This window comes from Xyrauchen texanus, chromosome 19 (assembly GCF_025860055.1).
Source record: "Xyrauchen texanus isolate HMW12.3.18 chromosome 19, RBS_HiC_50CHRs, whole genome shotgun sequence".
NCBI classification, from domain to species: domain Eukaryota; kingdom Metazoa; phylum Chordata; class Actinopteri; order Cypriniformes; family Catostomidae; genus Xyrauchen; species Xyrauchen texanus.
Genome location: NC_068294.1, coordinates 14,933,489 through 15,152,164, shown reverse-complemented (window position 1 = coordinate 15,152,164; position 218,676 = coordinate 14,933,489). Strand labels below are relative to the sequence as shown.

The 218,676-nt window shown below is 39.1% G+C and overlaps 17 protein-coding genes and 1 long non-coding RNA gene across 24 annotated transcripts in view; 9 read left to right on the top strand and 9 right to left on the bottom strand.

Moving 5' to 3' along the window:
- Positions 1 to 2,233: 2,233 nt before the first annotated feature.
- slu7 (SLU7 homolog, splicing factor) lies at positions 2,234 to 13,566 on the top strand. Of its 2 annotated transcripts, none has more exons than XM_052149916.1 (16): positions 2,234 to 2,321; positions 2,655 to 2,814; positions 3,542 to 3,695; positions 4,650 to 4,730; positions 6,153 to 6,317; positions 8,686 to 8,754; positions 8,907 to 8,939; positions 9,078 to 9,203; positions 10,399 to 10,496; positions 10,939 to 11,006; positions 11,154 to 11,293; positions 11,392 to 11,553; positions 11,649 to 11,753; positions 12,712 to 12,786; positions 12,879 to 12,998; positions 13,086 to 13,566. In XM_052149916.1, the coding sequence occupies exons 2-16, from the start codon at positions 2,666 to 2,668 to the stop codon at positions 13,263 to 13,265; spliced, it is 1,725 nt and encodes a 574-aa protein (XP_052005876.1). In that variant the 5' UTR covers positions 2,234 to 2,321; positions 2,655 to 2,665; the 3' UTR covers positions 13,266 to 13,566. The 2 variants fall into 2 exon arrangements, with proteins under 2 accessions (XP_052005876.1, XP_052005877.1); XM_052149917.1 differs by having other exon boundaries at positions 2,255 to 2,380.
- Positions 13,567 to 13,983: 417 nt separating this feature from the next.
- On the top strand, positions 13,984 to 17,665 carry c1qtnf2 (C1q and TNF related 2). Its single transcript, XM_052149635.1, has 3 exons — positions 13,984 to 14,100; positions 14,385 to 14,647; positions 15,755 to 17,665. Exons 1-3 carry the CDS (start codon positions 14,081 to 14,083, stop codon positions 16,387 to 16,389), a joined length of 918 nt encoding a protein of 305 aa, XP_052005595.1. The 5' UTR covers positions 13,984 to 14,080; the 3' UTR covers positions 16,390 to 17,665.
- Positions 17,666 to 17,896: 231 nt separating this feature from the next.
- nocta (nocturnin a) lies at positions 17,897 to 30,112 on the top strand. Of its 2 annotated transcripts, none has more exons than XM_052149634.1 (3): positions 17,897 to 18,606; positions 23,422 to 23,679; positions 28,817 to 30,112. In XM_052149634.1, the coding sequence occupies exons 1-3, from the start codon at positions 18,402 to 18,404 to the stop codon at positions 29,707 to 29,709; spliced, it is 1,356 nt and encodes a 451-aa protein (XP_052005594.1). In that variant the 5' UTR covers positions 17,897 to 18,401; the 3' UTR covers positions 29,710 to 30,112. The 2 variants fall into 2 exon arrangements, with proteins under 2 accessions (XP_052005594.1, XP_052005593.1); XM_052149633.1 differs by lacking the exon at positions 17,897 to 18,606 and adding an exon at positions 18,613 to 21,245.
- A 180-nt stretch (positions 30,113 to 30,292) lies between these two features.
- elf2a (E74-like factor 2a (ets domain transcription factor)) lies at positions 30,293 to 44,785 on the bottom strand. The gene is made up of 9 exons (XM_052149636.1): positions 44,495 to 44,785; positions 41,973 to 42,106; positions 41,582 to 41,777; positions 38,477 to 38,569; positions 35,533 to 35,643; positions 35,155 to 35,238; positions 34,883 to 35,075; positions 34,466 to 34,753; positions 30,293 to 32,765 (listed from the first exon to the last, which is right to left on the bottom strand). The coding sequence occupies exons 2-9, from the start codon at positions 42,045 to 42,047 to the stop codon at positions 32,273 to 32,275; spliced, it is 1,533 nt and encodes a 510-aa protein (XP_052005596.1). The 5' UTR covers positions 42,048 to 42,106; positions 44,495 to 44,785; the 3' UTR covers positions 30,293 to 32,272.
- Positions 44,786 to 45,028: 243 nt separating this feature from the next.
- On the bottom strand, positions 45,029 to 60,550 carry mgarpa (mitochondria localized glutamic acid rich protein a). 2 transcript variants are annotated; one of them, XM_052149639.1, is made up of 8 exons: positions 60,351 to 60,550; positions 57,920 to 58,020; positions 57,688 to 57,793; positions 56,926 to 56,943; positions 51,126 to 51,476; positions 47,000 to 48,258; positions 46,575 to 46,630; positions 45,029 to 46,436 (listed from the first exon to the last, which is right to left on the bottom strand). In XM_052149639.1, the coding sequence occupies exons 1-7, from the start codon at positions 60,430 to 60,432 to the stop codon at positions 46,595 to 46,597; spliced, it is 1,953 nt and encodes a 650-aa protein (XP_052005599.1). In that variant the 5' UTR covers positions 60,433 to 60,550; the 3' UTR covers positions 45,029 to 46,436; positions 46,575 to 46,594. The 2 variants fall into 2 exon arrangements, with proteins under 2 accessions (XP_052005599.1, XP_052005598.1); XM_052149638.1 differs by having other exon boundaries at positions 51,126 to 51,479; positions 60,351 to 60,548.
- Positions 60,551 to 66,086: 5,536 nt separating this feature from the next.
- Positions 66,087 to 69,227, top strand: LOC127660024 (piggyBac transposable element-derived protein 4-like). Its single transcript, XM_052150075.1, has 3 exons — positions 66,087 to 66,131; positions 66,222 to 67,708; positions 68,316 to 69,227. The coding sequence occupies exons 2-3, from the start codon at positions 66,286 to 66,288 to the stop codon at positions 68,633 to 68,635; spliced, it is 1,743 nt and encodes a 580-aa protein (XP_052006035.1). The 5' UTR covers positions 66,087 to 66,131; positions 66,222 to 66,285; the 3' UTR covers positions 68,636 to 69,227.
- Positions 69,228 to 69,334: 107 nt separating this feature from the next.
- Positions 69,335 to 70,614, bottom strand: LOC127660025 (uncharacterized). 2 transcript variants are annotated; one of them, XR_007972595.1, is made up of 4 exons: positions 70,503 to 70,614; positions 70,162 to 70,262; positions 69,969 to 70,041; positions 69,335 to 69,598 (listed from the first exon to the last, which is right to left on the bottom strand). It is a non-coding gene; the product is annotated as an uncharacterized LOC127660025 (long non-coding RNA). The 2 variants fall into 2 exon arrangements; XR_007972594.1 differs by having other exon boundaries at positions 70,376 to 70,596.
- A 471-nt stretch (positions 70,615 to 71,085) lies between these two features.
- On the top strand, positions 71,086 to 87,671 carry naa15a (N-alpha-acetyltransferase 15, NatA auxiliary subunit a). The gene is made up of 20 exons (XM_052150088.1): positions 71,086 to 71,312; positions 73,526 to 73,610; positions 74,552 to 74,656; positions 74,874 to 75,031; positions 75,109 to 75,243; positions 75,540 to 75,693; positions 78,017 to 78,136; positions 78,220 to 78,315; positions 78,402 to 78,508; positions 78,619 to 78,691; positions 81,129 to 81,298; positions 81,426 to 81,578; positions 81,779 to 81,907; positions 82,144 to 82,357; positions 82,502 to 82,695; positions 82,826 to 82,934; positions 83,361 to 83,459; positions 83,563 to 83,706; positions 86,313 to 86,410; positions 86,505 to 87,671. Exons 1-20 carry the CDS (start codon positions 71,259 to 71,261, stop codon positions 86,709 to 86,711), a joined length of 2,604 nt encoding a protein of 867 aa, XP_052006048.1. The 5' UTR covers positions 71,086 to 71,258; the 3' UTR covers positions 86,712 to 87,671.
- A 193-nt stretch (positions 87,672 to 87,864) lies between these two features.
- Positions 87,865 to 100,214, bottom strand: ugl (ureidoglycolate lyase). Its single transcript, XM_052150089.1, has 15 exons — positions 100,004 to 100,214; positions 99,635 to 99,763; positions 99,162 to 99,380; positions 97,829 to 97,919; positions 97,611 to 97,687; positions 97,379 to 97,489; positions 92,891 to 92,950; positions 92,627 to 92,783; positions 92,347 to 92,545; positions 90,180 to 90,258; positions 89,930 to 90,022; positions 89,375 to 89,447; positions 89,218 to 89,285; positions 89,002 to 89,132; positions 87,865 to 88,182 (listed from the first exon to the last, which is right to left on the bottom strand). The coding sequence occupies exons 1-15, from the start codon at positions 100,007 to 100,009 to the stop codon at positions 88,014 to 88,016; spliced, it is 1,662 nt and encodes a 553-aa protein (XP_052006049.1). The 5' UTR covers positions 100,010 to 100,214; the 3' UTR covers positions 87,865 to 88,013.
- A 679-nt stretch (positions 100,215 to 100,893) lies between these two features.
- rab33ba (RAB33B, member RAS oncogene family a) lies at positions 100,894 to 113,487 on the top strand. Its single transcript, XM_052149827.1, has 2 exons — positions 100,894 to 101,354; positions 110,160 to 113,487. The coding sequence occupies exons 1-2, from the start codon at positions 101,127 to 101,129 to the stop codon at positions 110,649 to 110,651; spliced, it is 720 nt and encodes a 239-aa protein (XP_052005787.1). The 5' UTR covers positions 100,894 to 101,126; the 3' UTR covers positions 110,652 to 113,487.
- A 1,029-nt stretch (positions 113,488 to 114,516) lies between these two features.
- zgc:113425 (uncharacterized protein LOC541425 homolog) lies at positions 114,517 to 119,700 on the bottom strand. Its single transcript, XM_052149826.1, has 7 exons — positions 119,562 to 119,700; positions 119,059 to 119,236; positions 118,623 to 118,682; positions 115,549 to 115,680; positions 115,276 to 115,422; positions 114,991 to 115,051; positions 114,517 to 114,841 (listed from the first exon to the last, which is right to left on the bottom strand). Exons 1-7 carry the CDS (start codon positions 119,675 to 119,677, stop codon positions 114,735 to 114,737), a joined length of 801 nt encoding a protein of 266 aa, XP_052005786.1. The 5' UTR covers positions 119,678 to 119,700; the 3' UTR covers positions 114,517 to 114,734.
- A 195-nt stretch (positions 119,701 to 119,895) lies between these two features.
- On the bottom strand, positions 119,896 to 132,547 carry setd7 (SET domain containing 7, histone lysine methyltransferase). 2 transcript variants are annotated; one of them, XM_052149825.1, is made up of 8 exons: positions 132,399 to 132,547; positions 127,772 to 127,901; positions 127,135 to 127,336; positions 126,797 to 126,986; positions 122,140 to 122,221; positions 121,833 to 121,950; positions 121,593 to 121,750; positions 119,896 to 121,506 (listed from the first exon to the last, which is right to left on the bottom strand). In XM_052149825.1, the coding sequence occupies exons 1-8, from the start codon at positions 132,436 to 132,438 to the stop codon at positions 121,305 to 121,307; spliced, it is 1,122 nt and encodes a 373-aa protein (XP_052005785.1). In that variant the 5' UTR covers positions 132,439 to 132,547; the 3' UTR covers positions 119,896 to 121,304. The 2 variants fall into 2 exon arrangements, 1 of the variants encoding a protein (XP_052005785.1); XR_007972575.1 differs by lacking the exon at positions 119,896 to 121,506 and having other exon boundaries at positions 121,609 to 121,750; positions 122,115 to 122,221.
- A 481-nt stretch (positions 132,548 to 133,028) lies between these two features.
- mgst2 (microsomal glutathione S-transferase 2) lies at positions 133,029 to 141,056 on the top strand. The gene is made up of 5 exons (XM_052149828.1): positions 133,029 to 133,159; positions 140,147 to 140,246; positions 140,439 to 140,509; positions 140,638 to 140,719; positions 140,824 to 141,056. The coding sequence occupies exons 1-5, from the start codon at positions 133,099 to 133,101 to the stop codon at positions 140,942 to 140,944; spliced, it is 435 nt and encodes a 144-aa protein (XP_052005788.1). The 5' UTR covers positions 133,029 to 133,098; the 3' UTR covers positions 140,945 to 141,056.
- Positions 141,057 to 155,297: 14,241 nt separating this feature from the next.
- On the bottom strand, positions 155,298 to 160,672 carry LOC127660028 (uncharacterized). 2 transcript variants are annotated; one of them, XM_052150079.1, is made up of 4 exons: positions 160,513 to 160,672; positions 159,401 to 159,483; positions 157,600 to 157,764; positions 155,298 to 157,513 (listed from the first exon to the last, which is right to left on the bottom strand). In XM_052150079.1, exons 2-4 carry the CDS (start codon positions 159,425 to 159,427, stop codon positions 157,091 to 157,093), a joined length of 615 nt encoding a protein of 204 aa, XP_052006039.1. In that variant the 5' UTR covers positions 159,428 to 159,483; positions 160,513 to 160,672; the 3' UTR covers positions 155,298 to 157,090. The 2 variants fall into 2 exon arrangements, with proteins under 2 accessions (XP_052006039.1, XP_052006038.1); XM_052150078.1 differs by lacking the exon at positions 160,513 to 160,672 and adding an exon at positions 159,715 to 159,807.
- An 18,208-nt stretch (positions 160,673 to 178,880) lies between these two features.
- cabp2b (calcium binding protein 2b) lies at positions 178,881 to 196,964 on the top strand. Its single transcript, XM_052150149.1, has 6 exons — positions 178,881 to 179,104; positions 195,162 to 195,192; positions 195,273 to 195,404; positions 196,196 to 196,305; positions 196,395 to 196,542; positions 196,652 to 196,964. Exons 1-6 carry the CDS (start codon positions 178,919 to 178,921, stop codon positions 196,675 to 196,677), a joined length of 633 nt encoding a protein of 210 aa, XP_052006109.1. The 5' UTR covers positions 178,881 to 178,918; the 3' UTR covers positions 196,678 to 196,964.
- Positions 196,965 to 201,555: 4,591 nt separating this feature from the next.
- LOC127660036 (zinc finger protein mnm-2-like) lies at positions 201,556 to 207,105 on the bottom strand. Its single transcript, XM_052150090.1, has 2 exons — positions 206,887 to 207,105; positions 201,556 to 203,084 (listed from the first exon to the last, which is right to left on the bottom strand). Exons 1-2 carry the CDS (start codon positions 206,910 to 206,912, stop codon positions 201,779 to 201,781), a joined length of 1,332 nt encoding a protein of 443 aa, XP_052006050.1. The 5' UTR covers positions 206,913 to 207,105; the 3' UTR covers positions 201,556 to 201,778.
- Positions 207,106 to 207,712: 607 nt separating this feature from the next.
- crybb1l1 (crystallin, beta B1, like 1) lies at positions 207,713 to 209,996 on the bottom strand. The gene is given in 7 exon segments (XM_052149984.1): positions 207,713 to 208,306; positions 208,308 to 208,365; positions 208,829 to 208,971; positions 209,064 to 209,196; positions 209,292 to 209,410; positions 209,507 to 209,604; positions 209,929 to 209,996. Coding segments are annotated over 6 exon segments (660 nt in total). The 5' UTR covers positions 209,600 to 209,604; positions 209,929 to 209,996; the 3' UTR covers positions 207,713 to 208,192.
- A 5,864-nt stretch (positions 209,997 to 215,860) lies between these two features.
- Positions 215,861 to 218,676, top strand: part of cryba1l1 (crystallin, beta A1, like 1) — a 4,829-nt gene continuing 2,013 nt past the window's right edge. The window contains exons 1-4 of the mRNA XM_052150045.1: positions 215,861 to 215,940; positions 216,386 to 216,468; positions 218,049 to 218,167; positions 218,272 to 218,413. Of these exons, the coding sequence (XP_052006005.1) occupies positions 216,394 to 216,468; positions 218,049 to 218,167; positions 218,272 to 218,413 (336 nt within the window). The 5' untranslated portion in view covers positions 215,861 to 215,940; positions 216,386 to 216,393. The remainder of the gene's footprint in view (positions 215,941 to 216,385; positions 216,469 to 218,048; positions 218,168 to 218,271; positions 218,414 to 218,676) is intronic.

Here is a 218,676-nt window from a genome sequence, read left to right as displayed (position 1 = left end):
CTTTTGGATGTAATGCCACAAGATTTTCACTGGTGGACTCAGACTTGTGCATCCCAATGTAATTTTGGGAATCCCAACAGATCAATGAAACATATTGTGTAATACACTGGTTTCATTTCATATAGTTCAAATCATCTGTGCTCAACACCTGTCTCTCTATTCAAGGTGGTGATTGAATTCTGTCATAAAAATGTCATTGCACTTGTCATCATAAATATGTCTGCCATATAATTTGAGTAACAGTTCAGGAAACCACTGCTTATCATTGGCTGACCATGTCTAATGGCCAGCAGTCTCCAAAACACAATTTCTTATTTCTGTCCAACAGCATTTCTGTTACTGTAACTAGAGCATAATCTGCCAGTGTCATTTTCATATGCATGATGGGTGGGACAGCTTTGTATTGACTCACTGAGTTAACAAAGTGTCATCTCTGCAGTGTTGTCTGTTTGTCTAGTTTTACCAAGTTTTCTAAAGACTATCTCTACCAATTTCATTTCAATATTTTGTGCCAATATTGAGTTCCACAGGCTTGCTGGTTGTCCAATAGTCCACTCAAGACAAGTGATAAAGCTGTACACAAAATGTCCTCTACCAGCCATTACAATTTCACAAGAAAGAAAGAAAGAAAGAAAGAAAGAAAGAAAGAAAGAAAAGCTCAATATTCTACTGAAAATATGTGAATGTTTCAAATGACCGCATTTCTACTTTATTTATTTCTTACATTTTTTTGTAGATGAGGTTGTTTTCAAGATAAGGGCTTTTGTTTATCAGTATGTACAGCCAAGTTTTGATGGAAGTGTATTTCAATTAACCATTCAATTAAAATTACATATCATCATGTTTTATATATCACCCTAATACTGCCTTTTCATATAATGTCAAAAAAAGACTTGAAGCAGAAATAGCATGTGAAAATGTTTAACTTCCTCAAACAAAGGTTTCTAAAACAACTACTTCTAGTTCTGTGAGGGTCTACTAAGCCTGAAATTGACTTTTGTTTTTCCAGAGAGTATTTAGCAGAGATGGGCCACTTCTATTAAAACAAATGGGAGAAATTGGAACGCCCAACAGTCAACAGATGTAGAAAGGAAGTCTCACCTTACAGGTAAAAGAGCCAATCACCTTTTAGATACAGACATTGCCTGTCAATAAACTCAAGAATGTGCATTAGCTAGACAAGATGGGAACATTTTCAAAGATGGCCGCTGAGTGGACTGACTTGCTAAAAAGACTTTTGTTTTGCCAAATTTGACCAAAATCCCATTCAAGCAAGTCAGTACATTCGGCAGCCATCTTTGGATCGCTCTCGAGCAGACTGGGCAGCTATTTTTCTTTGTTAACAAGAGGCATACAAGTGCAGCACCTATGTACCTAAATAGGAAAATTAACTTAAAATCTCAAAAAACATTCTTAAAATCAGCAGTAAAACCTGTCAACAATGGCAAACTAAACTGTGCTTCTTTAAGATCAAGCTAAAAAATTAAAAATATAAACAAATTCAGTCTGGTTCAGCTAATGTGCATGCGAATATCTCAGTGCTGTACATAAGTCCATACAATGCAAGTGAATGGTGATTAGGGCTTCGAAGCTCCAAAAAGCAGATAATGTCAGCATAAGCATAATCCACAAGACTCCAGTGGATTAATCAAATTCATCTGAAGCTCTCCAGTTGGCTTTGGATGAGAACAGACCAAAATATAACTCCTTTTTCACTGTACACCTTGACAGCCGTCTCATTAGCGATCATGATTTCAAGCTCGATTACACTTCCTATAGCCCCATCAAGAGCTCAGCAGATGCATCAAGCACTAGGAAGTGTAATCAAGCTTGAAATCATGATCGTGATTAGAGACTGCAATGGCAAGATATACAGTTGAAAAGGGGTAATATTTTGGTCTGTTCTCGTCCAAAACCAAATGGATCCGTACATACGACATGCATTAATATACTGGAGTTTTATTGATTACTTTTATGCTGCTTTATGTGCTTTTTGGAGCTTCAAAGATCTGGCCACCATTCACTTCTATTTTATGGACCTACAGAGCTGAGATATTCTTCTAAAAATCTTCATAAGTGTTCTGCAGTAGAAAGAATGTCGTACACATCCGGGATGGCATGAGGGTGAGTAAATGATGAGAGAACATTCATTTTAATACCAGTTGTTTGTCGCTGATAAACTGTCTCCAGTCAAGCTGGGGGCGATACCCTGTCAGACGCACTAAACAGATGCAGAACGTCAGAGTGAGGAAGACAGATGTCATCCGGAAGTGCGTGTATCACGCTTATAAACAACTAGCCAGCACTCTACCGATCACGCAGTAACACATTTTACATTGTTTATCCTTTTAGTTGATTTTACAGGACTGCAGATAAAACGGTGATAATATAAAAACTTCATAACTTGACGCATAACCAACACTGTTGTTGAATTTAAAGCGATATTTTGACCGTATGCTGCCTGAAGTAGCATATAGCTAAATTCACTAAAATGAATGCTGTTATGTTTGTGGAATATTCTGTTTACAACATTTGATTCAAATATGTATCTTGTAACTGACCGTGTTAGTGCCTGACAGCACAAAGAGATCTGTAGTTGACATTAGACATGTTCATCTTGGTTTATTACTATATATATTAATACACATTTGCAGGGAAAGAGATCATGTCGACAGAGGAGAGTAAAGGAACGGAGGGGCTCGTTGACCTCGAAGAGCCGAAGAAAATGACTCGAGAGGACTGGAGGAAGAAGAAAGAGCTGGAAGAACAGAGAAAATTGGGAAACGCTCCAGCTGAGGTCGACGAGGAGGGAAAGTATGTTGATCTGAATTGAATATTGAACTACCAGTCAAAAGCATTTTTTTTCTTCACATTTTAGAATAATAGTATAGTTATCAAAACTATGGAATAACATAAATTGAATTATGTTGTGACTAAACATAATCCAAAATAAATCAGAATCATAATGAGCTTTATTGCCAAGTATTATTGCTTGGTGACAGGAGCTTCCAGTGCACAACAATACAAAACAGCAACAAGACTTCATAATAAATAAATAAAAAACTGTTATATTTTAGCATCTTCAAAGAAGTCACCCTTTGTCTAGAATTGTACTCTTGACATTTTCTCAACCAACGTCTTGAGGAATCACCCTGGGATGCTTTTTAAACGGTATTGATGGAGTTCACTTATTGGCTGCTTTTCTTTATTATTTGGCCAAGTCATCAATTTCAAAAACTTTTTTTATTTTTTATTAAATTATATATTTATATTTAAATAAATGGCATAATTATATTATTGTCTACAAAACTAATTTCAAACATTTAAGCATACGCCTTCAGATGAAAAGATTTTTAAGATCATGAGAAACATTTCAGTCAAGTGTTTCAAAGATTTTTGACCGGAAGTGTATGATCATGATGCGTTGAACTACAAATGTAAATTATAGTTCGAAAATGTATGAATGTGTTAAGATGGTATAGATGACTCTCAACCTTTGTTAGTTATAACTTTAATTCTGTTCATAATATTTTGTTACCAGGGATATCAACCCTCATATTCCCCAGTACATCTCATCTGTCCCATGGTACATCGACCCCTCGAAGAGACCCACCCTCAAGCATCAGAGGCCTCAGGAAGAGAACCAGAAACAGTTTACAGCCATTGGAGAATGGTACAAAAGAGGTGTACAAGAAGTAAGCAACCCCCTTCTCACAAAAGTACATATATTGTAAACTGACTAAAAACGGTTCAAAAAACCAAACTTACTAATTTCCAGAACGATACCAAAAACTGAAGAAGGAAAAAAAAAAAGATTTTCAATTGTTCTGGAGTGAAAATTTTATTTTTAACTTCTGGGAACCGGTTCTAACCTTTTTAATTTTGTTAAATTATTTTTCCTGAATCCAAAAGCCAAAGGGTTTATCACAGTATTTTTTGTATTAAACCACTTCATGTTGCCCGTAAAAAGAAACGTGCTTTGATCCTGAAACTAAAACCGCTGCAACACACATTTATTTGCCTAATTGCCCATCTGAAAATGAAGACCTTTTTTAACAATTATGTATAATACTGTACATGCACGGCTAATCCAGATGCAAGGAAAACATTATTAGAGGTAAAAAAGTAAATTTCTCATTTGTTTCTAAGTCATCTCTGAATTATTGTTAGATATGATGCATTTATACAGATTTAATGATGCTGGGTTTTGACTGCGAAGCAGATCTGTAAATAAAAGTATATTTAACTGTTAATTAACTGCTTGTTATGATTTATATGCTGATGAATCCACAACACAGGAAAAAAATTAATTGCTTATTTTCATGTATTTTGGTGAGGCAAGTGGCTTATTTTGAGCTTGTTTTTCCAGATGTTGCTTATTTCTCTTGCGAGATCTGGCAACACTGCCATTGGTATTTCACCAACCCCTTAACCCCATCCCTGAGTACTGTCATTTTAAAAAGAACCATTCTTTTATTTTGTTCTAACCGGTTACCATTTGGAAAGGAGGCTGCTGAACCTCTGAACCAGAATGGAAAAATACAGTTCTTGCTCAGAACGAACCGAAATGGAAAAACTTTAAATTTTTAGTCCCTGCTTGTAAGTGTGATTAAGTTTCTGAAAGAGTGATTTGTCTTCCTCTCAACTAGAAATCAGTCAGCACGAAATTCAGAAAAGGTTCATGTGAAAACTGTGGTGCCATGACACATAAAAAGAAGGACTGCATGGAGGTAAATTTCAACACAAAATCCTTGTTTTTATCGTGTTATTTATTTGTTAAATGATATGTAGGTAATGTTCTTATGCAACATTATAATCTGGACTAAATCTAGATTATAATGTGCCTTATTTGTTCATCATGCTTTCAGCAGTGGGTCAGTGAATATGCAGAATATACACTCACCTAAAGGATTATTAGGAACACCTGTTCAATTTCTCATTAATGCAATTATCTAATCAACCAATCACATGGCAGTTGCTTCAATGCATTTAGGGGTGTGGTCCTGGTCAAGACAATCTCCTGAACTCCAAACTGAATGTCAGAATGGGAAAGAAAGGTGATTTAAGCCATTTTGAGCGTGGCATGGTTGTTGGTGCCAGATGGGCCGGTCTGAATATTTCACAATCTGCTCAGTTACTGGGATTTTCACGGACAACCATTTCTAGGGTTTACAAAGAATGGTGTGAAAAGGGAAAAACATCCAGGATGCGGCAGTCCTGTGGGCGAAAATGCCTTGTTGATGCTAGAGGTCAGAGGAGAATGGGCCGACTGATTCAAGCTGATAGAAGAGCAACTTTGCCTGAAATAACCACTCGTTACAACCGAGGTATGCAGCAAAGCATTTGTGAAGCCACAACACGCACAACCTTGAGGCGGATGGGCTACAACAGCAGAAGACCCCACCGGGTACCACTCATCTCCACTACAAATAGGAAAAAGAGGCTACAATTTGCAAGAGCTCACCAAAATTGGACAGTTGAAGACTGGAAAAATGTTGCCTGGTCTGATGAGTCTCGATTTCTGTTGAGACATTCAGATGGTAGAGTCAGAATTTGGCGTAAACAGAATGAGAACATGGATCCATCATGCCTTGTTACCACTGTGCATGCTGGTGGTGGTGGTGGTGTAATGGTGTGAAGGATGTTTTATTGGCACACTTTAGGCCCCTTAGTGCCAACTGGGCATCGTTTAAATGCCACGGCCTACCTGAGCATTGTTTCTGACCATGTCCATCCCTTTATGGCCACCATGTACCCATCCTCTGATGGCTACTTCCAGCAGGATAATGCACCATGTCACAAAGCTCAAATCATTTCAAATTGGTTTCTTGAACATGACAATGAGTTCACTGTACTAAAATGGCCCCCACAGTCACCAGATCTCAACCCAATAGAGCATCTTTGGGATGTGGTGGAACGGGAGCTTCGTGCCCTGGATGTGCATCCCACAAATCTCCATCAACTGCAAGATGCTATCCTATCAATATGGGCCAACATTTCTAAAGAATGCTTTCAGCACCTTGTTGAATCAATGCCACATAGAATGAAGGCAGTTCTGAAGGTGAAAGGGGGTCAAACACAGTATTAGTATGGTGTTCCTAATAGTCCTTTAGGTGAGTGTAGGACAGTGATATAATGTTTGCCATCCACAGAGACCCAGAAAGGTTGGTGCAAAGTTTTCGGGCACAGCCTTTGCCCCAGATGAACACCAACAGATTCAGCTCTCAATGGATTATGATGGAAAGAGAGACCGCTGGAATGGGTATGACCCTGATGATCACATGCGCATTGTAGAGGAGTATTCAAAAGTTGATCTGGTAAGTTATATTGTTGTAGTTTGTTTTTTTTGTGTGCGTGTGCATATTGTATTTTTTCTTTGGCATGCTCATTAACAGAGCACCTGTTGTCACTTCAAAACTATGCTGGAAGATTGGACAGAAAGTGGGAAAAAGAAAACGTAAAAAACATTGTTGTAGAAGTGCCGTTCAAGTGAGGCTATGAAGACGCTGTTCCAGATTTCCCCTGCCATTAATAGCACTTTCTAATGTACGATCACTATAATAATAATATGGAAAATTATCAGCAAGATTAAAGTTTGATGAAGATTTTAAAAGTAACTGTGGAGCGGAGGGGGCGGGCCGGTCGGAATATCGCGCGCCCGGCCCCGCCCTCGCTCCACACTCCTCCCGGCGTTATCTCAGGCCGGGGTGCCACCGGCATGACGTACACCCCCCCCCTATCCCTGGGGCGGGGTGTATCTTGCGTCCCGCGTGGTCATCCCCGCCTTCCTCGCCCTGGGAGGAGATAGGAGGGGAAGACAACAACAACAACAACAACAAAAAAAAAAAAAAAAATAGGCGAGGGAAAAGGCCAACACGGTGCGACAGGGAGAGAGAGAGGAGAGAGAGAAAAAGCTCACTCACCGGTTCTCTGATGTACCGTCGCGTGGTCCTCGAACACTCCTCCACACTCAGGCGGACGACAGCCGCTCCACCTCCGGGCGAACCGGAGTGAAACCGCCGACCCCCAGCGGGCAGAACGCGCCTCCGCTTTTCTGGCGGCAAATGGGGACACTCCTCCGCCCCTGGCAGCGGCTCTACCGCTCCGGGCGGTCGGAGAGTTTCTTCCCTCCTCCCCCCTCGCGGACGGCGGTCTTCCCTCGACCCCTCCGCGTCTCTGGGGACGGCAGGGCACTCCTCCGCCTCCGCCCCCCGGCAGCGGCTCCCTCGCTCCAGGCGGTCGGGGTATCCAGTCCCCACTTGCCCCGCGGACGACGGCCGTACCCCGCATCCGGGCGGTCGGGCTACTCCGTCCCCCGGCAGATGGCAGCGGCGCTCCCCTGGGTGGACGGCAGTGTCGAGGACTCTGCGACGGGCATCCCTCCTCCTTCCCGGGTTTCGGCACCAATGTAACACAGTTGAAGGATGGGCAAGGAGGAGGCGAGAACCGGCTTGTCAACATAAATTATATTTTAATGAGAAACTCAAAAACACATAAACAAACACACATGACGGACATGTCCGTAATTCTCTCTCTCTCGAACAATCGTCACCGGCCGCCTTTATCCCTCGCGCGCCTCATCAGGCTGATTGGGGACCGGGCGCGCGATATTCCGACCGGCCCCGCCCCCCTCCGCTCCACAGTAACGTAATATGCTTTACAGAGACATGGCTCAAAGATGAGTCTGATGTCACGCTTCCTGGATTTGCTACAATTAGCGCAGACCCCGACAAAAGCAAATCATGCACCCCCAACTACGAACTACTTTTGATCTCCTTCAGACCATTTTATTTGCCAAGAGAATTTGGTCCGATTACAATTATTCTGACATGTGTACCAAGACCGAATTACTAGGAGACAGCGGGCAAGATAAGTGAGAGTTTCAACAACATACTCTCACGCTCTATTGACCAACCTGTGTTCGTCCTAGCGGACTTAATTGGGCAGTCCAAATAGGGGACAAAATAAATTTTATTCTGTCTTCTATTATTATATTGAACAAATAATTTGTGTATCGTGAATCATTTTAGTTTTTATTTATTTACATTTTAGTTGGAATTTTATTAGTTTGTTGTTTATGCTATTGATTTGTTACCTATTTTAAGTTCAATGTATTGATTTATTACGGGTTACTGAATCTTGTTTTACTGTTGTTTGGGGTACATGGCAGAGTATTGAGTGGGAATGTTTGGATATCCTGATATTTTATATATTATTCTAGTGAGTGGTAGGGATGGGCATTTCAAGTAGTTTTGTAAATTGATTACCCTAATTCGGAAAAACGAGTAAACCAATTAATTGAAATTTAGAATTTAATTTCAGCCTTCAACTTTTCAATCTAGAAAAAAAAACAAGCGTTTGCACTCACACAAAGAAACGTACTTTACAAGTCTTCTGAAGCAATACAATAACTTTAAATATTGGCAGATTTTCCTTTTTGGGAGAACTAATGGCAAAATTTGAGTGACAGAAGCGGCTTCAATGTTGCCCACGGCATGCAAAGGCACAAAGGAAAATCAAATTGCAATATTCAAGTAGTGTTTTTACCAGTCAAATATTTAAAGCTGAATGAGTACTCGATTAATCAATTACTTGTGCACATCCCTAATGAGTGGACAGCAAAGATTCAACTAAATAGTTATATGATTTACATATCTCATTTGGTATGATTTTTTTTTCTCCCAGGCAAAGCGTACCCTCAAAGCTCAGAAGCTGCAGGAGGAGTTGGCATCTGGAAAACTAATGGATCAGGCGGTAAGTACTCATTCAAATACATTTCTCTTTCAAGGAGAATGTTCCCACAGTCCTCTGATAATTGTATTAAGTGATTGTTATTACGAATGACCGTGTATCTGACTTTGTATTTGACAGAGTAACAAATTAAGTACTATTTGTCTTGCTTTTAGAACTCAAGGAAGCATATTGATGATGACGCACAGGTAAAGAAAATGTATATGGTCTGAGCATGCATTTACACCATAATAAAACTGTTCTAAGAATACAAAGGACAGCTTCACTCAGATTTAAGCTGATCCCACTTTTCTCATTTAAACTCTGATTAATTTTGCCCTGTTTAGGAGCACAGCAGTGAAGATGAGGACGAGGACAAATATGTTGATGACTTTGACATGCCCGGACAAAACTTTGACTCCAAGAGACGTATTACAGTTAGAAACCTGAGAATCCGAGAGGACATTGCTAAGGTAAAAATGTTAGCTCTAACTATAACTAGACAGTTGGCAAACAGATGTATGTTATTCCTTAAAGCTCTGATGTTGTTTTTAAAGATTTCCTGTTTCAGTGGTTACCCAAAATTAAAGCCCTGTAACTAAAAAAAAGTGTTTGTAAAGAGAACTTTTCAAATTTTTTAATGATCTAGATTATGATAAATTCTGAGACTCTTAGCATAAGAAACTGCTGGGGGGGGTAACTTTAGCCAAAAATCTACTACTTTTTGTCTTATTTTTATGATTTGACATTTATCTGTGTGTTAATGAGGTAGATCTGATAAAATGCTTTTGTTTGGTTCCCAATCATGTTAACTACAATTTTGTGTTGATACAGCAAAACAATCAAAATGTATAGCATTACATACATAATTTATCATAGGGTACAAAAACGACTCCATGTGTCCAGAAGCCAAAACAAATAAAATAGAATAATTGTACTAAAGAACTAATTACACATGCAAACATAATAACTAAAGGTTTGCATAGCAGGCAGACATTATTTTAATAATAAGATTTCACAGAATGAGAGCCATTTGACTCATTCAGTCTGCATTGAGTCCCCTGTGTCATTTACTTGGCACCATCTCCTGGTGGCCATATGTAAGTCACCAATCACATGTCTCTGCCCAAATATGGATGAGTTTTGCACCGATCTGATCCCAATCCGATTGGTTTAGCGTTTCATGATGCTCCATCATTTCTGATGACGGCATATGAGCAACACCTTACTGCGTTTTTGTCTGGGAGTAAAACAAATGAACTGGTTGTATTTTACTCTTTGAGAGTTTTCCAACGACATATGACACATGGTTATTGATTGTTTTACCAATTACAATAATATGTATACATTTTCAAAATGGATCACTTCTGATTTGTCTGCAGATTTCAAAGCACTTGTTTAGTTTTGGTCATAATGCCTACATCCGTGGTAAAGTACAGATTCTAAGCTTTAAAAAGATACCTGTTTTGTGTTGGTCAAGACTGTATTTATACATTTTTGGATGGCCCATCTGAGCTTAACTATAATTAAGTTTTATCCCTTAAATGTGATTAAGAAAGTGAATGGAAGTCCTTATCATGGTCCCATTAGAATGATTAGTAGTAGTAGTACGACATGAGTGTTATTTCAAAAAGTCATGTTTTTCCAAATGCGGTCTTTATTCTACAGTACCTACGAAATTTGGATCCAAATTCGGCCTACTACGACCCCAAGACTCGAGCCATGAGGGAAAACCCATATTCTAACGCTGGCAAGAATCCAGAAGAGTAAGATATTTCTCAAGAGATTGCTTCATTTCCTGTGCATGCATTCAAGGGAAATGCTTCAAATTGTTAATTGCTGTTTGTCTATTTGAATCTGAATTAAATGTCTTAATAATGGGCAAGAACATAAATGTTATGTTAGGTATGTGGGCTGAATCTGTGAAAGCTTGCATATTCAGTCCTAAGTAACTGCCCCTGCTATATCACTATTGTACAAACTTTGAGGGTAATTTAGCAATGCACGAAACCACATTTAAATTTGCTCCTGTGGGGCTGTCATAACAAGAAAAGTAATGTAATGGAAGACATGTATCAAATTCTTTGAAATGCATCTTTTTATAAACGCATGTCCTAATTCCATCCAATCTTTGCACATTTTAAATTGGTCTGTTCCCAGTAGTTGTTTCTCTGTCTATCTTCAAACTGATGTGTTTGATTTTGTTAGGGTGGGCTACGCTGGAGACAACTTTGTGCGCTATTCTGGAGACACCATCACCATGGCCCAGACACAGCGTGAGTATCACGTTTTGTGCCCCGATACATAAATTCTTCTTTGCTTGATGTGACGTATAGGCTCCATTGCTTTAAGAACACATTTAATGCAAGCAGACAATCTCAGTGCCTCTTCTTCCAACATTGTTTTGTGTGTCTCCTCCACAGTCTTTGCCTGGGAAGCATATGAGAAGGGATCTGAAGTTCACCTCCAGGCAGACCCAACCAAACTGGAGCTGCTGCATCAGTCCTACAGAGTCAAAAAGGATGAATTCAAAGAGAAACAGAAAGAGAGCATCTTGGAAAGGGTATAGTCCTTAAACTCCATTGTTTAACCGTATTTAACCAATAGCCATATTTCCCCCTGCTTCGTGCATTAATGCTGAAATGTCACTCCTTGTTGCAGTATGGTGGGCAGGAACACTTGGATGCCCCTCCACGAGAACTTCTGCTGGCTCAGACAGAGGAGTATGTTGAGTATTCGCGTCATGGTGCTGTGTTGAAGGGACAGGAGAAAGCTGTGGCCTGCTCGAAGTATGAGGAGGATGTGCTCATTAATAACCACATGGTAGGTCTGGTTATCTGGCACTATTGAAAATGCTCAGTGTTCATAATTTTGTTATATGAAAGATTAAGATATTTTTCCTTTTTGGCTTTTTGCAGTGTATCTGGGGATCATACTGGAGAGATGGCTATTGGGGTTACAAATGCTGCCACTCGATGGTGAAGCAAAGTTACTGTACAGGGGAAGCTGGAAAGAAAGTATCAGTGAGTATTAAATGCAGTTTCTGGAATTAGAAACGTCCGCTGTGGTTTTGGAAAGTCTTGCACTGGATCAGCATTTAACCCTCCTATTCTGATCAACTAGGGCTGTTTGCTGTCATTTTTGACCGGACACTGTACAGGTGTTGCTTTATTTCTTTAAGAAATTATGTTTCTTCTTCCCTGAAGTCAAAACAATAGAATTATACACTTCTTTTGGGATTTTGTCTTATTTATATATACATTTCTTGATTGCACAATTCATTTTCATATGCAAAATGGCAATTTATGTATCTTCACTACAGTAAAATCCTAGTTGAAACATGAAGAAAATATGAGAAGGTGTCCTGTTTTGAGTGAAAAAGAAAAATGACATTACTTGAAAATCATGTTAATACAATAATAGCCTGTAGATGGCGGCAGTGTTCTATGCAGCCACCTAATGTGTAGTAATTGTAAGTTATGCATTTAAATTTATTTCTACATTATCAAGCTATTATTTATCAAAGTTTATCATTTGTTTTTTTTTGTTTTGTTTTTAACTGCTTGAAGTATCAGTTTTTGCAATAATGTTACATTATGCTTAGTCAAACCTGACCTGGTGTTACCAAGCGAAGACATTGACAAATAATTTGTTACCAATCATTTATTTTAAACATCAAAATGTAAAACTTAAAGTAAATTAATTATAAGGTCAAGAAAATTAACAGAAATTGACTGAAGATTCAATTAGTATATAAAACTGAAGACTTGTTTTCTGTGTCTGTGTGCGTGCATGCGTGTGTGTCAATATTTTTTTGTGTGTTCGGATTTCTAGTGGAGAAAGTCTTGTACCGCTCAGATAAACAAAACCGTATTATTACATTTGAAAAATAGATTTGTCAAAAATGACCAAACAGAAGGTTTTGAACAGGACTTCCTCAAGCAAAAGACCATAATAAAATGTTTGTTTCTGTTTTATCAGAATAATTCATGTATTCCATTTGAAGAGTATGTAGAGGAGGCTGAAAATAATGAAGAGCCAAAGACCCTTCTACAGGTACATTTAAAGGCCTTCCTCTCTTTTTGACATAATTTTCAGGTAAAAAATATAGTTTGAATTGCTTGTTTAACTGGAATTTGTTGTCACAGATGCACCAGGAAAAGATGAAAGACAAGAAAAAGAAGAAAAAGAGCAGGAAGCATAGCAGCAAAGATACTGACAGCAGTGACGAGGAGGATGAAGCAAAGAAGAAAGAGAAGCTGAAGAAGGTGGGTTGTATCTTCATTGCAGACACATGTTCTATGTTTGCTCTACAAAGCCCATTGTAAAGGAAAAGAATGTGTATTTGTGTGCAGGCATTGAGTGCGGAGGAGCAGAGGCTGAAGCAGGTGGCTGAACTGATGCAGGTGGACGAAAGGAAGCGGCCATACCACAGCCTCAAGGAAGTCCGTGAACCTACAGAGGAGGAGATGGAAGCTTTCCGCATGAAACGTTACCGTGCCGACGACCCCATGGCTCCTTTCCTGGGGAAGTAAAGTATTATGTATTAGTCTATAGACTCAAATGTTTTTTGTCACAAACCACGGAAACATCATAGTCTCAGTTAGAGATCCGTCATTGTCATTTTCAAACTAAATCTAAAACATGTCCCATATGTGTTTTAGACCAGCTTTGTATGAAGTAAAAAATCTGTTTTGTGATTTGGTTATAGTAATTAATCAGATGCTTACTTTCTGAATATTTTAAGAATCCTATATGTGTGGTTTTTCTTTTGACAGTACATGATCAAGCATCGTTTTATTGGTTTTGTAAATATGAAGTGCCCAATAAATTACAAATGGGTTACACTTGTTGAGTCATCTGTCTTTATTTAATAAATATTTTCCATCCTCCTATTCCTAGGTATTTAAATGGAATCTGACCAAGAAAATAAGTGGTTTAAACACTCATATAAATCTGAACATGGCTATGTTTGGTTTGGTTTAATTTGGTTTGCTTTTGGCTCAAGACGATCAATGTAAAATTCCAAATCCTTTGCAAGTACTAGTGTAGATAGTATTTGATGCAAACAAGCACATTTGTATACATATTGCTTTGCAGTAGCTTTTAGATGACTTTGCGCAACTCACAAATCAATAAAACAATTTACAAACTATGGTATAACAGTATGACAAGTTAAGTTCAATCCCCTCCCCCCAGTGTTTTCAATTACATCATGTGTGAGCTATCTGGCAGATTGCGTCAGTACTAAAACTGGGTGGATGCTTACAAAGTTGTGAGGAGGACATGTAGGATCCAAATCCATTTTGTCTTTGTGAAAAAGGCTGCTGGATCTTTACTTTGCATTGCAATGCAAGTATCATTCCTCTGGTGAGGGCTTTTGCCAATGCATGATTTTATTAGTTTAGCTATTCCTTCAGAACAATTTAGATATGTACTGTCGATGCAGATGCTCTAATTTAATTGTGTTTTTTGGTTACTTCATTTACATTTACTAGCTAAAAATACTTTTAAAGGTTCATTAACAGGTCAAGTTACAACCTGCACTACAATGCATGTGACTATATTTAAGGTGTATTGCATTCTGTATTTGAAATCCATGGAAATTCCCCACAACAAAAATTTGGCCTCACCCTCATCTGCTCTGTTTGCAGGCACAGCTGCATCATGTATCAGTTAGCGTTGGCTGTTTGCTTGCTGTCTCTCTTCTCTGTGCTGACTGTAGACTCCTCAAACAAGAAGGGACGCAACTTCACCATCCATTCATCTCAGCTCAGTTGCAGCTTGCCAGGCCCTCAGGGCCCTCCAGGGATTCCAGGTGCTTCAGGTCCCTGTGGCAAGGTAGGCAAGATGGGCATGCCAGGTATCGATGGTGAGGATGGCAAGGATGGTGATGGCGGAGAGAAGGGAGAGAAAGGTAACATATTTGCATATCAGTTGTAATAAAAGTATAAAAACGTATTTACACTGATGAGCCAAAACATTATGGCCATCTTCCTAATATGTTGTTGGTCCTTCACGTGCTGCCAAAACAGTGCTAACCCACTGGGGAATGGATTCTATAAGACAACTTAAGGTGTTCTGTATCTGGCACCAAGACATTAGCAGCAGATCCTTCAAGTTCTGTAAGTTGGATCGGACTTGTTGGTCCAGCATGTCCCACAGATGCTCAATCGGATTGAGATCTGGGGAATTTGGAGGCCAGCACAACACCTTGAACGCTTCATGTTACTAAAAACCATTCTTGAACAATGTGTGCAGTGTGGCAGGGCGCATTATCCTGCTGAAAGAGGAGAGTCTGCAATGATGTTTAGGTAGGTGGCACATGTCAAATTGACATCCACATGATTGGCCGGACCCAGGTGGTGGACAGGCTCTGACCGGTCTGTAGGTACGCAGCCCCATACGGAGCAGGGTGCAATGCACTGTGTTGTGACACATTCCCCCTGTAATTATCATTAACATTTTCTGTGACTTGTGCCACAGTAGACCTTCTGTCGGTTCGGACCAGACTACATAGCCGTCGTTGCCCTTGCACATCAATGAGACTTGGGCGCCCAACACCCTGTTGCCGGTTGGCATTTTGTCCCTCCTTGGACCACTGTTGGTAGGAACTCGAACTGCTGACCGGGAACACCCCCACAAGCCTTTCTGTTTCGGAGATGCTCTGACCCAGTTGTCTGGCTATAACAATTTGGACCTTGTCAAAGTAGCTCAGGTCTTTACTCCTGTACATTTCTCCTGCATTCAACACATTGAATATGAGAATTGATTGTTCCCTTACCATCTAATCTACCCAGACCTTGACATGTGGCCTTGTTAGGAGATGATAAACGTTATTTGCTTCACCTGTGATTGGTCATAATGTTTTGGCTCAGTGGTGTATATAATGCTTTACCCAATGTCAAGGTCACTTTACTTTATTAAATTTAAAATCACAAAGACTAAATGATGATAATAATATATGTAAATACAAGATCAAGTTTATTTTCACCTCTAACACATTTTTATTCTCAAATGTCAGGTGAACAGGGTCGTCTTGGGAATCCTGGTAAACATGGACTACAAGGGCGCCCAGGGCTTGTTGGGAAGGCAGGGCCAAGGGGCCTGAAGGGGGTGCGAGGGGCACCTGGTGTGTCTGGAGCTAATGGGATAAAAGGGGAAATGGGAGATGTGGGGGAGACCGGTGCCCCTGGAGGCTGTGATTGTGGAAAAGAGGCACGATCGGCTTTCTCAGTAGCAGTAACCAAGAGCTATCCCAAGGAGCACATGCCCATCCGCTTTAAACGCATTTTAATGAATGAAGGTGAGCACTACAATGCCACTACTGGCAAGTTTAACTGTGCAATCCCTGGTGTTTATTACTTCACATACGACATCACATTGGCTAACAAGCATCTGGCAATCGGGCTTGTCCACAATGGCCAGTATAAGATCAGAACATTTGATGCCAACACAGGGAACCATGACGTGGCCTCGGGTTCAACAGTACTTCGACTAGAGAAAGGAGATCAGGTCTGGCTTCAGATCTTCTATTCTGAACAAAATGGACTATTCTTTGATCCATTCTGGACTGACAGTCTTTTCACAGGATTTCTCATTTATGCTGATCAGGTTGCCCCAAATGCGATGGATGTGACCAATTCTGGATCTTCCTGATCAGTTTATTTGTTTCACACATTTCTTTTTTTTCTTTTTTTTTTAAGATATGAGCATTTAAATTTTCATAACGATGTTCCATCAAATTGAATTGTGTAATGTTTACCTAAATTAATTAAATGAATAAATCTTAAAATATTTATTTTTTTATTGTACTTTATTAAAGATTTCTTAATTCAATTTGATGGAATTTTGTTATGCGTAAATCATTAAAAAAAGTTTTGGGAATGCTATGAAACTGTAGCTTCCCAAGCTACACTGCAAACCCTAATAAGGTAGCAGAACTCAAACGATTTGAGAATAATGTAGTAAGGTACATTACAGGCTATTAAGAAAAAGTAGCTATAACCACACTGAAACTATTTAAATAATTAATATTTTTGATATCTAGCAATGGAGAATAGTTCTGATTGCAGAATTCAATAATATCATCTTATAATGATGATATGAATATATTAAGTGATTTATCTATAATAATATAGTGATGTCAACCTGCAAGTTGCTATTTTTATTTTTACATTTGAATGACCTAGAGCCATGTCAGCATCTACATAGATTTTGCTTTATTATAGTTTAATCTTAGAAAAAGACTATGAACCATTAAGTCACTCCATTAATAACCAAAAGGAATTTAAGGGCAATTTGTGTTTTAGACTGGTTATTTACTAGCCCCTTGCATAAGACTGCCGTTCTTTGGCATATTTGAAGATGGAATTGTGATCGGATCAGTTGAAGTGTTTCAGAGGACAATAGTACAATAGTTCAGTCAAATCAGACAATACTAACCTCAACTGTGTAGTTCAGTTGTTTATAATACAGCAGTTGATCCCTGTCAGCAACTGTGTAGAGTGAATACTTAAGTCAATTTCAACATTACTTTTAACATTATAATCTCACACATTTGAAGTTAGATGCACATAGTCATTGTTTTTCTATTTCTTTTGTTTATGTAGGCTATACACATCTAATCTTGCGTTCAATTCAGTTCAAAGGTTATGACCTTGTCTCCTTGGAATATGCTTGATTTCGGAGATTTGTCAGACTCTCCTTTCTTAACATATTTTTGACAAAAACACTGCAGTCAAGCATTCTGATTTCAACATTTCAGTCAATAGATGACTGAAACTACTGTTCAAATAAATAGAAGATTTCTGTCTCTTCTTGAAGCATTTAAGGTGACACAGGTGATCAGCAGTTATGTAAAGACATTAGGTCTATTGGTCAGCATACATGTGTAATACAGCAATCTGTCTCTCATGTTCCTCTCTTTTAAGACAATCTTTCAATGGACACAAAAGTGTGTATCAATTCTGCAAAAACTTTTTTTTTTTTTTTAACAAATGTACGATAGGCGTTCCCTTTGCAATCCACTAAAGGATTTAAATGCATCTTTAAAGGTAGGTTATGTTCATTTATTCCATGTACTCCTTGCTATGACAAGCTGAACAGTTTATCTTTAACAAATATGGAATGTGCGCTGGTTTCAGCTATGAAACCTTTACTATGTACGTCAATGATGATGAAAAATGCGTGTCTTCCATACGTCTTAGCACCTTCTCCGCTGATTGGCTGTATCAGCTCCAAGCCCCTCCCATTGTACCGCTGTACTTCATAGACAAAAAGCACAGGTTATCCCCCTGACAGTCGGACTAAGCCATTCACTGCCCTGTAGGGGTACATCGCGCTACAACTTTAGCTATTTCGAATTATTCTCGACGAAGTTTTGATCTGTTAAAAACATGTGTAAATTTCAATAGAAATCGTAACATTACATACATAAAAATACCTTAGTATGTTTCGTAATTGTAATACTATTAGAAAAGTTAATTTGCTCGATTCCCCTACTCAGTGGTTGAGCATGCGTCACTCTTGAAAACGATGAAACATTTACCGGCTTTTTTTCCATACAGAGAATAAACACGAAACGTGGCCATATGGCTGTTTTAGCCATAGTTTAGCTTAATTTAGTCGATTTAAACTACGGTTCATGGGACAGTCAGCCGAAGAGTAACATGTATCCGGCCCGGCGCTGTTCTTCGCTGCTTCACCGGGACTTGACCGCTCTCTATCTGTCATCACGGGGGACACATCCGAACAAATCCGGTCCACTAAAGAAAAGCAGCCTTCAGACTTCACGACACTGCCACTCCAACCGTGTTCACCATCCTCCTCCACCGAGTTCAAACTCCTCACCTTTTTTGCTCGGTTCTTTACAAGGTAACTTTTGATTCATAAAGATCACCTAGGGGCTGTTCACAACGAACTCGTTATTGGAACTGTCTCAAAACCCCTATTGAGCTGTCTTCTTGACAGCATTTGTGGGCAACTGATCACCTACTGTTCCCCAAAATACGGTCTAGTTAGGCATACAGTGGGTGAGATAATTGAGTTGTGAATATATAACTTTCTTACTCTGGCCTCATGCTGATAATGTTCAGATGACTCATGTACAGTAGAGGTTGGAAAGTGACATCCTGTGAGGTGTGGAAACACTGGAATTTCCTGTAACAGATTCGTCATACAAATGAGGAACATGACAAGCAATTTTTCTTACAAAAGACAATATTATCTGCAGGATTGCACTGCCAAATTCCCATAGTAGCTAAAGAAGCTTGCGGAGTAGTCCCCATATTGAACAGGCATTGTCTCAGTCTTAACATACAATATATCTTGAGATAAATATGTTATTGAATTGAATTAGTGTTCAAATCTATTCAAATGTGATGTATGGAGCTTGCAGCATCACATTTTAAGGACACATGTGAATGGAAGTGCCTGTAATCATCTACCAGCACATCTATTAACCAAATAAAAAAAAAATTAAACCATAAAACAGAAATTAATGGAGATACTCCCCTGCAGAAAATCCCCTTGCAGGAATGCCATTGTGTAGGGGTCTTTACCTGGATCTCATAGGACAAGGGCAGGAAACTGTGATGTTATATACTATTGACTATATAAGCAAATAAGAGCTTAGCAGTCATTAACAGTGCATGAATGGACTAATACGTTGATGACATTATAGGTGTAGTTCACCCAAAAATGAAAATTCTCTCGTAATTTTCTCGCCCTCATGCCATTCCAGATGTGTATGAGTTTCTTTCATCTGCTGAACACAAACAAAGATTTTTAGATGAATACCTCATCTCTGTTGGTCCATACAATGCAAGTGAATGGTGACAAGAACTTTGAGCTCCAAAAGCACATAAAGGCAGCATAAAAGTAATCCATATTCAAGTGGTTAAATCCATAGGTATCGATTCTATGGATATGTTGATGCAGATGCCATATTGGATAGGTCAAGAGCCGTCGGTCAACATATGAATGTAAATGGACAGATACGGTGTGCAAAAGTCAGTTGTTTTTTCCAGCCAACATTCAGATTATACGCTTTTCCATAAACATTGGGAAATGTATTAGATGATAGAAAAATTCCTGACTTCACTTCATAAACATGTTATTTTCTATGTCTCTGCACATGCATCAAGCACTAGGAAGTATAATCGAGCTTGAAATCATGATCGTGCCTGGAGACTGCAATACCAAGATGTACATTGAAAAAGGAGATATATTTTGGTCTGTTCTTACCCAAAACAAACTGAGTTGCTTCAGAAGACTGTGATTAATACACTAGAGACTTATGGATTACTTTTATGCTGACTTTATCTGCTTTTTGGAGCTTCAAAGATCTAGTCATCATTCACTTGTAGAGATATTCTTCTAAAAATCTTCATTTGTTTTCAGCAGAAGAAATAAATTAATACACATCTTAGATGGCATAAGGGTGAGTAAATGAGAGAACTTGCATTCTTTTTGGGTGAACTATCCCTTTAAATTTCAAAAGAAAGTTCAGAATAATTTTTCCAGAGGCACTATACATGAAAAATCTATACTATGGTCCTACGTAATTATATAAACAAATATTCTGGGGGCAAAAGTCAAACTTTAAGAATCTTAAGAAACCCATATTGATCCATCTCCAGTCTGAATATTGAAGAGGTCACGACTTCTTTTTTGGTTGTAGGATCCCACTAAATGTCATTTAGGGATTTTTTTTCAGGTTATAGATGGGGTGCTTCATTTTCACAGCTAATAGCATTGTAAGAGGATTACATTTGTATTAATAAAGGGAGAATGCTCTTTTATTTGGTCACTAATTGCCAATTGCTATAGATTTAACAAGCCTAATGTGTTACATCACATCAGCAACGGTTTACTCGTAAAGAACCATTGTCATATACATGCAGGTCACTATGCTTGACATGCAAATATGAACTCTACGATTACATAACAGGTCAAATGTGATGTTAAATGAGCTTGGACAGAGAGCTCAGCATTGTGTAATACAAGTCCAGTGAGTGTCTAATGAGCCATTATCCTCTCCTCTCTTGTTTATAACTGTTACTAAATTATCTTTAAATAAATGTTTTATTGAAGCGGTTTGAAATATTAGTTACAAATGAGCATATTGAATTCCAGTGTAATGAAGCACACTTTAGGGCTCAACTGTTCTCTTCACCCACGTGCATGTATGTGTGCACATGTATGCGCATACCCTTTTCAAATGAGTCATTGTTCAGAAACACTGATTCATTCAGGAACCCCTTTATGTACGAACACGCACACAGACACACACTGTCACATCCGCAGCCCCCCAGAATCTTCGCACATGTCATCTGAATGGGTGGATGCTAGCGTTCTCTGTAAACCTATGCTGTGCACTAACCCTCTGACTGAACATTGGATCACCACTGGATTAGTCCTGGACTCCTTTAAAGTCATAGAGAAAAGGATTGTGTCTTACGCATTCCACCTGCATCGGACAAACAAAGAAAAGGAAAAGGATATATTAAGAGGTATTGTTAAAGAAATGTGTTAAAGTGAAATATGTCATTTTTACAAAATAACGGCTCCAACGTGAGTCTTGCATCATCCTGAAGGGGTTTATTTTGCATAAGGTTTGTTCTGGTCAAATAAACCCCTCTCCGTTTCGTGTTTGGGTCATTATTTTGCTATAATGAGCAGCTGACTGGACATTATCCTGCTTTTTACATTAATTAGTAAATAAATGGACATGAAATTTAAGGGACCGCAGAGTGATATGAGAAACATGTAGGAGATTAGTTGCTAGGCACAATAGTCAAATATATAGTTTAGCGGTCATTGTGCAAAAATATTTGACCACAGTGTGCAGCGACTGACCAATCAGAATCAAGTATTCTACAGTGCAGAGAAATGAAATAATTGAACAAAAGAGAATATCTAAATGTTTAAGAAAGGGACTGCATGGGCCATAGACCCTGAATAGTCATTGTTTTACATTCTTCTACAGTGTATGTGTCTAGAGATAGTCACTGAAAAACAGAAAACAAGGTTAGAAATGTTAAATGTGTAATGAACATACTCTCGCTGAGCCCTTTATTAGGAACACCTATTACATCTACTGATTCATGTGATTATCTAATCAGCCAATAATTTGGCAGCAGTGCAATGCATAAAATCATTCAGATATGGGTCAGGAGCTTCAGTTAATGTTCACATCCACCATAAGAATGGGGAAAAAATTTGATCTCAGGGATTTGGACCGTGGCATGATTGTTGGTGCCAGAAGGGCTGGTTTGAGTATTTCTGTAACTGCTGATCTCCTGGGATTTTTACACACAACAGTCTCTTGAGTTTACTCCGAATGGTGCCAAAAACAAAAAACATCCAGTGAGCGGCAGTTCTGCAGATGGAAACGTCTTGTTGATGAGAGAGGTCAACAGAAAATGGCCAGACTGATTCGAACTAACAGAAAGTCTACGGTAACTCAGATAACCACTCTGAAAATCATCTCAGAACGCACAACACCTCGAACCTTGAGTCGAATGGGCTACAACAGAAGAAGACCACATCTGGCACTTTATTAGGACCATAGTGTTTCTATTAAAGTGCTCATTGAGTGTATTTTTAAATACATTGCTTGTTCTTAACGTGACAGTGTGTCTTTGCATGACTGAAACAAGACACATGTTTCCATAGCAGTAGTTAAACCATTGTACATTAACATGAATCATTTTGAGATTTAAATAGCATCCTAATCTTATGTTTTGGGGGTTTTCAGACTATGTTAATTATATACTGTCTTAAAATTATTCAAGGCAACAAACACACACATACAGTCATGTTCATAGGTGATTCATATCTGGTTCATGGTCTTTTACAGACTGAGAACAAGCACAGACAGATTCTGAGGTATATGAGGTCATCAGATATTTCTCTGTTAAACACAATCTAGTGAGCATATCACCAGCCTATAGGAAGAAATACTAGTGATATTACACTGCAGGGAAAGGACTATTGAGCGCCTCTCATTTAAACACCAAGAATGAGCAATTGTTTTTCATGTTCTCATTGTCATACGGTGTATTAACTGCACGTATTTTGTTGTGGTAGGAAACGTTGAAAGAAACTTTACACACAGGCATCAGCAAAACATATTATGAACTAGAATAGAGATTTATCTGCTCTTTAAAGACTTACTGTGTACTGTCATACTACTATATATATTTTCATACACAGTGTCATACTATGTCCATGTGCTGCTGTATGTTTGGATGAACTAGTGTCGTGTAATCTTTCACATATTTTCTATTCTGGGTAGTTGACATCAAAGATCCTGAAGTGTAACGCAAGTACATACAGTAATTTTTTTTTTCTAATTCTTGTTGTAATTACATATTTTTATGACCTCATGTTCATTTAGAGACTCATATAATATTTGTAATTGTAAAAATTCCTTTGGCACACTGCAGGACTATTTTTGTGAACAGCTAAAAATTTTAAAGTGGTGAAAAACGGTCCACGGACACGTTATGGATCAACTACCCATTTCCTGCCTTCACTGGACAGAGAACTGCTATAATTTCAGTACATTAGAGTCATATGTCAATAAAATATCTTGAGTCATTCTGAATCATTTGTGTGTTCTGATAAATGCTCTAGAACTATGAAAGTGTGTTAGTTTAATCTGTGTGTATATTGTTTCTGCAGTTTGTCAAATGGGCAGTGGCAGCAGTAGACTCTTCAGTACTCTGACGCATTCTCTGAGCAGCTCTGCGCTGGCAGACCCAGTTGTTAATCCTGAAGATTATGAATATGAGCAGGCCGACTCGGAGGCACTCTTGTTTCAATGCAAGGAGGTTTTGAGAAATCGCCCGCCTCGATTGCACCGAGACTTTTTCAGGACCAGAACCAGCTCGTTACAGAACTCACCCATCCGCATCATGCAGTGGAACATCTTAGCACAAGGTACATAGTCCATCTTCTTATGTAACCAGTTTTGGAGAACAATGTTGTAGCCTGTTCTTTTTACAGTATTTTACCAATTTAAAGGTGAAGTGTGTGATTTCTGCACCACTAGAGGCACCAGAAGGAATTGCAACAGTAACTAGATAGGTACATTTCCTGAAGAAAATGTGAGTGGTGCTTGCCGTGGCAAAACTCGTGAAATAGCATGCTTGAAAAGAACAAAAATTATGGTCATAAATAAATCAACCCAGAAGTCTCTACGTTTTTCTGATGCAGAGATATGTGATTTGTTACTCGGTTGCTAGGGTAAACCCATCTGGTTGCTAGGCAGTTACCATAGTGATAGTAATGAAGTCTCCTTGCCATCCTTATTGAAATAAGTCAACCCGGAAGTCTGTACTATTTTCTGGTGCAGAGATATGTGATTTGTTACTCGGTTGCTAGGGTAACCCCATGTGGTTGCTAGGCAGTTACCATAGTGATACTTATCAAGTCTCCTTGCTATCAGAGTAAAATCAGTCAACCAGGAAGTCTCTACGATGTTCTGATCCAGAGATATGTGATTTGTTATTTGGTTGCTAGGGTAACCCCTCCTTGTTGCTAGGAAGTTACCATAGTGATACTTATGAAGTGTCCTTGCCATCCTGAGTGAAATAAACCAACCCAGAAGTCTCTACGTTTTTCTGATGCAGAGATATGTGATTTGTTAATTGGTTGCTAGGGTAACCCCATCTGGTTGCTAGGCAGTTACCATATTGATACTAATGAAGTGTCCTTGCCATCCTGGTTGAAATAAATCAACCCGGAAGTCTGTACTCTTTTCTGGTGCCGAGATCTGTGATTTGTTTCTCGGTTGCTAGGGTAACCCCATCTGGTTGCTAGGCAGTTACCATAGTGATAGTAATCAAGTGTCCTTGCCATCCTGATTGAAATAAGTCAACCCAGAAGTATGTACGTTTTTCTGATGCAGAGATATGTGATTTGTTACTTCGGTTGCTAGGGTAACCCCATGTGGTTGCTAGGCAGTTACCATATTGATACTAATGAAGTGTCCTTGCCATCCTGGTTGAAATAAATCAACCTGGAAGTCTGTACTCTTTTCTGGTGCCGAGATATGTGATGTGTTTCTCGGTTGCTAGGAGTAACCCCATCTGGTTGCTAGGCAGTTACCATAGTGATAGTAATCAAGTGTCCTTGCCATCCTGAGTGAAATAAATCAACCCGGAAGTCAGTACTATTTTGTGGTGCAGAGATATGTGATTTGTTACTCGGTTGCTAGGGTAACCCCATCTGGTTGCTAGGCAGTAATCATAGTGATAGTAATCAAGTGTCCTTGCCATCCTGATTGAAATAAGTCAACCCGGAAGTCTCTACGTTTTTCTGATGCAGAGATATGTGATTTGTTATTTGGTTGCTAGGGTAACCCCATCTGGTTGCTAGGCAGTTACCATAGTGATAGTAATCAAGTGTCCTTGCCATCCTGATTGAAATAAGTCAACCCAGAAGTATCTACGTTTTCTGATGCAGAGATATGTGATTTGTTACTCGGTTGCTAGGGTAACCCCATGTGGTTGCTAGGCAGTTACCATATTGATACTAATGAAGTGTCCTTGCCATCCTGGTTGAAATAAATCAACCTGGAAGTCTGTACTCTTTTCTGGTGCGAGATATGTGATGTGTTTCTCGGTTGCTAGGAGTAACCCCATCTGGTTGCTAGGCAGTTACCATAGTGATAGTAATCAAGTGTCCTTGCCATCCTGAGTGAAATAAATCAACCCGGAAGTCAGTACTATTTTCTGGTGCAGAGATATGTGATTTGTTACTTTCGGTTGCTAGGGTAACCCCATGTGGTTGCTAGGCAGTAATCATAGTGATAGTAATCAAGTGTCCTTGCCATCCTGATTGAAATAAGTCAACCCGGAAGTCTCTACGTTTTTCTGATGCAGAGATATGTGATTTGTTACTTCGGTTGCTAGGGTAACCCCATCTGGTTGCTAGGCAGTTACCATAGTGATAGTAATGAAGTGTCCTTGCCATCCTGAGTGAAATAAATCAACCCGGAAGTCAGTACTATTTTCTGGTGCAGAGATATGTGATTTGTTACTCGGTTGCTAGGGTAACCCCATCTGGTTGCTAGGCAGTAATCATAGTGATAGTAATCAAGTGTCCTTGCCATCCTGATTGAAATAAGTCAACCCGGAAGTATCTACGTTTTCTGATGCAGAGATATGTGATTTGTTACTCGGTTGCTAGGGTAACCCCATCTGGTTGCTAGGCAGTTACCTTAGTGATACTAATGAAGTGTCCTTGCCATCCTGATTGAAATAAATCAACCCAGAAGTTTCTCTGATTTTCTGGTGCAGAGATATAGTTACTGCTAAAGGGTTGCTAGGGTACTCTGTTTAGTTGCTAGGGAGTGGCTTGGCAGCTGCCAATCATTAATCTCCAACGGCTGCTTGTCAGTATGAATGATATAAACCAACTCCCATGCCTCTGTGACATTCAGAATGGAAGATATCCTCTATGGATTTTGGTTGCTAAGGTGCTCGACAATGGTTGCTAGGGAGGGGCTAGGAAGTGTTGAGGTGATTCATGATTGGCTGTTTGCTGCCCCGAGTGAAGCAGAGACCACCCTTGTGTTTCTATGAAACTTCTATCCGGAGATATCCCTTTGATGTCTTTCATTAGAAGTGTATGGGACTTGTTGCTAAGGTGCTCTAAATTGTTGCTAGGGCGTGGCTTGATAGATTCAAAATGATCCTGAGATACTGATTGGTCGTCTGAGTAAAATGAGCCCGCCCCATTGTCTCTATGACACTGTGATCCAGAGCTATGTTGAATACAAATCCCAATGCCATTTCATTTCATGGGCCGTCCTACACCATTGTAAGTCAATTGGGGCATTTTGGGCAGCTCCTGCCCCCAGAGGTGCAACTTTTACCCCATATTGAGGTATGCTCTTACAGAGCCTGCCAGCCTCTTCAAATGTGGCAAATCACACGTTTCTGCGAAATCCTCGCTCGGAGCTGTGACGCGTCAAAGTTTGTCGCAATGTTAAGTCTATGGGATTTTTAGGCGCTTTTTTGCCCCTGGGGCAATTACCGTACCCGATAAACATAAAAGTCATAGCACACGTGTCCTCAATAGGCGTTCGATTTGACACCTCATTCGTGGGTCTCACTAAGCGGTGCTTGGGACGAGTTAGGTGCGAAGTTTTGTACTGGAGATAGAATAATAAAAAGTATAAAAATAAAAATAAGTATGTGAGATTACAATAGTGATGCTTTGCAAGCACCACTAATAAGTATGTGAGATTACAATAGTGATGCTTTGCAAGCACCACTAATAAATGTTTCTAAAAAGGCCATAGAGCACAACAATCTGGTTTCAAATGTAAAAATCCCTTTATTTTTCTTCATAGATGGATACATTTTTAACATTAACTTCTAAAACTTTAAAGACAGACCTACCACTGATTTTGTTGATCGATGAAATATGCTTCTATTGAAGTCATCAGTCTGTGTTATTTCAACGTAATTTAAGAAAAGATTGTGTTTAATAGCAGACTTCCTTGTGAAAATCTACACCACCCATAAATTCGCAAGAGAATGATCCACCAATCAGAGTCGCGATGAACAAACCTCAGCAAAAGAGCCCAGCAGTGATTGCACACTTCCATGAGGCACTCTTAAACTACATTTAGATTTGTATATATCTAAATATTTTACAAAAATGTAATCTCAATCAACAGCATTTGTGGCAAAAATATTTATTTGGACTCCTTTAAAAAAAGCAAAAAATGTAGGTTACTTACAATGGAAGTGAATGGGCCAATTTTTGGAGGGTTTAAAAGCAGAAATTGGAAGCATGTAATTTAAAAGCAGTTGGATAAATTTTTCTGTTAAAACGTATTTAAGTTTTAAATTTTTTTAAATAATTGTTTTTGCATCGTTTTCATGGCAACGAAGTTGTAAAATTGTATATACTGTAACTTTACACAGAAAAGCTTAGTAAGTGATTTTATCAAACTAAAATCATGTTACATTTACATTTTATGCATTTGGCAGACACTTTTATCCAAAGCGACTTACAGTGCACTTATAACAGGGACAATCCCCCCGTAGCAACCTGGAGTTAAGTGCCTTGCTCAAGGACACAATGGTGGTGGCTGTGGGGATCGAACCAGCGACCTTCTACTTAACAGTTATGTGCTTTAGTCCACTACGCCACCACCACACACATTGATTACGTCTTGTGGCTAAAAATTCTATTCTATTGAAAATGCCTCACTGGAACACAGATTTTGTTTTTTGTTAAAGGGTCGAAATGAATTTTTGGTAATTCAAATTTTGCCACAAATGCTGTCTATTGACATGTTCAACTGCTCAATCAAACTGAGCTACCACGACGGCACATTAAATTGGGATAGGAGAAAGTATTTTAAAATACACACTTCTCCTTTAAAGGTGCTATATGTAACATTTTTACTGTACTAAATCATAAAATTACCAGAATTTGTCATTAGAGAATTAGGAAACATGCTAAGTTGAAATACTGGCTTCTTCGATAACATTGCTACAGCAAGTACTTTGAAGTTTCCATTTCGGGACGGAATTTCTGTTTATGTTTTGGCCTGTGTGGTCCCGCTCATTGCCCACTCACCAATAGTATTTCGACACCGCCGGGTTGCCATATTTGAACAAGTTTGCAGATAAACAACACTGCTTGCTACAGCCATGGAAGTCAGCAAATAAACTGGATCTGAGATAACAGATTCCACCTGACCTAAAAAGCCTCGTCATTCAGCTAAAAACCACCATGACCAGAGGCGTAGTAAAACCAGGATAAATATTGGAGATGCCTTTTGGAAGATGGAGACAGCTTAAAGCCCAGAAATCCTTTAAAACATTTGCCGAGTTGGTTAATTTGCGTGTCAACATTCTGGCAACCCATATGAGCGGGGCAGACAGCTCTCCAATATTTTGAATTTGGACTGTGGTACCCATTTCAAACTCTTGTTGTCAATCTTAAATATGTCACTTTTAAGTAATCTTAGAAGATACTTCAATGCTTCTGCAATACTACCACATGCTGCTTAAAGTGTGACTTGATCTTCATTTTGCTTGTATCTCTGCAGCTCTGGGTGAGGGTAAGGACTGTTTTGTGCGTTGTCCAATGGAAGCATTAAACTGGTCGGAAAGGAAATATCTCATATTGGAAGAGATCCTTACCTACAGGCCAGATGTGCTGTGCCTGCAGGAGGTGGATCACTACTTTGACACCTTCCAGCCAGTGTTGGCCAGCCTGGGATACCAGAGCAGCTTCTGCCCTAAGCCTTGCTCCCCCTGCCTGGATGTTCACAACAACAATGGCCCCGATGGCTGCGCTCTGTTCTTCCGCCACCGTCGCTTCCAGCTGCTTCACACCACCCACCTCAGACTCTCCGCCATGATGCTCAAGACCAACCAGGTGGCCGTTGTGGTGACTCTTCGCTGCAGGCGTACAGGCCAAGTCTTCTGCGTGGCAGTGACACACCTGAAGGCCCGGAGTGGCTGGGAGGCATTTCGTAGCGCACAGGGATCTCATCTCCTCCAGCAACTCCGCAACATCACCTCTCAGTCTTACCCAGAGATGGGACAGGAGGAGGAGAGTCAGACTGGGGTTGGGGAAACTGAAGAGGGTATTCCATTGGTGGTATGTGGGGACTTTAACGCAGAGCCAAGCGAGGAAGTCTATAGGCGCTTTATGACGTCTCCTCTGGGTCTGGACAGTGCTTACAAGTGTCTGAGTGAGGATGGGACCACAGAGCCGCCTTACACCAGTTGGAAGATCCGCCCCAGTGGAGAGAGCTGCGCCACATTGGACTACATTTGGTACTCAGAAAGAGCGTTCCGTGTGGACACTGTGCTTGGGATACCCAGTGAAGAGCAGATTGGGCCGGACCGGCTTCCTTCTTACCATTACCCCTCTGACCATCTTTCCCTGGTGTGTGACCTCAGCTTTAATCAGCAGCCTCATAGGCTCATGTAGCTGTCAATCATGAGTGCTCAACAATAGGGTTCCAGAGCGGCTTTGGTCATTCCTAAAACGGTTGTGTAGGATATGTCTGAATGTGAGAATGCATTACATTTGTATTATTGCTTGGAATGTAACTTCACATAAACCTTATTTTTACCTACTCATTCAGGTCTTAATGCACCTCTGATAGACTGATGATTATTATTTTCCTTGATGGAGATTATTTATGTGCTTATTGTTTGTTATACAGTGGATGTGCAATATTCTGTAATTTATTAAGTGCTTAAAATGACAACTCAGGAAGACGCACATTCTTGATTAAATGGATCCAGAAGTGGAAAGATGTTTATATTTATATTGACTGTACTTTTTTTTTTCTTCAAAAATGTAATCATCAGAATGTTTGCCAATGACCAATAATATAAAAACGGCTGAATATTTTGAAAGGGTGTGGCCTCTTTCTTCAATGAAATGTAAAAGGGTGATAGTCACGAAACCTTTCCAAAAATGTCCACAAAAAAAAAAAGAATATAGATATATTTTGCTTATAGATTTTTTTTTACATTTTGAATTGACAATAACACACATTTTATCCCAATTCCCACCACATTAAGAAAAGATTGGTATTATGATATTCTCATTACCACAGTGTGAAAAAATATATTTAAATTTTGAAGTATTTATACATCACAGTAATACTCTTTTGGTACTGCCTTTTATTCTTGCTGATATTAATTTAGAAAAATCCTTGTACAATGGCATCTTTTTTTAATATGGTAAAAAAAAAATTGCTGTTGCATTAATGAGAATCATCACTGAAAAAAATTGTGATTTCATTTTTGTGAGTGTCATTTTTCTTTCTATTAATTTGGGGTTAAATATGGACATTTTCTTTAGTTTCGTAAGATATCACACAAATGTTGACTGGTTTGGAAATAGTTTATGATCAATTCTGACTTTAAAAATGTTCAGTCTTGTTTTTATCTCTAAGAGGGTGTGCTGATCCTACAAATCCAATCTATTCTGTCTCAGTCCTCGCGAGCCAATTAGACTGCGGAAATATGAAGCGAGGATTTGATTTTCAAAGTTATCATACTTTCTAACAGAGCTCTCCGGCAATCCTTGTATATATGCGTCACCGATTCTAAGGTCTCTTAGTAGTACATCCAACATTAGACTATATTACTTTGGGCAGTTAATGTTCAGAGATGTACTAACTTTTGGTGCAAATTAGTTTCAAACTCGGAACTGATATATCACTATTACCAAAGGTCAAACTAAACGTAACTATGGACACACTGATACCAGTCCTTACTTTGGTCTTCTAGAATTAATGATAATTCTTTGATCATTTGCTCACCCTCACATCATCTCAAACTCCTATGCCTTTCTTCCATGGAACACAAAAATATTTTATTGGAAATATGTGACTATAATTGGCTTGAAATTACGATTGCCAAAAAGATTGCAAATGGCTAAATTTATAGTGAAGTTAAATTTTGTCCATTTCTCACCCAAAACCGATTGGATCACTTCAGAAGATGGATTAAACCACTGAAGTCACATGGAATATCTTCATTTGCTTTTTGGAGCTTGGAAGTGTTGGACCCCATTGAATTGAATCATCTGGACATATTCACATATCTTTATTCAAATATCTAAAGTCAACTGATTCAGAGATGGCATAAGGGTGAGTAAATGAGAGAATTATAATTTTTGGGCAAACTATTACTTTAACATTTAAGAAGAGTCATTTAAGAGGACCAATTAACAAGCACATACAAATATAAAACAAAAGCAAAAGCTCATTAAAAGCATTTGTTAACATAATTCTTGTCAAATTTAAATCTACTTGGATACATTTTAGGGTGAAAATAAAACAAAATATCTTTCATATATTGAATATTCAATATACCGTTTTTCAGACATTCCTTCCCTTTTTGTACACATGGAAGAAAAAGTAATCAGCAAAGTACAAAGCAGTAGATGTGTGATACAGAAAACATGGTGGTAAATGCACAAAAAGACGATTATTTAAAACTTAAATGACAAGAAAGAGAAAATGTCTTTTGGAAAACAGTTTCCATTGAAATGTAGAAAAAAAACTTCCTGGTGTGTGTGCGTATATATATATATACACACAAAAAATAATACATTTCTTTACATAATGAGCAAAAAGATGACCTAAGGCTGCTTGTTTTATTTTATTGACTACCAAAATGGTATGTCTATGCAGATTCTTTAAACCTCCAGATGAGCAGGGGAAAAGAGCATCCCAGCTAAATCACTTTGTGACTTTCTCTCATCTTTAGCACCAAGTGAAGTTCCATAATGCAGTATCACAGCACTGATGGTCTGCTATAACAAAGCTAGATTTGAATAGATTAATAGAACAAAAGCAAAAAAAGAAAAGGTCTTCCCATGTCTAATCCAGGCTAGAGGATATGCATGATGTTTATAGTGTTGGGTTGTGAACAAGTGTCTATGGTTTCATCCATCTCACATAAGATACTCTATTCCCATCACAAGCGCATATGTTGGTTCCTGTATGTATTTTTGTGAATTTGATGTTCACTTAGCTCTGTGTTGTTGTGGGGTTCATCTGTGTGCTTTCTGTAATCTCGGCAGAACTGTCAACTGTCTGAGACACAGAAACTTCAGGAGATTCCACCTTTATAATATTCACGTCCCGTAAAGACGTCGCTGGCTGTACGTTTGGCACCACAGTCACTTGTGTTGTGGTCGCGGGTGCTGTGAAGTTGGACGGGACAGTGAGCTTTAGAATTTGTGTGTTGCTGGTTGGCACAGTGACCGGAGAGAGCGTGCTCAGAGTGATGGGCGTGCCGGCTTTGCCAGGCACAGTAGGAAGGGTGATAAGCTGCAGGGTGAATCTCTCACCACTTTGCCCCTGAGCTGGCACAAGCGTTGGCACAGCCTGGAGCAGCACTTTGCCAGTACTGTTACCCCCAGTGATTGAGTTGTTGGGTGAGTTGACAGTTACTGTGGAGATTTTCTGACCCTGTGGTGTTGTCATGAGAAAGGGGACCTGCATAGCCAGCCTCACAGTCCTAGAAAAGAAATTATGAAAAAGGCAGTGAGTGTTTTTTCTATTTTGATTGGAGTAAGAAAGCAGAATGGCTGACATTTAAAGACATCAATCACAGTTTGTTTTGACATGTCATTTAGGGGTAGGGTTTTCTGAGATATACAGTACTTTGGAAAAAGGCACATGAGATGTTACACAACAACATTTGTCTTAAAGAATTAGTTCACCCAAAAATGAGATATCCCATATGTGTATGTCTTTCCTTCATATGCAGAATCAAAGTGAAGGTTTTTAGAAGCACATTTCAGCTATTTTTGTCCATACAATGCAAGGAAACAGGTACCATTAACCTGCAGTCTGTTTGATGTCCAAAGTCATATTTAGGCAGTATAAAATAATCCACACAACTCCAGTCGATCAATGAATGTCTTCTGAAGCAAAACGATCTGCTACCAGTCGGCCCATCACGAAACTGTTGCATGATGTAATCACAATGACACGTTCACGTGAGAAGTCAGAAGCGCATGCTTTGTTTACAACAGGGGAATGAATGTCACGCAAGAATAAGGTAATTTCAAACAGCAATGATTTGAAGTTAAAAACGTAATTACCGTTACACAAACCTATCGATTTGTTCAGAAGACATTCATTGATCGACTGCAGTTGTGTACATTAATTTTATGCTCTCTAAATATGACTTTTGAACCGTCAAACAGCCAGCAGCGTCATGGCACCCATTCAAATTCATTGTATGGACAAACAGGGATGAAATGTGCTAATAAAATAAATCTTCATTTCAGTTCTGCTGAAGGAAAGACACACATCGTGGTTTAAGGGTGAGTAAATCATAAGAAAATACATTTTTTGGTGATCAATTCCTTTAAGATGGTTATTTATGTATTCAGCTTTAGTGTGTCAATAGGAAATTTAAATGTTAGACTCCCAAACATTCCTTTTGCAAACAGAATAAAATAGAAGAACAGGGAGCCCTGAAACAGATTTCATGACCCCACAGAGCATCATGTCAGTCTGAGATTACATGAAGAGACAGAAGCAGTTGAGACAGCTGAAATAGATAGAAGAACTGTGGAGAATTCTCCAAGACACTTGAAACATCTTATCTACCAACAACCAAGAAAAACTGTATCCAGGTGTCCCTTGGAGAATTGGGGCTGTTTTAAAGGAAAAGGTGGTCACACCAAATATTGATTTAGCTTTATTTATGTTTACTGGACTTTGTATGTTGTTAATTAATAAATAAAAACAGTTTATGGCATTATTTTTTAAGAAATCCTCACTATGCAACATTTTTCACAATTGCCTAAAACTTTTGCACAATACTGTATCTAGTTTACTAATAATTAAAAAATAAGAACTGTAAAGAAAACACAGAAATATAGGAGAAAATATATAGAGTCTAAGTACGGTAAGTAACATAAGTACAGACTATTTTAAAGACATAAGAAGTAAAGTCAGAATGAACAGTTCTGCTTATGAATATTTAGTTCTTCATACAAACAAACCTCAATCAACTATGCCAATAACCTGGCAAATCTTAGCAAATCTCATGAGCTGAAGATTTCAGTCTAATTTAGCTTTAAAACGCAGTTTTCTTTTACATGGAGTTAACTAAATCATTTAGCAGGTTTCTGCATCTATGCATCTCAGTAAAAACAAAAATTACAGAGTATACCTTTAACAATAGACATCATTATATCATACCCAGGGGCTGTCGTTATATTTGCTGGTGACTGTTGCATGGTCATGAAGGCATCTTGTCCTGAGGTTAGATTGATGATTTTAGGTAAAGCAGTAGAGGAAGAGACCACCACCCCTTTCCCTTTTGGACTGCTGCGATTGGTTGCAGCTTGGGTTTCTCTCTTTCCCTCATCAATGCTGTCATCAATATCATCATCATCTATGAAAACAATGTCTTTGGGCATCTCCTTAAACTGGTACACAAGTCTTTGGCCTTCCACTTTTGCCAAAATGCCCCGCTGGTAGTAATACCTACACAAATCATTATATCAATTGCATGTTTTCCAGAGAAAATGGAAATCTCAGATGTCATTGTTATTATGCTTCACAGAAAAGATTTTGACTAAATATATCTGAAACAACAGACAGTCAAAACATTACCTGAGTGCTCTCCCCATTGTCTCATAGTTCATGTCAGGTTTATTCTTATGTCTTCCCCATAATTTAGACACTGCTTTAGAGTCCACAAGCTTGAATATACCCTTCTCCTTCTGAGTCCACTTAATGTACTTTGGACAGGTTTCCTTATCCTGTAGGAGATCCAAAAGGAACTCCCATAGGTAGGTTGTTGAGCCTGAAAGACATGTTTTGAATTTAAAATTTATGGCAGCATAAAAGGAACTGGACATACCAATAATAAACAGAAAATGTACCCTTGCTCTCTTTTGATTTCCTCCTATAGACCAGATCCAGTGAACCATCAGAGCAATTTTGTGGAGTTCTGGGTTTTCGTCCTGCTGGGAAACATCACACAAAGCAAATTACTCTTTTCTAACTGATTACACATGGTTCCCAAGTATGATGACCCTTCCACTTAAAATGCACAGTGGATTGGACAGTACAACAAATATTTTATTTTTAATTGTCCCTGGAGATTCAAGCATATTTGAACCACATTTAACATGAGAAAATAAATCAATGTTGAAATTGCATTTTAAACACATGATCAATTTAAAACATTAATTGTAAAGAGAAAACGGTCCAAACTTTTAGTAGTTCAATGTCTTAAAGGGATAATAGAAAAGTGTGGCACACCTCTCTTTTTTTCAGTAATTCTGTCTCCTGCAGGACAACAATGTCCTTGTCAACAGGCCCCATGTCCTCAGATCTCACTTCCACCTCCATCTCAGATAAAAGCTCCTCTGTTGAGAGATAGCTACCTATTGTTATTTTTACTTTTTGTAAGATTTGTGAACTCTGTAAAAGTATTGTTTACTATTTGCACAAATGTCACTAGCTAATAGCAGCTATAAAAGAGAGAGAGAGAGAGAGAGAGAGAGAGAGAGAGAGAGAGAGAGAGAGAGAGTGTGTGTGTGTGTAAGATCTTTGATAGTATTATAATGCCTATTGCTCTGTACGGATGTGAGGTTTGGGGTCCACTCTGTCTGGCAGATTACTCGAGATGGGACAAACACCCCATAGAATCCCTGCAGGCAGAATTCTATAGAAACATTCTATGAGTTCAGAGAAGAACACCTACTAATGCATGCCGGGCCGAACTAGGCAGATACCCCATTATAGGGTTGGGCGATGTCCCCTAAATTGGCAGTTGACGATGTTGACAGTAAAACATGTCAACATCAGGGATTATATAATTTCCAAAAATTATATGAAAAATTCTAATTTCGTTATTTTACTAACCCAACTACTGACTTGACGGCGCTTTATCAGTAGGTTGCACGACACGTGAATCATTTTTTTTTTTTTAGCTTTCACTTAAGAAGAGTTGTGCACTTTTTAATTTAATATATCTCTTTACATAAATACTATTTTCCACTTAAAAACTATAATTTCGTTATTTTACTCACTGATGAGCAAAAGGTCGAGGCAGAAATGACCATGTACCTGCAGGAAATGGCCATTGATGGGGAAGAGGACCCGCTGACTTGGTGGAAAACGAACGACAAAAGGTTTCCGTTCATGGCAAGATTAGCACGGAAATATCTGTGCATATGTGCTACCAGTACTCCATCAGAGCTGGTCTTCAGCACAGCGGGTAGTGTAGTTACTCCAATCCGCAGCTTATTAAAACCAGATAAAGTGAATATGTTGGTATTTCTGGCCAGAAACATCGAAATTTAAACATGGTCTATGGTGAAAGATATTAGAATTCTTTACGCATTTTTCAGCCATCCGCTATGGAGCTATTCGATTTTGCATATTATTTTTTAAACGTTCATTTGTGTAGTTCATATGACCACTTTACAATATTTCAATAACATAATTTATTTTGTAGCCTGTGCAGAATTTATTGTGCTGCTAATTATAAGTGAAATGTTAATGCGAGTTTCGGTCTGAGTGTTGTTCTTTATTTGTAGTTCTTCTATGTTTTAATAAATGTGTGTTATTCATATTCACCTTGTTTCTTTCATTTGATTTGACATTATGGATTTATGGCCAAGGAAATTTTTCTTTAAAAGTATTAACCAGACAAAAGTTATTTGATGTTCGCTGGTCTGGGTTTATCTTAAACTGCCGCTTCAGTGTACAAGAGCTATGTGACAATGAGCAAGATTTTCTGAGACACTACAACTACTAATAATTAATTAATAAAGGCTATTTTCTTGTAGCCCACAACATAAAATATTTTAATCTAAATGTACAGTGTAAGACATGTAAAAAAAAGACAAGAAGCTAACAATGTCAAGATCAATATTTGTGTAGCCTGCCTGACACGGTATTTTCACAGACTAACACGTCACGTCTCTGGCATATACTACAGTATTTAAAATTGCATATATGCATTAGTTATATTCTCAATTTAATTTACAGAGCAATCCCTGCAAAGTTTTTAGGTTAACTATAGAAGAGACTAGGATTAGTGAGTCACACTAGCAAGACTCGCAAAAGGGGGCGTGGCATCACGATGGTGGCTCTACATCGTGATGTTGGTCAGTCATCACGATGGACGATGATATCATCCATCGGCACAACCCTACCCCCTTATTATACATATTGAAAAATTATCCCTCAAATTTTGGACACCTAAATTCAAGTTCCCCTAACACTGCAACATAAAGCCCTTAAAACCCAAGAGCTGAAGCCTAAAGCCAGTCCCCTTTGTCAGCTCTGAAACTCACAAACCCACTAACTACTAACAAACACAAGTTTCAGACCAGCACTGCTGAACAAAACCAAATCAGAATAAACCAAATCAGAAAAGAAAGCAAAAATTCATATTTGAACCAAATAAAATACCAAAGCAAATTGGAATGCCCTAAACAGAACATATAATCTGGCAGAATATCTGCACACCGTAAGAGATCAAAAACAGAGACAGATCCTCACCAAATACAGACTCAGTCATCACAGTCTGGCCATAAAGGCAGACGCAGACAAACATGGCTTCCAAAGGAAGAACGAGTCTGTGCTCACTGTGACACGGGTGAGGTCGAGACAGAGACACACTTTCTCCTTCACTGTGAGAAATGTACAGAGTTGAGAGAGAGATACCTCCACAGACTCTCAAACCTCATGCCACAGTTTTCCAGTTTGGCAGAAACTGATCAGATGCTGGTGTTACTGGGGGAGGACCATCATGCATCAGTTGCAGCAAAATTCATTTTTGAGCTGCACCTCCTCAGAAACCAAAAACTTCCTTAATGTACTTCAATCACAGTACTTTTATTTTCTTATGTTCATAATGTCCTGTTAAATGCATATTTTATTTTATATTGTATAGTGTATATTGTTATTATAGTTTTTATTGTATTTGACTCATTACATGGCACCTTATTTTAATTCTATCTTATCATTATTATTTGTCTTTTCATTATCTGTTTTGTGTATTAATGCTTTGGCAATATTGTATGTAAACACAATCATGCCAATAAAGTACTTTTTAAATTGAAATTGAAATTGAGAAGACAATACTGACCTAGCATAATTATAGGTTAAGACTGTATATAGTGTACTTTGCAAAGTGAGTAGATTTGTAAAAGCATGCACAATGTTTGTATGTGTGTAACCACACACCTGTACTGCGATCCTCCTGCAGGCTGGCTGGTGAATCCATATGCAGCAGAGCTTCTGCTGCTTCAATCGTTTTATCATTTACAGAGACCTCCACTAATAAAGAGAAAATCAGGAATGTAATTTTTTTTCCATATCAATTCTGATAAAAACACATTACACAAACTTCTGAACAAGGAATGCACACCATCCTTTTAACAATATTGAAATACAACATCTTTTTACAATTTGTTTTTTTTTTTAATTATTATTTTATCATTCAGGTTTGTAAAGTCAAAACAGATGTTATGAACTATGGGTTGAAACTTTAAAAAAAATATTAAAATTGAGCTACCTTTTGATTAAAATGTAAAAAGTAGTCTTTATTTGCATTCAATGGTATATAAATGTTTTTTTTCCTGAGTTTGCCATGTACATTAATCAAATTGGCGGTAAAGGGAAAAAAATATTTGCATGTCGGTGTGTTCATTGGCTACACTGTAATTTTCGAAACGACGGTGATCGACGATTGGTCAGTTACCCTGTCACTCAACGACCTACAACGCCTATAACTACACTTCCGCACCAAACTTCGAAGCCGCACGAACAATAAACAATACATTTTATGTATTGCTCCCATCGAATTATGCTTTTATTCAACACTTCCCGGCAACATTGGAAATTAACTGAAATGTTCGTTTAGTTGGAATTTAGTTGGTACCTAACATAACGCGTTCAATGAAAGTCTCAAGTAGTCTCACACAAACAAAGCAGCATTTTCAGATTTGTAGTTCTAGCAAACTGTTTTTAATACCAACAGTTATCTATTTAAAAATAACCCACACACGTTGATCCATAATAACATCAATAAAGAACAGAACCGTTAGCTTATTTGAACGGGCAATCAGATCGCACAGACATTAAACTGCTGTTATTAAAACATAAACTCGCAATACTCCACCACAAAACTCAATAAAACTGCAAATCATGTTATAAACAATACATCAGACAGCTAAAATGCAAAAAAGAAAACAAACACACTTCCTGGTTCCCGTCTGTCACTAGCATCAATCGATCCGACATAATTAATTATAACATGAACATAATGAAATATGAACAACTCCAATGGCATACAATTACTCTACAAACACAAAATAACCCAATCGCTAAAATAAAATTACAAGAAATTAATGAATGTTACTTAAACTTGGCGTAACTGCTTCACGACAGGCACTTACTTCCTGATTGTCAACCAAGCGCTTTTGGATCCTTCAATCACATCTCATGAATAAAGCGCTTATTACCCAAAATCACGTGGTACGCTTATGTGATGTATAACGGTTTTTCTTTATTGTTTACCAGCTTTGAAGAGAAAATCTTAATGGTGTTCGGTTGCCTCGTCCAACTGAGTCTCAAACCAGCTTGTATAAAATCACAAATAATCTTCGCCACATATATATAACTCCGTCTCCGGTTATAAACGATCTATAAACGCTCCTTCTGCGTTTCCCAGCAAAATGTCTAAATCAGAAAAGGTCAACACTACTTTGTGTAGTTAATTTTGCATTTCGTATTTTTCGAGAACAAATAATAATCGAAAAATGTATGTATATACATACATATTGTACATTTACAAGTGTATAAAGTCGTCTTTTCTGTTTGCTCAAGATTGTTTTTTTTTAATCTCAATCCTAATTCTAATTCAAACAACACCTACTCTGTGAAGCAAATTGTCTACGTTATTCTCACTTCAGTGTTTTATAAATATAACAAAAAAGCCACAAGATGTCTCTCTTTAGCTATTCATGCTGGTGAAGAAAAATGGAAAAGATAATAATCTTGACAAAAACAATAGGCTACCATCACTTGTCACAGCACATTTGTTCTTGGCTTGAGTTTTTCCAAAGTTAATCATGAGTTCAACACCTAAAAGCACTTTTTTTTGCTAGTGTTTGGAGGACATTCATCTAAAAGTACCATCATATGACTGGAACTCAACAATGTTTTTTTATGGTTTTTCAGACACATCAGATCAGTCATATAATTCAACAAGATACAACACCATTGCAGCTGGAGTTGTCATGATTATGAAATTTGGCTGACAATGCAATGTCATACACATAACTGCTATTAATGATGATTAACTGCCATACAGAGCTGATCAGCCGTTATGTAAATTCACAGGCGAAACTGGAAGAGAATTCACCATGGGTTCCCTCAGGATTTTCCTGTGGGTTTTTATAATGGGGTTTTGAAATTACTAGTTACTTGAACTTACTGTCACATTCAGTCATTAACACTGCATGTATGATCCCGCATTGACCAAGACATTTTGCCATTACATGACCGTTAAATTAAAGTGAAATCAGAGCTCTTTGAGTTAAGTATTAAAATCCTAGCTTTTATTTTTGTGGGAGTTTTGCGTGAACCTCCGCAAACAGTGAGTGGATAACAGTGCTTCAAAGCGGTTCATCTTCACGTGACTTTTTAGAAGCTGCTCTGAGTGCTGCCGGTAATCATATTTGCTTACAATTCCCTTGTTTGGACAGTCAAATAAGATTGGAATTTGAAGTACACAATAATCGCAGTTAGATCAAATAATCTCAATCAAGCATTTTTAGTATGTGTAAATTATGTTTTGCAGCTATAGTAAGCATCGAGGTACTTATGTCATAACAAAATGCAAAGCGGACTGGTACGTCTTTGCTTTCATATTGCACAAATCAATTGAAACACAAAAGGACCCAAAAACTAACCGTACTCAGTTCGGTTGTTTGTCCTTTTAGGGGGTCTGAGATCATTTGGATTGTTTACATATACAGGTTATATTGCTCTGAGATACCTTGAAGTGCTCAAATGAACTAGGTGTGAAAACACCCCCAACAGAAATGAAGAGTTCTTTTGAAAAACTTTTAAAATGAAAAAAAAAAATTCCAGTCATATCAGGAGACTAGTAAAAGCAGTTTTACATGGAGCAGAGAGGCTGACATGTTCAGATTAGAGGACTATTCTGATTGGTCTTCCATAACTAAAGTTTTATTGCACTGATACATGTAGTTATGAAGACAGTTCAATAGTCTGTCTTTTGTAGAGGGTACTCTCTTTTCTCTATGTGGAATTATTGCTCACCTGCTGCCATGTCTTGCAACTCGGTCTCGACAACTTGTTCCTCGGCCACATCCTGTACCAGGTAGGTATTCTGATCATCGTAGACTAACACCTGAGCAGCGTAGCACTGCTCCAATTCTGCACTATTCACCTGCTCCACTATCACTGCAGGACACTCCTTCTCTCCAACAGGCTCCTCCCCATCAAGACACACCTCCTGGCAATGAAACCAAAAAAAGGCTTTCTTTAAGACGCAGGGTTTCTTCATGAAATTACGGATCTCTCTTGTGTTGATGTAGGTTTGTGCAAAATAATGCCAATTAATGCTGATTTTAGTTTATCCTTGAGTTACAATTATTAAAGGAGTTAAATTCTACCATCATTGAGTGTTTGTGTCAAGTGCGGATATCACCTGCTGCATTTCATCATCTCCAGTGACGTACTCCAATATATTCCCTCCACCATCTACGATCACCACAGAGGTCATGACTCATTCCTCTGTGTCAAACACTCACTTATTTACTGTGTTCCTGCTGATGTCACCGACTGAGAAGAGAAAGCAAGCATTTGTAAATGCATTATTCAGAAACAAACATCCATAAAAAAATGTATAACTAATAAACATACCCTCAACATCCCAAACTTTTAAAGAGGACGTAAATAAACTTAAAAACAACATAAAATCAGCACATATAACATAATGTTTGTTAGTTAACTTAATGGAATGTTACTACATGACTAAGCATCTGAATTTATTAAATAATTAAATATATTTTTAAAACAATATTTTAGCTTGGTGTCAATTCTGCAATCTGAAGAGAGGGTGGCCAATGACCAAAATAATGCCAATACATATAAGAGAACACAGCCAAATCTTGGCAAGGCTGTTGTTAAACAATGGAACTGAACTGACACTAGTCAGAATGACTACTTCTGTAAATCAGCCAATGATTTTCTAACACTTTTAGAATTTTTCCATGCCAACTGTAATGTGACCTTCAAGCAAACAAAATCGCAAACACACAAAGCAAGAAAACGGAAGAGGCCTGTATCCTGTAGGCAAAACTGTTCTCAGCCACTGAAAATGTCAGCACTAGTGCAAGTTTTTCAAACAAAAACCCCAAGGGTTGTGCCATGGCCCATGTTGACTTTGTATTTTTTTTTGTCCCAGGAACATTCACACTTTATTTAATTAAACAACTCGAAGAAACAAAAAAGGTAATTTATAACTATAATGGCCTAGGTAATTTCAGCAAACCCTCATTTTACACAAAGACAAAATATCAACTTTAAGGTTTCCTGACTATGCACATGGCTGCTTAATGGGACAGTTCACCCAAAATTTTTAATTCTCTCATAATTTACTTACCCTCATGCCATCCCAGATGTGTATGACATACTTTCTTCAACTGAACACAAAGATTTTTAGAAGCAATTGAATGGAGGCCAGTATTTTGATCCAAAAAGCACATAAATGCAGCATAAAATCAATCCATATGACTTCATTGATAAAAACCATGTCTACAGTATCTATATAATAGGTGAGGGTGAGAAACTGATACATTTTTAAAGGAATGTTCCAGGTTCAATACAAGTTAAGCTCAATCGACAGCATTTGTGACATAATGTTGATTACCACAGAAAATAATTGACTCGTTCCTCCTTTTCTTGAAAAGAAAAAAATTCCAGTGAGACACTTACAATGGAAACGATTGGGGCCAATCCGTAAACATTAAAATACTCACTTTTCAAAAGTTTAGCCACAAGACATAAAGGATATGTGTGTAAACAAGATTTTAGTGTGATAAAATCACTTACAAACCTTTTCTGTGTAAAGTTACAGCCAATTTTACAATTTTGTTACCATGACGATATAATGTCAACAAACCATAAAATGACTATAAAAATTTATGTAAGTGCATTTATAAAATTATAAGCTTCACATTTCTGCCTTTAAACCCTCCATAAATTGCCCTCATTCACTTCCATTGTAAGTGCCTCACTTGTAACTATGATTTGGGCTTTTTTTAAAGAAAAGGAGGGATGAGCCAAAATGTCTCTTTGTGGTAATCATCATTATGCCATAAATGCTGTTGATTAACTTGTACTCAACCCAGAATATTCCTTTACGTCCTTATTTTTTTACTATAAATCTTCACTTTCAGATGTGTAAGTGAAACTAAACAGGCATCAAATGTGACTTTCAGAAAGTGAAAGTGGAGATTTATAGTAAAGGACATAAATATTGATCTGTTTCTCACCTATCATATTGGTTTTGAAGACATAGATTAAAACACTAAAGCGTATGGGTTACTTTTATGCTGCCTTTATGTGCTTTTTGAAGCAATCAGATTTCTGGTCACCATTCACTTGCATTGTATGGACCTACAGAGCTGAGACATTCTTTTAAAAATCTTTGTTCGTGTTCTGCAGAAGAAAGAAAGTCATACACATCTGGGATGACATGAGGATGAGTAAATTATGAGATAATTTTTATTTATATCCCTTTAAATATCCAGTCACTATGGATCATCTGGCAAACAAAGAGAACCGCATATGTACTGCAGATAGCAATACGAAGTTAAACTGTAAAAGAGGCCAGACAAGACTAAGAGGAAACGTCTTCATTTAATTTCCTGCACAGTCTACGGCTTGTTTTTACTCTTCTGGCTCCCCTTTATCAACACGGACACTAAACTGACACGAAAAAGTAATATGTGATCTGTTATTATTGACATACAAACAGAACCGTGCAGAGGGGAAAAAAAACCAAATGATGAACTTTTTATATGACATGCTAACGCGAAGTATTAGATCGCGTCAAACTGAATTAACAGCTATACTAAAAACAAACTACCTACCTTCTAATGAAGTGTAAATGAATTAACTTCCATCTAAAATTTTGGACAGATGGGAAAATGTGAAATTTCTCACCGTTTGTCGTGATTTCCTGTCGTTTAGAGAGCCGCAGGTCAATCTAGTGCACTCTGTCACTGGGTTACATGCTAACCATGCTAATGATAGATTGATTGGCTGACGCTAAAGATACTCAAATTGCGCGAGATGCTCGCTAAAAAAAAGTGCACGCATGCAAGCGTAAGGCACACGTCTATTTAGTAAATGCAAATCAACCAAAATTATATTAGCTTTCAGCAGGCTGCGTTGATTTAGTAGGTCATGTTTTTCGTAGTTGCTTTCGGGCCTCCTGTTAGCAGGATCTGACTGACAAACTGCGCAGCAACGGCTCGTGACGTCACCAACGCCCGTCAAGTTGCTCGCGCGCGCTGTAATTTCAGAAAGCCCCATTGAAAAAATAAATAAATAAATAAATAAATAAATAAATAAATATATATATATATAAAACACACACATATATATGTGTGCGTGTATATTGAACGATATGTGAGTGTGTGTGTATGTGAAATATAATCACAACTTTAACTCAGACACAATAACACAAATTTGTTGTAATTGTTTATTGTATCCCTGATATACATTCACAGTTAAAATACCCATGTTTAGGGCCTACAATGAAATAAACAAAGCTAAAAACAGCATAAAACATGTAACACATCCCTCAAGCCTCAAAACATCAAAAAGTACTTCTGAACACCCTTTTTGATACTGAAACCCTCTTCACATTGCTCCAGGAAAGTCCCTTTTTCTAAAATGTATTAAAGAAATTAAAGACAATATAGCTTTTTTTATATTCATTAACTAACAATAATTTGCCCTGGTGGATCCATGCAGTCTATCAGTCTAGAATCTGAAAGAAATTAACTTGCTAACTAACTGCTAATTAACTTGTCATTAATTGTCAAATCAGCAATCCATGCTTCAAAGAACACATTGCCTGTGCTGCAAGCATCTAAAATGAGATCGATTTTGCTACAAATGATACTGATGGAATCAACGCAAATGTAACTTTGGCATGATAGGCTAAAAAAAACCTTGCTTTATGCTAAAACAAGGAAAGTGACTTATATGCTTTTGTTAAGTAACATGTTTTTTAACCAAAGAGAGTTCACTAGCTTGATTATGACTGACTGTTAATGACACAACAGACCCATCTGAGAATGTAAAACAAAGGCAGAGAACGCAGTCTCCATTTTTAATGTTTGCCTTGAATACAAAAAATGAATGAAATGAAAACAACACAATGTAATTTTAACATGACGATACTCTTTAAATATGTATAATATTGGTAATTTGTTTGTCAATTGTTGTGTTTTTGACCCAGTCATATTCTAAACTAAATGCTAGCTTAATACTTGTGTAAAAAGAAAAAAATACTGTTTTTGCATTTGGAAATGAATGAGAAAAATCTACGGGATTCAAGCTGAGGTAGGAAGGTACAAAAATAGTGATAATTCAGATACAATATACAGCTGATTTGTAAGCTTACAGTAAAGAAAGAGGAGAACCTGAATTCTAACCAGAGAATACTGGTGATTAGCATGCAGGTATGGCAGCGTTTTGTGGCAAATTTGTGAAATGAAACTCAGAAAAATGTCCTACTATTGTGAGGATTGAGGTAGGGTTTACTGTAGTATAGTAGGCTCCATAGTGCAGTTGACTGGAAAACACAGAAGGTTGAGTTCCCTTTAAAAGGCTAAAATATATATATCAAGATCGGTCACAGCTTTTCACGCACAAGTAACTGAATTCTTATGAAAAGAGAGGCGTATTCAGAGCAGAGTAAGATGGTAGCACCATTCTGGGGCTAGTGTTATAGGCAAATGCTGAGATAAATTCCAGGGAGTCAAATTGAAGGTGAGCTCAAAGTGAAAGTAGAAAATGGGGACGAGGGAAGGCACATCACTAATTTGTCATCAGGGAATGGATTTACTATCCCAGGAGATCTAACCACTCACAACTGAAAGAGAGACAGACAGAAAAGAATTTAGTACATAATAAACGTATTGAGAGCTATATGTTTTAAATGAATTTCCAAACATTACATTTGATAAAACCCCCAAATAAAGGCAAACAAATATAAAAAGAATGATTTTACCTTAAGTTTCTTATCTGGTGCTAATGCATCTGTACCTTAAGCAAACGGCGCTTGCCCTATGAATGATATTAAAAAGCACCATTAGGTAACAGTGCAAATAATCAAGAAAATATATTCATTATAAATTAATATTAAATGTTTCATGAATTAAAACAATCTAAAAACATATCTAGGGAGCATAAATAAATACAAAATGACTTGATCCAGAAATTAGATACACATTCGCTTGGGCTTATTCCTCTCATAAATCAATTTTCTGACCAAGACATTTTCATTTACTCATTTATTACATATTAATTCTCCATTCTCTTTTTAGCCAATTTCAGGGGAGTATTTTTGTTAAACCAGCTTTCCGATTATCACCATCTTTACTGAAACAGTGAAGTAAGCTTTTGCACCGCATTGTTAAAGCATTAATCCATTACCTGACCCGATGACTCCTCATCATCCTCAGGGGCTGGGATGATCCTGCCATTCATGGGGGACACACCCAGAACCTTGGGCTTCTTTTCTATTTTGGGAGCTCCCTCCAAAACAACAACTATGAAGTCTCGTTTGGATTCAGAGACAGGGTCTTCCAAAGCATCAGGTACACTTGATGTTTCAACTGTGGTAACTGCCTCTGCCACTACTGCACTCACTGCATCTGGTTCAACCACAATTTCTGTAACTTCCACAACTGCACTTTCTGCAGTCATCTCTGAACATGCTGCTGCCTTCATTTCCTCAACTGCTGGTGCCTCCTCAACTATGGAAATGGCTGGAGCCTCTTCTGTTACTGGGGCTACAGGTGTTTCCTCAGGTGCAGGGGAAGGAACTGCCTCTTCGTTTGCTACAACAGGTTGAGTTTCTTCAGCCACAGCAACAGGAGGTTCTTCTGTTACCAAAGAAACTGGTGCCACATCTGCTTCTAGGGAAACAGGAGTCTCTTCTGTCATCGGGGCAACAGATACCTCCTCTGCTTTTGGGGATACCACCTCTTCTATTACAGGGGATACTGGTGCCTCCTCCACAACTAGTGCTTCATCTGCTCCTGGGGAAACTGGTGCCTCTTCCACTATTGGTGCTTTTTCTGCTAAAGGGGCAACTGGAGCCTCTTCTACCACAGGTGCAAACAGTGTCTCCTCTGTAACTGGTGCTTCTTCTGCCACTTGGGCAACAGATACCCCCTCTGCAACTGAGGAATCTGGTGCTTCTATTACTGGGGCATCTTCAATCAAAGGGGCAAATGGTGCCTCTTCTGCAACTGGGGGAAAAGATACCTCCTCTACAATTAGGGAAACTGGTGCTTCTTCCATCACTGGGGCAGCAGATACCTCCTCTGCAACTGAGGAAACTTGAGCCTCTTCTGTTACAGAGGCAATAGGTAACTCTTCTGGGGAAACGGGTGAATCAACTGGTGCCTCCTCTTCTACTGATGCTTCTTCTGCTACTAGAAAAACTGGTGATTCCTCCATCACTGGGGCAATGAGTGCCACCTCTGCAGTCAGTTCACTTTCTAACTCATCTGCTGCAGGCACCTCAGTGGGCTTCTTCGGTACCGCTTCTATGGTCACTACATCCTCTGGTCCAGCAATCACTTGTTGCACTGCTACAGGTTCCACAGGAACAACATCGATCACAGAGGCAGCAGCCAGCTCAAATGTTTCCATATTTACTGGGCTGACCAAGTGTGATAGGGCCTCTGCAAAACACAACCAAGCAGCCCAATATTCATAAACTCAACCAAATCACAAATACCTAATTAAGTGGTTTTCTAACCCTATGTTTCATATCAATAATAAAGGAAGCTCTCCTCTGAAAGGAAGACTGTTAAGAATGGGCGGATAGTAATATGCTAAAAGTGATAGGTGCATTTAAATGGATCTGTTCATCTTCCTAAACACCTTCTATTGAGATCTTAAAAGAACAGTTAAAGGGTTAATTCACCCAAAAATGAAATTCTCTCATCATTTACTTACACTCATGCCATCCCAGATGTGTATGACTTTCTTCAGCAGAAAACAAATTAAGATTTTAAGAAGAATATCTATGCTCTGTTGGTCCATACAATTCAAGTGGATGATGATCAGCACTTTAAAGCTCCAAAAAGCACAGACAATCATAGTAAAAGTAATCCATATGACTATATAAATGAATGTCTCCTAAAGTGAAAATTCTGCTTTTAGGGGAGAAACTGATCAATTTTCCAGTCCTTTTCATTACGATTGAGTCCAGTCGCTATCTAAAGCACACCGAAGGGACTCGGTTCTCACCGCCTCTTGCATGACATAATCGTGTTTCATGCTAACACAAGATATGACGCAATTCAACCTGAAGTGCAGTTCGATTAGTTTACAAGAGAATGCCGTTCACAAGCTTAATTGGTTTAGCTTTCATTTGAAAATGGCAGCATGCTTACGTCTCGCAAGAGGCAGCGAGTCCCCTCGTGGACGCGCATTGGAGAGTGACCGGAAGTAAACTATTATAATGTAAAGGACTTCAAAATGTATGTTTCACACCCAATCCAATCATTTTGCTTTAGAAAGACATTCATTTAACCACTCGAGTCATACGGATTACACTGATTATGATTGTCTGAGCTTTTTGGAGCTTAAAAGCCCTGATCACCATCCACTTGCATTGTATGGACCTACAGAGTTGAGATATTCTTCTAAAAATCATCATTTGTGTTTTGCTGAAGAAAGAAAGTCACTTCTGGGATGGCATGAGGGTGAGTAAATAAGAGCGTTTACATTTTTGGGTGAACTATCCCTTTCACCCTTGTTTATAAATGACTTCTCAAAACTTCCTCCAATATTACATTGAAAAAGTAAGCAAGACAAAGTATATATTGCGTAGAGGCATGCAAATGCATAGATGGCAAGACTTACAACAGAAAAGATAGAATTAAGACCAAATTAAGAAGTCATACAGTAGTCCATCCTCTCTACAGTACAGAGAGTAAAGTGCTTTAGTAGTCAGTGCATTCACCGGTGTGTGTCTTTATAATGGGAGTGTCAGGAAATGTGAGAGAGAGTTTCTGTATGTCTAAATTTACACAGCATGCATTTGTCAGTTTCTTTATTAAGAGGCTTTACTGCCAAATATCACCAAGAAAATGGACACACCGAGTATTTTAAAATGGCAGCTTAAAAAAAAAAAAGAGGATGAACTTGTCATTTTTTACATATAATATTTCAGTTTGTAAGAGCAGAATGTTATAAGAAATGAGTAAACACAGAATATCTTTTTGATACTTATCAATAATTTTATTAAATGGCTTCAAATCCCTTCTTTTTTTATTACCATTACAATTTCCCAGGTAAACGAGCAAATTCATTAATCACACACATCCTTGAGTTCCTTGTCAGTTACTGAGTTCTCTGTCTGTTCAGCTGTACAGAGGAATATAAAGGACAAGCTAATACAGAAACACAGCTGGCCTAGTTTCTAGGGATTTAGGGCAGCAAAAGACTCAGAATAAGGGTATGAAATTTCACAATAACAATTGGCGTGTACAAACGAAGTGATATCTGGCAGAGAAGCACAGGTCAAAATGGCTTTACACATCTCTCATTTTGACAATTCCAAAAAAAATTATGTTACTGTTATTACAGAGGAATAACAACACAAATCTTAACAGAGCAGTTCATATGCAGCTTTTCTGTGTATTTGCATGCAGTTGAGACTCAGAGAGGAGGTAAGGCAGGCCAGAAGTTAAAAGTTACAGGAGGCTGGCTCAGATTTGTAAACACTGAGGTTGAGAAGATTATGAGAAACTGAGTGCAGGAAAAGAGGAGAACAGGAGCAGATAGTCTGAAGAATAGGCAGGTGTGTCTGGTGGAATGTTTGTTCACATTTCACAAAAAAGCAGCAACTTTGGATTCACAGTGGTTTCTACTGTTATCAATACTTGAAAGGTAATTCATAAAACTTGATAACTTTTAACGGCAGCTTGTCCCTCACTGATGACGTCACATCTAAATAATTGCCCTGAGCCGCTGGATAAGAATTAAATATGGAAATACCTATCCAGCCATTTAAAATAAGAGTTCTTTTTCAAAAATGTCCAGTAGACCCCAGGAATATATATGCATCAATAATATACACAAGACACTGTGTGCAAATACAGTGAGATGACATTGCTACAGCATAAAAGATCAAACCCTGCTCTAATACTCACCTATGTAACCAGAGATAGTATGATACAAAGTGTAATATACAAATCACATACACATTAGTTGAGCCAATTTTGCTTTCAGTTCCTGAAGAATCTACATGGTGGGGGAGACCTGGAGGTTTTAAACAATAAAACTAAGTAAATGATTTCTTAAAACTGTTCTAAAATATATATTAGTGTGTTATGTGTTAATCCTTGACATGAGAGTGCAACTTCAATAAAGTGAGTGACGGTGACCATTCTGCTAGGACATTTGCCGTTTAGGGGTGTTCTGTCATGTATTTTGTGTGTGTGTATATATATATGAGTGTTTGTGTACCCATGGGCCAATCAGGCTACTGTTTCAGAAGCTTCTGTTACTGCCTCCTCTTGGGGGGCTGGTGGCATACCATTGCTCTCTGGGGCAGGCCCTTCAGTTTGGATGACCGGAGATACAACAGCCTCTGCTGCGGCCTCTACTTCCTCTGCTACCTTCTTCACTTCCTCTGCCACTGCCGCCACCTCTTCTGCTGCTTCTGCAACAACCCCTGCCACCTCAGCGACCACTTCTGCAGTCTCTACAATTGTCTCAGCAACTGTTTCCACAACATTCTCCAGAGTTCCCACAGACTCGACCACTCCCAGAACGACCTCTGCTGCTGCCTCGGATTCAACAGCTACATCTTCCACCTTGGCTGCGCTCTCAGCAACTTCTACAACCTCTTCCTCCACTGCCCCACCTGCTGCCTCTTCTCCACCTTCTTCTAAACAGATCAAAAGAAAGAAAAATGTGAGTAGCAAGTTATGTTTTCAGGTTTTTGTTTGCACACACTCTTCCACCCATCGACAGGAAATCAAAGAGATATGAGGGATCTGTTACAAGTAGTGGTTGACCGATTTGTCTTTGGGTTAACTGGCAATTCCGATATCTAGAGAGCAGGGTGGCTGATGCCTGACGATGCTGATACAGATATAGCTAATTATCGAAAAATATCATATTAGATGTACACAAAATTACTGAAATAAAATTTACTGAAATTACACATTTATTTTACGTAAAATGTACTCAATTCAATTCATTGACTAACACTGTCTGTAGATTTAGGAATAGTTAAAAAATGTAATTGACAAACGGTTAATAAGAGATCAATAGGATAATAAGAGGTTATTGGTAGATGCCGATAATCTAAAAGCAGCTTAAATATTGTCCAATTAATGATCCTGGCCAATATATAGTCTTTCACTAGCTGTGAGCATTTTAATTGTCAAAATCTATTCATAATATTAATCCTATATATTTTAAAGGGATCATGACATGAGAACTAAAATTGTCCTTGATCTTCTGACATATAAGAGGTCATTGTACTATAAAAACATACAGCAAGTTTAAGAACTCAAATCTTTTTCCTCACTGTAAAAGGAGCATTTGATAAAACCAAGCTGCCAAAATGACTCGCTTTCTACTTCCTCCACATTGTGATGTCATATTTTGATATTTGGATCTGACCACCTCCACAACAACACATCCACAGCTACTTTAACTTATCAATTCTGTAGCCCATCCAGTAGTGGTGAGCAATAAGATGGTAAGTAGAGAGAGCAAGTCAGTCAAGTGCAGCGAGCCAATCAAAACGGTGGGAGTTTACTGTTAATTCTTAAAGGAGAAGCAGCGCTTAAACCGAATGTTTCTGACAGAGGGTCAGAATGAGGGTGGAAAATGATCATGTTTTACAGTATATGACTCTTTTGTCAAAAAAACTTCACTAATATTATAAGTGAATCTCAAGTAACATTAAAATAATAAAAAACATTTAAGAAATTAAAAACCTGGCTTTAAAACTGCACTAATTACCAACTAATAGTAATTATATATAATCTACATTGCCACCAGGACGGTTTCAAAAGTTTTCACACATACACAAACAACACCAGTCTTACCGTTCTTGCAGGAAAGACCCCATCAAAGGGGTGTAAAAGCAAGAAAGAAAATCTAGCTTGTTCAATATCAATCAAAAACCAATCACTGCATTCAGCATGCAAGAAATGAGGAGGAAGGGTGGATATAACAAAAAATAAACAAAAACAAAAACAACAGGGGAAACAGGTTAAAAGGACAGGTGAGGAGGTGAAGGAATACAAAGATGGTTGAGCCTTACCATCTATTTAAAGTTAACAGTACCAGCAACTCTGTACATTCCAGCAACACACAATAACAACCAATGGGGCTTTGTTGTGCATGTTTAATTGCTTGACCCAAAGAGGGATGCTTTATTTTACATGTCTTTTAACAATTTCAATTTGATTATGGCAAAAAATAAGTTACATTTTAAATAAATATTTCAATTGTGAGAAATATCAGTACAATAAATTAAAAGCAGGACTCAGAGTGTCATTAGTTCAGTAGTTCAGGAGAGAGTGATCCAAAAAGTCCTGACTGATGACTATAGGTGCCCAGCCCCGACTGTCCAAATTAGTTAACACTCTGGAAAGAGTCAGAACAAAAAGAAGATTAGAAAAGGTAGGAAAGAGATGCCTCAGATTTTTGCAATATTTTGCTTACTAAAATCTATTTTGGTGAGAGACCACTGTGTTGAATGTAACTGTAGGCACTCAGTAATTTGTTACCGATGCCATTGTAGAAAGTCAATTCACTGTTCACTGTCAGCCATGATTAAATTAATCTATGAGTGAAAGTGTCCAAGTTGCAGCTAGTTTTATGCTCCTAACATGGCTGCTCCCACGGGGGACCCTCTCCATGTAGGATAACACAGCTTTTATAAGGTCACTGATATGACTATTCTTCATCTCATGTGGGTGCTTATTATTTAATATAAACTCAGCAAAAAAAGAAATGTCCCTTTTTCAGGACACTGTATTTTAAAGATAATTTTGTACAAATCCAAATAACTTTACAGATCTTTATTGTAAAGGTTTAAACAATGAACCATTCGGTTCAATGAACCATTAACAATTAATGAACATGCACCTGTGGAACGGTTGTTAAGAAAAAAACAGCTTACAGACGGTAGGCAATTAAGGTCACAGTTATAAAAACTTAGGACACTAAAGAGACCTTTCTACTGACTCTGAAAAACACCAAAACAGTTCATCTGCGTGAACATGTCTTAGGCATGCTTCATGGAGGCATGAGGACTGCAGATGGGCCAGGGCAATAAATAGCAATTTCTGTACTGTGAGACGCCTAATGGTGTGTTCACATACAATGCAAAGAAAATTTGCACATATTTTCAGAATTTACCAGGTAGTCCAACTTCCTCACTCACTTTCCTCCATGTATGAAATTGTGTCCGCTACAACACATTTTTCATAGATTTTTCCAGATTCCTTCTGCTAATATATCAGTACGTCAGTGACATCTGGACAATCTCAATGCTGATAGGCTTTCGCGACAATGCGTCATGCGGATGTTTCGCTCGAGTTGAAAAATGTCAACTTGCGCGAAATACGCAAATGAATAGATTTTGCATGTTCAATTCATGCCATTCACGTCTATTCGCATCTTTGCATTGACTTTGTATTACGTTTATGTAATCGCGCCGTGCGAAATGCTCGCTTCGTGTTGTATGTGAACGCACCATAAGACAGCACTATAGGGAAACAGGAAGGACAGCTGATCGTTCTTGCAGTGGCAGACCATGTGTAACAACACCTGCACAGGAACGGTACATCCGAATATCAGACCTGGGGACAGGTACAGGATGGCAACAACAACTGCCCGAGTTACACCATGAAAGCACAGTCCCTCCATCAGTGCTCAGACTGTCCACAATAGGCTGAATGAGGCTGGACTGAAGGCTTGTATGCCTGCTGTAAGGCAGGTCCTTACCAGACGTCACCGGCAACAACATAGCCTATGGGTACAAACCCACCTAAGCTGGACCAGACAGGACTGACAAAAAGTGCTCTTCACTGATGAGTCATGGTTTTGGCTCACCTGGGGTGATGGTCGGACTCACGTTTATCATTGTAGGAATAAGCATTACACCAATGCCTGTACTCTGGAGCGGGATCGATTTGGAGGTGGAGGGTCTGTCATGGTCTGGGGCAGTGTGTCACAGCGTCATCGGACTGAGCTTGTTGTCATTGCAGGCAATCTCAACGCTGTGTGTGCATTACAGGAACTTGCAAGTGCCTTGGTGGAAGAGTGGAGTAACATCTCACAGCAAGAACTGGCAAATCTGCTGCAGTCCATGAGGGGAGATGCACTGCAGTACTTAATGCAGCTGGTGGCCACACCAGATACTGACTGTTACTTTTAATTTTGACCCCCTTTGTTCAGGGACACATTTTTCCATTTCTGTTAGTCACATGTCTGTGAAACTTGTTCAGTTTATGTCTTTTATATGTTCATACAAATATTAAGTTTGCCGAAAATAAAAGCAGTTGAAAGTGAGAGGATGTTTATTTTTTTGCTGAGTTTATATGTTTTAAAATTACTATTAATTTAGGAGTAAAACTTTTTAAATTAGGAAAACTTACTGATTGCACCTTTAACTGCATCAATATGCAATTTGTTTTTACAATGGTTATATTGTTAGTGAACATTTTAGCAGGCAAGTCTTTCTGGACTGTATAGAGTTAAAACAGGACAACAGTTGAAGTCAGGAAAAAGAGGGATTTGAGAGAAAATGAGTGTGCTCTTGGGTGTAGACAGATATAATAGGTGGTTAATTTAAAAGGAGTGTGATATGTGTCAAAGTACGTGGCACCCAGTTCTAATTAACAGGCTTTCTGACAAATAGGATTAGAGGATCAGGTGGGTTAGAAGGGCAATATCAATAACATGAATAAACAAATGCATCAATTCATATAAATACTTAATCCATAAATGAGCTTCAAGCGTATTTAGCACAGAGAGGAATCTTCACAAAACCAATGTTACCAATGTTCTAAGGCTCTATGTAAACAAGCCTTTGGGATTTCACATTGAGGTTTTCCTACATTGTAGCTGTAACATATTCTACCAACACCTGCCCATGATAGATCTTTCAAAGAACCTCAATAAAACTTCAGGATTAAACTGACACTACTTGATATTTATAAAGTAAATATTAATTAGATCAGACATAAACATTGTGCTGAGAATGTAATTTTTGCAGTGATCAGCCAGTAAGGTTACATGTGAGGAGACATTGTGGAATGAAAGATAGGGGAAAGGCCTGTGTAACAATATATCTGGGTCTCGATGTCCATTCCATTCTTAAATCCCAAGATCAATCTTTTACTATATGTGGCAATCCTTTATAATGCAATTAAGCCACTCGCATGTGGAACCAAATCTCACGCTATGCGACAAAAATGTCTATGATTAGCCACTTGCTACAAAATGTTCAGATTTCACTCCCCAGCTAGTGTAGAATTAGAACAGAGTTCCTTTCACTGCGTGTTGACAGTAAACATGGATCCATGTCCATGTCATTTTTTATGGTCAGTTGTTGATTTAAAAAAAGAAAAGAAAAAAAGAAACATTTAATTCTAATCTCACATGGATGCGGTAAAGAAAATATTATTCTCTCGTTATATGCGCTTACTGGCTGATGCTGCTAGTCCAAAGAGACGGTACCGTTTAAGCACACGTTCTATATATCAATGTAAATACTTGTAAATAGCACAAATTATGCAAGTAAACAATAAAAAATGTATATATTATGCAACATATGCAATTTGAAGACATTAATAAAAAAATAAAAAAAAGCCAAAATGCAACCAATTTGATAACTTATGATATATTAGTTTAATTAATATTTTCTAATTGTACCTAGAAGGGTTGCCTAGAAAGGTTCCTTTCAAATGAAAAGCATTAGCTGAGGAAATTTCCTTTATGTGTAAGCAAAATGGACATCGTAACCGAAACATACCCATATCTATATCAATACACAGCCCTAGTAGAGGGTGTGATCATGTAGTTAATCCAACACCGTGGATGTTCAGAAATTGAGGGAATAGTATATTTCACAAAAATACTCATTTTAAACCATGCAAGTTCAAGCACAGAATTCAGTAAATAAATACCACTATAATTGGGCCAAAATTAAAACATTTCACATGACAGACAGAAATTTGACTCATTACGGAGCCCATATATGCCAATTATCTTGAAGTTTATATTAATTTGCCCAATTGAAGTCAAGATAAAGATTTTTAGTAAGCAGTCATTATGACCAAAAATGTAATCACACATGAACTTACCATCACCTTCATCCCCACCTAAAAACAACACAAAAAATTCATAAAGATTAAAACGGTGTGTCATTATCATTTGAAATCAGTCAGTGAACCCTGACGCTGCTGTATGAAGCTATTTTGCCTCTGAATAATCACTGACCCATATCAGTGGTCATAACACTTGTAACATTGCCTATTTATAGTACAAGAATGGGAAAGCACTTTATACAGGTGTCATTTAGATAAGACTGCAATTTGGCTTACATGCAGTGTTAGAGGAAGTAGTATATGACACCAATTATTTAATGTGTTTGAAGTGGATTTGGCAGGACTGTGGCAGTGTACTAAAAGGGGAACTTTCAGCTGTCTGACACTAATGCACTGACTACAATAGGAACGTGAGTGTGTGTATCCTCAGAGGTCTGGCCAAATGTCCTCTGCATACCGTCACACACCAGCGTGTCTTTTGTTGTGGTTGTAACTATGCTGGAAGGCCAGCAATTAATATTTCTGTGGCATTATTAGAACAACATACACTCACCTTCCTGACACCACTGATGCCTTAGATTTTCTAGATGCCTGTATCTTCACCTTTAAATTACATTAAACCTGACTAGCATGAGTACTCTTTCTGTAACAAGGTAAATGATGTCCCCTCACGCAAACAAGAAATGTTGAACAGGTCATCCAAAAATGCTGTCTGAATCCTAAGAGTGATTAAGTTACAATACTGAAAGCAAAATCTGTATAGATGCTCAGTGGAATGGGACAACAGATCAGACTTACTCTTGGGAGGCCATGGTTTGGGCTTCCACTCCGACTTGGGGCGAGCATGAATTTCAGAAATACGGTCAGAAAAACGGTCATGGTCTGTTGCCACTGTCCTGTAAACCTGTCATAGAAGTTGATCAAAATATTCATTAATTCAAGTAAATGGTCTGAAATCACAATACAATCAACATCAACACAAAGCATCCATGTGAAATTTAATAAGACTTTGGGATTTGATGGGACTTACATATGCTATGGAACCTGCAAAAGCCCCACCACAGAGGATGGCATAAAGCAAATTATCGCCAGAGCCACCAGGAACTGATGACATAAGCCTCCGGGGAACAACTACCAAGAGAATAGAATTATTAGAAAAAAAATTGCTTTTGATTTACTGCACATTTAGGTTATGTGTATCACTAAACATTATTGTTTTAAAGGGGTCATGACATGAGAAACCAAATTTGCCTTGATCTTTTGGTATATAAGAGGTCTTTGTATCATTAAAACGTCCTGCAAGTTTAATATTTTAAGACGTCCTCCCCATTCTAAACGAATCATTTATTTAATCAAGCTCAAAATACAGCTCGTTCTGGATTCATGGTTAGAAGTGACGTGTCGGTTAGAAGTGACGTACCAGCGTTTGCATATGACTGCCTCCAGCACAAGATAACTACGATTTAAGCGCAAGACAACTACGCTCATTTCAGTATCGCCGTGCGCCTCACAAGTGTTCAGTCGATGGACAGCGAGCTCTGACAGAGACTACTTGTGCACAGGAAAATTACGATGCCACACAGATGTGCTGTTCCTGGCTGTGGTCAAACAAAACCTCTGAATAAGCTGCCGAAAGATCCAGACGTCAGGGAAAAATGGATGCAGTTTATTTTTTGCGGACGTTCCAGTCACGGCAGTGTTAACTTAAGCGTTTGTTCTGTACATTTTAAGGATGACTGTTTTGAGAACAAATCTCAATATGATGCTGGCTTTGCCAGAAAACTGTTGCTCAAAGATAAGTCCGTGCCGACTATTCTGGGAACAACGACGACGCAAACTGTAAGTAATCTATTTTAAACTTTAAACTACTTTTTAAAGCGCAATTTCATTCATTATGAATAATCACAGTGTTTTTACTTAGTTTACTTGCATACTGTTCTGGCTGGGGGCGTCAATAATTGATACATAGGCACTGACGTTAGCCAATCATAACAGTGGGCGTTAACACTGAAGTCTTAAATGGAAAACGCCCCCAAAACAGACTGTTTGAATCAGAGGATGAGAAACAGGGTGGGAAAAGGTCATAAATCACTAGATTTTAAAAGTTTTTCTTAAAAAAAAATATATTAATACTATAATTGCACCTAAGGGAACATAATAATACAATAAAAAAAAACATGTCATGACCCCTTTAAAATGATAACAGGATTTCTTTCTCTTTTTGACTTTGTTGTTACAAATGGTTTTTGTCCCCCTGGAACCTTTAAAGTGACATAAAGATTGATACCAAAGTCAACCAGGGGAGGTCCTGAGCTGCTTTCAGCCCAGTAAATCATTACCTGATTGGATTCTGGACAATGGTTTTAGGTAACTATAAATATGCTCATATGCATCATTCACCTAGATACTTACCCACATAATTCCTGCCTTTCCATGACTCAGGATTATGGTGGAGACTAAGTGAATAGCATTTTTACATGTCACTGGTTGTGAAATCCGATATTTCAACATATCTAATATTTTCAGCATTATATCCTCATAACTTGCATTAAAAACGACAGCACTTATATTCGCATATGCATTTATTCTATATAATCAAGAACGAGTGCATTGAGTTCCACGTTCTCGTGTTTGCGTCTATACATTTCGACCACTGCCACACGTTCACAACCACGTGATCGAGTTGAATGTGGACGCATACTCGTATGACGCCTCACAACACTGAAGGTCACAAATCAAGTTCACTACGAATACTGTTACACCATAATGTCAATGATCACATTTCGATTCTCTATTACGCAAATTCGCGTTTCATAATCCATTTAGTGACGTAGGAATCATTCGCTGGTAGAAACATTAATAAAATTATTATATGGGGGATTGAGTCGACCTAACTCTGCACATTGTTTTAAATGCACATGCTGCAAATGTTTTCGGTAATAAACGTATGTATTAAAATATTAGTACAAGATTGCATTGCCCAACATGACTACATTCTTGTGGTTGGTGAGAGGCTCAGGTTTGTCAGATCTGTACATTGTGTTCCCTGCGAATAACACCACGAACATGTGTCGATATAGCCTAGTTGGCATGTAATCTCTGACTGGCACTTTGACTAGCCTGGTGATTACTTTAGGCCATTTTAACGTGTGAAGCACGAATGGCTCCAACATTGAAACTGACCTTCATGTCACCTTAACCCTAAACTATACTCTCCGTCTTCCTTAAAAAAATTAAAAAATAAATAAGTGACAGTGTACATTTTTTGTTAACATTACAGTACATGTCCAGCTCAAGCACATTTTAGCACATTTAGATTAGTGAATTATCAATAGATTATCAAACAGATCGCGCGACACAACAACACAACAGATGCACCATTGCAATAATATGATAAGCCAGGTATGACTTTACGAAAAGGAATCCTGTATCAGTTATTCTACAGATAAGAAGTCCCTCACCATCTCTGTAGAGGGGTGCCCGGTTCAGAGACTGTCGTACCAAAGGCCCACACCTCTGCCAGGCCGCTTTGCACGCAAACATTGTCCAAACGACCACGGGAGAAAGCTGCGTGCTACTGCAAGTGAGACTCAATTAATGTATGTGGAGATAGTTGAGGTGGGAGGAGTGCTGCAGGAGAGAAGAGGAGGAGAAAACGCTCAACTCACAAAGAATTAATAATTGTTCTATCCTCCTCCCCCTAAGAGTCCCGGACACGCCCCCCTCATGCAGCGTAGTGACTGAATTTTCTATTCTATCGTATTTGGGTCAACAACCTCGAGTGCCTTATTACTTTTAAAAAACGGTCATCATATACGTCATCATACGTCTTGTGTACTGTTTACATCATATAGTAAACAGTACACAAGAATAACTGTCAGCTATGGGTGCTGTGGAGTGACACAAATATAACTTCCCTGAAGAGATCAGGGGCATGTTATCGACATTTGCTCTATGAACAACACTTTTTAAATAAAAGACAATGTTTTCAAAACCCATGGTCTGTTTGGAATACAATCCCTTGAAATATTTTTTGGGTGAATTCTATTAATGTGCAATTATAAGATTGAAAAACTTCCAATTAAACTCTACATTTTATCAACAAGCACTTGCTGCTTGGAGTCTCATACACAAACACAACTTTTCTCCCCAAAGATTGTTTTTCTGGAATAACGGCAATATTGTGTATAGGAATACATCTTTATTTTTTCAAAATTGTTTTGAGAATGGATTGTTATTAGTGAGTCAGTTCTTCAATAATGAAGGGACTTTATTAGAGTTTGCAGACTTTATCTCAAAATACAAAATAGCTACCTATTAAATTAGAAGAATTCAGTGTGGTTAAACAGGCTACACCTGCTGGGGTGGGTATGCTTTTTAGAAATGGTGTCTATATGTCTGCTCTCTCTGTCTGTCCTCCCAGACCTGAAAATATGCCAGCTGGTTTGATTTGCTTTTCCATGTTAAAATCTAACAATTATAAAATTAGATCCTCATTTCTGAAAGAAAATATCTCTACTACTCCTGTTATATTCTATTGGAACAATCTCTTTAATAATGTAAACTGGACACAAGATTGGTCCTTGCCCCAAACATTCCTCCTTACAAATATGGTTAAGGATATCTCATATTCACAGAGTCTATCCTACCAAGCAATTTTTACAAAAATGTAAAAGTGATATTGAAATAAATTTCTCTTTCTGCGAAAGTTCCACTGAAACTATTTTTCATATGTTTTGGTCCTGCCAAAATACACAGTGTTTCTGGAATGATGTTGAGAGATTCATTGCTGATAATATCTTTAAAAAATGATCTTATCCTATAAGTATGTGATTTTAGGTTATTATATTAAGGACCATTACTCAAAGGATGCTGGTTTCTTTATAAATGTTATTTTATTTTTATGTAAATTTCATATCCATAAATGTAAATTCACAAATGGCAAACCCAACTTTACAGTGCTGAAGAAGGAGATCAAAACGTGCATAGATATAATGTCAAAATCTACAAATAGTAAAGCAATTAAAATAACTGCAATATATTCTTTATTGAACATTTTTATACAGAAAGTATTTATGTATGCTTATTCAACAATATATAGATATGTACATTCTCTGATTGTATTTTTCTTTCTTTTACTCTATTATTTCTATTGTATTGTGAAGCATGTGATATGTTCCTTTGTTGTAATATGGTAATTACTCTTCTATATGCTATTTGTTGATAATAAAGCATAATATATATATATATATATATATATATATATATATATATATATATATATATATATATATATATAGATAGATATATAGATATATAGATATATATATATATAAAAAACTCTCCAATATTTTGAAATTGGACTGCAGTACCCATTTCAATCTCTTGTTGTCAATCTTACATATAGCACCTTTAAATAGCACAATGAGTGTGTTCAGACGAGACAACACACTCTACAACAAAGAAACGATGTGTTGGACTTATGATAGTGGAATTTGGGCAAATGTGTTTTGTACCATCAATATACATTTTTAATTGCAGCATATTTTTTCATTTAAGGAATACATTAAAACTTTGTTGTGAATTAAGCATTTGAAAAATGTGATGGGCTACATACCTAAATTTTTAGAGGGCTGCAACCAGGGACGGATTATGATTTGCAAAAGCCCTGGGGCTAATTATCTCTAAGGGCCCCCCTACAATTGTTGTTTCGGGGTTTCATGGTTCATGCCAAAAAGTTCATGCTAAAGTTGTTGGGAGGGTTGTCATGCCAAAAAGGGTTTATGCGCAGGGGCATCTCCAAGACAAGGGGCCCAATGGGCAGTCAAGGGCCCCTGGGCACTGGCCCCATTGGCCCGGTCGGTAATCCATCCCTGGCTGCAACAACTAATTATTAAAATCTAAAATCACTTAAATTATAAAAATCAATGATTAAAATAATATAAAATTATTTGAACTACGATTGAATATCTACTAGCACTACAATCTCTGTCAGTGACACCACTTTACAGTAGTGAAAACATGTTTCTATGGGGGGGGCTCATAGTTTTGTGTGGGGTGTCAGGTGCTTTGACAGATTCCTTCTGCAGTTCAATGTGCTTGAACTGCAGAAGGCTCAAAACTTACATTTGACTGATATATTTTTATTTGCAAATATTATAAACTTAAAGACATAAAACAGCAAGTGAGTCATTATTACTTTAAATGGGCCAAAAAATACAATAAAATACAAAAATACAAATAAAAACAGGCTTACCAACGCCACTCAACCAAATGGAGTGCTGCAATAAAATATTGTTGATATGTTGAATGTCAAATTTACCACTAAACTAAACCATTCTTAACTGAAAAATGTCTTTTAATTACCATTTCATTTCATGATTTAAATAGTTCTTGTGGAGAAATGTTGTTTTGATAACTTGAAAAGCATATGCAATTTATATTGCAAGATTTAGCATTTAGATTTTTTGTAGCCTTCAATTTGCACATTGTTTGAGGACAACATTCAGCAAGATGTGGAATAATGTTTTTAAATATCGGAAATACAATTTGGCTTTCTCATTTTATTAATCAAAGAATTAATCAACAGGAAAAACTATTACCAAAATATTGTTTTATAAGGTGTTGTATTAAATCACGAGTGATTTAATGATGTCATAGCTCGGACATATATTACCCTTGCAGGTTGACTATTGGCTGATTCAGTGTTTGATGGCGGACATTTTGGGTCGACATCACTGTTTTCATAATTGCACAACACTTAAGTGTCACCTCAGTCAGCACCTAAGAATCAGCCTTAGACTTTACTGAAAGTTGCTATTAAGATCACACTCATACACAAGACTTACTCTTTGACACTTAAGTCAAAGCTTAAGACTATTCTTGAGAATAGAGAGAAGTTTAATACATACGCCCCTGTATGTACGAGCTGTTTGTTATCATGAATAAAGCATGGCTGTTGACCAATCAGCATCCTGCAGCTACAACACTTCCTTGACATTTACAGTTATTTATGAGTTTATTTTTTACTAATTTTGTTTTCATAGGTCAAGCATTAGGGCAACCAAAACAAAATAAGTAATTCATTATTTAAATAATTACAAAATAATGTTTGACCATTGATTTTATGTTGTTGGTGATATCAATGTGAAGAACTTCCAAGGTCAAAGTTATCAAAATACATATTAACTATCATTTTTTTCCACATGGTTTATTTAAATATGTAATTAGTGTTACATTGTTTAATGTTTATTTGAAAGATTTGTATTAAAAATGTAAAATTATTTCATGGTATGATTAATTCATTTTAGTCTGAATTAATCTTTTATGTGAATTTGTCACTGGTGTTATCGTCAATGGTTTTATAACCTTTGCTTCATTCATGAAACAAAATAAAACATTAAAATAATGAAGAAGTCTGGTTGTCCTTTATGAATACAAATAATGTCAAGATGTTAGAAAAGGTTTACCCTCTACATTTGACGAAAACTGAACTAAACTGAACTGAAACTTTTTTTTTTTTAAAGAGCCATTTATAAGTTTAATGTTCTATTATATTTGGGCATTTTGAGTCAGTTACCACAAAATAAATTGCTTGCTTTATTACAAACATAATTTACTGTTTCATGCTAATTTTACATTCATTAATGGAAGTTTTTGAAAACTAAGCCTACTATGTATCCTTTCTATGTATTCTTAAAAGAGATTAAACATTATTTGAATACTATAGCACTCTTTTAATTAAATTTGTATTTAGTTAACTTAATTTATGTATAACTTTATTTATGTTTTGTATTTTTACCCTTTTAACATGTTCTGCCTTATTCTTTGTTCCATTTAATATTACCTAAGTTAACTTTTCAACCAATTGTATGGTGATATTTTCTCTGTACTATGTTGCAGGAACAAAAAATATTCACTGTTCTTGAGAGCAAAACACTTATATTTAGAGTGGCTCGCTCTTGTTTATTTTATGTTACAGACATTCAGAGAATTACAGAAGTACTTGGATAAAAGTTCCACAAGTCGATGTTCCCTTTACAAACTACCCAAATACTATTTAAACAGTAAAACTACAATCATTGAAAATTAACGGGATCTCCTTCAAACCCTGGATTGTTAACTTTTATGTTATTACAGGGGTCACCAAAACTTTATTTATCTTCATATATCCATTTATTTTGGATATACTTTTGGGATTTTACTAACGTACATTTCTTTTTGTTTTCTCCTTGTTGTTTATGGATATACTTCTTGTTTTTAAAAGTAGTAGCACAACAGGAGAGAATTCTATTAAATACACTTTTATTGCTATTTACCTAATTTCACAATCACAGAAGTAAATTTAGCAATCAAAAGCCCTTAATTATTGTTTTTGAAAAGGAAATCAAGCAATACATCCAGACTGTGAACCATTAAGACTGTGAAACTGTGCTTCCTTTTTAAAGTATTTCTGTAAATGATGATAGGCTACATTATAATTTTAGCCTTTTATATCTGTAACTTTTATCTTTTTTTTTTTTCATTCCTTATGTACATTATTTAACGTATGTGTATACATTTACTGTTAAACTATGCAGTTTGTAAGGAATTTGTTATTTTCATGTCCCAAAATCATAAAACTAAATAATCAAAAATATATAATATTCATATGTAACAGACGATAGATAGTGACACCAGATATCTTTTATATTTAGATAATAATCTCCGCCGCTCTATCATAGAAGAGAGCGTAACGACAGTACGTCACCGTTTGTTGATACCACACAAATGAGAGAGTATGAGAGAGCCGTAAACTGATATCTACCTGTCGCAAATTTGTCAGTGTGTCTTCACTTACAGACAAGTGACGGTTATTTTATCGTAGACACCACGCTTAGTTCGTTACAAAACGACTGTTTAGAGTAAAATATTTAGCGGACAGGTGGTCAATTCTTTAAGTGATGAGCTGTTTCCTAACAACAGCAGTTTATTCAACACACTGAAGCATCTCCTCCATAGACATCAATAAAAATAAATAAATAAATATATTTAAAAAAACGGCCTCTTGTCTCCTCGCCAGTGTCCTGCCCATATGTCTATGGTCCTGCCCATAGAATTGTGTTGCTTGCTAACCTTGCCATTGGTAGAAGGGCTCTGCTCTGGTGACACCCCCATCTAAACGTAAACAAGCATGGCTGGTATGGGATGATAGCACAGAATAACTGACGTCACCCTTACACATCTCATAATGTAACGTACAGGTATTGGAAACACAAATGTTTAAATACGTACCTCCGGTATATCGAACATACAGTAAAATGCATTTAAATATGTTTCTTTTTCCTGTGAAGTGTGACGTCACATTCAGGTACGTCTCGCGTGCGGCTTTTACACTCGACATGATCTTTAGCAAAAATGTCCCGCAAAACGCCTAAAAAGGAGCAACTGACAGATGAAGAGATAATTGAATTGTTTAATAATTCGGAAGAAATTATCAGTGACTCGAGCAGCAGTGATGGCGAGGAGCTTCCCTCCAACATCGTGCTTCTCGAGAGTCCTGAGGATGAAGCGGCTGACTTCAACGATGGAGGGAAAGAGACAAAGATTTCAGATGAAGCAGAGGAGGTGAGCTATTCCAGCTGGAGAACTACCTGTAATTTCACTCCTCCTGGACCTGGGGTTGTTTTTGATAACACTAATTCTGGGGTGCAAAACCCTCCGGCAGCTCCAAATGAGGTCCAGTGTTTTAAAATGTTCATAACGGAGGAGCTTGTGGAGGAACTGGTGCAAGAAACAAACCGACATGCGTTGCAGCTTCAGGATGAGACATGTACTGCTTCAAAGGGAAAGCTGGCAAAATGGATGTCAACTGATATAAAGGAGATGTACACATTCCTGGTGACAGTTCTATTGATGGGAATCGTCAAAAAATCGTCCCTACGTGACTACTGGAGTACAGACGCCATGATTCAGACCCCTTTTTTCGGGACTTTGTTCTCTCAGGACCGCTTCCTCTCGCTCCTTCGCTGCCTAAACTTTGCCAACAGTGTGAAGGCTGATGTAGATGACCCCCTGTTTGAAATAAGAAGAGTATTTACTGAAATCACTTCCTCCTTTCGTAGTGTTTTTGTGCCATACAGGGATCTCTGTGTGGACCAATCTATTATGAATTGGAAGGGAAGACTGGCATTGCGTCAACCCTTTCCAGCAAAAAACAATAGGTTTGGGGTGAAGTTTTTTGTTCTCCGTGATGTGCTCACTGGTTATGTGCTGGATATGATTATATATACAAGATCCACCACTGACATCCACCACCATGCCAGTCTTGGGATCTCTGGGTCTGTTGTCATGACCTTACTGGCCCCTTATCTGTCAAAGGGACATATTCTTTATGTGGACAGTTGGCACAGCAGTCCCACACTGTTTCAACTCCTCCATTCTCATGGCACAGGGGCCTGTGGAACTGTGCAGGCTAACAGGAGGGGGATGCCAGCTTTCACCAACAACAACATGACCAAGGGCCAAGTGGAATACCAAGAGAATGGAACACAGTTGGCAGTAAAATGGTGCAACAAAAGAGATGTTCACGTCCTGACCACTGTCCATGCATCTGTCATGGCAGTTTCACAGAAGGTTGATTACACCACTGGGCAGAAAAAGATTAAGCCACTCTGCATCCTAGAATATGATAAAAAGATGGGGGCTGTGGACAAAGCAGACATGATGAAAAGTTTTATAGAGTGTGCCAGGAAGACCACAAAGTGGTATAAGAAAATGTTCTTCTACATGCTTGAAACGGCCATATTCAACAGTTTCATTGTCCACCGCCAACTTTCTGGTGAGAAATTTGCACTCAAACCTAAAATATTATTTTTGAAGCACTTTTTATATTGTTTATAGGAATGGTTCACCCAAAAATGATCATTCTCTCATCGTTTACTCACCCTTAAGCCATCTCAAACTCGTATGAACTTATTGCTTACGCGGAACACAAAGATATTTCAGTGGAGATATAATGAGAATAAAGGACCAAATTATGGATTTAACTGCTAGAGTTAAAGACTATGGGTTACTTTTATACTGCATTTATGTGCTTTTTCTCCATTCACTTGTATTGTGTGGACCTACAAAGCTACATTGTAATCTCCTTAGCGCAATCACGATTTGATGCTCGATTACACTTCATCCACTTCCATTGTCCTCTTTGCAGCTTGGAAGTTTTGAACCCCATGAACTTGCATTGTTAGGATATATCATCATAAATCTTTGAAAATATCATAGTTTGTGTTCTGCAGAAGAAAGTAAAATAAGTTTGAAACAGCATAAAGGTGAGTAGATGATGAGAGTATTGTCATTTTTGTGTGGAATATTCCTTTAATGCAATTTCCAGTTATGTACTATATCACACTCCTCTTCACTCTAATCATGTACTCTGCTATCAATAGGCAAAGTCATGACTCCTCTAGAGTTCCGAATGAACCTGATGAGAGCACTGCTGGAGGAGAACAGTACACCTCGGATTCCGCCCAGGGGGGGACGTCCTGCCTTGGACAGTCCCTTGCGTCTGACAGCCAGGCACTTCCTTTCTGAAATCCCTCAGACTGAATTACAGGGCAGGAGAACCAGACGTGCCTGCAAGGTCTGCATTTCCAGCAAGCGCAGGACAAAGAAGAGGCGTAGCACTAGATATATGTGTGTGGCATGCAACATTGCCTTGTGTGCTACTCCTTGTTTTGAAGAGTACCACACACTGAAAAATTACTGAGAACACCTGTCAAATAAAATGATGCATTCTTTGATATCACAAGCAGCAACACCTCACACCAGGGCGATCGTTCATGAAATCATCTTTGAGCACTTAAGGTGTTTTGAAGGGCTCTCTAATAACAACTCACTAATGTTAAACAGCTGTAAAGATCACAACACGGTTTATACATTTATGGATTGCTTCTCTCTGATTCTTGAAAACAACAAATGTGAAGTTTCAAAATTCACAAAAAATAATTTATATGCTACCTTACATTTAACACACATTAGCAGTATTATGTCTGCCTTCATGTTTTGTTATGGCAACTAACTGCATTAGAATGTTTTATTAAGTTATTCTTTTTACAAGTATACATGTTTATACAGTATGCTATTCTGTTGAAAGGCTACAATTAGTAATAAGACAGGCCACATCTCTGGACACTCTCCTATTAATTAGTGAAGTATAGTAAGCAGAGCAGCTTTGCAGGGAGATTTACCATTGTGTATACTGACTAAGATACATGTTTTGTGTCCATGCAAGTTTTCCACTGTACAATGGACAAAGACAATTGTATGATTACAATTAAAATGAAAAAAAAAAAAAAAAACTCTAAATTGAAAGTTGATGTGACTATGGATTCTGAATGTTGTCATCACATGTGCTTTTATTTGGAGATTGACAGTCGACAAGCATTTACTGAAATAAAATGTTAATGTTCAAGAATGCATCTATTATTGATTTGTGTAAAAATCACATGACCAAGCTGAATTTATTGAGGGAGGAAAAGTGAATTGCACACTTATTTTTAAATTTCCTTTGTGCCCAAACAAATATTGTCCTATAAGTTATTATTTTTTTTTAACTCATGATTGCTGGAAACAGTATAGAGACTAAAAGCAAGTAATACATACACATCTTTGTTAAACATTACTTTACATTTTTAATGGCAGATCCACAAAGAACATAGCAGTCAGTGCCCTACAAAGAAAACAAAAAACAAAACAATGACTATTCTCACTGGCAAATCGATACTTTATTATCATGGCATAGTCATGCTATTACAGGCCAATTACAAAAAAGTACTTCATAGGATCATGACTTTATTCAGTACTATACGCAAGTACTTTAGTACATTACTTCACATAACGTGTCAGCGAAATGCCTTAAATGTAAAAGCATAAATCTGCAGTCATACATTTTCTGTCTTTGCAAACATCGGGTTCAAATCTTGCACCCCAACCTAAAGGTACAATTTTGAAATTGAGTTGTGCACTTTGTCTGTACCCCTTTACTCTGTAAAACCAATCTGAATGACAATGAATAAGGAGATTGTAATGGTTTAACTTACGCATCCCTAGGAATTACTCTAAACCATTCCTTATTTTGTACTCCTGCACATCAGTGCTGTGTTGCTTGAAGAGCTATTGGGAAACAGAGAAAGTGCATCAACAAAAGTAGGTTTTAAAATTAAGGCAACTCAAAAAACAGGTATAACTTTGTGCAAGTTAAATATTAAAACTATTTTAAATTAAAATAGTTACCAGTGCCCACAAGAAAATGGTGCTTCCAAACGCCAGCCCTACTCTTATGTTTGGCTAGGAAGGATCACGTTTGGAGGCAGTGAAGGCATTTCTGCTAACCACTGAAAGACCAAGAAACAAATCAATACTTAAACCATGTTTTAACGAATTTATTCGCTAAATTAACATTATTTAAAAAAAATATTCTCTCTTTTAAAATAAGTGTTTTATTTACATATTTTTTAACATCAAGACTGCTGTATTGCTAAACTAAGAAAGGCCAGACCACACCGCTTCGCTAACAACGTATAGGACGAATACTGTTATAATAATTTACGCATAATATAGTTGGATTGTAGTACCAACTCTTATTAACAGCTGATGTCCGCAACAATAACCGACCGAGAAGCATTTTAACAGCGTTTCTATCCCCACACACTAACTTGTTCGATTCAATCCTTGCTCGATTATCTTTCCTGTCAACTGGATTGACCGATCTAGTAGCACAGAGTAATCGACCATGGACCACAAATTCTCACATTTCTACGATTATATAAATGCATTTATTGAAACGCACTTAACGATGATCTTTTAAAATGTTAATGGTCAGGACAGTTATATTCAAAGACTCCGTTGCCTAGAGAATGTTAATTTCATATATATTAATTTTAACACTGAAAACGTACATTCGTGTGACGAATAATAGTGCCATCTAGCGACTACAGTGTGTACTTCATAATCAATATATATATATATATATATATATAATATATTTTTGATCGTGTAATTTATTGTACTGTCAGTATGATAATATATACATAGGAGGTATGTGTATACCCATGCACCTATATTCCCTTAAAGCACGTTATTTCGACCGTGCCATCTTCGCCTCGGAAATGCTGCACACTCGGCGCATGCGCGGTTCACCGTTTGACCCGGAGAGAAGCAGCGTCGCCATTTTGGTTCTGAAGGGGGGCCTGCTGTCACCACGTGAAGGCGAGGAGCCCCAGACAGCGAAGTTCGGGGGGTTTTAGGATACTGCAGACAACCCGGCCAGAGGATCGCGTATTCCGATTCATGATTAGCAAAGTCACGGTGATCTCCACTCAAGAAGCATCATGCCCTCGATCACTCTGCCGCCGAAGGAGAACGCTCTCTTTAAGAGAATATTGGTAAGTTGGGGAAATCTGCAAACGATCGCTACTAGCTTGTTAATAATAGAAAGCAAGCGTGTGTCAGTCGCTTTCCTATTTTAGCCAGGATCCATCTCCGCTGACTTCACGCTAAACCCACTAAAACCTTTTGCGACCTCTTGAAGTATTTGGGGCGCATTTGTTTCTAATACTCGTGACATGACTATCAGCTCGTGCACATTCACGCACTTTGAGAGCATAACTTGCACCATACAGAACTGCTAACTGCCTTAGCACGTTTATCCCAAAGTGTGTGATTTGAAAACCATATCGCCGAAATGAACATTAAACACTGCTTAAAACCTCAGCTTATAGTTTCACCAACAATAACATGTACACTTAAAAGAGTTTTAGATGAGAATGTATGTTATAAAAACAACGGTTAATCTGTTAGCCGACCACTCGCCATACAAGTTATTAGAATGTTGCGGTGCGTTAAGCAACATAAAGGTGGCATAATAAACACGAAATCAGGAAGTCTACAGTTATGTTAGTCTTAAGACTAATTCAGCACACTGTATTGGGAAAAACATAGCATCAAATGCACAGTCTTAGTACAGTGTGTAATTTGAACAGTGGCATTTTTACCTGTACAAGGCCACGCCTCAAAGCTGCTGTCAGATCCAACTGCATGAATCTTGCAAATGGTTTTCCGTTTAAAAAGTGTCCTGCCTTGTTTTGTGGTTCGTTAATTATTCTAATGAGCTGTCTACCTAGGCAGCATTGTTGGTCATTATTTTGTGCTCATTCGAAGTTATCTCAGCTGTCTAGGTATGTAGCTTACTTGGTTTTGAGCTGAATAGAAAATACTTTGAAATTGATTTATTCCCTAGTGACTTATATTAGTTTCAGGTGTTCCAATGGTGCTCTTTTGTGTTTATGACGTTCTTAGGGTATAATGGCTCAACATTAGTTTGCACAGTCATTGATCTCATTTAGCATGTAATACTAGTACAAATGGTTAATTTTGTGTTGTCCTGGTGCAAATTAAGTTAGACATAGCCTACATCTGACTTGTTTATTTTTTGCTGTCAAACATCTGCTCCTTCAAACAGTCTAATTTTTCAGGCTCACTGCTCACTCATAGAAGTCATCGAAACGATGCAAACAGCAGTGCTAAAGGGGTTTGTTAATCATGCTTGAGCCAGAGGGGCATTCCTTCACAATTTTGTTATGTTGATATTTGGCTGAATGCACATTTGTACATCTGAACTGTTGTGGTGACCAGTGTTTGTAATCTCATAGCCTTCTTCCTGGGCCTGCCGTGGGCATTTTTAGAAGCACGGTGAACTACATTAAAAAAGAGTAACATGAAATTAATAAATAAGTCCTTAAAGGAATATTTTCACCCAAAAATGGAAATGCTCTCATCATTTACTCACCCCCATGCCATCCTGGATGTGTATGACTTTTTTTCTTCTGGTGAACCCAAAGAAAGATTTTTAGAAGAATATTTCAGCTCTGTAGTTTCTCACAATGCAAGTGAATGGTGACCAGAACTTTGAAGCTCCAAATAACACAAAGGCAGCATAAAATACATTTTCACAGTTATGTGATAGGTGTGGGTGTGAAACAGATATATTTTTAAGTCCACATCTATCATATCATTTCACAAAACATTGATTAAACCACTGAAGTTTTATGGATTACTTTTATGTAGCCTTTGTGGTTTTGTGAGTATGTGAGTTCTGGTCACCATTCACTTGCATTGTGAGAAACTACAGAGCTGAGAAATTCTTCTAAAAATCTTTGTTTGTGTTCAGCAGAAGAAAGTAAGTCATACACGTCTGGGATGGCATGAGGGTGAGTAAATAATGAGAACATTTTCATTTTTGGTTGAACTATTCTTTTAAGGTAACTGATACAAAAGGTTCGGCTCACTTTTCGAATCCTTTTACTGGCAAAGATCCAGTGCATGTCTTTGCAAGAGTTCACTTCAGCCTTTGTGTACTTTCATCTCTTCTACAGGGTGCCAAGGTGATTCACACATGTATCATACTCTGAGTCTCCTGATTTTGAAATTTCAGTACTGATCGTGTTACACACTTTCTTTGTGGTTTTGTTTGATGTTTCTGGTTTGAAAGGTTAACAAGATGTAGATTGCTTACAAAACCTTTACCGATATTAATTTAGGCTAAGATGCAGTGAAAGTGTTTTTAAAGAGCATGTTATTCCTGTTATATGTCTTGTAGAGATGCTACGAACACAAGCAGTACAGAAATGGTCTCAAGTTTTGCAAGCAGATCCTGTCCAACCCAAAGTTTGCCGAACACGGAGGTAAGACCACCCTCATTCAGTTTAAATTTAGTAGGTGTGTCAAGCATTTATCTCATAATTTTCTCTTAAAGGAATAGTTCGCTTAAGTGAAAGTTCACCTTCATGTCATTTCAAACCCATATGACTTCCTTACCTATGCGGAACACAAAAGGAGATATTTTAATGAGTATGTTCATCTGTCTTAAAGGAATAGTTCACCCAAAAATTATTAAAATTTACTCTTTATTTCATGCCCAGATGCATTTGACTTTTTCTTCTGCTGAACACAAATTAAGATTTTTAGAAGAATATCTCAGCTCTGTAGGTTCATACAATGCAAGTGAATGGTGATCAGAACTTTGAAGCTCCAAAAAGTACATTAAGGCAGCATAAAAGTAATTCATATGACTTCAGTGGTTTAATCAACGTCTTCTGAAGTTTTGTGTGAGAACAGACCAGAATATAACACATTTTTCACTTTACAACTTGACAACAGTCTCCTTTGTGATCATGATTTCAAGTTTGATTCTTCCTAGCGCCATCTAGCACTCTGTGCATGCGTCAAGCATTAATAAGTGTAATCGAGCTTGAAATCATGATTGTGCCTAGAGACTGCAATGGCTAAATGTACAGTGAAAAGTAGTTATATTTTGGTCTGTTCTCTCCCAATACCAACTGGATTGCTTTAGAAGACATTAACTAAACCACTGGAGTCTTATTGATTGCTTTTATGCTGCCTTTATGTGCTTTTTGGTGCTTCAAAGTTCTGATAAGCATTCACTTGCATTGTCTTCGTTTGTGTTCAGCAGAAGAAAGAAATCATACGCATGTGTGATGGCATGAAATTGAGTAAATTATTTTTCATTTTTGGGTGAACTATCCCTTTAATTCTGACAAATTACATTTGTTGCAGAGCACACAATCGACACACTTTCTGTCCATGTCTGACTTTTTTCCTTCAGAAACCCTAGCAATGAAGGGACTGACTCTGAACTGCTTGGGCCGAAAGGAGGAGGCATATGATTTAGTGCGAAGAGGTTTACGAAATGACCTGAAGAGTCATGTGTGTATCCTTAAAACTTTCCCACTGTCAGCAAAATTGTGAAAAGCACTGTCAAAGTACCTCTCAGCTGTGCCCTGTCCTGACATAGCCCAATGACAGTATGAGGCACTTTTGTGACCCTTAATTCCAGTTGTCTGGCACCGTATGTCAGGGATTACCCTTTAGCATAATTTAAGAGATATTCGCAGTGCTGTTTCCTGCCCTTAACTCCTCCTCCTCAGGTTGGCACGTTTACGGTTTGCTTCAGCGCTCAGATAAGAAGTATGACGAGGCCATCAAGTGCTACAGGAATGCTCTGAAATGGGACAAAGACAATCTGCAAATCCTCAGAGATCTCTCACTGCTGCAGATCCAAATGAGAGACCTCGAAGGTTATAGGGTAAATTATTTTGAATGTGAGCCTTTGTGTCAGGAACAATGATGTTCTGTGGAAACTATATCTCATTTTTCTCACAGGAGACCAGGTACCAGTTACTGCAGTTGCGGCCAGCTCAGAGAGCGTCCTGGATTGGCTATGCCATTGCATATCACCTTCTGGAAGATTATGAGATGGCGGCAAAGATTGTGGAAGAATTTCGCAAAACACAACAGGTCTCTTTCACCTTTCCCTGTCAATCGCATCATCCACACAAAGTAGGACAGTTCACTTTTGCACATTTCTAAGGCAAGATGGCTTAGTAAGTGATATACGAGGTAATTGTGTTTGTTTGTTTTTAGCTTGGTATACTGAAGATAACAAATGAGAGGATCATTTTAGCCTCAACGTACTGTAAATTATTTAAAACATTTCAGTTCAAGAGTGGCACGTGCAGTACATTGTGTTTGATTCTCTTGACTGTTGCTTTAAGAAGATTCCAATGTGTTGTGTGTTTTTGTGTGCTTTTCAGACATCTCCGGATAAGGTGGATTACGAGTACAGTGAGTTGTTGCTGTATCAGAATCAGCTGTTGAGGGAGGCTGGACTTTTCAAAGAAGCTCTCGATCACTTGACCAACTTTGAAAAACAAGTTTGTGACAAACTGGCTGTGGAGGAGACGCGAGGTATGTTTGTTTGTTTGTTTGAGGGAACTTAGTAGGGCTTCAGATAATACAAATGATCAGGGAGCCAATGGCTCTTAAAGGAATATTCCAGGTTCAATACAAGTTAAGCTCAATCGACAGCATTTGTGGCATAATGTTGATTACACAACAAAACAAAAAAAAATATTATTAGAAAAAGTGAGGCACTTACAGTGGAAGTGAATGGGGGCCTATCTGTAAATGTTAAAATACCCACTGTTTCAAAAGTATAGCCACAAGACTTAAATGATATGCGTGTTAACATGATTGTAGTGTGAAAAATTGTTTAAGTACAGTTATATCCAATTTTACAACTTAACCGTTTACCACTTTTGCCATAATGACACAAAAACATAAACCTTGCCATCCTGTAAAAACAATTAAAACAACTTTACAGCTCAAATAATACATTTTTTGAATCCCCTTTTCTCCCCAATTTGGAATACACAATTCCCACTACTTGGTAGGTTCTCGTGGTGGTGCCATTACTCCCCTCAATCCGGGTGGCGGAGGACAAGTCTCAGTTGCCTCTAGGGCTGCAACTAACGATTATTTTAATAATCGACTATTCTAACGATTATTAGAATGATTATTGGACTATTCGGTTGATTATTGCAACAATTAATCATTAGCTCTTAACAGATTATTGTGCTTGTGCCTCAACTTAGAAGGTTGCATTAAATGTGCTTATTAACAATAAAGAGCACAAAATCATCTTTTAAAAATATCTCTAAATTACATTTACTGAATTCCAAGAGAAAAAAACTTTTTTTATTAAGTTTAACTCAGTCAAAATTCTCTGCAAAAAAACTATTGTAATCAATCGTTTTTGTCTTGTTTTCCACATATTCTCTAAAAGCAATTCTAAATATCTTATGTTGCTTCTCAGGTAAATGTATCTTGTTTTAAGTAGGCTGTTTTTAGATATTTTAAAATAGTTAAATATTAAATATTAAATATTGTATTCAACATTCTCCAATAACTATTTTTTTCTTCTGCAGTATATCTGCTAATGTAAATGTACGTTGATTTAAAGGAGTTTTAGGTATATGATTTTTGGAAAACAAGCCAAAGAAGACTGATCAAAATCTTTGTTGCTGTGTATAATGGGCTAAGACCACTCTCTCTCTCTCTCTCTCTCTCTGTCTCTCTCTCTCTCTCTCTCTCTCTCTCTCTCTCCCTTTATTTTCACTTCGATCCATCTTTAACTCACAGAAACAAACTCTATCTTCTTAACAGAGCTGCGTATCGCCTATTTACTTCACAATAAGATACACAGGTGACACATAGGCTACAGTATATTATGTTTCAATACGTCGCAATCCATCACGTTATTGATCTAACTACAGCAAACGTGCATGAGGGACGGGTGTCCCCACACCAGAGGGTGCCTCAGTCAGGTGCAGTTTCAATCTCTCCCCCTTCACGCAACTCATAGACGTGACCGCACAGAGAAATGAAATTTTTGTCGTTTGTTTATGATGCACTTTCTTATTATTTGAACTTTAATAAAGGATGCATTAAATATATAATGCCAGGTTGTTTGCTTTTTAGATGCTCTGACATGCAGGTTTTGCTTAAGTGCAATGCTAGATCCGGCTTTGCTTTATTTCACGATGACAGTGCTTCTGTATTTCCTTATTTTGCATTTTTCCATAAAATTCAGTTATATTTTGTGATGTACATCACCTGAAGCTGTTTGGAAAGTTTAGAGTGCATCGGACGTGTGTTTTCTTTGTCAGGCGCGAGCTGCTGTGTTCCTCTCTCGTGTCGTTAGAGTTTTGTATGATCTCATGTTATGTTAAATGAGATCAAATGACTATTCAACAATGAAAATGTTTGTTGTCGATAATGTCGACTAATCGTTTCAACCCTAGTTGCCTCTGCTACCGTCAATCCGTGCATCTTATCACGTGGCTCATTGTGCATGACACTGCGGAGGCTCAAAGCATGTGGAGGCTCATGCTACTCTCCGTGATCTATGCAAAACTTACTATGTGCCCTATTTAGAGCGAGAACCCTTAATCGTGACCACGAGGAGGTTACCCCATGTGACTAGTCTCCCTAGCAACCAGGCCAATTTGGTTGCTTAGGAGACCTGGAGTGGGAATTATAATTTTGTGGTAAGCAACATTATGAAACAAATGCTGTTGACTGAGTTTAACTTGTATTGAAAATTCTGTAATTATTTACTTACTCTAATGTCACTCCAAAAATGTATGGCTGTTTTTCCGAGAGCATGACGTCATGGACATTTTGTGCTGTCACAGTTTTACTGGAGCAATGTGTTTGGCTATGTCTGTAGGAGAGCTTCTTCTGAAATTGGATCGGGCTGGTGAAGCTACAGAGGTCTATCAGCGACTGCTGGAGAGAAACCCTGAGAACTGGAGCTACTATCAAGGGCTAGAGAAAGCACTCAAACCAAGTACACATATTTGTTCAGATTCTTATTGACAGTAAACACAGCAAAGCCTGGCAATTTTCTTATTATGTGTTATGTTTTTTCAGAGAGTGCAGAGGAGAGACAGAAAATCTATGAAGATGCTTGGGTTAAGTATCCTAAAGGCTTGGTGCCAAGAAGACTTCCTCTCAGCTTCCTCACAGGTCTGTGCCAATCTTGTAAAAAAAAAAAAATTGGGCTGTTCTGCTCATATAATGTCTGTGTACATGACTGCTTTTGGGTCTTGTAGGCGAGAAGTTTAGAGAGTGTCTGGATCGGTACCTGCGGATGAACTTCAGCAAAGGATGCCCGCCTGTCTTTACCACACTCAAATCAATCTACCCTCATAAAGACAAGGTGAGATAGGGGCCATATCTCAGTAGAAATCTGTACTGGACCTCAGTACTCCACAAATTAGAGAAGACATCACTTGGAGTAACATCATATCATCTTCTCACCTTCTTCAGGCGGCAATAATTGAGGAGTTAGTTGTGGGCTTTGAAAAAAGTTTGAGAACCTGTAGAATGTTCAACCAAAATGGTGAGTAAATGCTCAGCATGTAAACATGAAAGCTTTTATGTGAACTGTGTGCCGATGAATTGATGCCAATTCAGTAATATTAGGGCCTATTTACACTTGGGCACTTCATGCGTTTTTACTGATCGCATTGCTATCCGATTGAAAAAGCTCATTCCATTTTCAGTTGGCCACATCATTGTGTCTCCGCCAAATGAATATAAATCCGATCTTCAATTCTCGTGCTACATGCAAATAAAACTGAGTTTACTTCTGTGATTATGCTAATTCCAGGCAGTGAATTTAAAAGATGTGCTTTATTTGATTCCAAGTGAATTTGCCCAGCGTGCACATGTCTGTATTTGGGCTGTTTTTTTACTCTTGGGGCTTGTCGTATATAAGACGCATCATGCGCTTCAGCTGCGCTCATGTCAGTGTTTAGTTTCAGTTTCATCAGCGATCTGCATCAAATAAATATTTGAGGCATTCTCCTCGGCGTCTCTTACAAGGATCACATCACAAATTGTGAAAAAAAGTGAGGAACAGAATCAGGCAATCCATCAGGCCATACGAAGATCTGTCTATCGCGAAAAGACGAAAGTTGAGGTGGTTTGGACACGTCATACATTCCAATGGTCTTGCGAAGACAATCCTGCAGGGGACTGTGCCAGGAGAAAGAGGAAGAGGTGGGCAAAGGAAGAGATGGGAGTTCAACATCCGTGAATGGACAGGTTTGCGACTATATGACTCAATGAGAAAGGGCGAGGACAGAGAGGCGTGGCGAGAGATAACCGCTGCAAGTTCATGTGGTTCCCCAATAGTCTAAAGACTAAGGGACTGATGATGATGATGATCAAATAAATGAGGAAAAAAGTTCTGTCTCTCCTACAACATGCATTCATCTCTTTCTTTGTTGTTATTTACTGCACGATGCAAGCCCAATCTAAATATTCTGTGACAGCTGTTAAGTTTTGCATTTTTCCTATGCTGACATAGTGTTGTTTGGGCAGGGTAAAGTTTACATGTGACTTCAACAGCCAGATGCATTTACACTTGACCAGTTTCACCTGGAATGTGTCACAAACCACCTCCAGAAGTGGTCTGAGCGATCGGATTGCAATCCGTCTCAAATGCGTTTCTGAGGGCATTTACACCTTGTCTTTTCATGATCGGATAGCTAAGTGGCCAGGTGTAAACAGGCCCTTAGATGTGGGCAAACTTAAAAGAGTAGTTTAACATTAAAGGAAAATTCTGATATTTATTCACCCGTATGTTGTTCCAAACCCATATGACTTCTTTTTTTTCCCCATTGAACACAAGAGGAGAAATGCTTAAAAATGTACTGACCACACTTTCCATTTAAGGAGGGCTCAATGGTGAGGATTTTTTCTGCTGGCCCGGTTTAGTTTTAGAAATTTATTTTTATATGTATATAGTATATGCATGTAATTAGATTGATATTTTTCATTGAATGTTAAGTTTAACATTATAACAAAATATTCTTACTGCAAAAAACAACGGAGCCCAAGTCAACAGTATAGTCCAGAGTATTATATTGATCAGTAGTAGTGTGATTCACCAGAAAAAACATAATGAGTGCAAGTGTAAAAATAAAATCCTCAAACAAGAGGTCCTGCTGAAGCCATAAAACAAACCGCTACAACCTGCAACTCTCACGGATAAACGGCACGACAACAAATGACAAGCGCAAGCACGCGGCGGTCTCTGCTGGCAGAGAGCTAACGAGTCGCAACTTTCCGGTCACAATCCAGCGTGCAAAATTAGTTTGGATTAGATCCAAGAATGTCAATAATATAGGGATGTGTGTATAACATGGGAGAAAACACAGATTTAAAGTACAAAACCAGAAGATAAACAAACATCTTCGGTGTGAAGCGGCAGCACTTGGTAAACAAACTCCCAGTATCCAGTTCAATGGGTGTCAGTTTAGAATCCAAATCCACAATTACTGCTGGGACCGACGGCATGAGTAAGAGCCAGCTAAAATCTTACTGAGTGCACCTTTAAGATTGTAATGCATAAAAACACATTTACATGATCTACCGATGTAACATTTAGTGACAACACAGCACTTGGTCTAATGGGGACATGTTTGAATTGAACACTAAATTGGATGGCAAGACTTTCAGGAAATATCTGTCTTTTCCTCATTTAATGCTACTATATGGCTTAAGAAGGCTTGGAATAGATTGTTACTTTTAAGGTGTCTTTTTGTTGTTGTAATTTTTGTAACTTGACAGCCCAAGGTCCCTCACTTTCCTTATAAGCAAAAGAGTGGCAAGTACAATCTTTAGCATTTCTGCTTGTTTTCTCAGAAGATTGTAAGTCATATGGCTCTATTCTTTAATTATAAATGGCAGTTGTAAAGCAGTAATGGTAGATAGTACCAAATGTTTTAGTGTTTTGAATGTTGACAGCACATTTTAAATGTGATTTTTAGATGATGGGAAAACAGAGCCTCCCACCTCTCTACTGTGGGTTCAGTATTTCCTGGCCCAGCATTTCAACCATATCGGCAATCAGACACTTGCCCTAGAATACATCAACGCAGCCATTGAGAGCACCCCCACCCTCATAGAGCTCTTCCTTGTCAAAGCGAAGATATACAAGGTAAAACACTAATTAAAAGTAGTTTGTAGAGTGTTTCACAATGTTCTTTCCCAAGACAGAAGATATTAAAAAGAACAGCTGAGTGACCGTTTTCCTCGTCTCACTCTTGCTTGTGTTCTCTTGAAAGCATGCGGGTAACATCCGTGAAGCTGCTCGCTGGATGGACGAGGCCCAGGCTCTTGACACTGCTGACCGCTTCATCAACTCCAAGTGCGCCAAGTATCTGCTCAAGGCTGGACTTATCAAGGAGGCAGAGGAGATGTGTTCCAAGTTCACACGGGTAAGTCACATGCACAATTGTTGTATAATAACACCATTTAGTGTCCCTTTTAAGGCAGTTCATTTGATGTCCATCTTGGCAATACCGTGGCTATTTACAACTCCCCCTGTTTTCCATTGGTTGTGCAAACAGATAAATTGAGTGTTTTCTATCTCTGATAATTTATTGTGATTTGTATAAAATTTTTGTCTTTCCTGCAGGAAGGTACATCTGCGGTAGAGAATCTGAATGAGATGCAGTGTATGTGGTTCCAGACGGAATGCGCTCTGGCCTACAAATCCTTGAACAAATACGGAGAGGCGCTGAAGAAGTGCCATGAAATTGAGAGAGTGAGTCCTTTGTACCATCCTTAATTAGGGCCACAGCATCAGATACTCTCTGAGGTTTAGTTCACCTTAAAATATTGAGTTTGAGAACTAGTGGGCCAATAGTGAGCACCCTTGTCTGTGCTAAATCTGTTGGTTTAAGCACAAAGATAATTCCTAAGTTCCAAGCAGCATTGGTTCATCTTCAATGTTGAGATCTTTTAAGTTATTACTTTTACTTCATGTGGTGTCATTTACAGCATTTTGTGGAGATAACAGATGACCAGTTTGACTTCCACACATACTGCACGCGGAAGATGACGCTGTGCTCGTATGTGGATTTGCTCAAACTGGAGGATGTGCTGCGCATGCATCCTTTCTACTTCAAGGCAGCACGCACGGCCATCGAGATCTACCTCAGCCTTCACGATAACCCACTCTCTGATGACAACAAGGAGTCACAAGCTGATAACGGTACCTTCATTGATTCAAAACACATTTAAACCTCAGAGGGACCAGCCTTGCTTTTTGGACAAACTTCACAATCAGTTTCAAAATACACAAAAACAGGTTATAATGAAGTGTTTTGTTTTCTAAACTATTGTGGTTCTCCTGTAGACAACTTGACAGACAAAGAGCTGAAGAAGTTGCGTAATAAACAGAGACGTGCTCAAAAGAAAGCTCAGTTAGAGGAGGAAAAGAAGAATGCTGAAAAAGAGAAACAGCTAAAAAACCAAAAGAAGAAAAAGGAAGAGGACGAAGAGGAGATAGGAGGACCTAAAGAGGAGCTCATACCAGAAAAACTGGCAAAGGTGTGTATGTTGAAATTTCTTGATCTTTAGTGGAAGTCTATATATAAGAATATTGGAAAGTATTCTGATTGTGTTCATCTGAAATGTTTGTCCTTCAGCTGAGAATCATGATGGTATGTATTTTCTTTAGGTTGAGAATCCTTTAGAAGAAGCAGTTAAGTTTCTGACTCCCCTGAAGAATTTAGTAAAGGATAAAATAGAGACGCACCTGCTGGCCTTTGAGATCTACCTCAGGAAAGGTGAGCACACTGACTGACTCCTCAAAGTGATTCATAACATATAGAAGGTTCCCCAAGGTCATGGAAAACCTGAAAATATCAGGCAATTTAAAATTTGTGATTTCCAGTCCTCACAACGTCATAGTAATGAATAAAATCTTAAAATGGAAAATAAAATTATATTGTGAACATAACTATTTCATTGGCTAGAAATTGCTCTTTGTGTTTGTAATCAATTAAAGAATATATCCAGTAATTACAAATGACTAGAGAAATAATGACCACGTTTACATGCACTTAAGAAAACTGTTTATTTCAGGTTTTTCACAGTAAGTGGCTTTTGAATGCCACTTTCAAACAATACGCCGCTTTTGGTGTCCATGTAAAGGTTTGGGAACCCTGTTTATGTCTTTAGTGATTCAATACTCATGATGTGTGTGTTTGTAGAAAAGTATCTTTTGATGCTGCAGTCGATCAAGAGGGCTTACTCATTGGACCCTGATCACCCCTGGCTCCATCAGTGTTTAGTGCGATTCTTCAAAGGAGGTACAGAAATGTGCCAGTGACATACAGCCTTGTCGATATAAAGAATATTTTAACACTCAAAAGCATAAAAGCAAGCAAACTGAGATTGGTGTCTTGTTTTTAGTGTCTGACAGTAAGGGCATGACAGAGGCAGTGCAGACGGTTCTGAAGCAGGAGATCACAAAACTGTTTGGAGAGAGTGACCCCAAGACTTTCAACCAGAACTTCCTGAGCAAGCATGCCAATTCAATACCACACAGAGTTGCAGGTACCCATAACTGTTGTTCATGCTTTCGGAAACTGCCACAAAGTTAGGTAGACTCTTTTTATTGTGCACGATAAATCCATGCATGTTATTTCAAAGATGAAATGTTTGCTTCTGTAATCTTTTATGAAAATGTTATAGCTTGTTCTGCCTAGAAAACCTACTTACTTGTGCAGCCTTGGTGACGTTAGACGAGCTATTGGTTAACATTAACATTTTTAATCAGATTTTGAAAGTGAGAAAATTTGACACATACAGCTCTGGAAAAAATTTAGACCATTTATCTGCAGAAAATGACAACTGGTGAAAATAATGAAAAAGATGCAGTGTTTTCAGATCTTGAATAATGCAAAGAAAACAAGCTCATATTCACACATTGATTGACCTGTCTGTGTGGCATGGAACATTGTCCTGCTGGAAAAACCAACCCTCAGAGTTGAGGATCATTGTCAGAACAGAAGGAAGCAAGTTTTCATCCTTCACAAAGACAAATCTGCCCAATTCCAGCCTTGCTGAAGCACCCCCAGATCATCACTGATCAAATTTGGTGGAGGAGCGGTGATGATCTGGGGGTGCTTCAGCAAGGCTGGAATCGGGCAGATTCGTCTTTGTGAAGGATGCATGAATCAGGATGCTGAAAACCTCTTAAGAAAGAAAACATAACAAAATTTAAGCATTTTATGAATATCTTCCAAACAGAGCCTTCCACAGACTAAAGATAGAAATATACTAAAATAGCACCAATTAACATTAAAAGTTTTCCAAAGTGGGAGTTTGACAATTTTCTCCATTAACCAACATCTTAGTTTTGTGTTCCTTGCCACAGTTACCTTCGGCTTGCTCACTGGGTTTTTAAATACAATTATTATTTAATTACTTATTTTTAAACACAATTCACAATAGTTTTTTAGGAAACTACACAATGATGACTCTAAGACATTATAGATTTTACGGTTTCATTTTCTGTTAATGCATGATATTCTGTAAAGCTGCTTTGAAATGATGTGTGCTGTGAAAAGTGCTATACAAATAAAAATGACTTGACTAATTGAAAGAACTAGTCCCCACATATGGCACGTTTCCACTGCACGTTGCGGTTTGACTCGCCTCAACTCTACTCGCTTAACTTTTCTGAGCTTGCATTTCCATTGCAGTTTAGTGCCGCATCAATGTGGGTGGGATTATAGGCTGATCATCATAGTTGCGCCGCCTCTGCTGCCGTGACATCATTTTAAACATGACACAAACTGACTAAAACAATAACATGACCGCTAGCTGTTAGCTACTAACTCATTGTACTGCAGTTTGATGCATGGTGATTTTACACAAGTGTAACAGTTAAATTGGCCTGGTTGTTTTAGAAGCAAGCTTCCAGTTGCTGGTCAACTAAATAAAGTGAAGCATTCAAGCAGAGTATAGAGTTAACGTAACAAAACATACCATCCTCCATCGTGGATCAACGCCAGTCCCGGCCACTCTCCCTCCCATTGCTCACCGGATCAGATAGTGTCCATTTGGTCGAAACACTTCCACTATTTCTTGATAGGTCTGTAGTCACTTGCAAATTTTTTCAAAACACTGTTGGTAGGTCCGGTGGTAGCCGTGTGCGGCCAACAGCTGATACACTTCTTGAGAGACTTTATCGTTTCGCTCATCGCTAATGAGTGGACCGCCTGTACCTTGTTTATTGACCACGATGTGGTTTTGCACACAACCATTTCTTTTTTCACAATTTGAATGTCACTTGAACAATTGATACTGTTATCGCTGTTACTAACTTTAAAACTAGCGTGTTGATGTCACGTGTCGGAAATCCAGTGACGCTGGTAGTCATGATTATCCCTGACCAATCAGTTATCAAAAGGATTTTGACGTCACATTTAGTATCGGCTCGACCGAGGTGGTACCAAAAAAAGTATTAGGTACCAGGTACTATCCACATTGGAAAACCCCAAAAAAGCAAACAGAGTTGAGTTGTACCATGCAGTGGAAAAGCCCCAATAGGTTGCATATTTATTGCATTGGGCAGTAAATCTCTTAAACTCTCATCCTTCCGCAATGTTAATCTACCAGTATACTGTGGCTATCTACTTTGCTACAACAGTCATAAAACCACGTTCATGATTCGCATCAACACCAGCGTCTAGCACCGCTTTGAATTCCACATGTGCTGAAGAAAAACATTTTGTGATAGTTAAGACTTGAAGTGCTTCTGTTGTAATTAAGTTGCACATAACATAGGCTGTAAAGTACTTTTATTTCTGTCACAATCCCATCTGGGCTTGTTTGGAATCTCGCGAGGGTGAACTTCATGTCTTGACATCAGAAATCCTACATAAAAGTGGATGCTGCTAGTTTTTAGAGATGGTCCTTTATTATAAATTGCAAAATGCAAACACGCAGTCAGATCTACCTTCATTAATGAATAATCAATTTCAGCTCTCAATCATTTTATCTGTTTTGCTAGGAAAAACACATTCCAGATTAAAATGCATTACAAATGCTGTTTCACGGACTTTAAAGCCCCAAGCCAAGAATGAGTTGAAATGTTCTGAGCTGTTTATGGGGAATTGTGTTGTTAAAAACAAGTGTCCCCTTTATGTATGCAGCTGCTAAGATGATGGTCTGTCTTGACCCCTCCTCTGAGGGCATGGCTGCTGAGCTGGCTACCTCTTTGAATGAGTCTCTGACAGGCAGAACAATTCAGGTATTGTTTCTATAAAGAGAACAGTATCAAATTGATGTCACTTCAAATGAAAAGCATTAGCTACATCTCTTATATTTTTATGATTGAATATTAGACGTGCACAGGTGTACTCCAGGCTTTGAGGGATGGCAGTCTGGGCTCGCAGCAGGAGAAAGTTGTCGATTCATACCGTGCATCATGCCACAGTCTCTGCCCCTACGCCCTGGCCTTCATGCCCCCTGGATACCAGGACAACTCTGCAGTGACTACCAATGGAGACCTGTCACCCTGCGACCACGAGGACATGCCCAATGAGATGTGAGCTTTTTAGGAAGGAGCAGGGAGGCCATTTAGTGGCCGTCCGCATTTTGAGACCATACGCCCCACGGAGGTTCAGACTCTACTGCACTAATGAGACCACAGTTACCTTCTGCCTTCGCTTCCACTCATTGGACCGAGCAAGCAATAGGGGAAAATACCTGTTTTACTCCTTATTTTTTCTTTCTTCCTATGTTGTTTTTTTTTTTATATATATATATATGGCCAATGGCGTTTTTTGAGCTAGAACAGAATAAATGGTATTACAGAGAAAATGTTTGAGGAAGATGGTCACAATGAACTCATTTGGCCTAATTCATGTTTATCAGACAAATGCATCTGCTTCTCATGTTTTTAAGTGTAATTTATATAAAAGAATATTAAAGAGAATGGAATAATATCAAGAGGAGCAATATTTTTGGTCCTGGTTTGACTAACGTGGTCTTGTGCCAAACCTGTGGGGCGGACCTTTAGATGCAGATAACGGCACCTGTTGCGAGGGTACTGGGGGAGAGGGGAGGTCAGGGGGAGTGTGTTGCTGGGCATAAAGCAGTTCCAGGATCAGCCATCAGGGGGAACCAGCAGTCGAAGCTCAACATGGCTGTCTAGAGGAGACTATGATGTTCAGCCAATAAGCTGATAGTAGATTCAATTGAAAGGCCACCTGGAGTGCAGAGGAGAGGCAGGCGTGCATCTCGTTATTTTTCTCTTACATCCTCTGCTGCATTTCGGTTATTCAGTGAATGTCTTCGAGGTGGCAGTGGCTTTTACTGTGACTATTTCTTTTGGGTTTGTTTGGCTTATTTTATTTCTCTCCCACTCATTGTTGGGTTCTCTCATGCTGGTTTTAACCTTTCGGTTTCATTTTTTTCCATACTACAAGACTCCAAGCATACCACTGTCTGAATTCTGAGAACATGTTCTGTCATTTGACACTCACACAGTTACAAATAAAACAAAATAACAATACTGTGATATACTTCTCTTTGTTTTTAATTCAGTTGGTTGAACAATGTAGAATGTAACAGTTTAATCTAAAAATAATTTTCAGGGTCTGCTAAAGTTCATCCAAATGTGTAGTATTTGTTTGTTAAATGAGATGGAATTTTCACTCCACCTGCCTGTGTTGCCATATTTTAACTGTACTCTTTATACCTTGTAATATTTTAGAGCTAATGGTAATGTCTCCATATGGGATTTCGCAAATGTTTTCATGATAACTGGATCTCAGATTTGTATTAATGGTGCTATTATTATGTCACAAATAATACTCATTTTAGACTTTAATATGATGTTGTATGTTGTGTTAGAGCCTGGCTTTGGGTGGCCCGTCCATCTGTCCCTTGTCATGTAGGCTCTGAGAGCTAAGGAATGTGTGGTCCAGGTTAAGGTAGGTAGTGAGGAACTCAGGGAAATCATTCTTTTGCACTATTTCTAGAAACATGGACACAGCAGTCATCAACCTCTGTTCATCTCTAGAGAGAGTGGAAAGAGAAAATGTTTCTGTATTGATAACTTAAATTCCACTAAGACTGCTGAGACCCAGATTTTACATTTGACATCAAAGCGGTGACCCAAAAAAAGTTTCAAAATGATATATTGGTCAAAAGTATGAATGTCCTTAAAGGAATATTTCACCCAAAAATGAAAACGCTCTCATCATTTACTCACCCTCATTCTATCCCATATGTGCATGGTTTTCTTTTTTTCTGCTGAACACAAAGATTTTTAGAAGAATATTTCTGCTCTGTAGGTCCATACAATGCAAGTCAAAGGTGACTAAAACTTAGAAGCTCCGACTGGATCGCTTCAGAAGACATTGATTAATCCACTGGAGTCGTATGGGTTACTTTTATGCTGCCTTAATGTGCTTTTTGGAGCTTCAAATGCCTGGTCACCATTCACTTGCATTGTATGGACCAAAAGAGCTGAGATATTCTTCTAAAAGTCTTTGTGGTTTTTTAGAAGAAAGTCAATACACATCTGGGATTGCTTGAGTGTGAGTAAAAGATGAGAGAGAATTTTCATTTTTAGGTGAACTATTCCTTTAAAATCAAACATTGAAATATATAAATCTAAATTTCTCATTTTTGTTGATAAGCCTACTTAGGATGTTACCATAACTATACTTATTTATATTTAGCATAGTTTTTTTTTCATGAAATTAATGCGTTTTCAGGGGAACTTTTTTTTTTTTTGTGGCCGTGGCCTTAGATTCACTGTTTAATTTGATGTTACTGTCTAACATTAATTTGTACATCCAGCAAATGAGGCATTTGTACAGTATTCTCTACCTGCTTGTTTGGGAAACTATGGCTGTCTTCATTTCCCCCATCAGATCTTCTGCCAAACTGCTGACTAGAGCTCTTGTCACTAGTATCCCATTATCCTCCAGTCTCACCTGGTGCCGGATCCACTGCCAGACCTGATAAAAAAAAAAAAAAAAGAGTATTTGAGTCGGGGATAGTGTTATGGTGTAGCACATAAATTGAAAGTATTTATGAACCGACCTGAGACCTGGAAATCTCTGCTGTAGCTGAATCTTCCACCTTCCCCAGATAGAAGAAATGCCCTCTGCCTGTAACACAGTAAATATCAATACAAATTCCATTCCTGAGGATAGGGCATGAAAGTGACATTTAAGGCCATAGGTGAAAAGTGTTCCACCTGAAAGCCAGGCTTCTATGAAGAGGACTCCTACTGCAATGTTATACCTCAGTCCATACAATGTTACTCCACCCTACAGAGAAATAAAGTACTTAATTGATACATTTTAACACAAGCGCATTTGTAGAGCAATAGTACTTACACCAAAAAAAAGAACTTGACACAACCCAAGTCACCACATACAGTATTTATTTGGGTAGTAGACGCATAGCATGTCCATGAGCTTTGTTTTTAAATTAACATCAGGATTTTAGGTTTATATGATTGTATAAAGGAACGTGCCTAAGTCAGTTTTTAAACATTTATTTTTTAAACATTTATTTTACCATTTTTACGAAACTGTTTTTTTTGTTGCCTTTAGTTACTGTAATTTTAAACCGTCCTGTTGTGTGACAAATTAACTTTGCTTTCTACAAATATTGCATTTACATAGTCTCTTAATTATTCTGGGGTTATAACAACTGCATGCATAATAATTAGAAATGAACTGGCTAGTATTAAAAGGCATATGGCATGCCAGTATGACATGGTTTGCACTGAGAGATTTGAACTGACCGCAGGCATGGTGAGCAAGTCCTCAGGGGTCACTGTGATGTCATCACGCAGCTGCAGGAGTTGGTTCTGACCGTGAGAGTGAAGCTGAAACAGCTGTGAGACAAAGAGGCTTTGTTTTCTGAGTATAAATAGTGCTTTTATAAGAAGAAGCTTGTCTGAGCCAGTGTTTGAAACAAGTGATGAACAGACAGTAATGAACATGTACTGTGGCATCATGTGTGATGTTGAGACCTAGTTAAGTGACACTTACTTTTTGCATGGGATCAATTAGATCCATGTCGTAGACCATGAACCCATCAACTCCTGCTTGGATTTCCAGTAACTTAAGTCTGAAACAAAACAAAAAAATATTAATACAGTTTAGAAGCTGGTTGTGCGTATTTATATTTTTTCTTTATTTAGCTGCAGTCTAGGATAAATTTGGATACTTCACAAGCACTTTGATTAAAATAACTAGGATGACTGTGCCAAGAAAAACGTATCAAGCAAGTACAGGCAACACAATCATACAAATAAAAGCATTATAACTATATTTTTACATTTTCTGAAGAAATTACAAGAGATGCTTGCCTGTGCAAATGTCACCATAATGATAAGATGTTGTGAATGGTTGCCATGGAGTTGCTAATGTGTTTCAAGTGTTTTTCAGAGCATTGCTATGTGGTTGATAGGGCTTTGTTAGGGTTTCTGGGCAGTTGCTTACAAGTAAAAAGAGCCCACCCGCAAGTATCTATGATATTCTGGTTCCTAGATATGAATCAGGTCCAAGCGTGGTTCATCTTTAAAGGCAGGTGGGACAGAGCCCCACCTAAATATTCATCCACTTGAAAACATAGATCCATACTATAAACTGCCAATTATGTAATTTGTTTACATAATGTAATTGTGTTCAAAATGCTGACACGTGTATTTAAAAGGGCGTTTATCCTATTTTTAAGTCATAAATCCAAGCGTATCTATCTGCATACTGCAAGACCACAAGGGACACGCCCACTACACATAACACACCCCTTGGATCATCAAGCGATTCTATTGGCTACAAGAACTTTTGAAATCCTATACAATCGCTGTATGTTTTATTATCTCTTGACTCTTTAAAAATTACAAATACTTTAAAATTATATTTCACATATAATTTTATTAAATGGAAGATATAAATGGTAGCCTAAACTGAACTTGTTATGTTAAATTTTGTGGAAGTGCTCTTTATTCCTGAAGGTGTTTGTACAATTTCTTCTTGTTCGATAATAAAAATATATAAATGTAAGATAAACATTTATCTGTTCTGTTTTCTCCAGTTAGCTTACAAGCTAATTGGTTAGCCTATTAGCTTAGCATACCACAAGCTTCTTCTTCTCTTCATTTACATGAAATGTCTCCTCACTGTCGCCACCTAGTGATACAGCAGTATGGTTGAATTCAGAAGAACTGTTAATTTGCATTATATTTAATGTTTTTACACACTTTTGATTTTTTTTTAAATCTTTATGGTTATGGTTAGGTTTTCAGTTATGGATAGGTGTAGGTGTTTATGGCTGTGGGACTCCAAATTAACACAACAAACAGTGTTTGAATGTGGCAGTCAACAGTTCCAAGACTTCAGGATTTGGCTGGTTATTTGGAGTGGGTGTGTCTTGCAGTAGTCTTGTGGTTATACTACCAATGGAAATATGTGGTCAAATATGTTACTGCAACGAGCCCTCATTGAGACCCACTGGGGCAGAAATGAATCTGCCCATAAACGTAATGCCACTGCCAAATCAAAGGTAATTTTTGTATTAGTCCGCACCAGCAGTGTAACAGATTGCAAACATGGCGAGCACTATTGATGAACGTGTGTAACAGCATGTCATTTCTATTGCAAATTCAAGACAAATTGGGTCTTGACAAGCCAGACAGAAAATAGTTTGGAAATCAAAAGATAAGGGTAGGTAATAAGACATTGTATGTTTTGTATGATGACAAATTGTATGTCAAAAAGCCTTGGATCTTGAAACTTTCTGTTTTAAATTTACTGTGATTTAAAACTGTATTATTATAATAAAACATTTAGTTTATTAGTACTGTGGAAATGTGAAAATTGCATGTAGATATTTCTGTTTCTCTCCCTCTCTTCCCTGTTTTTTTTTTTTTTTTAAGTCTGATCAATTACCAATTTAAAGCACAACTCTCTTCAACAAGCTTGGATGCTTTGAGGTATCGCTCTTGTCCATAGCACACAAATGGTGCGGGCGAGTTTAAAACTAAGGGTCTGGGGTTTGTTCAAATCCCTAAACCTATGTATGAGCAATAATAATGAAAATATATGATGTCCAGGCTAATTTGATTAGGCAAAAGAAGAAATTGTTTATATTTGATGCAATATTAGGATTTTCAAGTATTCAGGACTGGACTTTGATTTAATGAATGCATCTTGCCTGGTGACAGTACGGAGTACTGTCTTGTAAAGGACACAGTCTTTGTCTCTTGGCAACATCAACGCTGCCATGCCACCTGTTGCTAGAGCACCCCTGCGGTGACAAGTCTGCACAAGCAGATCCATGTAGCTGTGCAGGAAACGCTTCTCCATATCCACATACTTACTGCGGTCAGGGAGGAGGAAATCGGTCCGATGACCTGGAAAACAATGACATCATCGCTAACTGTGGATGTGTTTGAGTTTAAATCATCAGACTCGCAGAATACTTATCAACTCACCAAATTTGTTAACAAAGGAAGCCGAGTAATCCCAAATGCCACAGTTTAAACCAGCAGAGTGCTCCTTGAGTTCATACAAAATCTCCTCCATCTCAAATGATGCTAGGACACACTCGATCAACACAGTTGCCTTTATAGAGCCTTCTGGCAGGCCAAGCTGCAAGATTAGAACACAACCAATATAATATACGGTCTGGTTGCATTACAAATATGAAATTATAGTTAAAAACTACAATGGAACAGCGCTCTTGTCAACTCCTGTACCTTTTTTTCAGTCCAGAAAAAAATCTGACTCCACAGTCTGGCCTCCATGTAGCTCTCAACCTGCAGAGCAGAAAAAATTAAATAAGGCACCCAAATGAATAAACTGATTTCCTGAGATAATATGGCAAGCTGATTTAGCTTTAAATGCTCCCAGCATTACTGCATTTTTACTAGTAAAACTTAAATTCTAGAGCTCTCTATTTGGAATTCTTGCTAGTGAAAATTCAACCGTAGAGCTCTATGTCTAAAAATGAATGGGAGTCAAAGAAAACATATGACAAGTAAATATTAAATTAGAGAGCTCTACAATTGCATTTTAGCAGTAAAAATTTTTTACTTGAATTTAATATTTACTTTTCTTATGATTCCTTTAACTCTCATTCATTTTTAATTAAAGAGCTCTACAGTTGAATTTTTACAAGTAAGCAGGGCTGGACTGGTAATCTGGCATAATGAGCATTTTCCCGGTGGGCTGACTCACTTTGGGGCCGATCAGGGACGGACTGGCCATCGGGAGAACCAAGCGGGCCGGTGGGTCGGCTGCAAAATGGGCCCGAATGGGCAGTGATAAGCTAAAATGAGCCGCACGTTATGCAGAACGGACCACAAAACGGTGCCGTGATATGCAGAAAAGGACAGTGAACCTGACCAGTTGCTATGTAAAATCCCGGGCCGATTTCTCTTCCCAGTCCAGCCCTGCTAGTAAGGATTCCAATTGCAGAGCCCTCTTACAATTTACAATTATAGAGCTCTACAACTGCATTTTACTAGTAAAAAAGAGCTCTACAATTGAATATTTACCCAACTATTGAATCAAACTGTCATTCCTTGAAGCTCAAAATTTTAACACCATTTTCTGCTAGTTATCTGGCCACTATGGAATCTCTGGAAATGAGCAAGCAGATAGTATTGCCAAAGAAGCTTTATCTACAGGACTCAAAATGTGCTCAATAACTTCCACAGATCTGAAACCAATCATAAATTAATCTGTCAAAAACAAGTGGCAATCAGAATGGGATCACTGCTTAGCAAACAAATTACATGAAATAAATCCTGCTGTTGGGACCAGAAGTTTCTTCTCTTTTAATAACCAGTGGGACCAAGTCGCTTATACACAATGTCAGATAGGCCACTCAAGACTCACACACAAATATTTACTATTAAGAGAAAATCCCACTGAGAGCCCACTGTCTATCAAACTTATTTTATTGGATTGTAATATTTGTACTCCTGTGAGAAAACTTTTTTAACAAAATTAAGTCCAAATTTAGATATAGAGTTTTTGGAAAAAAATAATATTAAACATATTTAGTTTTACTTTTATTATTTTAACCTGGTTTTCACCATGAAAATAGCCATCGAAGCTGGCATGGCGTTAAGAAAGAAAGAACGAAAGAAACAAACAATTGAATATTTCCTTTCATACGTTTCCGTTGAGACTCATTAATTTTTAATTAAAGAACTCTATGATTAAATTATTACTAGTAAGAATTCCAATTCCAATTATTTTATTGAATATTTTACTTCCATAGGTATGGAAAGCCAAACTATCTTTTAATGTTCCCAGCGTTACTCGTCATAATTTAATTTTAACTACGGTAGTAAGAATTCCAGTTAGAGAGCTCTCCATCTGAATGTTTACGTCTCATAAGATTCATTGACTCCCATTCATTTTTAATTACAGAGCTCTGAAAATGAATTATTACTAGTATGAATGCTAAATAGAGAGCACTATAATGCACATTCATATTCATCTGGTTTGTATAAATTGGCAGATGGGAAGATGTATATGTATGGGGGCACAAAATGTATTATGAATATACAGTATATGATTATATATTCGTTCATTAGGCACAACCTGTGAATGTAGGATAAACAATGCCAGGGTAAATAAAAAAATAATACACAGACATTTTCAAAAGAAGAAAAAAATGACTATCCTTTTTGATTCATTAAAAAAATAAAACTACTTGTCTTTCTGCTGTTTTGCATATACACCTCCGTACTCTGCAAACTTTCACACAATCTACACATTTACATTCTAAACATTTTGAAGAAAAACAAACAAAAAAAAGTTTTTTTTATAATTTTCGGGACAAACTCCACAAGTGTCTGACTGGTAGGTTCCTAAAAACTACACTGTAGATGCTGCAAGCCATAGTGGGGCGTATGAGTTTCTGACAAGTGAAAAAATGTCTTTTTCTAGAGTATACACAGGATAATTAATACAGTTAATTCATATAAAATATTATCCTTCAATAACAAAGCATATTTGTGTTTTCATCTCAATATTCTCTATAATCTTGACACTATGTGAATGCAGTCAATATGTTTGCTAAATAAGCTTGTAAAAATATTTTATGCTAATATTTTACCATGTCACACATGGCCTTTATTTGGAAATTTAGCATACCTAAGGTGGGATTTGGAATGGGAAATGGGGGTAATTGCCTCTGTTTTGCATTTAATGAATATAAGTTTTTACTAGTAAGAATGCAAGAGCTCTGTAATTTCAATTCTTTCTAGTGAAAATTTAATGAGCGAGCATTGTAATTATAATTCTGACTAGTAAAAAAACAATTTTAGATCTCTTTAATTGGAGTTTTTACCAGTAAAAAGGCGACTGCAGAGCTCTGTAAATCAATTGTAGAGCTCTTCAATTGCATTCTTACTAGTAACAATGTTATTAAAGAGCTCTGTAATTGGTAGAAAATATATTGTAGTGATTTCTAATTGAAATATTACTAGTACAAATACATTATAACAAGTAACGCTGGATGCATTAAAAGCAAAATTGGCTTGCCATATATTGGAGATACGTTGACTCCCTCACTTGAGATACAAAACAGAGGCAATAATTCTAAAAATAAGCAACTAAAATATAATTTGACTCTTGATACTGTTATGTCGTCTTCTACAGCAAAGAACTTAGGTGTTATATTTGATACCAATCTGTCCTTTGAAAATAAAATGTACAGTGTTTGTAAAACAGCATTTTAATTCAGAAATATTGCTAACAACGACACATGCTCTCTGTTGCTGGAGCAAATTCAATAAATTAACTTCAATTGGTTCAAAATGCAGCACCCAGTGTGCTGACCAGAACCAAGAAATATGATCATATTAGCCCCATTTTATCATCGTTACATTGGCTAACTGTTAAATTTCGTATTAATTTTAAAATGTTGATAACTTCATACAAAGCTTTGAATGGTCTAGCTCTGCAGTATTTCAGTGACCTTCCGACACACTATATTCCATCATGTTCATTACAATCGCAAAATTCTACCCTGTTAATAATTCCAAGAATATCAAAATCCACAAAAGGAGGTAAATTCTTTTCCTATTTGGCTCCTAAACTATGGAATCATCTCCCTAACACTGTTCGGGATGGAGACATACTCTCTCAGTTTAAGTCTAGACTAAAAACTCATCTATTTAGCCAGGCATATACCTAATTCATCCATCAACTCACAATTAGGATGCTTTTGTCAGGTCTGCCAGAACCAGAAACAGTGATAATGATCTATAACTCTGCAATAAATTGAATGGCATCTATGCTAATATTATTTTATTTGTTTCCATGTCTCAACCTCGGGATTTATATCTCGAGGTTACCAGAGCCGGCCAGATCCAGCTACGTTCCTGCTCGGTGTTGGACTCCACTGCTACGTGTCGCTGAGTGATGATGACAAAGCTGGTGCTAGCCACCGGAAGTAGTCTTTTACAATGGACTTTAGAGGATGAACTGATACCAACTGTAAGACATTGGATACTTCATATGCCACTGCCTGAACCTTGAACTTAGGATGACTCCACCGAACCTCATCAAAACGACCTGCCGGTTGAACTGCGATTCACCTCATTGATCTCTGCCTGCATCACTTTTGTCTATTGATGGACTGCACTCTTGAAATGGAATATATAGACTATAATTGAATTGCCAACAAAAGCCTTCATAAGCCAACTAACAAAGGACAATGGCAGAAGTTAATCCAGGATGAACTCCAAAGTCATTAATCTTACAGTTCATACAAAATCTGTGTTTAGACACTGTCCCTTAACACTTACTAATCATTTTAAACCATGACTTGCACTATACATAAGTAATATTGGCATTATATTCATGATGTTAGCCAGAGGGGAACTGGCCCCCACAGTGAGCCTAATTCTCTCATTAATCAGCATCTTATGGAGTTTTGTGTTCCTTGCCACAGTCGCCTTCAGCTTGCTCACTGGGGTTATAAATACATTTATTATTTATTTATTTTTTACAAAATTTACAATTACACAGTGATGACTCCAATAGATATTAAAGTTAAATTTTCTGTAAAGCTGCTTTGAAACAATGTGTGTTGTGAAAAACGCAATGCAAATAAAATTGACTTGAGATACGACTTGACTACATAACTATTGTTTTTACGTGTTAAGTCAATTAGTTATATTGAAAACCTAATACAAAATTGAATTAAATAATCCATTACTCACCTTGGACAAGTAGAAAAAAGGACCACTCTGGTTTTGAAGAAGTAGTTTTGCATTATGAAACATCAGCAGACCAAAGTCAAACAACGAACCTGGAACCTCTCGACCATTCACCTATAGTACACACATAGAGATAGAGATGCTTTCGAATTTCTCATTTTAAATAAAGAAAATGCAATATCTTACAATACAACATTAGAGTATTGTACGATGCATTTCTATTGCATCTCCACACCATCATGTTGTGTTCCACCATGTTCCATGCTCGTGGGCGTAACATCAGCACTGGTGCTTGAGAAATGGGCAGTACATCTATTTTAGAGGAACATGACAGATTGTTAATGATTGACACATACTTTCTTACAGGCATATCTGATGGGCTACTTGTTTTAAAGTATGATTTTGATTTTGACAGTTTTGATAAAACGCCTAGCAAAAGATAAGTAGACATACCCTGATACTGGTTGTGAACAGCCAGATAAACATTATATATGCCCTTTATTTGATTGCGATATGTAGGACAGTTGCCATCATCAAAATCAACCTACGGATATAGAGCAGATGAACAATAATACGACTGCAACCAGGAACACATATTTTTGGCCTTTTAAATAAGGAATGTCCACTACTCTATGAAGTTAATTGAAGCAAACTATTATCAATCAGTGTTTATGGACATACACTCACCTAAAGGATTATTAGGAACACCATACTAATACTGTGTTTGACCCCCTTTCGCCTTCAGAACTGCCTTAATTCTACGTGGCATTGATTCAACAAGGTGCTGAAAGCATTCTTTAGAAATGTTGGCCCATATTGATAGGATAGCATCTTGCAGTTGATGGAGATTTGTGGGAAGCTCCCGTTCCACCACATCCCAAAGATGCTCTATTGGGTTGAGATCTGGTGACTGTGGGGGCCATTTTAGTACAGTGAACTCATTGTCATGTTCAAGAAACCAATTTGAAATGATTCGAGCTTTGTGACATGGTGCATTATCCTGCTGGAAGTAGCCATCAGAGGATGGGTACATGCTGGCCATAAAGGGATGGACATGGTCAGAAACAATGCTCAGGTAGGCCGTGGCATTTAAACGATGCCCAATTGGCACTAAGGGGCCTAAAGCGTGCCAAGAAAACATCTCCCACACCATTACACCACCACCACCAGCCTGCACAGTGGTAACAAGGCATGATGGATCCATGTTCTCATTCTGTTTACGCCAAATTCTGACTCTTCTGACTCTATCTATTTCAGGCAAAGTTGCTCTTCTATCAGCTTGAATCAGTCGGCCCATTCTCCTCTGACCTCTAGCATCAACAAGGCATTTTCGCCCACAGGACTGCCGCATACTGGATATTTTTCCCTTTTCACACCATTCTTTGTAAACCCTAGAAATGGTTGTCCGTGAAAATCTCAGTAACTGAGCAGATTGGGAAATACTCAGACCGGCCCGTCTGGCACCAACAACCATGCCACGCTCAAAATTGCTTAAATCACCTTTCTTTCCCATTCTGACATTCAGTTTGGAGTTCAGGAGATTGTCTTGACCAGGACCACACCCCTAAATGCATTGAAGCAACTACCATGTGATTGGTTGATTAGATAATTGCATTAATGAGAAATTGAACAGGTGTTCCTAATAATCCTTTAGGTGAGTGTATATTTCAATACAAACATTTCTGAGTATATTCTGCATTCTGTGTATATATATATATATATATATATATATATATATATATATATATATATAAGGTTTTGCATTAAAGGCACAACCAAGTCCTACCTGTAACCCTTGGGCAGTGGATTTGAGTCCCTGTATAAAGCGTTGTGTGTCACAGGGTGAAAGGTCACCAATGTCCACATGTCTGCAGCGTAATCTGGGTGGAACAGGGCTGACTCTCCAATTGGGATCATTTCGGAGGTGAGCTGTGTCCTTCAGAAATCCTGGCAGCTCTCCAGTCAGATCCAACTGAACTTTTCGAAGAACTCTCAGCTTTAGGACCTTGCAGGCAAAAGAGTAAAGATATTTAAACACACACCCAAAAAAATTACAAGTAAAATTGCCATTGTGATGAATTTTTGATGCTCTATGATATCCCCCTATACTATATAACTATATATATATTTCTATGTGTGTTCTGTTTACTATATATCAAAGTTTTTGACTCAAACATCGTTGTAACATATTTTGATCCACTAAAAGTGACAGTGAGTTGAAATCCTACAGGAAACAGTGTTTGAGTGGGGAACAGATACCTTGTCAACCTCTGGTTGGAAGGTAGAGATGAGTTCACACAGAAATTGCAGGGCTTCAGAGCTGAATAGAGTGTGAAACTCTCTCTCCAGTCCTGGAGGAGGTGTTTCCAGCTCGACACCTTCCTGTACCTGTTTACCAGCACATTAAACTTGATAACACACTGATATCAAACAGCATAATACATTTACATAGGGGCTACTCATAAAATGAGTATAAGTAGCAGTCACTGACAGGCACAAACTTGCTCAAATATAGCACAATTAGTGACATTTTCTGCACATGAAATGCTGTGCATGGATTTAATATTATTATTTTAACAAGAGTAATCTTTAACTGTTTTATAACAGTTACGAAATGTAAGAACTTACCAACATTTTCAACAGTCGTCCAGTAAATTTAGAGTTGGACTTTGGTAAGCGTCATTGCACTGTTTGACTTAAAGCCACACGTGACTAAAGTGGCCTCATTTTGTATGTGTGTAAAAATTGGAGGCAGCACTTTCTTAAACTGACCACAGCAGACTTATTGATTTAAAAGTTGTATCTTCATCAGAAATCATTGTTCACCAATGAAACAATGGAAGTGCTGCTTCTGAGCAAATGGGGACCCTAAGTGAATTCCTACATGGAGGCCAGGGGATCCAGGCTCACCCAAGACTGACATCACAATAAAGACTTCCAGTCATCAACAAATTTGAACTGAACTTAAAAACGGAATTAAGTAATTTACATAAAATGCAACAACATACATGAAACAATAACAATTTATATAACAAAATAACAAATGTAACAATTTATATTAAAATAACAATTATTTTAAATAAACTACCAATAAATAACTATAAAAATAAAAGACTATAAATAACAATATCAATAATAAAAAAACGTCCTTACTTTATGGGCCCCTTTGGTGGCTCAGGTGCCCTACGCGGACGCCTGTACCACATATAACTAGAAATGCCCTGAATAAAAATGAGCAAGAAAGATTAGTTAGGTTAAAAGATGTGCCGTGTCACAGCTGTAATACGGAAATCAACACTTTTGCTAGAGTGATATTGCTGAAATATTACATAACCTAATATGATATAATATAATATAATACTTTCAGTTTTATCGATTTATTTATTTTTGTGAAATTTGTGCTCCACCCTTGTGTGTTTGTGTATTGTGGAAATACCAATAACAATGCTCCCAGTGTAATATAACTTCTCGCGAGATTACAGTCATGTTAACGTCATACGTGGCTGCAGATCCAAACAGTGAAAGAGGAGTCCGCCAGAAATGCATCAGCAATATGTGGATTCTAGCAGTCAACTCGGCACATACGCTCTCCGCTTTCCGAATGTTTGAGATTTGCAAAAAAAAGTTTGAGGAGAAGTAGTTAAGAAGTTAAGTGTGTTTTTGAATCACTGTCTAACTTGTTTGCAGTGTGTCAGCCGGTAAAGTGACACGTACTGGGCACTTGTGTGTCTATAGGCACTAGGCAGACAGTATGGCAGATATCGAGTCCTCTTTTGAATTCAGCTCATCTTTTACTAGTTCCTCGCTGCCTCCCCCACGGACTCGAATCTTTAAAATAATCGTAATCGGAGACTCCGGAGTTGGCAAGACCTGCCTCACCTATAGATTCTGTGCGGGCAAGTTTCCAGACAAGACTGAGGCCACTATAGGGGTGGATTTTCGGGAGAAAATTGTCGAAATAGACGGCGAGAAAATCAAGGTGAGGATTCCTATATTTTCACATGGCGCGTTGTACAGTTAACGTGCATTAATAAGGCAATATGAAGATATATGCACTGGACAGTTGAATGCATGATTGGCAATGCTCTTGTCAGCTCTCTGCAGAGGTGGGACAGATTGTTTTCCTTCCCATATGACGTTACTAGCTATCCACTATCATAGCAGCCAATGTATCTGCATCACTGCTGCACAAACTGAAACTAAATCACCAATGCACACTCGCTGCATCATGCACATAATATCTGTCTGTTTTTGTCTTTCATGCATTAACACACCCCGCATTGTCTTGCTGTGCTCAAAGGACAAATACCAACGTTGACAGCTACTAAAGGAATATTCCGGATTCAATGCAATTTGTGGCATAATTTTGATTACCGCAACAATTAGTTTCGACTTGTCCCTCCTTCTCTTTAAAAACAGCAAAAATCAAGACCACAGTGAGGTACTTACAGTGGAAGTGAATAGGGCCAGTATTTGGAGAATTTAAAAGCAGTAATCCGAAGCGTATTACATTAAAATAAACATTAAATTTGACATGTAATTAAACATTACATTAAATTAAATATTTTGTTAAAACTTGTGTATTATTTGAGCTCAAAGTTGTTTAAATCATCGCTTGGGATTACAGGGTTTACAGCATTACATTGTCGTGGCAATGAAGTATAAAAGGTTGGGTAAGCAATTTTATCACAATAAAATTTTAACACATTGTTTTCATCTTGTGGCTATACTTTTGAAGTAGTGAGTATTTTAACATTTATGGGTTGGCCCCATTCACTTCCATTGTAGGTGCCTCACTTACCATGTTTACATGCACTTTAGCAGTAAAATTTATTTTTGTAACCGCATAATATAGAAGTATAGTTTTGGCAAGTTGTTTAGGACATCTACTTTGTTCATGACACAAGTAATTTTTCCAGCAATTGTTTACAGACAGATTGTTCTCTTACGAGAGGTTCTCTCGTATTGCGTAAGCTAGCTTACGCTACGGGAAAGATTCATCTTTTCTGAGATATTGAAGCCAAAAAATTATCCTTAATTTTTGTATCCATTGTCAACGCAGTGCGGCAGCTGCAGACCTTGAGCGGGCTATCTAGCGAGCTCATAGGTTGCTCTGCGGCAACTGCTGCAGCCTATAGACGAGCTTGGGCGAACTCGCATCCAATGAGAGGCGTCCGTGCGCTCACTGCATCAAAGCCCGCCAAAATGGGCGTGACTAGAGTGCATATAAGCGTAGTTCGTAGGCTGGAACCCTGATTTTCATCTCTTCAGCGAAGCTCTTCGCATCACTGAACTGGAAGCCGCGTCGCCGTTCGAGGGGCATCAAGCAAGCGTGGACAGCGCCGAAGAAGCCGGTCGTCTTCGCCACCTTCAGCCGTCCTGCGAGCTACGCCATCCGGCGACGTATCCTTTTAAAAGCAAACTAGTTCTTAAGAACTTCACAAAAGAGTACGAAGCGTCTTTTTAAGATGCCTCGCTCCACTTGCGCCTCATGCCGCGCTCCTCTCAGCACCGGAGACCGCCACATCATCTGGCGCTCTCTGCCTGGGACTGGGGCATGCAGAGCTCGCCCTCGCCGATGGCGGATGCGATTTCTGCGAGGAGCTGCCGATGTCGACCCTGCGGGCTCGACTCGAAGCGCTCAGGACCGAAGCCGCCGCGCCGCCTTCCGTTCAGCCGCGCAGAAAAAAGCGCCGCTCTCAAAGGCTGCCGGAAACAATGGTAGAAGCGATTGCCTCGCCGGAGCCCATCCCTCGAGCATCGCCTTCACCCTCCCACCCGCGTAGTTGCCGCTGAGCGGCTGCTCTGCTGCCATCTCGGACGGAGAAGCGGAGGATAAGGGCTGTTCCATCATGGCTTCGGACAGCGAGGAGTGGTCAGGCTCACACGCTTCCTCCTCGGCCCAGGAATCCAGCAGGACCCGCGCCGGAGTCGAAGGGGAACTACTTGAGCAGGCACCCAACAAACTTGACGGCTGCTTTCTACAGAGCCGCCGCTGCGCAGCACCCGCTACCCGGGCCGCTCCCTTCCTGCCGGAACTCCACGCCGAGCTTTCCAAATCATGGAACGCCTTTCTCGGCCAGGGTCCGATCCCACGTCTCCACCTCTCTTGCTTCGGTGGATGGCGCCACTGAGAAGGGCTACGCTTCCATCCCTCCGGTCGAGGATGCGGTAGCAGCACACCTTTGCCCGCCCTCCGCGAGATGGCGGTCTAAACCAGTGCTCCCGTCTAAGGCCTGCAGAACAACTTCCGCCTGTGTTGGCCGCGCCTATTCCGCCGCCGGCCAAGCTGCATCTGCTCTGCACTCTATGGCCATCCTACAGATCCTCCAAGCGGACCTTCTGCGGGAGTGGGATGAGGAAAGTAGGCATCCAGAGGCGGTTGCAGACATACGGAGTGCTACGGACCTCGCCCTCCAGCTACCAAAGCTGCAGCCCAAGCTATAGGGAAGTGCATGGCCGGCTGACTGTGACCGAGACATCTGTGGTTAACGCTAGCCGACATGGGAGAAGCAGAGCTCTACGTTCCTCAACGCACCGCTCTCTCCATCCGGTCTCTTCGGCTCCGCGGTGAGTGGTATCATTGACCGGTTTTCAGAGGTCCAAAAGCCACACAAGCCATGAATCTCTTTCTGCCTCGTCGCGCTAGCTCCTCTGCAGGCCGCTCACGTGATCAGCCTCCTGCACGAGCCTCTTCACAGCGCCCAGCTCAACAATCTCAGACTTCTCAGCGTCGACAGGGCGGCCGCCCTCGATCAGCGCTCAGACAGCCGCCGCAGACCGCCGCCCCAGCGGGCCTCGATTTAAGGTAACGCTGAAACCAGAGCAATCGAAGTCTTCCTAACTTTGTTGAACAAGCGACGGCTCAGTCCGCCGCGGCCGGACCACCGTCAAAGCTTTGCCCCTGTCAGTCCCCTTCTCTCAGGCTACTACAGTGGTGAATTTAGCAGCCAACAAGCCGGTGGCACTGCCCGCTTGCCTGCACTCAAACGCCCGTTTTCACGGCGACCCAAATAAATCTTGTAAAGAGCAAACATGTCTTATGTGTAGAAAATGTGCCCACAACCCAGTGTTCAGCCCCTACACACAAGCATAACACATCCCGTGCCCCTATCAGAGCACGCTCTCATAAAGCGGTTACTGAACCGCTCGAGCGTCAGAGTCAATGAAGGCGCCCACAAATGCGTCTGTGCGCCCATTCTCTGCCCGCTCTGTCACACGACCAGCCCTATGTGTAGAAAATGTGCCCACAATCCAGTGTTCACTTCTGCACACAAGCACTGCATGTCTCGTGTCCCCACCAGAGCACGCTCACATAAAGCGATTACTGAACCGCTCGAGCGCTAGAGTCAATAAATGCGCCCACGAATACGTCGCGGCGCCCATTCTCTGCCCGCTCTGTTACACGGCCAGCAAACATTCCTCTGTGTGTAAGTCCCGTGCCCATGACTATGCTTGCGCATCACGTAACAGATGTGACTCTTTCCCCATTCATTCCAATCGGAAGTCACTCACAAAACAGCCTGTTCATGCTGTCTCGCGAGCAATCATGCATGAACACACTAAACGCGCTCACACATTTTGTTCAGCTCTGTGTGCGGCAATCAGAGCGAATTGGCCATTCACCCTCTAGCGTTACGCTTCAAAGCGTGGGAAGCTATTCCAGGGATATCCAAGTGGGTGTTAAGCACAATACAACAGGGCTATTTGCTACGGTTCGATCGCCGCCCTCCTCGCTTCAGAGCTGGCTCGAAACCACTGTGAACACGGAAGCAGCGTGCATGCTTCGTTCAGAAATAGCAAGCCTTCTGTGCAAAAGGGCCATAGAGAAAGTGCCACCCTCTCTGAGCGAGTCGGGGCTTTACAGCCGTTATTTTCTTGTTCCCAAGAAAGACGGCGGCCTCAGACCCATATTAGATCTCAGGGTTTTGAACAAGGTGCTTGCAAAAAGACCGTTCAAAATGCTTACAATCAGGAAACTCCTCGCGCATGTGCGCCAGAGGGACTGGTTTATTTCTCTCGATCTGAAAGATGCATACTTTCAGATTCAGATAAATCCCGTCACAGGCCATTCTTGAGATTCAGCCTGACGGCCAGGTTTATCAATACACCGTCCTCCCGTTCGGCCTGTCCTTAGCACCCGTACTTTCACGAAGTGCATGGATGCGGCGCTTCGCACCCCTGTGGAGTCAGGGTTTGCGAATTTTGAACTATTTGGACGACTGGCTGATTATGGCACAGTCACATATGGAGCGTCTGTCTCACAGAGCAGTTCTCCTCAGCCATCTGAACAGTTTGGGTCTTGCAGTCAATTGGACCAAGAGCTCACTACAGCCCAGTCAGACAATTTCCTTCCTTGGAATAGAACTAGACTCCATGGCAATGACGGCTCGCTTATCTACAGCAGCGCCGTGTTCAGCGACTAGCCGCATCTTTTCAGATGAACAGCCTCACGCCTCTGAAGAAATTCCAGAGAGTGCTAGGTTACATGGCCTCAGCCGCAGCAGTACTTCAGCTGGGTTTACTGCACATCGCCCGCTTCAGCATTGGCTAAACACCCGCGCGTCTCGCTGGGCTTGGGCCACAGGCCGCCAGCCCATCAAGGTGACTCAGACCTGTATATCAGCTCTGCAGCCCTGGACAGTGGCCGAATGGTATCAGCGGGGAGTGACAATGGGAGCTGTATCTCGCCGAAAAGTCATCTCGACCGGCAGCGTCCAACATGGGTTGGGAGCGGTCTCGCGAGGGCTCTCCGGTTTTCGGCCTATGGTCAGTTCAGGAAAAGCTCCTTCACATAAATTGTCTGGAAATGATAGCGGTCGAGTACGGCTGCGTCGCTTTCTCCCGGTCATTCAGGGTCACCACGTCCTGGTCCGTTCGGACAACAGATCTGTGGTATCCTACCTAAACCGTCAGGGCGGTGTCAGATCCAGGAACCTCTTCCATCTGACGAAACGCATACTGAGTTGGTCCCAGTGCCACCTGCGCTCGCTGAGGGCGACGCGCGTGCCAGGCCACCTGAGCGGCGGCCCGGACAGACTGTCCAGAGACAATATTCCCCAGGGGAATGGTCCCTGCACGCTCAAACAGTCCAGGCGTTATGGCACCTATTCGGCAGAGCAGAGATAGACCTCTTTGCGTCCAAAGAGAACTCTCACTGCCCAATATTTTTCTCGAGCGAGGACGGCTGGCCCAGGACTGGCCCAGGCGCCCGCTTACGCCTTCCCTCCCGTCTCGCTATTGCCACAGGTAATGCAGAGGATCAGGAAGCAGCGTCACTCGGTGCTCCTCATAGCCCGCGTTGGGAGAATCAGACATGGTTCCGGAGCTTACGCAGCTGTCACTGACAGCGCCGTGGCCCATCCCAGTGAGAGCAGATCTGCTCTCTCAAGCTCGCGGCACAATCTGGCATCCCCACCCAGAGCTGGGCGCTGCATGCGTGGGTGATCAACGACTACCCGTCGCTCTGCCAGAAGGAGTAATAAACACCATCATACACACTAGAGCCCCTTCCACGAGAAGACTCTATGCGTCAAAATGGTCTGTGTTCTCAAAATGGTGCACCGACAGAGACCTGGACCCGCGGACATGTGGGGTGTCGTCGCTGCTCGTATTCCTACAAGAGCTGCTGGATAAGGGCAGATCCCCATCCACGCTCAAAGTGTATGTGGCGGCCGCTGTGGCGTTCGCTGAACCCCTGCACGGCCAGTCATGGGGTAAAAACGAGCTGGTCATCCGCTTCCTCAGGGGAGCTAGAAGGATGAACCCCAGCGCCCCATCGGTTCCTATCTGGGATCTTTCTATAGTTCTCGAAACTATGAAAGCCCCCTTTCGAACCACTTCAATCCGTGGATTTGAAATACCTTTCACTCAAAACCGTTTTTCTGACTGCCCTGTCATCAGTCAAACGTGTGGGAGACCTTCACGCGCTGTCTGTCAGCGCTGTGTGTCTTGAGTTTGGACCAAGTGACTCCAAGGTCATTTTAAAGCCTAGACACGGCTATGTTCCCAAGGTGATCGGTACTCTTTTCAGAGCACAGGTCATTTCCCTATCGGCGCTACCAACACCCGATAGCGAACGCGACGCCAATCTCCTTTGCCCGGTCAGAGCACTGAGATTGTATACTGCGCGCTCCGCCGCTTTCAGACGCTCTGAGCAGCTTTTTGTTTCGTTCGAGGGCGCACCAAAGGTCTCGCCGCCTCGAAACAGACACTATCTAGATGGATAGTGGACGCTATTGCTGCTGCATACGCGTCAAAAGACCTGCCATGCCCGTTGGGCATTAGGGCTCACTCCACTAGAGGCATGGCATCCTCGTGGGCATGGTCCAGCGGGATTTCCGTTCACGACATATGTGTGGCAGCGGGATGGACTTCCCCCTCCACCTTTGTCAGATTTTACAATATGGAAGTGCCTGCTCTGCAGGCAAAACTACTAGCGGTTTAATACGCTACAGCTTCCCTGGTGAGCTGCACTGATGGGTCACATTCCACACAGACCGGCACCGCCGCTCTGTCGTTCCCTTCCCACTATGTGCTTATGTATTACACAATCAATGACCCGCATTCTTGCCGGCCAAATATTATTTCCCCACTCATAAGGGCTCCCCGGGTCCCCCTTAATTCCCTGGGGCTCATACAGTGGATGCTTGGCGCGACGGCGTTGACAATGGGTTCCCGTAGCGTAAGCTAGCTTACGCAATACGAGAGAACCTCTCGTAAGAGAACGTATCGGTTACCTAACGTAACCTCGGTTCTCTCTAGATGAGGGAACGAGTATTGCGTAGCCGGCCGTGCTTCAGCGCCACGGCGACTTTTCGCTTCAGTCAATGAAAACCAGGGTTCCAGCCTACTGAACTACACTTATATGCACTCTAGTCACGCCCATTTTGGCGGGCTTTGATGCAGTGAGCGCGGGACGCCTCTCATTGGATGCGAGTTCAGCCCAAGCTCGTCTATAGGCTGCAGCAGTTGCCGCAGAGCAACCTATGAGCTCGCTAGATAGCCCGCTCAAGGTCTGCAGCTGCCGCACTGCGTTGACAATGGATACAAAAATTAAGGATAATTTTTTGGCTTCAATATCTCAGAAAAGATGAATCTTTCCCGTAGCGTAAGCTTACGCAATACTCGTTCCCTCATCTAGAGAGAACCGAGGTTACGTTAGGTAACCGATACGTTTTACAATGTTGACAATATCACAATTCCAGTGTGTCAGAAGTTTACATACACTAAGTTAACTGTGCCTTTAAGCAGTTTGGAAAATTCCAGAAAATGATGTCAAGCCTTTAGACAATTATCCAATTAGCTTCTGTTTGGAGGTTTACTGAATTGGAGGTGTACCTGTGGATGTATTTTAAGGCCTACCTTCAAACTCTTTTTTGCTTGACATCTTGGGAAAACCAAAAGAAATCAGCCAAGACCTATAGAGTCCTAAATCGACATAACCTGAAAGGGTGCTCAGCAAGGAAGAAGCCACTGCTCCAAAACTGCCATAATAAAGCCAGATTACAGTTTGCAAGTGCACATGGAGACACAGATCTTACTACTTTTTGGAGAAATGTCATCTGGTCTAATGAAACAAAAATGTAACTGTTTGGCCATAATGACCATCGTTTGGTTTGGAGGCTAAGAACACCATCCCAACTGTAAAGCATGAGGGTGGCAGCATTATGTTGTGGGGGTGCTTTGCTGCAGGAGGGACTGGTGCACTTCAGAAATTGGATGGCATCATGAGGAAGGAAAATGGTGTGGATATATTGAAGCAACATCAGCAATGACGTTAAAGCTTGGTCGCAAATGGGTCTTCCTAATGGAAAATAACCCCAAGTATAACCCCAAATTTGTAGCAAAATGGCTTAAGGACAACAAAGTCAAGGTATTGTTGTGACATCACAAAGTCCTGACCTCAATCCGATAGAAAATTTGTGGGCAGAACTGAAAAAGCGTGTGCGATCAAGGAGGCCTACAAACCAGTTCTGTCTGGAGGAATGGCCCAAAATTCCAGCAACTTGTTGTGAGAAGCTTTTGGAAGGCTACCCAAAAACCTTTGACCCAAGTTAAACAATTTAAAGGCAATGCTACCAAATACTAACAAAGTGTTTGTAAACTTTTGACATACTGAGAATGTGATGAAAGAAATAAAAGCATAAATAAATAATTCTCTACTATTATTCTGACATTTCACATTCTTAAAATAGTGATCCTAACTGACCTAAGACAGGAAATGTTTTCTATGATTAAATGTCAGGAATTGTGAAAAACTGAGTTTAAATGTATTTGGCTAAGGTGTATGTAAACTACTGACTTCAACTGTATCTGCTGGTATGTTGGAGGAATCTTCAGGTTTTGAGTAAGAGGAAAATCCCACTATTGAAGCGCAGTTCCACTGCAGGTTGTGATGGAATCAAACACCGCAACAACTCTGCAATGGAGGAACTCCCAAAAAGTGAATTCCTCTGTTGTCATGTTTGTTATTTACACAAGCGCCACAGGGAAATAACATTGCTTTGGAGAAAGCCGCTAACTGACCAAAGCATTTATATGGGAGTAATGAGAATGATGATTATACAGTGCATGTTATTGGGAACGCCGCTTTCTGGTGTCCATTTAAACGTAATCACTGTAACCCAGATGTCTGCAATTTTAAAGAAAATGAGGGAAATTGTTTTTTGGGGGTAATCCATATTATGCCACACATGCTGTTGATTGAGTTTATAATAATAAGCTTTAAATTATTGGGTCTTTTAAGTTTCACTCTCCCCTTTCTCCTATTGCTGTACACCAGGTCCAGTTGTGGGACACTGCAGGTCAGGAGCGCTTCCGTAAAAGCATGGTTCAGCACTACTACCGTAACGTCCATGCTGTTGTGTTTGTCTATGATGTCACAAATGTTGCCAGTTTCCGCAGCCTTCCGTCGTGGATCGAGGAGTGCCGTCAGCATGCCCTGGGTCAAGAGGTGCCCAGAATCCTGGTTGGCAATAAATGTGACCTGCGCCATGCCACTCAAGTAAGCACTGACGTAGCACAGCAGTTTGCTGATGCCCACTCAATGCCTATGTTTGAGACCTCAGCCAAGAACCCCTTTGGAAACGATGAAGGCAGTCGGAATAATAGTGACCACGTTGAGGCAATTTTTATGACTGTGGCGCACAAGCTGAAATCTCAGAAACCGCTGGTGTTAAGCCAGCCACCTAGTGGATCTGGAGATATTGTCACTCTAAGAAGGAAGGAAGAGGAGGATGGAGGAGCCTGGGGTTGTGGCTGCTGGAGGAGCTAATGAAGGGGAGCCTGTGCAAGAAAGAGAATGATTCATCGTTTTACAGGGTGGGGCTAACAAAGGAGAGGATGCACAGAGGCTTCAGGATTGATCAAATTAAGATACATGTTATTAAGGGAGACTTTAATCATCATCAAGTTTCCTGTTTTTATCAGATGTGCAGAATCTGGCCATTATTTTAAAATGAAAGAGCACAAGGAATTTGTCTCAATGGCTCAAGACATTTTTACATGCATGTAGGTCCACCCACCTTATGTATCCTAGCTTCAGACCACTGTACATCAGCCTCTGTTCAGCTCATATACCTCCCCACCACCACTGCCACACACAGATGAACAAATTTGCCTACTAGATTTAGTCAGGAAAGTGGTTCCAAAGGGGAAGTATAGGGTGAAATCGCCATAAATAAAACATTTCCTTTTTCATCACATATATGGAACCGTTTCCCCACCAAAATTAGATACCAAATCTGGTTTGCTCTCTCCATCTATCTCACACCACACAAACAGGCACTTCCTGTGAATGTTTTCAGTTCTCTCAAGTGAAACAGCAAACCAGCTCACACTCTCAGAAATGCATATTATTTGTTATTAGTGATGCTAATAGAGTTAAACAAGAGATGAGTTTAAAAGCTGATATCCTTTCCTTCGTAAAGACAGTCCTAGTCCAATGCCAGTATTTATTATTTTTTTTTCTTTTAGCAGTCATTCAGCTGAACAATATTTACTGTTAAAACAAGTGAGTTATTCATGTTATCAAATCCTTACTGTTAATCTGTTCATAATTGTGGATTTGTAAAAGCCAGCTGTTAAAACGACTTCTGGTAAAAAGGGACAAGACTTCTCTAATGCTGTTTACTTCAGTGTACTCAATCAGGTGTGGTATGCAGTACGGCAGAAATATCACAGTATACCTTGCAGGCCAAATAATACGTTTGTGTAATGTATATCTCAGATTATTTGACAAATATGCATTTTCCTTGTTTTATACATGGCATCTGCACTGTGCATGGCATTGCTCCGACAGTTCTAGTGTCTCTAATTCACTGTAATCTATCAATACAAATATACAGTACTTCACAGTTGCTGATGGAAATATTTATTCCCATGTGGCCATATTTGTCATGCTATACAGAATTCAGTCCAGTAGAGGAGTATTCCTTTATATCTTTAATTTAACCACAGCAGGTCCTTTGTTTTGCATCAAAGAAGCCTCAGGTACCACTGGTTTTATTTGTTTGGAGAGGCATATAAATTACAATTAAAGTCAAATTAAATAGTAGAAGTATGTGATTCTTGAGGAATTTTATGTGGTTCATGATGGCTCTGAAATATTTAAGTGTAAAGTGTTAAAGGTGTACTAAAGAAATGTAACCTGTTTGTGCCAAATGTTATGATTTTGGGCACTTTCTGTTATACTTGACAGAATTATCCCATTGTATTAAAGGAATATTCTGTTCTCAAAACAAGTTGAGCTCAATCAACTGCATTTGTGGCATGAAGTTCATTACAACAAGCATTTCTGGTCACTCTTTCTTAAAAATAAAAAAAGATGCAAAAATTTGGGTTACAGTGAAACATCTTCAGTGGAAGTGAATGGGGCCAATCTAAATGTTAAAATACTCACTGTTTCAAAAGTACAGTCACAACAGTGTGAGTGTAAAAATGATTTTAGTGTGATTAAGAGGGTCGACCACTAATTGCAGGGTTGGTGGTTTGATTCCAAGCCCACATGACTCCATATGCCAAGACACTGAACCCCAAGTTGCTCCCAATGGCAGGCTAGCTCATTGCATGGTAGCTTTGCTATCATTGGTGTGTGAGTGTGTGTGAATGGGTGAATGAGAGGCAGTGTAAAGCACTTTGAAAACCACTAAGGTTAAAAAAGCGCTATGTTAGTGCATACCATGTACCATGATAATGTAATGTCAACAAACCCTAAAATTACTGTAATATGTACAGCTCAAATAAAATGTTTTAACAGATGATTTAATGTGAGTTTATAAAATTAAGCTTCACATTTCTGCTTTTAAACCCTCTAAAAATTGGCCCCATTCACTTCCATTGTAAGTGCCTCACTGTAACTTTGATTTTTGCTTTTGTTAAAGAAAAGGAGGGACGAGTCATTATAATTATTTGTGCTAATCAACAATATGCCATAAATGCTATCGACTGAGTTTAACTTGTATTGAACCCAGAATATTACTTTCAGTGCCAGAAGCATCATGAAGTGGATCAGTTTTGATATATCAACAGGCCACTGTGGTAATGATTTTTTTATTCTACTTCATTCTGGAGTGGTCATTATAAACCATCTGTGGCTCTGAGTTCACTTGCTTGATAATACTGAATTGTCTAGTCACCAAAAGTACAATTTCAAGTGTCTTTCAAACTTGACTTCTGTTATTTTCTCTTTCAGATAACACAAAAACATAATTTTCTCAAAATCTGTAAAACAATGATAATGAAACTTCCGAGTTGCATGCAGACAATATGTGGCATTTCATTCAGATGTGTAAGTGCTAAATTTGATTACTATTTATTATTCTCAGTTAAAAGATCATTATGCATCTTTTCAACCAAAAGATATGAGCCAATTCATGTTATCAGGGGTCAATAGTTGAGAAAATAGCACCTTGCAATGCCAGAACACAAGCATGCAAATCATATAGCTTTCCTAATCATTTTGCTGATAAAACCCGTCTTCAGTCTTGGTGAGGTAGAGTGATAATTTTAAGGGACAAAACATTATCAACCATCAATCCACTGTAATCAAAGGGGTAAACAAGAAATCATGGTTGTTGTGGTTTTGTTAAAAGAAAAGCATTAAATCTTTGAAATCCATCAGAGTGGTATTTTGTCTTTATTGTTCTGGACAATCCAATATACTTAGAGCTGATTTGTGTGATATTAAGTTCTGGCCCACAGCTCTTTGCTAAAGGAGTGCATGAAATGATGTCTGACAATAATTCCAATTTGGGATTGGCATAATGATTATCTAGATTGTTGAAATTTGTTTAAAATTCACTTTCAAATTACATAGCAAAAAAGATTGACACCATTATTATTATTATTTTTGTCTTAATGAAATATTCCAGTTTCAAAACAAGTTAAACTTAATGGACAGCATTTGTGGCATAATGTTGATTACCACAAAATACAACTTCGACTCATCCTTCCTTGTCTTTAAAAAAAAAAAAATGAAGGTTACAGTGAGGCACTTACAATGGAAGAGAATGGGGCCAAAAGGTAGAAATGTGAAACTTGTAATTTTATAAATGCATTAATATTAATTCTTCTGTTCAAACTTATGCATTATTTGAGCTGTAAAGTTGTTTAAGTAGTTAATTTACAACCATTTTAGGTTTTTTGAAGTGCATAATAAAACTGAAATCGCTGGGTTTGATCGATCAGATCTCAGTCATTCAGGAGTTTCCATTAGTACTTTTATATCCATAAAGAGGCGATTCTTAGCATTCTTGAAGCTAATGGAAATGTTATTTCTCGTATACTGGCTTAAAATGCAGTCAACTATAAATATGCCATTTGTAGGCTGATTTCACCCAAAAATTTAACACTGTGGCACTATTAAAATAATCCTGTTTGTTTGAGTGACCCATCCAACCCAATGCAGTAACACTAGCTCAACCACCAATGGTGGTGGAGTTTAGGACAGGACAACCTGTTTTTACAACCAATGAAAGACAGTGGGAGTTTTCTGGAATCTGTTTACAACTGCGTTTGGTGAAGCTAGAGCTGCAGAAATTACACGAAATTTTTTACAGAACTATTTATTGAAAACTTTATACAGGTTTTATGTATCTCACAAAATAATCACAGTGAAATCAGTATAAAGTTAAGGCCTATAAAAAAAACACACCAAACGTTCATATAAAATTGACATGGCACAGATAATAACTTAAAATATCAGGTGAAACATTTAAAGTCAAATTTTCCCCACCTTTCACTTTCTAAGGGCTAATTAATTAATATTTCCAAAGAAGGGAAAAGGAAGTACAGCATAGTACATGCAGTGATGCATCTTACCACCACAAACACACATTAAAACCATAGAAGGCAATTCCTAAGATAATATGCTGTACGGTGGAGGTGTGGAGATGTCTTGCTGTTCCTGCTCAGGGCAGCGATCCATGAAAGACACAGGAGAGTTAAAGATTTGTTCATCTCCACCTGCGTTAAACAAAATAAATTATGATCAGACATAATCTCACTAACAAAATCATAATGGCATACACAGTGGCTTCTATGGCAGAAACGCTTTGAAATATGATTGCATTATCTCAGTTTACCAACCCACTCCAGCAAGATCCCTCTATTACCTTGCCAAGTGCAGATCAGTTCAGTTGGAGCAATAGGATCATTCTGGGGAACTAGAAACTGCTGTAAAATACACAAATACAATCCAAATCAGCATTAGAATGGGCCCATACACTAAACCAATTCACTTTAACACACCATTCTGTACACAATGATTAATCTCAATCTTGTACAGCCTATTCATAAGAAATTATAGGTGGTTATTTTAGGCAATTTTAGGGTTATTTTCTGCCATATTCTAATCTAATGAACTGCCTTGTGCTACAAAAGTCTCATATTTCACTCACCATGCCATTCACTGAGTCATAGCAGCCGCAAAGTGGCAGACTGCGGCAGCCAACAAATGTGATGAGAGAAGAGAAGAGCAGAGAACCCGTGCAGGCCACCAGAAGAGTGCTGTTAGCGCCTCTCACCATCCGGCTAAGGATAAACCTCTACAGAGCATACCACTCAATTAATCACACTGAAGGTGTAACAAATAGGTAAATGACTGAAATATTGTGAATTTGCCACTGGAAAGCACATGAAGCATTAGTAAGCATGATGTGGATTGATTGTACCACTTCAGGGACAGGATGGGCATGGAAAACCTCATCATCCTCTTCTCCATAACTGAGAGTGACACAAGCGTATACGAACACAATCACAACAGCAAAAAGAGACATCACAGAGGAGACTATCATGACGTTGACCTACAAGTATTAACGAGAGAGCAAAACTATGATCAACAAGTCAAAAAAGACCAACAGTCATAAAATAGCTCGTAGTCGGATGTAGGGTTACACTGTAAATTAGTAATATGTATTCAAAAGTAATTGGATTTGACAAATTCATATTAAATATTAAAGATGAAGTGTGTAACTTTTTAAACGTTTAAATACTTTCTCCTTTCCCAGCTAGGTTGACTTCCAAAAACGTAAACATTAGCTTCTTTTCCACCAACGGGCCGAACAGTTCAGAGCACGGTGAGGGACAGTTCCAGTAGCATTTCCATTTAAGCATGGCTTGGCACGGCACGATTACAACTCATTCTCGGCACTGTTAGCTAACCACAATAGTGGAATGGCTTTAGTACGTGGCAACTCACGAATGTCAATTTGCCAACAACAAGGTAACTCATTTTTTTCTAGGTAGTTGGCAATGTTTGCTGTGGTTAATACAATTAGATTTTTTTTTTTTTTTGGTGCATCTTCATGATTTTATGATGAATAACTAAATTTTTCTACAAGCCTTTTTTGTCAGGGAGGGAGAATATGCTAGCTAGCTCATTAAAACTCATAATATAATACTCATATAATATTTTGTCAATAAATTTCCTTTTTAGCTAGTCTGTGAACTTATACTGATTTCTGATATCTATGCAAATTTATTAAAAAGAAAAAACTGAAATATCACATTGACTTTACTCAGTACTTAGTTGAAACACCTTTGGCAGCAATTACAGACTCAAGTCTTTTTGGGTACGATGCGACAAGCTTTGCACACCTGGATTTGTGTATTTTCTGCCATTCTTCTCTGCAGATCCTCTCAAGCTCTGTCAGGCTGAATGGGGACTTTTGGTGGACAGCCATTTTCAGGTCTCTCAAGAGATGTTTGTTTGGGTTCAAATCGGTTTGGCTGGGCCACTCAAGGACATTCACAGAGTTGCCCTTAAGCCACTCTTGCATTGTCTTGGCTGTGTGCTTAGGGTCATTGTACTGTTGGAATGTGAACCTTCGGCCCAGTCTGAGGTCCTGAGCGCTCTAGACCAGGTTTTCATTAAGGATATCTCTGTATATTGCTGCATTCAACTTTCCTTCAACCCTGACCAGTCCCCCAGTCCCTGCCAATGAAAAACACCCCCACAGCATGATGCTCCCACCACCATGCTTCACTGTTGGGATGGTATAGCACAGGTGATGAGCGGCGCCTGGTTTCTTTCAGACATGATGCTTGGAATTGAGGCCAAACATTTCAATCTTCATTTCATCAGACCAGAGAATCTTGTTTCTCACCATCTGGGAGTTTTCCTATAGGTGCTTTTTTTATGTATCTTGCACAGAGAAGAGGCTTCCATCTGGCCACTCTGCCATAAAGCCCAGATCAGTGGAGTGTTGCAGTGATGGTTGTCCATCTGCAAGTTTCTCCCATCTCCAGACCATCGAGTTCTTGGTCACCTCTCTTACAAAGGTAAGAAGGTCCCTTCTCCCCCGATTGCTCAGTTTGGCTGTCTGGCCAGCTCTAGGAAGTGTCCTGGTTGTTCCAAACTTCTTCCATTTAAGAATTATGGAGGCCACTGCAAGCAGTTCCTTTGACCTCATTGCTTGGTTTTTACTCTGATATGCATTTTCAGCTGTGAGACCTTATATAGCAGGTGTGTGCCTCTCCAAATCATATCCAATCAAATTAATTTATCACAGATGGACTCCAATCTAAGAGTAGAAACATGTCCAAGATGATCCAGAGAAATGGGATGCACCAGAGTAAAATTTCAAATGTCATGGCAAAGGGTCTAAATACATTTTTCTTTTTAATAAATTTGAAAAATTATAAAAATCAGGTTTTTGGTTTATCATTATGGGGTATGGAGCATAGACTAATGTGAAAACAATAATAATTTAAAGCATTTTAGCATAAGGCTGCAATATAACAAAATTAAAAAAAAAAAGAATTTAAGGGTCTGAATACTTTCAGAATGCACTGTACATTCAAGCACCACAGAGGAAAAAGAAATCGAAAACATGCATACTTGTCCAGATCGGCACGGTTTCGCAATGAGAACCATTCGGCCTGATGGTGGAAAGGTATAGTGTCTCTTTGGTACTATAAAAATTACTCTGGTTTGAGTAGCCTGTCCTGCCCGACACAGCAACATTAGCTTGACCACTTGTTTTTGTTTGGTGTGGGACTATCTGTTTGTTTGATCAATGATAATTAAGTGTTCGGAAAACCAGTTTAAAAACCATGTTTATTTTTGCATTTCTGTTTGGTGGTGCTAGTGGCACAGAAATGACACACTTCAGCTTTAAAAAGGAATAAGAGTTAAAGACGAGATAAGCTCAATCGACAGTATTTGTGTCATAATGTTTATAACCACAAAAAGGTACTTTGATTGTTTCTACTTTTCCTTAAAAAAAAAAAGAAGCAAAAATCTGGGTTCCAGTAAGGCACTTACAATGGAAATGAATGTGGCCAATCTGTGAATGTTAAAATCCTTGCCATTTCAAAAATATAGCCACAAGACAAACAATGTGTGTTAACATGATTTTAGTGTGATAAAATCGCTTAAACTTTTCTGTGTAAAGTTATAGACAATTTTAAAACTTCTTGGCATGATGACGTAACATCATTAAACCCTAAAAACAGTTTAAGCAACTTCACAGCTCAAAAATTACACAATTTCTAACATAAGAATTAATGTAAGTGCTTTTATAAAATTATATGCTTCACATTTCTACCTTTCAAACCCTCCAAAAAATGTCCACATTCACTTCTATTGTAAGTGAATCACTGCAACCTCGATTTTTACTTTTTTATAAAGGTAAGGAGGGATGAGTCAAAATTACTTTTTGTGGTCATCATCATTATGCAACAAATGCTGTTGACTGAGCTTAACTTTATTGACGTATTGAACTGGGAATATTCCTTTAATTACCAAAACAGGATTTTTCTTCTGTGATGCAAAGAGGGCAAGCACTCCAGGGGCAGCCATAATCTAAGAAAAAAAAAAGAGAACACAAAAGAGAGAGAGAGATAGGAAAGTGAAACGAGCATTACACAATCTCACAGCCTATGATCTCCAAGCAGGGTTCCCACAAAATTTGACCAATTAATTTCCATAATTTTTCTCATGTAATTTGCGATTACTGGATAAGGATGTTCGAAAATCGTTTTAGAGTGAATGCACCTACACAGATATATTTCTAGCCAATAAAATATGTTATATTTGAAATTTCGCTATTAAAAAAATAAAATAATTATTAACTACATTTTATTCATTTCCATGAGTATTCCAGGCCTGAAATTCCGTGATATTTCCCTGTCTCAGAGTGGAAAGAAGTGAATAAATGGTAAGTTTTAGGGTTGCTCACCAGTCCAGCCCAAAGTGGAGCTCTGGTTTCACTCAGAGTAGTACTCTTGCGGAAGACTGCATCCATAAATCCGCAAACTACACAGAGTCCAGCACACGCCACCTGAAGGATTCCCAAGACCACCACACTCTTCTGATTGAAGATAAAATACCGGTAACGGTCCATCACAGGCCTCCGACTGGAAGGAAATAATAGTTATCATTTTTCTCAATTTATTTCGGCAACTTCCAAAGCAAACTCCGAAAACATTATTTTTTTAATCAATCTTCTCTGTTCTCCTGATTGAATGTAGTTGAGCAGATACTTTATTAAACGCAGAATGACTTTAAAGTTTAAACCGTATGAACCATATCCACGTTTCTGTTCTGATAATGAAACTACAAACCCACTCAACTGGATATAATGTTTCTAAAAGCTATTGTTTACGAACGTACACAATTTTTATAATGGTAGGCCTACAGTTTAAATGATGTATACGTTTTATAAATTAGTGTCCCATTTACCTGCGCTTTTGTTTTTCTCCTTTGATCACTTCCGGACCGCTTTGTCTGAGAGCGCGAGAAGCGGTGAAGTCCAGCGCGAGTCGCACATTTACCTGCCTCGCGTGCAGGTGCAGCATAATAACCACGCCCCCACTGCATGGACATTTACAACCAGTGTTGGCCTATTTACCGAAATGTGCCTTGAATCTATACGACGTACTCTACTTGCCCATCTCAAAGAAGAAAAATACCGGTCATAACCAGTTAAAAGTATGTATTATAAATTGGCTCGTGATAAAGTAGCTGAGAAAAACATTGAATAAATGAGTCAAAAGAACTGATACTTATGGGAGATTTTTTTATTGATAAATCTTTGCAGATAGCTACTGCATATCAAAGGCTGAAGTTCAGTTCCATATCAATATTTCCCTTAACCCTTTGAACCTTACTCTCACCTACATCCTCAATCTTTCCCCAACAAATTCATCTTGTGTAAACACTTCTTTTGGCAATTAATTTTTTTCATTTCATTCTCAGTGTGGAAAAACAAACACAAAAATGTTTCCCCTATATAATACTGTACTTCAAGACCACTAGATCCTTTTAAGTTAAAGGAATATTTCATCCAAAAATGACATTTCTCTCATCAATTACTCACTCTCATACCATATCCAATGTGTATGACTTTCTTTCATCTGCTGAACACAAATGAAGATTTTTAGAAGAATATTTCAGCTCTGTAGGTCCATACAATGCAAGTAAATGGTAGCCAAAACTTTGAAGCTTCAAAAAGCACACAAAGGCCACATAAAAGTAATACATAAGACCCCAGTGGTTAAATCCATATCTTCAGAAGCAATATAAGTGTGGGTGAGAATAAGCAATTTTTAAGTCCTTTTTTACTATAAACATCCATTTTAACATTCTTTTTTTTTTTTTGCTTTGCATTATTCGTCCATATCGCCACCTATTGGGATGGAGGGAAATGTATCTGTTTCTCACCCACACCTATCATATAATCAGAAGACATGGATTAAATCACTGGAGTCACATGGATTACATTAAAACTGTCTTGATCTGCTCTTTTGAGCTGCAAAGATGCACTTGCATTGAATGGACCATCAGAGCAGAAAAATATTCTTCTTTTGTCTTTGTTTGTGTTCATCAGAAGAATGAATGTCATACACGATGATGGCATGAGGGAATTTAAATTTTTGGGTGAACTACCCCTTTAACTGTAGATTCTATCCATATATGCCACAAGAGACACAACTGATTTGTAAATAACTGCTGGTGTTACCAACCATGTAACATGTAAAACTATTTAGGGGAACACATCATCAAAAGACAAAATACTGGTTTAATACTGCATAGTTGTGTTAAAGACATTGAATACCTCAAGAAATAGTAACAATAATTTAGCTGCCTGGATTTCAGCCAAATTCTTATAAATCACTTGCCCTTGTTCCGATCTCTGTATTCTGAAGTACAACCAACAGACACATACTAGATCTTCCACACTATAGAACCATAGAATTTTGCAGCTAGCTCAGTGATTTGAGCAAAAATTTCACAGTTATAGTCCTTGTAAACAAATGAGGATATTGAGAGAAGAAACGGTAACAGAATAGTAAACAAAATTATTATTTGTTAGTGTTAGCACACTGCAAGATAGTCAGAGGACACGGTTAGATTTTCTGGTGGTTATTCGGGTAGAAGGTAGATAATGATTTTTGAGGAGTGGTGACAGAGGTGAGAGGGGTTTCAGCAGGCCTCCTCAGCCCCTTTTCCCGATTCACTCTGCTGAAACTCCAGCAGTTCCTTCATGTACCATTCCGGTGCCTCTGGACCAGACTTCCCTGATGGCTCATGGTCATAACCGTAAGCAACAGTAAGTTCCTCATCCTTCTGTACTGCACGGATTGTTTGGATGCATTTTATCTTCCCAAAACGAGGGTGGACGAACCTGGGCAAAAATCAAACTACTACTCTAACTAATGTAAGAAACAAAAGAAGTATATCGGTGTATTTATTGAATGTGTTCAAACTCACGGGCCATATTTGCAGTTGGGGGTGAAGGAGTGATTGGCCTTGTGACCTAGAGATGCACAATAATTCTCCATCAGATTGAATGGTTCTGGAACATCAATCACTGTGTCCTCATCCAATGAAATGGTGTTTCCATTCATGGACCAATCACGACTGTCAACCTGTCAATTGAAACATTAATAAGAACAACAACAATTCTAACACTTGAATTACAACATAAAATGTAAACAGACAAACAGACACCTCTGAATGTGTGATGCGGACTCCATTATAAAAAGCCATCACTGTGTCAGCCTTAGCTTCAATTTTTGCAAATAGCCCTTCCCCAGCTCCAGAGATAAGTGACTGTCCCACATAAACACTGTTAGAGAAACCAAAAGCAAATCACATATCTGCTATATACACAAGAAATGCTGTACGAGGACAGATCAACCAGAGAAACAAGTGTATAAACAGTCTATTTGGAAAAGAAGCAAAAGTGTTCATGTTTTGTTTTTAAACTATATTTGATAGATTGAGGTTTACATGGTTGATCACAGCTTGCACCAACCATTGGCTCTCATAGGGGTCTGGCAACAGTTTATTTCCAGCAATGCAGGAAGAAGTGGATTTATCATATCTGTAAACAGGACCTAAAAAAAAATATATATATATTATCCTAAACTACAGTAATTTTGCAATAAGAGTAAGTTGGTCTTTTCAATCCGATTACCATTAACCTCATACCATATTAAACCCTATTCATCTTTTTCTAGAAATACAAATTCTGTCATTATTTACTCACCCTTATTTCACTCCCAACCTGTATGACTTTTCTTCTGTGGAACACTAAAGGTGATTTTCATAAATTTCAGGGTTTATTTGCCATAAAATGTAACCGAATAGTGACTTTGGTCAGTCAAACTTGAGAAAAGACACCAATAAAACCACAGTAAATCTATCGATATTGACTCATGCACTCTTTTCCAAGCCTTCTGCAGCCATATGGTTGCTTTGTTTGATGAAGAAAAAACATTATTCACTCTTAAATCAAATTAAATAATTTATAAACACACCAAGTGATCGTATATCTTCAGGACCCTTGAAAAAGTGCATGAGTAACAATTACTTTTACTGTGCTTTAACAGCAGTCACTGCATTTCATGGTAAATAAACACTAGCCAGGTTTCCATTAAAATGTTTATCATACTTCAGAGCACATTTCTGAAAATTTGACTAAAGAAAATGCGAAACATAGCACGTTTCAATGAACTTAAAATGCACATTATCTTGTGGGAGACCGCCTTTTGTCATGGAGCAGCTGAACGACCACTTTGCTTAGGTTAGAGTTGCATTTGCTGTAATAAAGCAATTGTACATTATGTTTTTAAATGCTACCAGGAGACATTGAAGAATAAGTGCAATAGCTCACATAACGAGGGCTCAAATGGCATATTCCCATTAGCCAAAAGCCTCCATATACCCAGGGGTGTAAAAAGTCAAAAGAAATTATACTTAATTGAAAGTACGGATACTGAGTGAAAATTTTACTCAATTAAAAGACCAAGTATCTAGCCAAAAACATACTTGAGTGAAAGTAAAAAAAGTATTCATATTCAATTGTACTTAAGGATTAAAGAAAGTTACTTTTGAAATCAAGCGAGGAGATTGTGAGAGAGGATGTTGTTAAATTCGATTGGTTTGTTATGTCACCTATTTACTGTCTCTGAAAACTGTCATATTTCTCCCCTAGTGGCATTCACAACCTGGTCAAAGACTCATGTTACAAAAACTGCATGTTTGCTAAATTATTTTTATGTGTCCGGTTGTACATAACATGACAATGTCCTGGTGGAATGAACACTAGAGGCACTAAAACAACGACTTTTATCCCCTTTCTCTCAAATCAGGAGTACATCGGCAGATTATCAGTTTATAAACACTTACTTTTCACTCTACTCCTCACGCAATGCTATCTTATGACATATAAACACTTTTACTATAGCACATGACTTATTTTAATGTTTGCATTACATAACTGACTACATTTACAAGCTTGATAGAGTTTTGATCTCACATTTGCTTTTTCTGACACTATCGGTTAGATTTAGGTTTAAGGTAGGGGAGGTCAGTTTTGTTGATTTAAATCTGGATAGAACATTAACCTTAAAAACCCTCATCTGTTCGGGAGAACATTTCACTCGCGTTTAGCGCCACACAGTGGACATTTCACTCGGAATAGAGCCTAGAGACCTGTAATGAACCACATAATTTTATTTTGCTAAAACGTTGCCAGTCACTCAATGTTCGTTGCATTGGAGAAGGCACTCACGAATTGTGATGTCAGAGCACCCAGCCGACCGAGAAATAGAGAAGATAAAAAAAAAAATCATGTACACATTTAATTACAAACGCCTTTTGTTCTTATAGATATATTTGCAACGTAAATGATAATTTTTGACTTCATAAATGTCCAATGTGGAGAAGTAGGAGGCATTTAGAATAAAGTTTAGGACAAAAACTATCAGCGTTTTTCACTTTGTGCTCATAGTTTTGAATGAATACATCACATTCAGTCTGGCGGTCACATACGGTCTTGTTACACAAATATTTCAACGTATAAGCAGATGGTCGGAACTCCACACAGCCGTCACGGCACTCCAATTTTAAATGACTGACCTCTGGTCTGACATCTGTCTTTTGTCAGATGCAGTGAAAAAGCGGCTTCAGTCAAGTAAGATGAATGAAAATGATCTGCAAAAATGTAGTGTGTACTTTTCAAGTTTAAATAAAATTGTATTGAGTAAAATGTAGGGCTGCCCCCTGATAGTCAACCAAAGGTTAGCCAATGAGAAGAGTCTTGGTCGACCAAGTTTTGAAAACAAAAAACAAAACCTCCACAGTAAACTGATGAACACCGGTATTACCGCTGGATGGACGCTAGGTGGTACTATAGGGTAATTTTCGTTAACCAGGGTTAGGGCTAAGCCTACACAATAAAGCAAGACACCCTGATTTAAAACTTTAAGATTATTTTAACAAAACTTCTAACGAAACTTAAGAGCAATTAAAATGTGTGTTGAACAGTTGTCAACATCTCTCTGGCAAAGAACTGAGTTCATCTGTGCATTCTCTACTGGCTGGGTATTTCGTTGTCTGGGAAATGTGTGTGAAAAAATTCATTTTGTTCCCTCCTACACAATATATATATATATTATACTGTATGTGTGTGTGTGTGTATACTTAAATCAAATACATTTCTAAATTCAAATTGCACTCTATGCTATTAAAATAATGAAGTGATTAAAAACACAAATCTATATATATATATATAAACACTTTTCCATTTACCGTCAGGCAAGTATCTGTCTAAACATGCAGGTGGAAAATTACTTACACAATGAAGACATAAAAACAATTATAAATGTAAAAATAATAATTATAATGATAATAATCAATGAAATATAATTCATGGTTCGAGGTGAACGCGTTTTTGTATTATTTTATATATTTTGTATTATTTTATGTTTTAATCACAATTAACTGCTCTGTGGAAATAAAGCGAACTGAACTCAAAGCACCTCCTGAGCTGAGATGTCTGAGGTCATTTACAGCATTGTCATAGATGATCCTGTTCTTGCAACAAAAAACTACAGAAGACAGAAACAAAGAAAGAGTGAGAACCTTTTACATGCATTTTCCACGAGACAGCACGCCTCCGTATAAACATATGCGCATAGATGCTTTTCTGTCATCTGTTCTTAATAACATAATAAAGTGAGTATAAGCACGTGTCTGTGTGTCTACGGGCAAATTATTGTAATATTAATTTGATAATAATAATAGTCTAATACATGGGAAAACCAACCGAATATTGTCTTGACATGGTCAAAAGCATCAGCTATTGGCTATCACTCTGACCATCGTCGATCCCAGAGATCATCGTCTATCAGCACAACCCTAAAGTGCATTTCTCTCTATAAAATAACAAAATGTTCAGACAGTCTCCTTGCTGGTTTTTCCAACACATTCAGAGACATTACTGCTTTTGCCGGTGTCACTGCGGCTCACTTCATGCGTGCGCTTGTAAAATGTATATTTTAAAGGCTCATTATTTCTCTGTAATGTAGAACAGTGTTAGCTTTCTCATTCCTGGAACTCAAACCATTTTCTGATGCCCCCCAAAAATATATATTTAAGTAATTAAATTAATATAATAAACGTGCGACTAGTCGACTAATGGCTTAAACTAACAACTACTAGTAAAAAGTATTTTTGTTTTCTTTGGAAATGTAAATGGTGGACAGCAAGGACCCACTTTAACAACGATCTGTGAGTGAAGCACTTTTTACTAACCAGGGCTTCGTTTGAAGAATTGTGTGCCATAGTCGGGACTTTCATTGAGCCAGTCACATCAAGCTCTCGCACACCTATACCATCCAACGAGCGCATTGCCTTCACGCTTTACAAATGGCCATGCACAAAAATAGTTGTATCGAAATGCAGCTCATCTGAAATTCCTTTTGTGTTCCAAGGAGGAACCCCCATTCATAGTGGTTTGGAGTGAAATGGGTCATTAAATAACGGGTGAATTATTCCTTAATAAGCCATTTAAATTGCAATAAAATATGAGAGTCTGGCATGTATTTTCAATAATAAAACAAAAACAAAAAAGTGGTACAAAGAGTTTTGTATGTTTAAAGGTTCAATACAAGTTAAGCTCAATCAACAGCATTTGTGGCATAATATTTATTACCACAAAAATTAACATAAACAATGCATGTTAACATTAATACATTAATGTATTAAGTATTAAGCTTAATACACTTTTGTTTGAAAAGCTAAAGCCAATTTTACAACTTCGTTGCCATGACAGCGTAATGGTGTAAACCCTAACACAACCATAATGATTTAAAGCGATGATTTAAACAACTTCACTGCTCAAATACATAAGTGCATTTATAAAACAAGCTTCACAGTTCTGCCTTTACCCTATAAAATTTGGCCCCATTCACTTCAATTGTAAGTACCTCACTGTAACCTTGATATTTGTTTTACCAAAGAAAAAGAGGGACAAGTCAAAATATTTTTTTTGTGGTAATCAACATTACACCACAAATGCTGTTGATTGAGCTTAACTTGTACTGAACCCGGAATATTCCTTTAAAGTAGCAATATTGAGTATTCCAGATAAGAAATATGAGAGAATAAAAAGAGTATAAACTAACTGTCTGGATCAACACTGAAGTGTGGTCTGCTGTTCATTTGAGTGGTAAGAGTAGCAAGTCGACCCTCAATAAGTTCTCCGTCTACAAATGTGCCATATAAAGACGTGGAACCATCAGGGTAAACATAGGCCACCGCCTTTCCTGTCATCTCTCCATCTTCATTCACTTCCCCCACCACACAGCCACCATCCTTCATATAACATTGAAAAAAAAAAAGCATTATACACACATAAACCTGGAACCAATGTCAGGCATTCACACACATTACACTGAAACTTGTTTGTAAAAACTATTTGTCAGTAGAATTATATATTTCTTTGACCATGTGCAAAACACACCGTGTAGTAGACCCAGCACATGCCACAGCGAATGTTGTCCTTGTACTGGCCCCTGAAGACCAGGTGACGGTCAGAATCGAATTCTTGAGCTGGTCCATTGAGCTCGCCGTCTACGTACATCCCATGTAGTGCTCCTCCATCCTCGTATGTGTAAATGCCCTTACCTTGTAAAGCATCGTCCACATAGAAACCCTCCAACGTACTACAGAGACGAACAACAGATGATATGTGGGTAAATTATAATTACATTTATCTGCGCAGTAACACCAGCTCATATAGATCATCCTGGAAGCAAGCAAAACTTCAAGCCAGATTCTGTGTCATGGACTCTTGGATGATCAGTATACACTTTTGTAGTACAAATGGGTAGAAAAATAAAATTGGATAGCAAAGGTGGATTTTGAGTGTGGGCACAATAGAACCAGAGATAGGAAGGTAAAAAGGAAATTAATAAAGTTAATTCAATCCAAGACTGCTTGTGATGCATTTGAAATTTGACTCACAGTAATATGATTTTGAACTATTATAATAATATCTGGGAGTCTGTTCAACATTGACTAAGAAATCATTATGAAATCACAAGATGGAAATCAAGAACAGACTCAATAATGGTGTCGATGCCAAATTTCATACATACCTCCCATCGAAAAAGAAAAATTTTCCTTTTCCATTCTTCTCCCCATGAACAAAGAGTCCCTCAAATCTGTCACTGGAGGAATATGTTACAGTACAGAAACCATGAGGCTGCTCATCTTCATCCAAAGGCCCTAAAGCATAAGAACATCATAATCAGGGCAAAGAAAAATGATAGATTAAATGCAATAGATATTCAGACCTCATTTGTCATCTCTTGCGCTAAAATTAAACAGTAATGTAATCAATACCCTAGAATAACATATTAACTTTAAAAGGCCTGGTTAACAATTAGGTCAGGAGTAGAGACATGATCACATTGATCACACTTTTAGCCAGAACATTTAATCTTATAAATTGAGAATCAAGATTTATTTTGCTTAGAATAAAGATTTTATTTCAGTGATTTGCAAAACCTGGACATAAGGGTACTAAACAAAGTAACATGTAATTTACTAGAGATTGTGACAAAATGTTATCTGCCTCAATCTATGTAAAAATGCAATAAAGTTGTAAATCAAATATATAAATGTAAAATGTCCAAAGTCCACAAGAGGGGGAAATGGATACATTATAATCCAAACAGCACCTTGTGATTATCTCAGAGCCTCTGATTGTGCCAGTAACGGCCAATCGTCGAGGTATTTCAAGATTCGCATGCCACTCAGTTTCAGAGGGGCGAGAACCGCATTGATGCACTTTGTGAATGTGCGAGGAGACAGATACAGTCCGAAGGGAAGGACTGTGAATTGATATGCTGTTCCCTCGAATGCGAATCTCAAAAACATCCTGTGATGTCGTACAATTTTGGATATAAAATTACACATCCTTCAGATCTATTGATGTAAACCAATCGTGTGGAAGTACATGTGATAAGATCCATTTCTGAAGTAATAATTTTGAATGGGTGCTTTGTGAGTGCACAACTTAAATGTCTCAGATCCAGGATCAGCTGGTCCGCCATCTTTCTTTGGAACAAGAAAATAAATGCTGCAAACCCCTTTTTGTGATAGACAATTTGGCACAATCTCTATCATGTTTTTCTTGATGAGATTGTGTATTTTGGCTCGTAACACTGGCGCGTCTTTGGGTGAAACCGTTGAAGACACAACGCCATTGAAATGGCCTGCAAATTGGATCGTATAACCATGTTCAATCGATTTTTGCACCCATTTTGAAATACCCATTAGTCCGCGTAACGAAACAGAGGGTAATTTATTAACCTAACGATATAATGCGGCAATCACGATAAAGAAACAGTTGTGCATAATGTGTGTGCTTTGAAGAGGAAAAAGGGCTCTTTATTGAGAATGTGTGAGCATCTCGTGCATTTGCAATGAATGCTGTATTCTTTTTTGCACTTATTGCATTTTTTTATTGCATTTATTTGAGTGCAAGACACAGAAACAACATTTTGAATAATATTGTGAACAACAATATTTGAAGGAAAACAGTAGTGGGAACAGTGTTTTTTTGTCTCCAACCGAGCATTCTTTGGAGCAGACCCGGAAGGAACCATGGGCTCTGCTTTCAGCTTCAAAGGGTTGTGCCCATCAAGAGCGCTTTTTTAACACTCAGCAACTTTATTCACAGAGCCACTAAAGAGGCCAGCTGGAGACACTGGAGCATCCAACAGAGTGGATTTTTCCTTTTCACTCATTTCTGTGAGGGTCAGCCATATATGTCGATCTAGACCTGCCAGGATGCCCATGGACTTGCTGATGACCTGCGCAGTGACTTTCACAGTAAACAGCGCTAAGTCTGTCAGAGCTCTTTGGATGTCTCTGGATCAAAGCCGTGATCGTCCATTTGCCTGAGGAGCTTGGCTTGAAAAACCTGGAGCACCACCATTGCGTGGAGTACTGATCCAGCTTGTCCTGCTGCGGAATAATCTTTTCCAGCCAGTGTGGTCATTTGTCAACATGGTTTGGAAGGATGTATGGGGCGTGATTTCCATGGTCTGTTACTCGCTGGGCAGAGGTGTGCTGCTACTGCCTCCTCCACAGGGGGTAATTGGGCATAACCATTTTCTTCCCTGTGATCCACATTAAAGAGGATGGCCTCACTGCACGAGCGTGCTGAGTAGGGCACACACCAGGACATAAGAAAAAGGGGCAGATTTGCGGGAAGCTGCCATTTGATGGTGTCCGGACTGCAGGAACCATTCATAGGCGAGACTGTTCAGGTTCCTCTGGAGGAGATCATACAAAGTTAAGCTCTTTGACTGCCCTTGTAAGTAGGCAGAGCATCTCCCTGTCAGTGGCACGTGCACATTCCTCTCCCTTGCTGGGGGGAGGGGCGGCAGCATCATCCACTGACCAATCGCCTAATGCAGTGAGAGACATAATGACTTCATTCATTGTCATTATTATCCACAGCATCGGAACTGCTGAAAGAGACGAGGCCACCCTCTCTTTCAGAAAGTCGGAGCTCGTCTCGAACATAGCGTATCGGAAAACATGTGCTTCGGAGAGATTGAGGGGCTCGCAAGGTGTGTGCCACACAGACAGTTAACGCAGCTCTCATGCGGATCTGATGGCGGGATGTAGTGTTGTGCGATCTTCTTCATTGTCAGATCGTCCTATCGTCAGCCTGTGAGACCGCCAATACATGATATTATCGCGCGCGGGGGGGCAATAATTTACTTATTTGCTCATTTATCGTTGTCCATCATTTTGCAAACAAAGATAAAGAAAATGTCCTGTCACCTATTTGGCAATATTTCGGTTTTAAACCAGACGCAAAAGGCGAGCCCGTGGATATCACACAGGCAATTTGCAAACTTTGCACGAGAGTTGTGCCGGTGAAGGAGTCTCAACCCTATATATACATTTGCATGCCCACCACCATGCTGATGCTGCAAATGAAACCGTGAAATGTGGGCCCAGTGCACAGCAGCTGTCTCCAAATATATCGCAAAGGAGATGGTCTCCTATCACACAGTTGAGTTTTAGAGATCTACTTCCAACCTTTGACAAAGAGTACAAGCTGCCGGGGCGCAAGTACTTCACCAACACCGCTATCCCCGATCTGTACAATAAAACGAGGGTACTAAAGATTTGAATGATGCGGTGTCCCGCTCACCGGTGAAGAGTCAATCGGCGAGGCGCTGTGATGTTTGCCAGAGCACTGCAGGGGAGCGGAAAGTCTTCTAGCAAAGATTCCACCCGCTGACTCGTGTATATCAAGCGAAGGTAGAGGGCTTCTTGACAAGAGAAGATCACTGTCTTGAAGGAAAAAATTCTGAGGAAATGGTGTTTGTGCAACTGTTTTTATAGAGGACAGTTTCGCTCCTAAACAAGCTGGGCTCAAACACCATAGCCAATATTAGAATACTGGTATTATTGTAGAGAGGTTTCAACTAGGTTGTGCAAGAAGGCTCTCCACATATGTGTAAATAAACGCAATGTCAAGTGTATGGACTCGTAAGAGAACAGCCGGCTGTAATCAAACAGCGACCAGGAAGAGAATTTTGTCAGATCTTGGTAATCCGGTATTTTTATAGCATCACTGGCTATTAAAATATTAATTGAGCAGAGATTCTGTCACATTCCTAGCTAATCCTGGCTGCACACTGCAGTTGGTAAAGCACTGTGCTGGACAAATGTCTTTGGCTGTTGCATTTTAGTTTATTCAGCATCTCGTGCAGGAGCGCTGTGTTTTGTAGATGCTATATATATATATATATATATATATACATATATATATATATATATATATATATATATATATATATATATATATTAGTCTTGAAGTGAGTTTCTTATTTAATTTTGACCGCCTTACAAATCACGCCACTGGAACGTTAATATACATTGCAGATTCGTTGCCATTTAGAAATGAGATTGCATGAGTGTCTGAATCGAGATCGCAATTTTTTAACGATTTATCGTGCAGCTCTGCCCTACGCTTACAACCATTGGAGCAACCAGGGGATGAGTGTTTTTATACTTAATTGCAACTACAGTGTCAACATCCCAGTTGCAAGAAACCTTAAAGGGACAGCTCACCCAAAATTGAAAATTCTCTCAAAAGACTGATTAAACCACTGGAGTCTAATGGATTACGTTTATACTCCCTTTATGTGCTTTTTAGAGCTTCAAAGTTCTGGCCATGAGGGTGAATAAACGATGAGAGAATTTTCATTTTTGGGTGAACTATCCCTATAAGTTAAGAAAAACTTTAGTTAGTTCTTGACATCCAGCAGCAGATCCTTAACTACCAAGTGGCAACAACACCAACTAATTATTGTTTTAATCCTATCCTATATACAAAAGATAAGCGATCAGACTAACTGGCTCCTTTTTTAACGACTTTATATATTTTTCGTGTTGGAGCATGTAAAAATATGGCAGTCGTTCAGCCCTTGAGAATTCAGCTCGAGGAGGGAGATTTAACAAACTACCTCTAAAGCCATAATAACACTCATCTGGAGGATTAAAGAAGTCCAAAGCTTACGGGCCTCTGTTGTCATTGACAGCATGTGTACAGAGGAAAGCTGTCGGTAATCCTCGGCGGCATGAGATTGCATAAAAGTTCAGCCTGACAGCAGCGAAATCCCGGACGGGTGAAGACAACAAATAAAAACAAACTTACGCACACCGTCTCGTTTGTGAATACGCTTGTCGTACCTTCCACCACTTCTTCTATGTTATCGTCATCGCTATCCATGTTTTCGTTTCCTTTGTCGTTTATTAGAGGGATATTCTGTTTCTATATGCCTGGTGCAGAAGCTTTTAAGGAGCGCTGAACGGACAATCCCCGGCGCACAGTGTCTGACATCATCAGTTACGCCCGCATTCTGGCAGGTCCCGCCTCCTTCATTCGGATTGGCTACTAAGAGCCGCCAACAAGCGGTCTGCGATTGGGCAGTTGAGAAGTCGTTCATATCGCTATTCACATTTGTAACCATAAACAGAAGGACATCATAGTTGCAGAAAAACTAACAACCACTAAGTTCGAAGTTCAGTGCGAATTTTAAATGGTTAACATTAGAAAAGAAAAACTATCATATGAATCGGAGAGGAGAACATGCAGTCTAGTGTAGCGACAGCTCTAAATGATCAACTGGTTTTGCAGATATATTTAAATTCAGGTGGCATGGTCCAAGCTCAAAACCACGAAACATAACAATACCAACTCGTTGTCAATCCCAACTAAAATATGGTCCGAATAGTGGGCCAATTTGTAGTCCCACACCATTTCAACCGGATACGTTGCTCGGTAAAATAGGCGGAGCTTGTGGAGTGATTAAATAAATACCTGACACGGGTATGGCGTTCCACTATCCAAAAAGTTTGGTTCTCCTCTGGACTAGGCCTGATAGAAAATATGAGTTCGGATCTGCCAGTTCTCCTCGCAGCAGTGTCGGTACTGTCTGGTCTTCATATGGGTAATCATCTGTTTTTTTTATTCAATGTATAATGGTATGATGATGTAAAAAATGTTTCCTATGGACAATGCTTTACCGCATGTCACATGTCTTGTTAGGATTGTGTTCGCATTTAGGCTATTTAAAATAATAGCCTACATAATAATACTAAAAAATATGTGCTTGTGGATTTGAACTCTTGAATAGTATATGCCTTAAATCTAGATCCTTCAAATGTGAGGAATGGAGAAAGAAATGAATTGCCAGCTCCCAAGTCCACTTTAATATATGAATCTGTAATCGAAAGGTGAAGGGTCAGTTTGGCAAAAGTCAGTCATCTTTATAAAACGGGATTTAGTGGCAGATAACGTTTGATTTAACAATGCCAAGACCAGAGAAATTTCGAAATCATTAACAATATCGGGAACACTTTAGTATGCCATGCTCTCCAGGATCCAAATGGTTTGTCAAACCAATTCCTAACCAAGCCATTTTATTTGTAGGTTCTAGTTGGCCTGTAGGCTTTCAATGAGTCATCAAAAATGTATTAATCTTTGACTGTAGTAAATGCAATTAATCCATCCTCTATTCTTATTAACCTTTTTTACAATTTGTAATCCATACAAATATAGACTCAAAGCCAGATTTCACTTCATCTCTGGCCTTAAATTCTTGTGGTATTTCTGTTTGGTCTGGCTGGTATGCTCTTTTCACTCTGTTTGTTTTACCCAGTTTTTCTAGATGCAGTCTTAATTTCAGATTCTTCAGGGGTCCCATGTCAACATAGTTATTTCTTGAACTTTTCTTACTCTGGTACATTATTCCTTTCTAATTCATTGTTATTGTAGGCCGCAACTGTCTTCCACCTTTTCAGCTAGTCATCCTGACCCAACTTGCTTCAATGATTGCAACAGCATTACTATTTCATTTTATACTCAAAGCACACTGTAATCACCTTGTATGGTTACATGTTTTATATTAACTTGCAATCATTATTTTCTGCATTTATTTGATTATTATATTAAATGGTTTCTCTTATTACAGTAATTGCTACACACATTCTTGTAAGATAGGAAATGTGTGCACACCCACATATGTTTGTTGCATCTCGTTGTAGCACTAAACACATCGGTCCTCTGCCTCCTACAGGCAGGTACCAGGCAGAGCCTGACTTTGTTCATCTATACACAAAATGTTCAGGGTCATTCATAGAAAGGCTATAATTCTCCTCAGAGGAGGTAAACTACCACATGTGTTTCTTATCTTAAAACCCCTACTCATTCACTTATCACATGCATTCAATTCCCTCCTGTTTCCCAAGGTCTCTCACTGTTTGTATCACATTAATTAATTTTCCCTTAACACCGAAAGGCTTTACAGAACAAAGCCCTGTCAAGCTTCTAGGAAGCTTAATTTGAAAACATCACCTTAATGAATAATATTCTCTAGAGATTTTTTTTTTTTTTAAATCTACGTTTATTTCTTTCAGATGAATTTTCAACTTGATCTCTTATCTTTAGTCTAAACCCTTAACTTTAGATTGGCCTCAGAATATATGAAATATGTAATAATTGATGAGGAGAGCTGTTTGAACCTCTCCTTCATATCACTATATTAACTTTATTGTCAAAGCACATAATTCTACATATAAAATAAAACAACTTTGAGATGTTTCTTCAAAATGTGCTCTTGTGTTTCTGTTTCAAGCAGACACTTATCAATTTTAGACAGAGTGAGGGGGAATATTCCACTCCCTCACAATGTTTCTAATCTCATTACAACTTTTTCTCTTCATTTAAGAATCTCACAATAACATTTAATTTATTCTTCAACCGTAAAATTTGTGGTATTTATAATTGATTATACTAACTGCTTCTGTCCATTCAAATAATGATTACCAGCAGTAATGAGTGCAGGAGGATCAATCAGATAATGGCCCACATCATTTTCAGTCTTTGTCTCTGGATTTCCTCCTGCAGTATTAGTAACTTCTATAAAATCATCTTGCCTAGCTGTCTGCAATTGTGAGAAACTAGTTCCAGAATGAGTTGGTGAAACAACATGCACATAATGATGACAAAAACACAGAATAGACACATTAATATAAAGTTATTAACATTCATATTTGATGAAGTTATGATGTTCAATTTAATCTTAACCTTTCTCCATGGGCTTCACCTGCCCCAAAGACCAATATTTAAATGATCCAAATCATTCTTAAATTTATTTTCCTTTTAATTTTAAAGGCAGCTTCTCAGTGTACCTGTGATCAACCAAGGCCTATTTTTATACCAAACAAAATAAATAAAAGGGAAAATAAAATGGCTGTCTATCTTTTTTTCTAAAGTTGGGGCCCCTTTCTGTCTGACGACATCAAGCGATGAGGATGACTTTGAGAGGAATCAAGCAATCCCTTCATCAGACAGTCCCTAACAAAAATTAAAAAAATCTCTGCCTATCTTTTGTTGGTTGATCAAGTTTACACCAATAACGTTGCACTTGCATTTAAATTGTTCTCCAGACATTTTTAATATCATAGAAAAATCAAAAACAACTTTCTAGTGTTTAGTTTAATGTTCCAATAGCATTCTCTCGTAAAGTGGACCAAACAGAACATACAACAGACACATGAATGTGAAGTTTCCACATTTAAGGTTTACTTTCATAACTTCCAAAATATAATTTTCTAATTATTCTATGATCTCTTATCTTTAGTCCTCTTTTGCCATTTGCTTTAATATAACAATACTTATCTTAAATACAACTTTTGTTTAAATTTCTTTAACGCGATACACTAGACTCAAAGCTTTATTGTTTGTCCAGATAATGTGATTTTCCCAAATGTAATTCAATCACTTTAAGTGATCACTTTTGCTCTTGGCACCATTGCGGACCAGAGGGCCCCCGGCCCTCAGCACAATGCCATTGTTCAGTTCTATACCAGTTTCATTTATTTTCTCACTTTTAATCTTTTATTTCAGCACTTTATATTTCAGCACCTTTTTACAGTTTTAACATAAATGGAGATTAGCAAGGCATCGAATGCAAACTATAATTTATTTCCCTAGGACTGTATCTGTCCTCTTCTCACCTTAATGAGGATATGTTAAACTGCACCAGTAAATCTGAGGTATTTTTCCTCCTTTCTATATCTCCTAGAGCTAGAGCTCCCTTTCCAGGGGCACACTGATGCAGAGAAACCCTCTTCTAAAATTGAATAACGTGTAGTGAACAAACACCACACTATTACTGTTCGTATTTGTCATGATATTAGTTGCTCTTGCCATTCTTTTCTCTTCCTTAAGTTTCCTCCTTGGTCCTTCCCACTTTCCTTCGACCATCCTGTTCCCATAAGGTTCTAGCTTTGTTTAATTCTGCTCTTTCAAATTTTATAATTCACACTTCCCCAGTGGGCTTCAGAGTCTTTGGGTAAGAGCTCTTAGTTGCCAGTCATGTTTTTAAGCATTTGTTATCTTTTTCCTGTTTTTTTTGGGTCTGTCATTGTCGCTATTCTATCCAGTGTTTTGCCTTTTACTTCAGCATGGTAAGTTGTTTGGCACTCCTGTTCTCATTCACCTTCTCTGCCAATTTTTTTTTTTTTCAATAGTTCTGGAAGTTCAATATTTTACTTCTGCTGGGTTACTCTGTGAGTTGTGAGAGAAATCTAGCTATTTAGGGTCCCTTCCGCCGATAATATGGGGGAAGCCAGAAGGATGCTTCTCCTATCTGGTGTCCCCAGATTCACACTATTTGAGTGACCCGTTTATTCCCTCCCCGTCAAACAGTAGATTCCAAGCATGTGTTTTTCAATTTAAATCCCTCTTTAAGCAGCCAAGCTTCCACTCACAAGTGAGCAGACAGTCATAAATTGGGATTCTTTACCTCAACCACACTCTTCTGTTAGAATCTTTTTATAATTCTTCCCACGATTCCCTTCACTACTTGTGGCCAGTCAGTTTGTATGGACTTCACCCGAGCAACTGACTCAATCTGTCACAACCCTTGAGTTTGTTTACACCGTTACATTACCGCTCTCAGGATTTATTGTGACCGAAACACCCCAAGATTAAAACACTGCTTAGTGAGCGTTCCACTCACTCTTCAACCGCAAAAAACAAAACCCAATGTCCCTACCAATTTAATCTATTTTATTACTAAGTGCATTCAAGGAGACTGAAACTCAGCGTCCCGGGACTAAGTGGCACTCGTCAGACACTCCACCTGTAATCCAGTCCTGGCTCCACTGTTCCAAACAGGCCTCTAAGGTCTTTGTCTCTGTGAACCACTCTGCCCTTAAGGCAGTCCTCCAAGGTCTTCTGGTTACACTATTAATTTATTACAGTAAAAGTGGGCCTCCCTGAGGTCTTTAAAAACATATCGCACAACACTTCATTCATACGAATTGGTTCTAACCACTCTGCCCATTAGAGCAGGCCTCCCAGAGGTCTTGTTACCCTATTCAGTTATTCCAGTAAAACTGAGCCTCCCTGAGGTCTTCAAAAACATATCACACATAGCATTCATACAAATAACTTAATGTACTTATGAAAGAATATGTAACGATTTGCATTCTTATACATAACGTAACGATCATTTAGTTTACTGTAGTCTTGATAGTTTTAAATGTAGTTACTTACAGGGGTGGCTTTGGTTGACACCCACACTTAGCTAAAATTCCATCTAAGCTATGCAGATTTTGATTTAGCAGGCTCTGCTTACCTATTTAAATGGGCCCACGTATGGGTATCGATCAGCCACCGCCTCCTGATGTCGTTTTCAATCGCTCAATCATGTCAAGGTCACCAAATTCTGTTGTTTTTGAGGAAACTAAGTCATGTTTTCAAGATAACATTTTTATTTATTAAAGAATAAGTACAAAAATCATTTACCCAGCTGGGGATCTAGTCTGCTTCACCCCTAAGCTCAGCTCAAAAGACCCAGTTTCTCCTGTGTTCTCTTTTCTACGTTTCTGACCCAGGGTGTTCCTTTTTGTTCTCAGGTTTTTACTCTTGTTTGGCTTATTTTTGCCACAGGGGCATTTCCAATATTCTAAGAAGTTTAAATCATTCTGTTGGTTCGTTTTTGTCGCAGTGGGATTACTGGTTTTGCCTCCCATTGGTTCATTTCTTATCAGTTTTTTTTGCCTAAAGAATTTCCAATGTAGAAAACTGTTTCTAGGTTCCACCCATCTCGTGTCAGAAATGCAGCTGCAGTTTATCACAACTTCACATTCACTTATCCTTTTAGCGTTTTTGGTTTTAACATATGTTTTCTAGTTAGTTACACACATCATTTGTTAGCAGGCATACTTAAGATTTGTCACATATATATATATATATATATTACATTACACTGATTAACCCTCTGGGCTCTGAGGGTATTTTGGGCCCTGGAGAAGTTTTGACATGCCTTGACATTCGTGCTTTTTTTCAGTTGATTAAAAACATATTAATGGCTAAAGTCTGATAACACTGTATTCAGCACAAACTGGGCTACAATAATATGTGAGCAATGTGTGTTCAGGTTTGTGTTTGAGAAAATAACGTTCATGCGTGGTTTTTGAATTTAAGTCACTGAAATAAGGTCATATAACATACTAAACATTTGTCCACAAGACTTTTGAGAACTGGATCTTGTAGTCTAGAGTTTCTGCTACAAAAAGATGTGAAAACCATCCCGATCACTCAATACAAAACAATATAGTAATTTAACTTTTGTAAGACTTTTAGTGTTGAAAGGTAATATGCGAGGAGGCGTGAATGATCATGAATTTTCACACATGAGACCAAGACCCTTCTCTGGGCCTATCAATGAGGGATAGAGAGTGAATGTGAGGAGACTTGATGATCAAAATCCAGTTTTAAGTTAAGAGTAATCTGACTATTTATTTTCTTTACATAAAGACTTTACTTAATTTTAGACCTACACTACTGTTAAAAGAAGTTTCTTCTGCTCACCAAGACTGGATTTATTTGATCCAATATACAGAAACATTGATTTTCTGAACTTTTTTTTACAATTTAAAAGAACAGTTTTCTATTTGAATATATTGTAAGATGCAATTTTGTGATCAAAGCTGAATTTTCAGCATCATTACTGCAGTCTTCAGTGTCACATGATCCTTCAGAAATCATTAGAAGGTGGTGATTTTCTAATATGGGCATATTAAAGTGCTTTTTACTCATTTAACCTGAACACATATTTGCAAGCACAAGCTTTGTCATTTAATGAGGCAGCATAAACACTATTTACAATATTAATCTAAACATTCATATAATTTTATATTATACAGCAAATAATTTAAATACCTGCTTTAAACGTTCATCGGAGTCCCGCTCTTCTGAGGAAAATGTTAACTTCCATAACATATATCAGAACTCATATCTTAACATATTACATTTATTATAGACAAAAGTTTACCTCAGATGAGTTTCATTGTGTACTTCGCTTTTTAAGCTTTACTTAAAGCTATAGTGTGTCATTAATTGCAAAAAGAAACCTTGTTTTCAAACAGCTTTCTGAATATATCCCTGTCTCATATTGGTCAAACAGATAGTCCTGCCCCCAACTGACACCCATTGGTTGAGTCAATGTTATTGTGTCCCTTTAGACGGTCACATAAAACATGCAGAGGAATTTTCATAGTCAGAGACATCATCTGCGTTCCGCAGCTGCTTTCGGGTCCTTGAATAATGTGCCAGACAGGGCAGCTGGTGGACTTTCTGGTGCCCCCCTACGGAGTTTCTGCCCTACGCAGACTGCATAGTCTGCTTATAGTGAGCGGCGGTACTGGCCACAGACACGTAGTGTTTACAGTTTAAGAAATGTACCTATGAATGGTGTAGTTGTCTCAGTATTTTAACACAAGAAAAGTTACACACTTCAGCTTTTAAATGATTATCAAGATAATACTATACTGGGAATCATAGGCTATGCCAGACCTATTCTGGACTTGTAGCAATGCATATGGAAAAACTGGCAGAATAAGACTGTTTTACATTTCTTTAGGTTTTCAGTCAAGACGCGTGGGCTGGTCTAGGATCAAGCATAAAATTTTGCAACCTTCTGTTGTTGGACCAGCGGAGTTTGAAAGGACATTTCGTGCCCAGTAAGATCAATGACATTTGATATCAGTCTAAGAGATTATCATCTGCTTCAATATGCATCTCATACTTAACACTTCAGATTACATACTACAACATTCAGCTTCATATAAGAAATGTTAAATTCATTTTAGTAAGGGTGACAAAGATGTCATATAATCCTAACTTGAATATCTAAAATACATATATTTCTTTAGCCAGAATGGTGTAGAGTTTTATCCCATCTTCTTGGTACTATTGTGGACCTCTGGCATCTTTTGCAATGAAGGTATGTTATACAGTATGTATTTATATAACAATGCTACAGTAATACAATTGTTCATTTTCCTCATTAAAAATTTGGAACTTCACACATCCTTAGTCTAATAAGAACCACATTTTCCCCTGATTTCACAGGACTTTCTGCTTTTGGAGGGCTTCTTTATATTGTGGGAAGAGAGATGTATTTTACTGGCTATATAAGTGAAACCAAGAAAAGGTAAATGCATACTGGAAGTCATTTATATGCAAGTTCTAAATTCTGTAACGTGTGCTTATTTTTGGTAAATGTGTGCTACAGCTCAACCTTGTTTTTGTTTCTAGATTGCCAGGGTTTTACTTGGGGTTGTTTGTCATATTAGTCCTATCTGTGATGGCCTCTGTTGGAATCATAAAATCATTCTTGGACAAATATCTCAAGATCGAAATGTTCGAAAGAAAGTGATGAATCCACATTTTGAAAATGGTTAATATCATTGTGATTTATCAGAAAAGGGGCTCAGGTATTTGATATTGTATTTGTTTTCTTTACACCATTGTGAATAAACACGTTTACAGAGGAGAAAAGTGAATATTTTGAGTTTTGAACCTTTGAGGCATTTGTTATGTCATGTTTGTTATAGTAATTATTAATGGTAGTCTTACCAGAACCAAAAATAATCAACTCAACCAGAGATTAAAATTACTTTATTTTGACAGATAGCTCTGGATCAGTAACATTTTATGACTTTAGCAACATGTCATGCATAGCACCTTGCTCATTTGCTAATGGTTTAAAATCATCACCATTTTGTGTAATTGATTTAGAATAAAAATCATAACAATGTTACTTTTTTATATAGGACTTTACTAGAAACTCAAAGAACTTTACATGGTATAGGGGGAATCTCCTCAACCACCACCAGAGTGTGGCAGCCATATTGCACCAATACGCTCACCACACACCTGCTTTTGGTGGAGAGAATACAATGTAGCCAATTCATATACACCGATCAGACACATCACTAAAACCGCCTGCCTAATATTGTGTAGGTTCCCATCGTGCCACCAAAACAGCGCAAACCCGCATCTCAGAATAGCATTCAGAGATAATATTCTTCTCACTACAATTGTACAGAGTGGTTATCTGAGTTATCGTAGACTTTGCCAGTTCAAACCAGTCTGGCCATTCTGTTGACCTCTGTCTGCAGAACTGCTGCTCACTGGATTTTTTTTTTTGGCGCCATTTGGAGTACATTTAGAGACTGTCAAAATCCCAGAAGAGCAGCAGTTGCAGAAATACTCAAACCAGCCCCTCTGGCACCAACAATCATGCTATGCTCAATCACTGAGATCAAATTTTTTTCCCCTCATTTTGATTGTGGATGTGAACATCAATTGAAGCTCCTGATCCATATCTGAATGATTTTATACACTGTACTGCTGCCACATGATTGGCTGATTAGATAATCACATGGATGATTGTTGGTGCTAGACGTTTCTGTAACTGCTGATCTTCTGGGATCTTCACACACAACAATCTAGAATTTACTCTTTTTTTTTTTTATATAATTTTTGCCACCATTCAGTGATATCAAATAATTTTAGGACAATTAGGAAAATGAACTATACACAGAAAAGAACATAGTACACGAATAAAACATAACCATTCATTCTTATGTAGGCTATATATGGTAATACACGATAACGTGTTAACGTGAACATTACTACACTCATATTGGCTACAATGCTTAACAGTGTATTGCATATGTATGTTTTATTAATTAGAGTCATTTTAATAGTAGCCTAATGATGGGATTATTAATAAAACTTATACATTTAAATGCATATTTAAAATAAAGTTACCATCCCATGCTTAGTTCTTTAATGTCAGCAAGAAATGTACTTTGATGTACATTTTGTAATTTCATGTGGGATTATAATTACAGCCAAAATTATTTTATGGATTTATTTTTTTCTAATTCAACTTTTTGTTCAACAGTCAAAACTTCAGAGTACATCTCCCCAATATTCAGTAATCACCTTTTGCAATTACACATTCAGCCACAAGTCATACAATAGAAGTAGAATACAATCAAAACAAAAGCACATGGAACAGTTGTAAAGCAGTCCTACTCATTCACACCATTTGTATATGTTGCCAAAAATGATCCCATGTTTTTTCATTTCTCTCTCACTATCCAGTCTCCCTAACATACTCATATGAAGCAATTTCAATCATTCCATCAATCCAATCTTTCAGGTCTGGGGTTTTGGGGCATTTCCAATTGTGTAAAATCATCCTGGCAGCTGTAATGCAACCAATCTTAAGGATAAATGAATTTTTTGCTATCACTGAGTTATCTCTGGAAATGGGCATTTTCAATTCTAAATCTGTCCTAGAGTGAGATTTATGACAAGAAAAAAGTATACTCCCTTTCCGTTGGATTGACCAGGTGCCATATTTCAGTCAATCCAATATCCTCTGTTAGCATATGAAGGGTAGCCCTATCTCTTGGTATAGAAGGTCCCTGATATATACTTTTATCCAAAACCCCATCCATAATCTGATTAAAATCCCCAGCCAAAATGATTTTGCCCCTCTTTGTCACCAAGAGTCTTGTTTACTTTATTAATAAAACCCAGATCTGTTTTGTTGGGGGCATATACATTGCATTATGTCACTTTAACTCCATTTAATGAGGGTTTCTATACATATAATCCTCCCAACATCATCTTTAGTTTCTGTTAACATTTCAAAATTCAGCCTCTTGTTTATTAGGATCTGTGAGGTTGCCATGATAAGGAGGACACGGAAGGCGGGTTGCTCCATTCAAGTAATGATTTTTACTGAACTCACAGCTACATAATTACTCAGAATATCAACAACTCAGCTTCACAAAAACAACTCTACAGCTTCGCAATAACATCTCTTCAGGACCCAAATTCTCTTTCTCTCTCTTTTGCTGGTGGCGTGGGTGGTTTTTATCCGCTCTCCCCATGCACACTGGAGTTAGAGACAGGTGTTAGTCATAATTTAGCTCAGGTGTAAGTGCCCTTACCGCTTTCTCTCTCTCTCTTCTGGACGGGCAATTGACCATGCCCCCACTGCCACAGGAACTTTACCACATTTTGTTTGTTTGTAAATTATGAATAAAATACATGTCCCTCCCAGTCTCGTTTGAATTTGAGTGCTTCATTATCTGTTACATGACATTCCTGCACAAAAGCAACATCCACTTGTTTATGTTTGAGACATGACAGGACTTTTGCTCTTTTAATTGTACTTCCACATCTGTTAATATTCCATTGTTGGGCCTCATATATTCAGATACAAGACAAAGGCAGGCCTAACAAAGTTGTAAAGCCTGACTGAGGCCCACAAACACAAGTCATAAATCTCGCTGATAAAAAACCCGCACCAAAATCAAACAAAGGGAGTACAAAGCAGACTACAAATCCCCAGAAGCCTTGCTCACTTTACAACTGTGTGAAATTTCCAAAGGATTGAACTCAACTCCTATTGGATGAGGTGCTCAACAGAATGACCCTCAACCATGATGTCATCAGGAGTAGAAATACCTTTGAATTCCTTCTGAGCATTGCTTCCAGTGACGTTGCTTGCCATGCATAGACGCAGCTCATCGCTGCTCTCATGTGTTGCCTCGTTGCACAAGGAAGTAACGTACGACTTGAAACTGTGGCCATACAATCTCCATCTTGCTGGAGGAGTTGAGATTACTCTGTGTTCCACCGAACACTTTAACGGATCTGAAGGAGACTGCTGAGCAATCCGCATCTTCATCCATTTGCCTGCAGAAGTGAAGAAGAATCCTCTTCCCTCTTCAATCAAGTTGACGTCGCTGATTTCTCTGCCAGCCCACCGAGAATCAGCAGCAGTACCGCCGGCCGTCATCACCCGAGCCTCAAGGAACCGAGTCTACTTACCTGTGTGAAACTTAACTGTCTGTTATTCAACAATCTGCCCCAAATGTGCTTGACACAAAGGAAAATAACCCAGCGGGAGTTACCGCCATTACTGATGATGATCCATTCTCTGAGTTTGTGCATCAACTAAGAGCAGCTATCCTCTGCATTCTCGACTTTGCACAGCAAGCCACAGTTCCACACCAGTTGCACCTTGATCCCTCTCTCTTGCCTCATCCATACAACACGTTGCAGAAGAACTGACCTAAACAAAATGGAGCTAGCTGATTGGTTCATTCAATTGAGCCGGGCGGAGTTACCCATAAGGGATTACTCCCTTCGTTTCTGAGCCATTGCCAGCCTCACAGGTTTTAGGGACTCCCATCTTAAGTCAATATACCTGATTGGATTAACAGCTCACCAGTGGAGGGAAGTATGTGATTTTAATGCTATAAACTCTAGGTTCAGAGGATCCTCCTCTTCCTACTTCTATCCCGGCTTCAGAGCTTTCCACATCCCCTGTCACCAAGCCTTCCTCGGTCCTTGTCTCCAAGCCTTCCTCTGTCCTTGTCTCCAAGCCTTCCTCTGTCCTTGTCTCCAAGCCTTCCTCTGTCCTTGTCTCCAAGCCTTCCTCGGTCCTTGTCTCCAAGCCTTCCATGGCCCCTGTCTCCAAGCTCTCTACGGCCCCTGTCTCCAGGCCTGCCACGGCCCTTGTCTCCAAGGTAACTCCTCTCCCAGCATTCTTCCCTTACACTGTGGGTTATGACGGTAACCCAGTGCCATCACTACCACCTGCTTCAAAGACCAAGGAGTTTACCCCATTATTTTCTGCACTCACTTCTAAGTTGAATGATCCCCCACTGATGTCGGTCCATTCCTCACAAATTATCAGTGCCCATGCCTGCCATGGTTAATGAGCCAGTGCCCATGCCTGCCATGGTTAAAGAGCCAGAGCCAATGCCAGTAGCCTTGACTGTTCCTGTAACAATGCTCCAGTTGTCCAGAAGAAGAGGGCTCCTATTCCCAAGTCTCTGCCCATGTTCACGACCACAGAGGTCGTTCCAGTCTCTGTCCATGTTTACGACCACAGAGGTCGTTCCCAAGTCTCTGTCCATGTTTACGACCACAGAGGTTGTTCCAGAGTATCTGCCTGTGTTCATGACCACAGTTGTCATTTCCCAGTCTCTGCCCGTCTTTACGACCATGGAGGTCATTCCCCAGTTGCTGCCAGTGCTCACGACCACGGAGGTCGTTCCCCAGTCACCGCCAGTGCTCACGATCACGGAGGTCTTACGGCTCTGCCTTCCATGGCTTCACCCCTCGAGCCTTTCACCAGTTTACAGCATACCTTCTTACCTGTGTGTATCACACCTGTTTATCAGTGATCTGCTCTGGATGTACAACATATGTGACTTTGAGAATTCTGAGTTTACAGTATACCTACTTACCTGCATGTATCTCACCTGTTTATCAACGATCTGCTCTGGATATGCAAGATAAGTAACTTATATGAACCCTGAGTTTACCGTATATCTACTTACCTGTGTGAAACTTTTCCGTTATTCAACGATCTGCCCAGAATGTGCTTGACACATGATTTGAGAACTCTGAATGTACTTAATGCCTTTATATATTGACCTGCTCCTCAGTTTATGGAAGTTACAAACCTTTTTTTTCATTTATGTTTCCAGTTTTGGCAAGTATTGGTCTGGAATTAGTGATCTGTGCCTTCTGCCTTAGTTCTCTGTATAACCAAAGACTGTGTTCAAAAGACAATATACCTTACCTGAATACTCACCTCATGCTACTTACCTGTCTCTTCTGTATTTCTGTGCAATAAACTCCTGCATTTGGGTTCATCTCAGCCCCCGGGTTGGTGTGTCATTACACTGGGCAGTTGGTTTTAATGTTTTGGCAGATTGGTGTATATAAGGGATTGTTAGGAAGCCATGATAGATAGAGGCCAGTGGGCTGATTTGGCCAGAACATTGGGGTTACACCCCTACTACATGCCCTGAGATTTTTAATGACCACTGAGAGTCAAGACCTCTGTTTTACATCTCATCCAAAAGAAAGTACTTTTTTTACAGTATAGTGACCCCATCATTATCCTGGGACATTAGGACCCGCACAGACCACAGTGTGAGCACCCCCTCATGGTCTCATTAAAACCTCTTCAGCAGCAACCATATTCCCAAGAAGATTTTGCTTTCCATGTACTAGCCAGGCTCAACCCTTTTTGGCTTCAAAGTGTAACCAGGCGAGAGCTGCAGGGTGATATGCTGCTGGCATTTATATGGGATGCTGGCTTTTTAGTCAGGGCACAATTGCCACCTCTGACCACACTGTAGTGCTGCCACTGGCTATTGGGCTCCTCTACGAAAATAACAATCTAACTTTTTATAAAGACTTCTAACATTTTTAGGCTAAATATTTTTTTTTTCAGTGAGGTGTAACAACTATTTGGAAATATCGAGTTAATAGACTTCTGGCTTGGTTCAAGTCTTAAAATCCCCATGTCATAGTTCATATTACAATATTAATTCTGAAGACCCATTTTTAAACTTACTTAATGTGTTTAAGGCCACGTTCATACTAATACATTCTCATTCGAAAATGCATTAATTTAGCTATGTTTACACCTCTTATCCACACTAGAAAGGGAAACACTCTCCACTACATCATACTTTCAAAAACAATGACATTAGAAAACTGAAAACGGATTAGTGTGGATTGTCCTAATTTGCAACTAATATATGAACTGCGCTCTGTATCAGAATCTGGAATGCGGTGAATAGTGAATTTTAAGGAAGTTAAAGGACAGAAAATATAAAGTCTTCTGGAACATAAATCGTAAAACTCTCTCCAAGTTATTTTAGACTTTATAAAGTAAAGTAAATGTTTGATATTGAGGGATTAGATGGTGTGGGAGATCCCTTGCAAGAAATGGCCATTTATTTTTTTCTATATACTGTATCTGAATTCTACGGAGCCCGGGAAGTCACCTGTTGGGAAAAAAAAAAACAATCCGTGGCGACGGTTTTGCAATCCATCCCCTCAATTTATAAACTGTACTCACAAATTCTCAAACTGTTCCCTCGGTTTAACAAATCGTGCTCACGGATTAATAAACCGTACCCACGAGTTCTTAATCCGCGCTCTCAGATTTGTAAACCGTGCCTTCAGTTTTTGCAATCTGTACCCACAAATTCATAAACCATGCCCACACTTTTGCAATCCGTTCCCACGGGTTTGTAAACTGTACTCATGGATTTGTGGCTCCTCATCCAGTCTGTGCCGGCAGATTCAACCAGGCCATCTGTTACGGTGCGGGATACATAGTACGGTGTTTATAAACTATATTTTTTAAAAATGGATTATTTCCTATATTTTCTAAAAAACGAAAGAGAGTTGGATGACGCGACTGTGTCAGCGTTTCGAGAGGAGAAGGTAAAAAGCAATACAAAACGAAGAATGACATTCCTTTGCTCTCTGGCTGAATGTTAGGGCTATAGGCCTAGTTATTTAATAATTACATAGGCTATTAAGTTAAGCCAGTTACATGCATCTAACCCTGACATTTTGTTGGTGTGACCTAATGAAGTCAGCTTATTTATGACATGTTAAGTAACCATTTTTTTTTATAAAACCCATTAATTAAAATTTCACATGAAGCAAACTTAGGTTGTCACTTTTTCAGTGGAAACATGCAGTATATTCCTTAATGTCATTTTGATTAAGGATCATACACAGTACACAAGACAGTTCAGCTTCACATTGTAAAGATATTAATAAAAATGTTTTAGTGGCAGAAAATACATATTAATAATTTATGATATTATCCACAAGGAAGCTTGAAAAGCAGGATTCAAAGCGAAATTGCGCCATGTGTTGGTCTTAAAATCAAAATGAATAATGAAAGGGATAATGATGAATACATTTCTTTTTATTTCATTAAAAGGTTAGTCGAAAAATTTTAATTCTGTCATCATTTACTCAAGTGAACTATCCCTTTAATGAAATAAAGAAAGTGCCCCCCCCCCTTTTCTTCTAGATTGACTGCTATTCAGTCAATAGTATGTCAGATAAGCAACTGCTGACATATGTCCCCAGATTTGGAGACCGGATAGCAATAAGACAGTACTGCAGAAGAGAAGTAGCTGCAATAGAAGGAAATACCACAGTATCTAAAGCCACACAAAACCTCATGTCAAAATTGCAAGGAAAGCATTTCAAGCATTGAAAGAGGAAGCATTGTGATAATCGTTCAGAAAAACTCAGTGGAAACTCAAATGCCCAAAAAACTGAGCGAAGTTACCAGATGGGACTGTTTGAAGAGGTCCGTGGCTCCTTTGTCTAAATAAAAGAAAAACGAGGTGGTGGAACCAGACACTTAAAGGCTTTAAAGAGTGCTACAATGGCAGAACTTTTGGAGTGTGGCAAGAAGCTGTTCTTTCCAAATGGAAAAAATAAACTAGGGGATATAAATGAATTTGAGATTAAATTGAGAGACTTCACAGAAGAAGAACTAGATCCACAAACAACATTAAGTGAACGATATGAAATGAGAAAGGTAAAGATACGGAGACTGTATCTGTCTTGCAAGAGGACAGACACAACTGCAAGCGCAAACATTCAAAGAGTAGATGAGTATGTAACCGAAGGCCCTTCTACCTCTGATGTGGCATGTGAAAGTGATGAAGAACCTGTTGCCATAACTGAGGACAACAGCTCCATCGTTGATTCATCATTTTGGTCAGAAGACAGCATAGTGTTGATAGAACCAGGTACAATGAATTTAATGCACAGCTCAATTTCAGTTGATGAAGAAATTCAGTTTGGATATGCTGTTTTGCAAGACAGTACAATACTGGATGACACTCTACCAATGGACCCTGTTGAAATTGTGCAAGATAAGCCACAGGCCACAAAGTTAAAGCTCTGCAGGGGAAACATTTTCCAAGATCTCAATGCAGCTTTCACAGATGGCTTAGTATCTATCAGTGACTGTCTTGTAGAAATTGAGATGGTCCTACCTAACGGCAGCACTGAGAAAGGAGAAGACAGTGGTGGAATTCTCAGAGATGCATTGAGTGAGTACTGGGGTACTTTTTACATTAAATGTACAGCAGTAAGCACATTAAAGGTACCCATGACCAGACACGATATGAAAGACCAATGGGAAAATGTAGCTAAAGTGATGGTTCTTGGTTACAATACTGTTAAATACTTTCCCATTGTGTTGGTCAAGCCTTTTCTGTGTTACTGCCTTGGACTTGAAATTGATGAGGATGAGCTCTTTACAGTATTTTTGAAGATAGTTCCTCAAGAGGAAAAGCAGCTCTAGATAGTGTGGGATGTCCCTTGCAAGAAATTGGCATTCATTTTTTCTACTTATTTAAATTCAGCATTCTGCATGCCTCTAAATTTGAGAAAAATCACAGCGTATTTAAACATTTTATCAAATCTGGATGCATCCTATTCATAAATTAGTTTAGATAGTATTAACCCTTAAAAGAAATGTCCATGTCATTTTCTCCACTTATTTGAATTTCCATATGTATCTAAATTTGAAGGAAAAAAATCATTTTTGCCTTGTGGTGAGTCAAGTCAAGTGGTTTTTATTGTCGTTTCAACCATATACAGTTAGTATAGTACACAGTGAAACGAGACAACGTTCCTCCTGGACCATGGTGCTTCATAAAATCAACATAGGACAAACACAGGACCACATGAGAACATGTGCAAAAAGTACGGGACAGTACAAGAAATTTCTGACAATGAACAGGACAATAGGCACAGTGAGAGACAGTGCAGCGCCTACCAGTACACAGTAGTGCAATAAGATGACTGTGGGTGCATTTCACTACAAATTGGCATAGTAAATATGCTTCACATTTAAGAGCTTACATAGTGTGAGATGTCCCTAGCAAGAAATGGAACTTATTTTAATTCACTTTTCCATAAGAACAGGAAGCCAACAACATAAGACAGTTTAGGAGTATTGCTCTACTGAATGTGGAGGGAAAGATTTTCTTTTCAGTGTTAGCAAGGATGATGTCTGATTACCTACTGAAGAATGGATACATAGACACAAGCTGTCAGATACAGGCGTACCAGCTTTTCCTGGATGTGTGGAGCAGATCAATCTGCCAAGAGAGACACGAAAGACCTCCATTTGCCATGGATGGACCTGGCAAATGCCTATGGATCGGTTCCACACCAGCTTGCCAGCTATGCACTGGAGTTTTTCCATGAACCAGAGTGGATTAAGAGCTTGGTTGATCGCCACCATACATGAAAATATGTCATGCAACACGAGTACATAACTGGATGTGAGCAACTGGAAAAGGTATTGCGATGGGATTTTCAGTCTCTCCCATCCTGTTTAGAGTAGCATTCGAGATCATCCTAATTGGTGCCAGACAGATGACCAGAGGAATCCATGCACAATTCAGGGAGTGATTGCCAGCACTGTTCAGCTATAAGGATGATGTCACATGTATCCTCCAGACTGCTGCATGTACAAACAGACCCTTAAAAAGACTGAAAGAGCTTTTGAATGGGCCAGGATGAAGATCAAGCCAGCAAAGTCATGTAACCTTTCTATTCGTAGCGATCAGATATCGTTTGAGGTGGATGGTGAAAGAATCTTGGTGCAGGCAGAGCAGCCCATTCGAAATTTAGGGAGAGAATAAGCAGCAGATCTGTCAAAGAATCAAGTACAGGGTCTGGTGTCACCAATTTACACTGTGTCATCTCCTGAGTGACCGCTAAAGATGTGTGAGATCACTGCAGCGGCAGTGGCAAGGATGGGCACCAAGGCCAACAGTTACGCAGATGAAGCATTGTTTTGAAGAAATGCCTTACAACTGCTATTAAAGTCCATCACTCTGGGTTACAAGCAGGTGAAAACCAGACTGTTCTTAGAACTAATGGAACCAACAGACCAGTCAGTGAGGGCTTGTCAAGCCCAGGCCTGAACTGGCCACACCTGGTAGGCAGAGGTGGTTTTAAACAAGGCGATTTCAAGAATGAAGCAGCAAGAGTTTTTGGAAGAACCCAGTCAGGAAGAGCAGGCCTTGGATAGGGGATGACTCCCAAACTGTGGTCAGCAGCCTCTAAAAAACAGAAGAAAGCGATGGTAGTGACAGAAGTAACTAAGATGAAAGAGGAAGGGTATATGATTTGAGCAATCATCCAGCAGTAGCATGGGCATGGACAGTATGGGAAGGTGCATTTAATAGAATTTTAGGATGGAATGACATGTGGAAGATACCCTAGACCAGGCTAAGTTTTCAAATATGATCCACCTATGACACTTTTCCAAGCCCTGGAAATTTGTCTCTGTGGTATATAAAGAGGAGTTGTCCCCTCTGCAAGGCCCCAAGAGAAATCTGCAGCACATGTTGGCTGGGCGCAAGACCGTCTTGGCATAAGAACGTTACAGGTGGCAGTATGATCAGGCTACATGAAAGCTGGCAGAGATCCTTGAGATGTGTAGAATAAAGGCCAACAAAGGCCATCATGCTCCTTAGAGGAAGTTCATTGAGTTTGTTAAAAAGGGAGGTGCAGCACAAGGCATGGCACAAAGGGAGGAAAGGTCTATCCTAGCACATGGAAGTGATTGGTCAATGGTTTTCGACCTTGACAAGCAGAAAAATGTTCCTTTTGAGATGGCCATTACCTCCTTGAGGACGGACATACAGTCCTGTGCAAAAGTTTTGTGAAAAAACTTGTGAAACATTTTGCATAGTGAGGATGTTTTAAAAGTATTTTAGTATTTTGGCAGTATTGAACCCTGGTTGACTGGTACTGTATGTCTTGACAGGAAAGGAGGAACGAGAGGCAACCCAAAGGATCCGGTGTCCAGTTGCGGGTGTGGCAGTGAGACGTCCCTGACCACTGCCCCATTACCAGAAGTTGTTCCATGTTTAATGGGGTGAAAGTTGGTTCCCAGCTGATGACACAATAGCTAGACATCTGAGGGCACCGACGGAGGTGTGGCAGGCAGTAAAATAAATAAATAAATATACTACTGAAAAACACTCTTCTATTTAAAAGTTTAATTTTAATATTATCATTAACAAATTAAATTAAAAGAAGATAGCCTTTTAGAAAGTGTTTTTTAAGAAAATATTGCTTCAAGCTTATTAAGTAATTAACAAATAAAAAATTAATAAATAGCCATCTCTAAGCATCTACCAGTCCTTCGGAGGGGTCACAAAACTTGTGTTTATTGCTAATTGCGGCTCTCTAATGGGACAATACAAAGACTTTGAATGTGAGCACACAGGTGGTGCAGGGGGCTTTTCCTTCTCCTGCAGAGGAAGCATTTGCTGGAATGCGGCAGGCTGAACTTCTCAACCACCAACTAGAAGGCTACACCGAACAATGACTGTGACACAGGGGTGTTCAATAAAAAGGCCTTGTAGTTTACAGAGGGCCTGTAAACCTGTCCACTGGGAGGCAAGTCCTTGTCTGGCTGTTGGCAAAGTCTTTGGAATCCGAAGCTGCCGTTGACATTGCAAGGAAACCATGGTGTGGGCCTCAGGGCTGGGACATAAATGTTCACCTGTTAAGTCCACTGGTGAACCTCGAGCCAAATTGGGTGAGAGCGAAAGAGAGAATCGAAGGTCGGCCTGCTGTTCACCTCCCATCTCCTAGGTCTCAGCACTGGTCACCCATGAGTCAAGTGGTGCTAGCAGACATGCGGTCTACTTGACTGACTCCCTGAAGGAAGCGAGCCTCCTGCGGAGCATCCAAACCACACTGCAGGCAATCTGATCCCTACAACACAGCCTCCACATGGCGAAAACCCAGACATAAAACAGCATACACAGGAGGTAAGCATTTCATAAAAGGTATTCTTGTGTTGTCACTCAAAAAGCGAGAACTAATCCACACTTTGAGGACTGAGCAATAATTTGTGCTCTGAAGTAAAGAAAATCTGAGGCATGGCGCTGTATGTGATGCTTATAAGCCCATGAATTGATAAATGAATTGACATGATTGTATAAGGGTTTCAGACCATGTGACCAATGATGTGTTTCCATTGCATCATCACGCAGCATAGAGTCCCAATGAAAGGAAACCATATGTATGCAACGCAGGAGCGATCTAGAATAAATTAGGATAAAAATAAAGGGCCCAGACTTTAGCTTTCGGGGTCACCACAAGGTCAATCATGGCATCTGAAATTGAGTGTATACAGCAAAATAGAATATTGTTTAAATACTGCCTGAAAACTTGCCTGAAAGGCTGACTAATTCTAAAGTTTTGCAAGCAGAATCTCTTGACTAACTGTATAAAAGGCTCACATGAGATCGGAGACAACTGATTGCCAGATTACAATAGTCAATTATTCCTTGCTGCTCTTTTAAAACCTTTAGATAAGCAGTTTTAGTTATATAATTTGGCTTGTCTTCAATTTTGTTTGAATTCAAGGAAATGCCTTAATCCTCAAGAAAACTAACAAGCAACTAATGGAAGAACAGAATTATGTTGTAATTGAAAGTGCTGAGCAGGGAGTTGTGTTGCAGTCTGTAGTATGTGGACATGCCTTTAGTATTAGAATACTGGAATGCAAATGACTTGTGAATTTCACATTATACAACGTTAGTTAAGATGACCTTGCAGATTTATTTACATTAAATGTATTTAATTATCTGAATTTGTACAACGTAGAAAAAAACAAGAGATACATAAACACACTTGTGGCCATGGGGTAGTCCTGTCTCAGATTTAGTGCTGCTATTGGACTCATGTTAAAGCCTCCACAAGAATGACAGTCTAACTTTTTTTAAAGACATTTAATAGCTTTTATGCTAAATAAACATCTGTCAGTGAGGTGTATATCCAAATATATTTGGATATATTGAGACAATAGCCATTTAGCTTGTGAAGAGAAACCTCATTCTGAGGAAAAGCCTCAATCAAGATTTTTTTTTCCATGTCATCTTGCGGCATACCAGTTTATATTAGAACAGTAATTCAGAGGACTTATTGTTTAACTAGGATCTAAATTCCTGTGATTAACCCAAGTAAGGTGTTCTGTGGTATTACATCAAGTACCTCCATCAGTTAAGACAAATGCAGTACTTACATGTGCTGTCGTATCTTGACTTTCTCTGCCCTGCCAGCATCTGCTGCTACGTTAATATCTGCATCCTCAGTGATGGCACGACGGTAGGAATGGAGAATAGCCTGTGAATATCCAATCAGCATGCAGAGAAGGTGCAGTTTTGCAATCTAAACCGTTCTGCAAAGATTTTTTTTTTAACATAGATTGGTATAATATGCTCATAATTAAAACACTTGTAAAACAATTGTGGGAACATGCAACAATGAGTGCAGCAGGAGAACACTCTGCACCCTAATGGATTTTCTTTCCAGTTCTTTCCGAAAGCCAACGCTTCCTAAAATCAAACAGAAATCAAACAAACAATTGTGCGCTTGTGTTACACCCTCTAGGCGTGTGTTTCTTTGTTTTTCTTTTCTCTGCGTGTGTCTTGCCCTCCAGTTCTATTCATTCCATTGCTTCAATCTACCAATGTTTTATTGTCTATCATAGTATTGTTTGCTTAATGTTGTTATTGTTAATGTTTTCAAGGATTAATTTTTTTAGGGCTGTCAATCGATATTTTTTTTTAATTGAATTAATTACATGGTGTCCCTATTAATTAATCGCATATACAAATATTTGCTGAGAAAGCCCCTTATATAACAGTAATTCAATATATACAGATTATACATATTTATATCAATATATAATTATACATAGTTATCTTTAAATATAAAAAAAATGATATATATATATATATATATATATATATATATATATATAAAATATTCAGATAATTAAAATGCATTCCATTCTTGTAGCAGAAGAGTTAATCATTGATAAGACAATACAAAAAGCGGCTTAAGAATACAATGTATTGTTTACAACCATATTACTGATCATAAGTCAATCATTGGCATACAGTTCACAGCAATCCATTTCACAAGTGAATTTGTCAGTTTGAGATTTATTATGAGGGCTTGTTTAAGAGCCCGTCAATCTACACCTGCGTGAGACATTGTTTTAAATTGTTTTTATTAATGCTTACAAAACATTTACATCTAGAGCCAATAGGTATATTAAAACAAACAACAACAAAAAGGAAAATGAATAAATAAACAGTTTAATAAAAATATCAAATTGTTTACATATTTCAATACACTTTACAGCTTTTCTGTTTTTTTTGTTCTTTGGTGTTGCTGAACCTCTGAATTAAAAATGAAAACTAATGGTTTATAACCACCATACTTACATTTATGAATACTAAACTTTGCCAACAAAAGCAGAACATTAATCAAATAATATTCCTTATGAAGAGACAGGTCATAGCTATAAAAAAAATAAAAAAAAACTTTTTCAAAACAAAGTTGAAAGCTGGGAATAATATGATCTCTAACAATCTTGCAGTAATCAGACCAAAAACAAGTCGAGTAGGGACAACTCCAAAATAAATGAAAAAATGTTTCCTCCTACAGACCACAAAATGTACAGAATATATCAACATCACATTTAAATCTCTCTACAAGAAAATAATTTGTGAGGTAGTAATTACAAATAAGTTTGAAGGAAATTTCTTTGATTTTATTCGTGATTTAAATATTTATGGGTAACTTCCAAATTTTGCACCATCTCAATCCAGCCACACTCTGCGTCAGACATGCTTGTGTAGCGTCTCGGGCGCGTTGCATCATAAACATAAAAAGTTTAGGTCACCATGTCAAGTTAAATATAGTTTAATACTCAATCTTTAAACACATCTTTAGATCCCTTAGTTCGCATTTGCGCTCCTTCGAGTGTTTTGAACGCAAGAACGTAACGCATGTTTGTGTTGTTCTGCCTACTGGAGTGTTTTCTCACTGTATAAACTGTGTGTTGCTCATACAGCTGAAATTTCACTTACTGCCCTCTGGAGTAAACAGGTGGTACTACAAGCTTGCATTTCTCAGGAATCTTCCTTATTATGGTCTGGGGGAAGTGCGATTATTTGCGTACATTTTTTTTTATGTGTTATTTTTTGTAAAATTAATCGCACTGATTTAACACGTTAAATCGACAGCCCTACTTTTTTGTTTTCTGTTTGTAAGGTGACCTTGAGTGTCGTGAAAGGCGCCTATAAATAAAATGTATTATTATTATTAGTGTGTACGTGGCCAAACTGAATTCTGACTAGAATTGGAATGTGGAATGTTGTAAATTGTGAATTTTCCACAAAGGTGATTAAAAGGACAGAAAACAAGGACTTACTTTAATGAACAATGAAATAGTAAAACTCTCTGAGCGTTTTGAAGATATTTGACATGTTATAAAATAACATAAAAGGTTAGACTCAATAAAAATACATAGAAACAATAACAAGTACATTAACATTTGCAGTATTTATATGAAGTAAATCAAATGAAATAACATACAATGGATGAAATAAAATAATCAGTAGTCACATTTTTATATACCATACCATTCACTTAATATTGTCACCAAGTTCTTTCGTCTTGTAATAAATGTAAATTAAGTGTGTGTAATTTGACTTTCATGTGTGGGGGTAGTTTATAAAAATCATCAAGTGTATTATTTGAATTGAAAGTGTACAGGTTAAAGTGACTGTATGTAAAGTGCATGTCTATCTTAGAGCAGCATCGATTTAAGTGCTACTAGTATTAAACTTGACCAAAGAGAGAGGGTTGTAGTGGGGCTACTGGACGTGGGTTTGACAGTCATTGGCTTGATTGTGGTGGAGGGATGTTGTATGTTAAAGGGACACTTCCCCTTGTTCCCCGCTTTGTCCAGCACAGTAATCGTCACCTCAGTTAAGCAGCAGGTGCCAGTATAAGTCACAAGGGTTGCATTGTAACCATTTTCATCTAGAGTTATATCAAGGGTAATATTGAGTTCACCTGAGCCAGTGGTAGTAAAAGAGGGGTAATCAATGCCTGAACCATTGCCATCTGTCAGGATGTATGTCACTTCCCATGTTGCATTTCCACATGTTAAAGGACACTGCAAACTCTCGTTTACCACACAGCACAATGGTGGAGTAAAATCAATAACCTGTGGGACAAACACAGGGCATTGCATTCATTTAAATCACAGAGTAACTTATTACAGATATGAGGTACAAGGAAGTGTGTACCTACATGGGATATAGTATCTCTTCTTTCTCTGTCTGTACTGCCTGCATCTTCAGCTACTTTCAGTGCTGCATCTTCAGTAAAGACATGATGGGATGGAAAAGCCTGTGAGCAACCAATCAGCATGCAGAGAAGGACCAAGTTCTTCGCAATCTGTACCATTCTGATCAGCTAAGAAGATTTTAAACAGATTGATGAAAGTGTATTCATATAATACTGGTAGCAGAATTATTTTGCATTAAAACACGTTTAATGGGTTTGTAATTGTTTGAACTGCAACACTCATAAAACAATCATGAAAAAATGTACCAGTGAAAGAGCAGACTATGCATCATAATGGAATTTCCATAAAGGTCATCGCTCTCTGAAATAATGCGCAACAAACACTCATTTAGGAACATACAGAGTTATGCAATCTGTGTCCCATTGATGAACAGTTAAACCAAGAAGGCCCAGTTGAAAGAAAACCCATAGGGTTATTGTGTAACGTGCATTAATGTAACATGGGAAATGTTAATGATCTCTGTCTTGGCTAGTAATTTTCTAATAAAATTGAAACTTTGTAATGCAGCACTTGTCGTGTTACTGTCTTCTTAAGATGAATTGCTTATGTTGTATCTTTCCTCATTTTGTAAGTCGCTTTGGATAAAAATGTCTGCTAAATGAATAAATGTAAATGTCATTAATAATTATGTGGTAAAAAAGTTAAACTTACCAAATTCCAACAATAAAAAGCACCTATGTCTGCTAGTTTAGGGGATTTAAAAATATGTAATACTAAGGACCACCAGAGAGACCCTCTTTCTATGAGTCCGTTTTCAACTATAAACTGAAAACTTTATGCATTTTGGCTGTTCGTTTACACGACAATGTTGTTTTTGGGGCCTGAAAACACAAACTTTTGAAAACGGGTTTCAAAGTGCAAGTTTTTAAAAAAGGATGCCATTATCATCCCCAATTAAAAGTGATGGGGGAGACAGGGTGCTGGGATTAGAATTTGAAAGGAATCCTTCGATTTGACATATGATAGTGTTGGGGATAGCTTTGATAATTATAATTAAATATGTTCCGATTACAGGTTATATCATATTTAAGACAAAAATTATCATATGATATATAACATCCTCTGCTATTGACTCACAGACCAGATACCTTTCCCCATCCAGTCCTTATTATACAGTGATTTATTTCTTATTGTGATATATCTATTATTCCATATTGGGGTCTTATGTGGCATGAAATTATGATTATATAAAAGCTTCCAGTACAACAAGACTTGCTGGTGAAACTGGGATAGTTTGATAGGGAGACGTTGGGGAGTGAAATTACATCAAAGTAAACATTCTATCCCTCCCAATTTTTTTAAAATGTATCAGGGAATATGAAACCAAAGGTTATTGTTATTTAGAAAAGATTTTAACCAGTTAATTACCATTTATGAAATCAAAGTCAATGGCTTGTAGACCTCCATCTTTTAAATCTTTATTCAACTTTCCTTTTTTATGTACTTCTTTCTCCAGATATAATCAAAATTATATCAATGAGTATAAAGGGTGTGTGTGTGTGTGTGTGTTTGCAAAATCAAATAATTGGAATTGTACTAAATCCAAAACAAATTCAGTTTAAATAGAATATCTGGAAATCTTTTACTTTTAATTAAATTGACAGTGTTTCTTTTATAATATCACCATTAAATCTCATGATTTCAAACCATTCTTCAGAAAGAAAGATGAAACCGTAATAATGTAAACCAACCAAATAAACACCCCCAATTTGAAAAATCCAGAGCTAGGTTGTTTTTACATACCGTCATAGGGGATGAAACCTCAATCATGACAACAGCGAAGAAAGATTTTGCACTTCTCTGTGTCTCGGTTCTGGTGTTGTTTTCTGAATAAGTTTGGAGAAAGAGATTTCTGTCTTAAATATACAGTGCTTTCTCAAACAGACCCATGTCATAATCATGACTATGTTATCATAGCCGTCATTAAAATGTACTCAAAGAAGAACTTGTGCAAGAAGTACTTGTGCAAGAAGTAGCTAATGTTTAATTTCAACAGAGCACAATAGCATCACTTCTTTTTTAATCTTAAAACCAAACTGTAGGCTGTAAACACATACCACCCACTGGGGACAAACCAAGAAAATCCATCCTCATGAAGACAGAGAAAACATTTTTTGTAAATTTTTGTTAATGTGTTTAGAAAACTATCTGTAATAGTCTGAAGTGTGACATAAAACAGAACACAATGTCCTGCTTTTGCAAAGGTGAGTCAAGTTTTATTGCAGTTGACAAGGCCTCTTCACGCATTGCTATTGGCGATCCATTGTCATGTGTTGTAGGACCTTTGCCCTTCTGATGAAGTCACAGAATCATTTTTATTATGTAATTAAGTACCACTTTAGTGTCTTCTAAGCATTTTTTAACATCTTAAAATCCACGATCCCGGTTCCGGGATTTAAAATTACGTCAGAAATAATGTACTTCCAATTTTAAATGTATGCGGAGGAGTTATGAGCTCATATCTGGTACCATTTGAAAGCTTAGAATGTCTACTTTCTTGAGATATGCATCACTTTGGCATTTGTTTTACACTAAGTAACTTATTTACAATAAATTACATAGTTCCACCCATCAAAAGTCGTGTCATAATTATGTGCGTTTTTGAATACATATGTCTCATATCGCTCAAATATGACGCACATGTACAAACCATGTATCAAATGAAAGCTCTCATTGCCAGTAAGAAGTTCCAATAAGTCTTTTTATTGAGGTATAATCACATATCTAATACACTTCGAATGAATCATGAGGTATACAATCAACATTTGTAAACATACAAGTGAAATTATTGAATATTTGCCGTGCTACTCGCACTAGACAGCACAGTTAGCCACAAATGCTACATAATCCTTTACCTTAGGTTATTCTCTGCAAAATGAGCCGTTTTTCAGTGTTTTCTGTGGTTGTGTGCCCAAGTAATCCCTCGATATGTCACACGAGTGCAGAAACACCACAAACTAATGTTATATGATATTCAACAATCCAGGAAAATATGTAAACATCCGATCCGGATAAAGCATATATTGCCGTAAAGCTTAGACCCTCTGCTTTCCGGCAATGTCTCTCAAGATCAAATAGACCAATCAGGGGCTGTGATATTGCATCCTGACTGTGAAGTGATCACTGGGTAGGTTACGTGCCCAAAACACACAGACGCGTCTCACCAGACACCAGAGCGCATATTTACCACTTTCAACAGTGTTTTATGTAATGACAAAGGGTTTTCTGTAAAATTACACTGGGATTTTGCATTTATAGCACTGTATATGGGTATGGGGAGACTTTAGATTTAGGTAGGCGGAAAGTACACCAAAAAAGGTAATATTCCTCCCTTCAAATAAATTGAAATAGATATTAAATAAAACATGATACAGACAAAATTCCTTTTCAGGTATTTGCTGACATCTAGTGGAAACAGCCAAAACTGTCTGCTTGCTGCTAGGGTTTACAGGGCTTGAGTTATACACTTTCAAAAATGAATTTATATAAAAAAAATCAAAAAGCGCCTCTTTTTTTAGGAGGGTTATTACTGTTCAGACAACATATATATTTTTTTAATTATTTTTAGCAGTGTTTTATGCAACTTCAAAGGGTTTCCTGTAAAATGACACCAAAACTGTGTATTTAGGCCAAAGTATGTGGGAATGGGAAGCTTTTTAATTTGGGTAGGCCAAATCCAGGCGGAAATCCCCAAAAATGGCAAGGTTCTTAAGAGGTTAAATACTGTGGAATTATTTTACAGGCTACCATCACTTTACTCTGGTAAAGGTTGTTTATTCTCATGGCAGACCGTCACGTAACTACCATCAAATACCTTTGAGACAACAAGATGCTTTTTTGAGTAACAAATTAAGATAATACCTATTCAAAATAACTACTTCAGAAAAGGTTGCACAATTTCCTGTTAATTTCAATCACATTTGTAATTTTACAACATCTCAAGTATTCTAAAACAAATTAACCTCTATTATGATTGGATCAGTCAAGTTCAGCCCACTTTGAAAATCTTTCATAACAGATATATTCCCCCCACTTAAGAAAAAGAATGTGTTTAATAGGGGTGTTTTGCCCTTTCAAAAGGTTGGCTTTTTACCCCAAATACCATCCTTTCACTTATTGGAGAGCGTAATGGTGTTCAAGATGGGCAAGGAGGAGGCGGGAACCGGCAGAACAGTCAACATAAATTTAATGAGATAATTCAACTTAAACAAACATACACACACACTGCTGAGGGCTGCATGCATCTCTCTCTTTCTCTCTCTCGAACTGGCGCCTCAGGCTCGTCTTTATCTCCCTCCCGGATGATTAGGACAATTCAGCGCTTGGCTGCATCCTCACAGCCCGGCAATGCCCTCCTCCTCATCACAGTCCTCCACAGTCCTATTTTGTTTTTTCATATCTTTAAGAAAATATGTATAGCTATTTCAACAAGAGATGGAGAGGGGAAAACAAACTTTCCTGGTTTCAGACTTGACTGAATATATGTTTCACATAATCTTAAAAAACTTCTGATCTACATGGTTCTGCTTAAATATTTAAAATTAGTTTTGTAGATAAAAATGCATTGTGCCTACATAATTAAAATACTACATAATAATAGATAATTCAGTGCTTACTATTGTGTTATTTCATAGTTGTGATGACTTTACTATTATTATTATAAAATGTGGAAAGTAGTCATTATTAAGAATGAGTAAGTGTGTCCAAACATTTCACGGGTATTGTATATTATAAAAGGGAACTAGAATGAAAACAAAATAGTGTGACCAATTACCAGACACTCCACAAGATACGTGCACACACGTGGCATTGAATGCATATGATTAATCAATTAGGAATAGACCTTATCTGATAAACAGGATCTAATTTCCCTCTTTGGTTATTTATACTCAATTACCCCATTCCTTGCCCTTTCTTGTCTCTCTTCCTCCTTTGCATTTAATGTACCTCCCTAAATTCCTCTCTCCCTACCTACATTTTCCTTAACAATTGATATCGGCAATTAGATATCCTTCTAAAATAGTCAGTAAGAGTTGCTACTCAACCCTGCAGTTTTACCTTTCGATTTAGTCGTTAGTGGCATACCCTCTTTTCCTTCACCCGGAGCTCACATCTGACGCACAAATACGCACCAGTTTTTATCTCCTCTTTCATTTTCCATTACTGAGCTTTCTCTTCCTTGCTGACTAAGTTCAGATCTTTATCCATCAATTATACATCAGGTGAAGGAGACAGACAGAGAGACAATATCATGCAAGAATCATTCAATAAAAGTGCTTACCTGTCATTATTATGTTAAGGAGCTATTTCTACTTGATCTAATCCTTAAAAACAAGTTTTGGTGTAACCTAATGTATTTGATTTTGTGATGTAAAATGATATTTTTTAGTTGAATAAAATCAGTTTAAATGTTACAGCATGATGCAGATTTTTTTTTGGTTAACATTTTTTTCAGTGTAAGCTAAAAAATGTCGAAACAACTTAGTACTTAGTACAAAACTGTTATTTAATATGACTTAATCAACCTAACCAATTAACTTACACCAATAAATGTATTTTAGGTTACAACAAGTTGAACAAGTTGAAATTCTTTATAGATTCACCCAAAAATGAAAATGTTCTCATCATTTACTCACCCTCATGCCATCCCAGATGTGTATGACTTTCTTTCTTCTGCTGAACACAAACATTGATTTTTAGCTCTGTAGGTCCATAAAATGCAAGTGAATGGTGACCAAAAATTGAAGCTCCAAAAAGCACATAAAGGCAGCATAAAGTAATCCATAATATTCCAGAGGTTTAATCCATGTCTTCTGAAGAGATATGATAGGTGTGGGTGAGAAACAGGTCATTATATGTAAGGGTATTTGGTACTGATGAATTTAGACGGGAACCGTTAAAGTGCCCTCATTCTCACACCATTATAAGTAAGGGAATATAGGGTCTTGAAATATGTGAGCTATGAACTAAATTAAACTGTCCTTATTCTACATTATTATTCTACTCTAAGGAATTATCTTTAATAAGTGAATTATGATTAATTCACTTATTGGAGTGATATTATTCTCATAGCTTATTGAAAATAATATCACACATATTTAGGTACAGCTTTGAAGCAAAATCTTTCAGAAACAGGGATGAGATTTTTTATCTAAATATAACAGACTGTGTTATATTTTGATAAAAAATCTCATCCCTGTTTCTTTGAACACAGACAAACTTTATTACTATTCTAAACATAAATCTAATCTAACACATATATACATGAGACAGGTTGGTGAGAAGAGAGCCAGAATGTGAAATTAATGATCAATAGAGTGAAAATGAACTTTATATAGTCTGTTGACAATGCCTTAAGAACCATACCCCAGGGCGGGGTCTTGCCGATCCAGGACAAGGGAAGTGTTTTAAATGATTCTATGTATTGTTGTATGGATGTATTGTCTGTCTCTGTCACCAGTGCGGCAGCTGTATTGGGAAAGGGAGCAGGGGAGAGGGGTGGTTGCATCCTATGGGTGTGCAGTGATTATAGTGTTGTAGTGAATTGGGTAAATCGTGAATAAATTGAGTGGGACTAGAGTTCACTGGTGTGCTTTTATAACGTGTGCATCGCAGACTTTCTGCCGCTACCATCCCAGTATTTGTATTGCAGCCTGGACTTATTAATCTGATGATGTTTAATAAACTAAACTGTCTTGTGAAATAGTCTGGGTGGTTGTGTGATTTATCTTCTGGCATTTGCAAATAATTAAATAAAATAACTATTACACTGGTGGCAGCGGTGGGATAAAAATTTATTTAAGATAGATTCATAGATATTAAAATTGCAAAATGCATCAAGGGAAATGGCCATTAGTGGACAGTTAAATGCTGCACCCCGTCCGGTATTTATGCCTGAAACATTTACGGGTACTGGCCGTGAGTGGTCAGACTGGTCAGAACAGTTTGAAATGGCAGCAGAAATAAATGGCTGGGATGAGGGAAGTTCATGTCATTTTCTGGCCGTGCATGTGATACTTATTGTGGTTTGCCTGATGAAGCTAGACAGAATTTTGGACAATTAAAAATGGCAATGGCAAATGTCTGGAGCCGTGTGAAAGCACTGATTGGAATCCTGTCAGCTTCACGTCACGTAAGACGCAACCCAATGAATCTGCGTGCGAGTTTGGTAACGCATTAAGGCACTTAATTGTGCAAGCTTATCCATCTGTAGGTAATGCAACAAGAGATTTACATGCCCGAGACCATTTAGTTGCACACATAGGTTGTGCTGATACACGCATTCATCTTCGTAGTGCCAAACCAGCAACGTTAGGTGGTGCAATAAATCTGGCTTCAGAACTTGAATTAATTAGGGACTTGGAGCGCAATAATACCAATTCTAGTGCAAGAGTGTGCGGTGTTGTTAGTGAAAATGCGACGTCATTTAGCGATGGTCAAATACAAGTGCTGTTAGTAGTTGTGGAAGGGCTTCGTCAAGAGGTCAAGACCCTGCAAGTCACTGTAAAAAATTTATAGGAACTGACATTAAGTGCGTTGCCCCCCCCTCAGGCCAGAAGGTGTATCAACCCTCCAATCCACGAGAGATAAGGCCGCGTCGACTGGAGGGGAATCAAGAGCGAGGGGAGGCATGTTGGGAGTGCGGCTGTACTCGTCATTTTAAGAAAGATTGCCCATATGTTCCGGGAAACGTGAAGGGGCGGGGACGGTAGGTCAGGTGTGGTTCAACGATTCAACGTTTAGATTGGCCTGCCCCCTTCAGGATGGTGGTGCTGGGGTGTATATGTTTGGTAAACTGGGAGGGGTGGAAACGCGTTTATTAGTAAACACGGGAGCACAGGTATCTGTTGTTCCTAAGCAGTTTTGGTTAAAAGCTACCGACGGGGGGTGTGATTTATCAAGTTATCATGGCGATATCTTTGTGGCTAATGGGGGGAAAATGGTAACTGGCCAGTGGAGGACTACATGGCAATTTGACTCTTTGGCATTGGTCACTGATTTTTTAGTGGCAGATATTAATCCAAAAGAGGTCTTTTTGGGTAGTGACTTTTTGGTTAAATTTGGGGCAAAAATAGATCTACATGAACAGTGCTGTTATTTGATGGGAAACATTTTTTCAATGCAATTACATCCTGACCAACTAATTCCATTATTGCCTATTGTGGTGCGGGGACACACTCTAATACCACCTCGTAGTGAAGTGATCATTTTGGGGTCTGTCGAGGGAGCTCCAAAAGGAAAGATAATCGGTATGTTGGAACCGTGTTCATCCCTGCCGCATCACTGTGATGTGTTAGTTGCACGTGTTGTGTGTTCTGTAACAGCAAGTGTCATGCCAGTTCGTGTTATTAATGTGACTGAAGATTCCCATACTTCATGGGATGGGATGAAAATTGGAGTGGTAGCCACAGATATAGAGATTGGGGAAGGGGCAGAAGATCTGGGGCTGTCGGATGTCCTAAAGTGCTTTGGTCGGCTGATGCTCTGTTCTCTCATTTTGGGTTGGACATGAGGGGTTTGTCGACAGCACAATGTGGTGCAAGTCAGGAGGTTTTGGGGCGTTATATCTAAATTCTTAGTACAGGCAACACCAATTTGGGTAGGATGCATTTATTGAGTCATCAGATTGATACAGGCACTGCTAAACCTATTAGGATGGCAACTTGCTGTGCACCCTTGCATTTACAACAGGAAGTCACAGACCGTATAAGACAAATGTTGGATAATAGTATCACACAACCTTCATGTAGCCCTTGGGCAGCTCCAGTGGTACTGGTTAGAAAAAAAGATGGTAGTTTACGTTTTTGCATTGACTACAGAAAGTTAAATGAGGTGACACAGAAAGATGTGTATCCACTTCCAAGAATAGATGATGCCCTGGATAGTTTGGCTAATGCCTGCTAGTTCTCAACACTCAATTTCGCCAGTGGTTACTGGCAGGTTGAGGTACACCCAAGAGATAAACCCAAGACTGCTTTTGTTACTCGACAGGGCCTTTTTTAATTTAATGTGCTAAGCTATGGGTTGTGTAACTCTCCTTCAACTTTCCACAGATTGATGGATTTAGTTTTGGCCGACCTTCAGAGGACTACTTGTTTAGTTTACCTTGATGATATAATCATATTTGGGAAGCCATTTGAAGAACATTTGGTTCAGTTGGAGCAAATCTTTGGGAAGTTGAATGAGGCAAATTTGAAGGTCAAATCTTATAAATGCAATCTGTTTTCCAAGCAGGTATACTATTTGGGACATGTAATTTCGGCCGAAGGGGTTAAAGCTGACCCCTCTAAAGTAGAGTCGGTGAGGGGGTGGCCCGTCCCGAGAAGCCAAACAGAGGTGCGTGGTTTCTTGGGATTGGCTTCCTATTACCGCCATTTTATAAAAGGTTTTGCTGAAATTGCACGGCCTTTACATCAACTTACAGAAAAGGGCAAGACATTTTTTGGGGGGGATGATTGTCAACAGGCATTTGTAACTCTTAAGACATGTCTTATTTCTGCACCTATTTTGGCATACCCAGATCCCCATAAGACATTTATATTGTCTTATGGGGATTATATTGTGGTGGGCGACTATTTCTCTAAATGGACTGAAGCATTTGCTTTGCCAAACCAAGAAGCAAAATCAGTTGCCAAAGTCCTAATTGAGGAATGGGTTTGCCGTTATGGGGTTCCGCGGAGTCTTCACTCTGATCAGGGCTATAATTTTGAGTCCATACTTTTTCAGGAGCTTTGTAAGTTGTTGGAGATAAACAAAACTCGGACTGCCCCATATAACCCCCAATCAGATGGTCTTATTGAATGGTTCAATAGGACGTTACATTCCATGTTGTCACTTTACGTGGATAAAAACCAACAAAACTGGGATTCTTTATTGTCTTACGTGATGATGGCCTACCATAGTAGGGTTCATGCTTCAACCGGTTTTACCCCTTATAGAGTGTTGTTTGGGAGGGAAATGGTACTGCCTGTGGATGTTATGTTGTATGTGAACTTGGAAGAGACATTTCACTCTCCAAGTGAATATGTGTAGCATACAGCTGAGACCTTATCTACTGTGGTAGAGGCGGTAAGGCAACATCAGTCACATGCATCTAAGCAACAGAAGAAGTGTTTTGATTTTCGAGCTCAGGTACAGTACTATTCAGTGTGTGAACTGGTGTGGCTTAGAAAAAAGGCTTGGAAAAAAGGAGTTTGTTTTAAGTTCCAGAGAAATTACAAGGGGCCTTATAAGATTTTGGAACGATTTTCGGATGTGTTGTATCAACTGGGACCAGTAAGGGGTAGGACTACTGTGGTGGTTCATTGTAATCGTTTAAAATACGATTTTAAAAAATATTTTTCAGAAATAAAGAGCATGGACAACCACCATTACTGGAACAGTCAGATCCCCCATCTCGGCCAATGGTCCAGACTAAACTAGATGAATCCTGCCAGTTGGAGGACCAACCCACCGAGGAAAGGGATCCCAATTGTGTTTCAAGTTCATTAGCACCTGCAGAGCAGCAGGCAGGGCCTACAGTGGGACACAGTGATTGTGCTGGGCCCTCAGGAATACAGGATGGTATGGGGGATACCGTAGAGAGGGTAATGGCCTATGGCACGAAGTCTGCATGACCAAAAAGGTTGCCAGTATGGGCCAAGGATTATCAACTGGACTTGGGGACAAGTCCTTTTTAGTAGAGGAGTTAGTGTGACATGTGGAATGATGTCTCTAATTGGGAGAAATGAGCGAATGCAAGATTGGCTATGAGAGAGAGCAGCGGACTTGGTTACCTCCACCTGGGTGTTGTTGCGGAAAGGAAGTGTTTAAGAAGGAACACAGGCAAATGAGAGGAGGGAGCTGGTGACTTATGTGGGGAATGTTACCCGAGTGCTCTCGGGGGCAATAAGTCCTCCGGAGACGAAGATAGAAAGTTTGTTAGACGTGGGATGTGCGTGAGGAAGCTGAGTTAGGGTCGTCGTTATTTTAGTGTCACCGGAATCTCCGAAAAGAAAACGTCACGACCAATGTCATTACGTTATCTGCTGTAACAGGGCTATTGTGCATGACAGTGGCCTTTATTGGTATCAGACACAGCCAAAGGACATGGACTGAATATTATCCTGGTGTGACTTTGCGGCTGCTGGGAATCACCCTCTCCTGCACTTCATACCCCAGGGAGGGGTCTTGCCAATCCAGGACAAGGGAAGTGTTTTAAATGATTCTATGTATTGTTGTATGGATGTATTGTCTGTCTCTGTCCCCAGTGTGGCAGCTGTATTGGGAAAGGGAGCAGGGGAGAGGGGTGGTTGCATCCTATGGGTGTGCAGTGATTATAGTGTTGTAGTGAATTGGGTAAATCGTGAATAAATTGAGTGGGACTAGAGTTCACTGGTGTGCTTTTATAACGTGTGCATCACAGACTTTCTGCCGCTACCATCCCAGTATTTGTATTGCAGCCTGGACTTATTAATCTGATGATGTTTAATAAAGTAAACTGTCTTGTGAAATAGTCTGGGTGGTTGTGTGATTTATCTTCTGGCATTTGCAAGTAATTAAATAAAATAACTATTACACTACTAACATTATATAACCCACTTAGCTACAAATTTATATAACTTTATATCATTGCTGGTTAGTGTATGTACAAACACAAGAAAGTTTCATTTAAATCTAAAAATTGGCATAAATGCAAAAATATAGTATCACATGACAGAGTTTGCCCCAATCATAAATTATGTGTAATTATGACAACAGTAGGCCTATACATCCTTGAAAGTCAATTTATTGTTTGTGATTATAGATTGATTTTAACGGCCAATAGATCCGATCTGCAAACACATCTGCATCATGACATTTCCAGGAGTGCCAACACAAATATCTCGTATCATTCACATCAACAATTGCACAGAGAACAAATAAATAGCCACTGTTTGTGATTAATTTAATCGCAGTATCCATCCGTTTATTTATTAAAATAATTAAACTTTTCCACACCATTCAGAATAATAGCCAACAGTGATGGAATTAGTCCAAATTTAAAATAAATACACAATACTATGAGAAAAGCATCAGTGTGCTTTTTTGGAACATATAATCCAATTCTATTAAATTGTTATTTATCTTTATTACTTTTGAAAAAATGCCGGCAAAATTCCCTGTATTAAATTAAATAAATTACCAAATGATAAAAGCATTCAATTAAAAAAAATAATTACCAAACAAAATATATATTTAGACCTATATATGCTTTGCTTTACACAAACTTAGCCTTACCCTGTTCTCTACATAATAAAGTCATCCGAATGACATTCTCAGAATGTTCTAGACCTTTTTCAAGACTATAAACGATCAGAACTATTTGTCCAATGCTGAGTTCACTTTCAGAAAATGAGCTTTTGAAAATCTTAAAACGTTTAAATATTTTAACTCTGACACTCTTTACCTTTTTCTTCAGAAATTTAAATTGCATTTTGAAGCTAAAATTAATTTTAGATGACAGTTAAGTTCAGTTGGTCATTAAAAGTCGCTGGAGAAATACACGGGACATAATGCAGTTGTGATGGTGATGCTTTGATTAGATGATAGTTCAAAATATTGAATATCAGTAATGTATCATATATGTAAACCCTGATATTACAACGCATCAGTTTTTCTTTAATAGTTGTGCACATATCATATACACATCGATGGATGATACTTATTCTAAGACCGAAATTTTACTCCACTACTTGGTGCAGGTTGCCAGCTTGAGAACATGATGATTTGCTTTTGGGTCGGAACCGATTATCAGGACCAATATTACAGTCCTATCAGAAGGGCAAATTCCTCCTCTTCTGATTGCATTTATTTATGAAATTAAAATGACAGTAAGCTGGTTAATTTCAATGAATTGTCTCAATACTCTTCCCATTTTACCAAAACTGTGGAAAAAAATTAGGGACATCTGGGAGGTATATTAGCGATAAACACATATTTCTGTTTGGAAATGGCATAAGGGCAGATTTCTGTTGCTCTAAACCAAAACTTATGCGACCAAAGTATTTTTTAGGCATGACGTCATCACGCACACCATTATTATTAATAAAAAAGGGTAAATGTAAAAGGGTAAGTGTAAATCTATGATGTGGTGATTACATTATCACTATTATTACATTACAACATGCCAAGGTTAAACTCCATTTAGTAAATACATTTATTAATCATTTTATTTAACATTTCAGTCACACCTCATATAACTTTACTCTTTTCACTCATAAAAAAAAATCTGTTCAAATTAAATTTCCTGGAAACTTCAAAAAAGTGTTGTTCACAGCATCACTCCAGTAACAGAACAGGTTGATTGCTGTGGCATTAGATAAGAACAGACCCAAGTCTACTCTAGAAAGCAGGATTAAATCATCCACAGATAAGTTGAAATAAATAAATAAATAATTTTCAATGAGTTATAAATAATGTGACATTCAAAATAAATAATTTTCAATGGCATTGTGACTTAATCATTCAGAAGTGCATTTTGTAATCAGAGCACTTTTGTAATTTCCACTTTTTACTTAATTCATGAATTGCACATTTTATTGTTGCATAATATAATGATTAGTTTACAAATTCAAAATAAGCTAGTCATTTTCTGGTGATGTGATGCAGATAACTGATAAAAGATAAAATAATAGATATAAAAATCTGATGCCATTTTTCCATAGGCACCAAAAAACAGTGTCCAGACATTAAAAAAATATGTTGTCATGAAGCATTTACTTCATGTGGTAACATCTAAATTAACTGATTTTATTGAAATAAAAATGTTATTTAATCTCACTAAATCAACTTTATAAAATATGTTACATCAACAAAAGTCATTCCCCTTCTGTCACTCACTCAAAGTTGTGTCGAATGTAGTGACACAAGGGGTCTTTCTTGAGAACCTAGCATACCTCTGAACTTGAGAAAAGGCCAATGAGAAATTGGCAGACAGAATTTGCATGTCCCGCCCCCGGACATACGGGTATTAAGGGAAGCGGGCGTGCGTCTGTCAGTCAGGTTTTTTCTTCGGATCCAAGCGGTTGTACAACAGCAAGCTGAAGTTCACTACTGTTCCACTCACCTCAGTTGACAAGCACTGCTGTTGGATCTACAGCACATTACCAGCGGCTTTTTCCCTCAGTGAACGCTGTGCAGTCCACGCCCCTGGGCGCTTCAACAGCGGTTCTGTCTGAAAGTGTGTTCTCTCCTAAAAGAGTATATTTCTCTAAAATAGTTTCATTTTCACTTTCAAAAGAGCAATACACAGCAGGTGTTGAACGTCCTTTTCAGGTGTTGAACGTCCTTTCTTAAAGATGCCCTTCCGCCTCTGTGTAGTTCCTGGATGCGGTCGATATCTCTCCAAGACTGAAGGTCATAGAACCTGCCTTGTGTGCCTGGGTCGCGATCACACTGACGTACTGTACTCACTGCGAGAACATGACCATGGCAGCGTTGTGGTTGCGGCTTTTATTTCTTAAAGTGAATGCCACTTCAGCCGCCCCCCGCGTCGCCACGTGGTTTGTCCCCACGGGATTGAGGACGACCCAGCTGGTGATGAAGGTAATTTGGGGATGGTGGCAGGCTCGGTTTCGTCTTATTTTCCTTATTTTCCTTTTTCCCCACATTCTCAATAAAAGAGTGATTTCCTCAATCCCTGGGTCATCCAGCTAGAATGAGACCGTTCTCAATCCCTGGGTCATCCACGTTCTCACGGCGTCCCGGCTCTAAAATCCTACAGTCCCAGTTCCCTGGACGCAGTCACCTCACTTCCGGACCCACGACTGCCCATCCCCGGCAAGCCAGCGCTGACAGTCGGCCAATCTTGGACTTGCGAGTTCTCAACCGGGCTTTACACAAACTTCTGTTCAAAATGCTCACACAGAAACAGATTCTAACCTGCGTTCGGTATCAAGATTGGTTCGCAGCGGTAGACCTGAAGGACACGCACTTCCACGTCTCCATCTTGCCTCGACACCGACCTTTCCTACAGTTTGCTTTCGACGGCCAGGCATATTAGTACAAGGTCCTCCCCTTCGGCCTGTCCCTGTACCCTCGCGTCTTCACAAAGTTTGCAGAGGCAGCCGTTGCCCCGCTACGGGAAGTGGGCATCCGCATACTCAACTACCTCGATGACTGTCTCATTCTAGCTCGCTCTCGGGAGTTACTATGCGCTCATAGGGACCAGGTGCTAAGGAACCTCAGCCATCTAGGGCTTCAGGTCAACTGGGAAAAGTGCAAGCTCGCCCCGGTTCAGAGCATCTCTTTTCTCGGCATGGAGTTAGACTCAGTCTCAATGACAGCATGCTTCACGAACAAGCACACGCAGTCTGTGCTCGGGTGCCTCTTTCTCTTCGAGCCCAGCACAGCAGTTCCTCTAAAACAGTTCCAGAGGCTCCTGGGGTAGGTTCCTACGACCCCCTACAGGGATCAGGACGTGAACCTGCAAGTGCTGCCCCGGGAGGAGGCAGACCCTGCCATTTCGCTGCTGTGTCCGGTACATGCTTTGCGTATCTATTTGAACCGCACACAGAGCTTTAGATGTTCTGAGCAGCTCTTTGTCTGCTTCGGCAGACAGCGGAAAGAGAGGTTATCTCACTGGGTAGTTGACGCTATCTCTCTGGCCTACCAGACCCAGGCCGTGCCCGCCCCTTGCGGGTTCGAGCACACTCGATGAGAAGTGTGGCATCCTCGTGGGCACTGGCCAACATCTGCAGACCAGCAGGCTGGGCAACACCCAACACATTTGCGAGATTCTACAATCTCAGGGTTGAGTCGATCTCATCCCGTGTTTTGTCAGGTCCGAGCCGGTAGAACTCGGTAATACGGAACAGCCAACCGGGTGTTCCAATTGCACCTAGCGCCCTTCACCAAGCTGATCCAGTGCCCTTTCTCCCCCAGGTTAGCCACTAAGCTCTCGCTTCCTGGATGTTCTTCCTCCCTAGCCTTCTTGCCTGCAAATTCAGCAGAGGAATTTGCGACCAGACCCACTGCGAGACGCAAGTGCATCTCCCTTGGGCAGTCCCTCTGCCCCCGGTCGCTGTGTTTGTAGAGCTCCTCCCTCATCAGGTAGGACCTACCTCCATGCCACTCCCACGTGTGGCATGACAACCCATGTGGTGTATTGGCCACATATCACCTCCCACTAGTCTGGGCAGGATGTGGTCTCTGCAGGGTCTTTTCCCCCTGAAAGAATAGGATCTGGAAAGATCGCCTTCCCCGATGCATTTCATAGCATTAAGATAGCCCCAGCTGCTTTACACTCTATGCAAGAAACACAGAGAGAGAAAATGCCACGGCTGGCTGGTTTGCTCCCATTATGTTCATGTAGCGCCTGATCCCCCCATAGGGGTGCTGGGAACCTAAGGCCTGTATATGACACCTTTCTCTTGGGGTGTTGTTGGGCAGTTCACATAAAACGGTCTAGTGCATGCCGCTTTTAATTGGGTCCCTTTGTGTCACTACATTCGACACCATGTCGAGTGAGTGACAGAAGGGGAACGTCATGGTTACTGTTGTATCCTCTGTTCCCTGATGGAGGGAATGAGACGTTGCGTCAAACTTGCCACGACACTAGACCTACCACTGTAAATGGCCGTACCTTATTCTCGGCTCCTCATTGCAAAAACCTGACTGACAGATGGACGCCCGCTTCCATTTATACCCGTATGTCCGGGGGCAGGACATGCAAATTCTGTCTGCCAATTTCTGATTGGCCTTTTCTCAAGTTCAGAGGTACGCGAGGCTCTCAAGAAAGTAAACAGTAACCATGACATTTATATGGGTTAGATAAAGCAGAAATAGATCCTTGAGGTAAAAATGTAACCTCCAGAAACCCGAGTGTGAATGCTGTGTGCATTTTCCATTTCCCTTTTTGATTTGTAACTAGTAGCACCTAATAAACATGCAAATAAATACATGAAAATAAGCATTCTAGAGCATTTGATGTCCACATATGTGGCAGTGTTGTGAAATTTTAAATAATAACAAGCTAAAGAAATTTTGATTTTATTAAATTGTTTTTAATATGAATATGTTTCCATGACTGTTGGTTATTCATGTTTTTGAGATGTTACATACATTACATCAGTAATTAACAATTGATTCTGATTCGAGGTAATGGCCACCATGTTAAAATAAAATGAAACATAATAATATTCTGAATCTATGTACTGATTAAATTGTCCCATTTCTGCCAAACATGTTGTGAGGTCCAAAATCTGCAGCCTGGAACTGAACTTTTGACTGGATATTTGGAGGGAACGTCATGCTCCCTAGACGTATTAATGTTGAAAGTTATTCAAAATAACTAATATGTTTTTTCAATATTTGAGGGAATAATGTCCCAAAATCCACATATGTGGACATCATGTTTATCAGCATGCTGGCCTAAAAAAAAAAGTGCTTCATGTAATAACATTTAAATTAACTGGTTTGATTTAAGTCAAAAATTATAAATCACATCACTAAAATCAATCTGAATACATGTTAAACTAACCTAATTTTAAGACTAATTTCTGAAAACTATTTTAAGGGTTAGATCAGGTAGAAATAACTCCTTAAGGTAAGAATGAGAGATTATCACTTTTTACAGTGCACGTGTATGTGTATGAGAGAGAGATTTCATATAAATCCTTTGTTGTTTTGTTCTACTAACACAGCAACCCCTCACCTGGAATTAATTTTGCTTAACAGTTCAATGCACATCAGAATAGAGCCTGCAACAGAGAGGGCAAATGAAAGATAAGGAGAGAAAGGTATTGGATGGATATTGTCACCTGCTGTATGTAAGAAGGTTGAAAAACAGATATGGTATCCTTCAGTATTTCTGTGCCCAGCTGGATAAAACACACTTTGGCAAAGAGAAGCAGAGAAGAATGACAAGAACTGTAGAATGTCTACAGAGCAGCAGATGATAGTACCAGACAGTTGGAGAGACATAAAGGCATACATATATAATGAAAAATGTGGCAAAAAAGAAAGAGGTTTATGTGTATTTCTTTAAATTTTTCAAGAGGATTTTTAAGGACTGTTAAAAGGTTATCACATTTTACCAAGCCTTCCAAAGTCAGTTTGAGTTACTGAATGGAATTCTGAGAAATGCAGTGGAGAGTAACAATTATAATTGTTCTGAGGAAACTTCAGATAGGCCCACATTGGGAGGGGTAAAAATGGTATTGTCTTACTGTGAGAGAGATAGAGATAGAGAAAGAGGAGTAAGAGAAAGAGAGAGAGAGTGTCATTGTTTCAGTGATGTTCATGATTATTTGAGAAGGATCAGCAGGAGGAGCAGGTCCTGCAGGCTGAATGAGCGCTCCATCGGAGAGATCCGCAACACAGGTAGGGTTGTGTTTGTATATGTTTTTTTGATTCCTAGAGATAGGATTAATGTTTCCGGTTTAAAAATATTCAGCTCAGTGTTAAATCTGCACAAGATTCAAGTTAATGTGTACAGTCACTTTTATTACACTGTTTGAATGGTTTAATTTATGTAAATGTCTTTTGATGCGACACAGAGTGTTAGGGCATGATCAAATAATACAGTCATTTTGACTTGCTTATTGATGTTAGAAGGTATCAGTGAAATGTTCAGTTGCTTACAGTTTTAGAAGACAAACACCAATCATTCTTAAAACCCTTGAAATCGATTGAGGAGCACAGTTTTCTTTTCTGTGTTGACATATTGTGGCAAACAATGTGAATTCAACCGTCCACTTCCATGATGCACTTTGAATAATGCAATTGAGTCGCTCTTCCTTTGCTCTAAATCTACTTACATATTTGCATATATTGACAATTTTTTTAAAACATATTGCTTTTATACTTGTCAACAACTTTAAATCAATAGCTTTATATTTTTTCAGAACTTTTAATTTCATTTGTGATGCGTCACATTTAAACATACAAATTTTAGTAAATGAAAAAAAGTTAAGCAACCAAGCACTGAGTTCCCCTTCTGTCACTCACTCGATGTTGTGTCGATGTAGTGACACTAGGGGATCATTCTTGAGAGCCCTGAACACTTCCCATTCTTTGAGAAAAGGCCAATGAGAATTGCAGAGTGGAATTTTCATGCCACTCCCCCGGACATACGGGTATAAAAGGAGCTGGAATATAATTCCATTCAGATTTTCTCTTCGGAGCCGAGCGGTTGTACAATCAGCGAGCTGAATACTCCTGCTGTTCCATTCACCTCTTAAGAAGCGTATGCTGTTGGATATATGGAGCATTTCCAGCAGCTTTCTCTCCTACTGCATGTCGGAAAATGTCCGTAAAAACACCAGCCAGTTGGTTCGCGCACGCTCTGATGACACGGCCTTGATGACGCAGCCCATCTGGACCCACTGCTTTATGGATGTTCACCCGTCGGAAGTATCGGGTTACATCCACAACAGAGACGGAGAGTGAACCATCCTCTGCAGCATCGCCCGCGAGTGCTCTCTCCGCGAGGGCGGTGTTATTTTCTTCGAAATGAGCATAAAATATATTAAGCTCATCCGAGACAGAGGCAGTGGTGTTCATTTATGCCTCTTCTTCCTGAGACGGCTGAGGAAGTTTGGAATGAACCACCACATCCTCACACGGTTCTACACCATTCCTGTATCACAGTCATGGGGTGCTCTCACTGCTACCATCAGGTTGGCGGTATCGCAGCATCAGGTCCCACACCAGCCGACTACATGACAGCTTCTTCCCCCAAGCAATCAGACTTTTGAACACTTCATCTCTCACGATCAATATACATCAGCACTGCACTTTATTCATCTTATTATCTCACACTGGACTGTCATAATTATATTCTCTACAATACAACTACTGTATATATACTTTTAATTTGTATTATTTGTGTATTCTATATTGTGTGTATTGTTTACTGTACATTGTGTATTATTATTGTGTTGTGTAAGTATGTGTACATTTGATATGTAAATTGTTTTGTGAAAATAAGTTGTTTATTGTAATTGGTATATGTCTCATCACTGTCATGACTGCTATGTTGCTCGGAACTGCACACAGGACTTTCACCTACTGTTGCACTTGTGTATATGGTCATGTGACAATAAGGTGATTTGATTTGATTTAGATGCTCTGAGCAGCTCTTTGTCTGCTTTGGTGGACAGCGGAAAGGGAATGCTGTCTCTAAACAGAGACTTGCCCACTGGATCGTGGGTTCGAGCACACTCTACAAGGAGTGTGTCATCCTCGTGGGCGCTGGCCAATGGCACCTCTCTAGCAGACAACTGCAGAGCAGAGGGCTGGGCAACACCCAACACCGTTGCGAGATTTTACAATCTCCGGGTTGAGCCGGTTTCATCCCGTGTTGTTCCAGGTACGAACAGGTAGAGTTCTGTAATACGGAACAGCTGGCTGGGTGTATCGCTTGCTTATAGCGCCTTTCCCCTCCCCTGAGGCAAAAACGTATGCTTTTATCCCCAGTCGAGTTCACAAAGTCATGGGCCCTGTATGTCCTTCCTCCCTAGCCCTATGGTTTGCGAACTCAGCGGAGGAGTTCTCAACCAGCCCCACCATCCCTGATGGAGAGAACGAGACGCTGTGTCCCTCTTGCCACAACACTGTACTAGCTGCTGAAATGGCTGGACCTTGTCTTGGCTCCTTAGCACTTATAATTTGCATTTTTAAGTACAGCAGATCAACCTTTTTAATATTCTTAATATATCTTTATTAAGTAGATCTACATTTCCACAAAGATCATGTGTCAGCCCCACCTAAGTACCAAGTAAGGGGTGGGGGTATCCCCTTCTGCATATCGCGGCCCCCTTCGGCATATCGCAGCACCGTTTTGCGGCCCTCTTCGGCTTAATGCGGCTCACTCTGTCATATCACGGCTGGCCTACAGGGAAAGTCCCAGTCCACTTCTGAACAAAACACGTTTTTACTGCAAAATATAATTAAAAACACCTACAAACAAATTAATTACAAACAAAAAACCTTTTTTTTCTTAAATTTTCTAATACTTTTTTCTTGAAATCAAGTATGCATTGTTGTGATTTACCTCAGAGCTGGTTGGTTTGGTTCATGGCTTAGAACTCTTATGGAGGATTTTATGTAAAAAATGAACAGGAAAAATACTTAAGAAACAAGATGGCTAAAAAGTGGGCCGGCACGTAATCGGCAGGTGGTCATTCAACTCATTCAGCTTGGTATAGGCTGTATAGCAAGGCTATAACCTTTTGTGAATTCTGACAGGTTCAGGCGGCAATCAAGAAAAAGGTGGAGAAACAGAAGAAACAAGTTGAAATGGGTGAGGTGGAGGCATTTAGCAGTAATACGTCTACGATGGGACAGAAAAGGAATCCTGCCATCCAACCTACTAGCAGAGCTGGATATGGTGAGGAGGAAGAAGAGGAGCATATTGAGACTGGGGAACCCAAGGAGAAAGAGGAACTTGACCTTGTACCTATTGTGGATTCTGTTTTTGGCCAAGTAAGACCACCACACAAACATATCCTTTCATGTCATTCTACCAACTGCAATTCATTCACTATCCATGAACCACTTCTGTTCTACCAGAGACATTATAAGCATCTCATAAAATCACATTACTATACCTACATTTTTTTCTAAATTTGTTTATATATATATATATACAGTATATTAACATTTCATTTTTATTAACTTTTGTATCACTTTAATTTCACAATAAAGGTGCTACAACCTAAATTACTTTTCTTCACTATCACAAAAACCACAAGTAAAACAGCAGATTATCAGTTCATAAACACTTACATTTTGCCCTGTTCCTCACACAGTGCTTTCTCTTAGGACATTAAAAAACTTTTACTATAGATAATGATTATACATTTGCATTACATAACCAGTTATATTTACAAGGTTGTTTGTGCATGGTCAAATTGTGTGGTACCTCAACTCATAAGAGTGCTTTACTTGCAAGGGTTAAAGTTTAGGTTTAGGATAGGCTTTGTCAATTTAAAATTTGATAGAATACTTACGTTTAAAACCTCCTCTTTTCTTTTTAATCTCAAATTAGCTTTTTATGTCACTATCGGATAGGATGATTTAAGGTTATGGTAGGGAGGTTGGTTTTGTTTTTTTAATACTCAATAGAGTATTAACCTTTAAATAAAAATTACACTCACTATTAGAGCAACACAGTGTACATCTCACCTCCACACTGTCGCAATATATGCAACACGGTATATATGGTGAACACACTAGAAACCCAATCTTGCCTACTCACCTTTCTAGAAGAGGGATCATTTTTTGTTATTGTCATAATTATTTAATTGGTTTCGAGGCATGGATAGCTACACACTAATTTAATATGATGCATTCATTGTGTCGCTGCAATTAAAGGCAAAAAATTAGGCACCAAATTAAATCAGCAGACAAAAGTACAAATATATATATATATATATATATATATACATACAATGGCAGCCATCATTTTGGAATAATGTACAGATTTTGCTCTTATGGAAAGAAATTGGTATTTTTATTCAACAAAGTGGCATTCAGTTGATCATAATGTATAGTCAGGACATTAATAACGTGAAATATTACTATTAAATTACTTGCATGCCGAAGAACACCATCCCAACTGTGAAGCATGGGGTGGCACCATCATGTTGTGTGTATATATATATATATATATATACAAAAAAATATTCCAACTGAATATCTATTGTTTTTACACTAAAATTATCTAAACATTCTAAAAACATGATACATTTACTTGCGAAGCAAAATGACAAAGTTTTACTGAACTCTAACATCATTTTGTAATGTTTATGCTTAATACAAGAAAAACATATATGCCAGTGGGGTAAGAAGTTACATTGATTCAAAGGGAAAACAAGTTTCTTTTTCTTGTTTTCTTGTTTTAAGCATAAACAAACCCCACTCAATTTTGCTAGAGGATAGTGCCCACCCGCAGGAGCAGACAGAGAAAATGAAGTAACTTCTGAGTTTAAGGAGCCTCTCAATGCACTGGTCCAAAACTGCACCATGCTGCATAACATCGTTGGACCAGCATGCGTCTTCCTAAGACAGGGCTTCGCAAAGTAATGGCTCGTATGTACTTGAAAAACTAAAACTGAAAAATCTGTGTCTCTGGATCTACATTCTACACTTGCATTTATATAAAACATCACATCCTCTGAACCTTTTCAGCTCAGTGTTTTCATCATCCTTGTGGATCATCTACAGCTCAAGAGACAACTGAACCCAAAAGCATCAAATAAAGTGACTTTGCAGATTTACTTTGCTTTTCTGTTTGGTTAAAGCTTCTGCAACTGCTATGAGATACTGGACTATTTATCTTCGAGTGTTAAATCCATATCCTAAACCTTAAACCTAACTGAAAGTGTCATAAAAAGCAAACATGACATGAAAAATGCAATTTCTGAAACAACTAGGTCATTTTGTTGTGAATCTATGACAATTTTGGCTCACGTCAACTCGCATGCTCTTCAGGATTTGTATCCTGCTCTAGCCTGTTATTACTACTTACCTACTGTGCAATTTGATCACGAATGAACAAGCTTGCAAATGTAGCTGGATTTGTAATGCAAACATCAAAATATTTCACCTTAATCATGTGTTTATATATATATATATATATATATATATATATATATATATATATATATATATATATATATATATATACACACACACACACACACACACACACAGGGTGGAAAAAACAGAGCTTAAAAGCAAAAACAATGTTTTCCTGCCCCAATTAAGAAGAACTGATTTTCAATGGGTTCCTGTCCTACAGGCAAAAAGAAGAGGGGAAAAGAGAAAAAGAGAAAGAAATAGAAGTAACAAGAATAAGCATCAATAATAAAAAGTGGGGGGAAAGTATGAGTACATGATTGAATTGTTTGAATAATTGAATTAAGGTATAAATGAGCTACAGTTTGAGAAAGATAAGGACATATTCTTTTAAAGACACATATTTTTTATGTTTGTTTATATGTGGTTTGTATGTTAGTTGTGTATCAAGAGTAAGTCCAATGTAATTATAATGTTGTGTAATAGCAAGCGGTTGATTGGCTATAGTATATTTTGAACTGAAATATGTTTACGAGATGTATAAAAAAACATTGCTTCTGTTTTCTTAATAGTTAATGAGACAATTGTGATTTGACCATGCATGCAAAGAATTAATGTCTTCATTCAGAGTGGTTGTAATTTGTTCCAAGTTATTATGTGATGTAAAGTGTCATCAGCATATAAAATACAGTTTGAATTTGGACAAGCTAAGGGTAAATCGTTAGAAGACAAATAAGTGGCCCGAGTATCGAGCCTTGTGGAACTCCGAGTACTGTACTATGTAAAAGGTACTGTATACTATGAGAGATTGTTGTACCTATTTTAACTGATTGTATACGATTGCTTAAATGCAATGATATAATGGCATTACTATTTATTGATATATTGAACTGTATAGTTTAGCTATAAGAAGTGTGTGATTAACTGTTTCAAAAGCTTAATGGAAATCTATAAATACTGCACCAGAAATCAGATTTTTATTTAGGGTTATGCAAATATGTTCTGTGAAAATTAGAGCAGCAGAAGCAGTTAAGCGTTGCTCACGAAAACCAAACTGATGTACATTTAACAGGTTCTCTCGTTCAAGATATTCAGTTAATTGGTTTCTGAGAATTGTTTCAAATACTTTAGACAATATAGGCAGAATACTAATAGGTCGATAATTTGATTCTAACAGTTTGTGACCAGACTTAAAGATAGGAGAAATTAACGCATGTTTTCATGATTGTGGGAAAACGTCTCGGTTACGTACGTAACCTCGGTTCCCTGAGACGAAGGGAACGAGACATTACGTTACTAACGCATATGGGGAGTGCCTTCATACACGACCTATTTGAAACCTCTCTACAATAACGCCAATATTCTAATATTGGCTATGGTGTTTGAGCCAGCCTGTTTTGGCGCGAAACTGACCGCTCGTTTCGGCGCGAACTGACCGCTATAAAACAGGTGCACAGACACCATTTCCTCAGAATTTCTGACTGAGAACAAGGAGCGCATTGCTCGTGCCTCAAGAACTCTGAGTCTTGTGGTGCGGCTAGCGTTCGTCTCAGGGAACCGAGGTTACGTACGTAACCGAGACGTTCCCTTACGACTTCAGTCCACTTGACATTGCGTTACTAACGCATATGGGGAACAGAATCCCATCACGCCGCACTACACAACATAACTTCCTAGAGAGGAAACATGGTGGCGCAGTCTTAAGAGATGGCGACCGACGTGTATGCCGCAGTGAGTGATCCTCATGATGGCCAGGAGGAGAGCACTCATAATGAATATATGAGCTATAGCCATATAGTATGAATTACTCCTTATGAACCCGGCCGGGAAGGGAGTTTATTTATAATGAAGTGCTTGTGATTTATGGCATTATAACAGCCTGAATGCAGGCGGTTGTGTAAATGATGTGGAGCCCGTACTTAAAAGGGGGCATAAGTATATATATATATATATATATATATATATATATATATATATATATATATATGTATATGGCCAATGAATAGCAAGGACTTGTGAAGGAAGAGATGTTACTTCTAGGTTGTAAAACCTTATGAACGTGTTTTGTGAGGACCATCCTGCTGCAAAACATATGTCTTGTAAGGACACACCATTCGCCCATGCCCATGAGGAGGCCATGCCTCTATTTGAGTGTGCTTAACACCAATTGGACAAGTCTGAACCTGCGATTCATAAGCCAGGGTAAGAAAGTCTTTGCTTGGAGAAGGACATCCCTTTTGCACATCCTCCATAGCATACAAAGATCTGATCAGACAGTCTGCACTGGCAAGTATGCTCAACGTATGTATGTAGTGTCCGCACAGGGCATAACAAATGCAATGATTTTTCCTCATCTGAATTAAATGGAGGAGGGGAGAAGGCCTGAAGATGAACCACCTGCGCTTTGAAGGGTGTGGTCAGGACCTTGGGTAAATAGCCTTTCCTGGGTTTGACAGTGGCTCTTAAAAGACCAGGCCAAACTCCAGACATGAATTGTCGACTGATAATGCATGTAGGTCAACGACCCGTTTTCTGAGTCCAGAGCCAGCAGTAGTGTGGTCTTAATAGAGAGCATACGCAAATCAACAGAGTCCAAGCATTTAGGACTAAAGTTAAATCCCAAGTCGGGACTGTAGCCTGCCGAGATGGGTTTAATCGTCTTGCTCCTTTAAGGAACTTTATGATTAAATCATACTTGCCTATAGAGGCGCCGGTTTCATGTGCGTGATACGCAGATCTAGTTGCCACATACACTTTGAGCTTTCACGGGGTGAGTCCTGCGTCTAATCGCTCTTGAAGAAATATTAAAATTTTTGTATGGGGCAGTTTACCGGGTCCTTGCTGTGTGAGAGACACCAATCAGCGAACACCTTCCATTTTAGTGCATAGAGGCGTCTAGTGGACGGTGCTCTGGCTTGTAAAATGGTGTTTATGACTGAACACGTCAGTTCTGGTGCATTTAGTATGCTCCATTCAGGAGCCACACATGCAGGTTCCACAGCTGGGGCTGGGGATGCCAAATTGTGTGCCTGAGAGAGGAGATCCCTCCTCAGTGGTATTTCGTATGGTGAGCTGTACAGCATCTCCATCATTTCCAGAAACCTTGGCTTGTTGGCCATTTCGGTGCAACTAATAGAATGTTTCCTTGTCCTCTCAGACTTTGCATGTGGCAGAGTGGATCAGGTATACTGGAGGAAAACGCATATTTGTTTTTCACCGGCCATTTGTGTGCCATTGCATCCCTTCCCAGCGGGGCTTGGGACTTCGAAGAACAGAGGGGATAGTGGGCATTCTCCACTAAGGCAAATAGATTGATTTCTGCTTTGCTGAATATTTCCCAAATCCTCAGTATAGTTTGAGGATGAAGTCTCCATTCGCCCGGTATCGCCCCTTAGCGTAACAGTAGACATGCACAGTAATTCAGGCAGCCTGGGACATATGTCACTCTCAGGGAGAGATGATGCTCGCTCCATAGGAGGGGGTGACATGTCATTCTCGACAGTGGCAGTGAATGAATTCCACCTTGGCTGTTTGTATATACCACAACTGTCATGTTGACTGAGCAAACCAGGACATGACAGCTCACTATTTCAGACTGAAAGCCTTTAAGGCTAGAATTACAGCCAATAGCTCTAAGCGGTTGATGTGCCACGCCCTCCTCACACCTGTCCAGGTGCCAAAAGTTGGGTGTCCATTGCACACCGCCCCCCCAACCTGTGTTGGAAGCATCCGTGGTCACCTCTTTTGGGACTTCGAGTACCAGAGGGGACAGTGAGTATTCTCCACTGAGGCAAATAGATAGATTTCTGCTTTGCCAGATATTTCCCAAATCCTCAATACAGTTTGAGGGTGAAGTCTCCTGAATTCTGCCTTGGCGGTTTATATATGCCACAACTGTCATGTTGTCTGAGCTAACCAGGACATGATAGTTTGATATTTCTGACTGAAAGCCTTTAAGGCTAGGAATACAGCCGATGGCTTTAGGCACCGCGTGACACTTGTCCCAGCGCGACACCTCGCTGGTAAAATGCAAGAGGATCTGTCCATGGTGCTGAACAGAGGCTGGATATAGTGATGCGCATGCGTCATCGGCGCAAAGCACGTCGCGCCACACAGCGCTTCAGCCAGCACTCAAGAGGTCTCATGTGTAAGAAAACGAATGGAATGACGGCGGATGCCGCCGCCACAAATCCCAGTGCTTTCTGAAACAAGTTTCAGTGGAAATGTTCTCCCCAGTTTTAACTGAGATGGACACTGTAAAATGGCTGAAGCAGTAAAACTGTGCTGGCATAAAAAACCTCTGATTGTGGCAGTAACAGCCAATTGTAGAGGTAGTTTAGGATGCGCATGCCGCTCAGTCTCAGAGGGGCGACAACCGCATCAATGCACTTTGTGACTGTGCGAGGAGCCAAAGACTGTCCGAAGGGCAGGACTATGAGTTGATACGCTGTTCCCTCGAACGCAAATCTCAAAAACATCCTGTGATGTCGTACAATTTGGATATGATAGTACGCATCCTTCAGATCTATCAACGCAAACCAATCATGTGGGCGTACATGCGATAAGATCCTTTTCTGAATAATCATTTTGAATAGGCGCTTACAAATGCGCGATTAAAATGTCTCAGATTGCAGGATTGGCCGAAGCCCGCCGTCTTTCTTTGGAACAAGAAAATTACGGCTGTAAAACCATTTTGTGCTTGACAATTTGGCACAATCTCGATCGCATTTTTCACGATGAGAGGTGTATTTCAGCTCGTAACACTGGCGCGTCATCGGACGAAACCGTGGAAGACAGAATGCCGCTGAAACGGTTTGGCCGGTGTTCAAATAAGGATCGTATATCCTTGTTCGATCATTTTTGCACCCATTCTGAAATACCCGTTAGGGATCGCCACGCATCCGCATAGTGGGACAGAGGGCAGTTTGGTTTGCTCACTGTATGATATGATGCAACGCTCACTCTAGGGAAGCGGTTGCGCATAATGTGTGTGCTTTGAAGAGGAAAAGGGGGTGCTTTATTGAGAATGTGTGAGCATCTCGTGCATTTGCAACGAATGCTGTATTCTTTTTTGCACTTATTGCATTTTTATTTTTGCATTTATTTGAGTGCAAGACACAGAAACAACATTTTGAATAACAATATCCCTTTCCCGACCAACAAAAGTGGGGAGATGGGGAACAGTGTTTTGTGTCTCCCCAATCGAGCCTTTTTTGGAGCAGACCCGGAGGGAATCGCGGGCTGTGCTTTCTGCTTCAAATGCTATTGCCCGTCAGGAGCGCTTTGCTGCGCGTAATGATACGCAGGTGCCTGTGAGGCTTTTAGTCGCGCGCTGACTCGAAACAGAGCGAGGGCGAACGGGCTGTGATATACTCCATGTGGGCATAAAGTGTCTCATAGCCTGTGACTGCTGCTGAATCGCGACATAACGCTCAGCAAACTTATTCATAGAGCCGCCAAAAAGGCAGGCTGGAGACACAAGAGCATCTAAAAGAGTGGCTTTTTCTTTATCACTCATTTCTGCCCTGGAGCGCCGCCATTGTGTGGAGTGCTGATCCAGCTTGTTCTGCTGCTGAGTAAGCTTTTCCTGCCAGTGCGGACGTTTGTCGACACGGTTTGGAAGGATGTACATGTTACTCCCTGGGCAGAGGTGTGCCACTACCGCCTCCTCCACAGGGGGTAATTGGGCATATAACCGTTTTCTTTCCCAAAGAAATTATCCACATTAAAGAGGATGGCGTCACTGCGCGAGCGCGCCATATAAGGTCGCGCGCCAGGACTTGAATAGTTTTCATTATGAACTACGGGGAAGAAATGTGCGGGATGCTGCTGTTTAACGGCGCCCGCACTGCTGGAACCATTCTTCGAGGCAAGTCGGTTCCTCTGAGGGAGACCAGTCAGGGTGAAGCTCTTCGACTGCCCTTGTAAGGACGCGGAGCATCTCCCTATCAGTGGCGCGTGCACGTTCCTCGCCCTCGCTGGGGGAGGGGCGGCAGCATTATCCACTGACCATTTGCCTGATGTGGCGAGAGACATGACATCGTCATCATCCCCAGCGTCAAATCCACCAAAGGAGACGAGGCTGCACACTCATCAGAGGGCCGGAGCTCCTCTCGCACATAGCGTATGGGGATATATGTGCTTCGTGGAGATTGAGGGGCTCGTGGGGCGTGTGCCGGCATGAAATCCACCTCAAGTTCGTCCTGCTCGGCCTCGCGGCCCCGCCGTGCCTCCTCGTGTGAACCCTCGGGAATCACAGAAGAGGCTGGTGGGAGGGCGCGAGAGGCTGAATCGTCCCTCAGAACGAGGGCAATTCGTGAGCGAAGCGACTTGAGGCTCATGTCCTCACAGTGAGGACAGTCTGTCTCCATGAGAGCTGACTCTGCGTGGGCGCGGCCCAGACAGAAAACGCAGCTCTCACGCTTGTCTGACGGCGGGATGTGTCTCTCGCACAAGGAACACTTACGGAACAACATCTTGAAAAAGACATGAACACGTAAGTGGCTCTTCTAGATATATAAATATAAATATAGATTTATATTTATATAATTTATATAACTTACATTTATACACACAAGTACAATTTTGCTTTAAAAGGATACTCTACACCTGCCGACAAGCTGCGGAGAATCAGGATGCTGAGGTCCATTCACCAGCGAAGCGTCAAGCGGCGAGGCGGAGTGATGTTCGCCGGAGCACTGCAGGGGAGCGGAGAGTCTTCTCGCTGCCGTGAAGATTCCGTCCACTGACTATTGTGAATCGACGGCGAAGGTAGAGGGCTTCGAGACAAGAGGTAATCGCTGTCTTGAAGGAAGAAATTGTGAGGAAATGGTGTCTGTGCACCTGTTTTATAGCGGTCAGTTTGCGCCGAAACGAGCGGTCAGTTTCGCGCCAAAACAGGCTGGCTCAAACACCATAGCCAATATTAGAATATTGGCGTTATTGTAGAGAGGTTTCAAATAGGTCGTGTATGAAGGCACTCCCCATATGCGTTAGTAACGCAATGTCAAGTGGACTGAAGTCGTAAGGGAACTGCCTTCTGTAAACAAAGATTTACCAACTTATGCATAAGGAGGACAAATGTATTATAATTAGATTTAACAAATAATACAGTTTGATTATTTGCAGTCTCACTAATTAACACCTCAGAAAAGGAAAGGGGTGTATTAGATATAAAGCAATCTTGTTTCTTTATTGGTAGATGTTCAGATGCTAACACTTTACTAGCTAAATCCTCCACTGAAGCAACACACCCCAACTCGTCACATATGGACGAAGCGTCCAGGACCCCTTGGCGTCACTTATTGACGCACTGGGTATACCTTTGGCGTCATTTTTCAACGTGCAGGTTAGTCCGATAGAACCGGAGCCTGTAGCGTAAAAGGAATAGGCTACAATAAATGATTTATGCCAGGGCTAGTATAATGGTGGCCCCCAGATCATCTTTATCTGGCCCTCCAACTGTTTTTTTATGTTTAAAAACCCTCACAATCTGATATCAAAGTGCCCTCTCAGCAAAGGTTTAGCGCGTTCATAGGCAACCGCATTCATCGGTGAGTTTAACCGCATTCTTCGGTGAGTTTAACAACATAGAAGTCTATCGGACTACCCTGCACGTTGAAAAATGACGCCAAAGGTATACCCAGTGCGTCAATAAGTGACGCCAAGGGGTCCTGGACGCTTCGTCCATATGTGACGAGTTGGGGTGTGAGAATGTGTTGACTGAAGAGGTAAACTAATTATTTAACAAGTCTTCTACTAACTGAGGATCAGAGATAATATTATTCCATCTTTTTATTTCAATATTTACTTGTTTAGTTTTTACTAATGTGACATTAAAATGTGTTATAAATGACTTTATGCCTCTAAATAATGTGTAATTTGTCTTGTTTAGATTCTGAATTCATGATGCTAATGCGCTAACATGCTATAAAAATGATGACACTGATAATACTGCAAAGATAGGTTTATAAAGAGCGTTAATGTTCATAATACAGATAAAAGAATGATGATAGGCATATCTTACAGATGTGTGAATTAATTTCACTGCAGATGGCACATGAATAAATGAGCACTTGAGAGTATTTGAGTAGATTTGATTCATTTGATGACTAATGTGTGTCCATGTTGAAAACTGACAGAAAAACTTAAGCAAAGTAGTAGGTGGAGCTGCAGGTCACACCTACCATGACTTGGAACAATGGCAGCTAGAAGGTGTTTAGAAGCCGGTTTGAAGTTTTCCTAAAATGCTTCCCAGTTAAGCTGTAACGAACCACTGAAACAAATGCAAAAACACTTTTTTTCCATCCAGATTTTGTTCTAAATTACATCATACCCATTTGTACTTTGATTTTGTATGATGTATATCTGGGTTTATAAACTGATAATCTGCCATTCTTCTCGTAATTAGTGTGAATGTGAATTAAAGTCATTATTTTAGCGCCTCTAGTGTTTGTTCATCAGCAATCAGCTGCGATACGCACAACGAAACACGTAAAATATTTAGCAAAAATGTAGGTATAGTAACGTGATTACATCAGACTAGGTTGGTGCTTTTGGTAAACTGGTTCGTTTACTGTGCGGGAAATGTGAGGAAAACATGATTTTTGGCTGATGGAGAAAGGACTCAGTATTGGATTTGTGGTATCTATAATCGAGAACGTCTCGGGTTACATGTGTAACCCTTGTTCCCTGAAAAAAGCGGAACGAGATTCTGCGCTGCTAAGCGCTACGGGGAACAACTCTAGCTGTGAACCGAGCTGAAATAGTGTGTAACACGTCAATGAACATTGACTGGAATTTATAGCCTCGGCTGATGTAATCATTAGATGCACCTGTGGCCAGGCTATAAATGGATACGTCACCAGGTGTCGTCAGATACTTCTTTTTGAAGAGCAGTCCTGGGACGTCCCAGTGTGGCAAAGCAGTGCAGCATCTCGTTCCGCTTTTTTCAGGGAACAAGGGTTACACATGTAACCCGAGACGTTCCCTTTACAAAAAGCTTCACTTTGATGCTGCGCTGCTAAGCGCTACGGGGAATGCAATACCCACGCCGCCGCACTAGGGGCTGTCCGGACCCCTACGGTTGTGCAGTGTACTCACAAAAATGAGAGAGGTCTCAGACATGAGCTTGAGATGTCGACTTAAGGGCATAAGAGCCCGGAGTAGCATAAACATCTAAACCATTCAATTCTGATGAATGTGTGCGGAGAGGACCAGCCTGCCGCATCACAAACTTGTTTAGGCATGGGCTGAGATGTCGACTCAAGGGCATAAGAGCCCGGAGTAGCAAAGCATCTAACCCATAAAGTTCGATGAATGTGTGCGAAGAGAACCCGATCGCAACACAAACTAGTCATAAAAACTGATGAATGTGAGCGGAGAGGACCAGCCTGCCGCATCACAAACTTGTCCAGACATGAGTTTGAGATGTCGACTCAAGGGCATAAGAGCCCGGAGTGCAGAACATCCAAACTATAAAAATCTAATGAATGTGTGCGGAGAGGACAACCTGCCGCATCACAAACTTGCTGCAGAGGGAGACCTCTAGCCAATGTTTTAGAGGAGGAGAGCCCTCTGGTAGAGTGTGCCCTAAAACCTACTGGCGAAGCTTGACCGCGCGCCTCGTAGGCCCGGGCAATAATGAGGATGCCTCTTTGAGGGCACCCCGCCCACCAAGCCGTGGCAAACCGCAGTGGCCACATAGAACCTGGCAGTGGCGAGGCAAGTGCCCGCTGACAGTTCTTTCTACAGAAAATCCAGAACTGAAGCAAACTGGCAGTTAGCTGGTTCTGTAATAAGAACTTTAGTAGATGGAAACGCATGCAGGTGCATTTGTGCTATGAATGCGTTACTACGATCAGCCCCTCCATGGGGTTGCTGGGCGACTCGGGGAGAAGTAGAGGAGACATTGCGCTATCAACAGAGGCGAAGAGGTCCTCTTCTGCCCTATAAAATCTACCCAGGTCAGTTCCAAGTGGAGGGAGCCCTAGCACTTGAAATGGTCTCGATAACCTCAAGAGAAAACCCTGTGAACCTCATTCGGTACCCTTAGGGGCCAGACATGAAAGGTTTCACAATTCGGGCCAAGGATGAGAAGGTCCTCCCTGTTCGGAATCGCCCAAGGCGAGCCGTCGAGGAAAGGAATTAACTCTGAGAAACATATCCTGTTCGGCCAGCGCAGCGCCATTAATAGGAGGCAAGACCCTTGCTGGTGAACATTGCCAAGACTCCCGGGAGCAGAGAAACCGGGGAAAGAAACGCATACAGACGCATTCTAGGTCATGTATGTGTCTTAACGTCCAGATCCAAGGGGGCTGGGTGATTTCAGGGAGACGTAGAGGAGACATTGCGCTATTCATAGAGGCGAAGAGGTCCTCTTCTGCCCTAAGATCTCACCCAAACTTGTTCCAAGTGGAAAAAGCCTGGCATAACCTCAGGAGAGAGCCCTGTGTCCCTCAGTTGGTACCCTTAGGGGCCAAACATGAAAGATTCCACAATTTGGGGCAGGGATAAAATATTGCCCTGTGCCTGAGATAGAAGATCCTTCCTGTTCGGAATCGCCCAAGGCGAGCCGTCGAGGGAAGAGATTAGCTCCGAGAACCAAGCCCTGTTCGGCCAGCGCGGTGCTATCAGTAAGAGGCAAAAACCCTTGCTGGCGAACTCTGGGCAACTACTACCTTAGGGTGGAGTTCTTAACTCCCCCGTTGGTATTTTCTGTCTGGACCGTAAATCTGCTCCCATATACGGGTATGCAGGGATATAACTGACCTGAGTGACAGGAGCTTGCCCTGGGCCCTAAGGAGAACCCAACGTGTCAGAAATACAGGTGACAAGAACGTTGGTCTCCTTGATGATTTATGTAAGAGGCTACCGCTGTATTGTCCACCCGCACCAAGACATAGCAGCCTCAGGAGGAGGTATTTCAGGGCCAGAAATACAGCCATCAACCCGAGACAGTGACTGTGACAACCGAGCTGATGACCCTCCTATCCCCTTAAGCTGGACGACCACTTAAGGCCGCTACCCCGCCCATCAGGGAGGCGTCTGTCGTTAGCAGCCTGCGACAACAAGACGCACCTAGAGTGGGACCCAAGGCAGAAAACCGGGGTCTGAACCACATAGAAAGGGAACGAAGCCTGAGGCGCGTAACCCTATTTAGCCTAGGGATTTTGGCCCTTGGAAGAAATCCCCTGGCTTTTGGCCACAACAAAAATGGTCTCATGAGCAGAAGGTCCATAAGGATCACCGTGGACACGGTCGCCCTGTGACCTGGAAATCGTTGATACTGATAACAGTGCAACCTTGACCTAGCCTGACTTTTCTGAATGGACTCAATCCTAGCGGGAGACAGTTGTGCCCGCATTGTGATTGAACTCCATACGATGCCCCGATAGACAGTGTTCTGAGTGGGAGAGAGGACGCTTTTCTTGGTGTTGAGCCTCAACCCCAGAGAAACAGATGAGCTAAGACGATGTCCCTGTGCTGAACTGCCAGTTCCTGGAACTGCGCTAGGATCAGCCAGTCGTCTACATAATTCAGAATGCAGATGCCCCAGAGTCGCAAGGAGCCAGCACTACATCATGCATTGTGAATGTGCGGGTAAAAAGGGCTAGGCTGAGTGAAAGAACCTGACCCTGGAAGACTTCGCCCCCGGAAGTGAACCTCAGGAACTTTCCATGTTGTGGCAGAACTTCTAAATGAAGTATAGAAGTGCGTCATAAGATCGATGGTGACCAGCCAAATGAGTTGTAGGGCTTGAGACACGACCGTCTTGACAGGCATCATCTTGGACTTGAACACCCACGGGCAGTTCAAGCTTTAAGATCTAAGCCAGACACCACCCCTCACCCTCCATGGGAAACGGGAAGTATTTAGTGTAATAACATAACTCTCTCTCTGGAAGGGGAACACATACCATGGCCCCTTAAACCAGGAGATTGAGTTTTTTGTTTTTACAAAAAAAGAAATCCGGTTTACGGTAGTGAGAACACGCCGTTGAAACACGGAAAAGCGGCGAGTGAATTAAATCCTGACGCCCTTATATGACCCACAGAAAAGAATATATCTGGCAGAAGTTTCCACGCTGCCAGGATCTCTGAGATGGGTATTATATTTTAACACTTCCTGTTGAGGGGTTGTCGGGTGTTTCGCGTCCTGAATAAAATGCAGGAACAGCGAAAACACCCAATTTTGACGGAAGCCTCTGCAACCCGAAACACCAAGAGGTGGCGGGACTGGAGGGGCTTCGAGGGGGTACCGGGAGGGGTGAAGTGAAGCACGCGCCCCGTCCCGAGGGGAGCTACCTCCTAATCTAGGCGCAAGACAGTCAGGGTTTTCTCTTGGGTCTTGCTTCGGGGGCTGGCGAGGGCGGCGAGACTGTCCCCAATCCCTGGGAGGAGGAGCACGACTCGCCACGCTTTGCTTTTGAGCCTCACTTCAGTCTGGACCGAGGCGGGTCTGAGGCTTGCTCGTCAAGCGCAGAACCCACACTCAGGTCGTCCAGGAGGTCAGCCTGGTACGCCTGTAAAACAGCATAGTGTGCAGAGCAGCACCAGCCTGACCTGCTGCTTGATAAGCCCTTCCCACTAAAGTGGAGGTTGTCCTACAAGGCTTTGAGGGGAGAGAGGGCTTCTTAGGTGACGATGCCGAGCCCGGCGAGAGATAGCCCGCAAGCGTCTCTTCGACCGGCGGCATCACTGAATACCCCCGTGCCTCAGCACACACGATAGTCGAATATAATGAAGTCAAGGGTATGTGAACACGGGAAGGATATATATATATATATATATATATATATATATATATATATATATATATATATATATTTATATTTTATGGGTTCTCCATGAGCGAAAAAGCTCTTCACGGAGGTTATCAAAGAAGGGAAGGGACCCATGAGGCGTTCCCATTCTTCGACTGGAAGATAAAATCTATCCCCTAATTTGGAGCGTTTGGGGGTCTCTTTTTCGCGTGGCCAGTTCAATCTGGCAGCCGCACGAGTAACAACATCGAGCAATTCCTCCGTAGATTTTCTATCACGGACGGAAAGCTCGGAGGCGGGAAGAGAATCGCGATCCACCTCATGATCCGAAGAAGCATCGGAACGCGCTTCGAGATCATGTGAAGGACCAGCTGGGTTTGGGGAGAAAGTGAGAGAAAGGGAACAACCATGCAAGAGCCCCACGAATGATCTTTTTTTATATATATATACTATTTTCTAAACAGAAGAGAAAAGAGAACAACGTTCACTGCACACTGCCTAACTGATTCTAACTCCTAACAGAGAAAAGAAAGTTTTGACAGGGTTTGTGAAACACACAGTAACAGAATCGCTCTGAAAAAATAGTTTCTGACAACACCTGGTGACGTATCCATTTATAGCCTGGCCACAGTTGCATCTAATGATTACATCAGCCGAGGCTCTAAATTCCGGTCAATGTTCATTGACGTGTTCCACACATTATTCAGCTCGGCTCACAGCTAAAGCTGTTCCCCGTAGCGCTTAGCAGCGCAGCATCAAAGTGAAGCTTTTTGTAAAGGGAACTACGAGTATGTGCACGTGTAATATACAATATTGGGTATTATGCATAAATCTGTAAATGGAAAAGAGAATCAGCTCTGAGATTTTCTCATATGGCACTCCATTTAACCTCATCCACTCTCTAGACATTGTTTTGCATGTATTTCTTGGTCCCTCCTCAAGTTAAACCTCACAAATCTCCTGATCTATGCCTGTTGCCTGGCAACTTTCACTTTGTAATCTAGTGGCTACAATGTCACAACATTATTCCCAATGGTACCAGCCTTCTACCGTCTTACCTTTTTTAAAATCACATTTTGTCCCAGTTTTTCATTTTTCATTTCCACACCTACCCATGTGTTTTGTTTTAGCTTTTGTTTGAGGTTTTGAATTCATCAGTGTTTCACATATTTTTTTCTCTTTCCCTTGATCAAACAGGACAGAGAACTTCAGCCAGAAGAGATAGAAGGTATTCACCACAACCCTCACACAAGAGATTGTAAAACGTTTGTTCTGTGAATTAATATCTCCTCCCATGTGCTTATGCAGAACTAAGAGAAGCCTTTAAAGAGTTTGATAGGAACAAAGGATACATTAACTGCAGTGACCTGGGCGAATGCATGCGGACTATGGGATACATGCCAACAGAGATGGAACTCATTGAACTGAGTCAACAAATTGGTGAGTAACACAATCACTAAGAGAGTGTGGTTCTGGTCTTGTGAATAGGATCCAAAAATGTGTCTGACCTCAAAAGATCTGGGATATTTTTCCTATTTATACCTGGAAATAAAGAGAACATTTCAGGATTGAAGAATGAAGAAGAAATATTTAGAATTCTGAACAATGTTTAGGTCTAACCTAGGTCACTAATCAAATGGAAGCGAATGTGAGACACTGAACTCCTTTGTACAAAATGTTAGATTTTTGGCTTCCATTAAAGCCCAAAAGATGCTCTTTGGAACATTCTTAAATCTTACTGGGATAACATTTATAAAGTTTTGAACAAATTTCAATGAGTCATTGAACATTGGAGTCAATTTCAGTGCATGTTGTCATTAAAGTAAATGGGGAAGCGTAACAAATACTAAGAAATTCTGAAATGAATGGACACTTTACAAATAACTGACACTGAATCTCATTAATATGCTAATAACTAACTCAAATCAGCTTTAGCTCATCCGACAATGCAAGACAACTGCATTTACATAATATTTAAAATGATCAGGTTATTCTCAGCATTTGACATCGAAACGTAAACACATCACTTGTGCACATTAAATAAACTGGTAAGAAGGCCAGTAAAGTTGTTTACATGCAACACAAAATCAGTGCATGGACAAAAATCTATGTGTGTCGTTCACTTACATAATTATACTTTGTATCAAGAATGCAAAATAGAAGTATTTTCACTAGTGGTTTCATACTTCTGTACTGTATATTCAAATGCTTATTACTGGGGTTTTTTTAAGGTGGGGGTAAAATTGATTTTGAAGACTTTGTGGAGCTTATGGGCCCCAAAATGCTGGCAGAGACAGCGGACATGATTGGAGTCAAGGAGTTGAGAGATGCCTTTAAAGAGGTACACACACTCACTTGCACACATACCACTTGCACACATCTGTTTATTGCAGAAATCAGTGGTCTTACCAGCATGTTACTTGTGTGCAGTTTGACTCCAATGGTGATGGGCAAATCAGCATGACAGAACTGAGAGAAGCCATGAAAAGGCTGATGCGAGAGCAGCTGAACCCCAGAGATATTGACGATATTCTCAGAGACGCTGACATCAATGGAGATGGACTTGTTGATTTTGAAGGTGAGAGAATGTTAGACAAAAAAAGATGACAACCAATATTTACTTTTCTTGACCGTGTTTACTCTACTGGTCTTATTTCTGTTCTTGCATAAATCGTTTTACTGTCCAGAGTTTGTGAGGATGATGTCACATTGATCAAAGCCACAGAGAAGACCCAGAGGGGCATACGATCCAGCAATTTCAATGTAAGCATTAAGCAAAAGAAAGGGTCTTGTAATTGTACTGTTTAACTGGTATTTTAAGAAATGCATTTATCTGATTACAACTATATTAAATTTGTATAGTATGCTTAATTTCTTTTAATTAAATAATTTGATTATTTGTTAATTACCTGTTCATGTCTTTTGTCATCCTTAAAGTGCCAGTTTACAAAGCAACGGCAGTTTGTTTCCTAATATCTATGTACAATGCAAAGCCATAAGCAAATCATGTAGCTAGTCTTTCTTAAAATAAATTATAGTATTTATGAATACAATAGTAGCGTAACACTTTGAAATCATTATATATTACAACACAGTTTCAACACACAAAAGAATAGTTGATTTAACCTAAAAGGTTAGCCTATTTTACAGTATGTGATACTAACATTTTTGTCAGAATACCAGTAAAATTTTTATAAATTTAAAAAAGGGAGGGCCATTTTGTGTAAAGCATATTCTGCACCTTCTAAAGTAATGTTGTTGAAGTCCTAGATCCCCCACATCACCTTAATATTAATGTGGAAAAATGTAGATAATAATATCGATATCTGGCATGCAAATATCGATACAATATCACATGGAAAAATATCACGATACGTTAACATATTATATTTTCCCCCCTCTGCTGCAAAGGTGGCACAGAAGCTGCATCTGAAGTGGCATTAAGCTGTATTTACACAGACTGTTTATGGCTGCATAAATTGCATTAATAATGTTATGAGATTAAAGTTTTAAATATAACATTTTGAATATAGAAATATTAAATCAATTAAAATATGAAGTTATAAATTAAATATGAAACTATACATTTTGAAATATATGCTCTATCATGACAACAACAAAGTTTAAGGCTACTTGATGCTGCATTTCCTGTACACAGAACCAAAGCTGCATCAGAACTGCCTTTGATACTCGGGGCTGAAGTGGGTCAGAGCAGGCATTAAAATGAGTCTGGCTTTTATGCAGCATTGAGTCTTTACACAGAGTTTTGAGCAGGCACAGAGCAACCTTAACTCGGCTGTGTAAAGAGGCCAAAAATGACATGGATTAAAAACTACCAATGTATACAATCAAGGTAGAAGGAGCAACTAGAAAAGGCTTTCTGGATGATATTATTAATGCTCGACATTCATTTAAACAACTTTCCTCAACACATTAACCAACACTAAAACACTAGAGGGCAGTATATAATATAGGCCTATCCTACAACATTAGCTGGACCAGATTAAAAACTAGCTTTTGTTAGCATGATCTGAGCTAAAGAAGCACAATTTATATTTCCATTGTTGTCAGATTTTACTGCTAAACTTAAATATGTTATTTGATTGTAATCTTAACCGTATCAACCGTTTTGGAGATTTCAGTCTTTCCACATACAAGTAGATAGGAGCTGCACTGTTTTGCTGCATGTTTCCATAGAAAATAGCAGCGTTCCCAAAACGAGTGGACTGATTTGCCTTGAAAGAAATTTTGCTAACATATCTTTTGGCGTTCCAAGGAAGAACTGTATGTAGGACACATGTAATAATAATACATAAATACATAAATAAATAAATGTAATAATAAGAAAATTAATAAAGGCATAAATGTCTTGATAAAACAAATATAATTAGTTATTAATGAAAGTTATTCCTGAATTTATTTTTGTATGACTTTTATTTATTGTTTTCTCTTTATTTATTATTTTCTCTTTTTATTTTTATTCTTTAAAACTTTTTTTATTCTTTCATTATTTTTTTGTTTTTATTATTATTTATTTATGCATTCATTTATTTTTATATTTATTTATTCCCACATGTATTTATTTCTATATTTAAATATTCCCACATTTATTTATTTTTGTATTTATTCTTACATTTCTGTCTCTTGTATGATAATTATGTGGGCGGGTCCTGCTTAAAATTGGCTTATTGAAGCGTGTGCTCGATTACTCTTGACTTGTTTTGATGTGACATTAGGTCATAGCCATATCATGTAAACTATAGCTGTGGGGCTAAAAACACAAGAGCTTAAGTCAATCCAAGATTTATTGGTTATACTACAATCACAAAATAAATGGGGAGCTGTTTCTTCAACAAAACCACAAAATGAGCAAGTTTAATAAATTATATGATTTAACCTTTCTTTTTTTTCTGTGTATATAACTTCATATTTTGAAGTCTGCAAATCCATACTATTGATTTCTGTTGTTATGATTGTTCATTGTAAAAGATACAACCATGCTTCATTTCCCTGATTGTTTATGTATGTATGTATATATATATATATATATATATATATATATATATATATATATATATATATATATATATATATAAGTTCGGCAATAAAAAACATTCAATAAAAAAATCTATAGCTGATGCTTCACATATATCTGGAGAATTGCGCAATTTGCGAATGAAGTCGATAACCACGCATCAAATGACTATGTTTCATTTACGAGTAGAGGTGCTTATTGATGTTTTAGGAGAGCTGTATGCCGGTATGAATGTCGAAGCACATCCTGGATTGTTAAACTCTCTGCAAAACGTTTCCCTGCATATTCAAAATCTATGCGAGTCAGAGGGTGCTAAATTGGGATGTCCATCTGCTTCCGATAAGTACTATTGAGCTCTTAACCAATGATGAACTGGAGCTACGCAAGGACCGCCTCCCTCATTTCAATGTTGCACACAGAAAAGTACAAATAAATACATGTATAAATAAATAAATATATATGGGAATATAAAAATATGGAAATAAATATATATGGGAATATATAAATATGGAAATAAATATATATGGGAATATATAAATATAAAAAATATACAAAAAAATGAATAATTAAAAGTTAAAAAGAATAAAAATAAAGTAAAAAATGAATATAGAAATTAATAAAGGAATGAAGTCATACAATAATAAATTCAGGAATAAATTTAATTAAAAACTAATTATATATGTTTTATCAAGACATTTATTCCTTTTATTTATTTTTTATTATTACATTTATTTATTTATTATTTATACAGGTTTGGGCCTCCATAGAAATAAAGTCAAACAGATTTTGAATAAGTAAATGTAAATAATAACAGAATTAAAATTTTTGGGTGACCTATCCCTTTAACTGTAAATTATAATTAGGGCTGTTAATTGATAATCAAATTAATTATGCTGATTAATTAATCAAATTAATTGCAATTAATCACATAATATTTGCAGAGAAAAGCCCCCACATAAAAATAATTAAATATGTAATTATTAAATAGTTATAAATATATAATATAAACAAAATGCACATAACATTATTGTGGTAGAAAAGTAATGCATTGATTAGGTAATAAAAGTTGCTTTAGAATTTCCTATCTCTCAACAAGGCTATCATTACAGCCCCTAGCAATCAATTTTGTAATTAAATTCGGACAATCTGTCCATAAGACAGATTTATTATAAGGTCTTTTCAAAGGATGTATGTGCATGGGTCAGACGGACTCTTTTAAAGCATCCCTCTTTAATTTTAACACCATATAACTGTGCGCATACACAGGCGGTTGTCGTATGCGGGCTACGACTGCTATGAGAGACCGGAATTTCTCTACAGGAGTTTAGACCCATAAAGGTATTTATATTTCCTTCAGATTCGAGTTATAAAAATGCAGGAGAGATGCATTATACAAATGCTCTGAAATCTCCAGAGATCCTCACACATGCGCTCTTGACTTCCACTGTTGTTGTTTTTACCTTCTTCTCCTGATGTTTAGCGGCGATTACATTTTCTTCAATTGCACATGTTCGTGACAGCAATGGCTCAAATGTCAGTCTTGCCACTTTGTGGACCCCCTAATTAGTGCAAATAATTCCAGGGGTATGCACAATCTGCATGTTAAACATCGGGCTGCACACGTTCAGTGCTTGAGTACTCTGGTGATGATGACATTTGCATCAAATGTCTGACCCAAGTATACTTTGGGCTTAATCGTGCAGAATTCCACCATGCGCCTGGAATTATTTGCACTAATTAGTGGGTCCACAAGGTGGCGCACAGTAAAATGAAGCTTACATTGAAAAGCTAAGCATGTGTACAGATGCTACAGTCCTGAGTATACTTGTCTGCATTGCTAACCCTTCCACACAAAGTATGCGCGACTCAAATTCTAGTCATCAGGACATGTCGGTGCACAGCCCAGATTTTCTCGACAAGCGGATATTCCTTGTCTGTGCACATTGTTGGTGCATGCGCCTGCTGTTGACTGTACTAAAAGAGTTTCACAAAACAGTGGTAGTGCACATGCATCAAACGCATTCATATTCACTCGCAGTCAAAAGAGTATACATTGAAATGCAACGCGTTCAACCGGGCGTGATTCAATTCAGAACGCAGAAAAACAGCGTGTAACTGGGCCTTAAGCGTTTGCGTCAAAACCAAAGTATACTTTAAGCTTAAGTGCGGTTTGTTGCCTACACAGCTGGAGTTGTGCTTACTTCCCCCTACTAATGGTTGTTGGTGCCAGAAGGGCTGGTTTGAGTATTTCTGTAACTGCTGATCTCCTGGGATTTTCACGCACAACAGTGTCTAGAGTTTACTCAGAATGGTGCCAAAAACAAAAAACATCCAGTGAGCGGCAGTTCTGTGGATGGAAACACTTTGTTGATGAGAGAGGTCAACGGAGAATGGCCAGACTGGTTCGAGCTGACAGACAGATAACGGTAACACAGATAACCACTCTGTACAATTGTAGTGAGCAGAATAGATATCAGATTTCACAACGTCAAACCTTGAGACAAATGGGCTACAACAGTAGAAGACCACATCTGGCACTTTATTAGGACCATAATGTTTCTAATAAAGTTCTCAGTGAGGGTAAATGCATTTCAAAACCAGGATTTTTGCAATCATATCACCTTTATTGCCTCTCTTTCTTGGATCAGATGCTAACAAACATTGTGTGTCCAGATATTCAAAAATCTGTCAACATGATCATTCACATATCAATGCCATGTCATTTTCAGTACCAGTCGGACAACCCATGGGGTCAAATATCCTAAGATTTCAGTCTCAATTATTTTTTGACACCTGTCCCATTCCACCCTTCACTTGTCATCCTCTTAGTATTTGCTTTTTTACTCCCAACACGCTTTTTGCTACATTTTGATGAGCTGACGTGACGCTTTACACTCTTCTTGCATTTAAATTTGCAATGGCAGATGGGGCATTCATGCCAGAACGGTTTGTTGCGACAGGCTTCCGTTCTGATCTCATGGATGAGGAACTTGTGCCGACAGAGGTTACCGCTCCATGAAAAGCCCCTGCCACACAGGGCGCATACGTACGGCTGTTTGCCAGAGTGTACCGCCATGTGTTTGCGCATGTTCCCTTCATCGTTGAAGGCCCTCTGACACACGCTGCAGGTAAATGGCTTGGCCCCCGTGTGTGTGCGCTCGTGACGCCGCAAGTCCCGTTTGCTGAGGAAGACCTTGCCACACGTTTCACAGAGATCATTGCGCTGATTCTTAGAACATGCAGCTGGCATCCTTTCATTTGTTTTAGACACCACTTTCTTCCTATTATCATGCTGCGTGATCTGTTTGAGATGTGATTTAGGAGGGTCTTGAATCAGGTTCTTTTTAGACTTTAGCATTTGTTTGGTGACTGTTAGTGTCAAAGAAGTGCTTTTTTGTGGACGACCCCTTGGACGTTTAACAGAAGTGTGAGGCGACCTTCTTACACCACTGGTATCTGCCAACTCAAAGTCTGATTGAAGGGTTGATGGCCGAGTTGCACGGATAGACTTTACCCTTTTGGGGACTGAAGTGCTTTTCCATGGCTGGCCCAGAGGATGTTTAACTGTCTTGAAATGCTTTCTTTTAGATACCGAAGTGGTTATGTGAGGAGTCCAGCTTGGGTCATTGGTATCTTCTGACTCTGTCTCTGGTACACTGACAGGCCTAGAACTCTTCGCACTGATTAAAGGAACTATTAAATCTGACGCCTGCCTTTTTTTGCAGCGTCTGGGCCAACGCCTGTTCTGAGAGTGTGAATGTACTTCAGGGATATCGTTGTTAGTATGCAGCTCATAGGTTGGGGGTTCATCTTCCACCTGACCATTGTGCTCTAGTGTTTTCCTGGTTTTGAAGCCAGCCTTTTCTGCCTCAGTGGGTTCTGGGTTGAGAAGCTCTTGTTTAACACTATATGTATCTATCTTCTCCTGTTTGACTGTCTCACTGACTGTAATCATGGAGTCAGGGTTAAAAGCACATATTTCTGATTCAGTTTTTTCCCTTTTGACAAGCTCATAGGAGGGAAAGGTGCTCTTCAGTGGACCTGCACCCCAGGACTCAAATGTCCTGCATTCCATCTCCAACATCCTTGTAAAAGAAAAATACAATCATTACAATCTTCAAGTTGGGATATGTGTATGTGATAAAATGTATTCAGCACCTGTAAAATGTAATTGATATCAACCAATACCCCACTGTTAAGTATTTTGCTAACTAACAATGGAAACCACATGTATTCACCAGATATATATATATGGGTCAATGACGTGAAGCCTACATTTTCTGTCCAACTGCCTTTATTTCATTTAAAAAAAGGTTTAAATGCATAAAAAGATACTATATATATATGTAGTACCTCTCTATTATCTGTACTCACTTTTAACTTTTCAAAAACCTTTATTTATTTGTAATTTTCTGTTATTTATAGTGTCAAAATATCATGTGGTGCGACCATCTGACCATGACTGCTGTTTTGAAAACATCTTTGAAATGACTCTAAATCTATTCAAATTCATTTTATGCCCTATTTGGCATTATTTTCAAAGTGTTTTGTAGTCCTGTAAAAAATTGCAAAGCATTTGTATTTATATTTTCATCATAATATACAAACAAACTTTGTTCGATGATGTCCGTTTTATGAAATATCATGTGGTGCGACCATCAAGAAATGACCACTTTGGGACTTTTATGTTGAAATCCATTCAAAGACAGGACATTGCATGATGTACCAGTTTGCCAAGGACCCATGGAAGCAGCAAGCAGGTTTGTAACTCTCTCTCAAATTTGAAAAAAAAAAATAATTAAATTCATATTTAACTGCTGGTATGTAGTTGCCACATTTGGATATCATGTGGTATGACATTGAAAAAAAATTAATATAAATTTTTTTCTACAAATATATATTTTGATTATAAATTTCATAGTGACCTTTTGTGGGAAGCTAGCTTGTTTCATTTAGGTGGCTAATTCTGTGCCTGTAAATTTGAACTGAACTTGAAAATATCATGTGGTGGGACCAAATATCATGTGGTGCGACCATTGCAGAGTGTTTTCCATGATAGATATATGTCCTAGATTGGCAGGTTTTGTGCTTTTATATTCAATTGAAGATTTATATAAGTAAAGTACTTTTTAGTATTATTTGGACTAGATATTTATGCAGTCATTTGAGTAATGTTTTCTAATATTTAAGACACAATGTTTATGTTTTATCTTTGTACAATATCATGAGAAAAATACAAAAATATAATTTAGAGAATGTAATTTCACTTTGGTAATTATGCAATTATTATGCATTCATTATTTATTTATTTATGTATTTATATATTTATAACTGTTTTAATCTATTTTACCAGATGCCACTGCCAAGCAAAGTAAAAAGTGCTAGCCATAGGCAGCATGTTAATTCTGACCCTGCAGCAAGAGCAGAGTACCTTGCTAGGAGAAGACAAAGGTATGTTAAAAAAATGTTTGAATTAAAACCATAAATAAAGCAACATGATGTACATATTGCTCTTGTGTGTTTTTCATTACCTGGAGGAAATAAATTTTTTTGTTAACATGTTCATCTCCTGTCATCTATTATTAGTCCAAAATAAAATAGACTATACACTGTAGATTAATGGCACGATGCTATATTATATTACTGTTTCAGCTACCAGAGAAGAAAATGTCAGGGAAAGATTCCATATGTGAAGTCAAGTGAGCTGCCAGAGAGAAAGAAAAAGAAACAGAGAGAGAAATGGAGGGCTGCATCCAGTGCTTACAGGGAAAGGAACAAGATGGCAAATGCTGTGTTGACCTTACACCGCCATCTATGGAGACAGTTCTAGTTGATGTAGATGTAGTACAAGAGCAGCCAGAAAATGCAGCTCAAGCTGTGGTAGAACCCATACCTCTGAATGAGGATTTTAATCCACCTGTGTCCTCCACACCAGAGAGAGATCAGAGAAGGAATACATCTTCAGCAGAGAAACGTATCAAAAGACTGCAGAAAGAGAAGTGTAAACTGAATAAGCATGTCTTACATCTGAGGAAACAGCTAGCAAACTTTTGCCTCCTTAGTACTGTGCCTTTCCTTTCTGGGTTCAAGCATGTTACATGGAATAAATCAAAAGTCCCATGGAAAGGGTGCCCCGGATGGCATTGGCAGTGCCGTAAAGAGGGATGCAGGTCTCTACATTCAACGAGGAGGCAAGCTGCAGACTCCACTGGACTTGTGTGAGATGCTGGCCAAAAAATCAGGGTCAACTATTACTCACCATTGGATAAGCGAAGAGAGCATTCAGAAGTATGATGAGCTGATTCCAGGCAAATGGACGGCTGTGAGGTGCACCTTAAAGATACAGCAGGTTTTGTCTTCACAATCTGCACAAATTAGTCATAGGGAGGTGTCATGCTTCTGCAAGCATGCAGAAATGAAGACATGCCTATGCCAGCCAGTGAAAGAAGACCTGAGGGACACCATGTGCCACACTGAGGATCCCTCAAGCGCACCTGAGCCTCCAAGGGAACAAGCTAGTCTTCAAGACTTGAGTGGCAAGTTTGTGATTGTAACCTATTTATGATGAGCTTCCATATGTAGGCCAGGTTTTTGAGGTTGTGCGAGAGGAACTCCAGGTTAGCTCCATGCGGCAGGAGGGTGAAAAGAACTTATTCATGTGGCCACAAACTCCAGATGTAATTTTCTACTGTAAGAAAGATGTTCATGCTGTCATCTCAGAACCTGAGTCAGCAACCTCACGCTACTCTAAGTTGAGCAGCCAAGATTGAGCAAAGTTCAGAAATAAATGGGGTTAATAAATGCTTGCAGTTAACACCATGTATCACACTTTCACGTGGACATTCCAAATACCCATCAGCAACATGATTATTGTCAAGTTAAATGAAATGTTTGTTCAAAACAAAGCCATGAATGCGTGCTGCACTTATAAATGTTTGTGATGAGATTTTTAGAAAAAAAAAATGTTTGTGAAATGTTTCTGTTCATGAACATTCTGTGAAATTTTAATAAAATCTGGTTTAAATATATTTTTTGTATGGAACTGATTATTTATTGATCTTTTTAAATAGATTTTATATGAGGTCTTTGTGTCATTTGGAGCTACCACTCATCATGTGGTGCGACCAAAAATAGCAATTACTGTATTAAATTCAAAATAAAATATTTAATTTATGTGACTGAAATATTAATCACTGATACAGTATGCTTAAGTGAATGGTATTTTTTAAACATTTATATCAGTTTTATGTGATTTACAGGAAAAATAAGTCTTTATTTACATTTAAGAAGACTGTGACATTGTAGAACAAAATTATGCGATCATTATTTATAAAAAACTCACAGCAAATGCAAATAATTTATTTCTAAACACTTTATATTACTGAGAACTTGTTAAAAATGTTAAGCAAGTTAAAATTAATTTTAAGATAAATCCCGGTCGCACCACATGACATTTTTCTAGGCCACGGCCAATTCATCTAGTTGAAAAAAAAAACACTAAAATCACTTAATACATTTTTTTTATATCAATTTATGTGTACACAACATTCTTAATGTTTGAACAATTGCAATAAATATCCTTATTTTTTGTATTTTAAAATTGGCCTGTTGAAAATCCTTATACGTCATTGACCCATATATATATATATATATATATATATATATATATATATATATATATATATATATATATATATATATATATAAACACAAGTCCGTGGGAGAGTTTCTATTATCTATGTTCTCTTTACCTTTTACAACACCTTTTGCTTTGGAAAAAACAACAACAAAATAAATAACTCGGATTGTTTCGCAGAGGAATGTTTGTTTCTACGATTTTTAACACGATGCACATATTGGGGAATTAAAGTTTGTTAGTATACTCACCACGCGCGTGATCTTGTTCTAGCCATTGGTCGTCAAAATGTTCTTTTTTATCTCCCACTAAACAGTTTCAAATGAGACAAAAGGCTGTCTTCCTAAAGGAGGCGCTTTGGGGCTACAACACCGATGACATGGCTTTATTTGTCTTAGTGGAATCATATGTACATTAAAATCATTATCGTTTCAATAAATTATTTCAACGTAGTTGGTCTGATATATAAATGGACGTCTGCACCAGAAATCGTTTTAAAATGATTCTTAAAAAAACACTTATCCTGTAATCAGAAACAAACGTGATTGGTCCAGCATCAACAACGGTGAGAAAAGATGCACGTAACACTTGACAATGAACGTAAACGTGCGTGCACGTCCTGGAGCGGCCTGGACAATAATTTATACCTGAACAATGATACAGGAAAAACTTTAATACCCAAGGAATTGAAAATTCACAATGAATACTTAAAATAAAATAATTATAATTTATACCCGTCGTACCAGACCAATGGAGTCAGTGTTAGCGCCACTAAGCCCCGCCCATTTCGGCCACTTTCTTTTCGATTATTGTATGCAAACACGTATGTGGGTGTAACGCTATCCGCTGTTTCGGAGTTTAATGTAAATTAAAATATGTAAATAAATAAATAAATAAAGTAAAGAGGTTAAACAATATTACATATTACTTCAAAAACGTTTTCACCCAAAATGTAATTATTTATTGACTCTTATAATTATTTGTTTGCATTTAAAAGTATTCGCTTCATTTAAAAATATGACTTTATCATTAAATCAACAATTAGATGTATGAAATGACATTTTCACAAGACAAAAGTTTCGTATCAAGCTTTTTTATTGAAAAGATGACCAGGATTCTGTACAGCAGGCAAAGGAAGATGTCTAGGGCACAGCTCTCCTCAACCCTTCATCTCTCCTCTCACTTTTCATTCTCCCGGGGAAAGGGGGGATGTAGGCAGGGGGAAAAACCATGACAAAAATTAAATAAATTATGGAAGGAAAAAAAGGAGCCATGACACAGGAGAGAAAGAGAGCAAAGGAGCTAGTGAGGAAGAGGGAAGTATGTTTATCGGTGCCTTTGCCCCATACAGAGACACTGAGGCCTGAGAGAATCATAGTCCCACTGGACTTTAAAAGCTTGACAGACGCAGACCGCAATGTTAGGCGAGAGTCTGTCACCCATAAAGCATTTGCCCACTGTGCAGCACAGGGAAGATGCTCAGGCATCTCTCCTCCTCTCCTTCCTCTTGCGTCCCTCTCCCTCTCCAACCCTCCTCTTCCTCTCCTGGTCTGGCCCTCACTTGCTGGCCATGGTGTAGCAGCCGTGTGGGTGCCACTGCATGTCACGGATACGTCTCACAGACTGGAACTGAGGACAACGAGCGCCATACTCGTTAAAGTGTCTGTATTCAGCCCTTCTCCAGCAGGTACTGGCTGCCACGATATCCGGGGTACTGATAGCCCACCCAGCTGAGAAAACCAAAAGTCTGTTTGTTAGTCTGTGCACTCTAATTCACTAGTGTAAACTCATTAATATAGATAAACATCCTTCAAAAACTAGACATCAAAGTCCCCATGAAATTGCTTGACAAGCGCTGTTTTATGTCCTGTTTGGACATATTTCCGATCAAAACAATGTTTGGGTGGCACGTGGTGAAGAGTTGTCCATTTATTTAAATAGCTTATAGGCTTTAGTAACGTCACAGTTATGAAGCATGATTTGCAATTGATGACCCTTGATTTGCATGATTTGTCAGTTGCATGTGGAATCAATATTTGTGTTCCATTGGAAAGTCTTTAAGCCTTTAATAAGCTCCTAATATTAACATTCATCAATACTGACAAGGTTTTGAGACAGCTATAACTGCTCATGTGATTGCCCAAGTAATAAAATGGATACATAATAAATGCTGAAACCTCAGGGCACACTTACGTTCCACAGCTGACCATGATGCTGCCAACTCTGTCTGTGAATCCATAAGAGAACAGGCTGGGAACATCATCATCCATAATCTCCATCTTGCGGCCCTTGTACTGACCCACCTCATACAGGCAGATCTTGTGCTTCTCAGGGTCCTATGAAGGGAATGAATGTGATGAATGCATTTTGTTAGTGAAACAAAGAATGATATTGAAGATGGAAGAGGATTGTATGTATATTTGCGCACCATTCTGACGGGTCTGAAGGACAGCAGGTAGTCATTCTTCTGGCAGTTGCTCCAAGAATCCCAACGAGGATACTCGCCCTTCTCCAGGATGTACATCTCTCCGCAGAAGTTCATCTGCTCAAAGCCAACAAATCTGCAGTGGGCAAATAAAGAGTGTGTGTGGGACTCAGACAAATCATTCTTTCTTAAGTGTGTGTATATACATGCAAAGTGTATGAGGATGCTTACGGGCCACACTCCACACGTAGTGAGCGAACTCTATCCATGCCCATATCGCAAACATTCATGCACTCAGCGTTAATCTCAATCATGCGCCCCTGGAAGTTCTCCTGGTCGAACACATACATCTAACAGAGAGAGAGAGAAACCTGGTAGTAGTACAATGTTAGACCAATGTCTAATCATTTGACATCAGCATTTGTATGTTTATTTGAAGGTTTTACCTTATAGGACATCATGCCCATCTCTGACTTTTTGGTCTGGGCTGCCTTGCCGTCGGTCTGGGAGGCAGTCTTTTTTTCTCCACTGGAAGACATGATGCCTAGTGTAAAATAAAGAAACAGAAAGAAAATCATATAACTTTCTGATTTCTCAGAAATGAAAGACTAACTGAGATGGAGAACAAAGAACAAGAAAATGGCAAGGGTGACCACTGTAATAAATATTGTGATTCTAAAAACAAAGTGTTCACAGGGAAGAAGTAGGAAAAAAGTGGATTATATTTGTAATGGATGTGGGACATCTTTGGGGAACGACAGAAAATGTAATGGACAAAAGGGAAATCTGAGGTGATTTATACTCTCTCGGCTGCTAAACTAAAGTTTTATGTATGTGTTTATGTGTATGTGTTATTTTGCTGTCTTACCTGTGTGTTCAGTGTGTGTGTGTCCGTACCTAGGGTTCACTCTGAGGGTATTTGCGTTTGGTCATGCCTCCAGCTCTTATACCCTGGCGCTGAGTCTGTGAGGATTACATTGAAACAATGAAATGTGCCTCTATCAGCATATTCACAGAAAAGAAGCCCCACATCATCACCACAGAGTGAGAAAGACTGTGTATGTTTGTGTCAGAGTCAGTAAGAGACAGATAACAAAATAGAAAGAAAGAAGATTTTCAACAGAGTTCCAACTCAAAACAACTCACAACACAAATATATCCCACAGAAATTCTAAACTTCAAACTTGGACTTTCAGTCTATAAGAAAACATAAGCAATACGGGACAGCACTCTGTGTTTTTGGGAGACTAATATTGAACCAGTAACTTTTATTTAGCTGATAATTCTTTTATTGTATATGATTTACTGCACATTTTGGGTGTGTATTGATAAATAATTTTCTGATGATATACATTTTCTAAATATATTAGGCATTCATTTTCTAAAAGTTTTGTTAGGAGTAATAGGGAAGAGGGGATGAGTTTATTCATTTAAACTCATCCCCTCTTTCCTAACAAAACTTATAGACGATGAATGTAGGGAGGGTTGATTTGAGCTGATTTGGGTTAAAACTGATGATAGACTGATAAATCTTGACCTGGCCAATTAATAAGCAGATATTTGGCCATTTTGAGAAAACTAGCATCTGCTAAGTTTGCTTGGCCAATTAACAGTCGTTATTGATGTGCTAGACAGTTCCAAAGTCTTGTTAGTGAATAGAGAAGGTTTTCCATTTTAGAATGTTTGTTTTAACAATTTTAAGTAATTATAGTGTTCATTTACAGTAAGAAAATTTGTGTATACCTTTGCTATCAATAAATTGTGTTATATAGTCATTATTAGCATTATATTGGCAATCAGCCACCATGCTATGTTGATAAACATATTAAACATACTAGTTATAACAATAAATAAACATATGCACTAAAATCAGGTCTTTGGCTGAACTAGACTCAATCATGGACAGTGGTTCCACATGTTTGACATTAGTTCCTTGTTATGAATGCTGCATCGTAGCTGATGCCATGGAGTTATTCCTGCAGGTGTAGCCAATCTCTGAAACTCTTTAAAATCTTGCCAATTTTAATTTGGCAGATAGCGCTTTGTGCTCTGCGTCCCTTGCGCGCTTAGCAGGCTTAATTTAGGTTAGGTTCAGTTTATTGTCCCCTAAGGAAAACTTGTCTTGCAGCCAGTTAAACATACAGGTGACACAACAGGTAGCCTAAACACCACATTCACATACCAATAAACAACACAAACTACTAGTTAAAAACACTGTTACAGTATTACCCATCTATGTCATAGAATTGTGCAAATTTAGCAACCGAATTGCACTTGGTATAAAAGAGTTCTTAGTCCTATTGGACTTAAAACAAGGGACTCTAAATCTCCGACCTGAGGGGAGGACCTCAAAAGAACAATGAAGGGGATGATTTACACAGTCCAATATGGCATCTGCTTTCCTCATAACCTGCCTCTCATAAATATTTGTCAAGGAAACCTGTGGACAGCCTATTAATTTACCAGCCACCTTCACAATATGGCGTAGATTATTTTTCTCCCTCAGGCTGATGCCCCCATACCAGGCAATAAAAGCAAAAGTAAGAACAGATTCAATAAAAGATTTATAAAATAAATACAGGATAACCTTATCGACATTAAAAGAATTAAGCTTCCTTAGGAAGTACAATCGTTGTTGTCCCTTTTTGCAGATAAAAACATTTGAGTTTACTGTCTATCACAGTACCCAGGTATTTATACTGCTCTACCACCTCTATGCTTATTCCTTTTATATAGGTGGGTAGAGGAGAACCAGGTTGTTTTCTCCTAAAATCTATAAACATATCCTTGGTTTTAGAGGTGTTAAGCTGGAGAAAAGAACTGTCGCACCAACTGACAAACTCATATAGAGGTGGTGCATAGCGCTATCTCTTCAGAATTTTCTCGTTCAGGGTGCCGATAATCTCTCTTTCGTACTCTGCATGAAAAATTTGATTTTTTCTACTAAGAATTGCCGTCAAGATTTGCACCTCTCACAGCGGGTGGGTCAGATTTTTCTTTAACCCCCTGTGGTGCTCCAATGATATCAGATATTAACCATAAAATTGTCCTCCTTTTGACAGCAGACAGACGAGACATCTTCACTTCTTTCACCACATCACAGTGCTGGGATTATTCTAAGGCCCATGAGCATCAACAGAAAGTATACTTTGGATTATTCAACAATTGGATTGTATTGGATCGTTTTCTGTAGACTGTAACATAAGTGCTACAGTCTGTTTGTGTTTGTGTGTATCTGTATAATGTGCACAATCTAAAAGAGTCTTTTTAAAGATGGCATTTCGTAAATGTTTTCCGCTGTGTGAATGGTATATCCCCTTATCCGACGGCCTTCTATGGCTCCTGAGGGACCACACGAGGGAGACGATGAGCTGGACGATGAGGGCAGGATGAGCTGGATGAGTTTGAGGAGGAGATTTTGCCAGCACAAGCCTCGTGTGTCTCCCCACCTCATCTGCAAGTGTTTTTGCCTGTGGAGTATGCCCATGATGAGCTGCACCCCGTTATCAGGGCTCCATTATGTTCGGCACTCACTCTTGAGTATAAGGATGATGTGGTGTCGGAAGGTGAACCCTGGACACAAACGTTTGATGAGCGTGTTGGGACTTCTCTCTGAGGAGAGGAAGACCGTGCTAGAGTTTCTGAAAGCTGTGCAGTTTCAGGTGCTCACTCTGGCGGTCGAGAACCTCCAATTGGATTGTGCCCAAGTGTTCTCGGCTAGACGATTGATTCTATCCAGAGACGTGGGACAGGGACAAAGCTGTGCTGCTATAGTCTCCAGTGTCTCAACAGGGCCTGTTCGGTAACGTTATTAGCGCTTTCACCGAAAGGTTTCAGGTGGGACCTTTAAGCACTTTAGCGACTCTGTAGTGCCTCTGACTCACTCGCACTCCTCCTTGGGTCAATGGCCCTGCAAATTCAATGCTCTCGCTACACCGCCATCACGGAAAATGGAGATGGAGCCCTCTAGTTAGCTCGCAACACCCTGGCCCAAATTCAAGATTGTGGTCCCGAGGCGCCCTCGTACCGGTGGCCAAACCGGAGCAGCGCTCCTGATGTTACTGCATGAAGCAGGGACCAGAGCCCATGGATGTGTTTGTTCCTCTACAGCCACTATTTTCTAGTTGCCAAAAAGGACGGAGGATTATGCCTCATTTTGGATCTGAGATGCCTAAATGGAGCATTTGCGAGGGTTCCGTTCAAAATAATTTGACGGCGTGCCTGTCGGAAGAAAGCGTTCATTCCATTCAATGGTGTTTGAAAATTTTCAAGCTGGGAAAATGTTTCCATTGAAATTTTTCCAATAAGCCCTGGGCCTCATGGCCTCTGCAGCAGCGGTCACCTCTCTTGGACTACTGCAGATTAGACCACTTCAGTGTTGGCTCAGATTGAAGGTACCCCATAATTCATGGCGGCACAGCTGCTTACATCTTTTGATGACATGCTGCTGTCTAGCCACTTTAACCATTTGGAAAACGGACACATTTTATCAAACAGGCATGGCACTTAGTGGTCAGGGGCAAAGTAGTCACAACGAATGCGGTACTCAAGTAACCTGGCACATAAATTGTCTGGAACAACTCGCTATATTTCTACCATTAATGACTTTCCGAACAGCTGTCCAGAGGTTTCATGTTCTGGTCAGAACCGACAACACGGCAGTCGTGGCTTACATAAATCGCCAAGGGGGAGTTTGATCACAACCATTGATGAACCTGGTGCGCCAGCTTCTCATTTGGTGCGAGGAACATCTTCTATTGATACGTGTGATGCACGTTCCAGGTCACCTCGAACATGGGCAGAGATTTGCTCTCACGACAAGGTTTTATAAAATGACAATGGAGACTCGACCTCAGACAGTTCTGATGATATGGGATCAATTCGGGGAAGCCGAAATAGATCTATTTGCATCACCGAAGACAACACAATATCGCCTGTGGTATGTCCTGACTCATGCCCCGCTGGGCCTGGACGCTCTAGCCCACAATTCGCCTGCAGGATGCAAGTATGCATTCCCTCCTGTCCACTTACTTCACCAAGTACTGTGCAAAATTGGGAGGACAAGGAAGCATTTCTGTTGGTTGCACCGGAAAGGCCCAACCGCCCATGGTTCCCAGAATTAATAGAGCTCTTGAATGACAACCCCCTACCCCTGTGGAGGATTCCACTGAGCAAGGACCTGCTCACACAGGCAGGGGTACAATTTGGCATCCACATCCAGAATTGTGGAAACTTCATGTGTGGCCACTGAACGGTGCCCAACTAATGCAAAGGGGCTCTTGCAAAAGGTGCTTGATACCATATTACAAGCCAGAGCCCCATTAATAAGACGTTTATACACATTGAAATGGCAATTGTTCACAGATTGGTGTTCCTCTCGGCACGAGGACCCTGTACAATGCACCGTACTGTCTACACTTCACTTTCTACAAGAACGCTTAGATGCGGGTCTCACCCCATCGCTGCCATAGCAACCAGACATATACCAATGGGAGGTCTTTTGAGGATTGATAGGGAACGATAAGGTTAAGACTGTAACCACGGTTTCCTGAAATGAGGGAATGAATTAAACTCTTTAAAATCTCAACAATTTTAATTGGCAGCTAGTGTTTTGTGCTCCAGTTGAGGGAGGTGTTTTGTGATCCTCCCTCAACCTGAGATTTTAAAGAGTTTCAGAGATTGGCTACGTCTGCGGCTATAACCCTATAGCGTCAGCTAATGCAGCATTCATTCCCTCATTTTAGGGAACCATGGTTACAGTTGTAACCTTATCGTTTTCTTAACTTAAAATGACTATGTGATCTCAACATAAACACTTTGTGTAGAAAGAACCTAGCTGAAATTAGACGTGTAAATTGTACAAAAAAAATGGTGTTTATTTCTTTATGTATTAACTAGCGAAAGTTAATGCTGGTTGGAAGCACTACTGAGTGTAGCATAGTAGTAATTATTCCATAGTTAGCACAGCATATGCCCAACAAAGCAAGCGATCTATGTCATATGCAACATTTACCTGTCCTCATCGTTAGTTCAAGATTCACTCTTCACCATAATGGAAAGCCCAAAACTCCAACAAAACAACATTAAAAAAGAACAAGTATCCCCTTTATCTTCATCTTGCTCAAAAACACATTTACTCTCTCTATTGAGTCCCATGCAAAGCATACTAGTAAACAAAAATCTCCATCCAGTTTCATCTATGCTACATTAAAATCACAAAAATATTCATGTAGTCCCAACTCAAATGGATTAATTAAACTTCCATTTTACAAATTTAAATGGATGTAATGCAATGAAATCAATTTTTTTAAAAAATTGTTATAGCTTTATGTTACTTTTAATTTTTTTAAAGTGTATGTGTGTGTGTGTGTGTCTTTATTTATTGATAAACTGTATTCACTGATGTGGGTATCCTTGCAAAAATAGTAACTCTCTGTCATGAAATAATGAGTGAACTTTCATCACCACAGCAGCTCAGATACCTTATTTCAAACCCGCACTCAGTTGGAGCAAATTCGTCCAGCTAATCCTAGTATTTTGGGCTCATTGTGCCCTGTGCGCAGTAGTGCTGATCTGCACGATCATACTGGGGCCAAACCTTTTGTGTGCCCTCTTTTTGCCCAAAACACATTGCACTTGCCAGTGAATGGGCTCGCGACTTCCATGTGTATAGTATGTGCTGAGCTGGCGACCCTGTGGTCTGTCCCACAGATGGGATGCGCCTCGCGTGTACTCCACGCGCGCCGCGCTCACTGTGGCGAGCGCGGGCACGCGGCGGTCGGTATAAAACCGAAGCGCCAGGTTCTCTCAAAACTTCACGCGAAACCAGCCATAAGGCGCGTGCCACTCCCGAGCTCAGCGCGAGTCAGTGACTAAAACGGTAAGATGCCATATTACATCTCACGCGCTCTGAGGGAGATTATGGCACACATGATGAAATTAATGGGTTCTACTTCAATACGTATTTTTTCAGTATGGCCACATTTAGTCGAATTATTGGTTGTCTTATACAGTTTTTATGCATAAATGTTGTTTTGAATAGTTTTGGTTAATGTAACACTTTTATTTAAATCATATTTTAGATATTACTCTAATAAGAAACTAATAGGCTATAATCATTAATCTAACATTTTATTAAAAGACAATCAGTACATGTTAATTTTATATTTCTTTGTAATATGTCAACGATTAAGAATTTGAGTTCGAGTAATATTATTAATATTTACTAAAAAAGTTACTGTTTGTATCTTTTGATTGGTAATTGCATGAATTGTAACATCCCTTGCATTGTCAGTCAACAGTCTTTCTGTTTTTATTTTTTCTAGATATAAAGATGTATAGGTTCACTCGATCCGCCATGATGCAACCCATGATCAGTTCTGGTATGGGAATGGCTCCATTCTTCAAGGTAAATTATATATAGGCCTATATGTTTTTCAATCAATATAACTAAGCCTACTTCACACAGGGCCGTGGAAAGATGATTTATGTTGGTGGTGCTGTAGTGGGAGGTGCATTTTTGCGTGTACATGTAAAAACAACAACAAAAACAAAGCCATTTTTAGCCATTTAACTATGGCTAAAATGATTAGTTTAGATTAGTTTTTATGACATTGTACAATCTCTTATCGTCAAATCGCACAGGCTATTTAGCGATTTCTATATGATCTGATTTATGAGGAAATCCATTTAGCTATACTGATTAATTATGGAGAAGATATTAAAAAGATTATTAGAGTAAATGTATTGGAATATTTGACAAATCACAACAGATTGCAATGCTCTGTTAGTATCTTGAATGAAAAAAAGATGAACAATAGGCCTACATTCAAGTTCTGTCATTTTATTTGTAGCCTACTTCTAGAAAATGTATCCCAAAATGCGGGGCTACACTTTTCCTGTCCAAAAGAAAATATGATCCTTTCTTTCTCTTTAAATAGTTAATGCCGGCTGTTGCTTATATGGGTTGCTGCAAGTTGTTCCAAGCATTTAAATGAATCCCATCCGTATAGGGGATGAATCCCATCCGTTGATACAGGATTGCGATTTTACTGATGGTTTCTCAGAGGATGTATACAAGGATGGGGACCTTTTTTTTGCTGTATGATTACCTTGACCTGTGCTATTATCATCTCTCCATCCCCGGTTTTTGGCTTCAAGCACATGAGTAAACTTTTCTTATTGGCTGACAGACAGCAGCAGAGGTGAAGGGGGTGATAATTAAGGGGGAAAGTTCAGCACAGCGGATTACATAGCGTTACCTTGTAATATAACAGTCTATTACTGTAACAATCGCCGTGAATGAACGAGTGCAGTTGTTATACTTTTCTGATATTTATTCTTGGCCGTACGACTGGTAAGAGGCAACACGAAGTTAACACGCAATTGTTTCTCTAAATCTTTCCCTAACTTCTCTCTCACACACCCCCGTCCACAAGCACACACACCAAACCCCCCAGAAGGGTGGCTTTCCCATTATCATCCAACATGAAAGCATAATCGAACTTAGTGCATTATATTATCAGTGCATTCATAACACTCGCACATAATCGCACACAAGAACATAGCTGATTACATTTTTGCAGGAAGTGTATAGCCTATCAGTGTAATGTTAAAAGGTACTGACAACTGTTAATAGTAAATTGCTCAACGGCAGCTTATAATAAACCAAACGTGTTACTATGAGATACGCAGCTAGGTGCTCCAGTAGTTAAGATTGGCATTCAGGGGTTGTTGAGATGAAGGCCCTCTTGATTTATAAATAATTATGACACTATTCAGTATTGTAATTTATTTCTCAAGACTTCTTCAAGCATATCGTTTTTAGAAAAACATATTCAAAATGTTTTAATGTGTTTATAAAAAAGAAAAAGAAAAGAACAACCATCAGCTCAACACCAGGGGGTGCTTCCCACAGCCTAGACTACACATCATTTAAGACATGCACACACATAGACACACTTAACCTTTGTCCCCCTGGTGTCCTAGGTGACTGTGTTTGAGCAGGAACACTTCCAGGGAAAATGTCAGGAGTTCACCTCAGAATGCTGCAACATCCAGGAATGTGGTTTCGACAACATCCGTTCTATTCGCGTGGAGAGTGGCGCGTGAGTTAACAGTGTGTATTACACACAATATGTGTACCAAGGGTATTTTTGACCAACATTGTGTGTCTGTTTGTGGTTTAACTGGATGTTCTCTCTTTCCGTAGCTGGGTGGGTTATGAGCACCATGACTTCCAGGGACAGCAGTTCATCCTGGAGAGAGGAGAGTATCCTCACTGGGATGCCTACAGTGGAAACCTGTCCTACCATGTGGAGAGACTCATGTCTTTCAGACCTATCTACTGTGCTGTGAGTGTTCTCCCTTCCTTTGTATCCTAGGAATCTTAAATTTGGTTGTATATATTATATAGGATGAATACACACTGTCAGAAAAACATTATTGGATACTTCTATTCTGATGCTAGAAAAACTTTGTAATGCAGGAGTTAAGATGAAGTCGCTTTAGATAAAAGTGTCTGCCAAATGAATAAATGTAAATGTAAAATGGCATAAATTGATGCACCCTCAAAGCTATACCCATTGTACCCTCACGGCTAACTCAGCAAGTGAAC

Coding starts and splice junctions, on each gene's coding strand:
- elf2a (XM_052149636.1), bottom strand. CDS start 42,047: ATGACCTCTGTGGTGATCGTAGATGGTGGAGGGAATATATTGGAGTAC. Junction 35,644..38,476: donor GCAGGAGGATCGCAGTACAG/GTGTGTGGTTAC, acceptor ATCTCTCAACAG/AGGAGCTTTTATCTGAGATG. Junction 35,076..35,154: donor GAAATCAAAAGAGAGCAAGG/GTACATTTTCTG, acceptor CATGTCTTTCAG/GCTCAACAACCTACCTATGG.
- slu7 (XM_052149916.1), top strand. CDS start 2,666: ATGTCGACAGAGGAGAGTAAAGGAACGGAGGGGCTCGTTGACCTCGAA. Junction 3,696..4,649: donor ACAAAAGAGGTGTACAAGAA/GTAAGCAACCCC, acceptor CCTCTCAACTAG/AAATCAGTCAGCACGAAATT. Junction 4,731..6,152: donor AAAAGAAGGACTGCATGGAG/GTAAATTTCAAC, acceptor TGCCATCCACAG/AGACCCAGAAAGGTTGGTGC.
- c1qtnf2 (XM_052149635.1), top strand. CDS start 14,081: ATGCAAGTATCATTCCTCTG. Junction 14,101..14,384: donor ATGCAAGTATCATTCCTCTG/GTGAGGGCTTTT, acceptor CTCTGTTTGCAG/GCACAGCTGCATCATGTATC. Junction 14,648..15,754: donor CGGAGAGAAGGGAGAGAAAG/GTAACATATTTG, acceptor CTCAAATGTCAG/GTGAACAGGGTCGTCTTGGG.
- nocta (XM_052149633.1), top strand. CDS start 20,849: ATGAGCATATTGAATTCCAGTGTAATGAAGCACACTTTAGGGCTCAAC. Junction 21,246..23,421: donor GGAAAAGGATATATTAAGAG/GTATTGTTAAAG, acceptor TTGTTTCTGCAG/TTTGTCAAATGGGCAGTGGC. Junction 23,680..28,816: donor GTGGAACATCTTAGCACAAG/GTACATAGTCCA, acceptor GTATCTCTGCAG/CTCTGGGTGAGGGTAAGGAC.
- naa15a (XM_052150088.1), top strand. CDS start 71,259: ATGCCCTCGATCACTCTGCCGCCGAAGGAGAACGCTCTCTTTAAGAGA. Junction 75,032..75,108: donor GAGACCTCGAAGGTTATAGG/GTAAATTATTTT, acceptor TTTTTCTCACAG/GAGACCAGGTACCAGTTACT. Junction 83,460..83,562: donor AGTGCGATTCTTCAAAGGAG/GTACAGAAATGT, acceptor TCTTGTTTTTAG/TGTCTGACAGTAAGGGCATG.
- ugl (XM_052150089.1), bottom strand. Junction 97,490..97,610: donor TGGTGGAACACAACATGATG/GTGTGGAGATGC, acceptor TGTGTACTATAG/GTGAATGGTCGAGAGGTTCC. Junction 92,546..92,626: donor TTCCTTTGTTAACAAATTTG/GTGAGTTGATAA, acceptor ATTGTTTTCCAG/GTCATCGGACCGATTTCCTC.
- zgc:113425 (XM_052149826.1), bottom strand. CDS start 119,677: ATGCTGCACCTGCACGCGAGGCAGGTAAATGTGCGACTCGCGCTGGAC. Junction 118,683..119,058: donor CTCCACTTTGGGCTGGACTG/GTGAGCAACCCT, acceptor TTTTTTTCTTAG/ATTATGGCTGCCCCTGGAGT. Junction 115,681..118,622: donor AGAAGAAAAATCCTGTTTTG/GTAATTAAAGGA, acceptor TAATACTTGTAG/GTCAACGTCATGATAGTCTC.
- cabp2b (XM_052150149.1), top strand. CDS start 178,919: ATGGGTGAGGTGGAGGCATTTAGCAGTAATACGTCTACGATGGGACAG. Junction 195,405..196,195: donor TGAACTGAGTCAACAAATTG/GTGAGTAACACA, acceptor GGTTTTTTTAAG/GTGGGGGTAAAATTGATTTT. Junction 196,543..196,651: donor TGGACTTGTTGATTTTGAAG/GTGAGAGAATGT, acceptor TTTACTGTCCAG/AGTTTGTGAGGATGATGTCA.
- setd7 (XM_052149825.1), bottom strand. CDS start 132,438: ATGGATAGCGATGACGATAACATAGAAGAAGTGGTGGAAG. Junction 121,951..122,139: donor GACCCCTATGAGAGCCAATG/GTTGGTGCAAGC, acceptor TTTCTCTAACAG/TGTTTATGTGGGACAGTCAC. Junction 121,751..121,832: donor TCCGCATCACACATTCAGAG/GTGTCTGTTTGT, acceptor TTCAATTGACAG/GTTGACAGTCGTGATTGGTC.
- LOC127660036 (XM_052150090.1), bottom strand. CDS start 206,912: ATGGCTAGAACAAGATCACGCGCGTG. Junction 203,085..206,886: donor AGAACAAGATCACGCGCGTG/GTGAGTATACTA, acceptor TTCTTTTACAAG/GATGTTGGAGATGGAATGCA.
- LOC127660028 (XM_052150078.1), bottom strand. CDS start 159,751: ATGAGGATGGATTTTCTTGGTTTGTCCCCAGTGGGTG. Junction 159,484..159,714: donor TGGTTTGTCCCCAGTGGGTG/GTATGTGTTTAC, acceptor AAACTTATTCAG/AAAACAACACCAGAACCGAG. Junction 157,514..157,599: donor GAAGAGATACTATATCCCAT/GTAGGTACACAC, acceptor TTTGTCCCACAG/GTTATTGATTTTACTCCACC.
- mgst2 (XM_052149828.1), top strand. CDS start 133,099: ATGAGTTCGGATCTGCCAGTTCTCCTCGCAGCAGTGTCGGTACTGTCT. Junction 140,247..140,438: donor GAAAGGACATTTCGTGCCCA/GTAAGATCAATG, acceptor ATATTTCTTTAG/CCAGAATGGTGTAGAGTTTT. Junction 140,510..140,637: donor TGGCATCTTTTGCAATGAAG/GTATGTTATACA, acceptor CTGATTTCACAG/GACTTTCTGCTTTTGGAGGG.
- LOC127660024 (XM_052150075.1), top strand. CDS start 66,286: ATGTCCCGCAAAACGCCTAAAAAGGAGCAACTGACAGATGAAGAGATA. Junction 67,709..68,315: donor TGTCCACCGCCAACTTTCTG/GTGAGAAATTTG, acceptor TGCTATCAATAG/GCAAAGTCATGACTCCTCTA.
- rab33ba (XM_052149827.1), top strand. CDS start 101,127: ATGGCAGATATCGAGTCCTCTTTTGAATTCAGCTCATCTTTTACTAGT. Junction 101,355..110,159: donor TAGACGGCGAGAAAATCAAG/GTGAGGATTCCT, acceptor GCTGTACACCAG/GTCCAGTTGTGGGACACTGC.
- mgarpa (XM_052149638.1), bottom strand. CDS start 60,432: ATGTTTGCGTGCAAAGCGGCCTGGCAGAGGTGTGGGCCTTTGGTACGA. Junction 48,259..51,125: donor GCCTGCCCCAGAGAGCAATG/GTATGCCACCAG, acceptor TGTGTTTTGCAG/AGGCCCTATCACACTTGGTC. Junction 46,631..46,999: donor ATGAGGAGTCATCGGGTCAG/GTAATGGATTAA, acceptor TATCATTCATAG/GGCAAGCGCCGTTTGCTTAA.